Source organism: Sphaeramia orbicularis, chromosome 12, assembly GCF_902148855.1.
Source record: "Sphaeramia orbicularis chromosome 12, fSphaOr1.1, whole genome shotgun sequence".
Classification (NCBI taxonomy): domain Eukaryota; kingdom Metazoa; phylum Chordata; class Actinopteri; order Kurtiformes; family Apogonidae; genus Sphaeramia; species Sphaeramia orbicularis.
In genome coordinates, this window is record NC_043968.1 from 31131406 (window position 1) to 31375932 (window position 244527).

A 244527-nucleotide genomic window follows, 5' to 3' on the forward strand; every position below is an offset into this window, starting at 1 on the left:
GGTGTCTCTGTCTCCAAAAAGGGCACATTTGTTGTATCTGTACTGTTGTGTCAAGAAGATGTGTGAAAGAATAGATCCTTTCCCCCACATTTTAAACAATCACATGCTGAGGAATTCATTTGTCTTAGTTTGGCTTTGTCTCAGAGGTGACACACAAGTGGGGGCTTCTTTTGTTGCTCAAAATTGATGCCACTAACAGTGTAATAAAAATGTCCAAAACTTACAGCGTGGTTTGAGGAAGAGCTTCTTTTGTTCCTGGAAAGGCTCTTGTACAGAAGAGATAACTGCACACTGCGTTGGGGGCAAGATTAATATGTTGCCCAGTTAGACCAGGGTGTTTTCTTACTCTGGCTATATCTCTGGTGTCAACATCATAGCTCTTCCTTTGTGTTTTCTTACTTTGAATTCAACCCTTGATTGTACTCATTCTGCTGAACGGTAAATAGTACAGTGTTCAGACAGATAACACATTTATCTTGCTGTAACTTCCTTTGGTGCCAAATGATATTGCTGCCACCAGGTTTAAAACACTCCACTGCAGCAGCATAACCTCATTTAATCATTAAAGGTTGACTTATCAGAGGAGTGGGATGATAAATATCTCAGAGTTTGCAGTCGCTTGTAATGACCTTCAATGGAAGAGCTGCATGCGTCTGATGACAGAAGTTAGAAACCAAATGAGTATTTATTTCCATGTGACGTAGAAAGCTGCAAGCAGAATGATGCCTTTTTAAAGTATTTTTTATCCTGATTTTTTTTTTTTTTTTTTTTGTCTCATGACAAACGGTAACCTGACACGGCTGAATTACTGAACTGTGTCTGAGGACTAATGAGAGAAATTTCCCCGGAGAATCTTTATCTATTGCTCCTCGGAGAGCACCTTGGGGACTCACTCTCCTGTCTGTCACCTCAACAGACACACACTCCTGTGCACACACACCTCTAGTCCACCACCCCCACTACACCACCCCACCTCTCAACACCACTCAACCCCTCTGCAGTCTACCCATCATCCTTTTTCCACCCCTTCACCCCTCTGCCACCTTGCTCACTCATTGACACCCCTGTTTCCTCTAACACTATCATGTAGCAAAGCCATTTCACTTTTGCACCTTGCAATTAAAACCAGAGGAGAGACGAAGGAAAAAACACTCTTATACTTCCATAACCCCTCCTCCCCCAGCAGCCACCGCTCTCCTATCTGCAACACAACCTTTCAGAGTTCCTTTATCATTTTTTCTCTCGTATGTGTGATACACATGTACATGGTACGTGTTAGAAATCCAGAGTTTATGAAAATGGCAGGCACGGAATTAATTAACAAAGGAAATCTCACCACAGCTTTCAGATGAAGTAGATCATTTAAGCTTTTTAGTTTTGGCTTCAATGATAACAGATGGAGGTGGAAGTGGATGTGGCAAACACAATAGTAAAAAGATAAAAAGTGTGATTTGTTGTGCCAACTCAAGAGGCTCAGAATGAAGTGAGAAGACAAGACCACTCTGTTCTTCCCAAAGAGTTAACTCTTGTAGACAGTGTGTCTGTTCAGAGAAGTGGTTTTACTGCAGTGGGCAGCGCAGAAGTCTTGTCCACATCACACACAAAATGATCACATACAGGCAAACTCACAAACTCTCCGTCACACACATACTCACACCTGTGAAGTCAAAGAAGTCTTTGATCTTTGGTGTTGCTATACTGACCTCTGCAGGATCCTCCCCCAGTTCTCTTGTGAGTTTGTGGGTGTGCATGTATGTGTGGCCCAGTGCAACCAGATTTTAAAGTATGTGGGGGCATTAGAAATTGGTGTGTATGTGCCAGTGTGTTAAAAAGATAAAAGTTAGTGAGAAGGTAAAAAAAAAAAAGAAAAGTTTCTGTATTACTGAAACCCCCCACACACGTCTTAAAGCTTATACTGATTATATTTTCAAATGTTCAAGATGATGACCCTCAGTAGAGTCTAATGAGACCATGCACATGTGGAAAACATTGTCTTTTCAATGACAGCTCTGAGGCTGAGTAATTTAAAAGTTGCCCTGTGTAGTTAGAATCTATCACACAGTCTGGACGACCCAGGAAATTGCCTATAAAATGACACCGGCAGTAGGTAATCAGCTTCAGCTTCCCTAAACTTAAGCCAGAGTAAGTTCAGAGCATTATATGTGTTTTAATAAAGGTGAAATCTAGAGAAAAAATTATTGGATGGAGGCAACTGGTCATCAAACAGAGCAAAACTGCCCAATATAATCTGGTCACACATGTACACAAACAGTCACACACATGCCAAGGCCCTATGGGAAAGCATCATCACACATTGAGTCAGAGATCACAGCTATCTAAACAACAGTTCCTGATTAGTGTTATATCACTGTTCAATTTTTTATTTGTTCCAAATTGGAAATGTGAGGGTGCTGTGTTTTTGCCCCCTCCCTTCTTGTATGCCACCGTCCTTTGATATTAAACATGGATTAGCAGTGTCTACGCTCTTGTTGCCAGACATGAAGAAGTGCACAAGGGGGGAGAAACCGCTCTTTCCCCTCAGAGGCCATTGATTTCCAAGCTACTTACGTGTTGTTTGTATGTGTGGACACACTGAAGTGTAAGCTTTCTAAATGTGAAGTGCTTCACCTGTCATCTGCAGGTCCCCATTTCATCTTCCTGCAGCTTATCTGCACATAAACACACACATATTGAAAGCTGACTGTTTTGCAAATCAGATTTAGATATGTGGATGGTTGTATCAGTGGTCCATCTGTGATATCAGGAGGCTTTCTGGGCACAGACTAAGTGGGGTGATCATCCACCTGCCACTCTCCCTCAGGCTCTCTGATAGACATAGCAGTAATCTTATTTTCACTTTAATGGAGAGCAGTTACGTGTCAATAGTGTCTGGTTATAGATTCTATCATGTCTTGGCAAATTTCTTTGAACAGCTATCGTTACTCTGTTTTAGATTAAGCTGCGCAAGGAAGTTTGAGTATATTCTATCATTTATATATATGTTTTTTATAATCTCCTCCCCTGACTTCAATGAAAATAGTTTGACCCCAAAATGATTCATGCGGGAAGACAACTTAAAAAAAATCTCTGCCCTCGCTCCTAAGAAAATAAAAGTTTGTATTTCTCATAAAGTGAGCGTTCTATCTGGCCTTGGTGTTGATATTGAAGGGTAGCCTAGGTAATTACAGTCTGTAGTCTGCTCCAGCTTATTATGCCAAAACATCACTGGCCCCTTCTCCAAATATATCATAAATAATTATTACAGAGTGCATGTTCAGTGCTCTGGGCCATGGATATAACTTGTTTAGTTTCAAACACACCCCAATCAATATAAGCCTATCATCTAAAATTTATGAGAACACCAGCTTTTATTTTATTTATTTTCCTATTTATTTATTTATTTAGTTCATTTGGCTGCTTGCGTTCAGTCTCTTGTTCTTAAATAATCTTGCCAAGACCGTTGGTGTTTATGTGCGTGTGTGAATTCTACAAATTCCACCTATCTTTGTGTGCATGCAGTCAAGTGTGTGTCTTTCTGTATATCAGTGTGTAGCAGCTCGGTCCAGCAGGCAGCGCCACTCAAGGGACCCTGGAATTATGGATTGAGGACAGGAGTCATGCGATGATTGACAGCCGCATTCCGTTGGAGGTGATTAGGTGCGCGAGGCCCAAAGAAAACAGACATGATGGAAATTTCAACATCCCTACTCTAATTTCTGCTGCGGGTAATTATGATACATGATGATCTGCAGACATCATTGGCCACACAGTCCGCTGTGCTCAATCTCTCCTGCTCTCTCTGTCTCTTGTTCTCTCAGTAACCTGCAAACACACACACATCCTCACAAATCAAAGAGCAGTGAGGCATCGTAACACAGCAATGAAAACACTGAGAGTATTGTTCTTTTATAAGAAATGCAACATCTTTGCTTTTTTTTTTAGTTAATAAAGTCACTTTAAACATAGTTACACAGACTTTAAACTGTAAATGTATCAGATTACCTTTAACTACAGTGACTGTAGTCCAAACTGCGGTGTGGTTTATTGATAGTGAAACTAATCAGGATGGAATTTAACCAGTGCATTAAATCACACTGAGAGTCATCCAAAAGTCAACAACCTGAGCACACACTCACTCAAACACACACAAACAAGACTGAGATCTGTATAAGCCACCGGTCTACCAGCATCGCTCCCAAGCCGCAGTGGAAGTGTTATGATCTGAAAGTTACAATATTCCTCCCAACAGTTTCTCTCAGCCTCTCCTCTCTCATGTGTTCCTCGCACTCTTCCCCCTATCTGACAAAAGCTGCACGTCCTGCTCTCTCTCTCCCATGTCAGGTGCGTTTAGCATGGCTTTGAACGCCATGCCTCCATATTTTATTGAACACTTTGTTGGTTGATGCTGGATTCCTCCACAATGCCTGGCGATGGGTTCATGCATTAGAGATGTGAGCATTGGACAGGGTGCTGGAGAAAGATGGAAAGAAAATATAAAAGATAGGGGGGTCAGACAGTGTATGTTTCTCTCTGTTTTCATGGACTGTGTAGAACTTGTGATTTAGCATTTCAGCATTAGTGGCTTGCTGCGAAGAAAAATCTATGTGAGCTTTCATAGATTCTTTCTCAAGGATAAGAGCGCTATGAGTGCTCTTATCCTTGGTATATCTGCGCATTGACTTGTTTTCTTGAGGCATGCCTGTAATATTGTTTTTAGAGGCATCTCTTGAGGTGTTTGACCACCGTGAATTAAGGCAGTTTGTTGGACTCTCCACTGTTTTTTTTTCATTCTATTGCTTTTTCTTATGACGTTTCACTCCACTGTAACAAACACATTCAACAACAACAACAAAAAAAAACATCACTCCACTGTAACAAACATATTCAACAAAAAAAACATTCCTGGAGTGCATTTTTTTTCTTTTCTAACCCTCTTCTTCTTTATGCACAGAACACACAGACTAGGGTTCATTTGCATATCTAAGGTTAAATCCAATTGCCCTTCATATACAGTAAGTGAGAAAATACTGATTAATCCCCTAAAGGGGTTAGTGTAAAACACATATCTGCAACCTACGGATTGTAATGTGTAGCAATAGGAAAATTAGACACTGAAATGTGTCAGGCCTTAAATTAGCACTCCATATTTTAGTGCCATTTCAAACAGTGGCACATTGCAAAGGCCTCCACAGATAAGAGGCATCTCACTTGTTGTCAGACAGCCTCCTATCACGTCTGCATCACTTTTCATGCATTTGCATAAGGTCTTGTTTCTCAAAGATCCAATGAGTTTTGAAATGGGAGATTTTGCTTTTCTATCTTAATTAAAGAAATTAAAGTGAACTATTGCACAGATGTAATAATATTTTTTGTAAATATGCTACCAGAAAATCTGTTCTTGGCACTTTAAATGTGTTCCGTTCATGGCTGCTTATTTATCTGAGGTCTGCTGTAATTGTTGCGGCATTCTTTGACTGCAACCACATCCAAACAGATGTTCCATTTATAACTAACAATTACACAGAGGAATCTTTGGAAGAGGGGGGGCAGCATAAGTTTATTTAAACAAAATCTTCACATGATGTGCTCCCTCTCCAGCACCTAGCAGATTTATTTGAAACGAAACAGTTTGTGCTGATTCTCTCATTTACCTCTCAGCCCCCTCAGTCCGGGGAGCAATAATCTGGCTTCCTGTAGACTAAACATAAAATTAAAAAGCAATCTGGCTGTGCCGTATGTTTTATAGAAATCTGAAAAAAAAGAACTCACATCAGCGACTTTTATAGATAAAAGTGCCACGGCTCGCCAAGTAGAAAGACGGATAAAAAAAATGAATATATCTTTTTTCTCTTCCTCTTTTCGCCTTTGCATATGTTAGAGCAGCTTGATTAACGGCCGGGCCGACCAAAAGCTAATTATTTTATTGAGTTGGGGGACGAGGCGGGATCCCACCCTGGGGATTTGGCTTTGGCTTTGGCTTTGGCTGCAAAATAGAAAAGGGCCCCACATGTGATGTGTGATTTCTCCCTCCTTCTGGTGCCCGTCCTGCACAGTGACAGCAGGATGAGCCCCAGGTATGGGTGGTCTCATCTCTCGTCTATCAATAAGAAGCTTACTAACCGTACTGGAAATGGGAGGGAATACAATACCGTTGCAATTTGATTTTAAGCCCCACAGGTCAATCTCCTGAACCCCCTTTTCAGGCAGTACCTTTTATCATTCTTTTTCCCCTTCCTTCAACTCTATTTTGCTTTTGCTTTCAGTTTATATCTATCGCTCTTCCATTCTCTTCCATTTTCTGTCATTCACTGTCTTGAGCACTCTATTTCAGTGCAAAACTCTAACTGTGATTTTCAGAGTTGGCTGCCTTCAGGGATAGCGTTTAAAAAAGATATGCAACTATTTAAGTTCAAACTGAGAATGTCATAATGACATTTTCCTCTGTTTCTGGGCTGATCACTTTTCCATAAAACATGTTATTTAAATTTTTGTTTATCCATATACTCACATGTAATTATTAGTTAATCAGTATCCCAACCCTCCACTTCTTTATTGTAAATTTTGCAACTGTATTGCAAGTCTGTGAGAACAAATGTACATTATACTTATTAAATATATTTAATTTATCAAAGTTTAACAGACATTTTTGATAGATTCGAGCTTCTTTTTAGGTCAAGTAGCAAGTGATATACCAAACCTAGGAAGCACCTAGCTACTTTAATTTTATGTCTGTGTGTATGCATGCAGCTGCAAGCCTGTGCATATTGTGTGGGAGTGCACAGCTGTGCATGCACATCCCTTTCTGTGTTTGCATGGCTGTGTGCCTGTATGCCTTTGTCTTGTGTCTGTGTCGCCGTGTTGGTAGTATCTGATTGACCTCATACCCCTGTCAACAAGACGTGGCCCTTGGGTTGTGACTGTTCACTGGAAAAAAGAGCAGTACCTTCATTGGCCACTCTGTATTGAAGTCGGGGTGCGTGGTGGACAACAAATTGGCTCCTTCATGTCTCACTCTCCAAATGCTAAGGTTAGGCTTTAATTGTGGCACCTGGGTTGGAAAGCAGCAGAGTTATAGACAAAATAGCAATGCTCGTGTCAGTGGACGTGTTGTGAATAGTTCACATAATACCAGTGTATACACAGTGGACACGGAGCCAGCCACCTTTGCTCCTCTCCCCTGTTCTCGCTGAATAAGAATCTGACATAAATTCTGCACATATAAAATTAGTAAATGCCACTGTAGCCGTAGTTAAATATCACACAAACCCCCAGGGAGGGGGGTGGGGGGTGGCGCTGGCAAGTTACCTTGGCCTATTTTTTGTGGTGAAAAAGCCAGGGGGAGGGGTTGGGAGTCTGACTAAAGGAGAAAAAAGGATGGCAAGAGGTTAGAGAGAAAGAAAAGGGTGAAGGAGAAGGAGGTGAAACAGCTGTAAATCGTCAGAGAGGGTGGGGTGCGAAACATGGCGGCCCGCCTGTGACAGAATGTTGCTTTCAGATATGTCATGCTTTACACTCCCTCATCTCCCCCCACTGCTCTCCTTCCTTTCTTCATATTGAAACTATCAAATAAAACAGAGTCATGCAGAAACCTTTCTTCAGCTTTCTCTCATATGGCATCATTAGAGGTTAAGTGCAGTATAATCTCTCTCCTAATAAAGTTACTTTGAAGTGAGGAAAAAGGGTGGAGAGGGGCCAGGGGTTGTTCACATAGACTATTTAGTAAATTAGCTCAGCCTAAGCATGGCCAGGCAGCAAAAGCTACAGCAATGTTTAGTGTGAAATCTGAACCATCCATATAGAGCTATCTTGTTTCTTGTTATAGCATAATTGTATTTCTTGTTAAGTGTTTTCTCCAAGTCCAGCTTGAATTTTACAAAGGATTTCATTGGGTTTTCCTCTATTAGCTGTTTTTGCTCTTTTGGAGCTGATAAGTTTAGATCCAGCTAAATAAAAAAGTGTGGCATTTGACAAGAAACAGGGAAAAATCCTGTTTGCACAATACAATGGATTAAATCTGTTTTTCCCCATTTACAGTGTTGTGTTCTGTTAGTTTCACTTGTTCTTCTGTCTCTTCTCTCTCAAACATGACCTTTCTTTGTGCTCTACCTGGTCTCTATATCCTTACAATTTCGTGCCAGCCTGTTGCTTTCATAGCATCAGCCTGGCAAGGTGCCAGCACTGGGCGGGCACACCCCCCTCCTCATTAATTTACCAACAGATTGCCATGGGCTGATCACTGTTCACCAGCGGGGTGTTTACAACAGCTAAATGACAGCCATTAAACCCTTAATGTAGCACAGCGTCACAGAGCAAAGGCTCAACTGCCCTGTTACGTCTGGCACATAGGATGATACAGCAGCAAAAGCTGAACATGTTGTTGGCATTTTGCCGTAATTGGCAGTTCTGGGCCCCAGCCAACACTAGCAGCCAAGATACAACAAGCCTTAGACACACAGAGCTGCCAACAAACAAATACATGCAGACAAATTCAATCAACAAGCACAACCTCTGTCACATTAATGGGGCATGAATACTCTGAAATTCCTTTAGGGAAATTTGAGTTCTGTCAGTGTCAGAACTACTTTGATATACAGTTATTATTGACTAAATGTGGCAAATTTCTTTAACATTGTGAATTAATTGCTCAATTATCCTGATTTGTGGTCCAGGTCATTAACAAAAACATAAAGTACAATTTATGGTATGAACTGTTATTATTAAGGCATCTTACCTGATCTAACACAGCTCAATGTGGAAGTGATTTGCAGAGTAAATGTTATTGCACTCGCATGCATCAACGCCACATGTTTTTCTGTCTTTTGTTGGAAATTTTGCTGGAAGGGGGCAAGATTCCTTCTCCAAACGGATCATGTTAAATTACTCCAAACCATTTAGTGTCCAACACACAAAATGCCATTTCTTGACCATATGGAACCCTTTAGGTAATGTTTTCCTTGTTGATATACAGAATCTATAACAAATGATAATGATTTGCAGCTGTGGGATGGATAAGGCATGGTGTCGGACAATGGCTTGATGGCTTCAACATGAGAAGTTCCTCATGTGCCCAATTCAAATGGTGCTTTCCGTCCAACAATACCTGTCTTGATGTGGAGTTTATGACTGCTTTATTCTCCTCTGTCTGGGTAATCTGGCCCGTGGATTTTGAGGTTACGTTAGGAACTTCATAGCTTAATCAAAAACATTGTCAGAATGTTAGATAATGATAACTATTTCAGCAAAATACAAATGCATATATTTCTCATGTAACAGCCCTCTTTCTCAACTGTCACCTTGAAGAAGATGTCTGGATATGAAGGAGGTAATAACAGGAGTCACAGACAACTTAACTTGTCACATGTTTCTATCAATAACGGTCTTGAAAGGGACAAAAGCTGGGATGAGAGCTACTTTATTAGAGAGCAAAGACTGCAATCAGAAAAGGGGAGATGGAGGTAAAAATGGATAGCGCGACAGCAGTGTAAGGAAACGTGTCCTCTGGGAAAGGTGATATACTGTCAATGACCACCAAAAAATGTAGCTGAGGCGGTGACAAATTGCATTTCAGGGCAAATGGCTGAGTTTTTGAGAGGGCCCAATTTGTCGTCTCCAATAAAGGCCATTGGTGCTCAGCAGTCTGGGCTCATTGCCCAGTGGCTGGATAGAGCCAAACTGATTGGATGTAATGTCTGACAGCTGTCGGGGGTCTACACGAATTGAGTCAACTTTTACGTGTCATGCCAAGTTTCTGTACATCAATATGTATAAGGCGGGCAGAGAGGCCGAGAGGGCAAAGGAGAGTGAGAGCAAGAGACGCTGCTGTACAACAAATGCATGACGGCCTGTTGTGGTAACAAGAGGCCCCATCTGGCTCTGCTTTAGGATCCCCAGGCTGCATGTGTAGACAGTGGAGAGGTTGGTGAACAGAGGAGTGGCGGTGGTGTGTGAGGTTGGAGGGGAGAGGAGGGGTGAGGAAGGGTGGGGTGGGGTGGGGGTGTTGTGCGGTTACAGAAGGGACACCCCAGGCTCTGGAGGCTGTTGGGTGAGAGAGTGTCTGGGTCAAGAGGGTCGACTACCTCCGGGGTCTGGAGTGTGACAAATGGGTTAATGTGGTAGCAGTAGAGAGGGGTGGGCATGACATTCGCCTTGTAGGCTGGATCGACTGAATATATATTGTATCTATGTGTGTGTATGGGTCTGAAGTCTTGTGAACTGAACATAAAATGTGCTTTGCAGAAAAAAAGGAAATATTTCAGACCAAGTACATGCAGAGACGAGTATTTTTCTGCATTTGAGCCTCTCATTCACACAACACAATTTTGGGAACTTTTGCTAAATACCAGTATGTGAAACCCCAAATATCTAACTAGTTATCAGTGTCATTTTATAGTGATTCAAGGTGTCATTTTGACTTAGCAGTTTTTCTGTCCTATGTAAGAGTCTTATGAAACAACAACAAGCCAACAAGCACAATGTAACGTCTCTTTAACTACCTCACCAGCTGCAAATGGAAAAACTTCATTTGCTGAAACCTGTGTTCATGTCTGCCTGGAGTATCTGTGCTTGTATCTGTTACCTGTTTACTCAACTTGATGTGCATGTTCGTCGGTACATTCACCTTGCCCCTCCCTTTGCTCTGGGGCGTGAGGTGGATCAAACTCTTTGGCTTTTGGTGGATTTCAGATCTCTGTCACTGATTATCCAGCCATTAGCACTCTCAGTTTGTTTGATTTCTTCAATCGACCAAAGGCAATCCCCAATCAAACAAGCTTTAGTGAAGAAACAACACAACCTCCTGGTTCCTGTGCAAACACACCGTAGCTTGTTGTGTACGCTGTAGGGGCATCGACACCAGTCTGTTCTAGAAAAGTCACATTTCATCATGGCAAAAAAATACAGTTGTGGTTTCCCTTAAGAGATTTGTAGTGGAATTATCTTTGACAGCACAAGCAAAGGCATTTGATTAGATGCCATATTGTTAGAGCTGCCATCTTTTATATACAATATTTATCCTATTGATTTCTTTTGATTAAAAATCTAAGCAGTCAGCACAGGCCTGTCACTGTGGAAATCTTCACATTTCCCCCCCTTTGTGAGGGATGTGTGTCATGTGGATTAATATTTCAAAGTCTGGTAATTCATTTATGACAGGCAGGGGTTGTAACCGTGAAGAAAAGAAATGTTTTTACAAGGCGCATTGAGAAAGATTAACTGTTGATGTTTTCATTTGTGTTTGTCAACGAGATGCTGAGAAACAGCAGCGAGGGAGTCAGAGAGCGAGAAGAAAAGAGAATGTGCTAAATAATACAACAAATTACACTGCAACTTTGTTCGTCTGTGTCGGCAGAACAGATTTGAATATCTATTATTTACACAAACATCTTGTTAGCTAAAGAGTAAGCAGTTTGTTTACTAAATATGTGTTTTGGGCTGGGTGAAACACTGCAGTTGCATAATTCATGGAGCCAGGCATTGTTTGTTCACGTAACTCAAGCATTGTAAAATGTTGTGGTGTCAGGCACATCCCTGCACATTAAAAATAGACTAGTGCAACACAGCATAAGCTCCTGCTTTCCAGTCACTTATTCAGACTCGCTTCCTCACATTAATATTGCAGATTGTGCACCAGTACACCAAGGTGTGTGTGTGTGTGTGTCTGTGTGTGTCTGTGTGTGTGCACGTACATGCACACTTGCCTGTTTTTACCCCCTGTTTGCTAATGTGTCTTGTCTCACAAAAGAGAAGCGGAGGATTTCTCTGCTTCTTCTTTCGCTCTGTCCTCCGTCCTTCTCTCCTCTCCCCCTCAAAATTAATCCTTATTTTAAACGTCTGCTCTGGTAGCAGATCAGGCCAGGTGAGAGATTGTCTTCTCTTCATGCCTTGGGGGCATCTCAAGCTCCATTTAATCCAAATGCCAATTTGTAGCACACAAATAGGAAGAGGCTGTAGCCAGCTGCCTGGTTGGTTGGCTTGTTTGGGCATTTTGTGCACATACAGTACAAAAGTGTGTATGTATCTGCATGTGTGTGAGCATGCACACATACGTGCTTCTGTATGAGGGTTTACACAGGGCCCTCTCAGCTTGGTGCATCTATAATTGGAGAGTAGGGAGCGTCCGGAGGTGTGGGGTTGTCAGTCACTGTTTAGGTTGCCCCGGGGCCCCTGGCACTCCTGTGGGTATCAAAGTGGCGCTAATTAAATGTGGGCCCCGACGTACGGCCCTCCACATCACGGGGCCAGCAGAGAGCCCCCACACCGCTGTCCTCCTCATGCCTTTGAGAATCTGCTGCTTGCACTAATTACCTATTGTCCAATTGACTTGCCCATTCTCACACAAATTCAACACATGCACACACATGTGCACACATTTCATCCCCGATCCCTTTACCAACCCCCATCACTATCACTATGCCCCCCACCCCATCCCCTCCTATATTTATTATTTCATATTTCCCTGCCCACTCTGTCTTTGGCTAGCCAGCCTAATTAATCTTATGGAAATCTCCTCCAGCCAAGGTTGGCCTCCGATGTTTGTAATTTGATTTGGGGATGATAAAAGTGAAAGCTGGGTTCTGGAATAGTGAAGGAACAGTGTCATTTCTCTGTCCTCTCGCCCGTCCCCCTCCACTTCCCAACACTCAGGAGACGCGTGGGGGCTATCAATCTTTCCCACGTGCCCAGCAAACTGATATGCCAGAAAATTAACTTCAATTAATAACAGAAATCCCCTGATGCGGCTGTGGAGGCAAGCCGGGGCTTTGAAGGAGAACCTTCAAAGATGTCTCTCTGCAAGTCTTTTATAGGCCAGCTGGGGAGGGGTTTTCTTTTCATTATCATCAGCCACATTTGAACGCTCACTTTTTCATTTTTTTCTACTGCTGTGGACATTTAAATAAAACTGCTGTCAACACAAAAAAAAATCGATTACACTCCCTCTGGCTAGAAAAGCAAAAACAAAATGGCTGCTCATTACAAAACTGCACAACTTGGCCTCTGTCTTTATATGCTCTGTAAGTCTCTCCATCAAGACCTTGTTTGTAAGAACTAAGGTCAGCCATCACATTAGCTTATTGCTGGTTAGGGACATAAGGGAGGACTGGAAACTTGGTGAACGATGAATATTTGACTTAAGTGTATGAGCCTGTAAAAGGTGGGTTAGATCTGACTCATAAACAGTTTTAGAAGATTTATAAATATTCATGTATTCACATCTGTGTGATTTGAAACAACACTCTATTTTTGATAAACCTGATGATTGACTGAATAAGGAATTGTTGCAAAAGTTGTTTTGGTTTTTTTTTGTTTAGTAACTTTGATCATATTAGTGGTACACATATTCTACTTTTTTACACTATATCACAGATTATGAGTTTATGAGATGCAGATATTGTCATCGTTACAGCAAAGACTGATTAACGGATCACATTATCACATGTTGTCTTCGTTTAATTTTCTCCAGACAGTTTTTCTGATGGGCTGATTATATTGTCGTATTTTGTATTTAACTTCACATGTTCATATTTAATTGGTACATTAATTTTACCTGCATATCCAGTCACTTAGCTTCAGGTGTGTATGTCTCATCAATACCCACAATAAAAGTACAATTTTTCTTATATATTTTAGTTTTAAATATACCAACATTTCTGTTAAAAAATACACACTCTCTTTTTCTGGGATGTATCCACAAACATCAAAAGCCTCAAGTATCAAAAGTTGAAGTAATCAATAATCTTCCCAGTTTTATTGGGTCAATAAATTGCATAAACTGTAAACGTCCCCATGTATTTCCATGCTTCTTGTGTCCTCAAATGCCCCCTTAGCATCTATTCCCACAGTAGCAGCTTTACTTTAAGTGGCACGAATGTAACAAATACACCATGCTTATCAAGTCACAGTCCCCTGCTACCCTTACTATAAAATACAATTGTGTTTTCTTCATGCTGTCTTGTGGAGTGCTAGTATGCCATGGCGGTCACGTCTGTGGAGAGAGCTCTCTGCTTATTTATTTGTGGCTGTTTCCTCGCCTGTCAGGATAAAGAGGGCAACACGGAGCTAGTCTGAGAACATAATTTCACTCTGAGTGCCTTAGCCTGAAGCGCTCAGCACAAGCACACACAAACACATCCAGCACACACATACTGTATACACAGACTCACACCACACAAACATACACACACACTCCCTAGCAGAGAGTGGCTGTTGACCTGCTGAATAATGCTTTTCGACTGCTGAAGCAGGGCAGTGCGTGAGATTGTGTGTGTTTGTGTGTGTGTGCGTGTGTGTGTGTCTCAGAGTGGCTGGTTAGCAGCTTAGCCCTCCCGCTGACTCCTGTTAAGGGCTAAAGGGATCCATGTCAACAACAAGCAATAAAGAAGATGCCTCATCCAGAGAGACACGCAGGAGGCAGACGATACACACATACACACAACATGATGCACATCCAGAGTGATAGCACACAAACACACACATAAACACGTGTTCACACAACAGCCTTGGCATGTCTCAAATAAAATATAGATAGAGGTGAAAGTGTTTGAAGGGTCTATTAGCGCTGGCTGTCGGGGAGTGATAGGGGTGGGATCAGTGTCACAACTCCACTCCGCTCAGCTCGGCCGCGCTGAACGCTATGGGGAGCTTGGAGAACTGCCAGCTGCCTGTTTACAAGCCAGACATGCGTTTGATACTGGGCTGCTACCACTTGATAGCAGCCAAATCCCCTTCCAATGAAAAATAAACTAGAGCTTCCTCTGAAGTGGAATAGGCCGGCGCAGAGCAGCTCAGCTCAGCCAGGATGCTGTCTGAGAGCTGCTGAGTCAGTTTGTTTGGCTGCCCGGGTGACTGGCTCGTTGGCTGATTTCATGCTTTGCTGACTGGAATTGACTGAGTGACTTATTGGCTGGGTAGTTAGTTGACTATGCCAATCAACCGGATAAGTTTTGCATTTATCATTTTCAATAATCATTAAAATTTCACAACTTTGCAGAAGTAAAAACTAGAATATTTTAATCATTTCCTTTGTTTCCAGCTAAAAGCAACTCAGTATTTGTTAGAGTAAGGTTTTTCTTCTTCAGTATTATGGTGATAACTACTGCCATACACTGTACCTGATTATTATTATTTTTTTTTTTTACTTCACAACTTTTGTCACTCCATATTTTTAAATCAGATTTGCTGCTCACAGTGCTCATTTATCTTCGTAGCCAACCATTCAGGAAAGTTAAACTCAGAAGAATCATCCACAGAATAATGTGGTGTTTATTAAGCACCTGTTTGATAATGAAACATTTAATTAACAAATTATCTTTAATAGATGTTTTTTGATTAGAAAATCAAAGGCCTACAATATTGGTCTTAAAACAACAACAACAAACACATCAAGGCTTCATCTATTTTTTTCCATGGTTCTCTTTAAAAAATGCACTTTTAGGCTTGTTTTGCAGCACACAGCTGCTGATCCTCCACTCTGCCTGAGGCAGTGCCTCTCCTCTGGGAAAGTTTATATGCAGTGGTAGGCCCTCTGCTTATTGATCACTACTAATGTCTCAATGATTTCCACCTCATGTTATTGGTGGCAAGCCGTCAGGTTCACGTGCTGACTGATTGGTTGGATGATTATGTGGAGAGTGCGATTATGGCATGATTATGTGTGTATTTTAAGGAAATTGTGTGGATATGTGCAAGTGTGTGTGCACTGTACATCTCCATGTGCCTCTGTATCTCATTCTTTTGATCTATAACTACTCGTTAATTAGCAGCGATGTTAATTAAAAACCCACTTCCTTTACATTCAGTCTAGTAATGGAGGTTTTATTCACTTACATCTCATGTGCGCCTCTTGTTCTCACCCGCCCTCTCTTTTCTTCAGAATCAAACTTCAGTTTTCTTCCCTATTTCCCTTTCTTTTTTCTTGTCTCTTTATGTTAAAACATGTTAGAGGAAAAAATTGGGGTTTTTTGATATGAAAACTGACAAAGCATCAGATATCAAGGTTCATAATCACTGTAATTTCAAGGCATTATTGCTGACATAAAAATGTAGCACGGGGAGTTAAAGAAAGACAACATTGTATTTGTGCCTACATAGGCTTCTGCTCTCAGTAAAAGAACAGTTTTTTTTTTTTCCTCGTGCCCATGTATATTATAGCATTAATCATTTTCTCCAAGCTGAATGTCACAGAGTCTGCCTGCTAGCCCTGAATAAACACTGTCATTCCTTTGCAAGAATAACCTTCACATATTGCTACTGCCATGTGTATGTGTGTGTGTTTGCCTGCATATGTACAGTAAAGTATGTGTATATGTGTGTATTCTAGTCTCACTAAAGGTTGGGAGGGCATGTAAATAAAAGAGCAGTGCATAGCAGCCTGTGAGAGTTGGCTTACGTATCTGTACATTCTCAGCAGCCTTATAGCACTGTGTTGTGTTTGATTAGTCTGAGGCGAGGCAGACTATCTGTCCTCACATACACTGCCTTACTCTTTTTTTTGTCTGTCTCTCTATGTCCCTCTCTCCCTTTCCAACTGTATCCCTCGTTTGTTTTCATTAGAGTGATTGCCTCAATGTCTTCCTGACCTTCAGCCATCTTCAGCGCTCGCTCTCTTACACATACACAAACATTCCACTGGATGATCACTTTTGATTTTGGGGCTCATATTTTCTTACCATCTTTCACTCTTTGTCTATCTTTTTTCTTTTTTTCCCCTTTTGGATATCAGTATGCTGGCAACAGCATGTGTAGATATTTCTTATTAGTAAAAAAAAAGGGCTTCCTAATGGCAGTTTCACTCCTTTTTCTCCCTTTCTTCTGAAAATTTAAAGTGGACAGTTTGTTCCTGTGTTTTGTTCTATAGAGGCAGTGTGTGGTTGCTGAGAAAGAAATATAGAGGACAGGTCGGAAACAAAAGGGAGTGGGTGGAAAAGAGAAAAGAGACGAGATGACAGGGACAGGGCAGAGGAAACATACTGCTGAGTAGCCACGACCTTCAGCAGTGATTAGGGACAATTAAGTCATGAAGAGCAGCTTGAACTGTAAAGCTATAGGGACTGAAAGACTAAGACAGAAAGAATCCTTTTGCTAAAAGTGTGATTATTGACATACGTTCTACTGTAAAATGCTTTATTTGCCGCTTCTGTTCATTTCAGTATTTATCACCAGTGACAAGCAGACGAAGGGGTTGTTTTGTGGGGGATGGAGAAATGATTAATATTAATTCAAGGGCTGATTGAAGGCAGCACTCGAGTGAAGTGGCTCGTGATGATGTCTCCTGAGCAACTCCCACGCATTGCTCCCACCATGAGGAGAGGAGAGGAAGAGGGAGAGGAAGAGGAGAGGAGAGGAAAGGAGGAGAAGGGGAGAGGAGAGGAGAGGAGAGGAGAGGAGAGGAGAGGAGAGGAGAGGAGAGGAGAGGAGAGGAGAGGAGAGGAGAGGAGAGGAGAGGAGAGGAGAGGAGAGGAGAGGAGAGGAGAGGAGAAAAGGATATAAGAATAGGACATTTGACAGTGTGAAGTATTGTGTCACCAACCCCTGTGCTCCCAGCCAACCTGCCCTCACCATGTCTCAAAAAAAAAACGCAAGTTTATTATTAATATGAGATTTCTTTTTTTTACTTCTGGAAATCACTGCATGATTCCTCTTGATGATTTTGAGACAAACAGTAATATAACACTCCTGACAATGACATCAGAGGTTAAAAATAAAGGTCATTATATGGTCCTCTACGGGAAATGCAATATTCTGCATGCACACAAGACACACAAGACAAGGCCTAAAGGAATTCATTCATGTACTGTATTTCTCAAACTTATGACCTAGTGCATTATCTTCCTGCGAGTGTCCAAGAGTTCTCTCCCTCTGTAGTCACTTATAAAGGCTGACCAGAGGTGCTGGGGTAGGTTATGCTAATGTTGGAGGGGCTCATCAGAGTGTACTGGGAGATAACATGTTTTTAAAGTCTACATGGCTCGGAGGTTGAATGGCGTGGAGGCTCAGCGTTGTATTGGTACTGGCGGTCTTTCAGGGTGTGTGTGAGGAGCTGTGGCTAGATGATGGAGGAGGGGAGGCCAGAGGGGCTGGACTGGTGGAAGCAGTGATCAGGGAAGGGTACCCTTAGGTGCTCTTTGAAATTAAGAATGATTAAGAAGCAAGAAAACCAGGAGGCGTGCTTTGGAGCAAGTCCTGCTTAATGAACATAGCTGGAGGAAAGGTAACAAGGTTGGAGACTTGGATGCAGATTCATTTAAGAGCAATCAGAGAGGCTGCTATAGAGATTAAGACCTTTAATGTATTATTTTAAAGTGTCGTCAAAGTGTCATCTAAATATATGTACATGCAATCAGTAAAGAAGAAAGCAACATGTATATTTAAGTTAATCTCAGATGCATTTTTGCAAGAATTCGTATTGGTTACAGACTCTAATATGTAACTTAAAGCAGGTGAAGTGCCTGCTGAGAGGCAAGTGTGAGTGCTTCAGCATCCGTCAACGACTGACATTTATTTTGGCTCGGACAGCTGATGTAATTAACTTTTAGACCTTCCTGTTCGTGGCTGCTTCTCCGGGCAGGTGTGCCAAAGAAAACAAGCCACCTCCCTTTCACCCTTTCAAACACATCCACTTAATTTACACACATACACACACATACACGCATATACTCCCCTCTCATTCCATCTTTAATGTTATGCTTCTTTCTCCTATGTTTCCTCGTTCCTTACCTCCCATTCTATCCTTAGTTCTTCCTGTCTGTCTCTCTCTCTCTGGTTGTGGAGCAAGGTGTCTTCAAGCTTTAAGTTCTTGTAACTAACCATAGTCGCTTTCAGTTTCCCTCCATCAACACAAAAGCATTTCCTTACTTTGTTACAATTTTGTACTCTGGGGAGAAGTGCTCAGTAGACCTACAAGTTAACTTCAACCACTGTGGCACTGCAGAATTGCTTAACGCAGCACTTTTTTTTCATCAGCCTGGCAGTTTTGCATTGAAATGACTGACAACATACAGGCATCAGCTGCATGTTTGTACCTTGTATGTGTCAGGAAGACTACAAGAGTTTTTCCTAAGTTAGAGTTTTCATATCTTGTGCTCTCCTTACACCAACTTTGAATTGGCTTTTGTGTTTGATGATGAGATGAATAAATGAATAAAAATGAATGAATTCATATGAGGTAATTGCATATCTTAAAGACATGTCACCTAACCTCCTTGTCACTTGTGGCATGCATAACCAACCACACCTGTGAGTAGCACTTGGCATCTCCCATGAGAGTTGGAGTATGCAGACATGGCCACATTCCTGGGGTGGAAATGTGCAGATATAGCAGGTGTGTTTTTGTAAACTGTCCCTGCCTCGGCCATATCATCTTTAATAATGAATAATGATGCATGAGGCCTGTTTTGTTTATTTGCTGTCCTGGAAACAGGATCTGGCTTATTTTGTGAAAAGGCTGATACAAGGCAGCTATGAGGTTATAATGGCTGGCAGATGCATTGGCCTACGCTTGGCTACAGAGCAAGGAAGGTGTTTGTTTGTACAAGCAGATTTCTCAGACTAAACGGGTGTCGTGTCCTACCAGCTGCTTTGGATCAAAACAGTCAGTCGGAGCAGGCGGGAAGGGCCCCGGTCCACCTGGCAAAACAAGATGGGAGCGCGGTGTGACAGCAAGTATAACATCTCTGCTAACAAACGAGCAGTTTACTGAGATGACACATCTGAAAGGCCCACTCTGTTGTTTTAGCTGTAAATTTAGGCACAATTCAGTCAGAGAGAGGGAGGGGGTCAGAGAGTTTAAAAAAAGAGACAAGAGAATAAGCAGTGAGCTCCCGCTTTGTCTTCAGATCGGGGTCAGAGTAAAATATGGGACCGAACAGAGGCTACAAAAGCCAGATGCTATATTTAGTCTTAAGGAGTTATCAGCCGAGAGACAGTGTCTTCACCTCTTCTCTTTACTTTCTGTCTGTCTTTTCTGATACACGTACTGGATGATTGTGATGACAGCAGCCTTGCCTTACAAATCTATTTTTCAGAGAGGTATTTTGTTCAGTAACAGCACTTGGGAAGGCATTTGGTTTACATTAAACCACGGTTTCAATGTGCTTGTGATTGCCTCGCTGTTTTCACTGTCATGCAACGTTGGCCGTAGTCAGAGGCCATCAATTCAGTGTCATTGTGCCTGAAAGAAATAGTAAATCATATTAGTTATTCAGGTAAACAACTCAGGAATGGTACCCCAGAGAACAGTATGGTTCAGTCAGCAGTTTGCTTGCAGTGGCACAACGAGAAAGAAAAACACAGTGAATGTGCTCATTTAATGGCAAGTCATATGTTAATTTTAATGAGGGGTTTACCCGGTGCACAGGTGTGTTGAAGTCGAGACTGTGGTAAAGAGGTTAATGCTCTCAGTTATTCATGCAAACTTTTTACAGCAAGCATGAGTGGGAGAGAGTTTGGAAAGTGCTAGAGAGGAAAAAGAAAGAAAAGAAGAGCATAGGATAGGCAGAAGTTTTAAAGCAGTAAAAATGGTGGAGAAGTTGTGTGTGTTCCAACAGGTTTTTGCATCTCTTGGAAACCTGCTGGTTTCATTGGCGAGCAGGCCACTACCTTAGGGAATACTAAGGAAATGTCCTCATTCTCTGTTTTTAGAGGTACACCTTTGTGTGTCTGCTGATGTGTCTGCTGATGTGTGTGTGTGTGTGCAAAGTACTCGATGTGCAGGTGCGTTAATGTTTTAAGTGTCTTTTTTATTATTATTATTTCTAGACAATTAATTATTAAGTTATTATTGTGTTATTGTTATTCATTCAGCCCAAAAGCTGAAATGTTTTAATAACTTAAACTTGTTGTCTTGAGGAGTTGTTAATAATATTTTTAAAAAAATATTCAGTTTAAAAAAAAAAACTGAGATTACACAGAAGATATTTTGTTCTGACACAGAGGTAGAATTTTCTGATTAACCCTCACATGCATGTTGTTAATGTAGGTTAAATATAAACAGAATTTTCCTTTAAAGTGTAGAATAATACTCACAATTTTAACTGTCACTGAAGTGCCACATTGTGTTGTAAAGCATATTTTGTGTCAGATTATCTTGAAATTTCATTGAAAATATCCTTGTTGCACTTACAAAAATTTAATTCACAAAAGTCTGTCATCATATACACCACTGCCTATAAAGTTAGGATAAAATATTTTTACCTCTTCTTAGTAAATGATTTTGACAATGTGATTTATTTTTGATAGATAAAGTGTAAGTGGGCATATAATCTTTGTACCTGATCAAAGGTGATTGCTGATGTATATAAACAGGAATGAAGAAAGGAATTTGTCTGAAAACAAAATTATTCCAATTTTATGGGCAACAATGTGTATTTGACTATATTCACAAAGCAACAGGTGAGATTCTGTCCTAAATCCATGATTTCTAAATGAAGACAAATTGGTTAGAATTGGCTACAGGAGTCCGTGTAAGTTGTTGCTATCATTATTGGTGTTATCTAATTTAACCACTTTAATTTTACGATATTAACGCATTGATTAATGCTGTAATATATATCAACAAAAACAATGTTTTGTCTCTTGGACTAATGTGAATGATAGATAGAATTACCACCCTCTAAACCTTCCACAGCCTGACTTGCAGCTGTATTTACCTCATCTCTCATGATGTGCACACTGTGTCAAATAGTATCAATCTTTCAAAGCCATAAGGATAGCATGGCTGCAGGCCACGGCATGGCATGCGGCTTTTCTGCACTATCTCCTCCTTTATCACCTGCCTGTTACTGCTCGTGCCACTTCATAAATAAAGCCATTACACTGGAGAGAGGAGGGGGACAGGACTGTGTGTTCATATAGACAGGCTCACATAAACACGATGACACACACAGACACACACATGCACACTCTGGGCAGGTACTCAGTCTCCCGTCGCAGGGGAGCTTTAACCCTGACCAGCTTAGTTCAGACGAGAGGGGCTTTATGGGACGTTGGGGAGCAGCTTGTATGGAGTAAATAGAATATCCAGTGGTGTCTGTCCCAAACTCCGATTAAGCCACCAAAATCTCTGTGGTTTTTCACTCTGACAGAGGTGTATGAACCTCCATGAATGCACAGAAAAAGCCGCCACTACAATCTCTCGACACACACACAAAAAAAACAAACACATCCACAGAGCGGTGTCTGTGAGCTGGTCCCAGTGCAGCTAAAGGTTTTATGCTGACACTTAAAGAATGTGTTCATCGCACAGTGAAGGGCCCCTCTCCCTCGCTTTCTCCCTGTCTGTTACCTGCCTCTCTGCCGAGCTGACAACAGACTGACTGACTGACTGAAGTGTAGTCTGGTGGGGATCTGACGAGGATCTCCATGTGATCCACTGCAGCTCCCAAAGGGCCCAAAGCTATAGTCCTTTTCCAAGCACACCAGTAAGAACTACTACCGCTGAGAGAATCTAGCGTACTTGGTGGGCCCCAAGACTGGAAAACCTTGTCCCTTAACTTATGTGTTTTGTCACAATGCACTTTGCTGAATGAAACAGCATTCCTTCAGCTGTTTGGCTCACTGGAATTTGATCTGGATAAGTTAACTAAATATCGCTGCCCTCGCCTCTGTGTGTCTGTAACAAAACTAAGCAGAAACTGAATGATTCAAAGCCAGTTTAAAGAAAAGTCTTCAGAAAAAAAGATGAGGAAAGGAGAGAAAAGAAGAAAAACAGCACAAGTACAAGATTAAATCTGTGCCACTCGCTCATGTTTTCTATGGCCTTGTCCTGCAGGTAGAAAGGCAGAGAGCATGAGGTGGGGAAACATAATTTATAAAGGGAGAGAAGGGAGTTCATGAGCCGATCTTGCTTGACTAAAAAAAAAAAAGAAGCTGCGGAAGAGTGATGGCAAGAAAAAAGAACTCAGAGAAGTGGTGAAAGTTATGGACAGTGGAAGATAAAGGTAGCAAAACTTACGAATGGAGGCTCTACTTTTGGAGGTTGTGTATGTGCAACATAAAGTGTCCCTACCAGAGAAAAAGAAATGGCAGGAAAAAAAATCGGATTTGTTGAAAAAAAATCCATTTAACTTGACACAGTGTAAGATCTAAATATTTGTCTTTCTGTCTCTTTGTTAGCTCAGACAGCTCTGGAAATACTTTTACAAGTTACTGATAATATTTATAGTTTTTACATATGGCTCCTTGCACATTCAGAGGCAGTTTAAAGTTTCTCCGTGACGTGGGTTTCACACAGCGCAGGCATGATTGAATTCCAGCCTGCACGTAAAGTGTTTTTTGATCTAGTTGGCTTGATCCTTGTGCACCAAAGCACCACCACACACATGCTATACTGCACACACATGTGATGTGTGTACACATGTGCACACACATCACATTATACGGCATCAGCCAGGCTCAAAGTGGATCATTATTTACTAAACAGGTTGCCTAACAAGAAAAGACTGATTCCCCTCTAGGCTTGTATAAAAACCCTGGAAGCATGGCGGTGGAGCAATATCCATCATAATTGATGTGTTGCAAAGCAGATTACACACATTAGCGCACACTGTTCTAGCTATGACAGCTCCAACTGAACATGACAAATACCATAATGTGGAAAAAAAGGTATTTTACTCTCTCTGGGTATTAAAGGTACGCCAACTAACAAAGAGGCATTTGCAGGAGTAAATGTGTAGTTGAGAGTAATAGTGTACGTGTTTGTGTGTGCATCCCTGTCTAACTACACCTCCTCCTCTCATCTCCCCTTAATTACATTCTATTTGTTCCACTTGGGGCGGAGGGTCCTGTAAACTGTTTGGAGCTTGGCGCAGCTTCTCCTGCTCTGTGACAAGACTTCATTCAACACAGCTAATCCCAGCGTAGCATTAGCTACATGGATGATGCATTTGAGGCCACTGACAGCTGCAGCATTATTTACTGAACACAGCACAACAGATAAGCCCATTGAAATTGCAGCCGCTCATTCATTGTGGGGAGGCATTAAGAGTGTCTGTAGCTGCCTAATCAGTGGGCTGGATGCCGGAGGAATAAATAAGCTTTGGGAAGAGGGGCGGTTTGACTCTCTCACTCACTCACTCCCTCCTCACTTCTTACTTACTCACTCTCTCAGTCACTCTCCTCTCATGCTTCTAATCAACTCAACAGCATTACAAGAAATCTCTTAGTGGAATTCCTGCTGGCACGCTCTATTTGGGTCTGAGGGCGTTAACGTTAAATTATAATTATTATTATTTTTATTATTATTATTATTAGTAGTAGTAGTAGTAGTAGTAGTAGTAGTAGTAGCAGTAGCAGTAGTAGTAGTAGTATTGTATGTTATTTACAGAGGTCTGATGGTATATTAAATAACAGTTCTATCTGCCCTCTTTCCTTCATTATAATCCTTTCTGATCAGACTGTGTTGGATATTATTTTGTAAGTTATATATTATTTAGTCAAAAGCATAATTTGAGATCTAAAAAAAACATCACAGTTGTATTCTAATTTCAGCTCAAATCATAATTAAGACATTTTTCCTTTGGTGTTTTGTTAAAATTATTGGACTATTTGAGTCAATTTCATATATGCCCCATAAATGTAAGAAATGTAATCTCAATTATTTTCATCAGCACAAATTGTTAAATTCAGTTTAATTATAAGAGAAGGCCTGGGCTGTGCTTTGTGTTTACGTGACCGAGCTGTTCAGAGCCATGTTGTTAGCCACACATCCACTCGTGACGACCTGCTAATTAACACCCCATGTTAATCACTCTCAATCCAGCCAATAACCAGTAACATGCCATCATGCAGATCGCTACATCATACCACATCACAGCAGTACAGCCAATCTTCAGTGTTGTGCTGTAAAGACTTCTCAGTGAGTATTTTGACAGATTTCACAGCCTATGTTATAACTGTTTCCTCGAGCAGGAAGTTGGTATTTAGCAGAACTGTCATTTATAAAGTAATATTGAGGTGATATAAATACTGTGACAAAGAAACATGTCACTACCACCATCTTCCTCACCTCTGAGCCATCTCTAGCTTTAAATTGATCCTGAATGTTTTCCCCTGTTCTATAATTTTTAATAGCACATTTATTTTTGTCACCATATCACTACCACATGTACTAGATTTAATCCATTAGCCCAATCCTACTTTACATACACTGGTTTAAGTACATGTTGGCTAAATATCTTCCCTGTGAATCTGCCGTTCTGGCTGAAATAATGATTTTGATATAAGTTAAGCTGATTTGCCTAAGCTACCGAGTAATTAACTGAACTTAATCATTTCATTTCAATTCATTTCCATTACCTGAATTATTTTTCCACTCCTCTCTATCTTTTGTAATGTCTGCCTCTGCTTTAAGCTCACTGTTGTCTGGTAGTGAAAATGAAAAGGAGAAAGAGTGGCATCTGAACTCTGTTGCAATACTGACCTCTAGTGTCAGTTTGGCCCGACTCAGGCTGAAGTATAAGTTTGAAATGTGACATTTTAGGCTCATTGGTAGTCCTATCTAAGGTAATGAATCCGCTTTGGACAAACTGCCTAGTTTGAAGCTTTAGCCTCCAAATGCCTGGAGCAGGGATTGCCCAGGATAGGGCAGAGGTAGATTAGGAGTCAGTGTAATGAGAGCCAAAGCATCTCTTTAGCTCACCCTTTGTCTTTTCCCCTATCCACCAAGCCTTGGAGGAGAAAGAGAGAGATACCTCTCTGGCCAGTGGCAGCCACACGGGCATTGGCTTTATTTTTCATCATCCTCCGCCCTGCCAGCTTCCTTCTTTTTTCCAATCTCTATCTATTTTTTCTTCTTTTTCTCCCTCCTCAGCCATGAATGCTGACACTTACTCATGCCAAACGGCCTCACGTCCTCGACAGGGGATTGTCAGATCTTTTAGAATATGGAAAAATACAGACACTTGCCAGCCAGGCCGTTGCACAGCACATGGGTAATAGGCATAATAGGGTCAGGTCTGCATTTAATAAACAATTACCCATCTATAATAGATGAGAATGGCTCCTAAGGCCCAGTGCCTGGCCTGGGTTGAGAGAGGGAACAAGACAGAGAGAACGGGAGTGGAAGAGAGAGAGAAGATGAATGAATAATGCAGACGAGATGCCCATCAGTGCGCCCAAACTCAGGGGCCCGCACAGCACCAATTATCTTCGTCTGCTAATGATGATCATCTTCATGCTCTCCCTAACATGCACATCACCCCCCACCCTGCACACGCATGTCTAAATCTGATATTTACCCAGCTGCCCCTGCAACTCATCATACTCTCTACCATACCAAACAAACCGAGAAAAGAGGTTAGAAGAAGAATCCGTATTTAAGTCTTAGCCTTTATTTTGTTACTGTCTTTGTAATCCACTGGTGGTAAAGGGTTTTCCCAGCAGTAGGGCAGCAGGGGCACAGTGGCCGTCACTCCTCTTTTGAATTACAAATCAATCACAGACTTTTCCTCTGCAGTTCCCATTCAGTCCAAGGTCAGCGAGATTACACAAGGTTAAAGTGTGGGTGTACTGGATGTGTGGTTAAGGTGAATGTGTGCGCATGTAGAGAGACCAGGGGTGGGGGAATGACTGTCGCTAGTTGGATTAGCATACAACTCTGACAGAGCGAGAGAATTAAAGGCAGAGCAGAGGTACGACGGCCAAGCAAAGCGTCCCTGCTCTCTGCTGTATTTGAATAGACAGATTCATTGAAACAGAGAGGCAGCGAGGAGAAGCTCTTTGGCCTCCAGGATCAGAGGGGGGACCCGTGGTGCTCAAGCAGACTACTAGTGAAGTGATAGAGCCCTGGCGGACTTCTTCACTCTGGGCTCTGGGAAAAATACATAGACATTTTGACTCCCCTTGGGCCCAAGTCTCTGGTAGTAATGGGATCAGAGCCATGACCCTCCTAGGACCCCGTACCACTATTGGATATTCTATTAGTTTTTCTCTGCAGTGAAAAGATGTCTGTGCTCAGCTACTTCTCTCACTTAAAACCACATTTGTTTTACTTTTATGTAGGTTTAACAGTGACTAATCAAATTATTTAAAGTTTCCAGGAAGAGACTTCATTATCAATTGAACAGAGTGCAGGGCTGCTTATGACTATTGTAAAACCTTCTAGTATATAAAACTATGTACTGTGGATATCTTCTAATCATATCTAATGTACTTTATGCATGCAAGGATATTGTAAGCTATTAACATATGCACAAAAAAGCGAGCCCCATAATTGTTCCTTTTTACCATTTAATCCCAGCACTGGAAGATACAGCGGAGATCGCATTAACATTTACATTTCTGAATCCCCTACCTCCTTGATGCAGCTCCAGCTTTCAGCCCTAGCATCTGCCTTTACATAATATCAGGCTGTATTAAAGCTACATATGGAGCTCCACTGTCTGTGCTCTGTAGATTTACATTTTCCTAATGATGTGCTTTCATTTTCCCCCCACTATCCCCCTGTCCTTCCCTTCACCTCCAGCCCACAGCCCGTGGTGATTTAAAACACATACAACTGTACTGCCGTTTTACTGCAGAATAACACAAAGAGCTGGGTTGAGACACCTTTGGTCGCCCCAGCCCCATCTGTTGCACATCTGGAAGTGGTGCGCCGCACCAATAATTGGAAGTCAATTTGTTTGAAGTTATGTATTTGGCATCTGGCTGGATTCATAAAAACTCTGGAAATCACATTAATTTTATAGCATTTTGAGAAGGCCCAGCCACTTTTATTTTTTCATCTCTCTTGTGTTCCATCGTTAATGCACGTGGGGCCTTGCTAGTCTAGTGACGTGGGAGTTTGTCAAGCGCTGGTCAGGGTGTGGTCCTTAATAAATGCAGCATGGATGCCATTGCCCTACAGAATGATGAAATGGATTACTGTAGTACACAGACGAGACAATATTGATTGCTCAAGCTGATAGTCTTTCAATGTAATACTTAAATTTTGGCTAAGTTTTATAATTTAACCTTTAACTCGACCTCAACCTCAGATCATTTCTTATTTTTCCTGAAGGGAAAACTCATCCAGGGCCTAGTTTGCCACATTTCCAGTAGACGGGCTGACTGATTGAGAAGCAGTATGGTGTTGTTTGTCACACAGCTCTGAGTCATGGCTGAAAATAGATATGACACTTGATGTTTGGTGCCTCACTGCCGGCTGTCATATTGTTATTCCCACTCAAATTTCACCTAATTTGTGCACAAGTCTTGTCACAGTCCAGATCCTGATGAGGGCTTTTAGGTGGTTATTTTTTTCCCTTCTCTTCCTCGTATGGGGCTGATGTGTGGCAACGAGGTGCAATCAGATACACACCTGTGCATGTGTGTGTGTACTATGCATATCTTGTGTGTTTGTGCTTGCGTGTGCACATTTGTGTTTGCACACAAGCACATTTGATTAGGCTTGTTTGTGTGCTCGATGGTGAGTGTGTGCGGCCTTGTGCGGGTGTGTTTGCCGTGCTCCAAAGTGAGTCACCTCAGCAGGAGGTGATTAAGAGTTGCCAATGGCAGGCTCGACAGGTGAATGCATTGTAGCACGTTGGCAGCTGTGGCATCTGCACAGGTGACAGCTTCTCCTGCTCAGTGGTGGTGTCAGTGTTGGTGGGTGGCAGGAGGTCTGACAACGTTGTTTTGGTGACAGAACGACTCTGCTGTGAGGTTCACGACATCACTTGCCTTCTTCAGATTTGTCAGTTTATACTGGGAAGTATAGGTACTACCATAGACTTAAGCTTATACTGGCATGTGCTATTTATTCCATATGTGAAAGTACTGTTCAACAACTATTGTATTTTCTATCTTCCACGGTAAATGGCATCAAAAAAGCTGAAGAAGAACCATTTTACTTCATTGGGTTTCTTAAATCATCTACGGCAACTGCTCTTTGTTGGACCACGCTGCTGCACTTGGTTACTTTTTATTAACAATCTGAAGCCATGACTCCAAAACGCAGCCCACTGCTGCCACCTGCTGCTGGAAATGTAACACAGCAGTGGTCCTTTTATCTGGGGAGTGAGGTAATTCATTGGGGAAGACCATTTTGCTGTGCATGCAATAGCATCCTGAAACTGAATGAAAAGATTGTTTTACAATATGTACAGGATTTGGCAAATGTTACAACAAACCAGACGTCTGTTTTATATGAGGGAGTGTAGGAAAAGAGTGGAGAATGTGACAGAATGAGAGGCTTGTAGGACTGCAAATTTGTCCCAAATTTGTTTTACATCTATGTTCGTCTCTTAACATATGGAGCTAATGTCTCTAACATAACAGTGTTACTGGACACCCATGCTGTTTTCTCAATCCAATGTAGACACTTCATATCACTTCCTGTGAGTTTCAGAAGTTGATGAACTGTGATATTCCAAATAAAAAGTCACTTGTTCTGATGTCACCGTTGCCTCATCCGACCGCATTTCCTTTTGAAGCCTATGCATAGCTGGCCTTGAACTTTGTCCATGATCGCCTTTGATATGGAAAGAAATGAATTACTTAGGAAGTTTAACCTGACTTTTCTTCTCAGGGTAGAATGCTTTGTTTCTTGAGGCAGCCTCAAAAGAGTTTTGTGTGCACATTCCATATCATTTCTCTGTATCCATGTATATATGATTTTTTTTTTCTGTCTGCCAATAATGATCACATTCTTTGCATTATTCTATCTCACACACTTTCATCTATTTGTGTGCTTGACTAATTAGATATGAATTATTTTTTTTTGCCCAAGTTTAGTAATACAAGAAAAAAGGCGATGTAGGAAAATCAAAATGTTAATTGAGTCTTTTGAAATTTATTTTCAGTCTTTCGACGACTCTCTTCATGTTTTCAACCTAATGGAAATCTATATTTACCTTCCATAACAGCTTTGGCCAATTACGCATAAACATCACTCCCCACTTTGTAGTTAGAGTAGTTATATTCCATAATCATTGATTTGTTCAGTCTTATTTGCGGCTAAAAAGGAGATGCAAGTGAGGAATGTTCGATTTCATCACAGTGAAACATACACTAATAAAAGTCTGAAATGTTAATTCGGCTTTGGGCTTTGATGAGAAACCCATTAGGGAGGTATTGGCGTGTTTCTCTAGACCAGACTGTTTGTTGTATTATTAATGCATGACTTCAGAATTAGAATAGTATATCTTGAGGAATGATCTTTTAACAGTAGCATACACAACTAGACAAATAAAACCAGAATTGATGTGCCTCAAACAAACTAACTACAGTGGACTTCATTATCAGTACATACTTTATCGTCCTTGGTTATGAAAGTACACGCCTCTTCATTCTGCTTACTTTAAAAGAAACTTTCTTTGGTTGGGTTAACAGCTGAACAAGTCTTTATTCTGCACTATTATTCATCCTCAAGGGTTCATCAGCTCACACTGGGCTCATCAGTATTATTACTCCTCCTCCACTTGTCTTTATTATCCAATTTCCCTCCTGTCTTTTCCTTTCTGCCACTCATTGCCAATCAGCCACCTTATAAGACAAACCTTCACCTCCTTCTCAGAAGTTTTTCACTAATTTTAGTGTCTTGCTGGTCAATGAAATAATCTTTTTTACACAGAATTTACACTACTGGTGTTCACCTTGCATCATGTTTCTACTATTACCTAATGTGTTGCTCCTCCTTTTTACTCATAACAGTTTAAAGGTCATTGAAAGGTTTTATACCTTATATAAAATCATGATAAATTCCACTATTTTGTCATTTGGGCTTTATGTAGCATTTAGTGATTGCAGATCATGAGTAAATAATTTCTTTGAGTGGACAATAAGAATTCAGTCTTTTTTTTTTTTTTTATCAAAAAAGGGGTTTATTATATTTTTTTCCCACCCCTACTAAGAATAAAAAAAACAAAATGTGTTAGGTAACAATAGATATCTTTTTTATGAATACATGGATTAAAACATATATAAATACAAAAACACTCAAAGACTCAGACATGACTAAGGGCATGTTAGGCATGGTGGTAAATACATCAGTAACATGTTCATAACTTTTTACAATAAAACTGGGACCAGTCATGTTTGAATAAGGCACATCACACAAGTCCAACTGCAACTCTTTGAAACAGCAGTACAGCAGTAGTATTTAAGTTTTTTACTTGAAAAAGCACAGTTGTGTCAGGCTTACAGTGATACCTTTGCATATGTTACAGTGTATAGCTACCCAGAAAAAGATAAAAGAAACTGGTATGTACATCATTAATTTTAAGGCCAATAAATGTCTCCCTTTTTCCCATGAGTCTGTTTCTCGTCTGTCCGGGAGGCAGAGAAACACACTGATCATCTATACTAACATAAAAAAGAAAACAGATGAAGGAAGTCAGTGGCTGTCTCTTTCCCTGCGAACTTTGAAGAATGTAAGGTTTTAGGTTTGTAGAGTTCAGACTTTGTCAGCTACGACCAATAAGGAGGAAAGCTTCTTTGTCATTTCAAGATTACAAGAGTATGTTACTTGAGAGGGCACCCATTATAGATCATCACCCTCGGCAGAGCTGAAGCTGCTCCTGCGACTGCTGTCTTTGGATGCGGCTCCAGGTGAACCGGCTGACAGGAGTGGGTCAGTTCCAAACGGCGAAAGTGGGTCATCTATCAGAATCTCATCCAGCCGGTGCTCCTCTTTGAGAGTGGCACTGAAGAAGTCTGTGAAGTGGGACAGTGGGTCGGAGAATGTGATGCAACCATCAGTGTTGGAGATGTGGTCCTGCGGCCCAGCAGAAGCAGAGATGGACGGCACAGTCGCCACCACTGCTATCCTCTGGAGGTAGTCGCTGTTGGGGTCCTCCTGGTAGAGGGGTGGCTGCTGGGGCTGCTGAGCTTGTGGAGACAGTTGCTGTTGCTGCTGCTGTTGCTGCTGTTGCTGTTGTTGTTGCTGCTGTTGTTTAAGGAGGTGGGAGGAGAGTTCGACTGTCCCGAGGGCTGTAGCCATGCTTGGAAGGCCATGTGCTCGTGCTTGGATCTCAAGCTCCTTGAAAGTAATAAGAAATCAAGAATTAAGAATGGGTAGTCTGTTCTCTCTTTTTACATAAACTGTGTATTCCTAGATATGAACATGAGAAATGGATTTACATTTAGATCTGAACAATGACTGCCACACCTGTTTCTCCACATACTGAGGTTAGGTTGGAAAACCTCCCCTTGTGGAGTTTTGGGTGTTGACACACATTTCCACATCATTTGGCCTAGAACAGATTAAGAGATCAGCTCTATGCGTTGGCCAGGGCCTTATCAAAGTGTTGTTTGACGTCGTGTGAACTATTTGGTGTGTCATCAGTTGTGGTTGGTGTTTCCTGGATAGTTTGGTCATTCTCTGAAATGACTGCATATTTTGCATCCCCTCCACCATTGACAGTAAATTTATCAGTTCAGTGCACACCATCTGGTGAATATGTTGTCATTTAGCAGGTCTCCTGTTAGTGCTCATCATGTATTTCTGGCTTGTTTTATTTCCTCTGATAGAAAAGGGAGGGGGCACGAGCTCCCTCAGATTAGATTTAGCGGATGTAATGTGTAAACAACAGTGGGCTAAATCAGGTTAGGAGTTGTAAAGCTTAGCAGATGTAAATGAATTCGTGTTACTTGGTTGTAAAACTTTAGAGGTGGAAATTAGCAGAAGTGTGAGGTATCTGAGGAAGTCAGTTGCAATTGACACAGTGAGCTCTTTTCTGTAGTAGTAATGAAACAGGTCTGAAATAATAAATCTGCACAGTTAGACTTGAATGTTTCACCTGGATCCTCAGCAGAAGTCTCCTGTTAGCTTGCTCCAGCTTCTTCTGACGGCTCTCGAGCTCTCGTGCGTGCTGCTGCTCCTTCTGCAGCCACCTTATGTACTCCACAGAGGCCTTAAGGATAGTGCCTTTGTTCCAGCGCATGTCACTGCAGAAGGGAGAAATGTAAAAGATAACCTTTTACACACACCTCTGATGTCGGCAGAATATACTTCCTCCACAGTAAAAAAAAAAAAATTAAAAAAGAGGGGAAAAGTTTTAACAGAGAGGTTTCTTCCTTTTTATGATATGAATAGGAAATGGTGATTTACATGGGGCAATTATTCATCTTTGGACATTACATGGGGACACTGAATGGGAATTTTAATAGAATAGTTAAGTAGCTATGCTGAAAGTCCATTCTTGTACCCCCTTGTTCGGTAAAATTAATCCGTGAGTAAAAATAGGTGAGGGAAAATGAGCTAAGTAGGAAGACAGGGGGAAAATGGAGCACTGGACTTAAGGTGCTAGAGTGCAAGTCATTATTTTGTAGATATTATTGCTTTTTTTAAAAAAGGAAAGGGTAGCTATAGTAAAATTGTCCTTTTCCACACGAGTGAGACATTGGTCTGATCAGCGCTAATAATCTCTTTTATCCTGTGTTAATGACACGATGACAACGCTAACCCCCCATTTAAATTTGAAGCAAAGTTCAATTGTAAAAGATGGCTGGCAGATTTCAATTCAGCTCCATATTCCATCTCTATGTTCCAATTGTGCTTCAAACTTTGATTCAAATGGTGTGGCCTGCTTCTTTGCATTTGACCCTTTCCTCATCATTCATGCTTTGAGCTGAACTGCCGAGACCCAGCGAGAGGATGTACAGCTCTTGGAGCGAAGACGACAATGGAAGTTCAAGTGCACCCTTGAAATATGACTGAAATGTGCTTGAGTACTCATTTGAATTCAATGAACAACGTTTAGAGTGTCTTTGTGCTTAGAATTTAATATGCCTCCCCGCCAGACAATCTTTTACATTTGTTTCAGTGACATAAATTGAAAAAAAGATTTTTTTTTTTTTTTTCAGGTTTTGCAACTTACGGGTCATTGGACTTTGGTATGAGTGTCCCCAGCTCTTTAATCCTGTAGTTAATGTTGTATCTTCGCCTTCTTTCAACTATGAAAGAAAAAAAAAGATGATAAAGGATGATAAGGGTACTGTTCGCTGCTATGCTAAATGATGAACCATTCAGGGTTTGCAGGAAAGGGGTAGACACTTACTCAGATTATGGTTGTCTTTTTTCTGCCTCTCTTTGGCCATCACCCTTGTGTCGTGTTCTGTTAAAAAATAAATCAGAGACAGAGACAAATTGATTAGCAATGCACACTAATTTAGAAACTGAAAGACAATGAACACACAAAACCACAAAAGGTCTAGTCAGGAGACACACAGCCATTTGTTTTGAGGCAGCTCAGTACTGGGGTCAACCAGAATGTGATGCTTCCGTGCGTAGCCGAGACCACAGACACAAGTTTGACCTCCTTATACACACACATACACACACTGAAAGAGCCCAGTTTATGCCCTCCAGCGTGTCAGCAGCTCATTGTGAAAGAAAAAATGGTAACCACTTTTTAACGTATTACTCTGTAATTAAGACAGTTTAGCAAATTCACTAATCTGTCTGAGAGAGACAAAAATGCCAGTGCATCCATATTTGTATTCACATTCTTCCAAATTACATAATTGGGACCTTAGATTGGATTTCCCAATTTGTCTCTGTTGATTCAATCAGGACAATTTAAACTCTGTGTAACAGCCCATTGTCCTCTCTGCCCACACTCCAATGAAACAGATGGCAATTTACTTATTTGCCTCTTGAGAGTGAAGAGTTCTTCAGGCATCCTTTCTATTTCCTAAATCAATTACGCCTCTTGCTTGATGCATGACATTAATAAAAATTTTTTTAAAAAAGTCTCTTTTTTGCACTGTGACAAAATTCTATTGAGTAGAAACAACTTGCACTTTTTTGTGTGATTTGCCTGACATACTTAATTGGACTTTCAGCCTTGAACAGCGTATACTACAAAGTGCCAAGCTGCCATTTTTAGGTAACACACTATAGTTTTCTCACCACCCACCCAGAATTTCAATATTTAGAAGAAACTGTATGTGTGTATGAATTTGAGCCCTACAGTAATATGAGCATGTGATAACATATTCATTGATTTATGGTTTGATCAGTGCTATGGTATGAGTTCATACCTGTGTATTCCCTTTTAACAGTGAGCTTTGTGTGGTTAGATGTGGATGGACTCATTCCACCATTAGGGGCGTTCATACCTTGTTCACCCCCATACACGTCCAGCATGCTCCTACTGAGGGACACCTAAGCAGAGAGATGAGAAGGAGAGAAAAAAACAGAGAGGATCAGTCAAATACTACTTAGCTCTCGATGTTTTTAACATTTGAACAAAAGCCACAACACAAATAATTGTTTTTTTTATCTGCTGTGCGGCTTTGTTTGGCTATAAAAAGCACAGTAGGTCTTTGTTAAAATGACAAGATGTGGATGAAGACCCCTGAAAAGACAGTTGTCAGCCCCCAGGCCTTGGGCTTTGGACCTCCCCACAGGGAACTGTTGTGGCCACGTCTTCGACAGCTGGGTATAGACACCAGTACAGTGGCCATGAAGTGTCAGCAGTCCATTACAAAGAATTAAACAAAAATTTAATTGTACTGTAACCAGGCCAGATTAGCTCCACCCACCTTAGTCCATTTAACCCTGACCACCAGGCCAGGCATACAGTCGTCTGTTCAGTTTGGCTTAAGTTTAACAGAAGGCCTCGATTTTTTACTGCCACCATTTTCAAAACCCTTTCACTTGAAAGCTTTTCTAACACAGAGCTGAGCTTTGTGTTGAAAATAGCATCTCTTTAGATGAAAAGGCGAGCTAGGTCAACTGCTTGAACAGAGACAAAACTGTTTTCCTACAGGTCTCTTCTTGTCTGGGAAAGCATGCATCAGTTCTGCAATAATGACGCCTTTTCACGGGCTGGGGGATGTCAAGATTTAGCGTGCTGACACACATGTGTGTCTAATTCGCATTTGTATATTTATGGGAAAATGCTACAGAAGCCACCACAGATTTCAAGATGCGCACAGCCAATTTTATCCACAACATGTGTGTCAAATCTAACTACTAGACTGGTGAATGTGATAAGGCTGTATGTCATGTCAAGAGATGGGAAGAAGTGGAAATCTTTTTTTTTTTTTTTTTTTACATGTGGAGAAGAAGAAACAAAACCAAAGAAACTGCAGACATTTCAAATATTTGCAGTTGGTTTGGTTTGCATGTGCATTTTTTTCTCATTATCTGACCAAGATGGAAGAAGAGGAGGTGGGGGAGGAGGAGGAGGAGGAGGGACAGAAGTGCTTATCAAACTGAAAGATTGTAACAATTCCCTTACTACTCCTATTGTAATCACTTCAATCCCTCTCCCATCTGTGTTCCTGTATGTGTTGACATGGCGAAACGATGTGATGCGTTGTACTGTATGACTAATTAGGATGAATTGATCCAGTTAAGCATGGTATCATCTCTGAACAAGACCGTGGGGAGTGTATGCATTAGTACAATCCAATGGCTCAGTAACTCTCTCCTATAAAATCTCTCATTCGTTCCTGTTGTACTTCTCTCCACATTCAGTACATACTGTCTCAGTGGCATCTTTCCTGCCTTATTTTTTCCACTCTTCCCATTCACTCTTTGTCACAATATTGTTTGTGTTGTGTTAGTTTATCTGTGTATTTTCTGTTGTCTGTGTATCTCTCTTTATATTTAGTATTTTAGATACCATCCCAACCCACAGTCTCTCTGTATTTTATTCAGGTGCTGCTATGGTCAAGTGGAGCCTTTGTGCCAGAGGCCTTTTTATTCCGACCTGGCTGTGGAGCATACCAATAGTACTCGGACAGTTACTTAAACTTAGTTTACTCATGTCCTATTGTTATTAGATGTTTAAGTCTGATCATACTTGGCTTTCTTTAAACTTAATCTTCATTACTGATCTTCTTGAGTGATGTGGGAAATGTGCCTAAGCCCCAATGAACTTTGACTCATCTCTAGACTTAAGCTGACCTCCAACTTAAACAGGTCTACCTTTTCCCAAGCTAGTCAACCTGCACACAAATGTTTTCATAGAAGAACCCCACATTTAAGTCCCCAACACATTTAAGAGAGCATCAGTTAAGCAAAAATAATTTAACACAAATTAAAGTAAGACAGGAAACAGGATCTGATGCATAAATCAATATACCCTCCATGCTATAGATAGCATGTGGCATGTTCAAAAGTGTTAATGTGTAGCTGTAAAATCAAGAGTTAATGTGATTTGTACTTACATTGTTTTGCATTATGATGTTAGGCTCCATGCAATCCAAGCCTCCATCATTGAAACCGGACTCAAGACTAATAAGGTCATCAATAACTTCATCCATTGGAAACTAAAAGAAAACAGTATTTCAGTGTACTCGTGGACAGAGCAGGAGTTCAATACTGTCCAAGTGTGATCTTTTGAAATCTCAACATTCACACCAAAATAAAAGTAAGAAAGAGGGCAAAGTGTTCTAGACACTAATCCAATAACAGAAAACATCTCCACCTCCATGTTCAAAGTTAGTTATAAATGTTGGTGGGAAATGGTGCATCTGTTATCAAACTAGTTTGGTCTTTTGAAAGGGTCCTCTCATCAGAGACTGTATGTCTGAAGTTATTGATGAGCACAACAGAGAGAGAGGGAGATCAATAATGGCATCACTTTGTTTTGATGATTAGTTGGAACTTCTATGCATTGAGATCCAAATCAAATGCAGTGAGGAGTAAATGTTTGTGATGCTGTTGCATTGTATTATCATGTTTAACTGTCCATCCAAACAAAGTACGAGCCATGATATCTCTCCAAAGCAAATGATTCAGAAGAATTTAGCCAATGCTCCTACACAGGCTATGAATACGAAACACAAAACGGAATCATTCTCTTGACGGGAAAGTTGTGAAATCACCAAAAAATTATGTCCCACAGATTATCTGTATATGAGCTAATCTGTGGTTCAGAGAGTTTGTTGCAATTTCACTCTTTTCCAGTCACAAGTGTGAGTTAGCTCAATTTCAGTTCCATATTTATTCAAATCATAAATCATATTGAGAAACTCTTCTTGGTAGTTCTTCTTGGTTCAACCAGTCCAGTTAAACCGAGAACAACTACTAACAGGAATGATGATCTGGACTAATGAAAACCTACACAGACATATCGAGAAGCTTTATCCACTCACCTCACTGTCATGGTTGGCCATATTGAGCAGGGTAACAGGGCTGTTGGGATTGCTGCTGTCGCTGACAGAAGGCATGTGTCCGTTCCTCACGATTGGCACAGTGGCCATCGGCTGGCCAGGGGTGTGTGGATGTGGCATAGTGTGGCCCTGCCCGGCCGAGGAGGCCAGCTTGGAGCCGAGTGTCAGGTACTGCTTAACCTGCTGATTCTGGCTCTGGTGGAGGTGGAACTTGGAGTTCTCCAAGTGGCTCTGTACCTGCACAATCAAATCATACATGATTTATTTCACTTCTGATTTGATTTACTGAACACGAAGGCGGTGGCAGTAAGCCCTGTTTCTCACACCGCTGGAATGGTGCTGACTAACAACATATGCACCGGGGTCATCCACAGAAAAGATGATCTCAGTGGAAAAACAGAAATAGCTGTTAGTCAAAATGTTCCCATTATTACTCACATAAGAACAACACATTTACAATATTATAGTAGTAGTGCATTTTGTGAAACACACAGACAACCTGACATTTAGAGATGTGTGATAGTGTGAGCTGTTGTAGAAATAGGTGTTTTGTTAGAATTAAATCTTTTAAGATTAAAGTACCAGTTAGTAAACAGTTAATACCAAATTTCTTCCTCTAATGCTTCTCAGACCACATATTAAAATGTATCAGGGTTTCAGGATCCTAAACCAGATATGAAAGCTTCACAAGGACATAGAAAATAGTTCTCAAAAAAAAAAAAAAAAAGATTGTAGTGAAATCCTGTAGTTCTGTTGCACTTCCTTACATTTGAAGCTCTGGTCGCGTCCCTCATCGTGTAGTAACTGCAGTCAGTTAAGTGTGGCATTCTCAAGAAAGCAGATAATCTTCAGGTTGGTTTGTTTTGATGTAGCAGCTAGACAACTTTAGAATCCTGGTCTGCTGCTGCTATCCTGCTGGCTTCTTAGTGAGTATCTGTCCTTTCCAGTCCCCTACCGATGCCTTATAAAGGGTCCTAAGTGAACTAATTAGGCCCAAAGCTGGGGGTAAGCCTTTATGTTGCGTAGCATGATAATCACTTCAAACACTGGACTGTCAGATCACCCAGGGTTTGATCACTGCAGGATATCTGCCTTTAGCGTCTATCACTAATTCATTTGGACCGCCCTTTTCTGTCTCAGTGACCAATCAGTGACCAGCTCCCAGTGTCCTCTGCTGCCTGCTCCAGGGGTTGCGACAGTACAATTGACCCTTGTTCCTCAGTTGGGGTTTTAAATAACTTTTCTAATGCCATTTTAACCAGGCCTTTTCATTCATTCACTACTGTGCAGATAGTTTAGAGATATCATGTCTCCCAAGAATAACTGTAATAAAATTATTTTGAGCTCTTTATCACTGTAGGTTTTGGGCTATTTCTGGAGGGAACATCTCACCTAAAATGTCTAATTAACTTACCGGTCTGGTGTTCACTGTTTACTGTAACTCACCTTATTAGTTTATCTCCTGTAAAGTATTTCTGGAACGCTAAATAATACTACTTTTGCTATTTTCAGTTGAGTAATAATGTTAGTCTTGTCTTGCTGTCTCATTTGTCATTTATTGTCTTGTCTTTATCTATTTTTTTTTTTTTTTAGACTTCCGCTTCCTTGACTATTTTATTGTCTGGGGGGAAAAGAAAATGGCATGTCCCATGGCTCATTCAGTAGACACAAAATTATATAACCTAATGGTGAGAGGTGATGGCATGTTCAAGAAGAATCCATTTTTCACATTTTTAAAAACACCAAGTGTACTCTAACTCAGATGGCATGTGTCAACTGAAATTCCTAATAATACAAAAACATAGAATAACAACAACAACACTGCTTAGAATAGAGACTTCTGGCTGTGGCACCTTCATACTGAAACTCAGCATTAAATTCCCCTCGTCAGCTATAGCTGTCTTGATTCACCACTCATCCACCTAAGACACAGGCAGGCACATCACAATACTCAACTTGTCAGTAGTGACTGAGAGCTCTTATTTGAGCTGTCCAGGCTAAACAAGATGCCAGTTGTTAGCCAATCAACATATTTTTGTCACTACGGATAGCAGCAGAGATGCCAGGACTGCTACACACCACATCTGCTTTGTGTGACAGCGGATTGTCCTGGTTTCACTTCAGCGTTCTCACTACTGTAAATTCCGGAGATACGCTTGTTATTCACTTAAGGGAATCTGATTAGATTTCAGAGGTAATGGTGCTTCAGTCATTGAGGCCAACCTTGACAATGACGAGCCTGTGTATGTGTGAAGAGGACATGCTGAAAATTATCAATGCCTACCATACACATGGGACAGGAATGAGATAAGCATCTAATCACGGCTCAAGTTTTGGATTGTTGTGGCTATTCTGATACAGACACTTCGTTTTTCTTTCTCTTTCTCTTTTTTTCCCCTTAATACTGCAACTGGCACCTGCTCCAACAGTTGAGACAGTGTCTTTGCTCTCTGGTGGAGGAAAGGTCACAGGTTCCCTTTCCATTTGCACAGTTATTTGCACAGTTTTCCCTGGCATGCAAACTGAAACTCCTAATTTACAGATGTTACAGCAGAGACCTGTTAGTGCTTTTGCAGATTTTTACTTTTCAAGGCAGACAGTTGTGCCTGTGGTTAAAACTGAATGCAGTGTATTAGTGTATCCCTTTATTTCATGTATATGTTGAATATATTAATAAATTGTTCTTTGATTTATTTTGTACTCCATGTAGTTAGCTAAATGTTGTTAACTGGTCACACTAGGGAATCAGATGCATCTTCCCAACTTCATTATCATCTTTAGACATATTTTAACCACTAAAATAAAGAAGTTTGAACTAGACAACCTCATCATTCATGCACAAATGCCCTCTTTTTTCCTGTTTCTGTCAAACATCCTCCTAAAACGTTCGTCATTTGGGATAGCACCAATCACAGTGGACCTAGACATACACAAATGAAATCAGTTATTTAATCCAACAGCTATGTACCTTTCTGTTCTCTTGTATTTTGTGCTTCTTCCAGCAATATAGACCACTGCATGTACAGTATGTGATTCAACAATAGCATATTAAGCAGAAGGCCACTAACAGAACAGCTTTAATAATAAACTCACTACTGTTAAGAAAAATATATCAAATTAACTCATGAATTCTTTAATCAAAGATAAAAATGCAACCTCATATTTCCGACAAATTTACTCAGTGCTATGTTTAACCAGGTATATTCTGTCAGACTGGCATTTAATAGTAACACGAGTTACCTCAGTGTTAAAAGATGTATTTCTGAAGACCCACTGAAATGCTGTGCTCACAGTAGAAGTGTAACAAATTGACAGGTGTTTCTTCTAAATGAAAAGCTGTTGCCTAACCAACTTTCAGTCTTGCCCAAGTTCTTCTTTCACTTCAAAAAAAAATCCAGCTTCTTATGAAACACTGGGTGATGGTCACATTAAATAGTTTTACAAATCATGGACAAAAACCTTGTGAGAGGTTTGGATTCATTTCTTCAAAACTTGTTTTTACAGCATATTGACACGGATTTTGAAGGCTGTGAACCATGCAGAGTAGCAGTCCTCAGTTATCATTTTGAATCTAGAAAAATGAGATGAAAGTGGAACAAAAAGCCTCCTTAGACGTGCTAACTGTATTTTTGCTGAGCCTGCTAACCAGTACATAGCTGTAACCACACACTCTAGATTGTGAAATTGAGGGAAGATAAGACTAGGATAACGAACTGATCACAAAATTTGCATTCCACGCTGGCTTCACAGTTATTCTGGTTTTTAAGTGCATGCATTTCATAAAGCGCAGACAATTTCTCTTGCATGCTCAGCCAAACAAATGCGCACATTCATAGACACACTTTTTTTTCTATTCCTGCAGTTGCCCCGTATCCTACCAGCCTTGTAGTTTATCCGCTTTCCCTACCTGTAGAAGTTGGATCTCTGTCAAGGTGATCACTTTGACCACACAACATCGACTCATGGCTCCCAGAGTGGCAGCGTCCCCCACCACAGGAGCAGCAAATTCTTACAGAAGAACAAAAACTGTCACTGCTACAGCTGTGTCTCTCACCATAGCAGCCAGAGACAGGGAGAGAAGTAGAGGAAGAAGAGAGATGCTGCAGCCTCCTTCCTGAGATTTGCAGAAATATCGAAAAGAAAAGGAAGGCATGACACATCAGCTTATTTAGGAGCTGCATGGGCTGTTTCCTGTGTGTGTGTGTTAGTACGTGTGCATGTGTTTTGGTCAGGGAAAGGCCTGACAGAAGCAGAAATACAGATGGCAGTTAGGGGGGCAGACGAACGTATGCAGGGGGTGTAATAAGTTGACAGAATGTGAGTTCCTGCTTGTGGATCACCACACTTTCCTTCCTGCAGAACATCCAGCTCAGCTCAGCACATTCTCCCAGGTTATCTTCATGACACCCATTTCCCTCCGAAGGCTTTTTAACCATCACACTACAGTCAGCCAGAGAAACACACTAAAAGCATAATCTGTATGTGTGTGCAAATATACTTAAACACAAAGCTGTACATGTGCAAAGTTCTTATCAGGTCCCAGTTTTTGTGAAGTCACAACAAAGGCAAATATGAGCCTTCCCAGAAAGCCTCTTGGAAAATTCCTGGCCACAGCAAAACTGAAGAGGGTCACTGTAAGTCCTCACAGCCCTCTGAACAGTCCCAGTCTTTAAATAATAGAAAACAATCAGCAAAATGAGAAGCGACAATCAGCTTGAGTACAATTCCAACTGAAAAGTCCTTCTGGAGTCACCCAAGCAATATATAAGCTACACTACAAACAAGAAGTTAAGGATATTTTTAATTTTTGGGCTATTTTTTTCAGTTGGGATTCTTGCACTGCACTTTTTTACTTTTTTGCATGTGAATTGAATGGAAACACATTTTTTTTAATGATCAGACATAGTTTTATTTACAAATGGCAAAAATGACAAAAAAAGACAAAAAAAAGAAATACCATTAACTTTTTGTTTGTAGTGTATGTGAAAATATCAGTGTAAATGCGTAGACATCTTCTGCTTGTCTGAATCTACCATTTTAAGGAAAAGACATTATATTGCAGTGCCGTCTGGCAAAGAGTGTCAGGTATTCCCATAGTCCTGGTATATACAGGGGTTGGACAAAATAATGGAAACACCTTAAAAAATCAATAAAATATAATTTAATATGGTGTAGGTCCGCCTTTTGCGGCAATTACAGCCTCAATTCTCCGAGGTATTGATTCATACAACTTGTGAATTGTTTCCAAAGGAATTTTAAGCCATTCTTCAGTTAGAATACTGTCAGTTACTTGAATCTCTAAAACTGACCATAAATGCTCAATAATGTTGAGGTCTGGGGACTGTGCTGGCCATACGAGATGCTCAACTTCATTAGAATGTTCCTCATGCCATTCTTTAACAATTCTAGCTGTATGGATTGGGGCATTATCATCTTGAGGTGAAGGTGTTTCCATTATTTTGTCCAACCCCTGTAGTTGTTGTTTCCCACCTGGCCATGGCACTGGTAAGAAACAAATAGTTGAAGTGGCAAATTTACAGCAGTAAACTCAGTGATACTGTCATAGCTTTCGAGCCTGTGTATAAATGATCTTGACCTGCATTTCACTGATAGTACAGATTAATACTGTGTACTGGAATTTGACTGATGCCAATTTAGTCCAATATATTAGTTAACACAGTCCAATGAATATTATAGACAGTAATTGAACATTTAATGTTTTGATACACTAACAAACATATTATATCTAAATATGAGGAGACTGTATGCAATAAGGCAAATTAAACCAAATGTCATCATTATTCAAAATGATTATTAAATCTAGGTAGTACAGAAGAAGATTTTTAAGGAACACTGCGATGCACAATAAGATTATGTCTCCACTCAACTGTTAAATTGCAATTTGTTCCACATGCATCCATGGTTCATGACTTTATTACATAAAGAATGCCAGTCTTAATGCTATTTGTACAGCAATATCTGTGAAAAGGATTTCTCATTATAACCAAATATAAACATGCTATTTCAAAGTCAATATGACACATGCCCAGTCCTTCAACATCTGTTGTGTCTTTGTGGGTGTGTTTGTGTGTGTACATGTGCCTACATCTGCTGGGACACGATCATCACAGTGTTTTGTCCTGTTTTGTCCCCGTACCAGCTCTTAGATTTGTCTGGTTCATTTGATGTCTGCTACATGTACGGTCAGATCAGCCCCAAAATTCCTCACTGGCCATTTTGGCTCATGGGGGCAGGCCACAAGTGCTCACCTTTGTTAGTCCCCCTGTATGGCATGTTTAAAACATCAGGGACTTCCTGTAAGAGTTGGCGTGCTTCTGAGACAACACTTCAAAGTGCAGCGCCCACATCTGAGGACTGTTTTATCCTGCTAGAAAAGGAATGCATAATGGACACAGCACCACTGCACTTTTAATGATTCTCATATGAATTAATTATTACAACCATTTTAACTGGATTACACGTGAAAGTGTATGTGAGGGTGTTTCTGTGTGCTTGTTACCTTGATGAAATATTGAATTTATGAAAATGGTCTACCTCAACAGAAAAATAATTAAAATTCATGCTGAAAGTAAAGACTCCTCGGTGGACAAAAAAAAAGACTCAAAGGAACGCTATGGAATGTTGAGTGTAAACAAAATTGATTTAGCAGGTTCTTTAATAATTGTTTCTTATATTATAAATATTTCCATATTGCAGCAGTTGTTAGACGCATTAAATCTAAAAAAAATAATAATAATAAGTGTGTGGTTTCAACAGGAAAACAAGAGTGTAGTTGTTTAAGAGGGCTGAAATGACTAACATGAGTTAAACCAAAACTATGTGTGATGTTTGATTTAAAGCTGCAGTGTTTGTTTGGGGGTTTTTTTGTTTTTTTTGGATCACAGGGTAAATAAATCCCTAATTACCTTCCCATCATAGTGTAAGTCATGTGGTCTAAGGGGACATGAGACTTCTAGATTTTTCGCTAATCAATGGGGTTTTTTTCAGTTAGGACGTGACTGACAGCTGTGTTTATTGATCGCTCATCAGATTCTGTCAGATGTAACTGTGGGTTCAGGACTCTGCTGTTGTACTCTGTGTCTCGAGATGGAGTCTTGAAATAGTGGCTTCACTTTTCTATAACAGTAGGTCAGATCAGGTCGTCTATATTTATATTTAGTCATTTGATTTGGACCACAGATTTATGGTCCTGCAGTGTAAACTCATGTTTGTGTGTTTGTTACAGTAAACGTGACTGACTATATTGTGACTCTTATCACAGTCTTTTCGTAAGCCTAACCAAATTGGCTTGGAAATAACTTAGCTCAAACTTAACCATCACTGTGTTTGTTGCAGTTACCATGGAAATCATCATCAAAGATTGTTATGGAAAAGGAGATTAACTGAGTCATGTTAGTGGATAATTGAAACTGAAAAGTTTAAGAGGAAAGGTAAAATTAGGGTTTTCTTTTAGTGAATTGTTCCTGAAGTGAAACCATTTGTAGAACCAAGTAAATATGGACTTTATGCAAATAGAAAAGCAATAAGGCTGAATCTTGCTTTACTGTCACAGAGTAAATGCAGTATATTCTAATATTATCTGTAGTATTGTGTGTCTTTTTTTAACACAAAAACTCCCCATGGGTTATTTGACATATTTTGTTCTCCATCTTTTAGGTGCACTAATCCAGCTTCCTGTAGACCAGTGGTTCCCAAACTTTTTACAGTGGAGTATCCCCTGAAATATATTTTTTAGCCAAGTACCCCCAACTCTCTCTTCAGCATTCTTGATTGAAAAAAAATTAGGCAAAATGTGTTCCAAGGTGTGTGTTTATATTTTCTAAACTTTGCAAACAAACAACATATATTTAACCGTAATATATCAAAAATCACTAGAATGTGAACTGAAAAGTGCCCTCTTTCATTGATAAGAAAAAGAAATTGATCATTAATTAATAAATGAACCTTTCATCAACAAAAAATAATTCCTTATCTACTCAAACTGATTTTGGATAATATAACAAAGAAATGTTCTTAAAATGTTACCAAAGCTTAACTAGATGATTGACAATAAAACTATTATATGAATGTATTTATTGTGTTTTATATTTTAATTCTCATTATTTATTTTGAATCTGGTATGTGATGACTTATTTAATGTATTTTTCAAAAAAAAAAAAAATTTCAAGTACCCCCTGGGCTTCTTCGAAGTACACCTGGGGGTACACGTACCCCACTTTGGGAACTCCTGCTGTAGAGGATCTGCAAACATTCCTTTTTTTGAGTCAGTTGATTTATTCAGTCTTTTAGATATGAGAATATGCTATGATTGGCTTTAAATAAGCTGTACATTAAAACCAGAGAGTTAAGCACACAGAGTTCCACATTCCTAAAAATGTAAGTGTAGTAACAAAGTATATCCACTTTGGTACACACTCATTTACGTCCAATTTAGCTGTAACAAACATTACATAAACCATTACAGTCCACTCATAGACTTCTGAAAGACAGGACAAGAGCGGCTGAAAGGATGCAGTGCAGCCTGTATTCTCAGTCATTGCAGACGAAGATGTAATTAGTCAAAATGAAATAATAAAATTTTTGGTTAAGTCAGTTAGAGCACATTAATCTCAGTGTGCATTGAAAAGGAGACTGTTTACAGGAACACCTGAGAGATTGCAGGGCCTCTAAAATCATCCAGATATACACGTGCAAACAATCCTTTACTCACAAGAGCTGCCATTACCATTTCGGATGATCTTCTGTCAAACTGATTAGCGGTACTTGATGTACATGCCACCTAGATTAAGCTGTTTGCTTGCATGCTGTGTCCTCCCTAAGAATTTATAACATAGTCCACTTGAGATCCTTCAAAAGGCTAGAATGGTTTTTTAAATTATAATTGCTTAAGCTTAATAGAGTATGAGTGCTTTCTACACAAACACAAGCAACTGTTGGCACAAACCTTATTTGTTAATCCGCATTACCAATTTTTATTTGTGCCAATTAATCTCTGTCATGCAATCAAGTTAATTACATTAGATATTAACAAATTAACCTGCTCATGTGCTCTACAACATCTCAAAATGTTGGGTCACGGAACAGCTTGGTATTTCGTTTTATCGAAATATTTAAGGACGGATGTGCATGCTCTTCATTAAAGCACTTAAATGGTTCGGGTACAATCCCAAATGCCCCCAGATCTACCATCTACCATGTATCCAGGCTCTGTCTTACTCTGCTGTCAGTCCAATAATGTAGTAATGCCAAATAATTATATTGACGAAATAAAAGAGGACATTTAGCTCATCATTTGAACTAACTGTGTTATTGATATACAGTACAGCTCTGGAAAAAATTCAGAGACCGCTGCAATTCCCTTTGAAATCGTCATGTGTGCATGTATGACAGCCATTCCATTCCTGTGTTCTGTTGAATTCCAAAACAGTCACACCTCATTCTACTGAATAAATACCTGATCCATGTCTTATTTAAGAAGGAGAAGTATAAAAACCACTACTGTGGCCATCACTATCTTCTTACAATAGACAAAAACAGTGCTATTAGTACCACAAAAGTAATTGGAATCCAAAAATAACTATTGAAAACTGCTGGACTTCTCCTCTGACAATGTTCCCAAACTCTGAGGACTGGTTTTTCTATCAGGACAATGCTCCTGGCCTCAGCTAGGTCAATAAAGGTGTGGATGACGGACCACCAGATGTAGACCCTGTCATGTCCAGCCCAATCTGCAGACCTGAACCCACTTTGAAAACTTCTGGAGGAACATGGATAGACACAAGCCATGGAACATGTCTGAGCTTCTTGAATTTCTATGACAGGAGCTGCATGAAGTCATCCAACAGCAATGGAGGAGAGCCAAGACACATGAAAGCTGTCACTGAAAATCAGGGTTATTCCACCAAATATTGATGTCTGAACTTACCAAGTTACAACATTAGTACTGTGTTGTTTACAAATGAATATGAACTAGTTTTCTTTGCATTATTTGAGGTTTGAAAACACTGCGTCTTTTTGTTATTTTGACCATGAGTCGTGTTCTGCAAATACATGCTCTAAATAACAATACTTTTATTTGGAATTTGGGAGAAATGTTGTCTGTAGTTTAGAGAATAAAACAAAAATGTTCATTTTACTCAAACACATATCTATAAATGGTAAAATCAGAGAGTGATCATTTTGCAGCGGCCTCTTATTTTTTGCAGAGCTGTGCATAGACCTAAGCAAACAAAACAAAATTTGCTTAAAATGTGGTTAAGCTACAGTTACAAAGCTGCTAAGCAATACAGAAGAAAAGGATTGTGGGTAAACTGCTGTGTAGTTGTGGTCCTGAAAGGGGCATCTCATCCTTGGCCCTCATGCCCAGTGAGCTAGAACAGGACAGACTGGTGTTCAGCGTTACTGCTCTGAATGATGTCAGAAAGTGGCACAGTGGACAACTTTAATCTCTGACTTTGGCAGAGAGTGAAAAGAAGCCCTGGTGGGCTGTAACTATAACTATGAAGATAAAGTCTTATTAAAATTACCCACATGATTGACTGTGAGACAGTCCCTGCTCACCAGACTTAAGGCCTTACACATGGGCAAAGGAGGGAAAATGTTCATATACAGAAAAAAAAAAGAAAAGAGATTATGTTTCTCAGAAATTTAAATCACAACTGTTAGAAACATTTTCTGATAAACATTGCATGCTTAATATGATTGAATGCAATACCCATTTTTAAAAAACCCAACCCATTTAAGATAAAACGCTGAAAGAAACTGTTCTCAATACTTACAGGATAATATATTAGATTAATAAATACCTACATAAATCACTGTGTTCTTTAAACTGCCTGTACTTCTATATTTAACATTACATATTTGACAATACATTTCACAGTACCTACAATATTTAAAAGCTATGTGAAACTGATTCACTGTATACTGTATCAGAATTTCATAACAAAGACTCCATGCAAAGAATGCATGTCAAATGGAGTCTGAATACTCCCCATACAGGCTTTACTCCAAAGTAATGTCAGGGATATACCATGGAAAACCAATAGACACGGCATATCTGTTTTGTAGTTAGACATGTATAATCTATGACATATTCTAGACGTGTATCATATACTGCACTTACTTTAACTAAATTATTTGCATCAATCGCCATGTTGAGATGTTATTAATATTTAATTTTCACTGACTTGAAAAAAGGTATTTTCTGCAACTGAACAAGAACAAGAAAGAACAATAGAAGGATTTGATATGTTAGTGTTTTAAAGGACTCATTATAAAAGAAGCAGATGGCAGAGTGACATGATGTAGTGGTGTAGAGATGTGTGGCTATTTGCAGGGACAAACTGGCACAAACAACAACAAAATTACTGCGTAATGCAACAAACACCTGCAAAGGGTACAATTGACTCCAAGCTCCACTGCCAAGCAGATAGTGCACATGTTATTTACATCCATGCCGCAAAAGTTTATGGCCGTGTTTACGCTAGCATGTCATTAATGCAAAGTTTTGAAAATCTGCATAAAAGGAAGCACAGTCCTTTTTTGGTGTATCTGGTCCTTGACAAATATTAATAATGCATCAGTAGTCCCTGACATGTTAGTGTTAGAACAATATGGAACACATTTATTTATTCATTCATTCATTGATTCATTCATTCATACATACATACTTGAATTTTATTCAGTGATAAATAAAGGAGTGCATAATGGAGTCCATTATGGTATGGATGGTCTTGCTGTTTTGTAAAGACATTACAGTCCAAACAGGGACTACAAACAATTGAGAGGAAGTGTATTTTTTTGTTAGTCAATGATGTTAGTCTTGGGTAGCCTATTAGAGACTGATCAAGTTATGGTCATGTAATCTTTTATAGTATTACGGTATTTTGACAAATTATGTAATAGAGAAGTAGATTAGTACATTCTGAACCAATCCCCTGTAATATATAACAACATAATGACAGAAAAAAGTCAGAAAAGTCAGTCTGTCTGCCAGGAATGGATCCTTATGCAATGTGATGAATAATTCAAGTCTAGGTTTCCCACAAGAGTTTGTGATTACAGATTTGTTTACCTTCTGATACTGGAAATGCTCTTTAACGACGGCCTAAAATGTGGAGTACAACATCCATAGTTTTATTCTTGAATTCCCACAGAATAGGGTTTGGTGATTTTCTGATCAAATCATGTGTGCCACACTGGTTGCACATACTGCTTGTTCTTCCTGTGCCATTTTTATTACTGTGGACACTAACTGATAATAGTTACTGACAGTCAATTGTAGAATACTTTGTAGAAGTGACTGCGAGATAATGTTTACTAGTTGTTATGGTTTTACTAAAAGACAAGATACTACTACATGACTTGGTAGGAAGAGTTAAAAGTGATGTTATTTTTAAGTAATTTACTGAGTACTTAATACATGAAAAGTACTGAAAAAAAAATTTTCACCAAAATCCAACATATAGGGTACACAGGTCCCTGAACAGACCAAAGATCACACTGGCAGACCTTTGAAGCTTAACATGGCATCAAGAAGAGCAGCCTACTCTCCCTGACCAACATAGAGCACATTTGTGGACTTAATTTGTAAATCCCTGTTCAAAAGCTTTTGGTGGGTAGATTTATTGATTACACCCCTCCCCCACCCCATCTCCTAACTTGATTGTGGGAAATTAAATAATGCAATAGCTGTTTAATGAGAACTAAGCAGAAAATTCAATCTACTTTGACCTTACCCGAACTCATAATATCTGGTTTGTGCTTCAGACAAAGGGCTGTCTGTTAGCTGTCCTCTGCTATCTTTGTGCCCCATGCTGTTTGAACGGGTGAGCTGATGTGATGAAGAGAAGACTGCTATTGCTCCTCTTCTCAGTGCAGAATACCAAAGTTTAACTGTGGGGAGTCAGGGGTGAAAGCAAGGTGCTCAGTGTGCTCTAAAGTTCTGTGGGTAGTTGTCTTTGATTTCTTAGCTGATACACGTCTTTCTGCATAGTTTGATGCACTCTCTGTTTCTCTGCTAGGAATTTCTAAATACTTGAATTCTCACAAACTTCTATGTGCCCTTTACCAAAAACAGGGTGAAAAAAAATTCCATCCAAACTGGGAATGAATTTTCAGCTTACAAAAATTTATGTCATACCCTCCTGAGACCCAGGAAAGTAAAAGTTCTTTTTTTTTATTTTTACAACAAATAATTGTCCTGACTGAAAACAACAGAATGCAGCAGTTTTTTCAGATACATTTATTTCTTTATGAAATGCCCTTTGCATTAGACGGTGTTTTTGTTTTGTTTTGTTTTGTTTTGGGTTTTTTTCTTTAAGAAAAAGCTGTGGAACTCTTGTCCCCTACAGAGGACAAAAATGCATTGCTGGGTCTCAAGAGGATTTAAAGAATGTAATTATTTTTAACATTCTAATAAATTTTTATATTCAAAAAAATCTCCATTTATTTTCTGGTTCCTTTATCAGATCATGCCATTCTGCCAGTCTTAGGTAAATTGAGTAATTACTTGTGCCTGAGTTGAATTTATTTTATGTTATCTCCAGTATTTAGTCCAGTAGTTCCCAACCTTTTTTGGTTTGTGACCCCATTTTAACATCACTAATTTCTGGCGACCCCAGACATTCAAAACAGGAACATTTTTTTTTTTTTGCTAAAATTAATTTGTTTTCATCATGCAATAGGTTACTATACTGTTGATTTTAGACAACATTTAGTCTATCTAATGTATATTATTATGGACGGAGGCAGAAAAGCCAGGTGTAGATTACTGCACAAAGTGAGAATTTTATTTTCCTTGGTCAGGATATGTACAGTCAGTCCAGCTTGGATTTACAAGGCTGACAATTAATACTGAACAAACAAGAACTCAAACTATAAATTATGAAAGAGCTGCAGCATCTGAAACCGACCACAATGAACATTTGAAAAATAAACAGTACCACAGCGCTTCAGTTTCAGCTTCACAATTTGTCATGTCTGTTATGTATTGTGATTGTCTTTCTCAACTCACCATATTTTTTTTGCAAGTAAGTTTTTTATTTTTATTTTTATCAATTGCTAGAAATTTCAGGCGACCCCATTTGAATTCCAGGCAACCCCATGTGGGGTCCCGACCCCAGGGCTGAAAATCACTGATTTAGTCCCTGCCAGCTCCAAGTGTGTTACAGTGCCCCCCTCAGTGCCAACTCCTCCAGTGTAGACTACCAGGTGCCTCTTCCAGTGCACATGCCGGCCACAGCTTTTCATCAAATAACTTAGTAAAACTAAACAGCTCCACAAATCAACTTGGAGTCGAGGCTGTGCCAGTTTTACACATGACAACTAAATGGATTCAGCCTTGGAGGCTCCTATTTAGTTTTAACTGCAACAAGAAAGAAATCCTACCTTTGTGCAGAAGCTTAGTGATTTAACAACATTGGCACTGAGCATAATACATTATCAGAACAAGATCCAGGTCTGTATCCTCCGATACGAATGTTATGATCAGGCTGTGCAATCAGACACAAAACCTTCTTCCAGATGTCCATCCATTCAACAATCGATCCAGAAGAGGAAGATAACTATAAATTGATATAGATCTGTAGGATTTGAAGAAGAATATAAATAATATGCCCCTTACAATATAGTTCCATAAAAAGCCATTTATGAATATATTTGAAACTGTATTAGGATGATGTGGTCTGATTTCCTGTAGAGTGTGTACACCTCTTCAACTTTTTTCTACTCTCTCAGTCACCAGTGACACAAATCCAACTGAAACTCTGTGCTTAGTCTCTCCTGCTCCCACCAGTGTCAGGGTTCAAGCATGCGTAGCATTTATTCTACTTATGTGTTGATAATGCATGCATGAACTAAAAAGAATGTTGCCTTGCTGTGTTTTTTTTTCTGTTTTAGTCAGATCTCATCAGTAAACCAAAAGTCAACATGAACCTTGTTGTAATTCTGTGACAAATTGTCCAGTCTGGCAACTTTCATGTCAGCGTGTTAGAGCAATATGATCCATATCATAATGCAAACTCTGCACACACAAATGTGCAGAGTTTTGCAACAGTGTGAGACATAAGGGATTAGAAGGCCAAGTGGCTTTGCATGTTTTAGCTGTTTCAGTTTTCTACCTTCTGAAAGGCCATTGGTCTCAGTTTATTTCACCAGTTAATCGAAATCACCTTATGTCAACTTGGTGAAGATAGGTAATATTAAGTGGTTACCTTTGCAGACTCTTCTTTTCTTGTGTTCATGTATGAATGTATCATAAGAAGCTATGTATAGACACATAAGCATTTTGAAGTAGAAAATATTCCAAGTTTTTTCCATTTGACAACCTAAAGAAGAAAATTTAAATTAGGCAAAAATGTTTATTCTATTCCTAAACTAAATCCTCATAGTGATGTATAATAGTACTCAATAAGTGATTTGCATCATGCATTTGCAGTAGGGCAGTGGTTCGTGCACTATATGAATGCTCCCTGTATGTGCGTTTATGCATTTTTGAGGTTATTAGATCAACTTAACTTACAAGGAGTCAAAGAAAACTCCTCCAAAGTGTGTTTACTCCTCAGTCACCTGTTATTTTGTCTGTTACTGATCTGGCATCTCAACTCTCTTCATATTTACCTATTGCTCTGTTGCTGTGTCTGTCCGACTCTTTCTCCATCTCTGGTTTTGGTAATGATCTGATGTGCAGCCATAGAAGGCACCTGTGCGAGGCTAACGTGAGACGACACAAGTCTTTTCATCACAATGGGGAGCCCCAGAGACCAAAAGACTCACTTAAAAGGCGTATTTTAGGGTATTAATTGCTTGACATGGCTCACCCAGGTATGGGAAATCTTTCCTATGGCAATTAAAGAACTAGTAAAGGAATACTGTGCTGCAGCCACGGGGATTGCTGCAGTATTTCAGAGTGTTCAACAAGCTTTGAGATATTCTAACAAAATCACGTGTGGAATGCAGACAAAGTTACTGTAATTGAGTTAACTAGCCCTCCTCTTTTTTGGTGTGTCTGCTTCTGTATGTGAGTGGGAGTAATTTCACATGACTGGCTGTTGTCGTTCCAAAACTGTACTCTTTGCCTTTGACAGGTACTAGTAAGTATTTATACGGAATAAAGAAGACAGAGGTGTGGGAAGTTAAGCCAGAGGTAGACAGAAGTATGCCCCTAAACAGCAATATATAGGTGAGTGTAGAGAACTAAGATGAGTGCCAATCCTCTGTCCTATTATGCAATGAATGCATAAATACATACATCCTATACTATATTATAGACGCTATTCTGTATGTGTTCAACCAGTATATCTCCATATTTCACCATGTTATTATCAGAAGTAGTAGTACTGGTATTACTAACTTACAGAGGCTGTGTTACTTAACCCATAAAGACCCAAAAATTCACTGTCAACCGAAAGCATCTACTGATCTAAACTGTTTAATACCTGGTGATCCACTAATCCTATCGATACATGTAAATAATTAGTGTCAAATACAGTTTGTCATCTATTCATGGTCATCAAATATGACCCATTTGGACGTTCAGAGGCTCCGTAGTGAACGCGGAAACACCGTCATCTTCTACAACATTGATTCACCAGTAAAACCCATGGAGTTGAATCAATGACAGTGGATGGAGACGCTTGGTTTATGTCCAATTAATGATAGGTTTTGCTGAAAAAGCCTCTTTTTCTTCAGTTTTCTCTGTTTCTGATATAATAACCCTCAACTTTACTCTGCGCTTTTATGAACATCTACATGATTAGTAAATTAAGTACAGGAAAATACCTGATTTTCACTGAAAATATGCAAAATACAGAGTATACTTTCATAATAAATGGTGATAAATCACTTAAGAAATATTAAATATAGAGGGAAAAAAATCATGTGGGAGCTGACACAAAAGTAACACTGGGCTTTTATGGGTTAAGCTTCATAAGAGTGAACCCATGCATACAGCTGACAAGTCGTGTAATAGCTGCTGCACTTTAATGCTGTTTAGTTAGGTATTATCATTCCAAGTGGAATTTCAGGGTTGAATTATTTCAGTGCTGCTCTGTAGTTGATTGTGTGTAATACCATTTACACCTTTATTATTTAGTCCTAAATTTAACCAGGGATTTTTTCCCCCCATTTTTGATCATACTATAATATGTAATAGAGTCTTCAGCATGCGTAAAGCTATTTACAACAAGGCTGCTCTGTCTAAATCACACAAACAGGCACATGATACAAACACATTGTTTGTAAATTGAATTTAAAGTAATGGAAATATAGTTTGAGCTTTGCAATATTTTGGAGAAAAATGTGATTATGCTACATCTAATGCTACAGAGAGTAAAGGCACTGACATCTTGTGTTAATCTACATTTTAAAGCCACTGTCGGGGCATTATAGTATTATTAGGTTTAAGCTTTTGTTGTGGGTTAAAGCAGTAGACATTGAGTACATACCCAATAGAGGAGTTCACTCAGGTACATCAGCAGACATTAGCAGTCAGTATACATCTGAAGGCATCACAGCAATAGGTGTGTCAGCTGAACTTACCTGTCCGTACCAGTTATATTCCAGCATCTTGGCAACACTTGAAGCAGCAAAGTTACACAAAAACACTTATGCAGCTAAAAAAAAAAATCCTAATAATTGTGGCCTGTTGTTCTCCTCTGAGTCCTGCAATACAACTCTTAGTTTTCCCTGTGTGGAATTGATGTCATCAGGACTTTGGGAGGCCAGGCATACGCTAAGCCATTTTACACACACACACACACACACACATTTTGTACACATGCACTGGTAAGTATACACTCTCACTCACACACACCCCTGACTCTCCTGTTGAATTTTGGCACTCCCAGGGCTTACGACCTGTTGATAATGAACCTGAACCCATTATTTTGAGTCAATGAATTGAAAGAAATAGGGCAAAGAATGAAAGCCACAGGGCCAATTAACGGCATTCTTTGATGTATTACCCTTGCTCACCACTCAACCACACCGCTCTGCGCCTTTTGTCTTTATCCCCTCTGTTATTCATTAATTATTCTGAGCGGGGTCAGAGTTCGTGTGGCTAATTGTGCAAACCGTCTCTCTTTGAGGATGGCAAAAGATTCGCCCAACACTGACACTCCCCCTGACTGTGCCCAGCCACCTTGAATTATGCCAATTATTCCAATTCTTTGATATTTTTTTTCTCTCTCCTTCTGTTATATCATTGTACTCAGCTGTATCCCTTGTACTCCTCCTTCATGACTCTTCATAGTTTCCATCACTGGAATCTCTCCCTAGATAGTGTACAAATACACACAGTGGACAGTAAAGGCCTTCTCAGACTCAGTTTATTACTGTAGCCCCTGAGGAACTTCTTGCCCTTATCCTCAAGCAGTTTTATTCCAGTATTAGTTTGTAGAACTTACTTTTCCATAACTTTATTTAGGAGGCATTGATCATTGTATGTTTGTAAATTCTACTCTTTTTTTTTTTTTTTTAAGCTGTTTGAACAGGTAGAAATAATTAACCTAGTATGTGTTTTGCAGCTTCAACAATTTTCTTGACAAACTGAGTGACATCTTGTTTCCCAAGTTCCCATAACTTTTGAAAAGAGTTTGTGCCTCTGGATTTTTCATGGTCTGAGCCGGTTTTAACGGGCCATTGGAAACGCATTTCTCAGTTTAGGATAAAGATGAGCTATTGTTAGTTTTCTTCTTGTAACTTTTTTTTTTCCTAGATTGGATTTCCACTAAAGGAAATGCATACGTATTCCTCTTTTTCAGATTCATTCTTTCTATTCTAACTTTATTTTTTGTAAAAGAATTAGTTGTTCAGTCTGCTTCAGAGGAAAAAAAAACAAACACATTTTGACATTTTCAAGGGATTCCATTGTAAAATACAGGAAACAAAGGCGATGTAATTCTCCTTCAGCTACTGGGGAAAAAGAAAGATTTAATCAGATTAGGAGACATCTCTGAAGGCAACCCCTTGTTTAATACAATTAAGAGAATAGACTGCATATAATAACTTAATTATCTGTCAGGCTGTTTATAATTCCCTTTATCTGAGGCCTGAATGCTGACATTTGTTTCACAAATTTATTGTTTAGAAATTGTCTGTTTTTAGCAGAACCCTTAGTATACTCCAGAAAACTTTAAACATTGTGACCTAATTCAGGTATAATGAAATATAACAATCAGCCCTATCCTCATTTGACAGCAGTGTGCTTTACGATGTAGTGACTTCTTTGGTCATCATCCAGTAATGTCGTCCAACATAATGAATTTGGTTAAACAGTGAATTTTATTATTTTTATTAATGACATGATTTAAATCCAATTTTTTCATTATTTTTTATTCTGTAGTACTACTACGAAACAGTCTCCATGCTTCGTTTCAGTGAAATGACATTTTAGTGCTAGTGTTTCCTAAGAAGCCATATTGTCCAGGCCTTCTCTGAAGTCCTTTTTCTTCAAAGAGAGTCCCCTACAGCACCCCCGACCATGGTCAACCCAGAAAGAGTAGGTCCTCAGGCTTCGTCTGTGTCACTGACGCCAATGGCTAAACACTGTGTCCTAATCTGACCTCCTTAATTTGCTGTGTGTGAAGAATGACCTATCGTAGCGCTTCATCTTGCCTTTCCACATGTAACAAAAGGGAAGTGATGTTAACAAAAGGCCTGATAAGATCATGTAGCGCCCACAAGCCAAAAACAAGGAGGATCCATTGAGGTGTCTTTTCATTCTTTTTAAACCAAGCTTCAGGATGTAAGACTGTAGATCATATCTTATAGTTGTTTCTCACAGGAAGTTTTTGATGAAGGGTTATATCCTGTTACAAATGAGAAAAAAAGTTTAAAATTTTATTTTATTTTATTTTATTTTAGTCTCTCACCCACTGTCAGGTAAAAATCACAAACTAAGCCTCTTGCACATGTCTGCTGCTATTTGCACAGGTCTGTTTAGATATTTTGTACCACATTTCACACATTCCCTGAAGACCTTGATGCTTTCATAGTATTTAAGCTTTGTCATTTATGCCAAATATTTTTTTTCTGTTTTTATCAATTTCTACCATGGACCTTGTTATTTTGTAGAGTTGCATTCAAATTTCATTGTACTTGACTACATAATGACAATGAAAGAATTCAGTTCAGTTCAATTCAAGTCAGTTCAATTCCGTGAAAGGAACAAAGTTTAGTGTATTTATGGTTCATGGTAGGTTTTGTTAAAATCTTTACATGTACCAACTTTCCTATTACAACACTTCCAAATCCATTGGTGTTTTTTGTGTTCAATACAATACATCTTTTAGTTTGTCCAAATTCCTAAGCAGATACTGTCATTAAGATGAATGTGTGTCAAATTAATGTAACTTTTTTCATTTTTAATTCACTCTTTTCAATTCCTCTGACACTTTGCAAGAATATTGCTTTATTATGAATTTTTGTTATGACCGTATACAATATATGTATACTTTGCATACATTTTATGTCCATTAAAGCTCATATACATCACATGAATGCAGTCAATATTGGAAACAATATCTTAGTACGTCACTGTTAGATCAAGTATCCAAGGATAAACAGTGTATTCCATGACTCACACTGTCTATGAAGGATCATATACGCAGATAACACCATACATGTAGACACACACAAACACACCAGGGGTGCAAGAATACCAATTATGTTGTTCTTGTTACCCCCTCTGAGCTTATCTAGCCTCTGGGGAGACTTCCACCCCACTCCCTCCCTCTTCTTCAAACATAGATCCCCAAACTCAGCGGGAAGCTTCTACTGGTCACAGCCACAGTCCCAGCTGACTCACTCCATGATGCACACTGTCCACTTCCCTAACCACACACTCTCTACCCCACGTTGTCCCTTTTTTTTTTTTTTTTACCCCCTTTTGAATCCTATTAGTGCATGAACTTAGTTTAACTGAAAAAGACTGTCGACTTCACTCAATTAGGCCTAATAGGATTAGGTTGCTGGTATGGGCCTGGAGGTTTAAATAAGGATGGAATTTTGGCAGACACCTGCTCTATCCATTGCATTAATCTCATAAAGACTATGGAGTATGCAGGGGCCCTAGTGGTGTCCAAAGTTGAATGTTTGGATGAATGGCTGTATTAGGTGCATTGGCTTCATAGTCAGTGTAGTGAGTCCTAGTGTGGAAGTGAGCATCAGTGAAACAAGAGCCTGCATGTACATCAGGAAATCACAACAGCCGTCATGCTTTTGTTTATTGAATTTACACAAATTTGAGGAAGGAGGTCACCTAAAGAGCGCAGACCTCCACCAAGGCCAATCTTTTCCTCTTGTTCCACAAATGACACACAGATTATGAGATTTGATGCCACTTGGAGGTCAGTTATTTATTTTACTGTATAATAGTGGCAAATGCTACCAGTGTCTTTAGTCTTGGACCCATTACATGAAATATCATGAAAATTGGTTCAGTAGTTTTTTGCCTAACGCTGCTGACAGGCAGACTGATGGAGAAATTGGTGAGTTTTCAAGCATATTATATATCTGGATTAATTTGTTTGATTCTTTTGATTATTGTGTAATTCATATCACACCGTAAGTCGATCCCCTGATGGGCTTACAAGACACCATTCAACCAACAAACAAAAAACTAGAACCAGAGTACCAACATAAATAACACATAGTTCACTGTTGCTCATAAAGTTGGAGTAGAATATTTGCACCTCTACTCATGAAATGATAGTGACAGTTTGATTTATTGTTGATAGATAAAGTGTAACTGGGACTCAGTATGTAATCACTGAACCTGGTCAAAGGTGATTACTGATGTGTAGAAATAGGAATAAAATGAGGAATGTGTCAGAAAACCAAATTATTCCAAGTTAATGGGAAATAGTGTGTTAAACAAATGAACCCTCCTGATATTTTCTCCAAACTATAGAAATAAAGGATGCTGGATGCTGAACATTAAACATCCATTAAACACCACTTCCACTCTGTCATCATCAAACCACCTTAACACCTCTAGATCATGGTCAAACATGTCTTTAAATATAGATATTCTCAACTCACGTTCACATCATATTGTAATACAGACAACATCAATTACTTGGCCAGCTAGGCTGATTGGCTTGTGCATACTAGTGAAATATATCTTCACCAATTAATAAGTCAGGCATTAAATTCTGTAAAGTCAAATATCTTTTTTCTTGTCCAATCTGGTAAAATAGGCCTAGATAAAACAGCCTAAAAAGGCTGATGACATTTGAGTCAGTGCTCAGTGGGAAAGAAGGCGTTAAATGTAAATGATCTGGATAGATAAGAGTGGGAAAACAGACCACATAGTTGGTTTGTTGTTAGGTTAATTGCAAACAGTCTATTATTAATCATTGTCCTTAACTAAACTGACAATAGCTGTTTTCATGTTACTGATGACTTTACTGCCTGATCTTATCCATGTAAAACCAAATTAATTTAGTAGCCATCCACCTGTGTTAAGCAACAAAATAAAAGTAATTTAAAAGTCTTTATATATATATATTTATAAAATGGTAATTAATATGAACCTGAATTTCAGAAATAAACAAACCAAAAACACATTAAAAAAAGAACTGCTTTTAGAACAAGATTAGATTATCCATCTTAAATTGGAAAAATCAAAAAGGAACATGTGCAAGAACCTGAAAAGTGTCTGACGTAAAGGCATATACAGTAAGTACATGGTTGGGACAGCAGCATTTTTCATGAAGTGCAGTAGATCCAGACAGCATTAGCCCTGAGTGATACAGATAAGATAGAGAGCACTAGCAGAAATAGGGTTTGTGAAGATAAGACTTGAAGTTAATTCAAGCTTGCATTCATGTTATTTTTAATGACCCATACGGCCTCATTTCAGCTCCAGAGGAGGCTCATAGGATGTGGTTTTTACACATTTATTACTGAACGCTGTACAATGGACTTAAGCCTATGTTACTAACCACCGGTCTTCCCAGGGGTGTCATATCAAGCCTCATACCAACACTTCACAATGTCTTTCCCGGAGGTCTCTGTGTCTCTGGATGCTGTGAATAGCTATCCTGGTGGCCTTGAATCCCCCCCTGCCCCACCTTGGAGGATTATGATATGTTTTATCCAGAAGTGGCCTGTGTTTTGTTCTGCGTGTCAATTACTGAGACAGTTTGCTGGCTTGAGTTCTGCTATGTAGACGAGGTCAAGGGTGAGCTATAGGGGTGGTGTGTGTGTGTGTGTGTGTGTGTGTGTGTGTGTGTGAGTGTGTGTGTTTGGGATGGAGTTGTGTCCAGTGTGAGACAATGAAGAATCAAACATGAAGCATTTAGGAAACCATTCTGCCTAATCCTATTAGTCTTCTCAAATCCTTTCACATACATAAGGGGTCGTTAGATACTCATAGAAAGTTTCTGGGTTTTTTTTGTTTGTTTTTCAGATAACCACCAAAAAGTAAAGCTAGATTATATAAGTGTTTGGCTATTGCTGAATGAACTCAAACTCAAGTAGCGTATGAGTGAGGACAAGAGAAAACGTTGTTTCCTTATATGTGTTAACCACTGTCCGTGCCAACTTCTTAAAAACATCTTCATTAGACTACTAACTGTGGTACATTACTTATGTATAGTTTTTTTCTTTTTTTAGGGGTGAAATGAAGAAAAACAGTGAGTCACATAGAAAACACAATTTAAGTCAGAGGCTTTATTTGATTAGCTAATTTCATTTGCAACATACTCTGTAAATCAGACTGTCATTTGCGCGTGCAGAAAGAGTCAAAAACCTAGTTTGGTGCAGACACTAAAAAAAGTAGGGGAAATACTCTTGAAAGGATTTGCTCATCTTAAATAAATTTCATTTCACACTGATTCAATTAGCATATATGCACCAATCTTATCCTGCACTCGCTGGCCACCACTGATCGTCTTGTGTTAACGGGTTTGCTGATGAATGAGAGGTTTGTGTTTACCTGGTTAATTAAAAATGCATAGCAATTACAACTGTGACAAGCATTTGGCATGTACATGGAAGAGGAGACAGAAAGAGGCGTCTACTGTGCAACACAGATAGAAAATTTGTGTAAAATAATGTAGTAATAGTGGGTCACAACACAATAATGTCTTGTCAGAGAGCAAACTTGAATTGATTGCCATTCGAACATTTATTTCAGTATAAAGTAGCTCCTTGTTTTGGATAATCCCTTATGTTCCAACTAAAGCAAAAATGAATTTAAAAGTAAAAATGTGGGTCATTTAGCAACACTAATCTGTCAAATTATCTCTAAAATGCCCGGTCACAGAGATTTCGAATACCGTGTTTTGACCCTAGCCAATAAATGTAATTGATAAATTCTTATTATTTTCAATCAACTGCCATCATATTCTTTTGTTGGATATAAACATGACAGGATGATCCATCTGGACCTTGCAGAACTCATTCACCATACATTGCATGAACCACGATTACTGGCGACAGAATGTGTGTTTTCCTTAGACGTATTTAATGTTTCCAGCAAATTGTTCTGAATCGTTACGCAGGACTCCTGTCTGTCTCTATCCCTCCATTCATGCATGCATCTAGTCCTGCAGACAAACAGTGGTCCAGCCAGCCTAGGCACTGAGCCAGTCCAGATGGGTGGTCCAAACCAATCACTGCTGCTCTCCCATGCCTTGGCCCTGCTAGTGTCCCTGCTGCCCTGACACCCTCCTCTTCCTCTGCTCACTCCCTGCCTCATTTATTCCTCATAGTTTTTCTCATCTTTCTTATACATATTTCCAGCTTCAAAGAGTTTTGGTGCTTTTTTTTTTTTTTTTTTTTTGCGGGGGGGAGGGGCTCTTTCAAGACATCCCAACTGAAAATCCTAGAGGATCCATTTTTTTTTCCTTCATCTTTTGTCAATTTCCTAAATATGTCTGATTCCATCTTTCTATTTCCACCATTATATTAACTAGTCTGATACCAGTGGCATTAGCTCCTTTAGCTGACTTTTATTTAAACACTCTAATAATAATATCCAAGCCTTTATCCACACATCCACTGTCATTCTGAAATATGGAGAAACTCTCTGGGATGTCTTCTGTGAGTCTCACTTGTCTTGGGCATCTTTAAACACAGGATCTAGCTGTTATATATAAGTTTAGTTTGAACATTTGCAAGTTGAGCAGTGTATTAAAATGGCTAAATCCCAGTAAAACCAAATGCGACTTTAAAAGACACGTCTGTCAAAACGTGCCTTTTTCAAAGTGTAGTTGTAGCTCGGAGGTTGTTGTTCTTTAAAGTATCAACTGAGACTCTGAAAATAGTAACATGCAGATAGTAGAATGGAGGAGGATGCTGACTAAAATAGTCACCAATCACAGGATTACTTCCGCAGATAACAGACTAACATGGTGGCATAATGCACAAACTGCAACATAGCTGTAAATGAAAGTCTGGTTTTGACCAGCTCTATATGTAAAGTGTCATGAGATAACTTTTGTTATGATTTGGCACTATATAAATCCAATTTGATTGATTGATTGATTGGTTGGTTGATTGATTGATTGATTGATTGATTGGAAGCCCCCTAAACTGTCTTTCTTATATGGTTCAGCCATTAAACCAACTGTTCAGAGACAGTCCGATATCTAGATTGTTTTTGTGCATACAAGTAGACAAGCTGAATTTTTGAGCATCATTTTATTCATCTTGCAAAAACACGCAAAAGTTGTGTTTGGGCCATTTCTGTGCTTTTCTGTGAATGGAGCTTTTTCATATATCAAATAATATATAATATCAAGTTCTACCATATGAGTAAGTCTGATAAATAGTAAAAAATAACTTAAGACGGGGTAGAAATAATTTAGCGCTGAACTTCCTCATTCTCATTTTCAATACATCAATGAAGGCATCATGTGATTTCTGAGAATCTAGAATGTTTTTTTTTTTTCGTTTACATTTCCACTTGTCTCTAAGTCTTTATTTTCATCTTCTTTCTTTACATGTTCAAAATTAATGAAATTTGACTGTTTTTTACCTACCAACCCATAACTGCCTTCACCTGGAGCAAACCTAACCTCTTCTCCTCAGTTACTGAAGGCATCAGCTTGAGACAGATACCAACACACAAACATCCACACATATTTGCACAGGCACCCACAGATACACATCACACACCAGAGAAACTTTAACACATGAAAGACCTCCTACAGAAGTGAAAAACATACTGCAACAATGCTTTGAAGTCTATCAGTCATCCATCTAATGTAGGGATGTTTTCTGTTCCTCTTCTTCTAACAGTCTGATTCATATCTCCTCTTACAGCAATTCCCTCCCTAAAGCCTGAGAGACAACCACAGCCGATCTGGGAGTCATTTGGCTCCTTTGAAAATAGCCCTATGCGTCCAAAATATTCAGAATTCAGCCTCACTGTTGCACCAAAGCAATGCAAGAAAATAGATCTGATTTTTCTAGATCCCAAATGAGCTGTGCAATCATAGTGCAATCTTAAAAAATGCACATATATGCAATAGCACATGAATGCACAGTATAAACCAACTGGCCTACAGTAATTGTAATAGGCAATTATGACTTAGTGAAGTGAACTGTCAGCACATTGTATGGGGTTTTTGCTGGTTGGACAATGGTGCTACAATCGGTAATGAGCTCCAAAAAAATGACCCCTGAAACACAGACTTCATTCAAATGGTTCCCGTCATGTTTGAACAACAGCTATAGTCACTAACAAACTAGTATGAACTGTATCAGGAAGTAAATACACAGCAACGGAATGCAGAGTTTGAGAAGACTAATATTAATGGACCATGGAGCCAAGTAGTTTTTTACAAAGACATAGTCAGTGTTTCAGCGACCCCTAAACAGCTATGACAACAATGTGTCATTGATGCACTAACCAGGAGGAGGCCTGCTGGGTTTACGACCTGGTGGTGGTTCATATTTATGACAGCAGTTGTATTTGATGGCACACTATAATTATGCATGTGACAAACCTGACGAGTGCGTAATTATATCTATGGTGATATATGGCCCATTAGTGTTAATAAGCTGAATGTTGTTCTTTACATTGTGATCATAGTTCTTTGTCTGATCACCACATAAAGGTAATGTGAAGACACTGAGACAAACAAAAGCAGTAATGCACATAAAAGCCACAGGAGACGTAGAGCAGCTTTTTAAAGACCTGTTGTGGATGTATAGATAGTAGCAAAACAGAGGCACATTGTTATTTTAACCCATAAAGACCCAAACATCCGCTGCTGACCAAAAGCATCTACTGATCTAAAGTGTTAAATAACTGTTAATCCACCAATCCTGTCAATACATGTAAATCATTTTTGGTAAAATGCAATTTCTCAGATTTTCATGGTCATCAGATATGACCCATTCAGATGTTCAGAGGCTCCGTAGTGAATGTGGAAACACCATCATCTTCTGCAGCACTGATTCACCAGATATAATAAACCTTTGAATTTACTGTGTGTTTACTGATGTTTTTATGAACATCCACAGCCACGGAAAAAATGATTAGACCATCAAAAGTCATCAAAAACAATGGTTATGCAATCAAGTACTAACTCATGTGTGTATCCTGTGACTAAAACAGACAGAAAAGAAAACATGGAATGCCTAAAAGCAGTGTTTTTGTCAATACAATGCCATAGATATTGATATAAGACCTGAAGTGATTTTGGTTATTATCAAGAAAACATGGAAAATGGCTAAATATCAGCTCTTAAATTAAGCTCTTATGAGCTATTTTGTTGTTATTATTGTATTTGTCCAAACAAATGTACATTTAGTTGTGCCAGGCATTAAAATGAACAAGAAATTTGAAGAAAACAAGAGTTGGTCCAATAATTTTTTTCTGCGACTGTACATGATCAATAAATTAAATATAGGAAAATATCAGATTTTTGCTGAAAAATGCAAAATGTATAAGACAATATTATAATAAATGATGATAAATCACTTGGGAAAAACAAAAGAAAAATCACATAGAAGTTATGACAAAAATAGTTGTGGGTCTTTAAGGGTTAAGAGCAGCAGAACCAGATCTGTATACTGTTAGATAATTGTATAAAAATAGTTTTTAAACAAATAGAAAGATAAAATGTCCACACTTCTTCTGTATTTTTCTGTTAACACTGCTATCCAAAATGGTTACCAGTATTCAGTTAGGACTACGTACCTTCCATGGGTTTTGGGACTGGGGCCACACAGGTGGTTTAATGTAGGCTCCACTGTAGGGACACTGAGAACGGGATAGATGGGTGGTGCTGGTGGACTGAGGGGGACAGAACTGAGGCCAGCTCTGTGGAACTGGTCCAGAATTCCACACATCCTCTCCATCATGTCTCTGACTAATCACCCACTGGTTGTCTAGGTTGAGGTATGACGGGAACATTCCTTACAACCTGATTATGGATTTAAGCAAAAGAAAAGGAAATGGCAATGAATCCAGATTCAAATATGGTCATTTACACATAAAACCACTACTGGGTAAAATGTATCTCTGTAGAAATGCACTGATTTTGGCTCCATTGAAGTTTAAACCTACTCAGTTTGTTGACTACACAACAAATATTTAAGTCATTATAACAGTTTTCAGTAGATATGAGACAGAGATGTATGTACCAAGCAAATATTAAAACATTTTCTCTAATACTCACTTTTGACAGTCATAGAAAGCAGTTAGTGTTCTTAAAAGATACTGTGATTTTAAGACTACTTTGTGAAGACAACCCTAATGGCATGACAGTGGACATTTTTCTAGACTACAACTGTGCATGGGTACATTTTAGTCATGTTTAAATGTTTGGTACATATTGAACCCTAGCAACTCTAGTGTTAAATACTGTTATATTCTAGGACAATAATAGTTCTAGTGTTGTAATAATGTTACATTCATTCTTTCTTACATTTTTTGAAATGAATAATAATCCTCTGAAGGGTCATGGGAGTGCTGGAGCTTATCCAAGTTACCAATGGGCAAAGGCAGCGTAAGCCCTGGCCAAGTCACCAGTTTGTTAAATAATTATATATTCTCAAAATTTCTCTTTGGCAATCTTGTTTGAAAGTGGGACACAAGGATATAGTGGATACACACAGAGTAGAGTGGAAAGTAGTAGTGTGGCATTTTATTACTTGACATTATTGTGAAATGATAGATAGATAGATAGATAGATAGATAGATAGATAGATAGATAGATAGATAGATAGATAGATAGATAGATAGATAGATAGATAGATAGATAGATAGATAGATAGATAGATAGATAGATAGATAGATAGATAGATAGATAGATAGATAGATAGCCTTTGTTCAGTTTCTTTTTTAACTTTCCCAGGAGTCTTGTTGTCTGCCATTAGATTTTGACAGTATTTTTCCTTTAAGCTCTTTTAGCTTTGTGCAAATTATCCACTTACAGAATTCCACTTACAGAGATATTCAATCTAGTGACAATAGAATATCTTGATTGGGTTAATTTGTTAAAAAGATTAATTTAATAACATTTTTGCATTTCCATCAAGGAGTAAATGGATGGATAAACTTGATTATTGTGACAGAAGTAACAACAAGCATCACGCTGTAGATCAAAGCATCTGCTTTGGCCATTCTTTACCCAGAATCAGTTGATAAATATATAATCAAAAGCCTATTTCAGTGGGAAGATATCTCTGCCAATTATGCATTCTTATACATAGTTAATAAAAGGATTCAGCTAAACGTGGATCACTATGAGGTTCGCATAATTGTCTTTCCAAAATAGCAAAGTTTGAGTTTGATACTTGATTTAGAATCATAATTACTGCAAGGTTTCCTCTGACATTAATGATTTTTTTTTTTCTGCTAATATTTGTCCGTGAACACTATCACTTGTGCCATGACACAAACTCAAACATTCCAATTAATTTTTCGTCACAGGTTGGAATTAAAATGATGGGCTGCAGTTGGAAGGCACACTGGAGACCTGACCAGAACTGCATTAGGTGAAGAGAAATCAACAATAGCCAGTGGTCCCAAGGGGAGCCAAGGGCACAAGCAAGGAGGTAAGTAAGTACTTCATATCCAAATTACAATATCTGAGTGCAAATTAGCTGTCACTGCCACTGGACTACTAATGGAGAATACATGCAAAATAGGGACTTATACAACTGCTACAATGCGGAACTGATTAAACACAAAGAGAATGTAAGTGAGAGAGAGGAAGAATGTGTGTGATTATAATCTTGGAGTCTAGTTTCTGGCTCTTGCTTCTTTCAGCTTCTCTCTTCTTATGTGGGAGGTTAATTGGCAAAGCATATGGCTGCCTGGCTGTCCAAGCATGGTGCAAACAGTGTTTAATTGCCTTTATTCTGTCGCCGAACTTTGCAGAATTTGCCAGGCAGTTCTAGACACCATGTAAAAATGTGTCGATGATGTGAACCAGGCGTCAGAGAACAAGTTTTTGTAAACATAGAAAATGGGTTTTGTCCACCTAGCTGCATTCCTACAAGAATGGTCATCTGGGACAACTGTGTTTGTCTGTGTGCGTTCAGCCTAAGTCTTTGTCTGTGGTTTGTGAGCTTCTCTGTTAGCCTATGAGCAAGGCATCTTCCTTGACATTTAACTGGTATGAAGAGTGTTTTGGGGTCAAGGAATGCCACCCGCCGGCCTTTTGTCACCCACAGTGTCTATTTCAATCAGATGGCACAGAGTCTCAAATGAAAGATATTTACCTTGGAAAGTATTGAAATTCCAAACATTTGAACTACTTTATGAAATGCATAGAAATACTGAACAAAACGAAAATTGACTTTAGATTTCATGATTTTATCTTAACCTATTTATTTGGTAATTCGTTTATTTAATAACTTTGGTGAAACCAGCAGAATTCTGGTAAGAAAATTGAAAGCACAACCTTTATGATTATATTAATATTAGTGAGAAACCACTTGAACGCTGCGGTAGCTAAGCAGAATTTGAGATGTTTTAACAGTAGTGATTGGGAATGTCTTCTCTGTCTGCTTGTTTTGTTTAGCTGTTGTTTTATTCCCCTCAACTACAAACTTTCTGTGATCATCTTCTCCTTGTACCCTCAGGACAGGTCTGCATTCAGATACTCTCACTATTGAGCAGTGACTCCTAGATTAGGGTCCACATCAAATTTGATTCAAGCCCAGAGCAAGAAATTGGCTGAGAGCCTCCAGAGTTCCCATCTCCACCTTAATTAGGGAACCTTACCTTATCTAATGTGGCACTTTATTGTCTGTCTGTTGGATTGCTGTGTAAAGCTATCAGAACCGTGACTGTGACGTCATGAGCACATGATACTTAATGCAGATTACCACCACTTTATGGTCCCCTGGTTGTTCAACATGTGGTTTCCCGTTTTGAGCCCATCTGATGTACTTTTAAGCTGACTGAGAACTAACTGTAGACATCAATGGTCTCCTGCTGCTCCATAGTCTGGGTGCACTAATATACATTCCTGAGGGCTTGTCATTGCAGCTGAGAGGTAAATAAACTGTTACAAGACTTGAGACTTTGTACACTGTTACCCATGAAGTTGGAATAAGATATTTTTACCTCTTCTTATGAAATTATTGTGACAATGGGATTTACTCTTGATAAAGTGTGACTGTAATAACTGCATCTGGTCAAAGGTGATTACTGATATATGTGTCTGAAAAAAAAAAAAAATCTGTTTATTTATTTATTTTTTATTTTATGTGTTGTTTTCTTACTTGCTGTTTTTAATCACCTTTTATATGTTTCTTTTATAATGTTTTAAATGTGTTTCTTTTTGTTTCTTTTATTTCAATGTCCTGTGTGAAGCACCTTGAATTGCCTTGTTGCTGAAATGTGCTATACAAATAAACTTGCCTTGCCTTGCCTTAATGAAGCTATCGAATAATGCAGTAAAATATGCATTTAATTCTCCAATATAGTTGAGTAAAAGTATAAACTACCAAGATGTAAATACCAGTGGCAGAATGAACACAGCAGTTGTGGACTAGTGTGCAGAGAAAAGTTTTATCTTTTTGTTAGATGATGATGTTTGTGTTGACAAATCTCAAGCTTTTCACTTTAGTCTTTGATGTCCACATGCATTTTTGTATTCTAATACTAATGTGAATATGAAAAAATAAATGAATAAATGCATGTGAAAGAGTACCCCAAAAGTTTTGAACCTCCACTCAAACTGCTGTTAAAAAACTCTACATTATCACTGTAACTAACTGAATAATTAAGTGGAATTTGGCCCCATACTTTGTTAAACTGCTGTCCTTTCTGTCCACAGAGATGGAGGAGGCTAAATGGAAGTGTAACAGGCTGAACAGGACTAAACTTTGTTACGTGACATTCAGAGCAGGTTAATCGTCTACTTTATGTCGATTCTGAAGTCCCGAAAGAGTCTATAGCCCCTTTTCCACAGCACTTCTGTGACGGGAATATTTCACCTTTATTCAGGAATGACGTCTGCATAAATGAAATGGCGGGATCATTTGGTCCCACCTTTATCTTTATCTTTCTCTGTACACTGCAAAAATCAAAATCTTACCCATTGTATTTTTCTCATTTCTAGTCAAAATATCTCATCACACTTAAAATTAGACATAATCACCTAGAGCAGGGGTGTCAAACTCATTTTAGTTCAGGGGCCACATTCACCCCAATTTGATCTCCAGTGGGCCAGACCAGTAAAATACTTGTAATAACAGTGAAAAAAGTAAAATTATATTATGATCAGGTTTACATCTACAAAGTTTCCTTAAAAATCTAAATAACATGAACAACTTGAATTGTCATAAGAAAAACAAGTGCAATTTTAACATTTTACCAATATTCTGCCTCGTTTTTTTCAGTTCATCATTTACACATGTTCATTACAATTGCACAAAACATTTAGTAACAGGCAGAATATTGGTAAAATTGCATTTACTTTTTTTAAGACATTTCCGTTTGTTCATATTTGTTCAAGTTATTCACATTTTTTGTGAAAGTATAGTTTGGTAATGTAAACATTTTCATGTAATTGTACTTTTGTACACACACACACACACAAAAAAGCCAGAGACAATTTGGGGTTGTCATTATTTATAGGTTATTATGATAATATTTTACTGGTCTAACCCACTTGACATCTAATTGGACTGTATGTGTCTGTACGTGGAACCTGAATTAAAATGATTTTGACACCATCGATTGTTAATGTCTTCAGTGTGATTTTTGTATTTCACAAATTCTTCCCAAGGGCTGGATTGGACCCTTTGGCGGGCCGGATTTGGCCCCCGGGCCGCATGTTTGACACCTGTGACCTAGAGAGTAACTTTTCAGTGAGATAAAAGAACTTATTTTTAGACAATAGATCTGGAAAATCATATTTCAAGAAATCTTACCAAGATAATTTTCACTTTTTTGATGCTTAAATGAAGCAAAAAAATCTGCCAATGGAACAAGTGAAAATTATCTTGGTAAGATTTCTTGAAATACGATTTTCAAGATCTATTGTCTAAAAATCTGTCTATCTCACTGAAAAGTTACTCTCTAGGTGATTATGTCTTATTTTAAGTGTGATGAGATATTTTGACTAGAAATGAGAAAAATAAACTAAAATAAACTGAACTGCAGTGTAATGCCTTTGGAGGTAGTAACAGAGACGCAATCAAGGTGGAATCATGATTCCGGAACACTATGTAAAAGGAACACCTCTCATTCTGCAAACCAAAGTGTCCTTTTGATGATGTATTGTGTGTGCGACCCTAATCCCCAGGGGGATTTAAAAATGAGCGTGGGCCGTGTACAGTAAACAAACATATCAACATGACTAGAAAGATGTTGAACTGAGGAGACACTGAGATCCACCAACTGTTGTCACTTGGGGCGAAGGACTCTTACCTATGCTAATATTTGTGGAACGGTGAAAGACTCTGGAGAGGTTAGCAACACCGCCATGCTCAGGGTATTTCTGCAAGTTATACGTCACACCCTACGCTGCGCTGCGTCACCGCCCCTTTGATTCCGGAACACAAGTCCACTGTGTAAAAGTCCAGCCTGTGTCACCTCTGTTACTCCTTTGGCTTGGCTGTAGAAATCGGTCACTGGTGGAAAAAAGGTGGGATCACCATCTCACCTTTTTTCCAGGATTTCTGTGTAAAACTGGCTTGTGTCTCATTCACAGCCGCTTGGCCACCCATGGACAATCATTCAATCACATAAGAACAAAAATATAAACAGCTGGTGTTCACTATAGGGTGCGAAATGTCACCTGTTTGCCAAAAATCAGAGCTACATACACACTGTTTTGTGTGTGTGTGTGTGGGGGGGGTTTGCTAAAAAGATTACATTTAATAGTCTTCCTTCTCCAAGTAGTCCTGAGTGGAGGTGGTCATCAATCAATCAATCAAATTTTATTTATATAGCGCCAAATCATAACAAAAGTTATCTCATGACACTTTACATCACAGGTGTCAAACATGCGGCCCGGGGGCCAAATCTGGCCCGCCAAAGATTCCATTCCGGCCCATGGGATGAAAGTGCAAAAATTAACCTGAACAGTCCAGGTTGTCAAAATCATTTTGGTTCAGGTTCCACAAACAGACCAATGTGATCTCAAGAAAAAATAACAACCCAATAACCCATAAATAATGACAACTACAAATGTTCTTTGTGAAAAATTATGTGGAAAAAATTTAAGTGAAAAAAAAAAAAAAAAACAATACACTGTGAAAATATTAAAATTTACAAAACTATTCTTTCACAATAAAATCCAAGTAAATACATAAATAAAAACAAAGATGAACAACCCGAAATGTGCAATTTTAACAATACTCTGCCTGTTATTAAATGTTCTGTGCATTTATGGATCCAATGTGATCTGTAGTTGTTAATAATGATAAGAGATGTAATATTGTAGAAATTGTTCAAATTTTAGTTCCAAACTCCAGAATTTTAACAATATTCTGCCTGTTACCAAATGTTTATGTAACATTGTGTGTAATGTACATGTATGAATAATAAGTCGAGGCATAATATTGTTAAAATTGCACTAATTTTTCAAATAAAATTTCTGTTTTTTCAGGTTTTTCACATCTTTGTTGTAAAATGTAAATATTTTCATAATTTAATAGGTTTTTTTTGTACTGAAACAAAAACAAAAACTTGGATTTGTCATTATTTATAGGTTATTAAGTCATTATTTTACTGGTCCGGCCCGCTTGAGATCAAATTGGGCTGAATATGGCCCCCAAACCAAAATGAATTTGACACCCCTGCTTTACATATTGAGTCAGTCGAAACCAGACTCTTAGCCAATTAACAGAATCCTCCAGGAGCAAACACTTGCATCCTCTATGGACCAGCCACCAATAGTAAATATTACACATTTCTACACATATTTTAGTACAATACTAAATACACCATCACAAAGATCTAGTAACGGATGGCTATAGAATAATTATATCCATTCATCGAATCATCATCTTCATTTGTTATAAAATTCACCAAAGTTTGATGAGTTAATTAAAAGTGAAAGACATTTAATGTGAGACTGATATGAAATAGAGAAAAGCATAAAATCGTCTTATTTAGAAGCTGGAACATGTGGGTTTTTTTGTCCTTTCATTCAGACAGTTAACTGTTGAATGTCTGTTGTTTAGAGTCCATTTCCTGACAATGGAGTAATTGATTAAAGACAGAACTTTTAAGCGCTTCACCTAACCACCATCACTGACATTCATTCTGTTTTTCATCTCATCTATTCAGGTGTTTCCTTTCATTTGTCGCCAGTCTTTTTTTTTTTTTGTTTCTCTGTCTGTCTGGCACACTTACACAAATCCTCACCCACCCACATGGAGGCAGGAAGTTTGGAGTATCATTGCTGAGGATTTTCTGAGTGTCTGTGTCATAGATGAGAAAACACACACACACCATGGTCTGCCTCATTAAAACCTTTTCCATAGATGTACTACTTTGTACAGCTCTCCACTCATCATCACCTCCAATCCGCTCAACCCTTGCCTCCCTTTGAGCTCCACTATTTATTTTCATCAAGGCTTCACTCTCTCCTTCTTTCTCTCTACTTTTTTTTGCTCTTTCTCTCATCCACAGCGGGCTTTGTTGCTGGGCTGTCATGTATTGAAGCACCTATTTATTTGCCTTTTTTGCCGTTAATTCTCTTTTATTGTCCCTACCGATATCCCACTGCGTCAAGAACAAGGACACTGCTAGATTTTTCTTCCCTGTGTTCAAGACATGAGCCAGTGAGCCAAGATAATGATGAAGAGCTCAGACACAGGAGATCCTGCCTCTATCGCCGATCACACCGGCAAAGTCTTCTTAACATTACACCAAACAAGGTCGTTATTACAGAGGGTATTTATTATCTGTGAGCAACTAAGGGTACTGTTAGAATATTTTGAATGGCAAGATTTAGAGCTGTGTAGATAAATGAGGGTTTTGACCTGATTCATTATATACTGTACCATTACTAGAGATTATTCAGATTTAACAAACTGTAGCTGATGCCTGTAAATGAGTTGGTATTTAAAATGTGTAAAATTAAAAGCAAAACTAACATTAAAATAAGCAGGAATAACAGTAATCTGTTTAAATGTGAGTGTTTTTCTTTGTTAGTATTGATATTATATTGACAAATTCATCTTTTGGGATCTTTAAAGCATAGAGAGAAAAAAAAAGAACTCCAGAAAAGACAATACATGAGTGTCTTTAGCATCTTCTTAACATCGGGGCAAAACAGTTTACTGAACTGTCTTAACATTTGACAAGACTATGACGGATAATGTTCCTGATATTTATTTTACCTATATACTCATACTTGTCTTCATCTGCTTTTTTACCTATATACTGGTGTAAGAAAATAAAATAATAAATAAATGTGTTAATACCCTAATTGTTGATTTTTTTATTTTTTATTTTTTTTAACCTATATACTGGTGTAAGAAATCAATGATTAGGGCATTAACACTTTTATTTGACCTCATTATTATTGAATTATTAGGATTAGGTTGTTTTACGTAATAAATATTACATAGAAATATGGACAAAAATATTGAGACGCATTTAATTAAGCTGTTTCATTGCTAACATAACAACAAAACAATAATGTCAAATGCTCTAATATAATAATAATTGATTAATTAATCATTTATTTGTTGGTTTTCTGATAAAGGTAGGTTAAAATACTGAAACACATCAGATTATCCTCATTTTTATAGGTATAACTCAGCCATGCAGTGACGATAAAGGCTTTGGAGTTCATTCTTCTTTTTTCCCCATACAAACATCACCTCTAACAAGACATTTTTTGAGCCCAAGACGTGCACATTTTTCAACATTTTTTGTCATAATATAATTTTGTATTATGACCAATGTCAGTATCATCTTCAGTAAACATTTTTACTTTTATCTTCAGTGTCAGTTTTCTTTACAGGCTTACAAAATGCTTCTGAGTTTGTTTTGACTTAATTTTACTCAATGCTTATTTCTTTTTTTTTTTTTTTTTTTAGTTTTTTAATTACTGTAATTGTTTTCAATGTTCTGTCTTTAGTCTGAAATATTTGTCACATTCTGACCATAAATAACCATTTTAAACCTTAAGTGATCATCAGGCTTCCTCAACTATAACTATCACTTGGGAAGAAAAACTGGCCTCTAAATTAAAAGAATTAGTGATTTAACATTTATCATGATATTGACAACGATTTTCATGACGATATTCTAAATCAGGGAGGGAATAAGAAGTCTCACAGATTGTAGGTGTGATGAGTCCCAGCATTTTGCAAAAGACATTTTTAATCTCAATTAGCCTTTTTTTTGATTGAATAAATGTTGATTATTATTATTATTTTTTTTTTTTTTATATGGTGTTACATGCTTTGGAAATTAACATCATTGTCCTTATTATATGTCACAGTCTGTTTGTAATATATAAATTATCTTATATAGTGACATGGTGCTACTAAATAAATTCCATCATTATTATTATTATTATTATTATTATTATTATTATTATTATTATTATCATTATTATTATTATTATTTTAGAGAGTACACTGAGTTGTGATATTAAAAGTACCTGCAACATGTGCATAATGAACCTGATTGTGTCTCAAGATAAGGAAAACTGATTCCATACGTGTCTCCTTCACGTCAATCAGATCCATTTTGTGACTTCAAAGACTGTTTTCAGGAAGAAGCTGTAGACCGTGGATGAACATTCACTTTCACTATTCATCGGTCAGGGGTGTGCACCACCGCTGAGCGTTTGTAACTCCAGTCTCTGTCTTTGAAGTCAGCCCCCAGAGCAGACAATGTTTATATTCTTCTGACACATTACTCTAACTACTTCACCCTTTTCCCATAAACATCTATATCAGACTAAAAGTTACATAAATCTCACAAAACAATACACATCATAGCTAATTATTAGCTATATAAAGCAGATATAAATATCTTTTGTAAATCCCCCTGTTGTCAGTTCTGTATTAACCACAAGATGGTGCTGTATGCTGTGTTGCTTTACATTTCAAGTTTACATGCAGGTTAATCCCTCTCAAACCTTGACTTAAAAATGAGTCAGTGTGTCATAATTTCTGTTTCTATATGATGTTTCTAATGCACCATGACTCAAACTTGAGTGATTTCCTAAACTTCAAAACTCTTGCCCTGTGCACAAGCATAAATGCCAAAGTGTCACTGCACACTTCCATTGTATTGCACACTTCTCCATCTCTGCACCCTACACTCCAAACATACAGAAGTGCACACATCTGTGCTTTTTCAGAGATCACGTCCATGTAATTCTCTCTCATCTGTGCACAGACACACACATTTTGACACCTCAGACAATCAAAACACTGAACTATGTGCTTGCTCTGATGTGCTATATCTGACATCTTGAAGCCAATTAAATTCAGTGCTCATTCATTGCTTTTGCTTTCCAGGACAATTTGTTTAAAATGCTTTGGGAAAAAAATAATACTTAGTCATGCTGAAGGTGACTCATTGTCCCATGAGGTCTTTCCACACGTCTCTGTGGAGTTAGTTCTGCAGCTATAGTGTTCCCCCTTCACAGCCCCAAAACCTGCACACGCCCTGCTCCAGATTCCCGTGATGAGCGTGCAAAATTGGAGAAGTTCAACAGGTTTTTCTTAACCCCATTGTAAATAATATCAGATGACTAAAAATGAGGAAGAAGCCCATGAGGAACTTTAAATGCTTCTCTGCTGTGTCATTCTGATCTTTCAAAGCTGCACTGACACATGTGCAACACGCCTGCGCCAATACATAACACGCTGTTGTCAAAATAACGCCAGGAAATAAAATATCAAAGTACAAACACAGGCTTTTCCCATCTGTTATGATGAAAAATTCACAAATAATATTAATATTTGTAATATTTTTAATAAGTCAACATATTTCTGATAAATAAGTAATAGAAAATACCTCCTCTTATGTCATTTAAAGACAAACAATGAAAAAAACAATGGTATATTATGATTTCACATGAAGTTTAAGTTGATGTGAATTGAAAGTTAATATCAAATGCAACAAAACAGAAAGGTGAACATGAGTCATCTCTGATTTTGTCACAAACTGATCATCGTCAGAGTCCTGTGCTACTAAACAAGTAGTGCAATAGTTTAACTATATAGATTCAAATTGTTTGTTATGTGTCGATACCAAGTTGTTATATCCAATACTAGTTCAACCTCACAATTAATTACTTCCTGTCAAACAGGATGTTGCATGTGTAGAGGTGAGTTTAATATGTGTGTGTTTAATGTGTATGTATGCATGTTTCCCCCAAAACCAATGGGCTTTATGCACAGCCCCACTACCTCCTGAACTAGAGGCAGCTCCTTTATTTCCTGTCTTTCATTATTGGACACACTGACTAATCCAGGTGTGTCTGCTACTTCTTGTTGTGACTACTGTGGTCAGACACACCTGGATTAGTCAGTGTGTCCAATAATGAAAGACAGGAAATAAAGGAGCTGCCTTATTGTATAGAGACCATAGGCCTATTATTAAGACTTTGTCAGGTACATTTTTCCTTTTGTCAAAATAAGTTTTGGGCATCTGTAAATAATGTTTGTAAAACACTAAAACAATGGAAATACATTCTGGTAAATGTTTGTGATACAATTAGGCTGCCCATAATATTCTGAATTATCATAGTAAATATTTAGTCACATTAACCAGACTTATACAAGACAGTATTACAGGAGCAGAGAGATGTATTTGATAATGAAACATATCAAAAGTCTTCAATTACCTTTAGTTTGCAGGCTTTTGAAGGAGATCCACTTCATATATTATCTGGAGACCAACATAAACTCAGTAGTATCCTATGGATACTTCATAATTCCAGGACACATGAACTAGTGAAAGGGCCTGAGATTTAAACCAAATTGCGTTTCCTCTTTTTTCGCACCCAGGAGCGGGGTGCAAAGAGACGCTTTTGCGTCAGTCACTTCTATATCTGAGACAGAAATAATCACAGATTCTGGCAAGTCATTCTGTTATGTAATGACCCTCGCCCACAAATGAGTCAAATATCATAAAAACAAACAAAAAATGTTGGTCTTTGATTTGCATTCGAGGTTGTTCAACAGAGTCTAGTAAACTACTACACATAGTTTGTCTGCTTTATGAAGTTATGCAGACTTTGATACTGTTGTCAATGTAAGTTTAAACAACACAAGCTTGACTTTCTAACACAGACTGAATGTTGTTAAATTCACCTTCTTACGATAGTTTAGCCGTAACTGATCAGTGCTGCTCAACTTGTAAGAACCAAACAGACAAAGTGTTTTTGGTCAGTTTTGGAGAACAGTGACATTTCATTCCAGAGTAAAGGGCTCCAATATTGCATTCATGGACACACTGTAATCTGCATAATAACAATGATGAACAGCCCATCATGGACGAGTTGAGAGAAAAAGCTGCCCTTCAGATGCATGTTGATTGTGTTTATTCATTGCAGTTAGGTTGATGAGGGAGCAATATGGAGGAGGTTGGATGGACACTTGTTACGTGTTACCGTTAAAATAGCAGACATCTCTTGACAAAGAACAAACACCGAAGCCAGACTGAAATCAAGGCGTCTGCAAAAGCTCTCAGGAATGCAAATTCAAAAGCACTTCATTACTTGCTTTTTCCCTGCAATCTTGTGTCTGAGAGACTGAACTAAGTGGTTAATCAAGCCAAAAACCAAACCATGTCTGAGGGGCTGGACAGGAGACACCTCTGCTCACGGACAAGACCAGGCAATGTGTGTGTTAACAGCATATATGTCAGTGTTTTGGATCCATTTGCCATCATTAAACTAATAATTATTAACCATTTATGTTTAGGGGTTGTAGTGGTAGAGTACTTCAGAGTAAATACAGTAGATTAGTTTCTGGTATGGCTAATTTAGATAAATGGTGTTTAGTTTTAAAGTCCATATACATTTTATTCAAACTGTGTCCATACAAGCAACCTAACAAGCTACTAAGCTCTTTTTAAAGAAAGTCTATCAGTGTCCAAGTATGCTTGAAAGGCTATGCATAGAGATGTTTTCACACACACATTCCATAACATTAACTGAATAAATTGCCTTAACTATTCTGGTACAGGCAGCACCTACTCTTGTTCACTTAAGCAAGCTCTTAATATGATTTTACCCATGTGACCGGGCTCACACCAATCCTCTGTTGGTGAAATTAGACATGTTTTACACCAGCGTGCACTGACACTGTACTTGTATTAGTGATGCTTTTTCTTTTCACAGTATGCCAGTATTAAACTTAATCGAGATCATTTCATTGTCATAACTGCATTAACTACAGCATTCAGTTTGATTTCACACATAACATAACAAAATGCCATAAAATTATCAGTACGATGTGCTATGATGTGTCTTCAGGCATTGTTGCAACTCTGAACAGTTCAGACAGAGTGTACATGGACACTCCATTATTGTCTCTTTTGATACTTTTGTTATTATACTAAGTTTTAATTTATGAATAATACTGACTTTTGTGCCTTGTGACAGCTTTAAATGTATTGTGTACAAAATCCAAATGTAAGCCATGTAATTTACTTTCATAAAAAAAGAGAAAAACTACAAACCACAAACAGCTTGGACAATAATTTTTGGCATTTTTTATTAAAGCAACTAATTGATTATCAGAAACACTGTTGATTAATTTTTTGACAGGCAGCTTCGGTGACTGATTTACCTCTAAATCAGTTCAGCCATCTCCGTAGTTTTGCGTAATTCAATTATAATTGGAAATGTACAAGTTGTGAAGAATTATTTAATTTATGCAGGGGTATAATCATCTTCGATAATCTCCCATGTTTCTGGGAACATGTAATGCACTTGACAGATGACCATGATTTGCTTATGACGTAGGGATTTCTCTCACTGATCTTGTTATTCTTCAATAGACAGAATGTGCGGAATGTGAATGTGTGAGTGAACTTAGCAGGAGCTGACACTCGACATTAGATTTATGGGTAGAGATTATGACCCAGGGCACTCTGGCAGAAACAGAGAAAAAGACAGCAAAGCCAAGGCCAATGGAGAGACAAGAGGTGGAGGGAAAGAGGTAGAGAGAATTGAGCTGAGGCCATGAAATGAAATGAGGTGTTTGATCTCCCCAGGACAGGTCAGGTCTTAGCGCTGGAGTGTCTGATCTGCTGTAGAGTCTATAAAAGAATGGACGCCAACAGCAACACTGAACATTCATTATGTCCGTATATAATTGAAATCGAACAGTAGGTCCTCTGTGTCATTGTGATCATATATTTATTTATAACAGTCCATTCTTTCCCAGTCTGTGGCGGTAGTCTATGATTATTTCCCATTTTTCTCCTCAAATTCTTTGAGCAGCACACTCTGAAACCTCACCTAACTCCACCGTCTTTGTCCAAAAGTTTCCTTAAGAAGCGTTTTCTTTGAGTCTGTCTTCAAATACCATGATCAGTTCTCCTTCCCTTTGTTCCAATTGATGCACTCAGTAAAACATTATCTGTCTGTGGAAACAAAATAAGAGCCTCTGCAATAAAATTAAAAAAAATAATTTAAAAAAATCCCCTCTCTTTTTGGCAGCAATCGTACTGTATGTGGCTGTCTGTGTGTCTGGTTTACCTGTGGGTCTTTGATCATGACAGCATGCGACAGTGTTTGATTCCTGTGGTACTTTGACAGTTTGTGATGCTGGTAAAAGGTCCTTCAGTGTCTGAAGTTAGATCAGAGGAGACAGGGCCTGAAAAGCCGGCGTCCAGCTGGGAGAAGATCAGAAAAGACACAAACTTTTGCAGGAGCCATTGTGAGGCACACAGTGGCTGCTGGCTCCCATAACTTTTCCCTTTGTATGTTTTTTTTTTCATTGCTCTCTTCTCCCTTTCTTATCTTCTGCTCAAGATGTTGAATGGCTCAGGTAAAGGTCTGTGAGGTTTTATCTGATTTTGACCAAAAAAAAAAGACTATATTTGTTCCATCTTTCAACCATCTCTTGGGGTTTAAGCCTGTATGCCTATCTGTGCATATTCACTAAAGTGTGTATCTGAGAGAAGGTCTATATTCTTTGCAGAAAGTTAAGATTTAATGCAAAACAGTTATCTCTGCAGTTAGCAGCTGTCTGTTAGTTAAACCAGTGATGGAATATAATGCATGAACGGCAGATAAATGAGGGAGGTAAACTGAAAAGAACTGATTAATGTATATAATTATTACAATTACTGTAATTGCTGCACATATTACCTATTAAATGACTAAAATGATGTGTGTACTTTACTTTGAAGGAGTGGGATTTCTTGGTGAGTGTGGTAATGGTGCCCTCTAGTGATAAATACCAAAAAAACCCTCAGAAAAATGCAGAAGACAGGCGTTTCTCAAGTGTCTGGTGCAGGGGTGTCAAACTCATTATAGTTCTGGGGCCACATTTGGCTAAATTTGATCTGAAGTGGGCCAGACCAGTAAAATAATAATATAGAAATAAAGTCAACTCCAAACTTTTGTCATGTTTTAGTTTGAAAAAAGAAAAAATTACATTATGAAAATGTTTACATCTTCAAACTATCCTTTAAAACAATGTGGATAACATGAACAAACTGAATAAATAAGAGCAATTTCAATAACATTATGGTTCAGTTTATCATTTACAGCCATAATGTTAAAATTGCACTTACTTCTCTTAACATATTTCAGGTTGTTCATACTTGTTCAGGTTATTTGTTTTAGTGTAAATACATGAAAATGTTTACATTTACAAAGAGAAAAATCTGGAATTGCCCATAAGTATCTGGGATAGGCTCCAGCAACCCCTATGACCCTAATGAGGATAAAGCGGGTTCAGAAAATGAAAGAATGAATGAATGAGTATGTATAGGTTATTACAATAGTATTTTACTGATCTGACCCACCTTAGATGGTATTGGTCTGAATGTGGAACCTGAATTAAAATGATTGTTAATAGCTTATTGTAATTTTTGCATTTCACACATTCATCCAAAGGGCCAGACTGGACCCTTTGGTGGGCCGGATTTGGCCCCCGGTCTGCATGTTTGACACCTGTGGTCTAGTGTATGAACTTTACAGAACAGTGGAAGTTAATAGTAAAATTAACAGGTTTTTAATAGTAGTCATAAACACTTAGACAGCTCACCTTGTAATGTAAAGGTTGCATTATATTCTAAGCTGCTGTTTACAATGATTGTAGACTACATATTCAGTTAATGCAGGGGTGTCAAACTCATTTTAGTTCAAGGGCCACATTCAGCCCAATATGATCTCAAGTGGGCCGGACCAGTAAAATAATAACAGTGAAAAAAGTTAAATTACATTATGATAATGTTTACATCTACAGCGTTTCCTTGAAAGTCTGAATAACATGAACAACCTGAAATGTCTTAAGAGATGTAAATGCAATTTTAACTATATTCTGCCTCAGTTTATCAGTTTATCATTTACACATGTGCATTACAACTTACATTAAAATTGCAAATACACAAAACATTTAATAACTGGTCAAATATTGGTACAATTGCATGTCCTTCTCTTAAGACATTTCAAATTGTTCATATTTGTTCAGGTTATTCACATTTTTACCTCCGCCAAGGAGGTTATGTTTTTGCCAGGGTTTGTTTGTTTGTTTGTTTGTTTGTTTGTTTGTTTGTTTGTCTGTCCGTTAGTGTGCAACATAACTCAAAAAGTTATGGACAGATTTGGATGAAATTTTCAGGGTTTGTTGGAAATGGGATAAGGAAGAAATGATTAAATTTTGGTGGTGATCGGGGGTGGGGGGGCCCACGGGGGGGGGCCACGGGGGGGGGCACTGATCAGCCTTGGCGGAGGTCTGCGCTCTCCGAGTGCTTCTAGTTTGTAAAAGGATAGTTTGTTAATATAAACATTTTCATGTAATTTTACTTTTTCACACTAAAACCAAGATACAATCTGCAGTTTTCATTATTTATAGCACAGGTGTCAAACATGCAGCCCGGGGGCCAAATCCGGCCTGCCAAAGGGTTCAATCCGGCCCCTGGGATGAATTTGTGAAATGCAAAAAATTACACAAGATATTAACAATCAAGGATGTCGAACTCGTTTTAGTTGAGGTTCCACATATAGAACAATGTGATCTCAACTAAAATAATAGCATAATAACCTATAAATAATGACTCCAAATGTTCTTAGTTTAATGTGAAAAACATAATATAACATTACACTTATAAATAATGAACTCCAAATTTTCTCTTAGTTTTAGTGTAAAAACTTACATTAAATTATGAAAATATTAACATTTACAAACTATTCTTTAACAATAAAATGTGAAAAACCTGAACTTTTGAAAGTGAGGTGTAATATTGTTAAAATTGCACGTATTTTTCCTCAAGAAATTTCAGTTTTTTCAGGTTATTCACATCATTTTGTTTGGACAGTTTGTAAATGTACACATTTTCATAATTTAATTTTGATTGCAGTAAAACAAAAAGAAAAATTTGGAGTCATCATTATTTACAGGTTATTATGCTTCTGTTTTACTGGTCCGGCCCACTTGAGATCAATTTGGGCTTAATGTGGCCCCTGAACTAAAATGAGTTTGATACCCCTGATTTATAGGTTATTATGATAGTATTTTACTGGTCTGATCCACTTTAGATCACATGTGTCTGTACGTGGAACCTGAATTAAAATGATCTTTACACTGGGGGCGATTCTAGGATCAGAAATTTAGGGGTGCTGAGCATCGAGAGCACTGGCCAGGCAAGAGAAGTTGCACTGTTTTGTACATTTTAGCGCAATTTCAGACCATCGTTCCCACATTTGTGAAAGAAAAGCATAACATTTTTTGTGTATGAGAAACTCTGTGACTAAACCATCAAATCTGATAAAAGTTATTTAAATGCTGAGCCACAGTAAAAGAGGAATGGATTGGAATCATAAAAGAAATAAACCCTAACTCTAATTTCTGGGGGAAGACAATCCTCCATTTTGATACAGCAGCTCCTCAATGTATACATCTACAATAGAATGGATTTAAGTCCAGGGGAACATTAGTGTCAGATCTACTTCAAAACACTGTCTGCACATGACAATACATGGACTTTACAGGTTCTATCAGTGGAACATTTATAAATCTGTTTATAAATGTGCATAAACCAATATATATGGAATAACACTTTATCAGATACTGTCAAAACATAGCAAACCAGTACTTTTGTCATTCGTTTTCCAATTAATCTGATAAAAATAATAGTAATAATAATAATAATAATAATAATAATAATTATTATTATTATTATTATTATTATTATTATTATTATTATTATTATTATACATTTTATTTATAGGTGCCTTTCTTGGCACTCAAGGACACCGTACAGTAAAACAGGAGAGTTTAAAACAAGCAACAACAATTATGAGAACCTTAGTTGAGTTTTTTTCCTGAGTGTTTTTATTCCTCTTTAGGCATGAAAAAAACAATGCAATTGAAATTTTTTTTTATGAACCTATTTTTCATGGAGTTACAAAAATGTCCACTCAGCTGGTCACCAATTTTTGAAGCAAAAAAACCATGTATTTAAAATCCATCACCAAAAAGTGATAAGCTATGAAATAAAAACAATTTCCATGCAGCTAATCTTTCTCACATTTTATCATACTCTAATACTACTTATTACTAACTTCATGCAGACAATATGCGAAAAAAACCTCCTTTTTGATTAAGAAAACTGTTGATTACAGTCTAATAACAGTAAGCAAATCTTGATTAAGGTTCTCATAATTCATGCATGAAAGGGTTAAAATGACATATTATATTGTCCTTAACCCTTTCATGTATGAATTATGAGAACCTTAGTTGAGTTTTTTTCCTAAGTGTTTTTTTTTTTCCTCTTTAGGCATGAAAAAAACAATGCAATTGAATTTTTTTTTTTTTTTTATGAACCTATTTTTCATGGAGTTACAAAAATGTCCACTCAGCTGGACACCAATTTTTGAAGCAAAAAAATATGTATTTAAAACCCATCATCAAAAAGTGATAGACTGAAATAAAAACAATTTTCATGCAGCTAATCTGATGTTTTCTCACATTTTATCATACTCTAATACTAGTTATTACTAACTTCATGCAGACAATATGCAAAAAATACATAACATTTAGCACATTTAATCTCTGAGGCAAATCATTTCTAAAAAAAATTGTAGACCAGAGTATATGTTATGTGTCTCTATGCTATATTTTTGTTAAAATATTACGTTTCAACCATGTACTGTATGTGGTTTTGACATTTTTCTGGCATGTTAAGAATGGACATAAAGTAAACAAGAAAAAGGAAAAATTTCAGCAACCTTCAAATATTTTAGGGGTGCTAGGAAACAATTTAGGAGTGCTTCAGTACCTCCAAAAATGGTCTTAAAACGCCCATGGTTTACACCAGGGGTCTCAAACTCATTTTCTTTCCGGGGCCACATTCAGCCCAATTTGATCTCAAGTGGGCCGGACCAGTAAAATAATTGCATAATAACCTATAAATACCGATAACTCCAAATTTTTGTATTTGTTTTAGTGCAAGAAACCCCATTAAATTATGAAAACACTTCCTTTTATAAACTATCCAAACAAAAAAGATGTGAATAACCTGAAAAAAATGAAATTTCTTCAGAAAAATAAGTGCAATTTTAACAATATTATGCTTAAACTTATCATTTATACATGTGCATTATGGATTGCATCTACAAAGATACTGTTGTTCGCCCATCAGTCTCAATGACAACCTTGACTTCAGTTTTTGTGGCTCCTGGAGTGGCTTGTCAGCCCTCTTTTTGCCCTGAAGTATCTGCCACAAAGACACTAAACACTGAGTAACAGGCAGAAAATTGTTAAAATTGTGCTTAATTTTCTTTAGCCATTTCAGGTTGTTCATATTTGTTCAGATTATTGACATTTTATTGTTACAGGATAGTTTGTAAATGTAAGTATTTTCATAATTTAATGTTATTTTTTACACTAAAACAAAGACAAAAATTTGACAAAGACAAAATTTTGTCATTTATAAGCAATGTATAATATTTTTTCACATCAAACCAAGAAGAACATGGAGTCGTTATTTTTTGTAGGTTTTTATGCTGTTACTTTACTTGAGATCATTTTGGTCTGTATGTGGAACCTGAACTAAAATGAGTTTGACAGCCTTGACTGTGGAATTCTTGCACTTTGCAAATTCATCCTAGGGGCCGCATTGGAACCTTTGGTGGGCCGCATTTGGCCCCCGGGCCGCATGTTTGACACCCCTGCTTTACACCATGATTGTTAACATGTTCAGTGTAATTCATGCTACGGCCCGGATTGGCCCCTTTGGCGGCCCGGATTTGGCCCGCGGGCCGCATGTTTGACACCTGTGAGTTAATATATCAGAAAATACAGAATAAATCGTGGTTTGGGGGTGAATACTGAGAGCTGCTCCGGTGTTCGGTGTCATTCATCCACCTCACCCGAAATAAATGAATTAGGTCAGACGTTATTAATCGAGCACCGAATCGCTGCCAGTGTTAGCGGTGGGATCCGTGTCCAGCTCCTCTGTGTCCGCCCAGACCTCCGCACACTTTAGGGTCTGCTTCTCCGGTGAAGAAGGCGAACAATGGCAACAACAGTGACCCTGAATACCGGCGCACAAATGCCCATTCTGGGACTGGGAACGTGGAAGGTGCGTGTGATTTGTACACCACCGTGTCTGGATAATGTTTAACTTTTAGCTGACTTAAGCTAACAGGCATGGCGGGACTAGACAGCCGTAAATAGCATAAACAGCAACACATTCGTAAGCAAAAGTTAATGTTAGGTTAAGTTGCATAAATTCTGTGTAGTTTATGCACTTGTACGAGCTTTTTGTCGTGTGTAAATGTTCTGTTTAAAGTTTGTATGACCGGTTCCATTATTACGTAACCTACCGTTTTACTGTGTTCGTGTGTGGGGTCAACTGGGGTTTTATGTTCTGTACTTTGTATCTGTAAGTTACCCAGTAGTCTGGAGTAGATGGAATTTACACTATAATAATAATTATATGTGCCATGGCTTTGAGCTAGTAAATAGAAAGAGTCAAAGTATTTACAGGATTCAGCATGACTGATATTATCCTGAATATTTAACCCTTTCATGCATACTGGTCACTACAGTGGACAATTATTCTACAGCTGTTCTCTTGTATATTCATGGATTTTATTGTTTCAGTTCCATATCAGCCAACACAGTGGATCATCCCATACACTGACATTCATACCATCAGTGTAACTTTACTGTTCTTGATAAACCTCATCTTCAGTAACATGCTTTAGTGTAAATGAATTGCTTGTTATTATTATTAGACTGTATTTGAACTACTGATGTTGTGTGGATTTGTTTCTGGTATTATTTGTTATAGGTATTATTGGTGCGAATGTGGTATACGACATTTTGTTCATGCTTTCTTATATTCTTCATTTCATAGGTCTTATGTGTCTCGTTGTGTTTTGTTTTTTGTTTTTTTTTTTTGTAGTTTTGTTTGTTTTGTTTTGTTTTCTCTCTCTTCTGCCCAGTTTACTCAGTTCTGGTTGTAGTTATTGTCACCGTTATAATTGTCTCCATGGTTGTTGCTGTTTGTATTGTTGATACTTTCTTGTGAGGGTCTTCGCCACCTTCTTTTCTCTTGTTCTCTCCCCTTCTTCTACCCCCCACCCCCCATGTCAGGTCCAGCATCAAAATGTGCTTCAACAAAACTCATAATAAACACAGTAGAATATCAAAGGGCGCTTCATATACTTCATGAAGTTACCCTTGGCAAAGCAAATTTGTTCAGCACCAAAAGGAACCAGACTACCATTCTGCTGTTAGAACACTGGACAAGACAAGTAGGAAAAAAAAAAAAAAAAATAGTGTGAGATACTCCCTGGTAAAATGTCCAAATAAAAGAGGTTACACAAGCAAAGGTGTTAGAAAAATGGGCAATGATGACTAGGAGTACAGTTAGTGTCGGCTGCTGCCTTATCGGTACAGACAGCTGCCTGTCAGCCAGCTGAGCCCATAAAAAAATAAGAAAAAAAAATATATATATATTAGACTGTATTTAACAGTTGTTTTTTTTTTAACAAAAAGTTGGATTTTTTGCGTACTATCTCCATAAAGTGATTAATAACTAGAATTAGTGCATGTTCAAATGCGACATCAGAAAACATCAGATTAGCAGAATTTAAGAAAAAAAAAAAATGTTCATAGTTTTCACAAAGTATGCCAGTAAATACATGTTTCTTTGTTTCAAAAATTAAACACGTGGTGTCCAGTTGAGTGGACATATTTGCAACTCCATGAAAAATAGGTTCATTTAAAAAAAAAAAAGTTGAATCGCATTGTTTTTTCATGCCTAAAGAGGAATAAAAACACATAGGAAAAAAATCTTGATTAGGTTCTCATAATTCATGCATGAAAGGGTTAATATTCATCTAGTTATTACATACAGTCATCTGGATACTTTAAGGACAATAGAATATGTAATTTTAACCCTTTCATGCATGAATTATGAGAACCTTTATCAAGATTTTTATTCCTCTTTAGGCATGGGGAAAACAAAAAAAAAAAAAAACAATGGGATTGACATTTTTGTATGAACCTATTTTTCACAGTTGCAAAAATGTCCACTCAACTGGACACCATGTATTTAATTTTTGAAGCAAAGAAACATGTATTTACTGATATAAAGTGTGAAAACTATGAAATAAAAATATTTATAATGCTGCTAATCTGATGTTTTCTCACATTTTAACATGCTCTAATACTAGTTATTACTCACTTCATGGACATAATATGCAAAAAGGAAAAAAAAAAAACTGTAAATAACAGTCTAATAACAATTAGCTATTGATTTACTCAAACATGTTACTGCAGACCAGGTTAATCAAGAACAGCAAAGTTACAGGAATGATAAGAATTGCAGTGTTTGTGATGATGCACAAGCGTCCAATGTGTTAGCTGATATGGAACTAAAACAACACAACCCATGAATATATAAGAGAACAGCTGTAGAATAGCTGTCCACTGTACTGACCACTATGCAGGAAAGGGTTAATAATCCTTTTTACAGTGACATTGCACCAGGAATCATGCAGGAAATAAACACAAGAGTAAATACACTAATACTGTAGACTGTATATTTTTTATTGGGTTTTATTATGTTCATAGTTCTATGTATATATTTATTTTTGCCCGTTTTCTATTAAAAGTCCATTTTTAGGTGTAGGAAAATGACAGTTTTTATTAAATGTGCATGCAGACAATTTTTATTCACTCAAAACATTAACAAATATTCAGTTGTGTTTATTGTTTAGTGTATATTGGAATATAAGTGTACAAGTGTGTATATGGCTTTATATGTAAGACTAGATGACAGTTAACCCTATAAACCACAGGTGTCAAACATGCAGCTCGGGGGCCAAATCTGGCCTGCCAAAGGGTCCAATCCGGCCCCTGGGATGAATTTGTGAAATACAAAAATTACACTGAAGATATTAACAATCAAGGATGTTCAATCTAAAATGGGTCAGACCAGTAAAATACTGTCTTAATAACCTAGAAATAAGGAAAAAAAAAGCTATCTTTTTCTTATTGTTTTAGTGTCAAAAAAGTAAAATTACACAAAAATGTTTACATTTACAGACTGGCTTTTCACAAAAAATATAACAACCTGAAATGTCTTAAGAGAAGTATGTAGTATTTTAACAATATTCTGCCTGTTATCAAATGTTTGGTATATTTGTAGATCCACTGTGATCTGCAAGTTGGGATGCACATGTATAAATGATAAACTGAGGTGTAATATTGTTAAAATTACTCTTATTTTTCTTAAGAATTTTTAGGTTGTTCACATTTGTTCATGTTATGTTCAAGTACAGTTCGTAGATGTAAACATTTTATTTACGGAATTTTACTTTTTTCACTCAAAAACATAGAGAATACTTTGGAGTTGATTATTTCCAAGTTCTTATCCTATTATTTACATTATTTTACTGGTCCGGCCCACTTTATTTCATATTAGGCTGTATGTGGCCCCTGAACTAAAATGAGTTTGACATCCCTGCTTTAAAGCCTATGCCTAAAATGGTCCCCCTGGACTTTTTTCTTCTTATTTTGACTACAAAAAGGTTAGAAAATAAACTGTGAGTCCGTTTGCCCATTTTTTCCTAGATCTTTCAAAATCTAGCAATGATTTACAATTTACTGCATGTTATAATACTGATAAAATGACTTCTTCTCCATTTTCTATACAGGCATGAGTGAAGTTACTGTAATGACCCAATAAAACCTATTAAGCACAACGTCTCAAGTTTCAGAAACTGTTGGAATTTTCCAGTCACACAAACAGTGAAAGAGTTAATTCCATTGAAACTGCATATGCACAGGGCGTGTCAGTGATGACACATCAAGTTTTAAAGAGTTAAGTTTGCTGTCAGGGCTGGCAAGATATAAGATTAGTTTGATTGATGAAAATGTAGAATAGAGGTTATCTCCGTGGAGAAACTTCTTGCTCGAGCAAATTCATAATGTATCCTCTTTGTTTTTTGAAATATGATTCATGAATGTGTTTCTCCAGTTGTTTATGCTTTATGAATATTAGTATTTATAATCAATATATTATTAGTTAAAAAAGACTGAATATTTATTTCATCTTGTTTTATCTTCACTTCATGTGGCCAGAAAACTATCAGTCAAAATCATAAATTGTGCATAACATGATTTATTTTGTTTCCCATAGTGTCTTGCTCTAATTGCAGCTAAGATTCACTAAAAACTGTGTTTTAGTGATTGATCCTACTGATTACACTGTATATGAAAATGACAAATCTCTTGTTTTGTATCAGTCTCCTCCTGGTGAAGTTGCAAATGCAGTGAAAGCAGCCATATCAGCAGGCTACAGGCACATAGATGGGGCGTTTGTGTACCAGAATGAGGCCGAGGTGGGTGAGGGAGTTCACGCCATGATCAAGGATGGTGTGGTCAAGAGAGAGGAACTTTTCATAGTTAGCAAGGTATTCCACTTTGATATTTTTCTTGTTCTTTTACAGTATGATAGCTTTTTGCAATATTTATATAACAGGTGTCATTATTTGTCCTTTTATAGCTGTGGTGCACATTCCATGAGAAGTCCCTAGTGAGGCAAGGCTGTGAGAAAACTCTTGGTGATCTAAAACTGGACTACCTAGACCTCTATTTGGTACACTGGCCCATGGGGCTCAAAGTAAGTACAGTGTAGTTTTCCCTAAATTGTGTTTGAACCAAGCATTACAAGTTCTATATATATATTTGAGAAATGTTATGTTAAATTGAAAATCCGAAAGAGTGAATGTTGTAGTAAAGCAGGTTACATCTAAAGGCTGTTGGTTTTTGTCATGTTACAGGCTGGCACTGAGCTCTTCCCTTTGGACAGTGCAGGGGAGGTAATAACTGATAACACATCCTTTCTAGAGACATGGGAGGTGAGTTAAAGCTCAAAATTTAACATTCAAAGAAAACAAATTGTTGTCAACAGGCAAACACATGGCATTTTGTCTCTTTTTTGTTTTTAGGCCATGGAGGAGCTTGTTGATGCCGGTTTGGTCAAAGCCATTGGTGTCTCCAACTTCAACAAGGACCAGATTGAAGCCATACTGAACAAGCCAGGCCTAAAATACAAACCTGCCAACAACCAGGTACACAAAGAGCTTATTTACTCTGAAAGGGGACTTCAGTGTGCGTCATACAGTACATTTGTATATCAAAGATTTACCTGGTAAACACTGGGGATGGCTACTGTGTTAAGGCTCCATATACAGCTGTGGAAAAAATGATTAGACCATCAAAAGTCATCAAAAACAATGGTTATGCAATCAAGTACTAACTCCTGTGTGTATCATGTGACTAAAACAGACAGAAAAGAAAACATGGAATGCCTAAAAGCACTGTTTTTGTCAGTACAATGCCATAGATACTGATGTAAGAACTGAAGTGATTTTGGTTATTATCAAGAAAACATGGAAAATGGTGAGATATCAGCTCTGAAATTAAACTCTTATGAGCTATTTTTGTTGTTATCATTATATTCATCCAAACCAGTGTACCTTCAATTCTACCAGGCATTGAAATGAACAAGAAACTGAAGAAAACAAGGGGTGGTCTAATAATTTTTTCCACGACTGTATATGCAGCCCTTTTTATGTAATATGTCATGGCCAGCTCTCAGACTACTAAACAGCAGGAAAACTGATTTCAAGAAGGCCAAGAGACCATAATGCTATTATCTGTCCCCTCCTATCAAGTCTGAGAAATAAGTGTCCTGTTAATCCGTAATGGGCCACAGCAGTTCCCCTCAGGCAAGACCAGTTACGTGTGGTGACCTTATATCTTTCCTGTTTCCATGATCCATTGTTCACCATCAGTGTCTTGTTTGGTCTGATTTTGTTGTGTATATTACATTACAGCACCATCCTCCTTCTTCTCTATATTACCACACACACCAAGACAGTCCAAAGTTGGAAATAAAGCAAGAAATGAAGTTAATATCAGTTTATCTGTTAAATTAAATGCACAGATACAGTCTTGAATGTATGCCCTGTACAAAGCCAGTGATGTCTCTTCATTCAGATCACTTTTACAAATGTAAAGATGGAATACACAAACCAAAATACATCATTTCAGACTGTGAGCTGCCATTAATAGATGCTCAGCTCAAGAACTGGTTTCTGCTGTGCTCCTCAAGTACTGTGGTTATGTCCTGCTAGGTGGAGTGCCACCCGTACCTGACTCAGGAGAAGCTAATCAACTACTGTCACTCTCAGGGCATCTCTGTGACGGCTTACAGCCCCCTGGGCTCCCCTGATAGACCCTGGTCAGTAAACCTAATCTTTATTCTGATATAAAGGGTAAAAAGTGAGTAATATTCAATGAAAAAGGGCTCATGCTTACTCATTCACTACCAGAAAGTAGGTCACACTTGACTAAATTCCACTTTTTTATTCTCATGTGTTGTCACATATTACTGTGGTGAGTTTCAACTTGTGACTATTGTTCCTCTTTGTGCAGTTTGTCTGTGTGCGGTACATGTTGTCATGATTTGTATTGAGTAATTATCCATGCTGGTTTTACACTGGTCAGTAAAAATCTTGTTGACAGTAATACACTAAGGTTGCTCAACCCTGGACCTCAAGAGCTACTTATCCTGCATCCTGCATGTTTTAGATGTTTCCCTCTTCCAACACACCTGACGGTTGTTATCAGGCTTCTGCAGAGCTTGTCAGTAGGCTTATTATTTGAATCAGGTGTGTTGGAAGAATGTATACCAGAGTTGGGCACCTGTGGTATACACATTATTTTGTCGATATCCTGATTGTCATCACCTACAGCAGTGTGTAATGGAGGATGTATGTCAAATTTACAGGGCTAAACCAGAAGATCCCTCACTGTTGGAGGATCCTAACATCAAGGCCATTGCTGAGAAACATAAGAAGACGTCTGCTCAGGTAGAAGTCACATTTAAGTGGCTGCAGTCAAAATAAGATGGTACTAGAGTTTAGCAAAGCTTAGTTTAATTGTCTGAAGAAAACAATAACTTTTTTTTTTTTTTTTTTTTTTTTACATTTTTCCCTCTTGTTTTTGGCTTGTTTTTTTATATTTGAAATAAAAAATAAATAAGAGGCTAATAGGCTCTGGTTTATTCTAATTTAGTAGCGGGACTGTGAAAAAAAAAAAGCTAAATATTACTTTGACTGTAGATACTATGACTACTGATCACGTTTGCTTATTACTCTCCTAGGTCCTGATCCGATTCCACATTCAGAGGAATGTGATTGTGATCCCCAAGTCAATCACACCTCACCGCATTCAGGAGAATTTCCAAGTAATGAGCTGAGAAATAGTTCAGATTTTTGTGAGATTAGCCAGTAATCTCCTTTTATTTACACTCCTTTTGGCTCATGCTTAAACACAGTTGTTTGGATCTTTGCAGGTGTTTGACTTTGAACTAAGTGAGGAGGACATGAAGATGATTTTAGGATTTAACAGAAACTGGAGAGTCTGTCCTATGCAATGGTGAGCTTGTATATCTGAATACAACTTTGTCTGTTACATTGTAAGATGACATTGTTTTACCGGGACCCTTGTTTCTAATTTCCTTTTTCTTTTTTCCTATTTTTAGGAGTACAAAGCACAAGGATTATCCATTCAACACTGAATTCTGAAGTGAACAATGAACATGTTTGCAGTAGGGGCTAGAATTTGCTTCTTTGCAGTTTCGACTCCTTCTCCTCTTGCTATAAGGAGCATTTTTCTTTGTTGCTGTGGCCTTTCATCAGATTTTCGCTGATATGTTTAGTGGAGAAATGTGTGTTACCAGTATGGTCTATATACCTCTACACTTTCACTCGCACTCTAAAAGTCAAGACACAGTCTTGCTCATATTTAAACAGCCCACTGAATATGTGGAAGAATACACTTTTTTGTCGCCACGTCATGTACATTTTACTCTTTGTGTACTTATGCCAGCAAAGACATTGAGTTACTGAGCAAACTGTGTACATTGTAGCTTCATTAGGTCAATATTGGGGTGTAACAATAGATAAACTGTGTTACATAGAATCACAAGAAAACTGCCAACAGTACTTGAAGCCAAAATAAACTGAAGAAAATCAGCACATTAAAGAATTAAGCAAAGATGGTACAGCCAGGGAAGAGTTGGATATTAAAGCACTCCTCATTCATTTTGTCTGTCATAGTAATTTAGCATAATAATGTCTGAAATCCAAATATTAACTACATTTGCCCTGTGATGACAAAGCACTCCTCAGTGTTCTATACAAGTCATTTATGTGTGTGATCATGTGTTGTGGGTCTGCTGAGTGGCTTTCACTTCCCATGTTTTTGTAAGGTTTTCTTTTTTTCTCTCTTAAGATGAACAATAAAGTCTTCTGGAAAAAAAAAGTTGCTGCAAGTTTCCTGCACAAATGAGCAGTAATAGGACTTCTTCAGAGTGAACTATGCCTCTGAGTGACCACTAGAGGGCAGAAAACCCAACAGCATCAGATGAGTCAGCGGCCCTCAAAAGGGTACTGTTTTTGGTTTAGCAGCAAAAGTGTTGATTCAGTTCATACCAAATTGGGTTTATAGATTGCCAGTGACCCAGAATAGATGTCATTAATTTTGGGAATGGTAGGTCAAACTTCAAATTTTTTATTAATTAAAAATTAAAAATCCCAATTATAATTCATGAAATTTCAAATGTCTATAAAAACATCAATTTTGTTTCCATTTACTTCAAACTTGGCACATATATAGAGGCAATTGATATGTTGACATCATCACACGCGTAGACATGCTGACATCAGCTGGATCAATGACAAAATAAGCTACAATACATGCTAGGGGTGGGGTTGTGCCTGGATTTTTTTTGGGATTGCCATCACTGAATGACTTTTCAGGAACACAGGGAAAGAATTTGTTCAAATTTGGCACAAACTTCGACATGAACTCAAGTATGAAGTGATAAGAATTTGGTCAAACAGGCTTTTGATCATTGTTCAAAAATATCTTTCATGTTGCATGTGTATATCAGGTTAATTTTCCAACATTTTACTTCATACTTCCAGAATGACACAGCAGTAAAAATACATTAAAACAGTCTGCTGGGAAAAAGTTGGACAGTGTGTCCACAACAAGGTCACAATCTGTTGTACCAAACAGAGCATATACGACAGTCTGATGTGATCAAAAAGAGTATTTATTAGCATGTATCATGTAGGAGACCAGTTCACAGTGCTTTACATTCAGAATGATAAGGAAAACAACTAGTGCAAACTTTAAACCATTTTTTAGCTACATAAACGTATGGTTCAGTTGAGAACATTCCACTTTAATACTTGTCCAGTTAAAGGTTACCAGCTGTGGTTAGTTAATCAGTTTCTGTCTTCATGAGTATAACTTTGCACATGGATGGAAATAAGAACAGCTCAATTAGTGATAAAAAGACAACCCAGGGTACTGTACTGTCTGATGAGTTAGTATTCGGTGTTGAAAGGAAAGTCTTTGTGTTTTGTGGCCCTGGAGGGAAAAGAAGATGAACATTAGAGTCAATAAAATTAGATTTTACATGATGATGATGATGGTGGTGGTGGTAAAATTCTCCTGGAATCTTGTCTGGAAGTCTATGGAAACTCAGAGTATATCTCTTCCTGATCTCTATTCCCTCAGATTCATCCTGGTTACTCAGAGTATATCTCTTCCTGATCTCTATTCCCTCAGATTCATCCTGGTTACTCACCATGGTAGAGGAAACCCTCTCCTGTTTTTGTTCAAACCCAGCAGGCTCTTCATGTCTTCTTCACTCAACTCAAAGTCAAACACCTGAAAGATGGAGGGGGGGGTTGCGTTTAAAACAGATACATCTTTTTTATTTTTTTGCACATATGGAAACAAAGTATGAACAAATATACATAAACCTTTTCCCACAGATTTTTCCCAAATGTCTGTTATGGAAATTTCCTTTATATAGGATGAGAAGAGAAACTGACTGATCATTGTCGACTTGTCTGTGTGTTGTCTTGTATTCTGCAGCAGAAGAAGCTAGTCTGACAGAGTAACTCATCAAAAAAAAGGTTGCTTATAGGTTTTATACAAGGTGGTTGCTGGGCAGATAGGAGGATACACAATACTATTTCTGAGAAGCCACATTGGTATTGATTTAGTGTAATGTACTGGCCCATTTCCTCTATGTCTGAACACAGTTTTGTGTTGGTTAAGCTAACGATGTCAGAAAAAGTTCATAACCTCTACCTACATGCAGCATCTGCAAAACAGTCTTACAAAGGTAAACATGTAAAATTTTCCATTACACCACCTATGTTCTTTCCCAAGATTATTACTTCTGTTTGTGCTCTCAGAGTGCTTTTCTAGTTACAACATTTGTTTATCACAACAAATACATGCAGCTTATGAAGTTTCTAGATTTCAACACCTGGAAGTTTTCCTTGACGCGACTGGGTGTAACGGATTTAGCAATGACAATCACATTCCTCTGGATATGGAACCGGATGAGAACCTAAAGGAAACATACATCATATTTCCATTAGTAACTTTAAAGTATTTGCATTGGCAGCATGAAGTATTTTCAGTTCATGAACACACAATACTGTACTGTTTCCCACTGATCAGACTTGAACAAACCCTGTGATCCAGCATTGATGAAAACACCTCTGCTCTTGAGCCTCTATTGTGTAACTTTTGTAACTAATGGATGAAATGTACAAATAGGCCTGGTATACAATACGAGGTCCACCCACCTTGTTAGCAAAATGACCAAAATCCATCTCACTGGCTAACTCATAATTGTGTGTACACTGGGTTCTGATAATGCTGGTTAAGGTTTTGCTGTTTGTATAGCGATCATGCATACTGCACACCCACTACAGACCCTACATAGTTTAAAGCAGACTTCAAACTTAAATACACTGCCATCAACACATGAGCAACTTTCATGCATAGATCTATCAGTATGTAGTAAACACAGCTTGAAAAATATTCTACCTCATTTTAACCTGCTACAGGTCAGGGTGTCTGTGGAATATTATTGTTGTTATTTTGATTCAGCTTTTTAGAAGTGAAACCAAAGTTAATGCCAACTGTGAAAGAAGCCTTACAGAAACAACCAGGTACTCAATGATAGTCTAACACTGTGGTTTCCAACCTTTTTTTGGCTTGTGACCCCATTTTAACATCACAAGTTTCTGGTGACCCCAAACATTCAAAACAGACATTTTTCTCTTGGAGATGTATTAGTGGGGCCAGGAGGGTGAAGAAATTTTTCCATTCTCTGTTCGGTCTGGTTTTCTGACTGCAGCTGTGGGTTGCAGGTTGAAGCGTAGTAACGTATGCAGTTATATGATATACCCTCTCAGATATTATATCCTACATTTTATTTGAACTTAATTTTTATAAGAAAAATGTGTGGTGTTTTAATTTTATTGAAATATATTTAATTGAATCATTGAAAAATATTTTTATTAGTAATTTTTTTTTTTTTTTTTAATCAATTAATAGAAATTTCAGGCGACCCCAAATGAATTCCAGGCGACCCCACGTGGGGTCCCATCTCTAAGGTTGAAAAACACTGGTGTAACAGGATGCAACACAACAAGGTTTGTTCAGCTGTAGCTTATTCATTTTCATGCCTAAATGTTCATTCAGTTTTGGGCAGTGAATACCAGACATAGTAAGAATTTTCAGTTTTAGTGATGGCATCCCATGCTCTTTTTAGAATAACACATCACCTACTGTGCTAAATTATTTTATGTCATTAGGGTCATTTCCTCACAAACTTCAGATATATAATCCAGTGTGGATTGTGTAAGGTTTCTTCTTACCTGAGCTGCAGTCTTGTTGTACTTTTTAGCAATGGCCTTGATCTTGGGTTCATCAAGCAAGGAGGGTTCTTCAGCTGTAGCCCTTTTGTTTGTAAATAAAAACAACATATGATGATTATATGTTCTTTACATCTGAAGCTATTCAACTCTGTTACACAGGAAACCCTGCTCCTCACCAAGGTCTGTCCGGGGATCCCAGTGGACTGTAAGCAGTCACAGAGATGCCCTTTGAGTGGCAGTAGTTGATCAGCTTCTCCTGACACAGGTACGGATGACACTCAATCTGGAGGAACACCAAAATGAACATGTAATTTAACCCATGAAGGCCCAAACATCCACAGACGACCAAAAGCATCTACTGATGTAAATGTTTAATACCTGTTGATCCACTAATCCTAACAATACATGGAAATAATTGGTGTAAAATGCAGTTTGTCATCTTGTTATGGTTATCGGATATGACCAAGTTGGATGTTCAGAGGTTCCGTAGTTACCATGGAAACATCGTCATCTTTAACAACATTGATTCACCAGTCTTATCCCACATCATAACAGCAGAATGGTAGTCTGGCTGCCTTTTGGTGCTGAACAAATTTGCTTTGCCAAAGGAAACTTCATAAAGTATATTCTGCTATCTTTATTTTGACTTTTGTTGAACCACATTTTGATGCCTGACCTGACATGAAGGAACAGGGGGAAGGAAAAGAAAGGGGGAGAAGCGAAGGAAAGAGTGAAGGGGGGAGAAAAAGGAAGAAGAAGATGGCGAAGACCGTCTCAAGAAAATATCAACAGTACTAACAATAACAACCATGGTGATAATTATAATGGTAACAATAACTAGAACCAGAATGGAGTAAACTGGGCCTGAAAAAAAGGAAGAAATTATTAAATGGTTTATGTTCAGTTGATGATAGATTTGACCGAAAAAGTCACTTTTAATCAGTTTACTCTGTTTCTTATAAAATAACCTTCAACCTTAGTCTACAGGATCATAGAAATAAATATAGGAAAATACCTGATTTACCCTGAAAAATACTAAATAAAGAAGATGATATTGTAATAAATGGTGATGAATCACTTAGGAAAGGTTAAATTGATTTGGGTAGCACTGGGTCTTTATGGGTTAAATGCACTGTACTTATTTACAGCCTTTACACCCTTATGTAAGATTAGATTAGATGAGACATTATTGATCCAACAACAGGGAAAATCAATGGTCAGTAATCGTGTTCTGCTTTACCTGGTTGTTGGCAGGTTTGTACTTGAGGCCTGGTTTGTTGAGAATGGCCTCAGTCTGGTCCTTGTTGAAGTTGGAGATGCCAATAGCCTTGACCAATCCAGCATCTACAAGCTCTTCCATGGCCTGTGGGAGTTATTACATATGATATTAATTATGCATGTGACTTTTACGCGCCACAAATTTCTCCAACGTATGATACAATATGATACATTTTATTGTCCCCTTAGTCCCCAAAGTCTATAATCAACAGGCAATGAAACCAGATGCAAAAATAGATTTAATTAAATCAAGTGCAATGATAAAAACAAAGATACTCAGTTAAATGAATAACAATACATGTAAATGTTGCGACCTAGAAATATTGTAATAATTTCCATGTCATTAATCTGTGAAAAGATAAGCTTCTAGTAAGGAGTATGTTCTTATTTCATTGTATATTTATTTTGGGACATTTTCTGTGAATTTTTCTTGTTTTTGCTATTGTCAAAAGGTTAGAGTTCATATGAGTTTGTGATGTCATCAGTGAGCATGAGTGAGAAGAAAAAAAAGAGAGCTGCATTGAAGAAAATGTGTGTTAGTGGCTGAAATGAGAAATCTAATGTAAACTCCAACACCGAACTGTGAGTAATGAAGTTGCCAGAAGGAGAACGAAGTCGTGTCTCTTTGAGGGTGCAATATAAACATGACACCATTGCACAACCAAACAGCTCTATACAACAACTGTCAAAGCACAAGCTGAAGCATGTAATTTTTGTACTTAAAAAGTTAGAATTACCTCCCAAGTGTCCAGGAAGTTGCTGCCATCTGGAAATACCTGGCCTTCTTCATCCAAGGGGAAAATCTCATCGCCTGGCTGCCGGGGGAAAAAATATACATTTAAGTCTGACTATGTATCGTCATGGTCAATCTTTACACCACAGTAAGAGCCCAGCAGTATGAATAGTTTTGCTTTAAAGTCATATTAGAGGCTTTAGAAGACAAGAGTCTGAAAGTAGCTGAAACTTTTCCATAAATAATTATCTGGGGCCAAGTTTGCTCAGTCAGCTGAAAGAGATCAAAGGCTGAATTTGACCAGAGTCTTTCATGACATTAGTTTTAAAAGTCTAACTAGGACACTGTTATCTGAACCTTGATGCCAATGGGGAAGTGCATGAGGTACAGGTCCAGGTAGTCCAGTTTCAGGTCACTGAGCGTCTTCTCACAAGCTTTCCTCACCAGGGATGGAACATGGAAGGTACACCACAACTATGAAAAACAAAGGTAGTGTTTACAAAGGCCTAAGAAGCACTGAATGTTATGATAGTACACTGATGGAGCTGTTTTACATCAAGAAAAACACATAAAATTGTAAAATATGGAGTTTGCCTGACTTGCACAGTTTGGACTACCTTTTAAACACAGTATTATGTGTCCCTCGTACCCTGTCCTTACTGAGCAACTAACACAGTATAGAGCAGTGATTCCCAACCTTTTTTGGCTCGTGACCCCATTTTAACATGACAAATTTCTGTTGACCCCAGACATTCAAAACAAAGACTTTTTTTTTTTTTTTTTTTTGTTAAAATGAATTTGTTTGTGATCATGTAATAGTTTGCTATACTATGTTACAAATAAACATTAATTTTAGATGATATTTAGTCTATATAATGTATATTATTATGGACGGAGGCAGAAAAGCCAGGTGTAGATTACTGTGTAAAGTGAGAATTTGATTTTCCTTGGTCAGGATATGTACAGTCAGTCCAGCTTGGATTTACAAGGCTGACAATTAATACTGAACAAACAAGAACTCAAACTATGAATTATGAAAGAGCTGCAGCATCTGAAACCAGCTTCACAGTTTATCATGTCTTTTATTTACTGTGATTGTCTCTCTCCACTCACCATATATTTTTAATTAGTAAGTTTGGTTTTTTTATCACTTACTAGAAATTTTAGGTGACCCCATTCGAATTCCCGGTGACCCCACATGGGTCCCGAACCCAAGGTTGAAAAACAGTGATGTAGAGCAAGAACTCCCACTGAATATTATCGGCTTTGATAGTGTAGTGACTATTTCTCATCAAATCTAAACCACCTTATGAGTGACTGAATTTAAGACTTTAACATAACTCAAATAACCACTAGATGCACCATGGGTTTGTGGTTTATGCAGTCAAAAACACAATGTCCATTCCATAGATGTATTTCAGGTGTTTTATTCTCAGGTTTTGCAGGCAAACAACAATTAAGGCCTGTTTGCTGCCTCTCCTGCTCATCCTGTCATCCTGGCTGACTGACCAACTGACTGACTGATAAAAAAAATCATAGGCCCACCCAGGTGCATGCTGGTCTCCCTTGGTGCTGCCTATTTACACCCAGGTGCCCATGGTCTAAACCAATTAAAAAAAAAAAAAAAGGTGCAAATGCTAAAGAATGAAAGCAATAACCAGGAAAGTAAAAAAGAAATATTCTTTTTTTTTTTTTCCTCAACCTGCCACCACCACCCCTCTTCGGAGGACAACTTTATTTTTAATTACAGCTCAAGTTTATGTAACAGTCTCCAACTTCATATTTACATGTTCATCCATTCCTTGCTTGTATACATATCCATAGAGGGAGTGCTCATATAGCTCAAAGTGTACAGAGGCAGAAAATATATTCTAAATATTAAACAAACGAAAAAGCAAACAATCACAAATAAACAATTAGCAAAAAATACTAAATTAATAAACAAAAAACTAAATAGACAAATAGCTCCTACTGGTATTTTACTATACCTTACTGACGATGAACAAATCCTCCCTCTTCACCACTCCCTCTTGAATCATGGCACCAATACCAGCCCCGACCTCTTCTTCATTCTGGTATACATATGCACCATCGATGTGCCTGTAACCAGCACCTATCGCCACCTTAACAGCCTCAGTGACTTTTCCTGGTTCTGACTTTTGAGGTAAAAAAAAAAAGACAAATAAGCATCAGTACTGTTTGTGGCAGAAACCATCTTTGCATGTTATTTGGCTTTATATACATCAATGAGTTCATTCTTTGTAAAGAAGAAATCAAAGTAAAGCACACATTGTCATCGACTGTATTATGAGTGTAGTAAAACATTATTTACCCTCCTGTAGCAGTATCAGTTCATGCTGCAGTCAGACACAGTTTATTGTATAGTAATAAACCTATTAATTTTCCAGATATTGTAGATGAAGTGATTAATTACATGAAAAACATAGATCTATCCCATAGTCAGAAACAAACATATTTAGAGATGTATTGTCAGTCTATCGATTTTAAACAGTTTCCTTCCTATGGTCAAGGTTATGACAGCTGGGACCTGTTTCTGCAAGAGCAAAACTACAAGAAGAAGAGGTAGAAAAGAGAGAAATATGGCTCACCCTCCATGTTCCTAAACCCAAAATAGGCATTTTGGCTCCATTGTTGAGTGTAACAGAGGGAATCATGATGTAAATCTTCTGTTTGGTCGAGAAGAGAGACTCAACAGTCAGCTGCAACCAAAAGGCTTTTAAACTCACAAAACAATGCCGTTTGTTGGAGGCGGGGTTAGTGGCCGGAAAGAAAAAAAAAAAAGAGAAAGTGTTTCTGGGTCTGATTAGTCATGACTGCTCAGCATTTTACAAACCCAGACCTTGCAAATATTATTGGAAACATGCTCCAGGCACATACTGAAGGAAGAATAGAAGCAGTTGGCATGGTTTTACAATGTACTCTGGTTAAATGCATTCACTCTGATTTTTACAATTCCAAACATTTCTTGTGAATCTTTATTCTCTAGTGGTTCAGTTAATACACTACTTTTATTTTGATCATGTGAAATTGTATTACATACCCTAAGTTCATGGTTTCTTTAACAGTGTTCTTCACAAAATTGGAATAAATTAATACTGTATAGCGACTCAGATAAACCAAATACCTCAAGTACAGCTTTGCTCTAACATTTCTACCTTTTTGTGTGCTGTTTCAAGTATATCGTCTAAACTACACTACTATAATAACTACTGTATAAAACACATTTTACAGTTTAAGTAGGAATAGTGCTCATAGTAATCCTCTAGAAGACAAAACTGTCATACAAGTGTCAATTGTTTTAAAAATCTGGCAAAATTTGGAGGCTTGCTAAGGTCAGGTGGTCTTCAGTGTCAGTCAAAGTGTCTTGCACATTTTAAAACTGCCAGCACAAAGAAACAACTGCTGTGATCATCACCACAGTGAGTCTATTGTCTGTTTTGATTTGTACCAGGCACACTACCTGTATCTAACCTCAGAACCTGTATTCCACACATTTTGCACTTCACACTGCCATTTTATGGACTGTTATGGTTGTTGTGGACCGGTGGTTGTTCAACAGCAACTGAATATATTTGTTAAATATGGTATACTTTGTTGTGTTTTCTTACACACTACTGACTCTGCATATACTTACTGTGCATAGAACAACTGAAAAGGTTCAATCTGCACTGTGCTCTTTTACTTTATTTTAACTGATTATTATTTATGTTTTATTGATTATGTTTTAATTGTAATTGTGTGTTTTTAACCTGCCTCTTTTCCATTTTTGTAAAGCACTGTGAATTGCCCTGTGTATGAATAGTGCTATACAAATAAACTTACCTTGCCTTGCCTCTGATCTTTTTTAATCCTGCCCTAGACAAATAACCCATAGTATGATAAAACTAATAACAAGTAAAACAAGTAGAACAAGTAAAACTAAACATTTGGAGAAATGACCCTTGTGTAGACTCAGCAGATTAGATAATGAAGCCAGTGAGAGATTGGAATTGAATAGATCCAGCATTGATTAACCACAGTATTAAGACAACTATTAAAAGCCTTGTAGTATGCCGTGAAATTTTAAAGGCCTCTGATAATGCTTTGGGTGTAAAGTTACAGGTTGATAAGACTTCAGCGGTGACTAGGTTGACCTGACATTAAGGTTACCTGGTACAGCTGGTGACAGTCAGTGAGTCAAAGGGTAAAGTCAAGAAGGAGAGAAGTGGTGAGACTGTCAGCAGAGAGTGAGGAGTTTATAGTCAGGGAGCCAAAGTATCAAAAGCTCAATAAAATGGGTTGAACCTGACATGGTCTGCCATACTTTTTATTTGTGGGTTTTTTTTGTTAATTTTGATCCTAAGGACCAATAATTGGAGGGTCTGCTCTACTGGAAATATCGTAAAAAGAAATTGTAGCCTTGTTAGTGTATGTACCCCTCATTTTTTGATAAAAAATTTTGAAAAATGAAAATATTTCGTCAGTCCTCAATGGGCTGGGTAAGCTGTCAATAAATGCATTCAGGATGCAAAAAACACATATGGTGACAACCTTCAATGAAAAAATAATTCTTAAAACATATTTCTGCATGATTTTGGCTCAATTTAATGCAAAAAAATAAGGCGTTTTCTCACTTTTATCCAATATTTTTTTAACTTTACTTCATTGGCAATCCACTATTCCCCCAAGTTATGACATCAGCCAATATACCATTCTTTTCACCAAACAATATACTCATTCCACAGAAAAAATTATAAAAATCCAACCAAAATCAATGGATCTGTGATGATTTCTCTACTAGTTGGCAATGCAGGCCCAGAACCTCAATAAAATTTTAAGCTACTCTCAAAATTCTGAAAGACATACTGGATATTTAACATGGTTGTTAATGTCCACATTATTAAAAATCATGGCCTAGGTATCTTTTTAATTTCAACATAACTCTGAGAAATCACTTGAGGTCTATGTACCCTGAGATGTCAATCATTGATAAAAAAAAACAAAAACAAAAACACCCAAAGCTCAGATTTACAAAAACAACAGCCATAGCTTAGGAAATAAAAGTGAGCTGATATAATGACAGGTGGAGGCAGAAATAAAAGAACCGGTAAAACTGGAGAAACATAACAGAACATATAAAACACTAATAGTAATAGTAATACACACTAATGCTATGAATGTACGATTATTTCTGAAGTTTTTGAGTTCCTTATTAAACAGCTAAGGCCAGTGTCGTGGTTAAGGCCAGAGGTTGTAGGTGGCTGAGTGCAGATGTAAAATGTACTGTACTTTAAAGTTGCAATAAAATGAGTTGACCATTCCAGTAACATGATCTGATTAGATGATAGAGATTAACCCTCAAAGACCTGAACAGCTGCAAGAAAAATGTTTAGCAACTTTTGATTCACTAATCCTATCAATACTTATAAATAATACAACTAAAATGCAGTTTTTCAGCTTTTCATTGTCATCAATTGTGTTTTCTGGGAAGCAGCGCTGCAGCACTGATTCATCTGTTAAACCCATGTAGTGTTTTTTGCTTGTTTTTATGATCAGTTAATGATATATTTTTCTTCATTATTCTCTTTTTTTATATAATGAAATTTGAATTTAAACATCTACATGATGCATAAGTTAAATGTAGGAAAATACCTGATTGTCACTAAAAATGCAAAGGATATTATTACCATGAATGGTGACAAATCACTCAGGAAAGGTTGAATGTTGAAAAAAATTCACTTGTGACCACAGAAACAAATGTATGTCATTATGGGTTACATATCTTTCTTTAAGGGTTAAATATCTTCTTTGATAGATATCCTATCACAATTTAGCAATACTATGGCATGTCTTTGTTTTTTATTTTGTTTTGCGTTGGCATGTAACCTGCTGTCGTGTCCTGTTTATCTGAAGTTTTATTGTGTGGGCACAAATAGTTGTGCTTCACTGACATCCAATTGAATCTCTTGTTAGTTTTGCTGCACCTGTTGGGGTGGGGCAAGTTTCACTCAACGGCACTGAAAAATGAATCTCACTGAGATCAGATTCTCAGTGTAGTTGATCCATGTCCAACAAAAGAGATCCTCACTCCAGACTAATGTGAGAAATACATCCTGAGCAAATAACAATGAGCTGTTTGATCCACTAACGTACAAACAATACAAAACCTTATGTTTCTCCAGTTTTACCCGTTCTTTTATTCCTGCCTCCACCTGTCATTATATCAGATGACTTTTACTTCCAAAGCTACGGCTGTTGCTTTTGTAAATCTGAGCTGTGGGTGTTTTTTTTTGTTTGTTTGTTTGTTTTATCAGTGATTGACATCTCAGGGTACATAGACCTCAAGTGATTTCTCAGAGTTATGTTGAAATTAAAAAGATGCCTAGGCCATGATTTTTAATAATGTGGACATTAACAACCATGTTAAATATCCAGTATGTCTTTTGGAATTTTGAGAGTAGCTTAAAATTTCTATTGAGGTTCTGGGCCTGTATTGCCAACTAGTAGAGAAATCATCACAGATCCATTGATTTTGGTTGGATTTTTATAATTTTTTGTGTGGAATGAGTGTATTTTTTGGTGAAAAGAATGGCATATTGGCTGATGTCATAACTTGGGGGAATAGTGGATTGCCAATGACGTAAAGTTGAAAATATTGGAAAAAAGTGAGAAAACGCCTAATTTTTTTGCATTAAATTGAGCCAAAATCATGCAGAAATGTCTTTTAAGAATTATTTTTTCATTGACAGCTTACCCAGCCCACTGAGGATTGAAGGAAAATTTTCATTTTTCAAAATTTTATATCAAAAAATTAGGGGTACATACACTAACAAGGCCACAATCTTTTTTTGGTGATATTTCCAGCAGAGCAGACCCTCCAATTATTAGTCCTTAGGATAAAAATTAACAAAAAAAAAAACACAAATAAAAAGTATGGCAGACCATGCCAGGTTCAACCCATTTTTCAGACCTTGGCTCCCCGACTATTAAGAAGCATACAGTATATTTGCAATTGTATAAATTTATAACTGCACATACACTGTATCTCTCCTTATCTACTTCATTCGATACAGGAGGATTTTTCTCTTCAGTATATTCTAACAATAACTGGACAAAACCGGGACCCTGAAAATTCGATTAATATTGCACATGTGACTTTCCTCTTGTAACATTGTGAATGTATTTTGTTTTTCTCTGTATCTTCTGAATGAATATAATTTGCATTAGAACAAACCACAAAATGATGAATTGAAGATATTCACACCATATATTTGGCAATCAAAACCATCTCCAGTTGTGTTTGGGTTACAGTTAGGGGATTCTTAATCTTTATTTGATCCATATGTAATTAACATACACCATATGGACATAAGTATTGGGACATATTGGATTCTGGTGTTTCATTGCTAACAGAGGACTGGGCTACAAAAATAATAATGATAAACATAAACACTGAATTTTATCTTGCACTAAATATCATTGCAATAATTTTTTTTATTTGATCTTTAGGGTTATTTTTGATTATGATTATCATCTACACAAAATGTGTCTGTTCTCAACACCAAATTCTTTTTAAATCATAATAATTGTTTTAAATGCTCTACCATTAATTCTCTAAAATATTTTCCACACTCTGTCCCTAAATAATCTACAGCATTCATCAGCACCTTGTGAAAAATTACCAGTGCAATTCTTAATAGTCAGAGTGATAGTAAATATTTAGTAATTGTAATTTAATAGTAGTTTTTATGGCAGTTAAGGTTCAGGAGTGTAAACCTTGCCTTTCCTTCTTATCTTATAAAACTACGCTCTCTGCTGGAGTTTAATGTTCATAACAGCTATGGGTTTGAAAGGCTTGGATACAACCCCAGAGAGGACATAGTTTTAACAATATATTTATTAACACGTTTTTATATATATATATATATACACTTGTAAATATAAACACATGTAGACCTGTACCTCACTAACAAAGGCACCAGCAACATTACAAGTGTTACAAGGAAAACAAACAAACAAACAAAAAATTTACAAATCAACAATACCCACACACATCACAAACTTCTCAGCCATAAACATTTGTACATAATTTAATGCCTTGTTACAATTATGGGTATTTGAACTCATTAACCCTGTTGTAAGGTTTACACAACTGAATATTTATTCCTCCTCGTGATTTGCTAAATCAACACTTTTAACAAATATCTTAAAAGGTTCCCATATCTTTTCAAACATATCCTGCCTTCCCTTTTGTATGTACGTCAGTCTCTCCAAAGGAAAAGTTGTCAAGATTTGCTTCACTCAGTACGTAATACTTGGCCTGCTGGTCTTTTTCCAAAACATTGCAATGGATCTTTTGGCATGTAAAAGACACATATCTATTAATATTTGTTCAGTTTTGTTGTATTTATGACCTTTTGGGTAAAGTCCTAAAACAAAAAGTGTAGGATCCATTGGAATCATTTTGGACGTCATTTTTTCTATTGCCATTTTAACCTCCTCCCAAAAAGATGTGATCTTACTGCACTGCCACACACAATGGAATAGTGTTCCCTTCACCTCCATGCATTTTGTACATATATCCGGGATGTTCCGATTATATTTATTTAATTTAACTGGTGTGATATAAGTTCTCTTTAGCCATTTATACTGCAATAATCTAAATCGGGTATTGATTGATTGGGTGTGGACCTCAGTACATACTGAATGCCAATCTTCTAATGAGACATCTGTACCTAGATCTTTCTACCAGAGAGGACATAGTTGGTATGGAATGGAAAATGGAAATTAAAAAGAAAGATGTGATATTATAATTAGCTTTGACTTGTACTTCATTGCTGACTGGATGAACACAGTGTATTTAATGTTTTGTCTGGTCACCTTCATTTAATTTATACACACACACACACACACACACACACACACTACGGGTGAAAAGTTTTAGAACACCCCAATTTTTCCAGTTCTGTGTTGAAATTCAAGTAGTTCAAGTCCAATGAACAGCTTAAAATGGGGGGGGGGGGGGGGGGGGGCTTAATATCAAATATCACATTAGCCCTGATTTTCTGATGCAACAAGATGTTCTAAGCACTCCTGTGTAATTTTTTTGAAATTTTTGTCTAAAAACGCCCCCCCACCCCAAAAATTACTTTTTTAACTCTGAAAATCGCAACTTTCACAGCTTCTCCACTCTTTTGTCCAGTGCAATGTATAAATATATTCATGATGGGCCATTTAATGATCTTGTAAGTGTCATATTGTATCATAAGAGTACTTTGTACTATGAAAAATCTAATGTCAAGGTCATGTTGTAGGTTAAAGGTCACTAAAATGCCTAGTTTTTTAAAAAATTCATACCATTCCAACATTTTATCAAATATGTCCTCAGTTCTCTTCCCTCTGGTTTCCTGGTGGGATCCTCCAAGGCCTTTGGGCCTTTCAAAGACACATTAGAGACTAAATATTGCAACATGTACATTCCATTTGAATTTGGTGTCATTAGTGTGGTGGGAAACAGTAGCACACATTTTGGTGGGAATCACTAACACTTCATTCATTTTCTGAATCTGCTTTATCCTCACTATATCTATCACTATAACTGATAGAACTACATACACTCAGGATTACTGTGGCAAACCTTTGTTAAACACTGAAATACAAAGGTACATCCACAAATACAAGTTACATTTTACTGAGTCAAAAGAAAACATCCTGTGAACGGTATCCAGAGGCACCGTTAACTTCTCTGGGCTCAGATGCATCTGGGATAGACCATCACTCAGTGGAAATATGTATTACGGACCAAACAGTATTCCAGTTTATTTTTGGCCGGTGAAACTTATGATGAAAATGTCATTGAACTATTTGTGGAAGTAATTACACACACATGTACTTTGCTTTTACCACAGTAAACAGTTGTAATAGAGTGAAAGACCCTTTAAATTTTAAAAAGTATAACATTGGTGTATCTAGTGGCTCACCCAGTAGAATATATCCCAAATACTGCAGCGATCCAAATCTAGACTTGGCCCTTAACTGTATGTCATTCCTCTCTGTATTTACTCTAATAAAACAGAAATGTTTTAGCATTAAAAAAATATTAATTCTTCAACCCTTAAAAAAAAACCCAAAACATAACATACTCAGGAACAAAGTTGCTCAGAACTACTCTTGCACTTTCAGAATAATGCCCAACCATAATGTGGTTTCTCAGAGTTTTGTTCAAGTGTAGAAAGAGATTCGAAATGGATATTGGTGGATGGCACCAGTGATGCTGAGAGGCAAGATGGCCGCAGCATGAGTGTGTGCAGCACAGGCCTGTCTGAATTATGCAATATCTTCTAATTCTCACCATCTCTGACACCAATACCGATTGTACTTGTTTGTTATAAGAATGGCCGAAGATCAGATCAACCAGCTTTCAATAAAAACTGTACTGGATGGCCTGGAGCTTCTCACAGTGGTTTAACCACAGCACTGCATGTCTAAGCATGTGTATGAGTAACAAACCAGCTTATTAATACATTCTTATATTGAATCTCTCAACAGGAAAAAAACACTTTATGCAATATTTTTATTTATTCGTCATACATTATGCAACCAATCAACATTCAGGGCACTCTCAGCATGCACACACAATCACACACCATACACACAAAGTGCAGACCTTAGACAATGACACTTACACAGCATTGTCTATGACAGATAGGCAACATGAAGAGCAAAGGTGCTAAATATTGCACATTATGATCAGTTCAGGAAAACAACTTCTCAGACCATTCAGACGCACTGGCCAAACAACTGGTTAGAGATCAGCTGAGAGAGAACACACACCTTGCCATGGAACTGATGTTAGTTTCCTATCCTGACTGAGAAGGTAGATACAGCTCTGTAGGAAGAAACTGAGACGAGGTAACAGTAATGGCTAACTTGCACACATCGCTGCATGTGAAGCTCCATTTTCACAGCAAAATTTCAAAACAAGTGCTAAAAAAAATAAAAAAAAATCAATATTTGTAGCAGTATTAGGTATTTATGTTTACCAGTCTTTAAGTTAATGACCTAAAACTAAGGTCACACGAGCATGGCATACAAGCAATGTATTGAGAGCACAAAACGTATGGCCTAAATAGATGACTTATTTTACTGCTTCACCTCTATTAAGCAACAAGTTAAGGCTGACTTATCGGTTAAACCTGGGCCATACCTGAGACTGTACCCTCAAAAAGGTATATGGTTTTCACTGATACAAGTAAACATATGAATCTGGAAAGCTGATTAGTGAAGAGGTATCTTTATAAACCTACTACTCATTACTGTACTATGTCCTAGGACCTAGGAGTTATTGCTTCAAAGCAGCCATTTCAGGCCAACTTGGTTCATGTTTGTTCCTGAAGGATATATCATACAAATACCGAAAGCAAAACAAAACCACATTCTGTATTACTAAGTGATAAATTAGCATTCAATTTCAAAACCATAACTTAAACCCGGCAGTGTCCTTATCGGATGCCCTATGAAGAGCAACGCTGCCTTTAACTCAGGAGCAGTCGGTGAAGGTGGTCACCATGTTCCCCCTACGCTGGGTCACTGTCCTGCAGTGCTGCTTTCCTGAATTCTGGAATCTGTTTTCAGTTCTGGTGTTGTGCGGGTGAAAAGTGAACATCTTCTCTAAGTCCTCAAACATGTCATCAAAGAGTCCTCCACCAAAGGATCCCTGCTGAAACTGTCTCCTCTGTCTATTCATAGCTTCTTGGTGGGCCTGGAAGTGGCTGTTAAAGTCTCGCTTTTGGTGGGCTTGGGAATTTGAATGGGAGTGGGTGTGGAAGTGATGCTGGTGGTGTTGTTGACCAAAAGGCTCAAAGTCTTTGAAAATGTCATCAAAGTTGAAGTTGAAGGACTGGAAGTGCTGCTTGAAGTTGTAGTTAGCATTGCCACCTCCACCTCCTCCTCTATAGCCCTCCCCTGGTGATGCTTGGTGTTCAAAATGGTCGTACTCCTGCCGCCTCTTATCATCTGATAAGGTCTCGTATGCTGGAAGAAACAGACATTACATTCAATAAAAATTGTCGTCTGTCTGAAGTGTAGGTAAGAAGTAAAGAATCAGTCCTATGTTGACTATGATTCCTCAAATAATTGCACATTTATAACCTTAAAGTCAATTCTACGAAGTGTAAGTTATTACTTATTAGTTATATATTTATCTTACTGAACAAAAATGTGCTGTATTTTGGCACTCAACCTTAAAATCATGGCTATTTGAAACTTACACCATCACTACCTTTTTTTTTCCAGCTACTAAGGGGTTTGTCAAAATCCAATACTGTACTGACATTCATCACACTATTAGTTTTTTTTTTTTTTTATCTGCTTGCAATAAACCCTGCAGTTATTTGCGCCTTCATAATGCATATAGTCATATTCCACTGTAAATACTACAGTATATACCATCCCATACTCAAAGTTAATTCTACCTCTGCATGTTTATATCATAATATCTGACTGCTTTGCACGTCTGGGTAGATACAGTCTGCATTTAGTTGTCTTGTACTTGTGACTTGTGCAATGACAAGAATCAATCATTCAAATAAATGAGAAAACACAAACCTTTACCACTCTGACATTATCTAGGAGTGTCTAAAAGCTGATTCACTATTATGTCTACGCAATGGATGGCTTCCTGGGACAATTGGAACAATCATCAGTGTTTTCAGTGACACCTACTCTATCATGCTGTTAAAGCCCAATTGCCTGCTGTGGAAATAGAAGAGCCGCAGGTGTCAAAGCACAGTTGAGCAGGAACATCTTGTAGACTGACAAAGTAACTCACCTTCTGCTATTTCTCTGAACTTGGCCTCGGCGTCTGGGTGCTTGTTTCTGTCAGGATGGTACTTCAGGGCTAGTCTGTGGAAAGCTTTTTTGATCTGGCGGTCAGAGGCGTCTTTCGGTACCCCCAGGATGTCGTAGTAATCTCTCTTTGCTAAGATGAACTCTGACACCAGAAGGATATGCACCGCTAACAGTAGAACAGACTGGGTTGTGGCCATTCTGCTGGTTTTGGCACCTCTGCGACTGAAACGAGAACAGTTTAACAACTCAGTTAGCAAAGTTTCACACATCCTTAACACACAGCAACGCTTACTAACGAGTTGAAGAATAAACAGATAGATAACACTTGATATGACATCGGTAACAATGTTTATTAACTAGCAACTAACCCTGGTTTTAGCAGAAACAGTCTCATTGCTAGTATATGACATCGCCAACTCACTGTTTTAGTTAGAGGTGGAGACTTTCTGCCTTAGAAACAAACACCGCCTTCCTGTTTTGCTGTATGCTCTAACTTAAAGATAGTCACCGTATAATTTCAAGGTGTAAAAGTGTCCTTACCTGGAGATAAAGTGACAAACACCCTGAGGACACCTCTATCCGCCGCCAAATGCCCCAGCTGATGTGAAGCGAAAGCTAATAATTGTTGACGAGCAGCATTCCTGAGCTGTAACACCACGACTCGCAACGCCATTGGTCAGTTTCTTCACACAGTGACTCAGGCAGCTGTGATTGGTGGAAACAGAGCGCACGTGGAGAATGGGGACTGTCGCCACGCCTTCTCTGAATGAGATGATTTACATGTTTTTATCCCTGCGGAAGCAATATCATTTTTATATATGTACGTTCTATATTGTCATGATTTTACACAAAATTTTCGATGACTCCTTTAGAGAGATATTCACGCGTGCTGTTATTAATTCCGCTGCGCTGTCATGTGTAGTCATAGGCGGTAGGTGAACTATCTTGGTAGAGTATTGTATCGATAAATTAATACAAACGAACATACAACACCACAAATGATACGCGCACCGATGGAAATTTAAAAAAAAAGTTTAAAAAAAATGGTAATGCAATAAATTAGGTGCAGAGAAAATCAAAAAATATAACAGGGGCTTTCTATCTTGCTGCCAACGTCTATCCTTGTGGATGACGTCACATCCGTATGAGGGCAACAATCCGGAAGTGATAGAAAGAGTGCCCTTTGTTTGCAAACATTTTACCCCAAAACGTGTCACCACGAAGCATTTTCATGTAGTTACACTGAAAATATGCCACGGTACTGTGCTGTGAAAGTTTGCAGAAACCGCGGGGTACATGCTTCAAGACAAGAGAGCAAGAGAATTAGCTTCTATCCGTATGTTACAATGTTGAAACGCTCACTTCTGTTTGACTGGTAGCCTTGATATTTAAGTTATTGTGTGTTGGAAGTAATGCACTGGAGTGATGGCATTGAAGAGAACCTAGTATTCAATATTGATACTTTACTGGAACTGTTCGTGATGTCTGATCAAATTTTGGTTTCCCACTTGTCTCATTGTTTTCCAAAGGTTCCCCCTGCAAGACAAGCCCAGGCTTCAGAAATGGGTGGACAACATGAACCGAGAGAAGTGGACCCCAAGTCGGCACCAGTTTCTGTGTAGTGAGCACTTCACAGAAGACTGCTTTGATATTCGTTGGGGTATTCGCTATCTGAAAAATACAGCTATCCCCACCATTTTCCCCCCAGTTGAAGATGTAAGTACAACAGTGGTCTTGCTTTCAACATGTACAGTGTCTGTATTTCACCACTTAGAAATAGATTTAATTACATTGAAATGCATATTATTTATGTCTTTATTTGTTATAACTCTATTATCAGCATAGAGCTTGATACAGTATTGTTGCCATGCTTGCAAGTTACTGTGACAATATATTTCCCTCTCTCAGGATAGTGATAAAAAGTCATCCAACATCAAAAGAAGCCCCAAGGCCAGACCTGGTTTGTTAGACTCAGACATTGACCCAACTCTATCTGAGTACTCTCGCAGGAAGAAGCCGCTCATTTTGAGCAGAACATGCAAAAAGGTCAGCTCAAACATGACAACACACAATGTTGTTGCTGAAGCCAAAGAAAAGACAGAAGCCATTCATGCAGAGGGACTTGAACTTCCTCTGGCCCCAGACTCTGTTGTCACCTGTCATTCAAATATCCCAGAACCTCAGACTGCCAAGAGTGGGGTGCCAGGTGATACAGTACCGACAGCACCCTGCCTTGCATTGACCCAGTGTCATGAGCTTCATTCTGACAGACAGGCTGACTCAACTGTGACGGTGCTCTGCTGTGAATCTCTGGGCTCTTTTGAGGAGGTAAATGTGAGTGCAGCTGAGGGTCAAACTTTCAGCTTTGTCCCAGTGGAATCTTTAAAGGAAAAAACTCTGAGCTCATTTTTGGAGGAGAGAAGACCTAGTGAAGGAGAAAATATTTGTGTTTATGAGCACTCCTACTGTAGAAGTGATATGAGCAAAGATCAACTGTGGAATAAGATCTTGAGTTTGCACTCAAAGATTTTAGAACTGGATCACAGGGAAGAGTGCACTGTGGCTAGAATCCATGCTTTGGAGACAGAGATAGCCCTACTGAAGCGGGATGGCGCTGTTTTTAAAGAGAAGCAGAACATTTTAAAAGATTATATATCATCTGTGTTGCTCTGATTTTCTAAGCCTTTACAAGCTATGGACTTTAAAATGAGATGGTCGCTGTGCATCTGTTCAGATTTTTATCTCTTTCCATTGTGTCACTTCTACACATAGTCCTTAATAGTACAGACATACAGAATTACAGAGCATATTTTTTGTCCCAAAGTGGATTGGGACATTTTCTTTCTTGGGAGGAAATAATAACGTTATTTCTGCTTATGTCCACATGGGGGTGCTATATGACCGTTGTACAGCAGTCACATATTTTTACTTTACATTAGAAACACACGAGTTCTATTAATGCCTCAATATTTTTTATGTGATTGCATCTCACATGTGATCAATGCATTATCCCTATATATTGTCTCTTGTTTATGTCAATTAGCCTGAAAATCATTTAAAGGAAGATTGCTGCTCCCATAACATGGGCCTGGATAAGCACTAGAAGATTTGATGGATGATTCACACTGGTTGAAAGATTTCAGATAAACCAACACGCCACTGATTTTTTTAGGCTATGCATCAACTCTTGCTGCATGGAATCCTGTCTGAAGCTTTAGTGTTAACATACTTCATAGATATGAAAGTGGTTAAATTATTCCTTGCAATACTGTTGCATCTTTTTCACTGAAGAAAAATCAAAACTGCAGCACAGTGGAATCAGAGGCCATTATGTTTTGAATGTGGAGACTCAGTTATTTTTGTGAAGTGCTTGATTGTCAGTCCCTGCCCCTCAGAGTGTGCAATCACCTGAAATTCAAGGCATAATTATACAATGATAAAATGTTCAACTTGTGTGATTCTTAGGTGTTGTTTTTGGGACCTTTCTGTCCCTATCAATGGTTTTTTCTTCTTACATTCATATCACTAACAACATGATTCACCAGCAGATTCTGTCTTTTAGAACATAATTACACAGAAGTAATGATCATTTTTTTGCAAAGAGAGATCCCTAGTCCTACAAGGAGCAGAAGAGATAGGTTATACCAGTCAATGCTGCATGTCTGGTTACAGTTTATAAAACAGTGTAAGGAAGTTAGTCATCATATACATTTTATTTTCCAAAAACACCTGTGAAGAAAACAGAATATCCCAGAGTCTGGAAATACAATAAGGAACATGTTAATGAACTGGATATTGACAGACCGACTAATTCTTCTTTTCTGGATTTCTGGATCCAGCTGCATGTATATTTGCTAATTAGTGTTTTAGTGGTTGCATCAAAAGAAGTGCTGAGCTTTTACTATGACATCAAATGAAGCATACATCTACAATGTTGACATCTGCTGAAGAGGGTGACAACAACAATCTATAATTTGTCGCACTTTTGTTTTCATTACCAGTGGTGTGGAGTAAGAACCAGGAGAGAGGTTGAAATTGGTTTGGACTTAATAAGAAAATGATTGCCAATGTGAAGGGGTTTTGTTAGGGCTAATTTCACTGATGCGGTACATGAAAACCTTAGAGGGAAACATTTCTCTGGCAAAGCTCCTCCACATTTGAGAGGGATATTGAGTGGGGGTTGAGACAAGTAATTAAATGAAATTCACATAGCCCTCTCCTGTTGCTCCGCATCCTTGTTTGAAAATAAACATCAGTGGACTAATGCACTGAGATTTCTTGGCAAGATTCAAATCCTTGTGGATAATTGCATTTCTGTAGTGGAGTAATAACACTGATCCTTGTTTACAATTGTGTAACGTAACATCCATAACCAATGAAGACAGAGATAAAATGATAAAATAGTCAATGAATAATTTCAATAATATACATACACACGAACTATCAATAATTAACATAAAGATGGAAATGAAAAGCTGTTGACTGGTTCTCACTGTGATCCTTAGGCTTCTTCATTCAGGTGAAGAAAATGATGCAAAAATGTTGATTTTTAATTGAACTGGTAAAGTTCCCTTTCCAGCACCCACACTGAAAAGGGTGTAGCACTTAAGTGTATTTCATTTATTAGACTGAATATTTCATATTTTCTGTCACACAAATAACAAAGAAGGGAAGAGGCAGTCCGCTAATGTGTCACAGTTTCCATCAATTGTAGGACAAATACACAATGGTTATGTGGTGTACTAGTACATTACATTTCTTTTTTATAATAGAGTTTAAACCCCTGCATGCGCTGATTTTAATGGCATTCACTCTGACAGGGCTTTCATCTTGCACAGTCCCAGCACAGCATGAAAGAAAGCACTGTGATACATTGATCATGTACTGTACATACATGATATATTTAGATATTTCCCTCTACTTGGTGGCAATGTTATTTGTCAGAACACAAATGCAAAGGGAATATTTAAATATTTAACATTTGACAAATAGTTCCTACTGTCATGATAAGGTAGAACACTTTTCATAACAGTACATTTTACAACAGTAATTTTTTAAGTCCTGTTGTTCCAACAACATGTTTTAACCCCATAGTTTTTTTTTTTTTTTTTTTCTTGGTTTTCTGGGTGTAATCCATCCAGATCTTCAGATCAGACCCTGGCTTGTATATGTCCAATCCATGTAAATGAATAGTTGGAACAGTCTGGAACTGTTTAGCTGTAGTAGATGTATATCCAAGGGTTGGTGCAGCTGTTGAGACTGGCCAGTAACATGATGATGACAAAAACTGGACCTGCCAGAGAGAAATAGTGAGGTGTAAACAAACTGAAACACACTGATAAAGAGAAGAAATTGGAAGTACGAGCAACCACTCATATATTTGAATTACTGAAAGGCCAGTCTGACAGAATACCTCTAAATATTTTTTGGCGACTGTTTTTCTTTTTGCCCAGATACAAACCTTTTGTTGGTGCACTGCTTGGACTCCATGCAGACCACAGTTGGACAACAAAAAATGGACTCCAACACACTGTGTATGCCAGTATAATGACAAATGTCATTTTCACAGTCTTCAGCATGGCGTTGGACACCCCCTTCGTACCTGTGCGCAGTGTGCGTCTTCCCTGCAGCGCTTTTTTCTTCATGTTGAAGTAGATTGTTGTGCATATTCTCATTTGACAATAGAGTAAAACAACAGCAGGAAGAGCAAACACAGACAGAGTGATCCAGGTGATGTATATCCTGCTCCCCCATGGTTCTATGAATGAAGCCCAGCAGTCGAACTGGTTTTCCTCGACCTCCTGGAGAGAGAAGATGAAGAGCTGAGGTGAGCTGAACGCGAGGGAGATCATCCACGCTGCGCCTATACTGTAGTATCTCTTAAACGAGCCCTTCAAGAAGGAAACCATCGGTTTGCAAACAGCATGGTACCGGTCTCTGGTCATAGCCACTATCATATATGCGGAGGCAAACATTCCAACCACCTGCAGGTATTTTACAGACCGGCACAAGAAATCAGTGCCTCTGAACCTGTGCGTAATTTCAATGGATAACTGCGGTAGGACTTGGAAAAAGGCGACCACCAGATCTGCCAAACACAGATGGAAGAGAAACAGCTGGGTTCTTGTACTTCTTTTTCGCCTCCTCCAAAGTGTGAACAAAAAGAAAACATTGCCACTTGTTGCGAGAACAAACACCAGTCCTAAAACTCCAGCACGAATGAGCGCAAAGCGTCCATACACTTCTTCATCCACATGCGTTACCTTCTCAGAGCTGTTGCTGCTGCTGCTGGTATCCATTTGAGCGCAGCGTCCTGACGGATAGTAACGGGTAACTTCACGACTCAATTTAGGATCATACAATGAAATGTTTGTTATATTCTTGTGGAACAAACAACACCTGATTTACTTGCTCTTTGGCGCAATTACCAAGCGTTGGCGATGTGGTGGGCGTGAGGAGAGACTGGAGATGGCAGTCATGCAGCTGTTCATTGGCCAGTGACTGAAAAATCCATCTCCAAAGAATAAGCGCGCATGTACACTTACACAGTAAAAAGTATAGACTAAACTAAATGTGAAAATCTGTAAAATGCACACTGAATATAATATAAATGCTCTGATGCTCAGGTCCGTACGTTGTCTCATTCCATTCTGCAGCATCTAGAGGGTCCTGTCTGTTACTTAGTTGTGTTTGTTTACTGTAATCAAGGCTTTATTATTGTTGTACCATTAGACTGTAGGACAAGCTCATTCATTTGAGAGATGAGAAATCACTGGACTGGTTAAGTGTAACAACAAAACATTAAAACCCTTAACCATCAGCACAGGAGCTCCACAAGGGTATGTTCTATCTCCACTCTTGTTCGCACTGTACTCTGATGATTGTGTTTCTAAATGTAGTTCATAGTGTTTGTGTTAATAGTACATGAAGTACTAATACCAAATGTAGAAAAATCGATGAGGTACTTATTTGAAAAAAATGTTTTATTCATCATTGAATTTAGTCTTAAACACTGTTTCAGACAAAAACACTTTTGCAGCCTGGAAGGGATTTTGGAATATGATTACTGCAAAAGTACACAGTAAAAGTAGTTCATAGAGTTTGTGCTGATAATATATGAAGTACTAATACCAAAAATATCAAATACATGATGCACTTATTGGAAAAATTAATTTTATTTATCATTGAATTTAGTCTTTAACACAATTTCAGATGAAAACACTTTAGCCTGGAAGGGATTTTGGAGTATGATTACCGCAAAAGTACACTGTAAAAGTAGTTAATTGTGTTTGTGCTGATAATATATGAAGTACTAATACCAAAAATACCAAATTCATGATGTACTTATTGAAAAAATAATTTTATTCATCATTGAATTTAGTCTTTAACACTATTTCAGACAAAAACACTTCAGCCTGGAACGGATTTTGGAATATGATTACTGCAAAAGTACACAGTAAAAATACTTCATAGTATTTGTGCTAATAGTATTTGAAGTACTAATACCAAAAATACCAGAATCATGAAATGCTTACGGAGGAAAAAGATTTTATTTCATGTTAAAAATAGCCCTAAAATCATTTAAGCCAAATTATTTTACCATAATTATCAGATAAATAGCGCACATGAAAAACACAAGGGGCTGACTTGACCATGCAGAGGAGAATAAGGGCTGGCTTGACCACAGTAATAATTAGACACAGAGATTTCTGGGAGTTCACATCTCATCTAACCTGAAATGGAGGGACAGCACCAGCTCCATTTTAAAGAAAGTTCACCACAGACTGTTCTTTTTTAAGAAAGAAAAAAAAAAAAGTGTGTTCTATAAAGTTTTTTTGGGCAGCTGTTGGGAGCATTCTAACATTTGTCCTTAATATTTTAAAAGACCCCTCCCCAAAGTCCACACTCCTACAAGCTGTCCAACGTCTTCACTCTTTCAGATTTTACATTTTAATTATGGGCCTGCAATTTGTTTCATGTTCAATGCAGGTGTTTTTATTATTGTTTTATTATTTATTTCCTTTATGCTTGGATTTTAATTTATTGTCTGGATTTTACTTTTATTTTAGTGGTTGGTTGTATTTTTATTTATTTGCTATATATTGTAAAGGGACTATTTACTGCAACAAATTCCAATAAACTACGTCGACATGGTAATAAAGTGTTGAATCTTGAATCCTACATTTGACCACAGTAAACCACCATACTAGTACTACTCTGTGTATTGTGATGTCCAACCTGCTGTGCAAATAATGAACTTTAACCCTACACAAATTAATGAAAAATCACTCATTCTGGTCTTGTGAATGTTACTTTGGAGGCGGTAACTGAAAAAAGAACACTGGAGCCAACAGTGGAAAAAAATCCTGCTCAATAATGTTTTCCACTGAAGGTTATTATTAGGGGCTGGTTTTGTACTTCCACAAATGCAGCCTGAGATGCCATTAAAGCTCTGACATTTAGATAAGAGAACAGAAGTGGTTTGAAGCAGAGAGCAGCATCAAACTCTGTTGTAAGAAGCAATGGTAACCAGAAATAATACCATTACTGTCTATTCTTTTTTCTGTCATGTTGTTTCTCAAAGGCACAGAGTCCAATAATGAAATGAGACATTAAGTGTACTTTTAAGAAGTTATAGCCTACCTATTTTTTTTTTTCTTTCAACCACACACTGGCATAAGCATGGTTATTCTGTTCACTCCACACATCAATGGCAGTGGCTGGGGAAAAAATAAAAAGAAATTGTGTAAAGCTGCTCCATTTGCATTTGAAAAGAAATGAATTCTATTTGCATTTTTTGAACACATGAAGGACTTTTCTTCTATGAAAGCTCCCAGATTATAACTTTTACCATTGGTCACATAGGATCTGTAAAAAAGCAGGCATGTTGTTATGTGAACCACCTGACAAATAGTCATTAGCAAATGAGACAAATGTCTGCAACTCTGAAAGCAATGTATGCAAGAAAAATCGTGGCTGATATGAGCAAGGTAGTGTTAGTGTTGAACACATTGTACATATTTTATATGTCAGTGTCATGTATGTTTTTGACAATGTAAATGTACTATATACTGTACTATATGTTCAGTCAAGGTCCATAAGTAATTGGACAGTGACACACATTTTGTACCTTTACCTCTGTACACCACTGCAGCGCATGTGAAATGAAACAATCAAGGTGTGACTGAAGTGGGGACGGTCAGCTTTAATTCCAGTTTAACAAAAAATATTGCATTAACCATTTAGTGCTTACAACCAAAGGCTCCAAGCTAATCAGACAAAGTAAGATCATTATAAATATGGGGATTGTTTTTAACACTTTGATGAAAAATATTTTCAGTTAATGACTGGCTGAAGTCTGGTACTCACGGACATCACCAAGTGCTAAGTTTTCTCTGTAGCAGTTGTAACTTTGGATCAATACTTAATTAGTACTAATACTCAATAATTTGTGCAATGTTTCATGACATCCGTGTATTTATAGACATTATTTATACATATCTGTAGAATAGAATAGAATCTAGTTTATTATCATTGCAAAACACACAATATTGTGTTTACATCTTAGTATAATGTATAGTACATAAAAAAAGAAAAACAGTTAACAATATACAAATCTAAATGGAAGAGAATAGAGAACTACAAGTAGTAAATCTATAATCATCTATAGTACATATGTCTAATTACATTAATAAATGTATATATTTATGTTCATGTATTGCCCTATTGCTACTTACATATCAATTACAGTAATGCATTCACTATAAGACATTATTTCTGAAACCCATCCATTAAAACCAAAAAATACATTGGATACAAACTAAAATAGATTTTTATCTTCACGTTTTGTGTTTGAAGTCTAAATGATCATAATGTAACAGTAATGTTCTAAGGTGTACATTTTATCACATGGATTAAATGATGCTCTCCTTGGGGTGAAAGATTTTTTTTTTTTTTACTGCTGCAATTTGTTGTGCTAAATGAGTGCGATCACATCAAACAGAGAGGTGTATTTATGTAAAGTAATCACCGGCTGTGGAAAACACATGTTAGTATTCGGGGTGTGGAACCTAAATCATAAACAAAACACCATGCTCCTCTTATGGGTAGATGTTTTTGCTGATATCTAGTGTCCAAAGTAGAGCATTGCACTGTACGCGTACTAATCCAGGGCAAGACGTCATTTCCGGTCTACTTCCTGTTTGTTTCCTGCCGCTTGTATCGATACTGTACTAACAAAATTAATGAAGGGAAGATATACCAGTGAGTCACTGGGCGTTCCTGACGTTTCGGTAAGAATATAATTAGTATTTGTTTAATAAGCTGACGTAAAACTGGAACCACCCATTCAACACTAGTCAAAGAAATAAGCAGTATGAGCGTTTGGCAGATGACTGCTTTTGGTTGTGGCTAGCTAGTCCGTATCACGGTCATTGGTGGATTATTCATTTATAGAAAAAGTGTGTTGCCTAAATTGTGTAGATTCATTGTTGTGGATGTTTAAGTTAGAAAGACGAATGGAAGTGGGCCACTTCGCTTTTACACAAAGATGTCACAGCCAGAGATTGGTTTGTTTTAATTGGAAGTGGATTTTATTACATATCTTGCTAGCATAGCATCAGCTAAAGCTAGTATAATATCACCTATTAATCACTGTCAATGACCGCTATTAATTAACCGTGGAGGTATCCGTGTTTGATTTTAGCTTGTCTCTGGTGCCACTTCATTGGTCCAAAGGTCCATTTCTCTCTGGAGCAAAGACTTGCTCTCAATCACGTCCGCCAGCCACTTCTCTCTGAACCTCGTCCTCCCAGCTGCATGCATCAGCCTGTTGGACTCCACTATATAGTACACCTCCACGGGCAGGGTGTGTGGTTTGACTTTATCCACGGCGAAGTACACACTCGCCGTCCCTTGAATTGGCTTCCGCGGGGTCGGGGTGCTGAAACGGGCCCGGTACAGGTGGAAAGTATGATGCTCCTCATCGACGGAGCAGAGGAAGACCAAGCTGTGGAGCCAGCAGGGCTGCAACTCCCATGTCTGAATGTACTCCTCAATCTGCATCTTCCCCACTTCCACGGTGAAGTTTTCGCCAGTGACCCAGTTAGTGTTCCGCATCTCGGTGTTTGTATCGTCCTGTTTCTTCGCTCTGTGGTGTTTTTCCAGCAGAGTTTTTACAAGCAAAGTGGACTCCGCTGATAAATTCAGACCAGATGAAGAAGTCTGATCGTTTTCCATTATTTGTGGAATAGTTAAATCAGCTGATAGGATAGCCAGGAAATGAAGGCTGCATCTGTTTATGCTTGTACTGTTGCCATGACTACAGAATGGAGCCCTCTGTTGGTGTACTTGCAGTGTAGTATTTTGGCTCCTATGAAAAAGTATACTGTGTTGACTCAGAGATTTTCATTCATTCATTCATTCATTCATTCATTCATTCATTCATTTTCCATCGATCCATTCATTTTGCAAGCCTTCCTTCTGGAAGGTTGTGGGGATGTTGGAGCTGCTGACCCTGATATTTATTTATTTATCTTTTTTCAGGAAACAGTGGACGAGGGTTCCCACAAAAATGGGATGTCTAAAATTATTCTTATAGGCACCAAGAGGTGGCCTGTTAGAATGGTGCATCGTTTGCCAAAAAACAATCATCCATACTAAAGAAGACTAAAGAGGAACCTTTGAGTTTAGCACTACTGTTCCTAGTGAGCCAGCAGACGCATGTCGCGGATCAGGACCACACTTGACAGTGTCACAAAGGCAGTAGGGAGCACTGACCTCATCTCCAAGTTTTCCCGCTTCAAGCCTGGAAGTGCCACAGTCGAGAGCGCCCATGTAGAAAAAGTTGTAGTTAAAGCTGACACCTTGACCTCTAATAACTCGACTACTGATTCACCAAATGAAACCACCATGAAAGAAGAAGAAGAAGAAGAGGGTGAGAAGAATGCAGAAGAGCTGGAAAAGCAAAGGCAGAAAGTTTCAGAAAAGCCTTTTGTTGCCAGCAAGAAGCCCACTTCTAGTTTAGGCTCAGCAGTAAGTGCACCTGTGCCAAGTTCTTCCACAACTGTGGCGAAACAAACCATGCAACTCTTTCACCCAGCAAGCCTTTCAACCAACATGGACGAGACCTACAAAACTCTGGCTCAGCACATAAATAGCTACTTTGGGACCAGCACCCAAGGGGAAGATTTGGACAACAGGTCGCAGCAGCACAAAGGAGAGCGTGATCCTGCTTCTGAGCATGTTATTCACTCTACACCTCAGACAACTGGGAAACACATTCCTATTATAGCTCCAGTAGCAGAAGCTAAAAGTATTGAAACCCCCACTACCTCTCCTCTTCCTCCCCCTCCGTTAGAAAATCTGAGTCAGCCTCCTAACACCCCTGCAAAAGAAAGTGCAGCTCAACCTGTCCCTGTGCCTACCACATCTCCTAAAAAAGGTTTCACTCACTATCTGTCTTATCCTCGGCCCAGTGTTCAGGCATTTGTTGGAAGTTACATTGCACCCCTGGTACCTAAATTTCGAGGTGATTCCAAAGGTATTACTGCTGAGAAATCTCCAACAACGGAAGAATCTACTGTGGAGAAGACAGAAGAGAAAGCAGTAACTGAGGAAGAGAAGGCTAAACAACACCTGCTGATTCAAAGGGAGAAGGTAGGATGCTCAGTGTGGTTCTAGTTAGTATACACTAAATATAAAATGACACTCAAAAACCAGGATTAAAAAATCATGTGGGTAATAATTTCAAGATTTTCAGTGCAGCTTGTTTCAGTGTAAATAAAAACATGCTGTTTGTATCATAGAGCATGAAAAATAGACTAATTAGTTTTTGTGACTAGAGCTGTCCAAGTAATTGCAATTGGGATCTCAGCCTGTGAAATTATCACTTAATGAATTTTTGCTGCAATGTAGTATAATATGTGCATGATGATATTTTGAATCTATTTACACCGTGCAGAGATTGTTACTGTGGAAAAAGGGTCAAATTGAAGTCACTGCATAAAAATGTGTTGTATTTATTATAATAGTTTAAGGCCGCATTGGAAAAATACACTTTTCTTTGTTTCCCATGCAAGTAGACTCAGGACACAATCACAAACTGTACTATTAATCATAATTATTGCAATATGAATCCATCTTAACTTCATTCAAGTTATATGATTTATGTTAGTGCCTTTTCAGTCCAAGAAAAAATAACTTTAAGCTTATAGTTATATATCCTCTCAGATATTGTATGTGTCCTGTTTTTATTGTAGATAATAGCCAGAGTGAGTGTTGACAACAGAACCAGAGCCCTGGTGAAAGGCCTGCATAGGGTCACTGATGTCAAACTCCTCACCAGCCGAGTAGAAGAGCTCAGCGTTCATCTCCTGGAATTTCCGGAAACCCGAGGTGTAGCCATCAAGGTTAGTGTGATGTCAGTATGCATTTGTTTTATAGTTTGACACTGACAAAGCTGTACTTACATTTGTGCTAACAGTGGCAACAAGGGGTTTTCTTACTTGGATGGTTATCATCCATGACTTGTGTTGGCTGTTTATCATGACTCTGCTGGTTTTTCAGGAAAGTGTGCTGCCCTGCCTGCTGCGGCTGCGTCAGGCCAGAGACCTTCCTCTTCAAGCTGCTGTGAGAGAAGCTCTAGCTGTTGTTGGCTATACGGACCCTGTTAAAGGCAGGGGAATTCGGGTCCTGGCTATAGATGGAGGGGGAACAAGGTATGATGTATCTGGTTAACTCAGAAAATAAGTAATTGTCAAATTATTTGACACAGTCATATAAGCTACATTTTTCATACAATTCTGATAATGATGTGATTTGGTTCCAGAGGACTGCTTGCTCTGCAGACTCTTCATAAACTGCAGAATTTGACTGGCAAACCGGTCCATCAGCTCTTTGACTACATCTGTGGAGTCAGCACAGGTAAATTCTGACTCAGCGATCTGCCGTTTTAAATTTGTTTCTGTCTCACTGTTCTATAAACTCTGCACTCAGTAAACAGTATATTTCCATATGAATTGAAATACCCTTTCTCACACCATGTTCATTTGTTGGGTTAAGGTGCCATCCTGGCTTTCATGCTGGGGATTTTTCAAATCCCTCTTGACGAGTGTGAGGAGATGTACAGGAAGTTGGGCTCAGATGTTTTCAAACAGAATGTAATCGTTGGAACCGTTAAGATGGGCTGGAGCCATGCTTTCTATGACAGCGAAATATGGGAAAACATCCTCAAGTTAGTCTACAGTGCCATCTGTCACCCTTCTTTTCTTTTTCTCCTTTCCATACTTCCTTGTCATATAATATATATTTGTACATATTTAACCTTCTTTAGGGAACGAATGGGTGATGGGAGCATGATTGAGAGTGCCAGGGATCCACACTGCCCTAAAGTAAGTTAGATATCTCTCCAGCACAGTGCAAATACTACTGTTAACTCTAATTATAGCAGCCATGTTTTGATGTATGTGATTGAAGTTAAAGATTTCTTTGTTGTGTTATGTTTGTTGCACAATAATAATAATAATAATACATTTTCTTTGAAACGCACTTTACATTTAACACCAAATCCCAAAGTGTCAAATACTAAAACAGATTACTATACAACAGAGGTGGGTAATCCCAGGTTCATCGAGTCAAAGTCCTGCCATGTATTGGTTCCAATCTGTTCTCTGAACCAGCCCATTTTGATAAGCACTGGGGTAATTAGTGGAATTACCTGTGTTAAGTGAAAAGGTTGGAACCAATACATGGCAGGACTTTGACTTGATGAGCCTGGGATTACCCACCTCTGATTTACAATGAAAAAAAACGACAGATAAATTCACATAAAATCAGCCAGAAAGACTGTTCTAAAAAGAAAGGATTTTAGTCCTTTTTTTAAAAGCATCCATCATCTGCGGAGCCCTGAGGTGACACAACACAGCCCAAGTCAACTAATCAGTTATGTCCTGTGAAAATTTAACAACTTTTTATGGTCCTTTTGATGTTTGTTGTGTGTCTCCACCAGGTGTCAGCAGTGAGCACTATTGTGAACAGGGGTTTGCCACTGAAGGCCTATGTGTTCAGGAACTACAGACTCATGCCAGGAGTGAGATCCCACTACCTTGGAGACTGCAAACACAAAATGTGGCAGGCTATCAGGGCCTCATCTGCCGCTCCAGGATACTTCCAGGAATTTGTCCTGGGAAAAGATCTCCATCAGGTATGACAGAGAGCAACGAAAACTACAAATTTTATGTGCAAAAATGTGTGCACCTACACATTGCGTAGTGAATAGAATTGAAGAGTGGAGTGTAAAGCAAACGGATAAAGAAAAAAATCTGAAGAATTCACTTGCACAAAAACTGAACATTAATCAGTGTGGAAAATAGAAAAACTCCTCACCTTACAAACATTAAGTATTTCATGAAACTGCAGCAATAGCAGATGATTGCTCCACAGACAGCAGCAGCAGATCTCAGTGACAACCATGTCATTGAATACAGTAGAACATAGCGATCTAATCAGTTGCATCTAACTTAGAGCACTAATTTATTGTGATAGGGTAATTTTCTTGAAATCTTACCAATCAATATCATAGGCTGGTGCCAAGGACAGACGCACAGTGAATGTAAACACATCAAGGACGGAGGGTACTGTCTGTGTAGTTTTGTTTTTATCTTGCTCAACCTTGAAGATGGTTCCCTAATTGGTCCATACATTGGCTGCCAAGAGTAAGAGGGAAAGGAAGAAGGTGAACAGAGTTAGAAAATTTGTTTGAGGAGGAGAGAAAGATTCCTTGGACTTGGTATGTGTCCCTTAACATGAAAGGCCTCCTGCTCTTATGACTCAGCTTGTCCTCTTAAAAGAAAGAGCTTCTGATTCTCGATGAAAGAGAGTATCTAACAAGGCTCCTGCAGTCAGGCCACCGCAGTCTAAAATGAGGTGTCAGCTGGTCCCATATTTAAAAAAAAAAAACAACATTCTAATGTCTTAGTCATGTTGTTAATAAAACTCAGCAATCCACATTAAGTGACTGTGCCATGAGTGGTTCTCTGCATAATAAGCTTCACATCTCAGCTTTGCAATCTGACACTGACTTATGACACAGTGCATTAGATAATGAATACTGTTCCAGCTCTTGTTTTTGACTCAGAGGCAGAGCAAGAAAAGAACATATTAGGGTCAAGAGTGGTAAATTATGCTTAAGTGGGAGGTAAGTGAATGAAATTTAAGCCTTCGAGGTTGTTGTTCTGGTGAATTTGAGTATATCTGGGTAAAAGCATCTGAGAAATGTCTACAGTGATGACTAATAAAGTCATTTACATTTCACCCCTCCTGTACTGCTTGAGCCTATTTTATGCAGCGCCTTAAGGGAGCTGTTCAAATAGATTTGTTTTAATGTGTTATTTTATGACATTTGATTATTAGGCCAGATATCTTTAGATGGTCTTTATGGGCAGCAATTAAGCTTGAGGCTTAGCTTTTAATTTTGATAACCTACTTAGGCAAAATTAGCCTTGTCCCTCCTAACAAGTCCCTCTCCCCTGCTGTTCGCTAACATAGAGTCCTGACAGGCAACACTTACAACTTATTAGTTAATAATACACTGTAATCTCCAGTCCCACTTTGAATACTTTCATAGCCTTAATTGTTCTCAGACTTTCAGATTAAACTAAGTTCCGACCATATTCTCTGATTGGATTTTGGGATGACAGCAGGACATGTACGGATGGAGAGTGAATGAATTGTGTTGTGTGTGTTGTATTTTACATTCCTCTTGGAGCTGTGTAGTGTTTCATCGACATTTCCAGCTTCAGTTGCCACCCACCAGTCTCACTCCCACTCTAGTTTTCAGCACTAGCAGCGGTATTTCTCAAGAGAATTCTGCCACTGCAGGGGATCAGAAAGGAATAAATACACACACATAAACACACTGTAGAGGAAAAAACTTCCACAGGTCTTTTTGCATGATCTTTGCATTTATTAATATCAGAAATCAGTTGTTGATTGACTGCACACTAATTTCCTTAGGTGTTTCTGGCACCTACATTCCACTTTCAGCAGCATTTTGTTTGTGTTGTGATTGGAGGCGGGTTGGTTGTCATTCAGTCGAGGGAGACTCATGGGTGAAAGGTTGAAGGTTGAAGCAGAGGAGCAGCTGTGTAATTAACCCGCTGTCTGGAGATTTCCAACTGTGTTCCAGTGTTTAATAGTCTTATGCCTCAGGGTGAACATGTCACATAATTAGGCCAGTGAGTAACATGTTTTAAATTGTGCCATAATGTCATAAGGGCTGCCAAGTGTCTACACTCAGATATCTGAATGCATGTTTCTTAGATTAGATGAAGGTGATGGTTTTACACAAAAATGAATTCAAGTTCACTGAATAGTTTTTCGAGATGCACTGATATATCATTTGGACATCAGAATAGATAATATCAACCAACATGGAAAAATGCATATTTATCTGATATGTTATTTTCAATGTTTTTTTTCCATAAATGCATGGTGTTGTTTTTTTTTACACTTTATTTTTATTGTTTGATTTGTGTACAATACAAAACAAACATGAGGGACATTCAGAATACATTGACCATAATAAACCTTTGTGACTAACAATTGGTTTTAGTAATGTGACATTGAAATGAAAATTGTCCATTTCTTCCATTTATCTTGACACTGCTCTTCTTGAGTCCTCAATCTATGGGTCAGAATCTCCATCTCAAATATTCCATTCACAATTTGTATCCAGTCGTTAGTTGTAGGTGGTTCTAATCTGCACAGTTTTGTGGTAAAAGCCTTTTTACAGGGTGCTAATAGAATTTTAAACAAATATCTATATTTTTTTCTTACTTTATTACCAATAATATATCCGAAATACATCACCAAACATGTTTTAGGGATTGTATAACCCAATATCTTAACAATTGTTGAATATACAGTACATTATCCCAGAATGATACAAGCGTAGGACATAACCAAAAGACATGTACATGACTTACATTGACATCTCCACATTCTCACCAACAAGGTTAAAGTCTGGACACATATTTAGCTGTAATTTTAGGAGTTATTAAAAATCAAATTATATTTTTCCAGCAATGTTCCCTCTATATTCTTTTAGAAGTGGTTGACTGTTGAATTCTCCAGATATTGACTCATTTCTCCTCTGAGACACACATTCCTAGTTCTTTTTCCCATTTCTGTTTCACATCCAAAGTGTTACAACCTCTCTTCCCATTTAAATGTCTGTAAAGAGAAGATAGGATTTTATATATTTTTTAGAATGATACACTCCAGTAATCATTTTTACAAGCTAATTGTTATTAGAATCGATATTGTGCTTTATTTTTTTGTTATAAAAGTCCCTTAATTATAGGTACCAGAGGTGATCTTGATTTGTCAAGTTTAACTCCTGTTTTAATTCTTGAAAACTTTTAAAACGACCGTCCTTATTTAGTACACACCAAGCTGTTGCACCTTTATTAATCCACTGCTTATATCTCAAGTCCTGGGTATAAATGTATGTTTTAATCTGTGTTCATTCAGAGATTATGTGAGTTGTGATTTTTGAATTGTATTGAAGAGTTTTTTGTTCAGAGGAGGACAAATATCAAAAACAAAATAAAAGAGCAGTAAGTAACATCCCTTTCAGCATCAGCCAAGAATTTTGCATCAGTGCATGCCTATTAGCTTTACATTAAAATTCTTAGAAACTGTATTGAGGCTAGGTTTTTTTTTTTGTTTACATATTAACATAGCGTTCATTTTTATAGACTACTTTTCCAGTAGATTGTAGAATCAGAGGTGTTAAGTGCAACATTGATGATGCTTTTAGAGTCACATAGTGTATAATAGATACCACATGTTGTACACATATGATCACTACATGCTGTTTTATAGCCGTATACAGTGCAGTATGCTGTATGTGATCATTAATGTACTGTACTATGTAGATGAACATGCCTATTACCATAGCTACAGTTCCCTGTTAGATGTTTCTAGATGTTTACAGAACTTTGCACTATGCTCCCACAAAGAAACCTCAGTGAAATAGTTTGATACATATCAGATTAATTGCTAGTATTGTTTTTTTGTTTGTTTGTTTGTTTGTTTTTAAGGAGAATTAGCCCGCTTATTATCTCATTTCAATATTTCCAATTGAAAGAACATGCTGTTTTTTGCTATGATCATCATTTGTATTAATATATATCATGCATACGTCATTACATATTAGCCGATGATGACTTATCACTAGGCACTTTGTTGCCCTTTGTTTTTGGGTAAATTTCTGATGTCCTCCCTCTAGCGAACAGGAAATAACCTTTGCCCATAGTCTGCTGGGGAGGGTCTGACCTGTTTTGTGCTACATTTTCCATTTCTATTAATCATGGCCAAAAACACTTTAGGGGTAAGAATGAGACGAAGAAGGAGCATTAAACCGGTCCAGACACTTACTGAGTCTGATTGTCCCCTTTCCTAATTGTTGGCATCATTGCAGTCAGCAATTCCAGTAAAGTTATTAAGTGAAAAAAGACAGGAAACACTAAGAATAACACATAAAGAACGTATAAAAAACATAAATTAAAACTCATTTGACCAGTTTTACCAACCAGTCAACAAATTTAAAGAAATCTTAGTGTTGACCCTTGAAACAGTTAAATTCCAGACGAAACTGAAGCAAAAGTGACCTCGTCTAGCTGGTACAAACAGCTTTTTCCTCTTGTTTATTTGTGAATAAACAGGGCTGTTTGCCAGCACAACGCATCTTCAGCCCAGGAGCTTCTCTTTCTCTGTCTTGTAGCTGTGTAGCCCTTGGCACAGCTTGTCCAGGTCACCTCATTTGTCCCCAGTAGGCTGAGCTTCACAGCAGTCACAACACATTTATTAGAAGTAAAGGCAAATTGCAAGCTATACATGCACACACTGACCATAGTGGATAATGATTTTATAACTGCAAGCTTCCTTCTTTTATACAAACATGCACTTCAAATCTGACCATCTCTGTTTTGTTTTGTTTTGTTTTTCCTTCACATTTATCATCTAGGATGGAGGACTTCTAATTAACAACCCCACAGCACTTGCTATCCATGAGTGTAAATGTCTGTGGCCAAACACACCACTGCAGTGTGTGTTGTCCCTGGGTACTGGACGGTATGAGACGGGAGGAAAGAACAGCGCTACCTACACGAGTCTAAAGACGAAGCTTACCCACGTCATCAGCAGTGCCACGGATACTGAAGGTAAGTCCATTCTGCTATTTATGTTTCTGGTCCAGAGTATTCTGATTCAGCAGTTTTTTTCTTGGTTAAAATAACTGAAATATGAAAATAGAAAAGAAACAGCTAAATCTGTACTTGTATTTATTTTGTATTTATTTATTTGCACATCACAAACAACAAGAAAAACAAAATGATCATACAAGTAACACCACTGAGCAGGAGAGGATAGAAGTCAAAAAAGGCTTATATAAATTCCTCCACATATATACACAATACACAAAAGAGATAGAAAGATTAAAAATACCACATAATTAAAATGATAATAAAAAATAAAAATGAAATGATATAAAACATTAAATTTTTTCATAAATTAGACTCCTGTACAAATGATTTTTAAATAATGATAAAGAAGATGTTGATTGAAGTTCAGGATGTAGATTATTCCAAAGATATTTTAGAGAATACTGACAGAAGTCCGGCCGTATGGAAGATAAAATTGGCTTGAGTGTTGTGTCGGATAATTGTCAATAACAGAGGACAACATAAAGTTCTGGTAAACTTTAGGAAGGACATGAGGTAAGTGAACATATTTGTACATGAAGACACAGGTCTGGTACACATTCATATCAAAAACAGAGAGAAGTTTGAATTTTTTGGAGAGAGGAGTAGGTCATTCTTAAAAATGTCTTTTGAATTAGGATAATCTTATTGAACCTCTCTATCCGTATTTTTAGAGGTGCACACCATGCTGGACGCCCTCCTCCCACCTGACACCTATTTCCGCTTCAACCCCTACATGAGCGAGGACATCTCTTTGAACGAGAACCGTGTAGAGAAGCTTAACTTCCTCAAGAGCGAGGCTGAACACTACCTGGAGCGCAATGAAGCCAAGCTCAGGAATGCAGCTCGGGTGCTGGGACAAGAGAAGAGCACGATCCAGAGACTGGCCGAGTGGGCAAAGCTCAAGGCCGACATGTACGAGGGCCTCCCGTTCATTTCAAAGCTGTAGCTGATGGAGTTGCAACAGTTTACCTCAAAAGTGTTTTTAAGGTAAGTGAGTGAAAAATAAAGGATCTATACATCCACTCAGTCGAGGGAGACTCATGGGTGACGAGTATTACCTGGTGATTTGAAATAAATGTGGAGATTGTTTCTGATCTTAATCCCATGTGAATCTGCTGAATTGAATCTACAAATTTTCTCACATATTTTGGCAAACACAGAATATGATGAACTGACGTCTTTGATTTGGTGTGATTTGCAACATTTTTGTTTTTGTTGTGCATTTATTCAATTTCCTTCCTGGCCCAGGACTATGAAGGCTGTGCTGAAGATGATAAGCTAAAGTTTTGAAAGAAAGGAAATCCAGGAGGCTCAAGTCGCACTATAGCATGAACATTCACTGAAAGAAAACTTCTATCGTTCCAAAAAATGACATCTCATGGATGATAGATGGATGATATGCATGACAGTGTACAGTTAGGAACATTTTCTACGTTTTAGCAGTTACATGTAAGTGGTGACCCTTGACAACAGAACCAGGGAATCTATGACGGTAAATTTGAGGAAGAGACTCGGCCTATCATGTGTGAATGCAGCATTTGAAACACAGACAGGGTTAAATTTCCAGTTCAGTGCAGGTCCCCAGGTTATACTCATCCAGTGCAAAAAAAGGCTTAAGTAACTATGAAGTTACTGTGTTTACATGATTTAATGTATTTAACACTAAAAAGACCAAGAAATTCACAGATATTAATTAAAGATACTGTAAGTAACATAGAATTATGAACATGATGGAATTTGGAAGTTGAGTCACGATGTGCCAGATGGAGACAGAGTAATATAATTTATGGAGAAAAAAAATGATAATAGTGATATCTTTTTTTGAGTGATTAAGTGTGTGCAGAAAAATTTATGGAGTTATGAATATGAAGCTTGAGTAATGATCTCATGGACTGGTTGCTTGTTGTGGCACCATAATATGATGCTAATTGAATGCCAATGTGGGAACTGTGTTTATTTTCAAAAGAAATTAGTCTGATGGTCAATTTACATCTCATTTCAATAACTTGAGTACATCAAGATATAATTTATAAGTGATTGCACAGTGAGAACACGACTGCCTATTTGTAATACTGTATAAAAAAAAGAGAACTCATGCACTTTTTAAAAATATGGTCTTTACCTGTGCGTTAACAAATATGTACATAATTTAAAGTAATGATTTGAGTGCTCTTAACAATATGTAAGAATACAATTTTAAAAACCATGGTACAAAGCATGTTCTACCCTGTTCTGCTGAGAAAAACACCTTGTGCCCCATTAGTAAGTGTTTTGCACTTAACCCTGCTTGAGGCTGAAGTCTTAAACATAGCTGTTAAAAGGGTAGTTGTTATAAAGCACACTTTTTACACTGATAGTATGAATTTTCCCTGATTCCTTCTTTCTTTATTGTGTGACGGAATGCAAAAGTGAAGAAATGTCAAGAAATAAACATGATTTAAAATCACATGGTTATCATTTCTGTTTTGTGATCACAAATAGGTTAAGAATGTATGCTATGAGAAATTTGGCAGTAATGAAACAAATTCTGTTTGATTTAACTTTTAGGTTTATGCACTTTTACATCATGTTCAAATACCTGACACACAAACACATGCTCAACACAAAGCCTCAGTATAGAATTTTCAGAAAGGAATGTCAAATGTCTGCAAGTGATGAATAGCTTCTTTTCCAATTCCACACATTGATTTTCTGCTTTTATTGTTTTGATTCAGTGAGATTCCATACCATTCATTCCTTTCAGTCTCCCCAAACAACTAAAACAATTGAGCACGGTGTGGTATACCTTGAAGCTTCAACGACAATGAAAAATGTCACAGTGGTATAGAATGAAATGACAACTATTTTACTTGCACAATGCCTTTCTCATTTCAGATCAAACATGGAGCTGGGTTGACAGATTGATATGGTATTGATAATATGACAGCTGAAATAAGAGACGGGACCAGATTTATTATTTTGCCGCCTGCCCTTGACTCTATAACTTTTCTTGATGGGTAAACCATGATCCAGGGGTTACAACTTAAACAATTACCTACATTTTGAACTTCAGATAAGAAAATATGAAACTTTATTGATGTCACAACAGGGAAATTCACTGATTAAGACAGCAACAAACACTACACTTAAAATGTTTTAAGTAGTGCAGTCAAACGATTGAAAATTTTAATCAGATTAATCACAGGATTGTGGATTATTTTCGATTAATCACGACTAAATACTAATTTTTAATGTATAGTAATCGCGTTTCATTTTGCAGGAGCAAATAGACTCAAGAAAGGAGGGAATATATATGCACTTTATTAAACACCTTCAACAGTTTCAATAAAACAACTTGAAACAAAACAACTTGACACAACTGTTCCGTCTTGGGTTTTTTTGTCCTCATATTTCCATTCAGAGGGCCAATGGGCTGTTTAGTGTCTTCCATCTTTATGGGTTGGTTCTGCTGCCTGTCACTACTGGATCTACTGCCCATTTACAGTGACTCTACTTGGACAAACTGCCCAATGCATTATCAGAGATGTTCAGAGTCATTCTGTGCTGCAGATGAGTTAATTGCATTAAAATTTGTAATCAGATTAATCATGATAATGGATTAATCCGTGTTAATGCACTAATTTTGACAGTCCTAGTTTTAAGTATAATTTGACAAATGGTTTCTAACAGTAATGTGGTTCACATTCATATCTTTTGTGGTACATATAGAAAATCTTAATTTTATATCTAATGTGGTAAGTAATGGTGATAGTGTGTATAAAGTTGATCAGTAGATTGGGTCAAAATCAAGTGTTGCTAAAAATGTTGCTTTCCCCTTAAAACAGGGGTGTCAAACTCATTTTAGTTCAGGGGCCACATTCAGTTAAATTAGATCTGAAGGGGGCCGAACCAGTAAAATAATAATATAAAAATATATAAATAATGTCAACTCCAAACTTTTCTCTATGTTTTAGAGCAAAAAAAAAAAAAATTTACATTATGAAAAGGTTTATATCTACAAACTATCCTTTCAAAAGATGTGAATAACATGAACAAACTGAAAAAAGAAGTGTAATTTTAACAATATTCTGTTTCAGTTTATCATTTACACACGTACATTATAATGTACAGATCACAGTGGATCTACAAATGCAGAAAACATTTAATAACAGACAGAATATTGTTAAAATTGTACTTACTTCTCTTAAGACATTTCAGGTTGTTCACATTTTTTGCAAAATTATACTTTATTTTAGTGTAAATACATGAAAATATTTACATTTACAAAGAGAAAAATGTGGAGTTGTCATTATTTATATGTTATTATGATAGTATTTTACTGGTTCTGCCCACTTGAGATTGAATCGGTCTGAATGTGGAACCTGAACTAAAAGGATTGTTCATATTTTAGTATAATTTTTGCATTTCACAAATTCATCCCAGGGGCCGAACCGGACCCTTTGGCGGGCCGGATTTGGCCCCCGGGCTGCATGTTTGACACCTGTGCCTTAAAACATGAACTAAAACCAATGACTATAGAGGTGGTATTTCTTCACTGTCAAACAAAATTGTACTCATGTCTCTTGATGAGCTGTGTAGAGACAGAGTTTGACAAACACAGTTGGGACAGACAAATAAGATGAACATGAGATTAATGCTCCCTGGCAATATTCATTCCTTGGCTGAAGTGCCAAGGTAAAGTGAAGACTGCCAAGCTGTGTTTACATGACAGAGTGGGAAATACAGTATATAGTTCAGACCACTGCACCATTAGTCGTTTCATGTGGTAAAAGCTGTCTGTCTCTCCTCCTCCTCAGGCACAAGCAAAGCAGAATTGGATTGTCTGGTCTTATGGTGTTCCCTAGCAACCGTTCCCTTCTCGTTTACAATCTTCTCAATGTATGTGCCCACGTTTGCCCAAAATTGTCCCTGATCTGGCAGAAACATGTTATACAATCAACCTCTTATTTTGCTTCTATTAGGGGATTGTTTCACTTGAAATTCGAGTGATCACTAGTGATCGCTAGTTCTTTTAAGGTCTCAAAGTTGGCACAAACTGTTGATGTAACTTCTGCCAAGATGTGCCATCCTCCTATACAAACAACAGTGCGGCATGTGGAAGAAAGTTTGTGTAAGTTGTCACACTTTATGCATCTGCTTTACTTCCAGAAAACATAGTAGCATTTACAACTCAACCAGCTGACTTAATGTTAATAGGAAAAGTATGAAGAGCTACAATTAAACATTGTATTACATGAAGCTGTAATGATACAAGTGAATCAACAAATACTGCCCAAGGGATTAAAAGTGTGGTGAAGCACATTAAAGCCCACACTGGAATAAAAATGAGCAACAATGGAAACGGATTCATGCATCCCATCTGTCAACACAGAATACAAAATCACCCAAGGGGCTCTAGGATAATGCAAACACATATGTCATTACAATGTTTCCTGATGATCTCCTTCTTGACTCCTAGGGCATGCTAAGTGTTTGTAATGTTAAGAAGCTCAAACTCATTGAGAGGACTTTCAGCTGTTTCACATCAGCATCTGTCAAATGGTCTTCTCTGACCAAGTTAGGAAGATCTTTGTATAAACCAAAACAGTATAGAGGTCAGTATCTGGTAACCGTCAAAGCCACATTGTTGTACCGTTGTATATCCTAACCTGAAACTGAAAACCTAAACTGGTTTTAAAGTATACAATAGTAAACTGCTGTTTTCAACAATACTCCATCACACCAAGAACCACTTTACAGACAATTAAACAGTTATTTACGGCATATGTTGACCTTGAAGTTTTCACATGCGAGTTAAATTTGCTGCTTTGGGAAACAGATGTATAGTTTCAGAAAAGGTAATGAAAATATTTGAAAGCGCCTGGGAGTATTTCACACTCAGCAGCAGTATGTCTGTAATGTCACCCTGGAAAAAAAACATCTGTCTCTCATCGTGTTTCCTCATTGAAAAGAAACCGTTGAACAGTTTGCACAGTGGTGTGGCTCTCCACAGATATCTGCCAGTCGGTTAGAGTGAGGACGCACCTGCACACAGAGACACCTCACACATATCTTATTTATCCAACAGCCCTGCATGAATGTCATTCTTAGACAATGACATCGCCATTTGCTAAGTTTGAAGTGGGTAAACACTAATATGTTCTCTAAGACACACCCCTGTGGTTATTACAATATGTATTGTTGTTAGGTCTTTGACAGCCTTGAACAAACAAGCATTAACACTCAACACACTTTTATCTCTGTGCAGAGGGTTTATTCATCGCTAGAATTCCACTTTTTTTATGGTCAAAGCCTTCCCTTGAGGCTTATCACAATCACTAGAAGCAACAGCACATGACAGGGTTATGAATACTAATGCCCTTTGGCCTGGATGACTGTTACTACATGCATTTATCATGGGAAGAATCTGAGCATGTATAGCCCCTTTTTCACACAATGCAGATGACCCTAACATGCCTCAAGGTGACTTACAGATGAGTAAACCACGGCACTAAAAGCCAAGCTCTCACGCTCCCTTTTTATTGGAGATTGATGGTGAACATCTCTGGTCACCATTTAAACAGGTGTGAAATATGTATGTTGAATGGGAGAGAAGATGAGAAAGAGGCAGTCTGGTGGACATTACTGGTATTGATGTATGCTGTGTTAATGACAAGCCCTTGGAGTGTGTGAGACATGCTCAACCTGTCCCAGATTGGGAATGAGTGATAGCTGTGTAGGGGTAAAGGGGGTTGGAGGGGTGGGCGAGGGGTGTTCACGCACACCTGTCATATGTGAGAACGGCCTGCAGTTCCTGCTCAGCCTAAAATGTGATGTGGGCTGGTGAGCCAGAGGTAATATAATGTGCACTAGGCCGTTTGACACCAGCGTTATGTGCAACTGTGCAACATAGACCACCTGTCTTATGTCGGGTGCAAAAAACACCTGTGTCTCACATTAGACATTTAGAAATACCACAACTAGCATCTGTAATACATCCTATACATGTTTTTATTATTATTACTATTACTATTGGTAGAAATTCAGATTCAAGACTCTTTGCTTATGTTGCTAAGTAACCGTTTATTTATGTATTTTTAAAAAAATGTTGCACAGTTTAGGATTGAATTTAAGATAAAATTAGATCTAACAAAAAATATCAAATGACCATATGATAGAATTGTACAAACTCCATTAATTGGATCATTAACACATACAAGATACACAAGAGTAAACAGGGAGTCACTTTTTTTTTATTGTTTATTTCACACCATCTATATCTGTAGATCCCATGGATGTCCCTCACTAAAACGGGGTCGCTGCATTTCTGATTTTTCCCCCCTCATTTTATTCTGTACTGGATTGGCAGAGACTGATAAGTAACAGCGGAAAGAGGTCTCACTCCTACCTGATCTCCGCCTCCTGAAAATCTGTCAGTTTACCTCCTTCCAATAATTTTACTACCTTACAGATATGTACGTAGCATTTGTATTTTTGAGATGCTAAAAAGTAAAGTAATACTAAATACTAAATATTTAAGTAAGTGCGTTTTCTTCAGTGATGACTCATTTATTTATTATCCTGCATAATTGTTAGAATCATATGTCACCTTCTTAAAAGAACTGCCCATGTAATTTTTGTCAGATTTTTCAGGAAACACAAAAAAATAGACAATTATTTTAGGAGGGTGACATATGGAAATTCATTGCACTTAGACTGCCTATTACTTACACAATGCAGGCTATAGGTTAATATCAAACAAGCCAATAGTCTTGAATTGATTTTAACGGGCAAGTGACTAATTTTGGTAATTCCCGCACACATTACAAGACAGTGACAGCAACAGTTTCAATGAGGACAGTGAGTCAACAATCTCAGGTCCAATGTGGTCTACAGGGTCTGTAAGGTCCACCTCTGCATGAACAGTGAGTGTACCTGCTTTGTTAGGTACCATGAAGTAATGGTACTAATGTAAGGAATGATGTTCAAAGGGATAATGTGGATGTGGACAGGGGTCTGGATCAGTACTTATGTTGGTCTAATGTTCTAAAATACATGTTCCTTTCACCTTACATGTGTTTTACTTGTATTTCTTATACACTATCAGTCAAAAGTTTGGACTGGCCTTCTCATTTAAATGACATGAGATGGACCACAGATGGCCAACAAGTGCTCAGCATCACTGGGAACTCCTTCAAGACTTTTGGAAACCATTTCAAGTGACTACGTCATGAAGCTCATCCAGAGAATGCCAAGAATGTCCAAAGCAGTAATAAAAGCAAAATGTGTCTATTTTGAAGAATCTAAAATATAAAACATGCTTTGAATGACATCACACTTTTTTTGACTACATGATTCCATATGTGTTCATTCATAGTTGTTAGAGCCATTTTTTGTGCTTCAGTTAAAAACTCAAGTTTGTATTTAAATTTGATTTATTATAAATAATTTATGTATATTATATGAATGTTGAGTAACAATAGCATAAGTCTTGACATCATTGTGTGATGCAATCCTATTGGCTGCTAAGATTATAAAAATGTAAAGAAAAAGGAGCGGAACTGGAAGCCTGAAGCCTGTAGCATCACAGTCTTTTGACTGTCATGTAATTTAATATAGAAATTCATCTTTTGTTTGTATCAATCTAAGTTTTAAGAAAAGACCACACAAACAGAAAAGTTGGATTCCAGACCCTTTGTTTACTGATATGTGTCATGTACAGAAGAACTCTGAGGTTCACGGCTAGTGAGTTATACGCCGCACTCACAATAGTTTTGATGCCTTCAGTGAGAATCTACAATGTAAATAATCGTGAAAATAAAGAAAAAACAGGTGAATCCAAACTTTTGACTGGTGATGTATATACTTCTTGGATTTTTTTTTTTTTTTTTTTTGCCATTTATGGGTAAGGAACCAAATATGGTAACTTCATTGACCTTGATTTTCTACATGAAAACAAACAAACAAACAAACAAAAAAAATCACAAAAGTCCTTATGTCCTCCAATAACACACTGTGGTTGAAATTTTGAATTTCAGAGTATTTCTATGAGTGCCCTATAAAGGGTTAATTATGGTCCTTTTTTCCTCTTTTTTCCTGCTTATATGACGTTGCTACCCCCATCCCTACTTGCATAAAGCTGAACGGTGTCCCCCTTTGCAAAACCTGGAAAGTGCGTCAGTTTTTTTTTTTCCCCGTAAGAGCGACCGGTCTGTCGTAAACACAGACGATCTTCGTGGCTGCTGGTCTTGACGGCAGCGGGGGAGCTGGTGGAGGGAGGGGGGAGCGGAGGATCCGTGTGGACCACAGCTTGCTGCTGCAGCGGCGGAGGGGGACTCACACACTTATCCGGCCACGGTCCCTCAGACTCACACACCTCATCCTTTTACAGCATCTACACAGACTCACCAAAAACAAGGGGAGGAAACAGGGACCGGTCTGCAGCACACGGTGAGCGGGGACATGCGTTTTCTTTGACATTTTCATTTATTTTTTTTAATCTATATTTATATATATAGATGCAGATTGCATTTATTTCTCAGCCCCGTTGTTTTCAGTCTCATCTCTTGTCGCTTGAGAATAATGGTGCAGTGGATGGGTCAGGTCGCAGCAGATCCAGTAGATGTTTGGTTTCTTAGGATGACCAGGTGCGAACAGGCTATAGCAATATGGAGGCGCCTTGTCGTGTTTTTTATCTGGATACTGATGAGCATCCAAGGCAGACGAAGGAAGGCAGCCTGTGCACTCACCGCACTGCATGCACTGCATCTTGAGGAGCACCCATCAAAGCATCCAGAGGGAGGGGAAGCTCCGTGTCCGTGGGCTGTGGGACTCAGTGCATTTGAGTCAGTGTCTGCAGCAGCAGCAGCAGCAGCAGCAGCAGCAGAGGGGTTTGTGCTTATTGTTGCTGCCGGCCGGCGCATCCAGGCCCACAGAGCTGAGCCGATTATTTGATGTCTGCTAGTGATGCTTCCAGCTGCAGCTCCATGGCCCTATCTATGTACCGTTTGAAGAGCACTGAAGAAAAAGAAGGCAGCCCACTCACGCTTTGTTTTAGCATATAGAGGTGTGGATAGTCAGCAGGTGTCTACTGATCCAAAATCTAGTCTTTGTTTCAGATGAACATTTTCCATCGAGTCCTCCATAACAGGAGACATTCTAGTATAAGGCTCAGGGAGGGAAACCCACTCTGGTGTCCCTGGAATATTCTAGCTGGCAAGTTCAGCTCCATAATGGGACATTTTATAGTTAGATCCACATTTGTGTTTCACAGAAGTGCAGATGTATTCTTTGGATCCTCAGTTCTACATATAAAACACAGAGCAGAGAACAATATTTAACCCTTTCATGCATGAATTGTGAGAACCTTAGTCAAGATTTTTTTCTTCAGTTTTTATTCCTCCTTAGGCATGAAAAAAACAATGTGATTGAGTTTTTTTTTTCCTATGGAGTTACAAAAATATCCATCCATTCAGAAAGTGATATGAAAACAATGAAATAAAAACATTTTTAATGCTGCTAATCTGATGTCTTCTCACATTTTTACATATTCTAATGCTAGTAATTACTCACTTTATGGAGATAATATGCAAAAAAAAAAAAAAAAAACTTCTTGTCTAACAAATAATTGATTTACACTTAAACATGTTAGTGCAGATCAGGTTTATCAAGAACAGCAAAGTTACAGTAATGGTCTGAATGTCAGTGTATGGGATGGTGCGTAAGTGTTCACTGTGTTGGCTGATATGGAACTAAAACATCAAAACCCATGAATATATAAGAGAACAGCTGGAGAATAACTGTCCACTGGAGTGGCCTATGCATGAAAGGGTTAAGTATTAAATCAAATCTTAAATCCATTTTAATAAAATATATGTAATATAAATACATATAGGAAGGAATCAGCCTTAACAGGCATTTTGAGCCAAATGTACTCAGGAGGCAGCGTGCATACACATGTAGCTGTGAACAGACACATGGCTGTATTGGATATGATACTTTAGTGGAATGTAGACTGTAATCCAACCTAACTGTGTATGAGAGGAACTGTGGTAATGCTTTAGAAAAGGCCTGTTGTCTCTATAGTGTATTTAAGGCAGTGGTGGTAGATTGTGCAGCATTCTGTTGGTCAGTGAGAAATTATATTAAATAGATTATTGGTTTGATACACAATTCAATCTACATTTTAGTATTTTCCTTATGTGCATTAAAGTCGGTTTTATTAAATTTATGATAAACACAAGTTATACTTCTCATTTACTTCATACAGTATCACTCCAAGACGACCCGGTAATAGGTAGAGTCGTTGTGGTTCTGATAAGAAGTCTGTTCTGGAAGCGTGGAGCTGAAAGTGTGAGTCATTTCATGCAGTGTTAATAAATGTGGTCAGTATCAGCTGTTGTTGCAACAGTATATGATACAATATGACATGAAGTGATGTATTCATATTCACCCACAACCATATTTGATGTAAATGGGTTACTATATTACTTCGGTTTTTGCATGTTTTATATTTTAGATATGTAAATTGTCTGTGAATTATGCCATAACTCATACACGCATGGTTTCTGTTCACTTCTAGTTCATGTATTTTGTACAAATCTACCTTCTCTATCTCGGTTTGGTAATTGCGGTTAGTTGTGAAAAAGAATCCTTCTGTTGTATTGTGGAGCTGCACTGCAACGCTAGTGCATTTAACCTACATCTGAGAAGTTCCAGTCTCAGCATTTCACACTGTATACTTGCATACACGGAAATCACAATAAGAGCTGAGATGAAACAGACCAAGTGCTAACGAAAAGTCATCATTTATTAAATATTATTAATCATTTAGTAGGACTGGTGGTAATTTCCTTAAATGCTACATTTCTTTTTAAACATACTGTATACTGTATATCCAGTGGCATGTTGTGATATGACAGATATTCTGTGTTGGCACCATGGGCACCATGGCCAATGTTGCAAGCTTTTGCCCCTGAGACATCAGAAGACATGACTTCAGCCTCCAGTGACAACTCCCCAGACTGTCAGTGCACTGCCAGCACTAAGCCATTACTCATGGCAGATGCAATGTCATCGTCACTCTCCTGCTCTTCCACTTATCCATGGACCATTAGACACAAGTCAGGTGAAGGAGCTTATGGTTGGTTTAGGTGCTCTTTCCGTCTGCCCGCTGTCGCTTGTAAGTGATGAGACCATTTTAACACAAGAAAGGTGCATTATGTTGCAATTTGCTGTTTCAGGATCAGGGTTGAAATCAGCTCCATTTCATTATTTCAGGTGTTTTTGTTTTGTTTTTGTTTTTTTACATCTGCATAACTCTGCTTTTTTCATAAACAGTGAAGATATACAGCAATTATGATAATATTTTAATTCCCTCAAGCCCTGCATTGCTTCAGGCACTTCTGCAAAAAGACAACAACGCTACTTTTATAATCCATCCCCAGAAAGCTCTCTCCCACCAGTGATGTAAGCAGGTGCACTCGGTAACAATTTTAATAGCAGCATCCTGTTCAGATTTAAAAAAAAAAAAGAGATTTGGCTCACATGTATGAAAGCTTTAGCCAAATGAATACAATTAGCATCATAGATCCTTTGGGTTAATAGCATCAGCAGCACCCCGTGGTGATGATGGTGGGTTGGGATGTGGGAGGGTCCTAAATGCAGCCCCGCACCCATGACACAAAGCTTGGCATGTTTGGGTGACTGTTTTCATTAAGCAAACGGGGCACATTAAATTAACATGACTGCATGAAGATTGATGAAATGGAAAAAGGGGAAGAGTTAAAGCTGGGGATGGAGTGTGACATTCTGCTGCTGCTGGTAATTTTCAGAGAAAACCAAAGTGCCAGGGAGCAGATGCTGTTGTTCCCTCTGCCCTTAGTAGAAGACAGATGCTTTTTATTTCATTATATTTTGATTATATTAGAAAAACCTGCAAAAAAAGGAAGAAAAGACACAGTTTCTGTGTAATGGAGGGTATGAGGAGTTGTGCATGTAAACGAGACAGGCTTGGCAGATGGCATTATTAGTGGGGTCAAAACACGGTATTTAAAATCTCTCTGATGGGATATTTTAGAGACAATTTGACAGATTAATGATGCTAAATGACTTACACTTTTACTTTTAAATTCATTTTTGCTTTAGTTGGACCTTTATCCATAACAAGGAGCTACTTTATATTGACATAAATGGTGGAATGGCAATTAATTAAAGTTCGCTCTCTGACAGGACATTATTGTGTTTTGACCCAGTAGCCTTTTAAAATCAGAGGTAAGATCATGCTTGAACCTCCAGTGATGCCAGGCCTCTCATGTCCTCAAGTTAAACACCCGGATTCACACATAATAGAAGTAAGCTGTAGGACTCTAGTTTCACCTTTTAACCCATAAAGACCCAGTGCTACTTTTGTGATAGTTCCAAAATCAATTCCCTCTATTTAACCTTTACTAAGCAATTTATCACCATTTATTATAATATTATCCTCTGTATTTTTCATTTTTCAGTGTAAATCATGTATTTTCTTAAATTTAATTTACTGATCATGTGGATGTTCATTAAATCTCAGAGTAAATTCAAAGGTTATTAGATCAGAAATAGAAAAAAAAAAGAAAAGAAAATGTGACTTTTTTCAAAAAGAAATCAAAAATTGAATGTAAAAACAAGTGTGTCCATCCACTGTCATTAGTCAAACTCCATGGGTTTTACTGATGAATCAATGTTGTAGAAGATGATGGTGTTTCCACGGATTGTTTTCACTATGGAGCCTCTGAACGTTCAAATGGGTCATATCTGATGACCATGAAAAGATGATAAACTGCATTTTACACCAGTTATTTAAATGTATTGATACGATTAGTGGATCAAAAGGTATTAGACATTTTAGATCAGTAGATGCAAGTGGATGTTTGGGTCTTTATAGATTAATCAACTTTGTACATTTCTGTTTATGTCCGGTGAGGTTCTAATTTTATGTTTATCTGTAGGCTTTTGAGTCTGCTAACAGGCCATAAATGAGTTGTTTGTGAGTTTGTGTGGCTCAGGTAGGCAGCAGATGGGAGAGTGGGTGAGAGCACAGAAGTTGCCAGACTGGTAGTAACTGTCACTTGCCGAGGAAGAGCACGTCAGCATATCTGCTTGAACACTGCGCCATATGCGGAGAAAAGAATATTTGTTTTGACTAGAGTTTCATTTGGTTTTAGTTAGCACAGCTGATTTGTTATATGTACATTTTGTTTGATGTTCTTTTCCACAGTTTGCATTTCTAAACAGATGCAGATCATGTAATGTGAACATGAATGGACTATATCAGGAGGATTAAAAGAATGTGACGTATATACACACATCAAGAACATATGATCATCTATGTTATATCCTCTGCTTAAGAGCACTCTGGAAACAAAGGGGGAATGTTTAAATCCCAGTGGTGGGAGCTTAATTCATTGTACAGTAGGCTTAAAAATAATATTACCCCCATCCGCCAGAATCTTTGTTACAGCTGTAAAATGATTAGTGAGGATTTGGGTCAAAGAAGCCATTAAAGAGCTTCTCTTATCAACACCAAACATCCAATTCAGTCATGGCTGCAGCACCACATGATGGGTGTGAACCAACCAGCCTTAGCAATGACTATTCAAGATGTGGCTATAATTGAATGTATCAGCTATGATTATAGAGAACTACATTACCAATCACTATGGAAGGATGAGGACTGACATCTTTAGCCATAATTTTCTTAGGTAGATATCTTATTTATAGCTTAGTCTGATGGGAAGTGTTATTTCAAGGTCTTCACATATGGTTTGTAGAGTGTGTAATAATGTACTGCTTTTTTAGCCCTCGCTGGCCTGACATACCTCCTACAAGGAAACACCCTGACACATGCCTAGTGTTATTTTCTTTGTCCTACTTTTGGGTACATGTCCGGTAAATAGAAGATTTAGTTTTCCTTCTGTAGATGTGTGATATCAAACCTTTTCCTCAACTCCCGTTGTAAGAAAAAGAACTGAGTTTCACCCTGGTATTGTGTTGAACAGTTTATATTGAGCTTCTGCTACTCATCAATATGTGTTTGGTGTGGGAAAAGCGGCTCCAGTTCTTTGGAGTCTGCATGGGTCCTCGATCCTACTCGTCTGACCCCAGAGAGAAGGCTTTCCTGAGGCCAGACCGCCTTCAATAAGAGCCGTATGGTGTGAACTGAAAGAATGCCTTTGTACAAAAAGATAAACTATCCAGAGAGCAGATGAGGAGGACTGAACAGAACCAGCCCTCAGTGTGGAAAAGTCATCTGTCAACTCAAGATGCATCTGTTCACAGATAAACCAATTAAGACTGACAGGCCTTCATGTTTATGGGTCTAGAAAAGAGGAGTTAGAGGATAAAACCAGAACTCTCATACATCTTTATTTATGGAGAGTGTGAGAGAGAAAGACATGGATGGAACAGTTAGACTACATAAAAGTGCTTTCTCCATGTGTGTCATGTCAACAAACTTGACACAGACCAGGCTGCCAGGGCTTTGAGTTACAGTAAAAATAAGTCATTTCCTGCTTGTTCTTACTCAGCATCATTTGATGCATTGGATGTTGGCCCATAAAAGTCAATGGTGTTTCACATTAGCGATAAAGCCCCATGCCATCACTGTGTCCTCTGTCTGCATCTCTTTCACCCTAAAGCTGCTGAGCTGGCTGTTTTTTGGGCTGCCAGATACTCTGCATTGTCCTATCAGAGCCAGGGTGCTTTACTCACCTTGCGTTTTTGCTCTCTGACATAGTGCTGCTACAGTTGCCATTGAATCACTTTAGACTATTACAGTCAGACATGAGATATAAGACAACACTCTTTTCAGATTGTACTCAGAAGAGCTACACAGAGCTTTCTTTAGATCTGAAACTGCAGCTAGTTTTGCAGAACCATATTATGTTTTTTTTGTTTTTCATGATTCAGCCTGAATTAATTTAGCTCATTTATGATAATGCACACTAGTTTCAGTGGTCCTTTGTAGCTGATACTGATCTGAAGGGAGGAAAAGACTGGGCTCAGTTCATTTTCTACCTGATTAGCTACTATCTCTGCTCCTCTGATCGCGGTTTTGTAGGGGAGAGATAACCCCGATGTCCTTATACTGCCTCGAATATGACGATACTCAGTCTGCAAGATTCATATCAGAGACTACCTCAACCTGCTGTGTATTCTGTGCAGCAGAGCATGTGTATAGTCACTCTTTTAAGAAATTACAAAGTGAGAGTAAAGCCGTCTGTGTTTCATTCTATGTATTATCACATTAATGAATTTTCACTTAAAGACATTATTGCTTAATTTATACTATTTTCAGTAAGTATCACAAAAATCACACCACTGCCTTTGACTTGGAGTTTCATCAAGTTCCACAGTGTACAGATTTGTCTATAATATAATTAAAATATATCAGCTCTATTATTGCAGACTGTTATCTCTTAATAGAGCGTTACCCATTTATCACCAGAAAGCACAAATTTTAAAACACTTCCAGCTATCAATTAATTTTACAATTTGTTATGTGAATTTGACTACTACTGAAGATTTTATATTTAACATTTTGCTCATAATGTAACTGCACAGCTTCTTCCATGCACCTTCTTTCCTTAAGCCAGTGAATGCAGTTTTGAGGAGACAGTCATATTTTTTTCTTTTTTTCTTTTTTTTTTGTCACGCCCTCAAACATGTCCTGGCTGACTCTTAATCCTGTCACTGAAATTATGACTTAAATGAATTTAAAATAAACTTTGAAGGTTGTATGTTAAAGAGTATTTCACTTTTTTTTTTGCAGTGTTAGCACTATGGACACAAGCCTGCTGTGCTAAAATAAAATAATGTGATCATATGTGACATTTTAACAAATTTACATTTATTAAATTATTACCGCCTCAGTGCTTGGATGGGCTGCACATGGATCAGCACATACCCCTGCATTTGTTTTTTTTTTTCCCCCTTTTTCCTCAGTGTCCTCCTAGCATTTTCCCACCGTATGCACACTGCTGGTATTGACCCTCAGCCCACTCCATCTCTCCTCCACTCTCCGCTCTGATCCATGACTCACAAAGCCCATTTAACCTTTACCCAGCTAACTGCAAGCCAGCATTTGGTTTCTGCCCACTGGCTGCAAGCAAGTACCAAATATCAACTTTTTTCCATTTTTTTTTTTTTTTTTTTTTTGAGAAGTTATTAGAGAATATGGTTTTGGATTCTTTCTTTCTGGCATTTGTTGACATTATTTTGTTGGTTTTCAAGTGGGAAGAAGTTGTCACAGACAGTGACCCATGTTGGCTTCTAAACTGCACTGTTTACATAACACAACTACACTGTGTCCCATAAAGTTGGAATAAAATTGTAGTTCTTCTCATAAAATTGCGATTTATTCTTGATAGATAAAGTGTAACTGGGACTCATTATGTAATCATTACACCAGGCCAAAGGTGATTACTGATATGTATAAACAGGAATAAAAAAAAAAAAAAAGAATATGTCTGAAAACACAGTTATTACAACTTTATGGGCAGTGTACGGGTTTAATACACAAAAATTACTGTTCAGTTCCACGTTTATTAGTTGATGCCTTTGAGTTATATGGTCAGTGATTCATATTTATGTGTGTACTTATTACTTCAGTGTAGATCTAGTTTCTAGTAAAGTCAAAAATGGTTAATTTCAGAAATGCATAATGTGCTCATCTTTTGGTAGGAGAAATTGAGATTATAACCCCAACCTCCAAAGGGGAGGCAAGGGGTATTGTTTTTGATTCAGTTTTTGTTTGTTTGTTTGTTTGTTAACACAGTAGCAGCAAAACTACTTGTCAAATTCATACCAAATTGGGTTTATAGATTGTCAGTGACCCAGAATAAATGTCATTACATTTTGGGAAAAGTAGTCAAAGTTCCAATTTTTTATGAATTTTTACAATCTTTTTTTTTTCCCCATTTATTTATAATGGGCAAAATTTCAAATGTCTGTAGCAGCAAAACTATTGGTTGAATTCATACCAAATTTGGTTTACAGATCGCCTGTGACCTAGAATAGACGGGGTTACATTTTCGGAAAAGAAGGTCAAAGTTCATATTTTTTAGAAATTTTTTTATATCTTTTTTTCTCCCATTTTCTTATAATGGGCAACATTTTAAATGTCTATAAAAACATCAATTTTGTTAAAATTTACTTCAAACTTATCACATATATAGAGGCAATTGATACGCTGACATCAGCACACACAGACATGATGACATCAGGTGAATCAATGCAAAAATAAGCTCCAATGTGTGCGAAGGGTGGGGTTTATTGTGCCTGGAACCACTTGTTTTTTTTTATTATATTAGATTTTGAAATTCCACCATTGTTCGACCTTTTAATATATAGTCAACCCAGATACAGTTATTGTTCTGTTAATAAAGAAATAGTTTGAAACAGGGGCCCTTTAGCCATAGTTGCTCATGTCTGAGTAGCTCACTGAAGGTTCAGAGAATATAATAATAACTTTATTTGTATAGCACCTTTAAAAACAAAGTTTACAAAGTGCTTTGACAGAGGGCACAACAGCAGGATACACGAAGAAAATAAAATAAAAACACTAAAACAGAAGCAACACAATTAGAGAGATGTATGAACAAGTTAATTATCAAACAAGATCAAATTTAAAATTAAAACTAAAAATTAAGGTTAAAAAGGCAGTAGACATCACATAAAAGCAATTCTATAAAAATGTGTTTTAAGAAGTGATTTAAAAGATGTTACTGATTCCGCAAGCCTTATCTCCTCGGGCAGGCCGTTCCAAAGTTGAGGGGCCCTGATGGAAAATGCCCGGTCACCTTTTGCTTTAAGCCTCGACTTCGGAACAGCTAGGAGCCCTCTGCCTGAGGATCTAAGGCTGCGTGCTGGCTCGTAGTCAATTAACATTTCTTGTATATAACTTGGGGCCAGGCCCATTTGAGCTTTAAAAGTGATCAGTAAAATCTTAAAATCAATTCTAAAACATACAGGGAGCCAGTGGAGGGATGCGAGGATGGGAGTGATATGATGGTGTCTGCTAAAACCAGTGAGAAGCCTAGCTGCTGCGTTCTGGACCAATTGGAGGCGAGACAGTGATTTTTGGCTGATGCCGGACAGAAGAGAATTACAGTAGTCAAGTCTGCTGAATATGAATGAGTGGATGATTGTTTCTAGGTTGTGGTGTGGGACTGTTGGTTTGATTTTGGAAATAGTTCGTAGCTGGAGGAAACAGGATTGTATAACTTTATTAACGTGTAATTGGAAGGAGAGGTCTGAGTCAAATATTACCCCGAGATTTCTTGCGGTGGGAGTAATGTTTGAGGAGAGGGGACCGAGGCTATTTTTTATTGCAATGGTGGAGTTTGGTGGACCGAACAGTAGGACTTCTGATTTGGAGCTGTTTAGTTGAAGGAAGTTCTGGGCCATCCAACGGCTTGTATATATAATATGTACATAAGGATTTGCAAATAACATATAATAAATATAACAGAATATCCCACGACCCTCTCGAGGATTAAGCGGTTCAGAAATTCAATGAGTGAATATAACAGAATGTCATATGGTAAGCACGTTTACATGTGTGTCTGATGAAATTCACAGACAGCTCATCCCTGTCTGAAATAAAATGCTTTTTTTTTCCAGTTCGGTGCCCATCACATTTGTGAAGTCACTGATGCTGATGTCAACAGTCTAGCGGGCACATTACACATTTGACAATACTGGAAAATAACCAGCTGAATAAATGACAAAACTACACTATGCTCCTATATAATTGCTATGCTACTACTAAGATATACTGTAGAATGTACATTTTCCCAAATTTGAATGATAAGTGCAGCATGAGCGTGTTTGTTAGTAAAGGGTGGAACACTGAGGATGACTTTACCAAAGTCCACAGTGACTTTTCACAAGACTTTCCTGTCTGCAGTTGCCTACATGTTGTGAATAGAATAGAATAGAATAGAATCAGCTTTATTGGCCAAGTATGTGAACACATACAAGGAATTTTGCTTCGTTTTTTTTTTTTTTTTTGCTCATATGTTTCAAAATGAACCCAAAACAACATGAACCCAATCACACTTGAGCATAGATGTAATATAGACAAACATTCGACTAGAGACAAGGACAACAATGGGATGAGATTTACAATGGAATTATATTGTAATATGTACAAAGTGCAAAGGGGTGTTTTTATACAGTGAGTGGATGGGTACAGGGATCCGGTCTATTAAAATATACATGTTTATGTATATATTATTGTAGTGCAAATTAGTCAGAGTTTTTATACAGATTCAAAATATAAGTTGGGTGAATGGGTGAATTGTTGACAGGGGATACTGACACCGGGTAGAATAGAATAGAATAGAATAGATCTTTATTGTCATGATCACAGAAACAGCAAAAATCAGTTTAGAAGCTCTGTTCTGTTTAGCAGCAAAAACACTTAGTGCAAAAAGACTATATAAAAATATCACACAAAATATCACACAAATTGCAAAAAATGTGGGCATGTGCAAAAAGCTACATGATAAAATATTCAATATACATATGCTACTAAAGTACTACAAAAACTACTGAGATACAAAAGCTAACTCTATACTACAGATGAGAAATCTGTGCAGCAGATAATCATGATACAGAATGTTAACATTTCTTTACAAATAATCAGTGTGTTTGAGGTCAGATATCTGAATAAATTTCACTAATAATATTAAACATAAGCAGCTCTCAGCCACATTATTTTTTTCAGACTAGATCTTAGAAGGGTCACCAACTGTTGGTGAACCTCCTTGTTTTGTCTTGGCTGGTCACACTCCTTGTCTTTTTCTAAATTATACTGTTTTATGTCATATTAATTCTCCTTCACCTCTGTGTTCATTTTATGCTAAATTCTGTCTCTATTTTCTGCTTCTGCCTGCATCTGTGTAGCAGATTGTACACACAATTAAAATCTGATTATTTAATGATTGTCATAAAGAGGAGAATACACGCAACAGTTGACACCTTTCTATTGTCACACGCTGGGGCTCTGGGGGGTAAACATGACAAATTCATGTGGCCCAGCATTTGTGGGGGGCCCATAGAGCAGTGGAGGGGGTCCAGTGGATACAGGCTAGAAGTCGTGAAAAGTTTGAGTAAGATCCGCTGTATAATAGAGAAATAGAAGCTGGGAGTCGGACGTTTGAAATAGACCTGCACAATGTATCATTTGAGCATTGTCATCACAATGTATGTGTGTGCAATAGTCTCATCGCAGGTCCTGCAATGTAGGAAGTAAATGAACTCAATGTGTTCTCAGCTAATTTCAACCTGGGTACCTGACACACACTGGGTGCAGTACTCCACCAATCACAGTCGTTCTTAAACAGTTTGCCGAAGCAGACCACGCCCCTACACATGGAGTGAGTCGCGGAAACACCATTGAAAAATGAGCAACAAACAAGAGAAAATCACTGAAAACTAAGACTCGGTGCCAAAAAGCAAAGCAAAGTCAGGTATCTGGAATTTTTTCGGCTACAGGAAAGATGATACTAAAACACTTCTTCTGTGTCAATAGTGCCTTGCAATTGTTACCACAACGAGAGGAAACACAACTAATTTGTCTGTCCATTTATGTCGGCACCACACAGCTATTTCCTATCGTAATATATATCGCAGGGTTAAAAAAAATTGCGATGTCAGTTTTTCCAGCATCATGCAGCCCTACATTGAAAGCATGTGAAGTTTCAGTTTCATTTTATGCCAGCGTATTTAACATTGGTTATGGACCACACCCCCACGTACATACCCACCCACCCCCCCACCCCTGCTCCGACAAATCGCCAAGATACTGAATTTTTTGAAGGATCCACAACGTTTACATTTGGTGGAGCCCCTAGTCACACATACATTGTTGTTTGGACTGCAGCAGATTTTCAAATACTGCTCTGTATTTGATCATGCATGTGTGGACTTTGTTGTTACTGGTATTCCTATGTTTTGTTTGGTATGCAACACTATAGTCCAGAAAATACGGATGAGCCTTGAGAAAGAAGAGAAAACAGGCTTCTAGCCCCCCGATATTAACGACTGCAGTATCACTTTGTCCTTTCTCAAGCACAAGACACCCCTCTGCTTTGTTATATTCATTCAAACCAGTCATCCATTTCAGCTACGTGATATATTACCTGCGAGATATATTAACTCTACAATAGGCCCATTAAAAAGTGGAAGAGCAGCTACTTTTCTAAAATAGTATCGTATACTTTTCCCACGGTGGTTTCCTCTGTTTTCTCTACTGACGTAGTCAAGTCACACAAGCTATCAAGTATCCAGGGAGTGTCCTTCAGCTGTCAGATCACGTTAACTGTCACTTGTCCAGCCACCTAGGAGTTAATACTGTCACCCTCAGATTAGCATCCAACATGTACCTTTACTTATCAAACTGCCTCTATGTTCGTACCTATCAATCCAGATCATTTCATGAATTATCATCTATTATCTGTTAGCTACTAATAGAAACATATGTACAATCTTACCTACAAAAACACATGCACTGCATTAAATATTGGTGCTTTTCCTGTCAACGTTAACATCATTTACTGATTCTGATTTATGCTTTACTGTTATTGTCTTGTTGTAACAGCAACAGAATAATTGACTCATGGTTCTTTCTAAGTTTGTCTAGTCATATGTGAATATTTAAAGCTCTGTCACATACATATGAAAATATATGTTTCTTATTTTCTAATGTAGAAACACCACAGCTGCTCTCGTATATCAAAGCCAGCTGGCCACAAAATACTATACTAAGCAATGAATTATTGAGTGGTTTGCTTCTGTTGTCACTTGTGCTCTCAATCCTCCATTCAACAGCAGTGTATTTCAGATGATTTAGCATATACTGTTCTTGCTCTGTCAGAAAAAAAAGAATAATACAAGCTCAAAATGAGGTTTAGGATTTGTTTGCGGTTGTATCTTTTTATGTCTATGAAATGAAGTGAACGTAGTGAAGAAAAACAAAGCATTTCATTTGTAAAGTCGGTTCATAAAATCAATTCTAAGCCTTAACAAATGCACAGTGGAAATGAATTAATTTGCTCAGACAGACTTTTCCTCATCCTAGACCTGCATCCGACCATTCATATTAACACACTGATTCATGTATCAAGTGTCACAAATCCATCCATGTAGTCAGCACATGGCTTTTCATTGACACTGACATTATTGATTCTGGGATTAGAGTGGAAGACCCAGAGGGCATGAGTCTGTTGAAAGGAGAGGCCTGTGTTTTAGAAAGCTGGGAGATCCTTAACAATCTCATTAACACAAGCTGGATGAACTGAAGTGGGTTAACTCACTTTATTAGTCAAAATCAAATCAGTCAGATGGATTTATTGTTTGACAGAATCTTTTATAGCCAAAGGGAAGCTTTATATACAAATATTTCCACAGTTATGTCTGGTTTTATGAACATGGGAACTCTCCTGCTTTATTCTCTGTATTTCCTTTCTTTCCTCCCTTTCCTTGCATAACCTTTAAAAGACTAGTAAATATAACAGAGGGTACATTTGCATAGATGGAGTTGTGGACTGTCCCAATGTAAACCCTGAGCTGCCTTGCTGCGAGGTACACTCATTAGCTCAGACAGCATCTGTTTTTAGAGTGCTGACTGGGGCCTTTGTATAGAGAAAGCTGCAGCCTCTCTTCTACAGCGGGGTCTGTCTGGTCTACCATGAGTTCAGCCCCGGCGGCCAATGAGGCAGAGGAGTTCTGTGCACCGAATAGTGTGTCCTATGTGTCAGAGAATGAGTGATAGCAAGCTGCTTGGGTCTGCTTCTTTTGGAAGTCCAACACAAAGTTTACACGTCTACCCAAAAAACATGACTATTTTATAACTGCAACAAGGTGTTTTTTGTTTGTGGACGCAACTACATTAGATTAGATAGATTTTATATTATCTATAGATTGCATCTGTAGATTCCATCCATCCATCCATCCATCCACTGACATTAACAATGATCATATATTTATTTGTGTTTTAACAATCTTTTCCATCGAGAGGTTGCACATTCTTGATTGAAAAGTTGCAGAAAAATATAGTATAATATTATTGACATTTGCAGTTTAGTTGTACAGGGGTTGGACAAAATAATGGAAACACCTTCACCTCAAGATGATAATGCCCCAATCCATACAGCTAGAATTGTTAAAGAATGGCATGAGGAACATTCTAATGAAGTTGAGCATCTCGTATGGCCGGCACAGTCCCCAGACCTCAACATTATTGAGCATTTATGGTCAGTTTTAGAGATTCAAGTAAACGTCGATTTCCACCGCCATCGTCTCTAAAAGAGTTGGAGGGTATTCTAACTGAAGAATGGCTTAAAATTCCTTTGGAAACAATTCACAAGTTGTATGAATCAATACCTCGGAGAATTGAGGCTGTAATTGCCGCAAAAGGCGGACCTACACCATATTAAATTATATTTTGTTGATTTTTTAAGGTGTTTCCATTATTTTGTCCAACCCCTGTATATGAGTGTAACTTTTTTGGACAGAGGATTGCAATAGTTAAGAGGCACACCACAGATTTACTATGTTCATACCTATCAATCCAGACAATTTGATGAATTATCATTATTATCTGTTAGCTACTAATGGAAAAACATGTACAATCTTACCTACAAAAACACATACATTGAATTAAACCATGACATTTTTCTCCATAGAAATATAAAGCATTTTGGTACTTTTCCTTTCAAAGTTAACATCATTTACTGATTCTGATTGGGATTTACGCTTTGGTGTTATTGTCTAGTTGTAACAGCAACAGAATAACTGACTCAGTCAGATGCAATACCAACTACATTAGATTAGAGAGATTTTATATTATCTATAGATTGCATCTACATCTGCAGATTCTATCCATCCATCCATCCATCTGTGGGCTTTGTTTCAAAATGTCTGCTAAGACATGACCAACGATCATGTATTTATTTATGTTTTAACAATCTTTTCCATCGAGAGGTTGTACATTCTTTATTTAAAAGTTGCGCAAAAATATAGTATAATATTACTGACAATTGCACTTTATTCATGTATGAGTGTAATTTTTGGACAGAGGATTTGCAATAGTTAAGAGACACACCACAAATTTACTTCAAGGTAACAGTAACAATAACATGAACATCAGTGGATGTTTTTACTTCTCATAAGAGTTGACAAATAGAAGAAAGTAGGGAGTCTTGAACTGTAATTTGAAGAATAGTGGGATATTTGGCGGGTGTGAAAGACATGCCTCTTGAAATATTGATAGGTTCTGTTGTAAAAGCCATGAAACTAGAGAAAAGCCAGTTCTTACAACTAAATTGGTGTCAAATAAGGAGGTTACGGGAACATTCATTTTTGAATGCTAATGTCACAAGTGTCTCTAATTAGCATCACAGTAGTTTTTTTTTTTTTTTTTTCATTAAGTGGCTTATCAAATGGCACAAGTATATCATTAACTTGTGACTGTTTGAGGCTTTCAGACTGACAGGGTTGGTTCTGTGTTTTGTGTGCTGAATTTGACTGTTGTTTCAATGTGAATTTGTTTAATGAAAATCAGGACAGCAGGTGGGAAACAAATAAAGAGGGCGTGTTGTTGTGTGTGTGTGTATGTGTGTGTGTGTGTCTGAATACAGGGGTATGAACTGCAGCATGGTAAGGATGCATGTGTGTAGGTCACGCTACAGTGACCTCACACACCACAGAGAGGAAGCCACAATATCACTGCATTACTGGACCATGCACCTTTCCAAATAAATCTAACACAGCTCTTTCAGTGTGCCGCTCGGGTCAGGTTCAGACCTGACTGTGGGGACAACAATGATTCAACAGTGAGTCATGGCTTCTGCTGATTCATTAGTGCTTCTTTTGTTAACCCACAATTTGTCGCAGCATTAACAAAGTTGAGCGCTACAGAGGCGAAAGACTGTTGAATGTTTGTTTAACGTCCAGGGTCATAAACAAATACGGTACTTTTAAATGCAAATGCAAAGAGGACAAACATGTCCAGCCCTTACTATAATGCATAGTGTTGCGGTTTAGATGATGCTTTGTTTTGTCTGCCTATTGCCTCAGATCCTTTTAATAGAAGTGAACTACATCAACTGGAGCCACTCCAGTGAAGTGCATGCTCTCATTCAGTATAGTGGAACTGCTGAGTGAAGAATAATTATTTATTGTGTGCTAGGCATTCACAGACATAGAAATATCACATCTGATTCTGCTCCTGTATATTTATTTCCAATTTTTACCCCATTTTGTGGGATTAATTTTATGGCAATGGCTACTGCTACAGTACTGTGGCACGAAATATCGGTTTGTCCATTGCGAGTGAGCTGGATGATATGGATGATTTAAGATTTTAATCAGTTGGTCTCTACTGATGTGAACTGAACATGATTAAGAAATCCGCTTTCCTTTCCAAAACAATCTAAAAATATCCCCAGTGGATATATTACAAGGAACAAACAGGTTACACTTTGGATTTTTCTTGAGCAAGGAAGGTCTCCAGAGGAATAATCTAAGTTTTGGTGATTTTATTTTTTATTTTTTATGATTTTGTGATTTTCAGAAATCAAAACATTTAAGTGAATTAATTCCACGTATTGCCCTACTTTCTCTTAGTATGCACCAAGATGCTTTTATTCTTGACAATTTGCTGGGGCTTATCTCGGGGTAATCTGCCTCAAGGTATCATCAAACTGAGTTGGGACAGCTATAAATATAATAAAAAAAAAAAAAGCTTGATGTATTGTCAGAACCATACATCCCATCTATGCACGTGCACAAATGCATCAAATACACACAGAAGCCCAGAGGGAGATTTAACTTCAAAATGCTTGTCCTTGTATTCCTTTATGCTTTCTAAATATAGTGCATTCAGTAATGTGATCTCCTGCCATCGCTACTAGTTTTGATCTTCCTTGTGTTGCATGGTTGCTGGAGGATATACCAATTACACAGCTGTGTGCTCCTTTTCCTCTCTGTGTGATAAAGCTCCAATCTGGCATCGCTCTTCATGTTGTGGTTTCGTTAAATCCTTAAAACGGTGATCTCCCTACAGTATTATCGCTTAGTTACAGTTGCCACATTAAGCAGAGGTAGTCAGCGTAATATCTACACTTCGCTGTAACTGTAAGCGTGTTGTAGTGTGTCAGTGCAGCCTTTGTGTTAGCCTGTCGTTTCCTCATCACAGCTTTAAGCCTGAGAACAAGGTTTTTGTGAGGAGCCCTAATTTAATGAGATCACAGAGAAATCCCTCTCTACTTGTGTTACTAATATTAGGACGCCTCAATCCTCTTTTCCCTTTCTTCTGCCTTTCTGTGTGTTAGGTGGGAGATATGCAGTCAATATTAGATGTCTCCCAGGCATCCTATAGGTCTTTACCCTCGACTGTTTGCCCATCCTTGTCAACAACCCTTTGTCTCCCTCACTCTAATTTCCACTTTTCCATCTCTCATTGCCCTCCACTTTATTTTCACACTCATTGCTTTCCTCTCCATCTGTCTCCATCTTTGTCTTTCCCTTCCCTAACCTTTGTGTCGTACCCTCAGACAAGATTGCCTTTAGGGTGGTAAGTCCACGGACATTTTTTTCAGTGTTCCTGACATGTGGTGTTACTGATGACCAGGCTCTGCTCAGTTTAGTAATGTGGCTGTTACTTTACGTGACTATTTCCATGGTGATGATATAGTTACAGCTTCTCAGTCTGGATTTATTGTTAGCCTTTTGGTATTTTTCCAAAATCTGTCAAAATATTACCGTATCGTGAAATGTAAATGAATGGAGAGTCTTTTATTTATTCATCTAAATTCATCTCAACTTTTTTTTAACATAGTGTGTTACATTTACTTTGTTTTCCTCAAAAAAAGAAAAACATTGCTACATAATTGTTTCTTTAATCTTTATATATCCCCCGGCAATTATGTCATGTAACCATTTTGGCCTCCATGTGATGTTTCTATTGTCAAACCTAAAGGTGGGGTAGTCATTCTAAGTCAAAAGATATTTTGTCAGATGAATATAGCCATTCTTTCTTTTTGTGTGCTGAAAAAAATAAGTTTTTGTTTACATTAACTAGGAAAAAATAAATTGGCTTGGAAATATCCAAGCAACATTGTTTCAGCCAGTCTGCAATGAAATTTGTGCTTGTGCAATGACAGTTGCAATAGGGCTGGGCAATAAAACAATCCCAAAACTGGACTGCAATAAAATGAATTTGATAATGTTGCTTAGTTTTTGACAGTTTTACTTTCTATAGATAAATCTAACAGCCATTCACACAGAACAAATAGCCTGAATCTGACACAAACGGGTAGATTTTCTGTTTGGAGGGTAAATCAAAGAAAGTTATTTGACATTCTGGCAGGTCATTGTTTGTACCAAAGTATTTGTGTTGTAAAGAAACAAGCCGACAATCTTTACTGAGTTTTGATGTTAGTGTCAGTTCTTGTAGTTTGTGTCAAACCAGGTTAACACAGACACAGATACATCCAGGGCATTTTATAAACAGCCAAATCTTCATTAATTTGAATGGAAAACCATGTGGACATTATCAGATGAAATATTGCATTCAAGGCAAAGAGTTTATATAGTTAAAAGACAGAGGAACTGAGATGGAACTAATTGGTTTCTGAACTGACATCAGCAGTCTGTGATTTGGTCCTCACTATGTTGGCTGTTTGGAGCCAGAAGTGACCATATTTGAACAAAAGAGGAGGGACTACAGGAGCCTGAGGGGTCATAGGTGAGGTAATGCTGAGTGTTAGCTTACTGACTTGGTTAAATGTAAACTTCATCAAACACCATAGAATGAAGTCACTTTACAGTCTTGTTAGTGGAACCTATTAACTACAACTACAGTTTTGGTTAACACAACAGCTGTCTGACAGAAAAATGTGTTTTGTCAAGTAAGCTGAAACCAGTTTACTGGAGCCACCCCCAGCAGGTATCAGCTGTTTTACAACTTTAACATATTTACACATTAGCTTTTTTTTTTTGAAGGTGAGATCTTTGACCCTTGATTCAAGCCCACATGATCAAATTAGAAATGTATGGTTCAATAGCCATAAATGCTAAAGGTTGCAAATATATACAGGGTGGGGAAGCAAAATTTACAATATTTTGAGGCGGGGGTTGAAAGACAGTGTATGACCAATTAGTTTATTGAAAGTCATGAGAATTTATTTGCCACAAGAAAATTTACATAATAGAAAATGTTTTTATTCTATGTGTCCTCCTTTTTTCTCAATAACTGCCTTCACACGCTTCCTGAAACTTGCTCAAGTGTTCCTCATATATTCGGGTGACAACTTCTCCCATTCTTCTTTAATAGTATCTTCCAGACTTTCTCGTAATAGTTTTGCTCACATTCATTCTCTTCTTTACATTATAAACAGTCTTTATGGACACTCCAACTATTTTTGAAATCTCCTTTGGTGTGACGAGTGCATTCAGCAAATCACACACTCTTTGACGTTTGCTTTCCTGATTACTCATATGGGCAAAAGTTTCGGAAAAGGTATGGATAATAGTGTTAGGTATGATTATGACATCAATATATGTTTGGTTTCAAAACAATTGACGTAGTGCCTGCTGAGAAAAAACAACTAAATGTTCCTTGTAAATTTTGCTTCCCCACCCTGTATTGTTTCCAATTTATAGATCATAATTGATATTGACATCAGTCAATATGGAAAAAATATTATGACTGCATATTTTACGAAGGACCACAGAAAGGGGCAGTATGTTTGCTCAACAGTCTTTCTCATGAATAGCGTACTCCACATGTAAATAGATAGTAAGAAAACACTGTGGGGGTTATTGTGCATCCAATGTATACATTGTGTTCTGCAAAGATAATAATACTATATGTATCCATGTCAGGATCTATAGGTGTGCATGTGTGTGTTAAATGGACTTCTCATGTCTCTATATTGTGAGGCGTCTCTCTGCTCAGCTGACAAACATCCTGCATTAGCATACAAATCAAACTCATGATGGCCCCTCTCTCACTGTGCCTGATTTAATGGAGCCAGGCATCATATGGTGAGGTTTTTCTTCTGCATTGATGCTGGCCAGACTGCCTGCCTTTTTCTGTCATTTCGCTCTCTACAGCCAGTCTGTTTCTTCTTCAGTTGCTACAAACCTCCCACTCTTTTGCTGGTCGCTGTCATTCTCATGTTTCCTCTCCCTCACTCTCTCCATACACTCCCTCTCTCAGGGCTGTAAAATGAGTCTGATATCAGATCCAATCCCCACAGAGCTCTCATACCTGGACATTTTTACAATATACTCCCCTTAGCAGAAGATCAGCAACAGAGGAATGCTACTTCCTACTGTTCCTTAATCTTGATTTATTTATCCTCCTCGTACCGTCGCGGTGTGACATTCTTGACGACTCCATTGTGTGCACTGTGTGGTGTTGAGTGGGAACTCCAGGGATGGGGGAATTGTCCCTTTAACCTCTGGAGGAAAAACTAACTTTGGGAAGGCAGTAAATCTCTCTGATTAAATCCAGCTCTGTCTGACTGCTCTTTTTATGTGGGACTGGACTGTGTGTGTTGTCTGTCATCTGAAGGATGCTCCCAGACTGCTGAAATTAAAAAAACCCAGAATAGCCATGGTAACCAACCCCCTCTGTTTCTAACACAGAGACACCCATACAAACGAGGGAATGTATGGGCTTTAACTACTCAGCTAAGACTTCACAATCTGCTACAAAGCCCACCCTGCTGCTGGATTACTGCCACAAAGATAATGTCTATATGTTATGTTTATATATCCACAATAATATCTTCATTCTATGTTGGTATTTTGCACTTTTTTCCACTGTCACAGGCAGCTGAAACCATATTTTTTCAATTTACAGCTAAAATGTTATAAATGTCTTTATTTACTATGTCTTCATACAGTTGTTATGGGCTACTTACTTTCTAACATCTGACACAGTTCCTGAGATGCAATGAAAATCCAAAAGCATTTGCCAGGGAGTCTTGTAATGTCACTTGAATGTTGGATGTGCATGACATAATAACACGGTGCACTAAACCCAACCTGGTGACTCTCTTTAATGAGGCCATTTGTCATTTTCTGGGATGGTGGTAACATTCAGACAGATGTATGTGCACACAAACACACACATACACAGAATGATAGATAAACATCCCGCAGGACTACCAGATTCTCATGACACACAGATGGTATGTCTGATACTGATGAAGACCCTTCAGGCTCTAACACAGACTGTTGTCGCTGCCCAGGTGTTGATGTTTCTCTGGTTTAGGATTAAGACATTTTGGATGCACGTGTTGACAAATTATTCTGTGTTTATTCATTTATTTTTTTACCTTCCAGTTTTGTGTTTAACAAAAAATGAGTATTCTTCTGATTTCAAAATTAAATAGTAGGTTAAACGCTGTTCTCTCCGACTGTGTTGTATCTTTGCTTAAAATGTTGTTAAATTCTTGTGTTCATTCAGTGCAGTTTTACCAGTGACAGGAGAACTGATTACTCCACTGCTGGTGGAAATTTCCCCCTTAAAATGGGAAAGTCAGACCTCTCTGGTGGCTTTATAGAAATATAACATAATGCCACACATTTAGCCCCTCACTGTAGTGGGAGAAAACAGGCAGAAATTGGAGAGGTAACACTTTTCTGTAGTTACAAATCTACTTCAGTCAAAGAAAACATGGTCATTTAAGACCACACACACTACCTAGACCAGTGGTTCTCAATCTTTTTTCTGTCAGCCCCCCTTTGGAGGATGAAAAACCTCCAGGCCCCCCTCAACCCCAACAACATTGTAACAGTGGTGCAAATATAACTTTTATTGAAAGAAAAATCAATATCGTAACAATACGTTTTGCTTTTCCTTGAATAAGTTTTTGTTCAGATTAAAAATAAGTTAGATTTCTGCTTGAATAATACAAATGAACTCAATAAGACCGCCCCTTGAGACAATGTTTCTCCAAATAAAAATGGGAAATGCACAATTGTCTTACACCTATGACAATGAAGTTCCTTTTTTTAGAACAACAAACACATTTCGGGAACAAAGATGAATATTTTAATATCAGTGGGTCAGTGAGCCTGCTTCCATTGCACATCTCACAACATTAACATGCAAACGGTACAAACTGTGCAAAAACAGAAATGTTGCACGTTTCTTTTCCAGTCCAATCCTTGTCCGTTGTCCAAACCAAACCTCTTTGTCTAGTCTAGTGACAGATCACTATGGCAGTAGATTTGTTTGCTGTACGTCCCTAAAATGAGTCCAGGGTGCTCCAACGCAAAAACATTAGTTCCACCTGCTACATATTCTAACACCCAGCAGTGATCCCATACCCCCCCTAGCAAGCCTTTGCGCCCTCCCTAGGGGGCCCGCTCCACAGTTTGAGTAACACTGACCTAGACCAACTTTTCTTGCATTGTTAGAGGGCTATAATGATAAGCTATAAAACTGTCATCTTCCCATCAGGTGTAACGATGTGCATGTTTGTTATTCTGTCGTTGTAGAATCTGAATATTTAAAGAAGTTACCAATTGAAGAATTGAGTTTATTAGTTTTGTTTAGTTCAATGTCATTCTGTCTTCTTGTGTTATAAATATCCAGAAAGTTATAGAAATGATTACCATATGTCCCAAAATTGGCAAGTGTATTTCTTTGTGATGTATTTTCTTTTTCCAAAGCAAGAAAATAAGTCATTTCTTTAAGCCAGTGGGATAGACCACACATTGCTTGCATCTTCCAAAAATGAACTATACATTGTTTGGCTTCCAGAAGACAGATATTGTTAAATAATAAGGGTGTTAAATGTGTTCACTCCAACTTTGCATTTCCAACAAAGGTGTATCAGTGTCAGTAACAGTGATGTCTGTTGGCATGTGTGGGTTTATGAGGAACCTTATGAACTCCTTAATGTTTCATAGGGATTACTCTAATTTACCAGTGCGTGATGTGTGTGTCTGTCTGATAAATGTCTGTGCAATGGGTAATATTAGCCGTGGGTGTTCAGGCCAGGCTGAGCATGTGCTAAGCGTGTTCTTCTAGGACATGCCTCTGTCGCTGATTGCTGTGGCTGTTCAACCTGGGACACATGCACACATTTCTATTCATGCCTGGGGTCAGTTATTTTATCAGTCTGCCAAAATCCCTCCTGAACCAGACACACCAGAAGATTGAGACACATGCTGTGTACCAGGTCCCAATGGATCCATGAAATTAGGCAGCTAATTGATGCAGGAGATAGATAGTGAATTAAATTGGTATTGCACCAGGCCCAGGGACAGACAACTTTAATCATCAGACACAGTGATCAAACTCTAGGTGATTTATTGGTAGGTCTGAGTGAAATGATAAAAATAATGATCACAGCATTCTTTTCCATATTGATCAATAACAATATTTATCACAATACATGCAGTCAGCTTTACCACTACGTTACTACCGTGATACAAATATTTACTTTCATTTCATTTCACATGTTTATTTCAAACCTGCTACCACATTTATACACTTAACAGACGACAACTGGACAAATGAAATGAAATGAAATATTTACTTGTGTATGTGCTAAACAGCTTTCCAAAATGTATTCTCCAAATGAAAAAAGTATGCAGCTGTCACATTTATTTCCTTGTGGCTGTGAGATCTGTTCATATCAAGTGAAAATATCTGAAGATTAGAATTTATTGCAGTCATATTTGAGATTCTCTAATACATCCAGACAATCACAGGCCTATATCACAAGGATTACATTACATTTTTATTAAATATTTTTGCCGTTATTCATCACACCATTATTCTTGATGAGATTCCAAATATTTATGCATGTTTTCTGTCACTTGAGTATTTATTAGACAATAATTAAAGTAACTGTCTGTTCTAGGTATAGCCAAAATGGTTGCATTTAAAATAAAACACACCAAAAGAATAAGAAACTCTGCGTCTTCTTTTTAATTCATGAGATAAATAAGATGTTTTCTATATTCATCTCATGAATGGTTTGAAGATTTTAGTGATGGTTTAATAGTCTCTAAGCCCTTTAAAAGAGCATCGCTTTTTTCTTAGAGGAAATCACACGTTGCTGCATGGTTTCCAGGGTCTCATCCTCTGTCTCCATGGTGATGTGTTTGAGCTTGGGGTCAGGTCTGCCATCTTTTCTCTTCTGTTACCTACCATTTCTCCTCCTCTCTCTCTCTCTCTCTGAATCCCCCTTGCTTGCACTCTGATGATGAAGTGCTTCTAGATTTGTGTGTTAATAATACATAGTTCTGATTCCCGCTCACTCCTCACTTTTCCATGTTCTCTCCCTCTCTCTCTCTCTCTGACGCTCTTTCTCCCGTCATCCTCGCTCTGTCTCTCCTGCCGGGGTTTTCTGATGTCTCAGTGCGTTCCTGTCTCTGCTCATTAACATCTCCTGGACTTTTTTTTTCCCCTCTTTCCCTAACCAAAGCTCTCATATGTCTGCCCTTGCTGGTCTTGGTTTGCCTCAGTTCAATTTGTTTCAGTTCAGCTGAGAGAAGATCAATGCATCTCACATCACTTCAGATCATGTCTAGTTTTGGTAAGGTCATTAAATTAATTTCAACATGCTCAAGGTTTAATACACATATACAGATTGTACGATACTATTTACAGGTAACAGTCTGTCTTGTCTCCTTCTCACTGTTTAGCTCTTTCCTCCTCCATACTTTTGTTTCCTTGGTAACGGGTCACGGCTTAGGGTTGGGTTGGGTCGCTGGCATTTCTCCAATATCTCTTTGTGACAGCAGCTATTCACCCATGTCATCTGTCGGAGTTCAATGGACAGACCTCACTCGTCTTTTATATAAACCAACGAGATCAAACAGCTCAACCTTGGCTTATTAATGACCACTCACATAATCCACTGTCCCTCTCATTTGAGCTAACCGCACTTTTAATAGCTTCATGTCTAAATGGGCAGCCGTTTTTTGTCCAATACATTTGTTTTGCTAATGTGAGATGAATGGAGTGTCTCTCTGGAGATTATGATAATGCATTCGTGGACACGGTGGGGAAGCCCATTTACTGGAGGGAGGTGGAAGTGGGTGTGTGTGTGTGCTTAGTGGGTATCCTTTCATTTGTATGTACCCCTGCTGGAGGTAAAAGTAATAAAAATGACTGGAGATGTTTGGTCATTGATTGAAAGCCTTGTGTTTGGTGTTCCCCAGAGAGCAACAAAGATGTGCTCATGTATTCATGTAGCCTTTGAGGGTGACACTGGCCTGATAATGATGAATGAATTAGACTCTTTTTTACTCTGTGGGGCTAATATGCCCCTTTGTCACACTTATATTTTACTCTCTGTAGTCAGCTAATTCCATTCGAACATTTTCATTCAAAATTCGAGCAGCAGACACTTTAATATCATTTTGGTCAACAAAGAAGAAGAGAGCACTTTTTTTAACTGATGAACGTGTACTTTAAGACCATTAATCTCATTCGAGGCTGATTAGGTGGAACAAAGCGGATCCACATTTGCATAGAATTCAGTTATCACAGTCAGGTTGCTATTGAGGAGGTTTTTTTTTTTTTTACTACGTTTGATTCTCCAGGAGCAGGAGTGATGTTTCTAAAAATGGATTTAACACTGATAGTAATTTGATTTGGGTGTGTCTTGGCTGTGAGATTATTACAAGTTATCTTTGTGACTTCTAAGACTCTCAGATACCTGTCATTGCAAATGGTCAGTGATGAATTTCCAGCCTACACCATCACTGTAAGCCCAGAATTTGTATTTACTAAAATGCTTTAATTACAATACACTTAAATGATTTAAGTTTTACGATGTTACTATAAAATGTTAAGTGTATTCTACTAATTTGTAGACATAGTTGAAAGTACGAAAAAGTTTAAGTTGAATGGAATTAAATCACTAAGCTTTAGTCATGACCACACCTTTTTATCTTCACATTGCATTGTGGGTATTGGGCATGTTGTTGAAAATGTGTTTTTTTTATGTGCAGGGGTTCAGCGGGGTTGTGGTGTTAGTGTTAATTTGGATTTAATGTGTGTATGGCAGTGTTTATTGGCCTTTTTGTGTTTGTTTTTGTATTTTTGTAGAGCTGCACCATGAGTCAGAGCCATAGGAAGAACTATGGCTTTCCTGTTCATCTAAAACTGTTTTGTACAGTGGAAATCTTAATGTCTTGTTAGGGTTAAATGACATCGAGTTCACTTCCATTCATGCTACAATATATTAACTTGGATAATTTCATAACTATTGTAGTCAGGAATAGGATTTTGAGTTTGATTATCTTAAAAAAAGTTGTTTAATCAATGATAAATTAATCTGGCTGCAATTGAGAAAATTAGTCAGTGTAACCTAAAATGCTGAGTTGAATGGTTGGATAGTGGGGTTGATTTTACAACAGATTTAAAGTACAAATAACTTGTCTTTTAGTGTTTTCTACTTAATAGTTTAAGTTCACTACTTTTAGCATTAAAGTTGAACCTACTTAAACCAATTGATTAGTCGATCATTACTCAAATCATTTAAGTGCAATCACTTGCCTCAAATTTTTTGAGTAAACTCTACTTATCCGGGCTTACAGTGATGTACATACAATATAGTACATGCACTGCTGAATATACAGTTTTAATTATTTCCAGCTCTCATGATTCCAACAACTGCTGTTCTAGTTTTTCATCACATAATGTCTTATGGCAGGTCAGGCCTTAGTGATTACCTCTGCACCATGTCTGACTGTGCTTCATTCAGTTAAATGTTGGGGATTTTTGTACTTCAGGTAGTACCCTTCACAGTTTATTTATTTACATTGTGAATAAATGTGACTGTAACAAAATAAAATGACTTGTGCGAGCTTGTAATTTCATTTCAAAAGCCCCTTTGTGCATTTCCAGTTTTTAGTGAGATAAATCCGCTTGCAGGGAAAGTGCTCAGTGTTGGGGTCTGTCTAACAGTTGGCACCAGAAGTGACTGATTTACTCTCTTTGCAGCCTTGACTGTTCGTTATTCTGTCGAAGGCACACTTACTAATAAGCCAGTCAAGTTCTCTGGTTTAGAGCTTGTTGTAATTTTGATGTGGTTTTGTCATGATTTCAATTGTAAACCTATGTAAAGAGACTATGAATATTAGGGGAGTAAAGTGTAGACATTTCTGTACATATGGTTATTGGGTAATATTTTTCCTAGATTATCAAAGTTTTACAGATCCTCCTCATATCGATTAAAAATTCCTTTTGATTGGGCCAGATCAGTCCAAGTTGTGATTGAGGCGATAACATAAGGCATTTTTATTGTAACTAGGCTTTTGGTAGTAGAGTAGAATATTCACGTCTCTGTAAACACATGTCCTGAAAAACACACGACAATACTGTACCCTAACCTTTGTGTTGAGTCTGTGAGTGTGTATTGGCATCATCCAGGGTTAACCAGCTGCTGAACACATCCATGTACATACAGTCACCTCCAAAAGTACTGGAACAGCAAGTTCAATTTCTTTGTTTTTGTTGCATACTGAAGACATTTGGGTTTCAGATAAAACGATGAATATGACACAAAAGTTCAGAATTCCAGCTTTTATTTTGGTGGTTATTAAATCAAAATGTGTTAAACAACCCAGGAAATATGGCCTTTTCTTTGAAACCACCCACTTTTCAAGTGAGCAAAAGTATTGGAACATGTGACTGATGGGTGTTTCTAGTTGCCCAGGTGTTGCCTTTTAGATCGTTTGCAGAGACATTAAATATTTCTTGTTTTTGGCTTTGGGTTTGACCTGTGAAAACAGCATTTTCTGTTAAGCAAACATGAAGACCAGAGAGCTGTGTATGGGAGAAAAGCAAACCATTTTGAAGATGAGAGAAGAGGGAAAATCGATCAGAGCTATTGCACAAACATTGGGCATAGCCACTACAACAATTTGGAATGTTCTGAAAAAGAAAGAAACTACTGGTGTAGTGAGCAACAAACATCGAACAGGTCGGCCCAGGGTAACAACAGCAGTTGATGACAGAAACATTGTGAGAGCTGTGAAGAAAAACCCCAAATTTACAATCACTGACATCACTGCCAGCCTCTACAGGGCAGGGGTGAAAGTGTCACAATCCACTGTTCGAAGAAGACTTCGAGAGAAGGAATATAGAGGCCATACCACAAGACGCAAACCACTCATCAGCAAAAAGAATCAGAAGGCCAGATTGGATTTTGCAAAGAAGTACAGAGATCAGCCATTAAAGTTTTGGAACAGCGTTTTATGGACTGATGAGACCAAGATTAACCTCTACCAAAGTGATGGAAAGGCCAAAGTATGGAGAAAGAAAGGATCTGCTTATGATCCAAAACATACAAGCTCATCTGTGAAACATGGTGGATGTAGTGTCATGGCTTGGGCTTGCATGGCTGCTTCTGGAACGGGCTCACTAGTCTTTATTGATGATGTAACTCATGATGGTAGCAGCAGAATGAATTCTGATGTCTACAAAACCATTCTGTCTGGAAATTTACAGAAAAATGCATCCAAACTAATCGGGAGAAGCTTCATCATGCAACAAGACAATGACCCAAAGCACACAGCCAACACAACAAAGGCCTTCATCAGGGGGAAAAAGTGGAAGGTCTTGGACTGGCCAAGTCAATCACCGGACCTTAAGCCAATAGAACATACATTTTACCTCCTGAAGAGGAGACTGAAGGGAGAAACCCCCAGAAGCAACCAAGAACTGAAAGAGGCTGCAGTAAAGGCCTGGAACAACATTTCTAATGAAGAATGCAACAGCCTGGTGAAGTCAATGGGTCGCAGGCTCCATGCAGTTATTGCAAGTAAAGGTTTTGCCACCAAATATTAAATGTTATTCACTTTAAGTTAATGTAATAATGTCTGTTCCAATACTTTTGGTCACTTGGAAAGTGGGTGGTTTCAAAGAAAAGGCCATATTTCCTGGGTTGTTTAACACATTTTGATTTAATAACCACCAAATAAAAGCTGGAATTCTGAACTTTTGTGTCATATTCATCATTTTATCTGAAACCCAAATGTCTTCAGTATGCAACAAAAACAAAGGAATTGAACTTGCTGTTCCAATACTTTTGGAGGTGACTGTATATCAAAAACAGAGATGAGGGGCCAGATTCCATAGATTTAATATGATTTAACACACTCAGATAAACTATAAACAATGTAATTTCCCAGTTTGGGATAAATAAAGTACGTCTATCTATCTATCTATCTATCTATCTATCTATCTATCTATCTATCTATCTATCTATCTATCTATCTATCTATCTATCTATCTATCTATCTATCTATCTATCTATCTATCTATCTATCTATCTATCTATCTATCAAAACAATATAGTGGAAAATTCACAATTTCATTTTGAATGAATGCTATAACTTTAATATCAGACCAAAAGTAGTGAGTAGAGATCTGAATATACATTTGCACAGTTTGATATTTATCATGCTGAATAATTCCAGGGTGGTGTGAGTACACTGAAAGAGTTATAGAATCATGTCTTTGAGCCTTAAAGCTTATTTTCAGGATTTGATTGTTGTTTAAATGATCAGTTATTTTGAGGTTATTTGGGACTGATGTAGGGGTGGAGTGGATGCCATTTCTGTGTCATTACTGTCAGTACTATTACCAGATTCAGTGTGAACATCCATCATCAAATGGCAGAATTAAAAATAGGCTAAAGTGAAAATATGCTCCCAGTCCCAGATCAAAATGGGTCATGTTGATAGATATTGCCATTCAGCATGCATGTTTTGTTTTTTTTTTTTCAGAGCGATAAGTGTCTTCATCTCCAAGAAAATGCCAAAAATGCCAAAATGTGCCTTATCTTCCAATGATGAAGGATTTAATAAAAAAAAAAAAAAAAAAAAAAAAGTCTGTAAGCACGATCTTTGTGAGGAAGTCCAAGACATGGGACCTACCTTGTGGAAAAATCTCAAATGGAAATGAGTGGTAGGCTTTGAGTTACAAGCAGGAACAAACAGACAGACATAGATAGACCTGATTGCAGTACCCTCACAGGGTCGATGGTAATAAATCCAGATAACAAACCAAGAGGTTGGCCTGCATCTTCCTTATGGAAAACCCATTAAACATATTAATCAGTAGTGAGCTGTTGTCTTGTGCAGCAATTGACCAGGCACTGCAATACAGTGTTACATAACACTCCAACTTTTCAACCCCCCCATTTGTATTTTTTTTACTTCAAGTGTCTCAGGAGAGCACTTCACTATATTGCATTGAGCCATAGTTTTAACAGTGAGCCATTATTAGCGCAGTTTATTTTACTGAACGGAATGGAAAAGTGGTTTCAGTTGGTTATTCTAGTTTGTGATGTCTCTTCTGATTTCCCTTTGCCCTCCTACAGCTCCCTCTCTCCTCCTGTCTGTCCCTCTCTATGAGTAATCCTGATGAACAGATGGATGGAGGAGGGAAAAAGGGGCATGCCAGCTTGTTGCACTGCTATAACACCGTCAATCAGGCCCCTCCTCCTATCACCTTTTGCACCCATCCCGTCATGCCCCTTTCACTCCCATCAACATTTTAAACCCCCCCACACCCCCCCAGCACACTGTCTTTTCATCATTATATGGTGATTTTTACCCCATTAGCTCTGATGGTGTAAGTTGGTCAGTAGATCAGTGTTTACCATCTGTCCATCTGCCCTACCATCCATGTGGTCCCTAGGGAAACAAATATGACCAATTTTGACACTTCATAGACTTTCATCTTGTGCTGCCCTCAAGGAAAAAAACATCAATATCCCCACAATTCCCTGTAAGGACACACAATTCATACAGTGTATTCATTCACTCATTCATTTTCCATAAGCATTTAATCCCTAGTAAGGTCACAGGGGAGTTGGAGCTAACACTTTCAGATGTGACTATGGACATTTGTGCATTTAAAGACCTCCAATGAACTTTTCATTTTGATACTGTAATCACTATTAATATGTATTTACAGTCATATGCCCTGTCAGGGTCCTGTTTGTAGCATGTCTAGTGAAATGGAGAACATCATCCATAAACGCTATAGAAGTCTTACCCTGAAGGACATGTTCAGTCACATACAAATGCAAAAAGATGCACAATAAGTCATGTCATGGTTAATCCAAGTCATGTGCAAAGGCCACGTGCATCTGCTCATCAATATCTTTTACCCAGCAATAGCATCCAAGAATACCAATGAGACCTGGCGAGTTTACAAGCCCCGCTGGATTTATGTGGCCAATGTCACTGTATTGAGAATGAGTATTGATTGTACAGTAGGTCCTTTCATCCAGCATATGTGCCCCTTTTGAAGCACTTTTTTTATACTCAAATCATAACATGTTCACCCAGGAGTCGTTTTCATCGTATGTCTGATAAGACAGATACTTGATTCACGGCTGTTTTTGCATGTGCTGATCTTAAGCTATTGGAAATGCTGTATAGTTTGCATTAAGTAAAAAATAAAGTGAGAAAATGATGCAGTGATTGGTTCAAGAGTTTGTAAATACCCAAACTGTGTGAAAAACAATAAAGATACAACAGATATTCTGAAAATCTGCTTTCACAGACTATGAAGATAATCTTTTTACCATTAGAAAATAAATGTCCAAGTACACTGTCTCTCATCCTCTCTACCTTCTGCTGTATGCAATATAATATGTTCACAAGCACACATTCTAAGGGAAAACACACAACCACCAAAACACAAGGAGAAATATTCTCATTGATTTCGCCTGTGCTCTGGCTGAGCCCATGGTTTTTGATGAGATGACCTTTGACAGGCGAGCCACACACATGCACATGCACCCAACACCAGTGCCAGGCCTTTGGCAGCAGAAAAACGGGTCCATACGTCTGCAAAATGATGCACTTGTCTAAATATCACAGTACTATAATTGGATACCGCATTAGGGTGAATTTTAATAGCAGTTATCTGTAATTGCTTCTGATGGGCTACGCATGGTTGACTCCAGTGCTTTATTTTTGGCCAATTACCATTTTCAAAGCAATTCTGATTTCTTCAGACTCCAGTTTATAAGTAGGTAAATATCACCAGCCCATATTTTAACTACCTATCAATGAACATTTTATGATTAGTGTGTTTTGAATATTTAATTAAAGCCTATATTCAATTTTGTGAAAGCAGTTATATAGTAGACAGAAAGTGCAAAAGCTTCTGTCTGTGGAAAATGGAAATGGTCAGACACTTTCTCTTTTCTCACCCTCAGAGAGGATCACAGTATCACCTAAAGATGCCTGGAGCAAAATATTGAGATAGTGCATGAAAAGGGCAGGACTCACATTCACTGAATGAAGAATAGAAAAAGTGGGACGGGAAATGACACTAAATTTTCCAGCATAAAAAATGAACCTTTTTGTGAGTTGTCTGTTAACATGTTACCACTGTAAGTATACGCTGCATAAACTGGTGAGATTTAGATGGTAATAGAAATTTGGTATCAATGTTACAGGGCATTACCATTTGATTTTCTTACTTTGTACTTTTGTTTCCAGATTTACGCATGCATCTCTCACTTCATGTGCTTCAATCGATACAGGATATTTTCATTGGAAACTGTAGATCAAAAGAGTGTGAAGGCTACTATTTATTTATTTTTTGATAAATTCATGTGCCATGGTTGGAAAAATCATGTTTATGTCATTTAATAGACTCTCAAATGATATCTAGAATGTAGAATACATTACAGACAGGGGCTTCTCTGTCATTTTTACCTCAGATGAAGTAAAGTATTATAAGTTGCCAAACTGCTGCCACATCTTTTAGAGCCAGAGGTGTCACCTTGTGCCCTAGAACGCCCTGCCGTTTCAGCGCTATCTCAGTTGTAAACAACACAGAAGGACAATAGCTCCTGTGGGGGGGTTACAGAGTTGTGGACAGAGGAGGTATAGCCTGGCACATGCTGACCATCAGCACTTTACAAAGCCTCAGAGAAAAGCGGCCATCGGGGGGATTCTGTGGATGGAGCCAGAATAACTGACCCCAAAAAGTAAAAGCCTTGTGTGTGAGTACGCGTGCATCAGAGGGTGAGATGGTTTGTTTTGACTAGTTGGCTGCGTACGATCCGGTTTGCGGGCTATGGGGAGACAAAGAGGCTGCCAGTTGTGTTGTTTTACTGCAGAGAAGAGGTGTTAGTTTAGGGAAATCTCCTCTTTCAATAACTTCCACTGTAGCTGACAGCTTCCGATGGTGACAGCAGATATACATAGCTGTGATGGCAGGCTTCCCAATCCAATCAGGAGAAGTGGGCACAACACTCTGAAGTGCTCTCGCCTGCAACAGCCAAACCACCCATTGGCTAACTCATTCAATAAAGCAGAAATCTCCCCACGACTTTATGAAAACATATCAAATGAACAAACTGATTGCTGCAGAACTGCCTCCAGTCCATGCTCTGTAAAGACCTTGAAATGTACACAAATCAGTAATAAATACCATTGACTCATTTTCATTTTCTTTTATAAATGTCACCTCACGTCAGCCTATCAATATCCTGTGTATTTTTAACAGAAACTACACTTTGTATAACACCTTACATTGTGTCACTTTAGCTTTAGAGTGAGTACTTTATTTCCATCCCACCTTAACTCCCGGAGTAATAAAAGAGGCAACATTATCCACCTATATTGTGGCAGCACACTGTAAATGCACTTGAGTAAATAATACTTAACCCTGTAAGAAGATATCAAACGTGCATGAATAGTGTCCCATCTATTATAACAGATTAGTGAGGCAATGCTAAGTCTGTTTTCTTTTTTGATCAAAAGGTCCAACTATGGCTTTGCCCCAAAGAAGTAGGGCCTTTTTCTCAGCTTACAAAGGGCATTGTTCTTAGCAGACAGGCAGCTCGATGGGGATTTGTCTACATCTAGGAGGAAGAGTAAAAAATGCGGCCAACAAAAGTGACCAAATTCAAAGACACAATATAAAGTTGGGTCTTTTTAACCCAACTTCTTAAATATTGAGTCTACTATTTAAAAAAAGAGAGCTGTATAGTATTTTAAGGCGTATCCTGAGTCATTAGAAGCAGCTTTTTTCACTGGATGAAAGACTTACAAAAGCACCAGTTTTCACACATTACCACTACCGGTTCTCAAAAATACTGCGATACAATGAGGTAAAGTTCTCACCTCAGGCATTGGCTGCACAAAGGCAGTTGTTGGGTGTCCTAAGCAATAGTCCCACTGTTGTGTGTGGATGAGTTTACAAGAGGTTCTCAGTCCTTTTGTCCCTCGTATCTATTCAAGGTGTGTCCATTTCAAGTACTTTAATGTTAGTTTGATAGTTTTTAATGTCGTAGCCCTGACTACTTCCCTTCTCATGGGAACTAACAATGGAGTAATGTGGTGTATCTCAACTGCCAGCACTCACTGTAATTAAATTTTTTCTTTACTTGCCATGTGTTGTGGGAATTCTCCTTGCTCAGAGCTCTTATTCTAGTGACCTGGTTACTGGAGAGTTAGTAAACCAACCAATGTGGTGCAACAAAGCGCAGTGATTGTGTTATTTGTCATTTGCCAAATGTTTTCTTTTCAGACAAATCTCACTTCATAAAAATATGTGATTTTAAATCTTGTCTCACTCAAGCTGGACATTTTCAGTGCAAAGTGGTGATTGTTTTGTGTGCAGTTGTTGAGGTATAAATGATGATCCAAACTTCAGTGCAAATTCTGAGACATGGGTGTGTTGTGTTCATGTGCACCTCTGTGAACTGAGACAGCATGCGCTCCAGTCCAGTCTAGCTGAAAGTGGTTCGACTCAGTCTTTAGTCTCAGGAATATTTCTGTCACTGTGATCTGATGTGACTGCAGATGACTGTGTTTTCATCGCCCCCTCTAATTCTCTCCATCCCTCCCTTTGCTGCCTCCCTTATCTGTCTAGTCAGGCTGTCATCCCTCTGTGTCTCTCAGTGTGACTGAAGGCTGTGGAGTGACCAACTTAGCATGTTGCTTTAGGGTTTGCAAACTGACATGCAGAAACAATGTAGGGTTTGTGTCAGTGGGCTTCGTGTTGTCGAGAAATGTTGGCCCTGGTGTATATTTAGATGGATGATTTTAATATCCTGCTTTAATGTTTTACTCAGTGCTGAAGACTTGGTGTGACTGATCACATCTGATCTCATTAAAGGAACTGGAGCTGAATGTCTAGAAAAACACTTAAACAGAAACAGACACAGGGACTGAACATGCTTCTAAATAATGTGTTAGCATGCTATCAAGTAGAAAAAAGACAATGTTGCACATATTCATTGTTACAGACAGAGGAAGAGTTATATATATATACAGTTGTACTCATAAGTTTACATACCCTAGCAGAATTTGTGATTCTTTGGCCATTTTTCAGAGAATATGAAAGATAATACAAAAACTTTTCTTTCATTTGTGGCTAGTGGTTGGGTGAAGCCATTCCTTTTCGAATATAACTTTTTTTCTTTTTCTTTTTTGTGTGTATTATTATTTTATGCTTCCTTGAATTTTCATTTCTATATTACGTTGTGCAAAAAAGTCAATTCGTAGCAATCAGGAAGCTTGTATCATTTCCATATTCGAAATAAATCAATAAAAAAATATTATCAAACAAATGTGTTTGCTATTTTTAAATCATCCTGACAACAGAAACTATCCAAATGACCCTGATCCAAAGTTTACATACCCTAATTCTTAATCCTCTGTATTGGCCCCTTAAACATCAATGACAGTTTGAACTCTTTTGTGGTAGTTGTGGATGAGGCTCTTTATTTTATTTTGGTAAAGCTGCCCATTCTTCTTGACATAACATCTTCCGTTACTTTCAGATTTTGGGTTGTCTTGCATGAACTGCATGTTTGACACTTCCACAAAGTGGCTCAATGATACTGAGGTCAGGAGACTGAGATGGAAACTCCTTCACCTTCACTTCTTTCTGCTGTAGCCAATGACAGGTCGACTTGGCTTTGTGTTTTGAGTCATTGTCATGTTGGAACATCCATGACCATCCCATGCACATTCTGTCAGGGTATGTAAACATGGCTCAGGACGTAGAGCGGGTCATCCAATAACCGAAGGGTTGGTGGTTAGAATCCCGCTCTGTCCTAGTCTGTCCGTTATGTCCCAGGACAAGACATTTCACCCACCTTGCCTCCAGTGCCACTCACACTGGTGTATGAATGCGTGGTGGTCAGAGGGACCGTAGTCACGAATTGGCAGCCACGCTTCTGTCAGTCTGCCCCAGAGCAGCTGTGGATACATATGTAGTTTACCACCACCAGAGGGGGCGTGTGAGAGCGAATGAATAATAGGTCAATAATGTAAAGCACTTAGAGAATTCTAAAAAGTGATATAGAAATCTAATCCATTATTATTATTATTATTATTATTATTATTATTATTATTATTATTATTATTATTATTATTATCATTATTATTATTATTATTATTATTATTATTATTATTATTATTAAACATATGGGCACAACTGTATATTAAAAAACATCCTGTTAGCGTCATGTTAGCGCCTTTGTCACATTTCAGCTGAATATACTATTCATATTTGACTTGTCACTTTTATTTCTAATGCAATCTTTGTTGTGTCTTTTTTTGCAATTTTGTTCACACATCTGGTCAAACTTAATATTAATAAATATAACAAAAAGTTCTCACCTGTTTGCAGGAAAATGTCTTTTTTCTTCTTTTCTGAAAATCTTAAAATTTGACTTAGGCAATTATGCTATGAGGCTAATAATTTATCTAAATAAAAGAAATATGGTTTTATCAGCCCATTAAAGTCTTGAGGATTCAGCTCAGTCTATGTGCACACAACTGTAGAAGATTCACAGCTGTAGGTCACTGTGGTGTGAGTGGACACACAGCAGATTTATTCAGAAACATAAGTGGTGTCAGACCTTTCCACTGAATTAGATTTTATCGGAGGCTGTAGAACAGAAGTGTGTGCTCATTTATATATGGAATTATGGCTCCTGGGAATCGCTGGACTCATTTCATTCAAGGGTTAGAATGGAATAGAAGGGATAGAAGTGACTCAGCCAGTACGTGAGAATGTAAGGGTTTATGATTGTGAATGTGTGATGAGGGCAAAGCTAAAGGATGAGATGGCATGTATGCATGTATGTCAACTTCAGCGTCTGCCATTATATACCATTAAAATGTCCTTTCAAACACTCCGATTCAACTCCTTCCTGGAGTCTAATGCACTCGACAGTTATCAACTTTAAATACATCTGTAACACTGATGCTCTAAAGAGACATAACGTGATGGAAGAAAGGAAATTATAAAAAAAACAAAAAAACCCCAAAAAAAACAATGGAAGAGTGATTGTGACAGAAATGCCGAGCTAGAGGGTAACTCTTTGAACTCTGGACTCTGACCCCTGACTCTAAAAGAAGAAGAAGAAAGAGGAGGAAGAGAGCTGACCTGCCCACTAGCCAAAGTCATCCAACTCATCCTCCTTTAGGCACATTTTGTCATCATCAACTTTGTTTTTGTCTGTAGCCTCTGAGAAAATGAGCAATTTCTGCCTACTAAGTTTTGGAATGAATGTTCTGAGCCTTTCTTTGGCTAATGGTGCTGCCAGAGATTATGATCTCATTGCATAACCTGTAACTATAAAAATTTACTCAACACGAAAGATTATTATACAAAACTAATGTTTATCCTCTTGACTCGAGGGTTAAAAGTTCAGCCTAATGCTGCGTGGCGATGCAAATCAAAAGGTGATGATGTTTCCAAAGTGAATGTCTAAACAGTTTATGCCACTTGACATTCTGGTTGTTGAATTATGGAGATGTTGACATTTGCACATGGCAGCTAATTTTATGTTTGTGTGTCTGTTTTCTGTTTGTGCTCATGCTTCAGGAGTCATCTGTGTTGCCCACTGATTTTTTTTCACCCTTCAGGGCACTAAATTCCTCTCTGTGTCTCTGGAGATGTGAACCAGGGCAGACAGAAAAACATACAGAGATACAGGCCAAGAACAAACAACAAATAAACAGTTAGTTTGAGCTGCAATGATTAATTGGTCAGATGTTACCTCTTGTAGGTAATGTATTGGACTTAGTTTCTTAAATTTGAAACATTTTCAATTTTCTTTCATCTTCTGTGTCAATAAATTGAGTGTCTTTAAGCTGTGGTCTTAACAAATGTTCTGATGTTTTAGAGACAAATTAGTTGATTTATCAAAATAGCCATAAACAAATTAATCTACATAAAAATAATCCTTATTCTGTTATTATAATACAGTACTTATATGGAAAGGGACATTTTTCATGAGCTCAATTGTGCACATTTGTACCACAGGTTACAATACTATAATGTCTGATTTATTTTTCTAAGTTAATTATTATTATTTGTTAATTATTAGGATATTCTAAATGTGTAAATTCTATATTCTTAAAAAAAAAAGATGATAATAGTAAGGTGACAGAGCCATTTAAATACAATATTGTTTTGTGTTTTTATTTGTTTTAAATCTTGCTTTTAAATTTTAAAGATAAAGTATGTATCATTTCTCACTTGTGTTCATAAACATTGTGGTCAAACTTTCTTCTTCCTCTCCATTTAACAGTTAAAGCAGAAAGAGTGGCTGAGAAAGGATTAGACTGAATTAATAAGTGGTAAGCTATAAAATAGGAAAATAAAATACACTTCTAAACACATATAAACACACCCACACCAACACATACAAAAAGAACTGTTCTAGTCAGAATACACTGCTCCTCTACTTTCTTTGTGAGTTTTGCCTCTCAGACAGAACTTCACTGCATCTTTAGTAAAGCAATTAGAGAAAAGAGCAGAATGAACTGGAGGCGTTTCATTTTTATTGTTTTGCCCTTGCACGTTGTGTGTTGATTGGGTTAGTTGGAGGAATAAACTCAAAAACACAAATGTCGACCCCTAGAAATGTCTGGAACACAGCAAAAACAAATGGAAAATGGAAAATACTGGCACAGAGCAAGGTCTATGCAGGTAAATACACTATTACACTGGAAGAGGTTCCAAAATAATAAGTGAGAAAGATTATTATTGTATGACTCTGTGGATTGGTTTCTAGGGAAAACCTAAGTACTTTACCTCTAGGGCATATCATATACTGCATTCCTTTTTCCAGTTGCTGGTATTGAGTATTGGCTTTTTCTGTAGATCTAGACAAATTAACAATTAAAGCAGCATGTTGGTTTGTACTCGTACCATAGACCCTTAACCTTTTTGACGTTTCAGTTTCGGTCTGTCTCCTCTTCCCTTATAATCAGTCATTGCCTCTTAGATAAAATCCTATTTATAAGCAGCCAAACCATGTGAACTGTTTCACTGTCTCTGGGAGAAAATGGCTCAGGGTCCAGCAGAGTTCAATCTGGCCACTGTCGCTGTGGGGGATGCAATTTTTGCTGTAGCAGCAAGGAAAATTCATGTAATTAAAATGAAGATGGGCCATTACATTTGCATGATATCCCGTTCCCTTTTCCACAGTGACATTAGAAGGTTCAGCATGCATGGTTTGCACCTACTGCACTGATTTCTGTTGCTCTGTCTCTCTTTCTGTTGTCGTCCCTCGATTAACTACAGAGAGTAATATCTAGTAGGACGTGTCTGCGTAATTAGCTGTGTCCTGGGGTTGTATTAGCTCACACTCTGCCTAGCTCAGCTGGATAAAATCTGACGTACTACTTTCTGTGTGTTCAGTCCTGTACTCGATGTCATCAGAGTCCGACAAGCTTCGTCTCCAGCAGAGGACGAAGTAAGCTTGATAAGTTCACCTTCAGATGCCTCTGTAAAATTGAACCCTGTGTATGTACATGCACACAGGTCTGCGTGTCTACAATATATGTGCAATGACACATGGGCTAGTCATGAATAATGAAGATGTCATGATGGACTAAGTCATTTACCTTTCAGTAGCTTTCACCTCAAAATTAAATCAGCCTGCTGACAGGAGTTACTGTCACCCTTTGGCAATTTTGACTCAACCTGGTCATACAAAATGGATTTTATGCTGGATTTTAATGTAGTACTGGAAGTAAGAGGTTATATATGGTTCTTCTTGTGAATGTACATTAATAATATGCTAATTATATTCAAAAAAAGTCCTAGTGATAGTGAGTCATATAGCAATTATCTTGACATATGCTGTAATTGTGATACAAGTCATATATTTAGTGGCAATGCTAATTTTTGCATTCCAATTACACTGGGGAAAAAATTATGAGAATGAGTTGCTGGGGTCTGTATAAAACAAGATTTTTTTTCCTTAATGTATGGAGAACGTGATTTGTCGGCATTTCTGTAGCACCAACATGTTTCATTTATAATTGTGTTAGTAAAATTGCAGTTTGTGCGAGTTGGGCATTGCAGTGTTACAGCTATAATGCTAAGAATAAAATGCTGATTAGGTGTTTGCACGAGGACACAGTGCAGGTGTAGTTTTAAAGTGCTTATTAATGCTAGCATTGGTCTGCAGATTTATGATGGCTGTACAATTTTTGTCTTTTTATATTCCACTGCTCGTAGGTCTGTATTCATGTGTAACATGATGCATTTGACACACTGACAGATATACTTTTATTAATGCGGTGTGTACATGCATGTACAAAGACAACTGCAGCAGGGATGGGATTGTTTCGGCTGAGTGCACTCACATGCCATATGTTTACAGGCAAACACGTGGAAGAGGGGGCATGTCCGTGCTGCACACGGGATGTTTTATAATCAGTGGTTATCATGTCCTGGAAGTGATGCCATGTGAACAAGTGTCTTCATTTCATAAAAAGCAACCCTGCAACCCTAAAATAAGGACAGGAGGCAGAGTTTATGTTTAGAACATCTTGCAACACAAAGTGAAATGTACTGATGCTACTGTTTCTGCTTGTGAGGCCAGAGAAGCTAAATAACAGCACAGAAAGCTGGCGAGTGCTCATTGTTTAAGTTGTTTAAGTTACAATCAAGTCTGTTATGACATCGTCTCCTACCGAAGCCTTTACATTGGCAAGACGACAAGATGTTCAGACAAGTCACTTGTTATTTAAGATTATACACCCGAGTCTGGATGTTGAGGTCAAAACGTCAGAGGACGTAAAACAACTAGTGAATGTTCCACTGTAGTTTAGATGAAGTGTTTGTATCTGTGTACCCACCCATGAACTAATCCAAACATTGAGCATGTGTGTATTCTTACTGTATATACAATACCCTGAATTTATTCATTATGTCTCATGAAATGAAAAATAGCATTTACTAATAATTAAAAATCTGCTTATTTTTAATCCTTTGCAGTGTGGATCCAGATATCATCCTGTTGAGCACCCAGACTGTCTGAATTTGGACAAAACTGTTTTACATCATGGACAGGACAAGGAAGTGGGCGTCAGGCCTTGGAGTTGTCTTATTTATAGTCTTGAGACAACTGACCTTAGCACTGGAAGTGCCTCTTGATCGTAAGTATGGCAGCTTTCAATGTCACATTTGATTAGAAAAATATTCATCAAAAATATAAATACAAATGTTCATCAATATTCTGTTCTCTATCATGGAAATATCACCTCAGGCAGATTTTGCAGGTTGTGATAAACATTATAGATTTTACAAACTAGCTACAGGAAAAATAACAGTTTATCAGGGACAAATACTTTTCCTTTATTCCAGCTTTGCATGGATTAAGCATGGGAATCAACTATGGTTTTCAGTTTGGAAATGCAGGAGCTATAGTATGCCTATCGTAATATCACTTTCTGTGGAAATAAATCTTCATCTACTTTGCTTTGATTGTGCCTGCCTGACTTATTTTATTCTGTGATTTTATGAAGTGCTCAAACTCAGGCAGGCTCAATGAAATGCCTCAAAGTACTTGAACATGAAACTGTTACACGTGAACCTGTGGTTTATTCCTTGCAAAAACTAACACCTTTCCTAAATATTCTATCACTGTGGTATCTCTTTGTGGTATGCCGTGTCATGACGGACAAAAAGCTAAAGTACTGGAAGGATGTAAGTTTGCTCAAACACTGCTGTGACTTCTAGTGTGAAGTTTTTGCTCTTGGATTTTAATTTGCTTTTGTGTGGATTTGTGGAATGTTGCTGTAGATGCGCATGCAGTCATCTCAATACTTTTACCGTGAAATGCTGCTTAGTGTAGTGGTGCTTACTTCATTGCAGTTCACACAATGGTAAGTTGTCTGACACTAAACATCTGAGATGTTGCTTTTTTGTGGTGACTTTGTCCCAGACATTGTTAGATGTGATTAGTTTAACTGGATGTGAATTTCTGTTGCATGCTATATGTTGTTAGCGTGTTTACATTAACAAGAGAGTGCATGTGTTTGTGTCTGAATGTTTTTATTCATGTTTCTCCAGTGCCCCAACCCCCCACCATAACACTACAGTCTCCAAAGGATTACATCTTTGATCCACGGGAGAACATAGTCATCCACTGTGAAGCAAAGGGAAAGCCTCATCCCAGGTAAAAGAATCACCATAAACACATGTTTGTTGTTTTGTCAATGCTTGTTTCCAGAATAGAAAGGGTTTGGCAGTAAGCTTATATTATTCTGTTTCAATAATTACTCCCTCCTATGTGATAAACGGTGTAATTGATGGGTATGAATGGAGAGCATCCACCCTGAGTCTTGGTCATTAAGTGGAGAAAACACATTATTAATCAGTTTTCTGGTCCAATGAAACAAATCCTGAGGGCATCTAACCTGGAGCTTTAGACATGAGAATCATAATAGTAGCTTTTGTCATAGAGACACTCGTAGAAAACACCTGGCAGAAGACATTATCCACAGTTTGAGTTTTTCATAAGCACATGAGCCAGTTAAATTAACTCTCTGATATTGAATTGCTGAAACAAATCAATCAGCATGACTAAGCTCCATTGTCTAACTGTGATTTGAACCAATGGCTCAATGGAGTGCTGTCTGATCTGTTTATACACTTCCATGACTTCTAGAATGGAAATGCAGTGATAATTACTGTTCCTGTTGATTGTAGCTTTTCATGGACAAGAAATGGGACCCACTTTGATGTAGAAAAAGACTCCAAAGTCCTGATGAAGCCCGGTTCAGGAACTCTAGTCATTGACATCAGTGGGGAAAAGGCTGAGGCCTACGAAGGAACGTACCAGTGTACCGCTCACAACGACCATGGCACTGCGGTATCCAACAATATCGTCATCCGACAGTCCCGTAAGATGATATTTTTAAGCTTTTTATGGGAAAGAGTTACGTATTTGCTCAGTAGATTTTTTTCAGTTCTTCAGAAAACTGTATTTCATGTGTACCCATCAATGTACTCATTGATACGTTTGATGTTTGTGACTCATAGGGTCCCCCTTGTGGTCAAAGGAGAGAAATGAGGCCATTGTGGTGCAGAAGGGGATCTCCTTGGTGCTGCAGTGCCGACCCCCAGCTGGGCTGCCCCCTCCTGTCATATTCTGGATGGACAATAGTGAGTCATACACATAGTATCTACACACACGGTACAAGGACAATAGACGGTTAGAATCCACTTCTTAAAGTAAACACAAGACATGCCATATTTTGGATATTGTAGTGACTGACTGATTACTTAGAGCAGGGGTGTCAAACTCATTTTAGTTCATGGGCCACATTCAGCTAAATATGATCTGAAGTGGGCTGGACTAGTAAAATAATAACGTAATAATATAGAAATAATGTCAACTCCAAACTTTTGTCTATGTTTTAGAGTGGAAAAAAGTACACTTACATTATGAAAAGGTTAACATCTACAAACTCTCCTTTCAAAAGATGTGAATAGCATGAAAAAACTGAAAAAATAAGTGTAATTTTAACAATATTATGCCTCAGTTTATCATTTACACATGTATATTATAACTTACAGATCCTAGTGGATCTACAAATACACAAAACATTTAGTAACAGGCAGAATCTTATTAAAATTGTACTTACTTCTCTTAAGACATTTCAGGTTGTTCATATTTGTACAGGTTATTCACATTTTTTTGAGAAATTATACTTTGTAAATGTAAATATTTTCATGTGTTTACGCTAAAACAAAGAGAAAAATTTGGAGTTGTCATTATTTATATGTTGTTATGGTAGTATTTTATTAGTCCTGCCCACTTGAGATTGAATTGGTCTGAATGTGGAAACTGAACTAAAAAACTTGTTAATATCTTGGTGTAATTTTTGCATTTCACAAATTCATCCCAAGGGCCAGATTGGACCCTTTGGCGGGCCGGATTTGGCCCCCGGGCCTCATGTTTGACACCTGTGACTTAGAGCTATTAAAAAGTTGTCCCAGTTTGTTGAGTTATTTATCGTCTCTGAAAAACCTAATACTGCTGTTTAGATATGATAATTAGTGCTTAATGCTTATAGACCAGGGGTCGGCAACCCTGGTCCTACAGAGCCACTATCCTGCATGTTTTAGATGTATCCCTCTTCCAACACACCTGATTCAAACGATAAGCCTATCATCACGCTCTGCAGAAGCCCGGTAATGACCATCAGGTGTGTTGGAAGAAGGAAACATCTAAAACACGCAGGATAGTGGCTCTGTAGGACCAGGGTTGCCGACCCCTGTTATAGACTGAAACAACCACCAGACCCATCTGCTGATCTAAAATGATTAATAACTTTTGAACTATTAATCCCATCAATACATTGAAATAAATCAGGTAAAATGCAGTTTATCAGCTTTTCGTCGTTATCATGTATGGCCCATTTGGACGTTCAGAGGCTCCATAGTGAACATGGAAACACAGTCATTTACTGCAATATTGATTCACCAATAAAATTTATGAAGTTTAACAAATAACAGTGGATCCAGACACTTCTATCTGTGTTCTGATACCATAAGCTTTGAATTTAGCCTTTATGTACATGTTCATGGTCAGTGAATTAAATATAGGAAAATACCTGAATTTAGCTGAAAAATGCAGGGGATACTATTATAATAAATGGTGATAAATCACAAAGGAAAGGTTAAGATGTATTCATGTAGAGGGTGTTTCAGGGTTAATTATTCATATGTGTATGTTATGTTAATAAATAGACTTTAGAGGTGGAATCCTTACTACACCTGTATCAGTGTCACCTAGTTTCCACTAATCTGGCAGTACTGTGTATGTCTATGTCTTATTCTCAACTGTTTCCCTCTGTGTCTTTCAGACTTCCAGAGGTTGCCGCTGGATAAACGTGTGTCCCAGGCACTGAACGGAGATTTGTACTTCTCCAACATTCTCCCAGAAGACACCAGGAGTGACTACATCTGTTACGCTCGCTTCCCTCACACACAGACCATCCAGCAGAAACAGCCCATCTCAGTCACCGTGCTGGAAAGTAAGACACCAAACAATATGAAAGCTGACATACTTCCAAAAATAGATAGATAGATAGATAGATAGATAGATAGATAGATAGATAGATAGATAGATAGATAGATAGATAGATAGATAGATAGATAGATAGATAGATAGATAGATAGATAGATAGATAGATAGATAGATAAGAGACGGCAAATAAAAGTATAAATATTACCAAAATAAACTTAAAGTATAAAAATATAAGCAAAGTTAAAACAGAAATATACAAAAAATACAGAAATATGCAAAATTGCAAAAATGAACGTCTTTTCTTTTAGCTAAAGAATTTTTTACTTAAAATAGAAAAGACATTAGACCAAAGAAAACATGTAATTACTCCAGTTTTCATGCCATGTAGTGTAATTTTAGTATTTTACATATATTTTCAAAACATATAAAACTTAATCTCAGTTTTCATTTTGCATTCATTTATTTCACAGCTCTACAGATTGGTAATACATGTTGGGGTTTTTTTCTTTTTCAGTTTTTTAGACCCAAGTTTTATTGCTGTTCTTCCTGTAGTCAGCTGTCACAAAAAGAAACATATTTTACATACTGTCTATTTTATAATTATTCAATAACCCAACACAGGTATAAATCATTCCATTCTCTACTTTATGTATTGGTTAAAACACCAGGACGATTGAGAAGTAGCATTAACAGGCTTCTTTCTTAGTCTTGCATGCTTATGATTTTCTGTTATTTACAGTGGAAACAATGAATGAGACTGTGGCTGCTTTATACAATGTCACTGATTTCTATAGTGGTGAGTTCTGTTGATTTATTCCCCTAAATGTGAACCCAGCCCCACCTCTACTCCCTGATCCAACCATACCTGACATACACTCTTAACTCGGCCTCAGTCCCCTCCTCTGTAATGTTGTTAACATGTGCTCCTCCAAACACTTCTCATATAATATTGTGTATAATATGTCTACTCCAAAGAGTCCAGGTATAGTATATATGTGGTATAGCTGTAAAGTCCTACGTAAAGTCATGTATCTGTGTATTCAGTGCATTTTAACAATCTATAATATCCCATTTAATGCATAAAATACATTCTCAAAGAATGCATAATATTAAATATTAGTCATAATTCACGCTAAATCTCAGCTCAATCTCATGATCTATATGAAGTATTATTACATTGCTCTTCTTTTACCGTCTAAAGTTAATATTGAGAAGCAGTAATTGTTTTTCTTGACTCATACCAAGCACTGTAAAATAAATAGATCCCTCCATGATGAATGCCTAAGAGGGGATGATATGCATATCTGTGTGACTGTGGGGGCTGGGGGTTGTTCTCTACAAAGAACCCCCATGTTGCCATAGCAACAAACCGATAGCAATCCGTGTCAGGGAGTTTCCTCTTGGTCTCTTATGACTGGTTCAGATGTTCTTCAAATAGATCTTTCTTTTTTCATCATCACTCACTCATTTACGATCCCTTCTTCCACTTTGCCCAGTCCCTTCATTCATGGCTACTTACTCGATGGTTTACATGACTCTACCACTGTCCTTTATGAAAATGGATCATGGGTGAAGCTGTGACAAGAACAGCCCTCGGGTCTCAAGGCGTAGTCTGGTTCTGATGTGGTCTTGTGTCCTCATGCATTCAGACAGCCCAGTGGGGGAGCGTCGTCCTGGTTTCATGATGCCTCTCGGTGTCACCAGCACCAAGATGGTTCTGAGAGGGGAGACTCTGGAGTTGGAATGCATCGCTGAGGGCTTGTACGTCGTAGTTTGTATCATCTTCCACTTAATTTTATATGATGTTCATCAAAAGTTACAATGTTATTTATAGTATATAAGAGAAGCTGTCAAAGAAATGGCATAGTTGTGATAATGTATGGTTCTGATCAATACAATTTCATTTTAATATCATTAAAAACTTGTAGTTGGGTGCTTCTATGAAATTGGGGTCATTTTGGTACCTGACACTCTGCCAGTATTTTAGACCCAATAATAAAAGACAAATTTAGACATATTTCTCCCCAGGATATACCTAATGATGACCTCAGATAAATGCAAAAAAAAAAAAATTATAATCTTGCTCTGAGCCATCCCAAAATTAATGAATTTTTAATAAAATATTGGGGCCAAAAATAGGACCAAAATTGGGACATGAAAAGCTACCTAGGTGTCAGTGCATTTGATCTGAAAAACATGGCTTTAAATGGTCTTATATACCGCTATAAATAAAGATATTGTGTTAACATGTGGCTTTTTCATGAATCTCAGTCTCATTCCAAGTTTTGTGTGTAACCCATCGTGTCCACTTGCGTTACATACAGAACCTGCCCACTTAAACACACATAAATCACAAGTGATTTTGCAACAGCGGTCATTTTTGTGAAACACTCTGCCCTGCATAATTAGTTTGATTTTCAAAATGTACCTGTGAGAGAATCAAAAGATATCTTTAAAAAATAGTAATGCGTAATTTTTGTGTCCATTTCACAATGATTTTTGTATAAAAATAATATAAAAATGTTTTATCCGAAAAATAGTTTCTCTTTTGTCTCAGTAAATATTTCTCTTTAAAATAGACCCAAAGTGCTTCCAAACTTGCTTCACAGCATTAGTCTACATCTGGTTTGAATTTTTTGCCCCCATGTCCTGTATTTATGAACCAGTTTCATAGAAGCACCCAATTAGTAAATATCAGTAGTGTGTTTTGGTGAAATGATCAGCCATTGATGATCCATCTATAATTGTGTCCACGGTAGACCCACTCCTGAGATCTCCTGGCAGAAGGATGGAGGAGAGCTCCCCACCAGCAGGTTGTCCTACCAGAACTTTAAGAAAACGCTGAAGATTTCTGAGGTGAATGAAGGTGATGCAGGTGACTATCGCTGTACGGCCACCAACAGCCTGGGCACTGCACACCATGTCATCAAGGTCACTGTTAAAGGTATGCATCTCTACTGCCTACTGAAGTGTCACATAATATTCTGTCATCTTTACATGGGAATTATCGAAATGTCTCAGGAAATGTAAGACCAGTAACCAGAGAATTGAAAGATGTATTCAAATTATTCGATTTATTGATATTTAATATTTGAGTCAAAAACTTCAATTTCAATACTATTATGTAGATCCAACAAAAAGAGGGAAAAAAGGCTTATATTTTTCCTGGTGTTTTTTTCTCAAGAAACTTTCTCTCTTCTTTTTTGTTGTTTGTCATACCCAGCTGCTCCTTTCTGGGTCAGTGCTCCTAGGAACCTGATCCTCGCCCCAAATGAGACTGGCATCCTGACTTGTCGAGTCGGTGGAGTCCCCAAACCAAAGATTAACTGGTTTGTCAATGGAGTCCCTATAGAAAGTGAGTGAAACGTGTCAGAGCTTGGACACAGAATATTGTGCTTTTACACAAAACACACAGTAACATCAGAGTGTGTGAACATAAATGCAGAGTTGCAGAGGAAATGTAACTTTCAGTCCCAGTTGTGTTTTCTTCTTTGCATTGACTTTCAGTTATGCTTTTAGTATGTGATGTGTAATCTGTTGCATAATGAGCATCATTAGATACTTTTAACTTCAAATTTTCATGCTGCAGCTGAAACTTTGATAGAAAATGTGTATAATTTTGTAGTTTATATAGCTGAGTTTGTCCTGTCTGTTTTGTCATAGATGCACCTGAAGACCACAGTCGGAAGGTGGATGATGATACTGTGATTCTCAGCAATGTCCAATCAGGGTCCAGTGCCGTCTACCAGTGTAACGCATCTAATGAATTTGGTTACCTGATTGCTAACGCTTTTGTCAATGTTCTTGGTGAGTTAAAATTGAAACTGGCCACAGGATATGATGGTATGATGGGGAACTGCCATTTTTTTTTTACAACATTTCATGCTTTCTTACATAGCTGAACCACCAAGGGTTCTGACTCCACCCAACCGAGTGTACCAGGTCATCACCAACAGTCCCGCATTACTTCACTGTGCATCCTTTGGTTCACCAATACCAACAATCACATGGTAAGATTCAGGCTATCTATCACTTTCACTTTTGAACAAAATTTGATTTAATATATGGAAGAAACCCACATTTTTCTTGTCTGTTGTCTTTGTGCAGGTTCAAAGACAGCCAGACCAGCATCAAGAATGGTGACCCTTATGTGATCCATGAAAATGGTACCTTAGAAATCCATGTGGCCCAGCCTCTGAACAGTGGGAAGTACACCTGCATTGCAACAAACAACCTGGGCATCAAAGAGAACCATGTCTACCTGGAGGTTAAAGGTCAGATATGTACCAGTCAAAATGAAAGTAGGCTGTGGTTTAAATGGATGGAATTCATATAAGTGCACTAAGATCCTACTGGTACTGAAGCAATGGCTCCACACAAGATTAAAGAAGTGATATTTGGCTTTTTTAAAATGAAATTATGCATTTTAAATCATTTCCCTGTGGTCTACATAAACTGTAAATGCTATGCTTGGGTCTGAATTCTTCATTAATTCAACTCCACAGGTCCATCTTCAACCCTATTTCTGAGTAATGACACCAGAAAGGTCGTTTTGAGCGCTGGCCCTTTAAATGCATATGAGCCACTTCATGCCCCACCCCCTCCAGGTTGTTGACTGTGCTGTTCTGTCCCATTCAGTCAGTTGTGTTCATTAATACAACCAGCAACTGAACATTTTAGGTAATCGGCTCGAAGTTTGGACATATTTTCAGTATGGACTACAACTGCTGCTGCTGACAAACATTTATGTCGTACTCGGAGAATTGTTCGTCGAAAGTCTTGACCTTATATGTGCAAATGTCCGGATGTAACTAGTTATAGACGTAATAAATTAAGCAGGAATTAAAACAGGTTGTAGAAATCCACTCGATTTTTGCCAAAATTAATATAAAGATAGCTTTGCAGCACCTGGAGGGTTCAAATTCAAACTTTATGAACTATTAGGGTCCAAATACACAAACAAATGAACCAAAGACTAATAAAAGTGGGTTTAGCTAAATATGACCCCTTTAAAGATGCAGTGAAAAGTAATGAACTATCAAACTAACTGCAAAAAATAATATAATTTTTCAAGAAAGGGAACATTTAATTCAGCTGTTTAAAACCCATTCAACTACATGAAAAGATAGTTACCATGGTAATTCTGTAGCATGTAGTCTTATGTCGTCTATAAACTATTTTTGCTGTGTCTTTCCCAGAGCCAACTCGTATTCTTAAGCAACCAGAGTACAAAGTGGTGCAGAGGGGAATGAGCGCTGTGTTTGAGTGTAAAGTTAAACATGACCCTACCCTCATTCCCACCATGACATGGCTCAAAGACAATGGAGAGCTACCAGATGATGAGAGGTACCCCAGACACCATTTATTTCCCATTTAAGTGCATTTATACAATAAACAAAGTCAACAAAAGAGTCAGGAAAAGTATGTAACATTTGTCTGGGGTACTGTTTTCAGGTTTGAGGTGGACACAGACAGTCTGATCATCAAAGATATAACAGATGAAGATGAGGGCACCTACACCTGTATCATGAACACCACCTTGGACCAGGACTCAGCCAGTGCCATGCTGACTGTTGTAGGTATGTTCACATGGGAAGGAGTTATGCATTTATGGACTTCTTTGTGTCCTTCGGGTGCATCTTGTAGAGACTGTTCATTTTAATAACATGCTGTCGTAGTGGAAACATGATGAATAGGTTGTTTGACTCAGAATTAACAACCACTGGGGGCATCAGTTCTAATATAGTTCCGTGGTGCATTGCTGTTTTCTTTCTTTTCTGCTGTTTCTTAAATCTGTCACTAACCTCTAAAAACCTTGTACTTTACTCTTGCTTCTTGCTGGCTCAGAGGCTACTCCTACTCCAGCTATTGTCTACGGTAAACAAACACTGTGTCTCGTGCAGCATTTTTTCATTCATTCTCTGATTTTGATTTACGCCTGTTATACTGTTTAAGTTTGACATTGTTTAGTATGAAGAATTTTTGCATGTCTTGAGGTGTTATTCTATGATTTTAGTTTTGTTCCGCACACACTGGTGGACCTGCACACATCTTTATTCCTTCTGCTTGATTTCACATCCTCTCATGAGTACACTTGCTCCTCACTCAATAATAAGTGCATCTGACATGTTGCTTTCTTTGAGTGATATAAAAATCTTCCAAGAACAAATCATTTTGAGTGAAATAAAAACATGGGATCTAAAGTTATCATGTAATATCTTGATCACTGAGTCAGGTCACTGCAAAAAGTCTTGGTTACATTTCTTAGATTGCATGACTGGACTCAGTATTTTCAGTTAAAACAGTAGCTGGTAGTGAAATATAACCAACAGTAGACGGGCCATTTTCCATGTTTCTTTGATCCTGACTTCTTTGTGTTTGCAGAGAAACCTGACCCTCCGACTGACCTCGAACTGACTGACCAGACAGAGAGGAGTGTTCAGCTCACATGGATCCCTGGAGATGAACACAACAGCCCTACACAAAGTATGACATGTACCCTGTTCTTGCCCAGTTGTTGGAAAGCAATTTCTTTTAAACTATGTTGCTTTTGTCAGCAGTTAAAGTTGCTTTTTTAGTAAAAGTATTTTCACAACAGAATTCTCAACAGTAAGGCCCAATCCCGATTCACCCCTTAGCCCTCCCCCTTGGCCCTTGCACTTGACACTACCCCTTAAAACGGAGCTGCAAGGGGTAGGGTTGAAACGTTCTCCTATGAAATGGGACAACCCTTCCACGCCGGTTACGTCATCAGCAACCATTGATGCCGCTGTAAACAGATGCGACAACTTTGTTTCCAAAAGTATTCCCCATACCGTCAGCAGCTGTAACCCTCTGTTCCATGGGCTTTGATCATCTTTTTATGGCTATCAACTATAAACCACAGAAATGCGATCTATAACACACTGAAACAGCATTAAACGGTTGATCAAATGACTAAGTTGTTTACGAAGAAAATACGTACATTTGTGTGTTTCTTTCATCACACCGCTGCGCTTTTTTGCTGTGTTTTACCTCCATCTTGCTGAGGATTCAAACAGAATTAAGGGAAATTTCTCCTACCCCTCTGTTTGTAGTGTGGTCCTGGAAAATCTGCGTTTTGAGCACTATACAGCCCTCCGCCTTAGCCCTTCTCCTCCATCTAACTGAGAATCGGGACAACACTACCCCTTCCCAAAACCGAGGGGTAGGGGTAAGGGGGAGGGGCCAAAGGGTGAATTGGGATTCAGCCTAAAAGATGCTTTGAATATACTAAGTTGGGAGCTGGTAATGTGAGCAGTCAGCCACATTTTTAAGATTTTGATCAACATGTTGACATGTGTCTTGTAAATCTGGCATCTATTACACTGTCTTATTTTCCCCTCAGCATTTCTGATCCAGTATGAGGACCTGCTCCACCAACCAGGAGTTTGGGTGAACCTGACTGAGGTTGCGGGTACGAGCACCACGGCCCAGCTGAACCTCTCCCCATATGTCTACTACTCCTTTAGAGTACTGGCTCTGAATCAAGTGGGATACAGCGACCCCAGTCAGCCATCACGCCAGTACAGAACTAACCCTGCAGGTGAAAAACAAGAACATAGCCGTCCTCTAGGTAAATAAAAAAACACTTTATGTTTAAGGAACAACAGAGTGAATCATATTTGTTTGGTTTTCTTAGCTCCTGATGAAAATCCATCAGATGTTCAGGGGGAGGGGATAGAGCCTGGCAACCTGGTCATCTCCTGGACAGTAAGTTCGCTTTGACTGCTTGACTGGAAATGATGGTGCTCTGTTGTGTCACAATAACCACATACAGCAGTTTAATTCCTTTCTCTTATCTGTGCATTGTTGCATTGTATCCACATGTAATATGTATCTACTATGTGTATACTGCTGCTACAATCTGGCATATTTACAGCTGCAATTGTTGTAGATCTTCATTAATATGCACTGTCCCTAATAAATAAATAAATAAATAAATGAATAACGTACTTTCCAGATTATAAGCCGCACCTGACTATAAACCACACCCACCTTGTCTCCAACGTCTCATCATCGATTCATTGATGCCAAGCTTACGTGCAACAGCTCTATTTCCTTCTTCATCAGCCAGATCGATTGTTAGCCCAGAAAACATAAATTAGCCGCATTATTTTAGAGCCGTGGGTTCACAGCGCGTGTAAAAAGTAGTGGTTTATAGACTGGAAATTACGTAAATCTCAAACCTAAAATTAAGTGTTGTTGCGCGTGGACCATTTCCATCACATTTATTACTTTAACGTCTGTACAGCCTCTCACAGGATTCCAGTCCAATGGGCCTGGTTTGGAGTACAGAGTGCAGTGGAGACAGAAGGACGTGGATGAAGACTGGTCTTCGAAGACTGTGGCCAATGTTTCCCAGTTTGTCGTATCTGGAACTCCCACCTACGTGCTCTATGAGATCAAAGTTCAAGCTTTGAATGATTATGGCAATGGCCCAGAGCCTGAAGTAGTGATAGGGTACTCTGGAGAAGACTGTGAGTGAACCATGTTAATGATGATTTCAGGTATATTTTGATTATGTATATAGATTGACTCCTAAAGTGTGACCACCTTGTTCTCTGTTATTGCTCTGCAGTGCCTTTGTCGGCTCCTGACAGTGTGCAGATCATGGTTCATAATAGTACTCTAGCAGAAGTGCACTGGGAACCTGTCGCTGCCCCCTCAGTCAGAGGAAAACTACAGGGATATAAGGTATGTACATCTAAACCAGTGGTTCCAACCTTTTTTGGCTTTTGACCCCATTTTAACATCACAAACTTCTGGCAACCCCAGACATTCAAAATGGAGACCTTTTTTTTTTTTTTTTTTGCTAAAATTAATGTGTTTTTGATCATGTAATAGTTTGTGATACTATGTTTCAAATAAACATTCATTTTAAATTACATTTAGTTTATATAATGTCTATTATTATGGACGGAGGCAGCGCACCAGTTGCAGCGGCCCGATGTCCCTAATCATCAATCGAAATCTCGTTTGATGTACTCTGTGCGGTATGTACACCGTGCTGTCAAATGACAATAAAGAAATCTGTAATCTGTAAAAAGACAGGTGTAGATTACTGCACAAAGGTAGAATTTTATTTTCCTTGGTCAGGATATGTACAGTCAGTCCAGCTTGGCTTTCCAAGGCTGACAATTAGTACTGAACAAACAAGAACTCAAACTATGAATTATGAAAGAGCTGCAGCATCTGAAACCGACCACAATGAACATTTGACAGATAAACAGAACCACAGTGCTTCAGTTTCAGACTCACAGTTTGTCATGTCCTTTATGGATTGGGATTGTCTCTGTCAGCTCACCATATATTTTTTATAGTGAGCTTTTATTTTTATTAATTACTAGAGATTTCAGGCGACCCCATTTGAATTCCAGGCAACCCCACGTGGGGTTCTGACCCCAAGGTTGAAAAACACTGATCTAAACTGTGTCACTTCTCAGCTTTGTTTCTGGTAACAGCACTGCACACTTTTTTTGTTAGTAAACGCCCATGCATCTAAACTTTAAAAGCTGATCTGAAGTCTTCACTGTCTCTTCAACCTCTTCATCCTGCTTCAACCTGCAACTTTATCAATTATTCAGTGAGGACACTGATACTTATCCTCTAACCCAGAAAGGTCAAAATAAACATTCAAGGTCCAGAGCACTGATGTTTATTGTAAGTAATGGGATTAGAGAGCTTGAAAATATCAGTCAAGGCCATTTTATCACACTGAGCAGTGACTCTTCCAACTTCACCATCAAGAAAATAAACTGTCTAGCAGCCTTGTCCTCAGTGAGTGTTTTTCCCACCATGAATGAAAGTAAAAACATAGCAAGACCCAGGAAGACTTTCAGCACTGTAATGATCTCTGTTGCTTGCCATGATGATGGTGTTGTTTAATTTTTTCACCTTGAAGTTGAGAAAAAGACAAAGGAACAGCCAGATCATGGGCCAACTCCTACTGTATTCCTTTAGGTGTATTACCGTCGTGAGCGTGGACTTCATGAGACAGAGGAGGACGCCGAGCAGCAGGACCAGGTTTTGACATTCAGCGGGAACCGAAGCGAAGGACGCCTGCCTGGCCTCCAGCCTTACAGCCTCTACAACCTCTATGTCAAGGTCCTAAATAGTAAAGGAGAAGGACCTGCCAGCCCCAGCAAGACATTTGAGACTCCAGAGGGTGGTACGTACACCTAAAGGCAGATGACAGTTTCACTCCGAATAGTTTGTTTGTTTATTTATTTCGAATATAACATGAAAACCAACCAAAAAAAAGATTGATGTAAAAAGAAATGAAAACATTCAAAAAGGAGAGGGATAAAGTTTAACTTATAATGTCCCGCCCCCTTACCCCATCCATCCAACTACCCTAAATTCCAGTGTCAGATCCCATAAGTAACTCAAACATCCTAAACATATCAGACTAAATTCTGACTAAGCAGAAAACACAAAAATGCTACATATCAAGGATAGACTCTGTCCATTTCGCAACAGCATTTTACATCAAAAATAAACTCTGTTCCTTTTTGTAGCAATAATAATAATAATATATTGTATTAAAAACAAAAATAAACTGTCCATTTCATAACAATAATACATATATTAAAAACAAAAATAAACTGTCCATTTCATAACAATAATACATATATTAAAAACAAAAATAAACTGTCCATTTCATAACAATAATACATATATTAGAAACAAAAATAAATTGTCCATTTCAGAACAATAATACATATATTAAAAACAAAAATAAACTGTCAATTTCATAACAATAACACATATATTAAAAACAAAAATAAACTGTCCATTTCATAACAATAATACATATATTAGAAACAAAAATAAACTGTCCATTTCGTAACAATAATACATATATTAAAAACAAAAATAAACTGTCCATTTCATAACAATAATACACATATTAAAAACAAAAATAAACTGTCCATTTCAAAACAATAATACATATATTAAAAACAAAAATAAACTGTCCATTTCATGACAATAATACATATATTAAAAATAAAAATAAACTTTGTCTATTTCATGACAATAATACATATATTAGAAACAAAAATAAACTTTGTCCATTTCATAACAATAATTCACATATTAAAAACAAAAATAAACTGTCCATTTCGTAACAGTAATGCACAAATCAAAATAACCTGTCCATTTCTTAGCAGTAATATACATATCAAAATTAAACTCTATCCGTTTCATAACAATAATACCTTTTTTGTGAGTCCTTTTTGTTTAGGAATGCTGCTGAAGTGCCTCAGTGTTAGCCTTGATAAAAGCTGTCTGTATTCTCTAGATGCAAAGCAAAGGGGCTTGACTGTTTGTTGACTGTTGTCTGCTTTTATGATACATCAGACCATTGTTTATTAAAGCAGATGTCAGACTGCCATCCCACAATTCATTATAGCAGCAACATCGGCCGACGTACGTGCTAACAAAACCAAATGCTTAACATGACAGACAGGAAGTGCATTTCCCATCCTGCCACATTTGTCTAATATGGTATGTGTTGTACTTAATATAGTTGTTGCTATAAAATGTGAAGTTAATGTAGGAGAACCTGTGCTTCGTTTGTACGTTATATCTTGTTATATCTTCATTTTTAGTGTTAGTCTAGTATCACAGTCTGTAGAATATCATTCATTAATATTTAACGTCCTTAATAAAACTAAACTGTAAACATTGAACTGTGAACTGGATCTCCAGCAGGAACAGAAATGCACCCAAATCAAAGTGTGTTTGTTGGTTCAAAGTTTAATATGAATTAAAGGTAAAATGGCCTGAAAAAATAGATTGGAGGTGATTTCTAGGGGGATTTTTTGGATGCATTCCAAGACTTAACCATCATGTAAATGTTTGATATTCCTCCCTCTTTTTTCTCTGTCTTTGTTTATAGTATTTGTCTGCTAATTGCTTTCCAGATTAATCTCCAAATGTGACAGTGACAGTGATTGGTGTGGGAGTTTACAAAAAATTAAAGGCATAAATGTAGGGAAGCACTTCGAATATGGTGCTAATAACGTTGGACTTTTTAATACTAAAGCTACTACAATGCTGAATTCTGCAACTGCATAATCCTTTTACAATGTTGCCCATGAAGTTGGATTAAAATATTTTTACCTCTTCTCATGAAATGATCTTGATAATGTGAATCATTCTTGATACATAAAGTGTAACTGAAAATGACTATGTAATTGCACCTGGTCAAAGGTGATTATTGACGTTATAAACAGGAATAAAAAAGGAATGTGTTGGGAAAACAAAATTATTCCAACTTTTTATGGGCAACAGTGTATCATGAGTAGTATTTCTCAATATCACCTAACCCTCCAGAAATCAGTCAAACTTACATAACCGTCCAGTATCTACCCTCAAAAGTTTGAAATCCTCACAGTGACTTGGTGTCATGAGTGGTCCTTAATGCAGCGTCTGCTTTTTTTTTTTAGTCCCAGGGCCTCCCTCCTTTCTGAATGTACTTAACCCGAGTTTGGATGCTCTCTCTCTGGAATGGGGCCCACCGGTGAACAACAATGGACGCCTCGCAGGATACACACTGAAATACCAACCAGGTAGGCTGAAACAGAAGGTGTTATTAGAAACATCATGCCAAGTTTATGCAACAACTTGTCACGTATGATATGTGTCATAACAAAGCATGATATCCATCTGTCTAACTCTACCTCTCCTTTAGGCAAGGCACGGCAAGGCAGGTTTATTTATACAGCACATTTTATGTACAAGACAATTCAAAGTGCTTTACAAAAAATATTAAAAGCATTACAGTTGTGAAGCTATGAAAAGTATAGGCATGAGAAAAAATAACAGATAAATAGATAAAACAGATAAAAACTTGAAGCTTAAAAGAAACAGCACAGATCTGAACCGATGAATAAAAACTCTATTCAAATGCAGCTGAGAACAGGTGGGTCTTTAACCTGGATTTAAATAAACTGAGTGTTTCAGCTGATCTGAGGCTTTCTGGAAGTTTGTTCCAGACATGTGGAGCATAGAAGCAGAATGCAGCTTCTCCGTGTCTGGTTCTGACTCTGGGAACTGACAACAGACCGGATCCCGATGACCTGAGGGGTCTGGTGGGTTCATACTGGGCCAGGAGGTCACTGATGGATTTTGGTCCTAAACCCTTTAGAGCTTTATAGACCAGCGACAGAACTTTAAAGTCTATCCTCTGACGGACAGGCAGGACAGGCTTTACTTAGCTACTGCGACCTTTAACTCCCCTTCTTTCTCATTTTCTCTGTCTGTGCAGTCAACAGCACCAGTGAACTAGGGCCCATTAAGGTTATGACCTTCCTTGCCAATGAGACCACCATCACCCTGGGCAACCTAAACTCCAGCATGCTCTACAAGTTTTACTTAAGTGCAAAGACAATCAAGGGCTCCGGGCCCACCATAACAGAGGAGGCTTTCACAGCCATGGACACAGGTGAGTCCTATGTGCACAATATATGTAGTAAAATAAAAGCATAGTATGAGGAAAAGGTCAAAGCTTTTATATTCAGTTATGTTAGGGGGAAAATCACAGTATCTGGACATGTGAGGAATTCACGTGAGCTGAGAATTACAACCCAGGTCCTCACTAAACACCTTTACCTCCTACTTCTTTCTGTTTCTTTCTCTCTGAAGCTCGTACTCAGTCCACTATAGAGACGGGCAAAGGTAACCCAAGTTTGCCACTGGAAGTGTCTGCATGTTATTTATCCATCAGATGTCGGACACAGATGCAGAATTTAGTATAGATGTAGTTCTTCTTTATTATTAGCCCTGCATGTTAGTACTAGCATGTCTGGAAACTCCCCATGTGAATAAATGAGCTCTAAGTGTGACACACTTCCATGGCGCCCGCAAGCAACTGTGCTTGTGTCCTATTCTGAATAAAAGAATAGGCTGTATTTAATTTGCTGTAGGTTTATTTTGTGTTTAAATTAGTGCTTGCAGTCTACCCCTGACATTTACTTTTTTAAAATGAACATGTTTTCATTGGAAGCCTCTCGCATGATGCTTGAGAATGCTTTAGTGTCAGTAAAGTACTAACTCCTGTTGATATATCTGATACAGATGGATCACGTACAGTAAGAGAATTTGAAAGGGACTAAATATGCATGTTGCACAGTCTTAATCAAACTGTAGCCTGTCAGTTTGATGCTTATTTGATTGTTGAACCTCAGCATTAATAGTTGTTCCACAGTGCTGTGCTGGACACTGTTGTCCATGTAAACTATGGCCCTTCTTATTACTGTATGTTGTCTGTTATGGTATGTGTGTGTCTCACTCTTTTCCATGTTCTTTCAGGCCCCACAGAGCCCCCTCACCCAACCTCCCCCATCACTCAGTCTCCGCATCCCCCGTTTCACAATGGTACAAGCACTCCCTGTGCTCCCATACCACGCCCCCAAATATCTTTACACTAGCTCCACCGTGCAAAAGTATTTACTAATGCAATTGTTAAAACTAAGACAAATAAAATCAGTTGGATGTTGTTAAGGATTCACAACATATTTATAGACAGTGTACATAATCTGTAAATCAATTTGACCCATAAAGACCCAAACAGCCACTGGAGACTAAAAGCATCTACTGATCTAAACTGTTTATTACCTGTTGATCCACTAACCCTATCAGTACATGTAAATAATTGGTGTAAAATACAGTTTGTCATCTTTTCATGGTCATCAGATATGACCCATTTGGACGTTCAGAGGCTCCATAGTTACCCCGGAAACACCGTCATCTTCTACAGCATTGATTCACCATTAAAACCCATAGAGTTGGATCAATGACAGCACATGGAGACAGTTGTTTTTACATTCAACTATTGATATATTTGCTGGAAAAGTGTCTTTTAATTCAGTTTTCTCTGTTTCTGTTATAATAACCCTCAACTTTAATCTGAGCGTTAATGAACATCTACATGATCAATAAATACAATATAGGAAAATACCTGATTTTCACTGAAAAACTGCAAAATACAGAGGATAATATTATAATAAGTGGGGATAAATCACTTAAGAAAAGTTCATTACACAGAAAAAAAATATTTTGTAACTGCCACATAAGTAGCACTGGGTCTTTATGGGTTAATAATGTTCATTTACCCCTTCACATAGTTAATATGTTTTATTCCTTAAGTAGTACATTTTTCGTTTGGACTAAGAAATGCTTGTTTCTTCTCTCTTGTGTAGGGCCTGCCTTTGGCACCGTTAACACGTCTTTATCAGGGGACGGTGCAGTGATCAGATGGGAATACTTTGGACACCATAAAACTTTTTATGTGGAATATATTGTAGAAAACAGTAAGGGTCTATTTTGTTCGCAGTCATCTCAGAATATTAGCTCATGCGTCGTTTTGCTCCCTATAATTGAGTCAATCTAATTCTAGGTAAGGAGGACTGGAAAAAGGAGTTGGTAAACGGGTCACACTCACATATGATTAAAGGTTTAAAGCCGGGGACGTCCTATAGAGTGCGAGTGGTAGCTAGAGACCCGGCTGTCCCAACGGTCCACAGCACAGACGAGGTGGTGGTTGCAGTGCCAGGTGAGGCGGCATGCCTCAGGATAGATGGTCTCTGTGCTTAGTTTTCGCCTGTGTCGTTTCCCATCCATTATGTCACAGCGCTGTATCATTTCCAGACATACAGCGTAACATTCAGACATGATTGTACAGAACTGCAGTGTAGTTCGTGTACAAGCATGTTACCATCAAGTAGGTTTGATGCATGTCACTTCAAATAATTATCTTGAGGACCATTATTTTCTTGTGGTTTTTGGTTTTTCTTTTTTTCACGTTTATTGTGTAAATAATCATTGCATATTAACCCATTATAAATTTTCATTTGTGTTTACAGCTCTGTTGATGTCACCTTTTCTCACTGTTACTCAGCATGAAGAAAATGGTTAATGTTTTTCCTGTTTGATATTGATACCTTATTGACACTTAGATTTGGCTCTTTTTCTTCTATGTTTCCCTCTGTGTGTGTGTCCAGCTGCACCCAGTCGACAGGTAGACATTGCCACCCAGGGCTGGTTTATTGGCCTGATGTGTGCAATAGCTCTCCTCATCTTGGTCCTTCTGATAGTGTGCTTCATCAAGAGAAACAAGGGTGGCAAATACCCAGGTAACACATATTTGTCTTAACTGTATTTTATCTTAAGTCATCAGTAAAATTAGTTTATGCTCAAATTTGATGTTTACTCTCAATATCTAACATATACTCAGTGTTAGGGAGGCAATTTTAAAACACAGCTTTGCAAGATACCAACTATATCACACTAGGAAATGTTGAATTACCGCAGAACTACTTTCACAAGAAAGAACGTCTTGTTAGAGAAAACTACTAGCTTGATCTATGTTGTAAGAATTCTGCACATAATTTTAAAAAAGTCCAGAAAAATACCACTCATATAAGTTTATTGTGCCACTGCACACTGGCAAAATTTGTGAAATAAAAATAATTATTTCCTCTTGTGGCTGAGCATTGGTAGTTGATATTTTCAGTGGTGAACCACAGCAAAACCTATTTAATTTACAGGGTTTCTGCGGGTCATTAAAAAGCATTAAAAGTCGTTAAATAGATTTTGTGAAAATTAAGGCCTTAAATGGCATTAAAAAGCATTAAATTCAATGTCCAGGGGCATTAAAAAATTTATACACTTGATGGAAAAAAAAGCATTGTTATTCACTATTTATTTTGATTATATAATCATCTAATAATTTTGATTGGAAGTATAGTGTGATGATTGACAGGCCGAACCCTTTAATTGACTATTGTTTATGGCCGATACATGAAATCACAACACCGGATGCTTGGAATGCAATGTGCTGTGAGCGTGCTCGTGTTGTGGTGAAAGAGCAGAGGGAATATTAGTAAATGTTGGAAAAATGGGAAAATGCAAGTTTCAGCAGAAGTACCTGAAGGAGGAACTATTCAGAACTTGGTTAAAACCTGTTGACAGTACACTGTAATAAAACTATATATAAAACTGTATCTGCAGTTGGACATGGGCATGAAATTTGCGTAAAGTGGCATTAAAAAGGGCATTAAAAAGCATTAAAGTAGATTTGCTGATACCTGCAGAAACCCTCATTTAATCACTCACATCATGGTTCGCTTATCAATGGAGATAAACTGCCAGCAAGCTAATGTTAAATGTTAATTTGTCCCTCTTAGTTTTCCTGACTCTAGTTCATTTCTTCACAGCTCTGAACTTGGAATTTATTTACAAACATGTCTTGGCCACTGACAGATGGCAGCAGCACAGTTTATCTTGGTTTCAGATTATACACATCATATGAAATACAAGGCAAATGCAAAATGACAAATGTGAGGAAGTTGTTCAGGGCTTAGAGGAAAACTGACTGTTCTTTTAATTTACAGTGAAAGAAAAAGAAGATGCTCATCAAGACCCAGAGATTCAGCCCATGAAGGAGGACGATGGGACATTTGGGGAATACAGGTGAGGGAGAGAAAACCAGTTTCATGTATCTCAGACAGGACAGATTTGTCATATTTTTCTTTCCACCCATTTCCTAATTCAGCTGTGTGTACTGTATGTGTAGAACATTTTACCAGGATGCAGAGACACACTCCCCACCAGACTCCCTTATCAAACACTCCGTAGAGGCAAGACAAAATCCACACTACTCTGTGCTGACCCTTCTAATGTCAAACTCACCTCTAAACTGGCCATCTAATCAACCAAGGCTCTGCCGAGTACAAAATATGTCCATTTTAACAAATCTTAACTTTTGTCACAAATTGAAGCTAACTTTTCTTAAAATGGGTGAGAAATAAATGTCATTAATTCCATTTTAACCCCTTTTCCACAAATATTAGGAACCTAAAGGAATTTATCAGCTTAATAGTTAAACATCACCATTTTTTTCAACATGATGTGAGAATCATTGTGCTCTGAATGTTTCCATGTGCATGTTTTGTGTTATAAAACTGGGAAATCATTGTCTGTGTCTATGAAAAGCTTAGAAATCAATCATTGTGGCTCATGAACTGCTTTTCATGTGTCCTTCCATTTGTATCTTTGTTTTTTCGGGGCTTTAGGTCTATGGAGAGGTAAGGCACGATGTGGTAAAACCAGCATGCAATTCACATAACCTATATTCTATAAACATCTACATATTCCAGGCTGGCTGTAGGTTTATATTCCCTATGTTTCTAACCCAAGAGGTGGAGATGGATAAAGCATATCATTTAATCAGACTATGTCACCATACTTACCACTGCAATATAGTTTAAACCATCCCAACATTAACACTAATATGTAACAATGTACTGCTTCCACTCCTTCTCCGGCTTTTTTCATATTCCTCATTTAAACACAGATGCATCAGGCTTGAAAGTACTTTTTGCTCCTGCAGGGCTTGCATAGAAATAAATACAGTAGATAATTTATAGATGAGAATAAAAAAAGAAACATAAAAGCAGACATCCAGTTACAAAATAAGACATTGTCTTTGAAAAGTATGACCGGAAATGCATTTTGATCAATGCATGTGAAATGAAAACGCATTGATTGTACGTTTCTGAAATGAGATCATACAATACATACAGACTGAGCAGCACGTGTTAAGAGAAAAAGCAGATGTCACTAACCCTGGGTCCCAGGCTACCAGGCTCTATACCACCACAGCACTAACCAGTTCTCGCTGATCCACTGTACAAATGCAGAACATTGCAGGAGATCTACAACCGGCTGTGTATTGTAAAGATGCTCTTCAACTGAAATATGCATGCATTTCTGCCTGGTCCACAGGTCCTTTATGTATTTTATAATGCATCTGTGCTTGAAATGAAATGCAGAATAAAAGATTCTGCACTGCTCTGTTGTGCAGTGGAAAGGCTCACCTGTACTTAAGATGCTAATACTTGGAAAAGAGCTTGTCACATGTAGCACAAGGGTTTCTGACTGCTGCCAAAGTACTCCAACAAACTGATTTTTTTAAATTTCTTGCTCGTCTTCTAAACATATCCTCCCTAATAGTGACACAGAGGACCACAAGCCCCTGAAAGGCAGCCGGACGCCGTCCAACGGGACGGTGCGTCGTGATGAGAGTGATGACAGCCTGGTGGACTATGGAGAGGGAGGGGATGGACAGTTCAATGAGGACGGGTCCTTCATCGGCCAGTACAGCGGCAAGAAAGAGAAAGACACACACGAAGGCAATGAGAGTTCAGAGGCCCCGTCACCTGTCAACGCCATGAACTCCTTTGTCTAACGAAGGGCCATGGCCTGGCTGCAATGTTTGCTACGGCCACTCATTGTCACCCTGGCAAATGTGACCATTGGGACATCTCTGTGGTGACAATTGCTCAGGTGACAGTCATTGTGGACTCCTATGTTACCATGGTGGCTGTCACTTCGGTGGTCATCGCCGTGGCTACCTTTCACCAAGACTGCTGACACGCCTTCATCTCCACACTTTCCACCTAGACCCCACTACCCCTGTCACCCTGTCACACTGTGACCTCCTCCTCTGATCAACACATTAACAGTCAAGACAAAGACACATCCCACATGACTATGGAAACAAGGCATGAGATGAGGGATGGGGTGTCTGAGAAACCAAGAGGGAAGGAGAGAGGAAGCAATACAGAAAAGCGGAAGGAATGTACCAGAAAGTTTAACACTCACACTGAGTGGTGGTGTGGCAAAGTGTGTGTGTTAGTGCCATTTGATCTCCTTAGCAAACATTTCTATACTTAACATAATCTATCCAAATATATATTTTATGAGTAAACATGACCCACAGGAAGGCAAATATGCATTTAATCAGAAACCAATTCATTCACATCTGCATGAAGAATATTGTTCATTCTATTAAGCATTTGATTATTCTCAGAGTTGCAACTCATGCCCTTTGTTGCAGAGGTGAGCTGCGTGTTTAGACTGTCTGTGATGCGCGCCTAATAGCAGCTGGTTATGCCTCCTAGTGGTTACATTTTTTCCAGTCGTCAGAAAGTGTTATATGGTGTATGACATATAGAAGAAAAATGGCAGCCTTGTCTTTGTGGGGAATGCTGTCAAAGTAGAAGCTAGCATATGTCTTTTTGAGACAAACAATTTGTACATATGTAATAGAGTAAAGACAAAGATATATGATTATTTAAGGTCAGGGATGTCCATTTGTAGTTACTGGAAACCTGGCAAAAAACACTTTGAATTCAGCATTTGGTCACTTGTTACACCAGCCAGAACTCCCACACTGAGCCACACCCTGTTATACCCTCACAGTTTCTTAAGCTGATTTTTTTGTTTGCATTTTTTTGCTTTTCTTTCCTGATCTGTTCCTTTACACAGAGCATATGCTTCTTGTTACTGAACACTAACAGAACACTAATGAAGGTGTGATTGATCAAGCGTTGATTGTCAAGTGCTTCCACCCCAAATCTCGGCCACTGTGCAAGCCTACAAGTGATCAAAGTGTCATCACTTCTTCCAGAACCAAACTATTTACCCAAAAATGTTTCCAGTATTTCCACCTATATGCCATGTATACTGACAGAGATGGAAAGAATATGTATGAAAAATGCACCGTCACAGGATTAGTGGACCCACCACTGATTGTGAACATTTTGACGCTGGTGTTACAGAACCTCTCAGCACGGTTTCTAGTGCCTTTGTGGAGAACAGTGACTTATATTCATGGAGCTACATCCTTTTTCATGTAATAACTGAGATTAGTGTAGTTTTGAGTAAAACAGGGAGCACCACACTACATGAGTCATGTAATTTTAAAAATTGTGTTAGTATGCATAGCATTGAAACTTCCATGATTCTGTTGAGGTTTTCAGATGCATTCATCTGGGCACATTAAAACTAAGGACAAATTGGATGAAGATAATCTTTGAAACAGTTTGTGAAATCTCTGTGTTTGGCTCATTGGCCTCAGACAGCCTTTTTGAGTGCTAGGGTTTATCCACAAGAGGAGAAGTATACATTTGTCCACTTCCTGACAGTGGTATGAGTTATGAGGAAGACGTTTAAGCTATAGTGTGTTATGGCCTTGTTGACAATCACATTGCCCAGCTATCATCAACTAATACAAACACTGACTAATGGAGTCATAGCGTTCACATACTGAAGGAATTTGACCAAGAGGAAGTACGTGGAATCAGATATGATGAAAAAAGTGCAGGAAACCTGAGGTCAATGCTGAAATTGGCATCATGAAAGGCATGGAAGGCTTCATGTCTCACACCTCCATTTCAGATGTTCTTCTCTCAATCCATTCACCTTAAGGAGAGACCGCTGCTTCAGCAGCATTAAACTACTGCCAACAAACTCACCAGGTAACTGCCAACAGGAAGCAGACATGCATAACTGTACGGACAACTAGAATGAGACTTACTGTTAATGGTAGCACTTAGAAGCTAAACTGATGGGGTTGGAAAACTGCATAAAGATTCTGAATGTGGAAACAAGTGGATTTATCTGTCTATGTGAATGAAAATATTGCTTGTTTCACTGCAAATGGTATACACACTGGTGACTTTGGTTTATGCATTTAACCTTATATTTGTGTATGTTGTCACGTTATGCTGTAACAAAGCATCAAGTGTGTACAGCAAGCACTCGGTGAGTTTTATATTACTGTAAATGAATGAAGCTCATGTGTGGATGTTTGGGTGCATGAGTGTGTGTGTATGTGTGTAGCACATGCATGCTATTGTGTTGAAGCGTGCGTGATGTATACTATCGCTTTCTATTTCCATGGATAACAGTTGTGTATCAAGCAGTCTACTCCTACTCTCAAAAGGAGATGATTTTTTTTCCCGAGAAGTTTAACATTTCATGTCTTAGGTTTATCATAACTTGCATCAAGTTTTTAGGTTCAATGTATCAGCTTTCAACATGTAGATATTTTTGTTGTAATTTGTAAATAAAGGCTTGAACTGAACGTGTTGAGGTCTGACATGAGAACCTGACCTCAATCAACCCTGCTGCATCATGGGTAGATGGATATTTTGGGCAAAGTGGTTGTATGGGATGACACTATTTACGGTTTTATTTGCTGTGATTTTTTTTTTTTTCTTTTTTTTTTCTTTTTTTATTTGAACTTGTCAGGTGTATTTTTTGGCTCAAATGTTTAGCCTATCAGGTATCAAAAGAGGTTTAGTTGTGAATGAGCTCTTGTGACACCTTGTTTCTGTCTGACAGTTCATGCACCTTTTCTGTATTTTTTTTATATATATCTATATATATAAAAAGCACGCACTTAAAGAGGATGTATCATTTCAAAAGCATCAGTGTATCTAATTTTGGACAACATCTCTGAATATCTGAGCGTGCTAGGAAATACTGTTGTTCCAAACTAGATGTCTCCTGAAAATGGCACCTGCTGTTTAAGACTGTGCATTAAAAAAATAGTTTGGAGCATATAGGAGGATAGCATGGACAGATAAGGTGACTAGCACATTGCAGTGTGAATAGTCTAACCTGGAAACAATGCTCTGTTGACTGGTGAACAGTAGGATATACAGTATATGATATGATATAATGACACTCTGGTTAATGTTGAAGCTACATGAGAAGCATGAAAGGCTGTCAAAATGGTTTACTCTACAATATAATATTACAAAATATTTTGTATTTTAAATTAAGTTTAAAAAATGAAATAAATGTTGGTTTCAGGATTTCAGATAACTGTTTTTCTTTGATTATGCATACATTGAAATGTGTCTGTAGCTCCATCTAGTGTATGAACATGAAAATGTTTTTTTTTTTTTTCTCCTGATAAATGACCCACAGAGATAAACCCCTAAAATTTAATCCTTCTAAGATTAACATACATCTGTGTGCGCATGCGTCGTGACTCTGACTTTAGGTTCCCATTCATTAGGAGGGCTTTACTTAAGCTTTCCATATGGTTTGATTTTAGGACATCCATAAAAACACTTTTAATATGCAAATTAAAGTCATCACAATCAAGCAGCCTTTCTTTAGATCAGCTCTTGGATAAAATGACATTGTGGTGGATCATTATCTGATCAAAGTCCTGAGAGTAGCTGATGGTGTGAGATGCTGTCATGAATAATAGATGGATGTGAAAGTCATCTATGATGCACAGCACATGGTGGGGAGTAGAATACGACTATGAAAGTAGTGCAGACGATTTTAGCCCTAACCTTGTTTTTTTCTGAATGTGTCCTGCAGCATAATGACATATTTGATAAAACGTTGGACTCTTTTAGGTGTTGTTTTGACTGAACATTCATAAGATGACCCCTGGTTTTAACCCTTTCCTGCATAGTGGTCACTACAGTGGACAGCTATTCTACTGATGTTCTCTTGTATATTCATGGATTTTGTTGTTTTAGTTCCATATCAGCCAACATGCATCATCCCATACACTGCAATTCATACCATTACTGTAACTTTGCTGTTCTTGATAAACCTGATCTGCACTAAAACGTTTGAGTGTAAATCAAATGCTTGTTATTGTTATTAGACTGCAATTTTTTAAACAAAATGTGTTTCTTTTTGCATATTATCTCCATGAAGTAATGACTAGTATTAGAGTATGTTAACATGTGAGAAAACATCAGATTAGCAGCTTTTAAAAAAAGTCTTTATTTCATAGATTTCACAAAGTATATCAGTAAGTACAAATTTCTTTGCTTCAAAAATTAAACCCATGGTGTGCAGCTGCAACTCCATGAAAAATAGGTTCATAAAAAATTTTCAATCACAATGTTTTTTTTTTTTTTTTAATGCCTAAAGAAGAATAAAAACACTCTTGTTTAACCCTTTCATGCATGAATTATGAGAACCTTAATCAATTTTTTTTTTTTTCCTGGGTGTTTTTATTCCTCTTTAGGCATGGAAAAAAAAAATGCGATTGAAATTTTTTGTGAACCCATTTTTCATAGAGTTGCAAAAATGTCCACTCAGCTTTTGAAGCAAAGAAACATGTATTTATTGATATACTGCGTGAAAACTATGAAATAAAAACATGTTTAATGCTGGTAATCTGATGTTTTTCTCACATTTTAACATACTCTAATACCACTGGTCTACCATTTTTTAAAAATGATTTGCTTCAGAGATTAAATGTGCTAAATGTTACATATTTTAATAAGATTAATTGGAAAATAAATGACAAAAGTGCCGGTTTGCTGATGTTTTCAAGGTATGTGATTAAGTGTTATCACACATATATATTGGTTTATGTACATTTATATAATAGTTTTAAAATCTTCCAGTAAATAGAACCTGTAAAGTGAATGTATTCTAATGTGCAGACAGTATTTTGAAGTAGATCTTGGTGCTCTGAGACAAATATTCCTTTTGAGTCAAACCCATTCTCTCGTTAATTCTTGAATTTCACATTTTGACCCAAAGCTGTATCTTGGAAAGTTCAGCCAACCAGCATTTTTTACTTGATTTTTCTTTATCAGTGACTCTCATGTGGTAAAATTTCATTACTTTTATTCTGGAAGCATTTTCCTTGTAGACCAGTGTACTACTTACTACTTACTTCATGGAGATAATATGAAAAACAAAAAAACAAACAAACAAAAAAGTCTAATAGCAATTAGCAATTGATTTACAGCCAAACATATTATTGCAGATCAGGTTTATCAAGAACAGCAAAGTTACAGTAATGGTATGAATTGCAGTGTATGAGATGATGCATAAGGTGCTATGGAACTAAAATAACGAAATTCATGAATATACAAGAGAACAGCTGTACAGGGTGTCCCATAAGTCTCCATACATAGGAGACATAATACATATGGTTCTAACATGTATTTCTTTATATTTCTTCTTTATAGTTCTTCAGCAGTGGAGGACACGCACTGAAATGTGTTCCTGACAAAATGGCAGTCATATAGAGCACAGGTGTCAAACATGCAGCCCAGGGTCCAGTCCGGCCCTTGGGATGAATTTGTGAAATGCAAAAATTACGCTGAAGATATTAACAATCCTTTTAGTTCAGGTTCCACATTTAGACTAAGTCAATCTCTAGTGGGAGGGACCAGTAAAATACTACCATAATAACATATAAATAATGAAAACTCCAAATTTTTCTCTTTGTAAATGTAAATATTTTCATGTATTTACACTAAAAACAAAGTATAATTTCGCAAAAAATGTAAATAACCTGGACAAATATGAACCACCTGAAATGTCTTAAGAGAAGTAAGTACAATTTCAACACTATTCTGCCTGTTATTAAATGTTTTGTGTATCTGTAGACCCGCTGTGATCTGTAAGTTATAATGTTCATGTGTAAATGATAAACTGAAGCAGAATGTTCTTGAAATTACACTTATTTTTCAGTTTGCTCATGTTATTCACATCTTTTGAAAAGATAGTTTGTAGATGTAAACCTTTTCATAATGTAAATTTACTTTTTTTGCTCTAAAACACAGAGAAAGGTTTGGAGTTGACATTATTTATATATTATTATGTTCTTATTTTACTGGTTCGGCCCACTTCAGATCAAATTTAGCTGAATGTGGCCCCTGAACTAAAATGAGTTTCACACCCCTGATATAGAGCATATTAAATAAATAAAAATGGTTTATGTCAAGAAACGTTTATTTTTCCTACAGGGTGGGGAAGCAAAATTTACAATATTTTGAGGCAGGGATTGAAAGACAGTGTATGACCAATTAGTTTATTGAAAGTCATGAGAATTTAAATCTTCAAATCATATTTTACTGCATTTGTAACGGTCTTGTTGTCTACCTCAAGTTCAATTGCCATTTTTCTCATGGATTTGTTTGGATCCTTTAGGATTTTGGATTTGAGAGCTTTAATAAAAAGCTTTGGTACGTTTTTTTGTTGGTTCCTCCGCTTCCAGACTTTCTCGTAATAGTTTTGCTCATAGTCATTCTCTTCTTTCCATTATAAACAGTCTTTATGGACACTCCAACTATTTTTGAAATCTCCTTTGGTGTGACGAATGCATTCAGTAAATCATACACTCTTTGACGTTTGCTTTCCTGATTACTCATATGGGCAAAAGTTTCTGAAAAGGTATGGATAATAGTGTTAGGTATGATTATGACATCAATATATGTTTGGTTTCAAAACAATTGACGTAGTGCCTGCTGAGAAAAAACAACTAAATGTTCATTGTAAATTTTGCTTCCCCACCCTGTATGTATGGAGACTTATGGGACACCCTGTAGAATAGCTGTCCACTGTAGTGACCACTATGCATGAAAGGGTTAAGGCTCTCATAATTCATGCATGAAAGGGTTAAAGTGATCCAGAGGTTTAAATGAAAACACAGTAAAATCACCTGATTTATTTTCAGTACAAATGCCACTTCCTACGTCTGGGATGCGCAGCTTCTTTCTGCTTGCATCTCCTCCCATCCTCCGTCTGTAATGGACCAATCACAGCCTCCGCACCGCTGCCACCCAGAGGTGCCACTCACCGCTTTCCTCCAATAGAAAAGTTTATTTGGACGGGACGCTCCGGCGGGTGGGCTGTGGGACGATGCGGTTCGGGTCCAGGTGTGCCATGCCGACAGTGTAACCCACTGAAATTTACCATTTTGCCTCAAAGGTAAGAACGACATCAGATGAAAAATGTGTGCTTGGCATAAGGGGGTTGTTTTGTGTGGAAGTGGTGAGGATAAACCGGAGGATGATGTGTAGTCTGAGTGATGATGCTGAAATGGACCGGATCAGGAGTACCGCAATGCAGAGCAGACTACTGCCGGTGCCGTGCAGGCGTCACACGGATGAAATGATGTAAGGAGCTGCGCAGATACTTTTACAGGCTGGTGGTTTATGGCACAACTGCGACAAAGTCAGGACTGGTGGAGGAAGACGTCTGTAGTGAGCCAGGACACAGTTGTGAACGTCTCTGCAGGATGGGGACAGGATGGAGACAAGGTGAAAGTGTCAAATGGGGGTCAAGGGCACAGCATGTAGTCTGCTAAAAACGGACTGCATTATTCAAAGGGCAACTCCCATGCAAATCCTGTCTGTTAATCTACTGTTAAAAGACTGTAGTTTACAGGTAATAAACACATAGATACTGAGTCTGGGTTGTTTAAAGTCTGACATGATTTAACCCTTTCATGCATGAATTATGAGAGCTTTAATTAAGTGCTTTTATTCCTCTTGGCATTAAAAAAAAAACAATGCAGTTGACATTTTTTATGAACCTATTTTTCATGGAGCTGCAAAAATATCCATTCAGCTGGACACCATGCGTTTAATTTTTTGAAGCAAAGAAACATATTTACTGATATACTGTGTGAAAACTATGAAATAAAAACATTTTTAATGCAGCTAATCTGATGTTTTCTCACATTTTAACATACACTAATACAGGTCATTACTCACTTCATGGAGATAATATGCAAAAAAGAAACCATTTTGTTTCAAAAAACAAACAAACTGTTAATTACAGTCTAATAACAAGAACAAGCACTTGATTTACTCTCAAACATGTTAGTGCAGATCAGGTTTATCAAGAACAGCAAAGTTACAGTAATGGTATGAATTGCAGTGTATGGGTTGATGCATGTTAGCTGATATGGAACTAAAACAACAAAATCCATGAATATACAAGAGAACAGCTGTAGAATACATGTCCACTGTAGTGACCACTATGCATGAAAGGGTTAACCCTTTTACTCTGGTCAAGAACCTGCTGTAAAAAGTAAGGAATGGGCTATTTTAAATGACAATATGGCATTTGATTCCCCCTACTATTGCCCTCCCTCTCATCATCCTGACTGTAAATCCTGTGAAGTAGCAGTAAGAATTACTATAATATACCTGCATCATTTATATTATAAAAAAAATAAATCAGATTGGCTGGGCTGCAGAACAGACAGAAGGAATAGGTTAACCCCTCAACTATATCTACAATATTTTGTCCTGTATTTTATATTTCAATTTTATTGTATATGTATTGTATATTTGTATATGTATTGTATATTAAATGTGTAAAAAATGAGCATAAGATCACTCAAAACAACAAATAACCCTCTGTTTTGTCAGGACACTTTGGTTTCTGATATGTTGTAGTCACAAAACCACACCAAACACGGTTATTCAGCCAGTCACTCAGACACTGGGCTTAATACATGTGCTGACCCAATTTTCTCCGGTCTGTCTAAAGAGGATCTGTGGTGGGATTACAGCCAGGGCAAATACATGAAAACACAATACGATGAATTGATCAACATCACTGGTGGATTGCTTCAACTCTTTTCTATAAACCTAAAGCTGGCTATAGTATATGAGCTGGGGGAAGCTTTTATGGCAAATCTTCCTGATTTTATAAATGGGTGTGAGATTTAGACCTGATCTGGACTGTTTTTAGTTACTGCTGTAGTCTGCAGATGTGCATGTACAGTACACTGGGTCTTCGACTCACTTTAGTCTCACTTTCCGAGGGAGACATGGCTGCTGGGGTTCATTAAAGGTGGCTGTCTGACATCTTTTCAGGACACTGCTATTTTCTGTCTTACTGCATTTATGTATGTATGTATGTGTCTGTCTGTCTGTCTGTCTGTCTGTCTGTCTATCTATCTATCTATCTATCTATCTATCTATCTATCTATCTATCTATCTATCTATCTATCTATCTATCTATCTATCTATCTATCTATCTATCTATCTATCTATCTATCTATCTATCTATCTATCTATCAGAATGACACCATAGATAAGATGGCTGAATCAATCTGCTTCCAGGTACTTGTAGAACATGTAAATTTCTGTTCTTAGATGACGGATATAGCTCTAACAGTTTACATGAACAACTTTTAACACTTCTTTTTACTTCAATAGACTTTAAATAGGTGTTAGTTTATTCAGTATTTCACAATAAACATGCAGTTCCCAGAAGCTGGCACTGCCGTTGCTCTAATTCCTCTTGATTTACTCACATCTTCATGGTCAGTGACATTCTAGGAAGATTATCAGCTGTAGCTGCTGCTTTAAGCTGACTGTTGAGGCAATTTTTAAAAACTTTGTGATATATTTTGTAACACTATAACAAACAAGAATGAAGGTATGGCAAGTTTATCCGCTAGTGAGTCTAATGCAATGTATAGGCAAGTATTCACAACCCTTGATCTTCTGTGAATAATGATGATTCGGACTAAAATAAAGATTTACAATGAGCATCTAGTATTGAAACTCTGCTTTCATGAAATATCAGATATTTCCAGTTTGATGCATGGTCATTTCCCATATGCCTGAGTTTGTCTCTGCTCACTCACTTTGTCCTGTTTGACAGTGGGGGTTGAAATACTGCAGTAGCTCACGCGGTGCTGCAGAAGTGATGTGTAAGCATGTGTGATGATGGCACAGTGGTAGCTTTCCATGTAATGCAGTGCCATGTGTTTTATAGTCAGTTCTCAAATAAAGTGTGTCTTAGTGGGCCCACATGCAGTACACACGTGTGTTTCTGCATGATACACTGTATATGTCTTTGTGTATCTTCATGCACAGACTGTTTGTAGTGCTCTGCTGAGTCATTCACATCCTGCATCATTTATATGCACTTGGAGGAATTCAGATCCTCCGGTACTCTGTTTCTGGCATGAAAAATCACACGTAGTCATCAGTCTGCTAGGATATCTGTAAGGTCGCCTAGGTGGTTACACTTTACGTTTTTGCAAGGGAAGATCATATTAAACAAAACAACAGCTTTAAACACATCTTTCTTTCTTTTGTGTCTCTCAAACAGCCCTGTGCAGTTCATGTCCTGTCATCAACTTTTTGTTCATCCCTCTCTCCATTTGCCTGTCTGACATCAGTGAGTGAGTGTGGTCACTGTCATGGCTTCCACTGCTTTCCTGCTACTGGCACTCTCCTCCTCAATCTCCTACACAGGTAAGAGGCACAGAGAAGCCTTACAATATATTTTAACACCTGCTCTCTTCAAGTGGCAATATGAAAACATGAGCACAATATAAGGTGATACTACAATGTGACAAAATTCAGGTCTAAAGTTTGCACATGTATTTCCTTTGCAGTGGCAATCCTGTTTGGTGAACCCAGAATATTCGGAGGTGAGTTCTGATCTTCAAAATTATGCAGAGATCCATAGTAAGCCTTGCTACATGTGAGTCATGATGTCTTAAGACTCTTCCAATACAATGGTGAAATAAATCTTACAATGTGATCAATTTGCCAGAGGATGCGACTGGTTATGGCCCCATCTTTGAGGAGGAGCCTATTGATGTGGTCTATACTGAGGACTCACCTGAAGGGAGAATATCAATGAACTGCAGAGTACGGGCAAATCCTCCAGCCACATACAGGTTCAAAAACAACTTCATATCACAATAGACATAATGCCATAACATTCAGTAAATGCATAAAAAAGAATGCATGTAAACAAACTGTCCCTGTCAGATGGCGCCGTGATAACTGGGAGATCAAACTGATGGAGCAGCCTGATGAACACTACAGTCTGGTGGGAGGGAATCTGGTTATCACCAACCCTAGACAGAAGAAACACGCTGGGACGTACGTCTGCGTGGCCTGGAACGTCTACGGCACCGTCATCAGCAAAGAGGCCAGAGTCAAGTTTGGATGTGAGCATGTAAACCCTTCTGGTACAGCCAGGTTTAGGGAGCAGAGCAGTAAAACTCACTTGATGTTGTTCTAAATCTAGGGATCACCTTGACCTTTGCTTTGACCTCTAGTGATCAACTATTTCTCCTCCATCTATCTATCTATCTATCTATCTATCTATCTATCTATCTATCTATCTATCTATCTATCTATCTATCTATCTATCTATCTATCTATCTATCTATCTATCTATCTATCTATCTATCTATCTATCTATCTATTTATTTATTTGACAGGGACAGTGCAGTCAAACATAGTTACAAGTTTGCAGCTGATGTGATGCATATAGAGTTTATAGCTAGTGCTAATTCTCAACTCCAGTACCACTCCAGTTGGGCTCTTCCACATTGCAGTAAAATATAAAATATACATAATTTAAAGTGATCATACCATGCATAAAAATATAATATATATATAAAACATATATACATATATACACATACATGTTGAAGTTAGCTTTGATTTGGCTAATTTTCCTGCCGACATTGATTATTTTGACTGAGGCCCAGTAGTTGAAGGAGGAGTTATTCCATTCTGTTGATTCTTTCTGGTCTGATTGACTCATAACTAAAAAAGACCCACCAGTCTGTATTTTAACTTAGATCAAAGAGACATAAAACATGAAATCACTATGTGAAGTAATGGATTTTCATTTCATAATAATGCTATTCACTATAATATTTCAAAGTTAAAATGAGACTTCAACATTGTTTGAATTTATTTTATTTTTTGCTTCTTTTTTATGTATTATTTTTTCTGTCCCATTATTTTCTGCTCATCTGCTGTGTAGATCTAGAGGAGTTTCCACAGGAGGAAAGAGACCCAGTGTATGTCAAAGAAGGGCAGGGGGCAGTCCTGCTTTGTGCCCCTCCAAAAGCCTGGCCACGTATGTACAGGTCTTCAAATCACTGACAACACAAAACATGCAGAATTGTTTTGTAGTAATGTGAAAAAATGCCATTTTACAGTTCAGAGAAAATCACAAGTGTTCCTCTTCTTTGGAGTACAACCACATGCCTCTCTTTTTTGTGTTGTTTCTTTTCCAGAGGAGGTGACTTACCGTTGGATCTACAATGAGTTCCCAGTTTTCATGTTCACAGACAATCGCCGGTTCGTCTCTCAGAAGACAGGGAACCTGTACATCTCCAAGGTGGAAGCTCAGGATGCAGGAAACTACTCATGCTTTGTTTCCAGTCCCATTATTGGAAAAAGTGTCTTTTCCAAGTTCATCCCCCTCATCCCTTTACCCCCTGAAGATGGTTAGTGGCTGATGTAACTAAACAAGGACCATGGATGTTATCTCTTCTATTGTTATCTGTTTTTGTAATGTGGAACATTTTTAATATAATACAGGTGAGGAGAGGAAGTATCCTGCAGACATCAGAGTGAAATTCCCAGACACAACGGCCATGCTGGCATCTAATATTACATTGGAGTGTTTTGCTTTGGGAAAGTAAGTTTTATTAGCCTTTGTTTGTTTGCTAAGTGTATTAAGTCAATGAAATATATTGATAATAGTGGATATGCTTTTACATAGGCACACGTTTATATACACATAATAGTTAGTATGCACTGTCTAGCAAAAAAAAAAAAGTCTCCACCAAGGTTTAACTATGCAAATGGATAATTTTATTTGTTTCATCTACAGCTACATCTGTTTTTTTTTTTTTTTTTTAACTAATGCAGTGAGGAGCTTCTCATTCCTTTAAAAAACATCAGTTTGTAGAGAGCATAAAGATTGGACTGTGTTTCAATGGACAAAGGTCATGTGGTCTGAGGAGTCCAGACTGACCCTGTTCCAGAGTGATGGATGCATCAGGGTGAGAGAGAGGTGAAAGAACTGATTACCCATTATTCCTAGTGCCTACAGTATAGGGCTGTGGGATAGTGTTATGATCTGCGGTTGAGTTTGTCCGGTCTAGGTTCAGCAATGTTTTGTATCCATAAAGAGGTCAGCTGACCCTGAATATACTGAATGACCGGTGGACTTTTTTAACCCTAATGGCACATCCATATTCCAAAGTGACAACACCGGGATCCATCAGGATGGATGGTCATGGAGTCCAGACCTGAACCCCACCAAGATTATTTGGGATACAGGATGCAGTGGTCCCACTCTCCCATCATCAATTCAAGATCTTGGCCAAAAAATAATGTTGTCTGGATGGAAATACATGTAGTGACATTTGTTGTGATATTGCATAAGCACTGTGCAGTATAAATGATGCCATGGCAAATATTGTAATCAAAGCTAAAGCGAAATACTGTCAATTTTTTGGGCCAGACAGTAGATCTAATTGTTCTTAAGTTTGTCACAACCAATAACAATATTTTAATCAATTTAACCATTTTGTGTGCATTCAGCCCCATCCCACATATCGTATGGAGGAAGGTGGATGCCACAGACCTTCCACCAAATCATGAGATCAGTGAATCAGGAGCAGTCCTTCATCTGTACAATGTCCAGTATGAAGATGTGGGAGGATATGAGTGTGAAGCCATCAACACTAAAGGAAAAGACTGGCACAAGGCCTGGCTCTATGTAGAGTGTAAGTGAACTAATTACAGTCCATTTACCATTTATCCACATAATTAAAAAGTCAAATTTATTAGACAATACTCAGGTGACATTTGTAATTATATATATTTTTCCCCATGTTGTTTGACAGCGGCCCCAGAGTGGGCAGAAACCATCAACAACACTCAGATCGACATTGGCTCAGAGCATACTATGCGTTGTGTGGCATCAGGGAAGCCTTTTCCTTTCATCCGCTGGTACAAAAATGGATACATGGTGAAAATTCATACATTCTGTTACTCACCATCAAAGTATTAGGGGGGAAATGTGGTATCACCCCCAGGTTTGTTGTGTTTTTTTTTAGAAGTTTCAGCTGTGTGTTTGGGTTATCTGTTTTATTCCATAGTATGGAAAAGGCGAGTTGAAGTTTTCTAGTCTTACCTTTGAAGATTCTGGGATGTACCAATGTATCGCTGAGAACTACTGGGGTATCAAGTACGCCAATGCTGAGCTACGAGTAATTGGTAGGCTTTCATAAAAATACACAATCTACTTGGCTTGTTTGCTATAAAAAAAGTTTAACCCATAAAGACCCAAGCATCCACTGTTGACCAAATGTATCTACTGATTTAAACTGTTTAATACCTGTTGATCCACTAATCCTATCAATACATGTAAATAATTGGTGTAAAATACAGTTTATGATCTTTTCATGGTCATCAGATATGACCCATTTGGATGTTCAGAGGCTCCGTAGTTACCGTGGAAACACCATCATCTTCTACAATATTGATTTACCAGTAAAACACATGGAGTTGGATCAATGACAGTGGATGGACACACTCGCTTTTTCATTCAGTTATTGATATCTTTGCTGGAAAATGTCCCTTTTTATTCAGTTTTTTTTGTTTTGTTTTGTTTTTTTGTTTTAATGGAATAACATTTGAATTTGCTGAGTTTTCATGAACATCTAAATTCATTCTAGGAAATTAAATATGGGAAATGCATGATTTACAGTGGAAGATACAAAATACAGAGGGTAATATTATAATAAATTATGATAAATAAAGGTTAAATAAAGAAAAGAATTAGTTTAGGAATTGCCCCAAAAGTAGCTCTGGGTCTTTATGGGTTAAGGACATAAGGGAATAATAATGTAAACATGAATTCACACTTTATTATCTTCCTCTAGCCTGCGCCCCTACATTTGAGTTTAACCCTGTGAAGCAGCAGCTGCTGGGGGCTAAAGATGGCCGTGTGGTGATTGAATGCAAACCCAGAGCAGCTCCTAGACCTCGGTTCACCTGGACTAAGGGCAAAGAACTTCTCTTTAACAACTCACGGTCAGTTCAGCTGATGAAACCTGTGAAGTAGTGGAAGAACGTTGATATTTTGTATGATATTGGACTTTTTTTGATAAGCATCTTAATACTTTCATTGTGTTCATCTGTAGTATTTCTATCATGTATGATGGGAGTCTGGAGATCCTCAATGCCACCAAAAATGATGAAGGGCTCTACACATGCTTGGCTGAGAACGACAGAGGAAAGGGCAGCAGCTCTGGCTATCTTACCATCACAGGTCAGTGCATATGTGTATTTGGTAATTTTGTTTATTCATCTGCACATTTAAAGAGTGTAATCATGTATATTATAATACAAATACAACTTGGTACCATTTAACAATATGACTACCCTTATAAACGTTTTATTAATGCATCCATAAATCTGAATAAAGGAAAATACAGAGATTATTGCTTGTGATCACTTAATACTACTGTTGTCAAAGGATTTAAGTTTTTAATCCGATTAATCACAGGGTTGCTGTGGATTAATTTTGATTAATCACGATGGAATATCATTCATTTTTAATCTACAGTATATTAATCTTGTTTCATTTTGCATGAGAAAACAGATTCAAGAAATAAGGAAATATATATATATATGCACTTAACATGTTTATTAAACACCAACAGTTTCAACAAAACAACTGTAAACAACTGTTCCATCTTGTTTTTTTTTAATCCTCATATTTCCATCCAGAGGGCCAACATGCTGTTTAGTGTCTTCCATCTTTATGGGTTGGTTCTGCTGCCTGTCACTACTGGATCAACTGCCCATTTGTTCATGCGTGACGTTAACTGTACTTGGACAAACTGCCTGAAATGCGTTGGCAGAGATGTTCAGAGTCATTCCGCACTGCAGATGGGATAATTGTGTAAAAATTTGTAATTAGATTAATCATGATGATGGATTAATCTGCGTTAACATGTTAATTTTGACAGCCCTAGTTTATACACTTTATGAATCATCCAAAATGCTGTTATATCACATTAGAAAAAGAGCAACTAGACCTGTTGCTTGTCAAATTGTGTGCCTACATTTACCTTTACTTTTAATCCTCAAATCTTGTTGGTTTGTAACTTCCTTCTTCATCAGCCAGCTCCCTCTGAAGTTTATTAATAAGAAATGTAAAATGTACACACCATTGGCAATATTGCTTTTTACAGTTTACAATATGGTTCCCCTTTTCTAATGAGTTTCTGTCATTTATATTTGGCAAACTGACAGATAAAGAGACACAATAAAAGATAATATTAAAAAATGATGGGAGAAAGAATTGAACACACTTATATCATATAAACAATGGGACAATATGTGTGAGTCCGCTAGTTCAACCTCTACTTCAAACTACTGAGAGAATTTAGTTGGCAAAATTTAATACGGTTCTTTATAATGCCAAAACAACAGTTTTGTAGAAACTTAAATGCTTCTACATGCAGGAGGGGTTGCGGAGATGCAGAGGCAAACCACACCCACATTTTTTGGTCCTGTTTGAAAATTAGAACTTTTTAGAAAGATGTTGGAATAAAACTAGAACAGATTTTGGGTTTTAAATTACAGCAACCCACTTTGTTACTATTGTTAGGAAATCCTCCTGATGATTTGACAATAAGTGAATAAAACTTAGTAAAAATCTTTGGTGCTGCAGCAAAAAAAATCAATCACTCATAAATGGCTTCAACTTGATCCACTGATGCTAGAGGACTGGTTGAAAATTGTTGCTGAAACTCACAAAATGGAGACATTAACATTCATGCTGAGGCTGCAAGATGAACTTTACATAATAAGATGGGGCAAATGGATTAGTTTCTTTAAATATAATTACTGTGTGGTTTGTCTCATAGTCCTGTAAAATGCTTTATAAACTGCTGCTTTAAAAATTAATTAGGTAACTTGATTGCTATTTCAGAACTGTAACCGAAATTTTTCATTACTACAAGACTGTGGCTATTATCTGTTGCCAATTGTTTTCTGTTCTGTTCTGTGTGACAAAATGATAAGTAATTAATAAAGACTAAGTGTCAAAAAAAGAGACACAATAAAGTAAGATAAGCCACAGAACAGATAAAAAGGGCAACAGTAACTTGATCTTGCTGAATAGTGAGCCAGGGTCGATGATTTCTAACTTAATTTCTAAAACACTAAAAAACTAGAAAAGCACTCGGAGAGCGCAGACCTCCACCAAGGCAGATCAGTGCCCCCCCATCACCACCAAAATTTTATAATTTGTTCCTTGTGCCAGTATCAACATTTCCTGAAAATTTCATCCAAATCTGTCCATAACTTTTTGAGTTCTCTTGCTAACAGACAAACCCAGAGGAAAACATAACCTCCGCCGTTTCACTTGGCGGAGGTAAATATTTGTATATCTTTTTGGCAAAGTTTTATTGTAAAGTGGTACCAAAACTTTCCTCAGTGTCTGTGTGATTTATTTATACTCTATATAGTTGCAACAAAGTCAGAACAGCAGACCATTGTACCAATCATGGTTCTTTTTTTCCCCCAGAGGCAACCAGCTTGACAGTGGCCCCTGAGGACACTGAGGTGAAGGTTGGTGATGAGGTGATTCTTAAATGCTCTGCTTCATACGACCCCATGCTGGACATCACATTTATCTGGGCTATAGACTTCAGGGTCATCAACTTCGACACAGAATGGCGACATTATGAGCGTGTCATGGTAGGATGGTGGCTCATTTATTCTTACAGCGTCATGTTTCCCCTTCTTTTCCTGACCATATCTCCTTGTTTTGTCCCGTGTTCATTAGAGTGAAGATGGCAGTGGTGACCTGAGAATAAAGAATGTTCAGATCTGGCATGAGGGTCGCTATACCTGCACTGCTCAGACGGTGGTGGACAATGATACAGCCTATGCTGATCTGAAAGTTGTAGGTCAGTCCCAGCTTGTGCTTCTTGACATAATATACAGTACAGTTTTTAGACGGTTGTAATGAGCACAAAATCTATTTCTATTCCCAGTTTGGTATCTATCTATCTATCTATCTATCTATCTATCTATCTATCTATCTATCTATCTATCTGTCTATCTGTCTATCTGTCTGTCTGTCTGTCTGTCTGTCTGTCTGTCTATAACAAGAACTAGAAAAGCACTTGGAGAGTGCACACCTCCGCCAGGGCAGATCAGTAACCCCCCCCTCTCTCCGATCACCACCAAAATGTAATAATTTGTTCCGTGTGCCGTTTCACTTGGCGGAGGTAATAATAATAATGGATTAGATTTATATAGTGCTTTTCTATGAGCGCATACTCAAAGCGCATACAGTGGATCCATTATTCATTCATTCTCACATTCACACTCTGGTGCTGGTAAACTAAATGTATCCACAAATGTATCCTGCCTTCGGCCCCTCCGACCACCACCAAATATTCATACTCATTCATACACCAGTGTGATCTCTGGGATATCTATAATAATAATAATAATAATAATAATAATAATAGTAATAATAATAATAATAATAATTATGATGGATTAGATTTCTATAGTGCTTTTCTACGATCTATCTATTTTGTGTTTTTTCCTGGAATACAACAAACTTTAATCATTCTTGTTCCTTGTGCCAGTATCAAAATTTCCTGAAAATTTCATCACCCGCCCCCCCCATCCCCACCAAAATTTAATTATTTGTTCCTTGTGCCAGTATCAACATTTCCTGAAACTTTCATCAAAATCCGTCCAGAACTTTTTGAGTTATCTAAACAGACAAACCCTGATGAAAACATGACCTCCACCATTTCTTGGCGGAGGTAAAAATAGAGGGGAACGTTGTACATGGCATAAAAAACTCACAAAAAATATAAATAACATGACTTCTACAGGAAACAGTATATAGTGTGATCTCTGTTCCCATGACATAAAGTAGCCCAACAATAAGAAACATTGGACATGTGTTGAATGAAACCTGTAGTAAAACACCAGCTGATTTGTTCAGTAAATCTCATAATGTCTGCACAGAAAAATTCAAGACATGTGAAGTATGATCAAAGAAAGTAAAGAAAAGGAAGGTGACACTAAATACTGGATACTTTGGCATTAAAAAACAAGAAATTCAGAAAAAGACAGACTGTTGTATATTTCAGTTGTATCTTGTTACAGAGACGGTGAAATGTCTATGTGCATTATAATATATCATGGTACTCTTGCTAAATCAACAAACCTACTTGTGGTGTAAAACTTTTACACAGTACAACTATCTAATCCAAAGCAAATGAGCAAAGCTTTCTGCTGAAGTCATGATCCAAGCAGTTTTCTATCTGTGTTACAAACCTCTCCACCCTACACACCAGGTGTTCCCGGGCCCCCTGGTGTCCTCAGGATCGAAGAGATTGGGGACACATGGGTGAAGTTGTTATGGAGTAAGGGAGCGGAACATAACAGCCCCATTCTGTACTATACTGTACAGACCAGACACTTCTGGGCTTTGAATGAAGATGACTGGAGAAATGCCAGCACCTGTGAGTACAGCTGACAGCCAGAAGGGGGCAAAACCTCCCCACAGCTGCAATACTAAAGTAACACATGATGAAATACATGCAATATCATCCTGAGACCCAGCAATTTAAAGACCCAAACATCCACCTGCGACCAAAAGGATTTACTGATCTAAAATGTTAATTACCTGTAGATCCACTAGTCCTATCAATAACTGTAAATAATTGGCGTAAAATACAGTTATTCATCTTTTCATGGTCATCAGATATGACTCATTTGGATGTTCAGAGGCTTCATAGTGGACATGGAAACACTGTCATCTTCTACAACATTGATTCACTAGTAAGACCCATGGAGTTTGATAAATGACAGTGGATGGGCACACTTTTTTTTATGTTAAGCTGATGATGTATTCTGCTGAAGAAGATACCTTTTCTTCATTTTTGTCTGTTTTTGATATGATAACCCTCAACTTTTAATCTGAGCTTTAATGAAGATGTACATGATCAGTGAATTAAATATGGGAAAATCCAATTTATATACCTAAAAATCCAAAATACAGAGCATAATATTAGAGTAAATGGTGATAAATCACTTAAGAAAGGTTAAAATATAGAGGAAAAAATCATTTGGGAGCTACCACAATAGTAGCACTGGGTCTATATGGATAAAAAATAAATAAATAAATAAAATAGATGTCCACTGCTAAGGGCATTCCATTAAAAAAATGTATCTGAAAAAACTGTTGCCATCAAAGCAATTATTTCAAGTAAAAAAAAAAAAAAAAGCCAAGACTTTTATTTTCCTGGGTTTCAGGAGGATAATCTAGGTGCATTCTTAAATAAAAATAAACCATAAAAACCCACATACTCTTTAACAATTCTGAAAGATTTTTACATTAGAAGACTCAAAAAAACTAACAAAAAAACCCAGCTAACACAATTGTTTCTTTTTCCAGCACCTACGTTTCTTGATGGGAATGCGGAGAGGGCAGATGTGACAGATCTGTACCCTTGGATGGAGTATCAGTTTAGGATCATCGCTACCAACGAGTATGGCTCTGGAGAGGCCAGTATACCTTCCCTCAAGATCAAAACATGGGATGCACGTAAGTACAGAAAATAAGTAAAGAAAATACTGTTTTTTGGTAGTTGGATGCTTCTATGAAACTGGGTTTTGGTATCTGGCACTTTGCCAGCTTTTTAGACCCACAAATTAAAGACAAATTTAGACATATTTCCCCCCAGGATGTACCTAATGATGACCTCAGATAAATGCAAAAAAAATTATACTCTTGCTCTGACCCATCCCAAAATTAATGAATTTTTAATAAAATACTGGGGCCAAAAATAGGATCCAAATTGGGACAGAAAAAACTACCTAGGTGTCAGTGCATTTTATCTGGAAACATGGCTGTAAATGGTCTTATATACAGCTATAAATAAAGACACTGTGTTAAATTTGATGATCCTAGTGGTTTTTCTAATCCAGACACATGGGTTTTTCATCAGTCTCAGTCTCATTCCAGGTTTCTATGTAACCCATTTTGTCCACTGGTGTTACATGCAGAATCTGCCCATTTAAACACAGATAAATTGTGAGTGATTTTGCAACAGCGGTCATTTTTGTGAAACACTCTGCTTTGCATAATTACTTTGATTTCCAAAATGCATCTGTGAGAGAATAAAAAGATATTCAAAAAAATAGTAGCGTGTAATTTTTGTGTCCTTTTTACCGTGTTTATGCAGATTTTTGCATAAAAATAATATAAAAAAATGTTTTATCTGAAAAATAGTTTGTCTTTTATCTTAGTAAATATTCATTTTTAAATAGACACAAAGTGCTTCCAAACTTGCTTCATAACATTAGTCTACATCTGGTTTGAATATTTAGCTCCGCTGTCCTGTTTTTAGGGACCAGTTTCATAGAAGCACCCAGTTGTACAGAAAATTGGAGGACAATATCTACTCTTATCTTTTTCCACAGCTCCAGTGGTATCTCCCACTGATGTGGCAGGATATGGAGGTAGAAATGGAGAAATTGTCATCTCATGGACAGTAGGTGTCCTTCATATATCCTGTTTTTCAAACTATAACATGTATTTACTGATGATGCTGATGTTCACAGAATATTACATTCTCTTTTGACATCATATGACAATTACATACCCAACCCAAACATTCAGCTTTCTTCACTTCTCTTCATTCTTGACCCTTAGCCTGTAGAGCCATGGCACTTCTATGGCAAGAAATTTGGCTACATTGTGGCCTTCAAGCCTCACGATGCCTATGACTGGTGGTATGAGACCATCTCAGATCCAGAGACAAGGCGATACGTTCACAGAGACTCTTATTTTGTTATCACTGAGGAAGATTTTCAGGTTAGAGAGTTTCAGGTGAAGATAAAGTCATTTAATGTAAAAGGAGATGGGCCTTACAGCCTCACCAAGGTCATCTACTACCCACGAGATGGTGAGGATTCTCTTATTTACATTTTCTTTTCAGAAAAATAATAAAAGTGAATTCAGTTCAAATAGTGTTGATTCACTTTTAATGGTGGTGACATTTTCTTTTCTTTTCTTTTCTTTCCTTTTCCATTTCTCTTCCATCTCCAGTACCAACAGATCCTCCAACAGACGTCTATGCCCGGCCAGTGTCCTCCACAGAAGCTCTGGTTTGGTGGTTGCCAGTGATAGACACTGGTACAGGCCTGCAGCAGTACATTGAAGGATACCAGGTGCAGAACTGATCAAAACGTATGCTTTAATTTTTAAGGGCAGATGTAATTTTTGTGAAATGTGAATTTGATACATCCTGCTTTTTGGTTATCAGGTGAAATACTGGAGGAAGTACGATGACCCAGAACCAGGAGCCAATCGCATATTTGTTCCAGCATCAGTCAACCAGACCAGGCTAGAGAACATGCTGCCAGACTCTCACTACCTCATTGAGGTCCGTGCCTTCAATGGAGCTGGCCTTGGACCCCCTGGTGAACACTGTGAGATGTTCACCAAGAGACCACGTAAGACCAATATATGTCTTATGGGTAACACATGCTGCCAGCAGAGTGAGGAATATGATAATCCATCAGATGTGGGGGGGTTTTATGACTTGCATTTTGTATTTATTTTTTCCAAACATATTACATCATCACACATCAAATACTAACATTAGAGCATTGGTAACCAGAAGGGGTCTTCATCTTGATATAGTGGCTTTTTATCCAGCACACATCAACTTTGAGTATCCATGTATATAATATATACAGGGTGGGGAAGCAAAATTTACAATGAACATTTAGTTGTTTTTTCTCAGCAGGCACTACGTCAATTGTTTTGAAACCAAACATATATTGATGTCATAATCATACCTAACACTATTATCCATACCTTTTCAGAAACTTTTGCCCATATGAGTAATCAGGAAAGCAAACGTCAAAGAGTGTGTGATTTGCTGAATGCACTCGTCACACCAAAGGAGATTTCAAAAATAGTTGGAGTGTCCATAAAGACTGTTTATAATGGAAAGAAGAGAATGACTATGAGCAAAACTGGAAGATACTATTAAAGAATGGGAGAAGTTGTCACCCGAATATTTGAGGAACACTTGCGCAAGTTTCAGGAAGCGTGTGAAGGCAGTTATTGAGAAAGGAGGAGGACACATAGAATAAAAACATTTTCTATGATGTAAATTTTCTTGTGGCAAATAAATTCTCATGACTTTCAATAAACGAATTGGTCATACACTGTCTTTCAATCCCTGCCTCAAAATATTGTAAATTTTGCTTCCCCACCCTGTACATACACCATAAATGTCTACACAGAGGTGTCTAATCATAATATACACACAGAAAAAATTATTAGACCATCAAAAGTCATCAAAAACACTAGTTATACAATCATGTACTAACTCCTGTGTGTATCATGCAACTAAAACAGACAGAAAAGAAAACATGGAATGCCTAAAAGCACTGTTTTTGTCAGTACAATGCCATAGATATTGATGGAAGAACTGAAGGGATTTTGGTTATTATCAAGAAAACATGGAAAATGGATAGATATCAACTGGTAAATTAAACTCTTATGAGCTATTTTTGTTGTTATCACTATATTTGTCCAAACAAATGTACCTTTAGTTGTGCCAGGCATTAAAATGAACAAGAAATTGAAGAAAACAAGGGGTGGTCTAATAATTTTTTCCACAACTGTACATACATACACTATGTGATCATTGTCTTTTCAGTGTGAATCCTCTTAGCCTTTAGTCATTGAAATGTAAAGATTCCAGGTATTTGCTCCATTTCAAAATATATTTTTCTGTCTTGTCCTGCACCCTATATGAAGATGTGGGTCTTAATAAAAAAATATTTTCCCATATTCAGCACCACCTGACCCTCCCAGAATGTGGCGCTATATTTCCTGGACTGGAAAGTGGCTGTACGTGTGGTGGGATCACATCCAATATGACTGGTTCGGCAACATTTCCTTCCCACTGTATTACAAGGTAAGGTACATGTCATTAAAAAAAACACAATTTCAGCTAATACAGGATAAACTAATCAATGCTACCCTCATCTCTGTTTTTTGTTTGCTAGGTTATGTTCAGAAAGACGGGGTACATCTATGGGAAAGTCTACATCACCGGCTGGCACTTCATGGACTTCCCCATGCCTCAGGTCGGAGACTATGAACTGATGGTGCGTGGCCGTTATGAAGGCGGAGATGGCCCAGTCAGGAAGATTAGTATAAAGGGTAAGCAAGAAATGACTAAATGATTCATGAAATTTGTTATCTCTTTGTTCCTTTGTTTTATTTTGTTTTTTCTTGCCCCTCCAGGTAAAGCATGCATGGCCACACCTGCGCTGAGCTTCCTGTCTATGGTGCTGCTGGCACTGTACATTTTGGGGTTGGAAATATAAACCTGCCACAGAAGACATGTACTGTAAATACAAAAACTCTGGGAAGTTAATGTGTTGAACTAATCAGAGATTCAGTTTTCACTCTCAACACTATAAATTGGTCCATCAACACATGCACAAGATCTGACATTACGCCTATGTTGTCTGTCGCCTCTATATCACTGAAGTTGATCAGTGCAATATAACCGTATTTAAATTATCCCATACTTTTTGGACATTTTTTCCATCTAAAAGAACCACATAGCGGTGCTTCAGAACTGTAAAGTGTGTACAGTTACTGCAACACTGGCTTTATTTGTACTGTATTTCACCTCCAGTCTAACATCCCTCCACTCCTAATTTATCTCTTAACTCAGTCGGACAGTCCTTCAACCATATGTACAACACTCCTGATATCAAACAAATATCTTCACTGAAGTCATCTTCAAGCTGTAAATGCACTACCACCTATTCAGTCATCTGTTAAAGTTTAAATAAGCTGAACAAACAGGACCAAGCTAGAACTTAGTAGATCTACCATTAGCTCTAGAGTGGAGAAATGTAAACCATAATGAGAACTCAGATGGTTAAATATCAAAAGTTACACAGTCATTGTATAAGATTTGCAATGAGTCAAGGAAGAAGCATGAATGAGCTGAAAAAGGAACAGGATGTCATTTATGTTTTTGTTGAAATTGTTGCTTTTCTCCAGTTTCACAGACAGAAAACAAATCTTTTCCTTTTACATCATCAATAAACTGCCATGTGGTTTGAGTTTCCACTTGCATCCTTAAAAAGAACCATGGGAAGATCATTTTTAGTTAAAGCTTTACCAGTGAAAGCTATTTCACTTTGTCATTTGGGGTCAGTGATGATATTTGATGGTGACGATGTTGCGCCGCATACGAATTACCTGTGAGACCAGGATCGGACAGAAACTGCTTTAAACTACTTGTATGCTAATTTCCTTTGTTCTGTTAAACTGCAAAGCAATTAAAGAGATTACAACCAAAAACAACCATGTTCCTTCTTTATTGCGTCTTTGAGTTTTGGAGTTTTCTGGATTAGCCAATTGTGTGAATTTCCCTCCTCCAGTGATATTCCACTAACCATCAATTTTATACAACACTAATGTTCAAATAAATATTAAAAATTAATGAATGCATTTAAAAACAAGTGGTGCCAGGCACAACAAACCCCCGCCCCTCGCACATATTGCAGCCTATTTTCGCATCAGTCTGGCTAATGTCATCATGTCTATGCACATGAATTGCCTCTATATATGTGCCAAGATTGAAGTAAATTGAAACAAAATTGCCCATTATAAGTGAAAGGAGAAAAAAAAAGATTTTGAAAAGTCATAGAAAATTTGAACTTTGACCTGCTTTTCCCAACATGTAATCACATCTATTCTGGTTCACTGGCAATCTAAAAACTCAATGTGGTATGAATTCAACCAGTAGTTTTGCTGCTAGAGTGTTAACAAACAAATCCAACCAAAACCAATATTCCTTACTTCTCCTTCAGGGGGCGGGGTAATAAAAAGTCTAGTGACAGAACCAAAAAATTTTGTGACAAATCATATTAATCTTCATCTCTTCTCAGTAAAGAAATTTTGTTGTAATGTGCAATTTTATTCAACAGATGGCACTATATGTCCACAGTCTATATATCACTTCAATTATACACAAAATGATCCACTCCATATAAACAAATTATTTTGTATAGCTGTTTCTGTTAACTGCCTTCTTAAAATTGGATAATAGTTAGAGTCCTTATGTTGTTAGAATGTTTTTGTTTTATTTTCTATGTGTTACTCCAGTATTTGTGCACTTTCATTCTTAGTCTGCCTCCTTCTGTTGTTCCCCAGTACAGTTTAATCACACCCATCCTCTGATGCTGTGTTGCTTTGTGCTTTTAAGCAGGCTTGCGTGTACACTGTAGGATAGTCCCTGAGTGGGTGGCTTTTACATCTCCTGTTTCCACCTCCATTACCAATATTTCTCCCATTTTACCACCTTCCCTTCAAGCAAATTACATAGACACAGAAAAACCCATATCAGGCTGAAATCAATACTGCCATCATTTACAAACAATCACAGCAGAGGCACAAAGGTGAGTCTTCCCTAGCAGGAGAGTGATTATTCTCCTTTCATAGAGAGGGTATTCAAGAGGCAGTTGTTGTGATACATTACCCCCTCTGCTGCTCTGCTTTTATTAGTATGCATAGTCTAGTTTATCTTTACACAATGACCAACAACTGCAGCGCACCCTTTCACTCTGTGGCTTAGACAGCAGCGATATCCAAATATTATTAGCCTGTTTTAAAGTATCATACTTTTTAAAAAATGTTGGTTTCAATAGGGGTCTTTGAACAGACTCCGCTTCAGCTCAGGCTAATTTTGATATAATGCATGGAGCAGTATCAGAGGACTACGTGCATGCAATATCTGACATGCTGATAATGTTACTTTATTAGGTTGTAGATTGTTTGGTGGAGAGTCTGCCTGATATTGTGTTAAGTTATGGAGGGGAAGCACTTCATTCCCTTGAATCATTAGTGTGAGTGAGAAAGGTGGTTTGGTCACTTCCTCTGATGAAGGATGCATATGCAAACTACACTCTGGCACTTCTGGTGAATCCAAAACAGAATACATACGTGTGGAAAAACCTCTGGAGAGGAAATTTCAGTTCTTTATTGAATTCATGATCTACATGCACGCAATTTTATGTAATTAACTGAAGGTAATTTACTGTCCATTTTCCATATTTTATTTCTTAATAGTTTATACTAACCAACCACATGTCCCTACAGTCAGATAATTCACTTTATTTCCAACAGATACCAGGTATTCTAATCCCTGGTGCAAGATAGAGAGTAAAATCCTATAGTGCACTGGAATGAAGCTGATTATTTCCGTATTAGATATTCCCTTTGCTGCCTCCCATTTGATCAGAAGATGCTCTTTTGCTGTCAGGTTGGACCTGCCATGATAGGAGCAGATAAATACTGTAGATTTAATAATAGAGTTAGAGCCCTTAGTGCTCACATCAGGCTCAGTGTGTGTGATTTCCTGCTGCTCTCACATGTATTCATAGCATTTTAAAATAATTTTCTCAGCCCCATTTGTGTTAAGTGAATTAATCTGTTGTTCTCCTTTTACCAGTGGCTCAGGTTTTGCACCGATGCACTTCAAATGAAAATAGAAAACACATTTTTAAAGGGAATGCTGTGAATACTTTCTGCCTGTTTGGTATCAAAGGTAAAGACTGCAATGAAATCTGCAGCCAACTAAGAACAAAACCAGGACAAATGTAAATCAGTCTGCATTAGCCTTCACACTGACCCATAAATCACACACACTTGGCAGGACCCCCTAGCTTGCCAGATAGTTAGAAAACACACTCCTACTGGTCCCAGAGAGAAGAATAGGCAATAGAGCAACATCAGATGGCTCCCGGGGTTGGAAAGAGCCACACTAAATCTCCCAGACCAATTTGGCATGGCAGACCTGGATAGTGTGAGCAGCACAGCTAACCTGGTTAGCAGCCTGTAGGATCACTGGTGAAGGGCCCTCCTGCTGTTTGATTGGCTGAAATGGGTTGCAGTGTCAGATCAAGTAGTAATTGCCTCCTCTATGGATAGTTTATGACCCTGTTTACCCTGTGAAGAATAGATCTCATGTATGCCGCGTATGATGGCAGTAGTTTGTCAGGCTGATGGGTGATGCAGGTGTCCTAACTATTAGTGCACACTGAGGTTGAAGAAAACCATTTTAACAGTATTGTATGGCACACAGATGAAATTGATTACTCAGTGCATTGTGTGCTTCCACAAAAAAAAAGAGAAAAAGCCTCTTTTTCCACCCAATGGCTAAAATGGGAATGACTTTGTGGAAATATTCCCTTGACACCCCGTAGCTGAATGTGCTGTCTAAATTCTGAAATAACAACAGACAGGCTGAACTATTGTGTGATTTAGATTACTGCATCTCATCAGTCCCCTGCCAGATTTGTGTTCACTCTGCACCAGGACCTCCTGGTCCGCTTTGGAAATCATTCCAAATCCTCTCTCTTCCTCTCTGCCTTGTTCTGGCAGACCTAATGCTTGGTGAACACCAATGCCAAAAAACAGTTCCCAATCCTCTTTGAGTCCAATTAAAGATTAACAGCAGCACCTCCACAGAGCCAGGAACCTTTCTTCTTGTAAATACCTTTTCAGCTTTTGCTTAGGAGATGGCCATTCAGTGCAATCACTGAGGAAAATGGGGGGTCCACAGAGGACAGACTATTAACAGTGTCACTGTTTAAGAAGGAAGAGCTTCTGTAGCAGAGGTAGTAAACAGCAAAATAAGAAGATGGTATTCTCGAAAGAAATACAGAGCGTGTATTAGACATGGTTTAATTCACTTTGATAACTGGAGAATGGAGGTTTTCTGCGTGGAGGCTAATTACTGAGCTGCAGGAGCATCACCTTGAGTATCTACAATTATCAAGTCAATCAAATGAAGAGTTTGAGAACACATCACTCAAACCTTGCTTCTCTTTCCTTGTATGCCTTGTATTGTATTGCATTGTAAATTGTGTAACATTTTCTCAACAAGTCAAATCACTGATCAATAATTCAGCTTTCAAAGCAATGTGTTCATCTGAAGGACTATTTACATAAAAATAATTGACTGTCAACCAGTGAAGTATCTTATAAAACTTAACAAGACTGTTAGGGAATTAAGGTTAAAGGATGTGAACCTGACCTTGACCAATAGCTTGTTAAGAGTATTTTTGCAGACTGTTAAATATCTGCCTAGCATTCCCCTTGTATCTGTAGACAGGACTGAATGGCTTCGCCCATTAGTGTGGCACGCTCTCAGCTGTCATGCAGGAGGCCATCCAGTGAAGGATGGATGTCAGGCTGATGAAAGAGCAATGTGATACCTGTGCTGTCAAGGGGAGAGAGGTGGTGAAATGGCAGCACGAAGAGGCAGGATGGTGAGAAGGAAACATGCAGGTAGAAAAAAAAAAACAGAAGACAATGAGTGAGAAATAGATTGAAAGAAGGAAAGAAGATAGGCTGTGAAAGATGCCACAAAATGGTATGGCATTACTTAGTGCCCACGGGGCAAAAATCATCACCTCTGTCCCTTCTCACACCCTTGGAATAATGGCAGGATTTATCACATATTTCCTATTCACAGGGACAATTTCTCCAACAGGAATAAGATGACAAGAAAGGAGGAAGGTTCGAGTTTTGAGCCAGCTCTGTATCATAAAACTGCTGTTTCTGAGCAGCACCCAACAAAAAATATTCTATTTAAATTCGACTTGTTGTGCTGAAAGTCATCTGTCTGGGAGTCATGATGAAAATGGCAACTTGAAAAGTTTTTATTCCAAGACAATGCCTTCATCTCAACCTGAAGTGGGATCAGATACTCACTAAGATGAGCTTCTGTAGTGTCTCTTTTCCTGCACATTTTGCTAGTTGCAGCTGAATGCTTCTGTGTGTTGTGTCATCCTTTGTCTCACTTTTAAAAGTAGCTCTTTTGGGAAATTTCTCTTTTTTTCCCCCCTGACAGCAAGTCAGATGAAATCCTTTTCACAAGTAGAGAACATCACATCTTTTCCGAGTGGTGTCAGGAAGCAGATTAACCAGTAGATTGCATCAGGTGTTGCAGACACAGACTCAGGTTAACCAGACTGACTCTATTGTTCAGACAGAGGTTACATAAAGTGTCGTAGGTGGTGTTGCATTGTTGACATATTCAGTCTGATGTGTGTCCTCTTGAGTTACAAGCCTGTGTACACAGCAGAAATTGTTCATCTTAACATGAAATGTTATCCTCTATCAGTCATAAAATTTTATTACTACTGAAAAACAACACAGCGATAAATACATCACCCACTGTAAATGATGGTCTCCCTGTGTGGGCCAAACAGTAAAAAACATATCACACAGTGAGCTTTAACAGTGGCTCCCTCCTTTGTCTGATTTTGTGGCAGACAAACAGCTGTAACTGAGTGTAATAGCTGAGAATATTGTGTCCAAAAAGCAAATGTTAAAATGTCCAATATATTGTTATAAAAATATGACAGACAAGCTATCGATTTCCCATTTTATAACAAATTGCAATGAAATCCATGTACTCTATGGATGTCGAATGTATTCCATGGATGCTAAATTCTTAAGCCCATTAATATGGAAGATTCACATGAGACACATTTTGAGGTTTTAAAGTGACAAAGTAGATGCTCACAAAATTGACAAGTCCAGCTCCAAAAACCCAAATGTAACCTGATAATGTCTTTTGTTTGACCTTTTCTTTCTGATAAAAGGTCTCTCAAACTGCACATTGAGTTGGTGACACAAGCTGTCTGTTAATGTGCTATATTTCAAGCTGGGTGATGCCACTTTTCACTTGACAAGCCTCCCCCAGAGCAACACAAAACATTTTACAACAATTTTCGCTTGCTTTGCAGCATGCTCTAGTAAGTTGATTCTGACATTGAAGATCAATAAAGATTTCTCAAAAGTCACTTTTTCCAACTCCATTTTAGCCACACAAAACATTTAAGGAACTACAGTGTATGCCAGGCACCTTCAACACACCCAAAACCTCTGAGAAAGAAGCTTTTTTGATGGAGAAATAGAACAGGTCATATAGTACAGGCATAACATCTTATCACCTTAATTGAGACAGATGCATTTTTAATGACTGGTCCAAGTTCAAAGCAAGAAAAGCATCAAATTATGCTAAGTAAGTGAAAAATGCTAATGGCCCAGCTAAGGCTTTAGGTTTCTGCTGAATGACAAACTCTGCACTTTCTTAAACGTTCTTCACCCAGTGGAGTTTTTTAACCTGTATTGTTATATTCCTGAAAAGCTGAAAGGGTTCGTCTGCTGACGTGTGATTAACTTTTTCATCCAAGTGCATGAAATATGATCTGAGCTGATATCTAACAAATTCTGTTTAGTTCAATGTTTGCTGACAAGCTAAAGAAATTTACTAAATACGACATTTTCATGGTTTCATAGTTGACAATTCTGCTCCAACTACACCTTATTTTAACTCCACACCTGCAGAAAAAATCTGAGAAATTAAAGCTCAGGTGAAACACACACGCACTAAGTAAATGATAAATATGTAAACACAAGTATACAAATTTGTTTGCACATAAGCAGGAAAATGTGCATATACGGATGCATTAACAGACACACACATACTGTAGATCAGTACAGTAGATTTTGCTGCCATCTGTCAGTTGTGGAGTCTCTGGGGAGTTCCAGTGGGCTGCAGACTGCACCACAGTTGGGTGCTAAAATGAACGCTACAGCAGATGTTTGTGTAGCTTTTTAGTAACATCCTGTACCCACTTACTGCCAGTTTGACTACACATGAGGACGATTACTCTGCTCCTATCATGCAATAATGTCACTTATTTAATGACACATCCACAAAATGGTTGGAGAAACATCTGTGCTCTGTTTATCATCATCTGTGTGAGGGATGAGATGCTGAAGAAACACCTGCAGACGCATAATCACACCACCTAATTTTTGTCCTCGCATACCTACGTCTAAACCATTTTCTCTGATGGTTAAGGAATGCATTTGATGTCTTTCTTAATTACTCTATTTAGAAAAACAAAAAGTATTTGGAAATGGTTTCTGATGATTTAGGATTGTCTAAAGTTCATGCAAAGACCCTGTTCAGATCTGGAATTGACATGCATGATCTGACCATGTGTCCAGCTCAGCGTTTTTTACTATCCCGCCGCCCGAAGGGGAGGCAGGGGGTATTGTTTTTGTTTCGGTTTGTTTCTTTTTTAACACAGTAGCAACAAAACTATTGTCTAAATTCATACCAAATTGGGTTCATAGATTGCCAGTGACCAGAATAGATGTGGTTACATTTTGGGAAAAGTAGGTCAAAGTTAAAATTTTGTATGAATTAAAAAAAACAAAACAAAACCAAACAAAACATCTCCCATTTACTTATGATGGGCGAAATTTCTAATGTTTGTAAAAACATCCATTTTTGTTTCAATTTACTTCCGACTTGGCAAATATATAGAGGCAGTTGATATGCTGACATCACCACATGCATAGACATGATGACATCAGCTGGATCGATGCCAAAATAAGATACAATACGTGCGAGGGGCGGGGTTTGTTGTGCCTGACACTATTTGTTTGTTTGTTTGTTAACACTATAGCAGCAAAAATATTGGTTGAATTCATACCAAATTAGGTTTATAGATTGCCAGTGACCCAGAAAAGATTTGATTACATTTTGGGAACAATAGGTCAAAATTTTTAAATATTTTTTTGCAATACATGCAAGGGGTGGGGTTTGTTGTGCCTGGCACCACTTGTTTTCATCTGACATTAGAATTCATCTCCAGTGTGTCTTGATTTATAATGTTTTCACTGTTAAATTCACTGTGTGGCTCAAAGACAACTCAAATCTTGTGTGGTGGAGTGCTTTCTTACCTGATACTCAATACACAAGGATACACAGAGTCAGTTAATACAGTTTTGATGTTCAAGATGTCAGCTTTGACCTTTCCAGATGTTTTATCTTCCACAATTTTCTAGATGTTTTCTGAATTTTCTGAATGTGAACTGCTGTTTTTCCTTACAGTAAAAGTGGCTATTAAGAAGCACAATGCACTGTATCTTTAAAAATTTCAAATACTGGCATAGTTTCAGTCATAGGGAAGACATCTGCAGGTAGGCAATCCTTTAATCTGTCTCAGGATGGAATGGTGTTTAGACTGAGAATATGGACATTGTATAAGTCCCAAACCACCTTTCAATGTGTAAGTGATCAGATCTCAGAGTGTCCTCAATGTATTCTGAATGTGTTCACATCTTCCATTACAGCTGTCCTCTTGTGATCAGATTTGCTAGGACACATATTATTGCCAGGTCTAAACAGCTTCTAAACCTCTTTAAATTTTACAACATTCCCCTTGTAATCCTTAAGGTTCCTGAGTTTTGACTGACTCAACCCAGTTCTGATAACCTACACTCAGTGGGAGTAGGAGGTAGTCTGTGTGTGTTACAGTAAACTAAAATGCTGAGGCTTCCACCCCCCCTCAGTTCACACAACACAGCTGAAAAAGATCAGCTTGTTTTCCTCAACATCCTCCTTTGTGAACTTGACCTTGTCCACTGAGTCGATATGTTCTGTGAAGACTTTCTAGAAGCAGCTCAATGCTCTGTGTTCAACCACATAGAGAAACTGGGGAACCACAACTGGGCTTTTGTTTGTAGAAACCCTCATTACATATAAAACAAGTGAAAACCAGACAACACAATCTGACATTTCACCACAGCCTGTAACCTTAACTAGCATAGAAAAGACTGTTAGAATGCTAATAATACAAAAACAGCGATCTGCGTATGTTGTCTTATATATTTTATTCCCTTGACTTGTTTGATGGAAGTCATCCAAAGTGGAAGTAACAGAAAATGATGTATTTTCAGCTGCAGTGCACACATAAATACAATAGCTAGTGAGAATGAACAGCTGATTGAAAATTCTATACCCCATGTGTTCAATAGATACTTTACTATAGGATAATCCCAAAGTCAGTCTAAAAATTATGCATAAGTGTGAATGGTTGTTCATCTGTATATGTCAGACCTACAGTGAATTACTGATGTTGACTGGCATACCTCACCTTCACCCATAGGCCGAGATAGACTCTGGCATCTCTGTAAACCAGTGTTTTTCAACTTTGGGGTCGGGACCCCACGTGGGGTCACCTGGAATTCAAATGGGGTCGCCTAATATTTCTAGTAATTGATACAAATAAAAATAAAAACTTACTAATAAAAAATATATGGTGAGTTGACAGAGACAATCCCAATCCATAAAAGACATGACAAACTGTGAAGCTGAAACTGAAGCACTGTGGTTCTGTTTATCTTTCAAATGTTCATTGTGGTCGGTTTCAGATGCTGCAGCTCTTTCATAATTCATAGTTTGAGTTCTTGTTTGTTCAGTATTAATTGTCAGCCTTGTAAATCCAAGCTGCACTGACTGTACATATCCTGACCAAGGAAAATAAAATTCTCACTTTGTGCAGTAATCTACACCTGGCTTTTCTGCCTCCATCCATAATGATATACATTATATAGACTAAACGTCATCTAAAATTAACGTTTGTTTGCAACATAGTATAGCAAACTATTACATGATCAAAAACAAATTATGTCTGCGGTCACCAGAAATTTGTGATGTTAAAATGGGGTCAAGTGCCAAAAAAGGTTGGGACCCACCGCTGTAAACCCTCTCAAGGACTAAGCAATTCAGAAAATGAATGACCCCAAACTTCCTACATCCCAGTCTAGCTCATAGGTCTGAGTTAGGTTTATAAAAAGTAAAGCATGTTTGCTTTTTGTCATTGTGGCAAGACCTTGTAAGATAAAATTTTGCCATACCGGGAAGTGTCATCATTCACATTTTTCAATGTTGCTCCCAGAAGCCGATCATTGTTCATTGTTAACCACTGAACCAAGGAAAGATAAAACATGATGATGGTTGGAAGAAGGTTTGACATACATGCATCCATCATGACATCACCCCTGCATTGTTATAGACCCCTCACAAACAGCAGATATTTAATCAGTTCCCTGTGGTAGAGATTCCACATTGCATTAGTCACTGATGGATGACACACTGAAGCACGGCGTCTTATTGTTCCTGAACATTACACAAATTAGCTGAGTCTCTAAGCTCCCTCCCTGCTGATGTCACCAGAGCCCCTCTGTGGGATTAGAAGCTAATATCGTCTGTTTGAAGGAATAAGCTTTAATAAGCCTTTTCTTGAGGAGTGATATACAGTTCTCCTTTAGAGTTCTATTTGGATAAAACATTGCGTAAATCTTTGAGTAGTCAAATAGAAGTTTTTTTTACTTCTTACACAGATTGTAGCTGTCACCTCTAGGCTAAGGTAGAGTCTCTCATTATGAGATTTAATATCTCATTCAAGGACACTTTGAGGACATATGATTCCTTTTTTGGAGTAAATATCTTCAGACACCAGACCTTTAATGGATCAACTCACAAAAGGCACATATGATGAGCTTTGAATGTTATAGTGTGAGTTTGTGTGATGATATGGGATATTATCCTACACTGGCCCTTGAAGGAGAGTCCATGTATTGGCAGGCAGATCTTTGGATTGCACGCTTTCCCTTTTTAAGCCAGCTGCTGCAAACCACACCTCTCATTGTCTTCATGGCATCACATAGCGGCAGCCTTAGAGAAG

General features: G+C 37.9%; 10 protein-coding genes across 24 annotated transcripts; 5 read left to right on the top strand and 5 right to left on the bottom strand.

The window, feature by feature from the left end:
* Positions 1-30761: 30761 nt before the first annotated feature.
* On the bottom strand, positions 30762-78405 carry tfec (transcription factor EC). 8 transcript variants are annotated; one of them, XM_030151142.1, is made up of 10 exons: positions 78318-78405; positions 66224-66449; positions 55603-55639; positions 38023-38277; positions 37093-37194; positions 34954-35077; positions 33969-34025; positions 33789-33864; positions 32709-32856; positions 30763-31948 (listed from the first exon to the last, which is right to left on the bottom strand). In XM_030151142.1, exons 2-10 carry the CDS (start codon positions 66385-66387, stop codon positions 31451-31453), a joined length of 1461 nt encoding a protein of 486 aa, XP_030007002.1. In that variant the 5' UTR covers positions 66388-66449; positions 78318-78405; the 3' UTR covers positions 30763-31450. The 8 variants fall into 8 exon arrangements, with proteins under 8 accessions (XP_030007004.1, XP_030007002.1, XP_030007001.1 ...); XM_030151141.1 differs by lacking the exon at positions 55603-55639; XM_030151143.1 differs by lacking the exon at positions 55603-55639 and having other exon boundaries at positions 30764-31948; positions 35032-35077.
* Positions 78406-87068: 8663 nt separating this feature from the next.
* Positions 87069-95502, top strand: LOC115430547 (aldo-keto reductase family 1 member B1-like). Its single transcript, XM_030150621.1, has 10 exons — positions 87069-87241; positions 91422-91589; positions 91682-91798; positions 91959-92036; positions 92127-92249; positions 93318-93424; positions 93974-94055; positions 94349-94432; positions 94541-94623; positions 94730-95502. Exons 1-10 carry the CDS (start codon positions 87176-87178, stop codon positions 94770-94772), a joined length of 951 nt encoding a protein of 316 aa, XP_030006481.1. The 5' UTR covers positions 87069-87175; the 3' UTR covers positions 94773-95502.
* A 789-nt stretch (positions 95503-96291) lies between these two features.
* On the bottom strand, positions 96292-103727 carry LOC115430808 (aldo-keto reductase family 1 member B1-like). The gene is made up of 10 exons (XM_030151042.1): positions 103566-103727; positions 102945-103112; positions 101314-101430; positions 100961-101038; positions 100186-100308; positions 99122-99228; positions 98946-99027; positions 97541-97624; positions 96848-96930; positions 96292-96627 (listed from the first exon to the last, which is right to left on the bottom strand). The coding sequence occupies exons 1-10, from the start codon at positions 103629-103631 to the stop codon at positions 96585-96587; spliced, it is 951 nt and encodes a 316-aa protein (XP_030006902.1). The 5' UTR covers positions 103632-103727; the 3' UTR covers positions 96292-96584.
* Positions 103728-111512: 7785 nt separating this feature from the next.
* LOC115430611 (dnaJ homolog subfamily B member 9-like) lies at positions 111513-114480 on the bottom strand. Its single transcript, XM_030150716.1, has 3 exons — positions 114346-114480; positions 113786-114027; positions 111513-112989 (listed from the first exon to the last, which is right to left on the bottom strand). Exons 2-3 carry the CDS (start codon positions 114000-114002, stop codon positions 112496-112498), a joined length of 711 nt encoding a protein of 236 aa, XP_030006576.1. The 5' UTR covers positions 114003-114027; positions 114346-114480; the 3' UTR covers positions 111513-112495.
* Positions 114481-114962: 482 nt separating this feature from the next.
* LOC115429692 (THAP domain-containing protein 5-like) lies at positions 114963-117605 on the top strand. Its single transcript, XM_030149351.1, has 3 exons — positions 114963-115141; positions 115335-115521; positions 115714-117605. Exons 1-3 carry the CDS (start codon positions 115056-115058, stop codon positions 116476-116478), a joined length of 1038 nt encoding a protein of 345 aa, XP_030005211.1. The 5' UTR covers positions 114963-115055; the 3' UTR covers positions 116479-117605.
* A 1227-nt stretch (positions 117606-118832) lies between these two features.
* On the bottom strand, positions 118833-120104 carry avpr2l (arginine vasopressin receptor 2, like). The gene is made up of 2 exons (XM_030149352.1): positions 119267-120104; positions 118833-119098 (listed from the first exon to the last, which is right to left on the bottom strand). The coding sequence occupies exons 1-2, from the start codon at positions 120102-120104 to the stop codon at positions 119019-119021; spliced, it is 918 nt and encodes a 305-aa protein (XP_030005212.1). The 3' UTR covers positions 118833-119018.
* A 3876-nt stretch (positions 120105-123980) lies between these two features.
* Positions 123981-136518, top strand: pnpla8 (patatin-like phospholipase domain containing 8). Of its 2 annotated transcripts, XM_030149350.1 has the most exons (11): positions 123981-124097; positions 125350-126462; positions 127065-127214; positions 127372-127523; positions 127634-127728; positions 127867-128038; positions 128138-128195; positions 128813-129007; positions 133835-134030; positions 134744-135059; positions 135321-136518. In XM_030149350.1, the coding sequence occupies exons 2-10, from the start codon at positions 125527-125529 to the stop codon at positions 135016-135018; spliced, it is 2229 nt and encodes a 742-aa protein (XP_030005210.1). In that variant the 5' UTR covers positions 123981-124097; positions 125350-125526; the 3' UTR covers positions 135019-135059; positions 135321-136518. The 2 variants fall into 2 exon arrangements, with proteins under 2 accessions (XP_030005210.1, XP_030005209.1); XM_030149349.1 differs by having other exon boundaries at positions 134744-136518.
* Positions 124507-125043, bottom strand: akap14 (A-kinase anchoring protein 14). Its single transcript, XM_030148324.1, has one exon. The coding sequence runs from the start codon at positions 125041-125043 to the stop codon at positions 124507-124509; it is 537 nt and encodes a 178-aa protein (XP_030004184.1).
* A 6828-nt stretch (positions 136519-143346) lies between the features above and the next one.
* On the top strand, positions 143347-212114 carry nrcama (neuronal cell adhesion molecule a). Of its 5 annotated transcripts, XM_030148950.1 has the most exons (31): positions 143347-143501; positions 185374-185534; positions 186067-186084; positions 186451-186556; positions 187090-187283; positions 187423-187545; positions 189252-189422; positions 190155-190211; positions 191065-191176; positions 192175-192359; positions 192639-192770; positions 193079-193222; positions 193314-193425; positions 193523-193689; positions 194614-194761; positions 194870-194994; positions 195263-195292; positions 195800-195901; positions 196782-196979; positions 197076-197146; positions 197688-197913; positions 198015-198130; positions 199397-199604; positions 201889-202011; positions 202710-202886; positions 203087-203126; positions 204638-204753; positions 204840-204995; positions 205444-205575; positions 206836-206914; positions 208457-212114. In XM_030148950.1, the coding sequence occupies exons 2-31, from the start codon at positions 185441-185443 to the stop codon at positions 208689-208691; spliced, it is 3897 nt and encodes a 1298-aa protein (XP_030004810.1). In that variant the 5' UTR covers positions 143347-143501; positions 185374-185440; the 3' UTR covers positions 208692-212114. The 5 variants fall into 5 exon arrangements, with proteins under 5 accessions (XP_030004810.1, XP_030004814.1, XP_030004811.1 ...); XM_030148951.1 differs by lacking the exons at positions 203087-203126; positions 204638-204753; positions 204840-204995 and having other exon boundaries at positions 143348-143501; XM_030148954.1 differs by lacking the exons at positions 186067-186084; positions 203087-203126; positions 204638-204753; positions 204840-204995.
* A 3754-nt stretch (positions 212115-215868) lies between these two features.
* On the top strand, positions 215869-234265 carry cntn1b (contactin 1b). 3 transcript variants are annotated; one of them, XM_030149573.1, is made up of 24 exons: positions 215869-215998; positions 219149-219294; positions 219438-219473; positions 219599-219725; positions 219820-220001; positions 220832-220927; positions 221088-221300; positions 221395-221494; positions 222406-222590; positions 222711-222835; positions 222966-223083; positions 223752-223902; positions 224013-224140; positions 226409-226581; positions 226670-226793; positions 228210-228377; positions 229313-229462; positions 230341-230411; positions 230573-230825; positions 230969-231090; positions 231186-231375; positions 232735-232856; positions 232948-233104; positions 233189-234265. In XM_030149573.1, exons 2-24 carry the CDS (start codon positions 219240-219242, stop codon positions 233269-233271), a joined length of 3129 nt encoding a protein of 1042 aa, XP_030005433.1. In that variant the 5' UTR covers positions 215869-215998; positions 219149-219239; the 3' UTR covers positions 233272-234265. The 3 variants fall into 3 exon arrangements, with proteins under 3 accessions (XP_030005433.1, XP_030005435.1, XP_030005434.1); XM_030149575.1 differs by having other exon boundaries at positions 219149-219284; positions 219428-219473; XM_030149574.1 differs by lacking the exon at positions 215869-215998 and adding an exon at positions 216165-216186.
* Positions 234266-244527: the final 10262 nt, after the last annotated feature.

Excerpts from the sequence above, each read along its gene's own strand:
- tfec (XM_030151141.1), bottom strand. The coding sequence starts at position 66,439 with ATGTTCCCGTCATACCTCAACCTAGACAACCAGTGGGTGATTAGTCAG. Across the intron at positions 38,278-66,223 it reads AGTCCCAAAACCCATGGAAG|GTACAGAGCCACTTGGAGAA; the intron begins GTACGTAGTCCT and ends TTGATTGTGCAG. Across the intron at positions 34,026-34,953 it reads TGTTAAAAGGGAATACACAG|AACACGACACAAGGGTGATG; the intron begins GTATGAACTCAT and ends ATTTTTTAACAG.
- LOC115430547 (XM_030150621.1), top strand. The coding sequence starts at position 87,176 with ATGGCAACAACAGTGACCCTGAATACCGGCGCACAAATGCCCATTCTG. Across the intron at positions 87,242-91,421 it reads TGGGACTGGGAACGTGGAAG|TCTCCTCCTGGTGAAGTTGC; the intron begins GTGCGTGTGATT and ends GTTTTGTATCAG. Across the intron at positions 91,590-91,681 it reads AACTTTTCATAGTTAGCAAG|CTGTGGTGCACATTCCATGA; the intron begins GTATTCCACTTT and ends GTCCTTTTATAG.
- LOC115430808 (XM_030151042.1), bottom strand. The coding sequence starts at position 103,631 with ATGATTCCCTCTGTTACACTCAACAATGGAGCCAAAATGCCTATTTTG. Across the intron at positions 100,309-100,960 it reads ACTTCCTGGACACTTGGGAG|GCCATGGAAGAGCTTGTAGA; the intron begins GTAATTCTAACT and ends TAACTCCCACAG. Across the intron at positions 99,028-99,121 it reads GGATCCCCGGACAGACCTTG|GGCTACAGCTGAAGAACCCT; the intron begins GTGAGGAGCAGG and ends TACAAACAAAAG.
- LOC115430611 (XM_030150716.1), bottom strand. The coding sequence starts at position 114,002 with ATGGCCACAACCCAGTCTGTTCTACTGTTAGCGGTGCATATCCTTCTG. Across the intron at positions 112,990-113,785 it reads GTTCAGAGAAATAGCAGAAG|CATACGAGACCTTATCAGAT; the intron begins GTGAGTTACTTT and ends TGTTTCTTCCAG.
- LOC115429692 (XM_030149351.1), top strand. The coding sequence starts at position 115,056 with ATGCCACGGTACTGTGCTGTGAAAGTTTGCAGAAACCGCGGGGTACAT. Across the intron at positions 115,142-115,334 it reads AAGAGAATTAGCTTCTATCC|GTTCCCCCTGCAAGACAAGC; the intron begins GTATGTTACAAT and ends TGTTTTCCAAAG. Across the intron at positions 115,522-115,713 it reads TTTTCCCCCCAGTTGAAGAT|GATAGTGATAAAAAGTCATC; the intron begins GTAAGTACAACA and ends TCCCTCTCTCAG.
- avpr2l (XM_030149352.1), bottom strand. The coding sequence starts at position 120,104 with ATGGATACCAGCAGCAGCAGCAACAGCTCTGAGAAGGTAACGCATGTG. Across the intron at positions 119,099-119,266 it reads AAGCAGTGCACCAACAAAAG|GTCCAGTTTTTGTCATCATC; the intron begins GTTTGTATCTGG and ends TCTCTCTGGCAG.
- akap14 (XM_030148324.1), bottom strand. The coding sequence starts at position 125,043 with ATGGAAAACGATCAGACTTCTTCATCTGGTCTGAATTTATCAGCGGAG.
- pnpla8 (XM_030149349.1), top strand. The coding sequence starts at position 125,527 with ATGTCGCGGATCAGGACCACACTTGACAGTGTCACAAAGGCAGTAGGG. Across the intron at positions 128,196-128,812 it reads GGGATCCACACTGCCCTAAA|GTGTCAGCAGTGAGCACTAT; the intron begins GTAAGTTAGATA and ends TGTCTCCACCAG. Across the intron at positions 129,008-133,834 it reads TGGGAAAAGATCTCCATCAG|GATGGAGGACTTCTAATTAA; the intron begins GTATGACAGAGA and ends TTTATCATCTAG.
- nrcama (XM_030148950.1), top strand. The coding sequence starts at position 185,441 with ATGGACAGGACAAGGAAGTGGGCGTCAGGCCTTGGAGTTGTCTTATTT. Across the intron at positions 187,546-189,251 it reads CATATTCTGGATGGACAATA|ACTTCCAGAGGTTGCCGCTG; the intron begins GTGAGTCATACA and ends TGTGTCTTTCAG. Across the intron at positions 194,995-195,262 it reads TGCCATGCTGACTGTTGTAG|AGGCTACTCCTACTCCAGCT; the intron begins GTATGTTCACAT and ends TTGCTGGCTCAG.
- cntn1b (XM_030149573.1), top strand. The coding sequence starts at position 219,240 with ATGGCTTCCACTGCTTTCCTGCTACTGGCACTCTCCTCCTCAATCTCC. Across the intron at positions 222,591-222,710 it reads GGCCTGGCTCTATGTAGAGT|CGGCCCCAGAGTGGGCAGAA; the intron begins GTAAGTGAACTA and ends GTTGTTTGACAG. Across the intron at positions 231,376-232,734 it reads GATGTTCACCAAGAGACCAC|CACCACCTGACCCTCCCAGA; the intron begins GTAAGACCAATA and ends TCCCATATTCAG.